Source organism: Leucopleurus acutus (assembly GCF_964270905.1).
Source record: "Leucopleurus acutus genome assembly, chromosome: 1".
Classification (NCBI taxonomy): Eukaryota; Metazoa; Chordata; class Mammalia; order Artiodactyla; family Delphinidae; genus Leucopleurus; species Leucopleurus acutus.
The window spans coordinates 130,953,988-131,242,345 of record NC_139142.1 but is presented as its reverse complement, the minus strand read 5'-3'; the positions used below and the strand labels follow the sequence as shown (position 1 = coordinate 131,242,345).

At 38.3% G+C, this 288,358-nt stretch overlaps 2 protein-coding genes and 1 pseudogene across 3 annotated transcripts; 1 reads left to right on the top strand and 2 right to left on the bottom strand.

Moving 5' to 3' along the window:
- Positions 1–46,888: 46,888 nt before the first annotated feature.
- C2CD4A (C2 calcium dependent domain containing 4A) lies at positions 46,889–48,633 on the bottom strand. The gene is made up of 2 exons (XM_082840051.1): positions 48,537–48,633; positions 46,889–48,066 (listed from the first exon to the last, which is right to left on the bottom strand). The coding sequence occupies exons 1-2, from the start codon at positions 48,551–48,553 to the stop codon at positions 46,899–46,901; spliced, it is 1,185 nt and encodes a 394-aa protein (XP_082696177.1). The 5' UTR covers positions 48,554–48,633; the 3' UTR covers positions 46,889–46,898.
- A 7,228-nt stretch (positions 48,634–55,861) lies between these two features.
- VPS13C (vacuolar protein sorting 13 homolog C) lies at positions 55,862–228,801 on the top strand. Its single transcript, XM_082842024.1, has 83 exons — positions 55,862–55,989; positions 72,297–72,340; positions 74,817–74,859; positions 78,142–78,237; positions 79,645–79,746; positions 92,858–92,967; positions 95,263–95,322; positions 97,766–97,825; positions 99,181–99,261; positions 100,161–100,218; positions 102,833–102,960; positions 104,366–104,472; positions 105,048–105,219; positions 106,372–106,434; positions 110,116–110,245; positions 110,811–110,905; positions 118,433–118,575; positions 119,426–119,618; positions 120,819–120,933; positions 121,514–121,650; positions 122,848–122,971; positions 124,324–124,441; positions 127,099–127,228; positions 128,037–128,124; positions 128,781–128,920; positions 132,740–132,893; positions 134,542–134,621; positions 136,207–136,266; positions 138,860–139,022; positions 139,791–139,907; positions 140,801–140,904; positions 141,102–141,269; positions 141,774–142,078; positions 143,836–143,983; positions 145,040–145,148; positions 151,887–152,023; positions 153,721–153,877; positions 154,829–154,908; positions 155,404–155,463; positions 156,168–156,324; positions 158,113–158,229; positions 159,691–159,794; positions 160,408–160,575; positions 161,789–162,093; positions 163,061–163,208; positions 165,590–165,740; positions 168,315–168,427; positions 172,796–172,965; positions 174,316–174,563; positions 175,909–176,138; positions 177,636–177,728; positions 180,331–180,696; positions 181,078–181,164; positions 182,468–182,623; positions 182,825–183,089; positions 183,947–184,107; positions 185,113–185,234; positions 185,960–186,254; positions 187,527–187,916; positions 189,452–189,556; positions 190,322–190,486; positions 192,009–192,137; positions 192,426–192,559; positions 194,269–194,395; positions 197,549–197,784; positions 203,799–203,940; positions 204,978–205,118; positions 205,912–205,993; positions 206,105–206,174; positions 206,787–206,898; positions 207,017–207,130; positions 209,089–209,228; positions 210,861–210,942; positions 211,924–212,037; positions 212,832–212,907; positions 213,313–213,476; positions 214,697–214,742; positions 216,352–216,475; positions 217,310–217,424; positions 221,530–221,618; positions 224,958–225,081; positions 226,436–226,519; positions 226,831–228,801. The coding sequence occupies exons 1-83, from the start codon at positions 55,890–55,892 to the stop codon at positions 226,930–226,932; spliced, it is 11,142 nt and encodes a 3,713-aa protein (XP_082698150.1). The 5' UTR covers positions 55,862–55,889; the 3' UTR covers positions 226,933–228,801.
- LOC309963582 (intraflagellar transport protein 88 homolog) lies at positions 146,424–149,958 on the bottom strand (annotated as a pseudogene). Its single transcript has 2 exons — positions 148,988–149,958; positions 146,424–148,764 (listed from the first exon to the last, which is right to left on the bottom strand). The product of its transcript is annotated as an intraflagellar transport protein 88 homolog (transcript).
- Positions 228,802–288,358: the final 59,557 nt, after the last annotated feature.

Here is a 288,358-nt window from a genome sequence, read left to right as displayed (position 1 = left end):
TGATTTACGATTTTGTGTTAGTTTCAGGTGTACAGCAAAGAGATTCAGTTATAAGTATAGTGTGACTGTTTCTTAATTAACAAAAACAACTTCACATTCAGTAGAAAGAGGGGAGGAGACTTGGTCTCCTGACTTCAGCTTTTATATTCTTCCCATCACGCCACAGCCACCTCTTAATTATATTATTACGTTACCTTATTTTCCATCAAAGGAAAACATCATAAATCCAAAACCATCTGACCAATTCTGCCCCAGGGTTTCCAGGGACTTTCGGTTCCACTTTTGCTATAAGCAAAGTCATTTGATCCCAGTTCAGGCAAAAATAAAAGCCGTGCACTAACAGGAAGTCACAGCCAACTCCTGTACAGGACAGCACAAGCATGAATTACCATAAGAACAGCACGTTTCTGAATCACTGGTGTGATGAGTAAGTGGAAAAAAGGCAAATGGGGTCACAGTATTGCTGGAGGTGAGGGCTGAATTACGTTTCCCAAACTGTTGAATTCTGGAGAGGCCTGGGGTGGGGCTACGATTAAAATCAGTAACCCCGTATTCTAAACACGAACTGACAGCACCGGCTTGACAGGAGAAAGGTAGCACACTGCGCAGAAGGTGAAAGCTTTTGGGGGAGAATGAAAGGGTCTTCCCACTGCTTCCTACAACCATAGTAACACCTAGAATCCAGTGGGGGTGGGGAGCCTCACAACTATCACCCCTCGACTTACTGGGAAATTCAGCAAAGGAATATCCCGCTTGTGCCACTTACACCTGTAAGACCTAAGGGATGTCACATGCCCTTCCTGAGCCTCAGTTTCCCTATCTGTAGAGTGGGGATATTAATTGTTCATCCCTGGCAAGGTTGATATGAGGGTTAAATGAGATACTGTCTGTGCCCCCTGCCTGCACACAGTAAGATGTCAAAAATAAGGTAGCTCTTCTCGGCCAGGAGGTAGCTGGGGAGGTATTGTGGCCTGATTTAACAGACAGAGAAACTGCAGCCAGAAAGAGTGATTCACAGCTTTTCAGAGACAGAACTGAATAAACTCCCGTTTTATGGCCTAGCCTAACAAGACTGCTGACGTTATCTTAAAGATAACATACAAAAAAGGTATAGCAGAAGCAAAGCAGAACATGGAGCCTTCCAGAGCCACTCCCCAGAGAACTCCTGTTGCAAACTGTCTCCTACCTTGTCTTTTGAAATCACAAGTCAGCTCAAGACGTACTACCCAGAAGGTTCACAAATCAAGTTAGTTCCCTTCTCCTTTCAGGAGAAATTCTAGGCTCCCTTCTGGGACATTTGAGGGGCTTCAGAGACGGACCCAGTTCCACTGCCTGGCCTTCCCTCGGGCTGCTCCTTCCCTGGGTCAGCTCTTGGCGTTTCCGTGCCATGTGGGTTACCCTACGTGCCTTAGCACCAGCCAGGGCCTCTGCCCAGATCAGCCCTTCATCTCCCGCTCACCCGTGAAGGTCCATTTTGAATGCTGCTGCCACGAGAAGCTTCTTCATTCACTGGGCTCTCATCGTTTCCTCCAACTCCCGTGCCCACATGGCTTCGATGCATCAGTGACTCCTTACACCCAAGGACTAGGGCCTGAAACCCTGGGATGGGATAGGATGGGACAGTTTTGCTGTTAAATAACTTAAGGCCTTAAGTGAAACGTAGAATTGGAGACACTGAGGTCACAGATCTATATGACACCCTTATCTTAATTTTTATGGTTAACTAACCAAAATAACAAGAACTAATATTATTACTAAACCATCGGTAATATTTTTGTACATATTAAGTAATAATTCCTTAGAAATGTTTCAGAATCTACCTCTATTGCAGTTTCAGTGAGAAGCTTGTGTATGCATTTACTTTACATGCATGTTTTTCTTGTCTGATTTTATGACTTGAAACTGGTGATTCTTGCCATCCACCAGAAGAAATCCACTTCAATGCCTGCTTTAACTCTCTTCCTTCTCACGAATGGGGGAATGTGGTTTAAATGCTAGGGTTTACTTTCCTTGTCATTCTTAATCTCTCCCCAGGAAGCATTGTAAATACCTTTGCTCCTGCCCTGCCATATGGACTATACTTCTTTTTTTCTCCAGCAACCTTTTTTCCCCCTAATTATCCATAGGAGTGACATGTGATATTCTGGGTGCTGAGAAAGTGTGTAGAAGCAAATAATGCAAATACCAAAATTTGGCAAAAGGAGAATGTGTCACTAGGATGTAATTACTTTAACTATCTTACTTGGGGGCAAGATATAGATTTCCTAATAAAAGTTCATCCAATGGATGAATGAATGAATAAATTTGTAAAGATAGAGACAGGACGAATAAAGTGCAGGGTGAACTTTGGCTTGAAGAACTAGAATAATGACTGTTTTTATTTGGTTCAGAGCAGGAAGAACTACGAAGGCATGAGCCTATTGTTTGGGGTAGATGATGTCACGTTTACAGATGACAAAGAGAAAACGCAACTGTTTTTTAACTTTGCCATTGTATCAAGGTTAATGATCAACACAGTGAAAAACATGGAGACCAGGAAATGGAAGCCCAAGATAGGGGAAGGAATGGGGAAAAAAAAAAAAAACCTAACTGTTTTGAATAAGTTCATATCCTCCTTCAGGCAAATTGCGGGTAAATGGACTAGAATGCGTGTCAGTCATCTCTGAGGAATTATGGAAAACAGGAAAGTACTAAAAGACTGAAGGTAAGAAAACAGTGCCCTAAGTGTCAAAAAAGGAGAGAAGGTGGAATCTAGAAAGTCTCTAGGTAATTGTTAAATGAATGTTCTGTGAATTCTTGGTAGAAATTCACCAAGAGACAGCAGTGGCTTGCCCAGTGATCATTTCCCCTTTCAAAAGAACTACTGGCCAGTCAAATTGGGGGTGTGCAACAGGTATGGTATATCTGGATTGTAAGGAGGCATTAAATGGACAAGATGAAGAAATGCTGATTGAGTTATGAGAGAGTTAATCTGTGACTTTTTTGAAAGATGGAACCTAAGGCATTATTGATTGAAGAATGAGTGACAGACTGGAAGAAGGTTTCTAAATACACTCTGTAGAGCTTTGATCTTGAACAGTCATGTTCAATGTTCATATCAATGACTCGGGTGCACACAGTATGTTTTATCAAATTTGAGGTTTATATAAAGATCAATGATAGTGAGTTTAACGGTAGAATTAGGACCCAAAATAATCTCAGCAAGGTGGAACAGCAGCCTGACGTCAAGAAGGTGGAATGTCATGGATGGAAATGTAAAGTTTTGCACTGACTGATGAGTGGCTCTGTGAGAGCCAGCAGTATGTTCCGGATACCAGAAAACTGAATACAAGCCTTGGAATCTTGTTGGAAGTATTTGTATCCAATAACCAGAAAATAATCGATAATATATTTTTTTAAAAATAGGAGTATGGTGTTTGGATGAAAAATATTCCATCGTTCGTTTGCAGGGCAAACAATGTCTGGACACAGGGTTCAGTTTTGGGTGCTGAAAGTTAAAAGGGACTTCGATACACTGCAGGATATCTCAGAACAGACACTGGGATGTCCTGGGGCCCTGAAAACACCCTACGAGGGGATACTGAAGGTCCCGGGAATGCTTAGCTTCTAAAGGAGAAGACCTACGGGAAAATGAAGAGTCATTTTCATAAATCTAGGTAAGAAGGTCAGGACTACAGATGAGTAAGAACGTTGGTGTGGTTGTTCTGATGGTGAGAATTGTCTGGCAGTGGAAAGAGGTAGTAAGCTCCCTGTCACTGGAGCTATCAGATCAACAAGGCTGAAGAACCCCTTACAGATGATATGGCAAAGTGATTTCCTGGACTGAATAGGAGTTGTGCTCTGTGGCCTCTAGGGGGCGCCAGGGCCAGGCTCTATAGACAGGGGGTCCTCTCCCACACAGGCTGAGCGGGCCCCAGCCATGTGGGAGGAAGTCAGCAGAGGAAGCTGGGAAGACAGACTTCTTGGGCTCCAGGCCCTCTCCTCACTGTAGGTGCTGTCCCGCCACGGGCGTGCCTCTTAGTTCCCACGGATTTCTGGGGTGCTGACAATTTTGTTCACTGTGTATTTCTTGTCCCTTTAGCTGTCTTCTTTGGCTATCGGGAGTCCAGTGGAGGTGGGACCAGAGCAAAATTGAATGGGAGCAGGAGGTCATGGGGATGGCCTGGGTCATCTTATGGGTGGAATGGATGGGCTGCGCAGGTGGTGTGGTGGCCTAAAGGACCAATAGTGGGGCAGCCATCGGCAGGGGGTGACTGCTGACCATGGGCTGGCAGAGCCTGATCTGTGTTGCCGTGTGAGGGTGATGGTAATGGAAAGAATGAGACGTGAGGGAATTGCAAGGTCTCCTGGACAGCCAGACAAGAAAAATGAGATAATCCCCAGGAGTGGGGACAGTGATGAGTGTTCACGAGCTTTAAAGTCAGAGAGCCTCAGGGTGGAATCCTGGCACTGCCACTAGTCAACTGTGTGTCCCTGGGCAAGTCATTTGACTCCTTGAGCCTCTCTTTCCTCTCTGGTGTGAAGGGCAGAGTAATACCAACTCCCATGTTGTCCGGACAGTAGTGGATTCTCAGGTGCCCGATGGGAAGCATATGCCTGTCACAAAGGGAGTCTTGAAAGGAAGTTCATCTACGCTCTTCTCCTTTCCCTGGCTTCTTTGTTCTCCTTTTCTTTTCTTTTTCATTTACTTTTCTTAACAACGATAGGCTGGCCAAAGCCAGACGCAGTGCCCCATTTCTAAGCAGGGTTGGGGCAAACACTCCTGTGAAAACCTGACAAAAAGGGTGGGTCCAAGGTTGACACCTCCATGGCTGGCGGGTCAAGGCCACCAGTTGTCCTTCCAGGGCCATTACTTCAATAGAATATTCCCTTGTGCAAGAGATGAAATACCATCTCCAGCAACATGGTGGTTGTAACTAACAAGCCCCCTACCCCTCAAGGAAACCACCTGGAGCTCCAAGGGGGTTAGTTCAAGTGAGATGTGTCCGTCTTTCCTATTCACATGGCAAGTCGTGCTTAGACACTAGCCATCTTCTTTGTGGTGGCAACCATTTAAGCCAAATTTCTTGCTCTTCCCAGGTCCCCTTTCTTTTCAAACTACCCCCGTATCCCTCGCCCATCAGACATCTAGGCAACTACTCCACTCTCCTCCACTCATGAACATTCTCCATTTATATTGTTAGTAGTATCTTGGAAAAATGCACCCATCTTTTGAAGAAACAAAACCTGAAATCCAAATGTACACATGGGGTATCCCTCCAAGCATGAGGGAACACACCACAACAGCACTGGTGTGTGCTGCATTAATGATGGAAAGCTTCCTTTTCATCCTATAGCAGCCTTAGGTCTTCCATTTTGGGGGCAGTCATAGAGCAAGACTACTTGTACATGAAGTCATAAAATTACCCCCCAAAATGAGCAGGACATGGCAAGCTATTAAGAAACAATTGAGAAAAGTAAAGAGAGAAGCTAACTGGATTCTAGGCAGTTTGGGGGTTTCTGGGGACCAGAGTGTAGCCACACTCTAACCCTGGGGAGCACTGAAACATCAATAAGCCTGGCCCTGAGTGTCTGATGGTGAGCTTGGGGCCTGACTGAGGGTAGGCCCTGAAGTGCTGGTGGGTGGATGTAGGTACATTGTATATCACTGTTTGACCACCTTCTCTACAAGCCACAGGTTTGACCATTGGCATGTCAGTTGTTAGACAGTATTTTGTTGTTGGTGTTGTTTTTTGGTCTTTTTTAACACAAACTTCTCCAACAGATTTTCTTTTCCTTTTAAGTAATGGGTTTTGAAGAGAAAAAAAAGTGTGTCAGAAAAGTATAGAATAGAAAATAAATACAAATGTAAGCTGTTTTGTTAATTGCTTTATAACCACAGCAAATTAGTACAGAGAATGCCCTGTACAAAGCAACACAGTAGGGACTTCCATGGTGGTCCAGTGGTAAAGAATCTGCCTTCCAATGCAGCGGACACAGGTTCGATCGTTGGTCAGGGAACTAAGGTCCCACATGCCATGGGGCAACTAAGCTCACACGCCATAACTCCTGAGCCCACGCACCTCAACTAGAGAGCCCACGTGCCGCAAACTACAGAGCCCACATGCCCTGGAGCCTGCGCGCCACAACTTGAGAGAGAAAACCCACACGCCACAACTAGAGAGAAGCCTGTGCACCACAATGAAACATCCCACATGCCTCAACGAAGATCCCGTGTGCCGCAACTAAGACCCGATGCAGCCAAATAAATTTAAAAAAAAAACAAAAACAAACCACAATAAAGGTTCGAGGATCGAGCTGTTCTCTTAGGCAAAGCTGAAGATTTCAGTCTCTGGTATTTGGAATTTAGGCTGCAGTCCTTGTGTTTGGATGGATCACTGGGTGTGTGGCACAGTCCATGCTTTTAACCAGATTTGAACAGAAGAATGGCCACATGGCACAGGTAGAAGTAGATGAAGTGTTGATTTCACGTGTCACATAACTACCTCCCCATGATGCAGTGCCAGGTGGGGTTGTACTTCTTGTCAGACTCTTTCTTGATATCACACTTTTTCCTCTAACCTTCCAACACAAGCTCAGTGGCCCTCCTACCAACATGTCTCCTTAAATTGTTGAAAATGTACCTCTTTAGAGAAGGAACTCTTGCTCCCCCAGGTATGCCCTATCTTCTCATGAGCTCAGCTTCCCGAGAGAACTCCAGTTTCCTTCCAACACAGTCCCTGGTTTTTGTTGAGCTAGTTGGTGAGGGTTTCTGTTCTTTTTGCCTGAAGGAAGGGGAGTCTGAACAAAGTGGAAGATGCCCAGTTGCTTCCTGAGCCTGGGGCAGTGAGAAGATGCCTGTGCGTAGGAGGGAAAATTGGCTTCGCTGAGGCAGCACTAGAAAGGCCTTTGAAATAGTTGAGGTGTGGACAGAGGTGGAATTTCTTTATTAATTCCAAGTTTGGTCATCGTTCCTTTGTTCCATGATTAGAAAATGTAGGTTGACCCTTTAACCACAGGGCTTCATAACCATTGTTGGAAACACTTTGCATTTTATTCTCATGTTTATCATGTCTCAGCTCAGCTGAGAGAAACCAGAGCCCATCGGTGACATTCATATTCACATGGTCAAAGAGACAGATGAATAATGTTTGGCTCCAGGAGAGAACGTACAATAATGATGAGAGAGATGTGAGTAAATTATTCTGACAGTGACTTAGTCATTCTGCTGCCCCACATGAATCACTTGTAGAGGCCAAACAAGTATTAATACAGAGATGTGTCCCAAACAGAGGGACAAATGTGACATTCTGTAATAGCTCTCTTTCATTTATGGTCCAAAACAGATGAGCTTTGGAACATGTTATTTTATTGCTGAAATCAGTCAAGGCTGGCCTCAGGCCAGTGCTTAGAATAGCTGTTGCAACTGTCTGGCAGATGGAGAGATTGCTGCCCCAGACCTCCTGGGCTTGCCCTTCTGTTGGCCCAAACTCAAAGCCCGCCCCCACCCCCCACCTTCCGCTCCAGTCCACAGTGGTTGCATCCCCTCCCCACATTTACTGAGGGGCCCAGCGCAGACCCAGCATGACCACACCTTGGCGTGATGTAGCTTGGCTCCCTCTCATTCTCAAAAACTAAACCAGGGCTTCTCTGGTGGCGCAGTGGTTGAGAGTCCACCTGCCGATGCAGGGGACACGGGTTCGTGCCCTGGTCCAGGAAGATCCCACATGCCGCGGAGCGGCTGTACCCGTGAGCCACGGCTACTGAGCCTGCGCGTCTGGAGCCTGTGCTCCGCAACGGGAGAGACCACAGCAGTGAGAGGCCCACATACCGCAAAAAAAAAACAAACCAAACAAACCATGCTTTTTCCAATACTCCACAGCACAGGCTGAGTCATAAAAGCCACTGGTCATTTCGAGAATTTTCTCTCCCCTGTGGGAAAGGTTTTCACGCTTGGCTATATGCTGTTGTCTACCGCTGGCCTTACTGTGGGACACAGGGAGCCTCCCAGGACTCTGGTGTCGTGCTAAGAGCACTGACCGCCAAGGAGGCTGAAATTTCAGGTTCTCGTCGTAGTTGTGTCACTAATGGGCTGTGTGAGCCGGGCAACACCCTGTGCTTCTCTGGGCCTGGTTCCTCCAACTGTATTGGGCTCAGCTTGGGCCGGGATTGGGGTTCTGCAGAGATGCTTCTGCAAACTCTTGAGTCAAATTTCATTAAAAAATGAAAGTGCCTTTAAACAGTAATAAAAGACAACAATCAAACAGATTTATTGTAATTTTAACCATAGGAGATATGAGCGCATTAATTTATAGTTCCATGTGAACTTCTTCTGTGGCCTTGGAAAAATCTTGTTGGAACATCTCCTCTGTGCATATATATATATATATATATATATATATATATATATATATACACACACACTTTTTTTTTTTTTTTTTTTTTTGGCTGTGTTGGGTCTTTGTTGCTGCGCACGGACTTTCTCTAGTTGCTGCTAGCAGGGGGGCTACTCTTCCCTGTGGTGCACGGGCTTCCCATTGCGGTGGCTTCTCTTGTTGCAGAGCATGGGCTCTAGGCGCGTGGGGTTCAGTAGCTGTGGTGTACAGGCTCAGTAGTTGTAGCTCGTGCACTCTAGAGCGCAGGCTCAGTAGTTGTGGTGCATGGGCTTAGTTGCTCTGCGGCATGTGGGATCTTCCCGGACCAGGGATTGAACCCGTGTCTCCTGCATTGGCAGGTGGATCCTTAACCACTGCTCCACCAGGGAAGTCCCTTCGGCTGTGCATATATTTAAATCTCTTGTCGATGTGTACTGACCTGGAATTGTGTATTGACCAGCCACTCCTCACTGGTCTTGTGTGAAAGTCAAGGCTATGTATGTGTCTTAGCACAGCCCCACGGACCATGCTGGATTCAAGGCTGGGCCGAGCTCAGATGCATCATTACAGAGTAATTCTCACTTGTGGGATAACTAGTGAATTGCAAACATGTGGCAATGGGAAAATATTATGTTATAGATAATTTAAGCAATGATTGTGCTTTCTGGGTGCTTTTTGCTATATAGGTATTTATGTCTTCAAGCTTTAGGGACAGTTTTCTCAAAGGGTCTCCCAAAATTGCCAGAAGAGCTGTTAAGAGCCTGGGACCATTAACAGTGTGCAGCAGGGTTTCCTTGATACTGAGCAACCCAAACAACAAGTTACTGAAGATGATAGAAAATGTAACTGTCATCTAATGTCCTAATTTCAACACAGTCTCCTGTTCATACATTTTTGGATTATAATGAGCAAAGGTTATACATTTTCACTGAAATTTTTTATATTAATGAAATAGGATACATTTCTGTTTCACAAATATCAGTATCTAGGGTACGATTTAGTTTGAAAGAAGAGAGATGTTTCCTACTGGAAATGTTTGCAGTCCCCTGGGGTGATGACCCTTCCTATTTCTACTGCCATTCCAGCTGCGGCCACCCTTGTATGAGGGGGACACCTATCTGGTGTGATCTGAGGCCACCAGAAAGGTCCTTGCTATTGATGTGGTTTTCTTTACCAAGAGGTAAAGCCTTTCTTTTCTCTGATGACGCTGAATAGTTATCATTGCCATGCTTCTGGAAGGAATGTCCAGAGAAGTAGAAATTCACGTGAGGTTGAAAAGATCAACGTTAGGACCTTCCCGGAGAGTAGGTTTTGGCTGCTGTGGAATCTCCCAGCTATATAAATGGGGTTAAAAGGGGAGAATTTCAAGGACAGTGGAAACTGGAGTTTTCTGATTTCCCCAGTGGTTTTGACAAGAGAATTTTTGTTCTAACTCTAGAGAAAATAATTTTCTGATGATTTGGGTGGGGGGCTCAGTATTATTCATAAAGTACCAACTATGAACTCACTGTGGTAGGAGACATTCTTACCTGTGTGATCTCTTTAATCCTCACAACAACAACTTTGCAAGGTAGTTACTATTACTTCCAAATTACAGGTGAGGAAATTGAGATGTTGAGAGAGCAAATAATTTGCTCCAAGGGGTCTGCCTGGTAAAAGGCAAAACGGGACTGAAAAGCCTGGTGTTTCCTTCACGTTCCACGTCAGGGCAGAGGCTAGAGCCTGTAGCCTTTCTTCCCTTTGCTGTAACTAGGAGGGGAATGTGCTTCCCTGACATTGGAGATTTGTGAACACGGCCAAGATGGTAGCCACCAGATGAAGCTGGAGGGCAGCTGGGGACGCACCGTAGGAATGAACATGTTGGTACTGGGGTTTCACCTTTGCAGGGAATCACACGGCAATCTGAGTTGAGTCATTTCTCCTGGTTTCAGCTGGAAGAAGTATAGATTAAGCTCCCGGCAAAGGAGAACTGAGGGAGAAAGCAGGATGAGCGTGAGTGGCTGAACTTATCCTCGTGGGACTTTATATTTGTTACTGATTGATAAGTCATAACAAGTCTTTCTTGCATCCAGCTGATTCTAGTTACTGATTTAACCAGGGCATGGTAATGTGGCTGCTATTCTGTGCACGAAGCTTTTAAAGATGTCACTTTCATCCACTGGCCCGGAGCTCCTAGTGGGCAAAGGCTATCCTATTCACCACCCTCCCCACCCAAGCCCCTGGCACACCAGCTCTCAAGCTCAGTGACCCCCTGCAGAGATGGGGCCCAGAAAAATGTACTGGAAAACAAAATCTCCACTGCTAATTTTGTTGTCATGTAATCAGGGTTGAGACTCACTCACCTAGTACCTAATAGGTGGTCAGTTTATTTTTCTTGAGCAATTTAGTAAATGAAGATTGAAGGTCGTGGTGACCATGGAAATGCGCCACAGATCTCCTGCCAGCAGGGGGATATTTAACTGATGGCCCCAGCTGCAGCCTCTTTGAATCCACCATGGTGTTTGCACAAGGCCAAGCTTCCTGTGGGCTGCTTCCAGCCAAGGACAGAACATGGCGGGGATATTCATGGAGTCCCGTGGCTGTGAGACGCATGGCTCCTCTAATGGGCAACTTTGGCTTGAGGACACCCTACCTGTCTGTTGCAGAGTGAATTGTGTCCCCCCAAATTCATGTGTTGAAGTCCTAACCCCAGTACCTCAGAATGTGACTTGTTAAGAGGTAATTAAATTAAAATGAGATCATGATGGTGGGCCCTAACCCAATATGACTGGTGTTCTTATCAGAAGAGGAGATTAGGGTACAGGACTATACAGACGGAAGATGAAGTGCAGACACAGGGAGAGGACAGCCATCTACAAGCCAAGAAGAAAGCCCTCGGAATAAAACCAATCCTGCCAACACCTCGATCTCAGACTTGTAGCCTCCAGAACTGTGGGAAAATTTCCATTCTTTAAGCCACCCAGTCCACGGTGTTTTTTTCTTGCAGCCCTAAGAAAATGATTTCAGTCTATCTGAAACATTCTTAGAATGGTGCTGTAGGTTTGAGACCCTTCCTCTCCAGCCTTTCTGTGTCCCCCTCTCCCTTCCCAGCTGACAGACCTGCATTGGGTCCTGGAGGTTCTCTCCACCTCCCCCATTTCCGCCTGCTCCTTTTCCCTCACAGGTGTTTCCCTCCCCTCTTGGCATCTGCTTCTCAGAGGACCCAAACTATCACAAGTGTGTAGAGAAAAAATTATTTGGGAATGTAATACATTCCTGAGATTATTTTATTTTATACTTTTTATTATTTATTTATTTGGTTGCACCGGGTCTTAGTTGCAGCTCACCAGCTCCTTAGTTGCAGCACATGGGTTCCTTAGTTGTGGCATGTGAATTCTTAGTTGTGGCATATGCATGTGGAATCTAGTTCCCTGACCAGGGATCGAACCTGGGCCCCCTGCATTGGGAACGTGGAGTATTATCCACTGCACCACCAGAGAAGTTCCCCCTGAGATTATTTTAAACTAAGTTCTAATAGTAGGTGACAGTGCAAATTTATTTTGCACATCAGTCCTACTTGCCAGTGTATACAGGTTTTATGCCCTGACCATGTTTCCTGCCCTGGTCCTCTGGCGCCACAGCTGTTATGGGGCTGCCTACCACTGCTTGGGAAGGGAGGGAAGGGAAATGACCCCCCATCTGGTAGGACTGTAGCATGCCAGAGCTGGAAAGGACCTCAGAGATGATCACTCAAGTCCTGTCCCTCACCTCACACCTGGAGAGACCGAGCACCCAAATGTTAAGTGTCCAGTTGACTCACCAGGGTCACAGAGCTGACAAATGGCTCTTATTGACGTTTCCAGGAATGTGTTTCTTAGAAGTAAATAGAGATTGTTATTTAAAGTGACATGTTTGGCTTCCCTGTGGTTACTAGTCACTTCTACTGGTTACCTGTGGTCCTGTAAATGAAATACTGGCTTTCTAGTCACACATGCGATTAGAAGGAAAGATGCCTTTCTCCCTTTCATCAACACTAGCTGTTTCTAGGCACAGGCTTCTGATAGCATTGAAGACTGTGTTGATTTTTTATGAGCTGTCACAGAGGATAAAGCCTGGCTCAGTAACTGAAGCCATAACATGCCCACACAGAATAGGAAGGCCTGCCTTGGTCTGGCAGCAAAGTGGATAGGGTCTGCCTCTTCCTCCATTTGTCCCCAGCAGATTTCACGTCGTATTGCTAGCAGGCTGGCTGAGCCTGCCCTCGTCAGCTTGGGGTGGAGGAGCCTGAGTGAGGGGCTAGAGATATTGGGCAGAGGCTTAGCTTGAATCCAAGGCCTCCCAGCATTCTTTCTTCAAAATCTAGTGAATGGCTTGTGCTGTTAATATGGAGTTTGATCTTAATTGTTAGGGAAATGGGGCATCCTCTGCTTTCCCACAACTCTCTGAATCAGGAGGCCAATTTAGAGTTGTCATAGGAAAAGAGCATCTCACAATTCCTGGGTTCCAAGAAGCCTCAGGGACCAGACAGTTTCTTCTTGAACATCAACGATTTTGCAGGCAGTCGTGAGGCAGAGCCTAACTCCCAAAGGAGGTAGCCCAGCCACTGTAATAAAAACAGGCAGCCAGGTGCTCACTTTGGCAGCACATATACTCAGATTGAAACAATACAGAGAAGGTTAGCCTGGCCCCTGTGCAAGGATGACACACAAATTTGTGAAGAGTTCCATATTTTTTTAGAAAAAGGCAACCAGCTTTCAGGCTGCAGTTTGCTAGTTCAGTTTTTAAAAACAGTGCATTAGGGCTTCCCTGGTGGCGCAGTGGTTGAGAGTCCGCCTGCCAATGTAAGGGACACGGGTGCCCCAGTCCAGGAAGATCCCTCATGTTGCGGAGCGGCTGGGCCCGTGAGCCATGGCCGCTGAGCCTGAGCCTGTGCTCCGCAACGGGAGAGGCCACAACAGTGAGAGGCCCGCCTACTGCAAAAAAAAAAAAAAAAAGTGCATTAAAATATTATTTAACTTGCTGAATTTTTGGTGCCCTCTTAAATTTCACTCCCACGGAAAGTCCCAGCTCTGGGATACTTATTGCTTTCTGTCCAGCATTTAGTCCCTTCCTCCCTGGTACCAGGACACCTAGTTCCTTTGGAAAATTACCCCTCTGTCTCTATTCTTATTTGTGTGGTTTGGGTGGGATTGACTTCACCCCACACCCCAGGAATGGGCTGTGATTGGCTTAAACCAGTCAACGTATCCCTTCCCCATGTGATGGTTGGTTCAAGGGGAGGGAGGGCAATTACACTTGTCCAAGAAGAGTGACCTTGGGAATTAAGCTGGGAATGCAGGGCCACAGACACTTTCTCCTCCTTGGGTTTGTGGTGTGAGGATGTCTAGCCAGAAATTGCTGAGACACCTGGAAGTGAGCTTGCAGCTCTGAGCCACCCTCTGGGCCCTGCCGAAGGAAGAATCCAGGAATAGATGCAGGTCCTGTGGGATCTGTAGCTTACACGATTTTGGTGCTCTCTTTAGGAAAATGAACAATAATTACAAATACATAAGTACTAATGTGAACATTTAATTAGAATGAGAAAAGAAGTCATCACAAATTACAAACTGGAAAGACCTGACAAATACCACAAACATCACAAACTCCGGGTAAACAGCACATTTTATTTAATCAACATCTGACACACCTTGAAAGTACTTTCCCCATGTTTTAGCCTACATACTATTTGATCACCTCTTTATATTACAATAATTTAATAGTGTAATTTTTTTATAGTGAGGAAAGAAAGATAGTCTTTCCTTTAGTATGGGTGATTTAAATATTTTATTACTGATGGCTTAGAAAAGTTTGTTTCAGCATCATGGTTCATTAATGGTAGTGTCATATAACATTTTTAGGATTGCTGTCAAATATGAAAGTTTAAGCTTCATTAGCTTCACGGTAGATCTACTCTTATCTCATTCTTTTCCCCGATGCAAACTACGTATTAGATGATACTCCCCTGCCTCTTAAGATCTCTGTAAGACTTAGCTCAAATTCCTATTCCAGGCTTTGTTAAAAAATATAATGCCCTCCCCAAGATTTCTATAATTCCTGGGTAGGTTCTTCTACACTCATGGCAGTTATTTTAGGGTAGCCCAACATCTATTCACCCTATGTCTAGTGACAGTATTTTTGGTCTTTCCTCTCTTCTCCTTTTATTAGTCTGTATAGTGGAATGGGACCTACCTCCAAAATTCAGGGTTGGAGCACCTGTCCCATATCCAAGACCTCCTGGCCACCACCTTTGGCTCTGGGATGGGCATGAGACTCAGTCAGAATTCATGATATTCAATTAGTCTTTTGTTGAAACTTTTGGGAAAGAGATGTAGGTGTGAGGTCTGATAAAGTATTAAAAGTGTCCAAGGGATTGCAACACTGTGTGAATAAAAAACTGAATCTGATTCTCTTAAAAAGGGGAAGACATCCAGCTTCTTAACCTTTAAGGGTAAAGAATGAGCCCAGGCAAGGGCAAGACAAGCCAGTCTCTTTATAGCAAAAAATGTTCATAAACCTTAACCCAGTGACCCATCTATTTCGAGTCACATTTAATACGTAGAATGTTTGAGTTGGGAGGGCCCTTCTTATGGGGCAAGGCTCGGAAATACTAGGATTTCATTACTAAAAAATAAAGTTCATATTCAATAGGAGTCTGGCTTGTAATTTTCACTTTTTTTTTTTTTTTTTTTTGCTGTACGCGGGCCTCTCCCGTTGCGGAGCACAGGTTCCAAACGCGCAGGCTCAGCGGCCATGGCTCACGGGCCCAGCCGCTCCGCGGCACGTGGGATCTTCCTGGACCGGGGCACGAACCCGTGTCCCCTGCATCGGCAGGCGGACTCTTAACCACTGCGCCACCAGGGAAGCCCTGGCTTGTAATTTTTATTAATCTTGCTTCTCAAACCTCCCACGACACCCAGAATCCCTATATATAAATAGAGAGAGACAGAGAGAAAGAGAGAAAGAGAAAGAGAGAGAGCACAAAAACTCACGCCAGAATTAGTCATTCAGCCTTTTGATCTCCCACACTACTTTGCTCATTCCATTCATGAGAGCTCTTTTTTTAGTCTATGTCAGTGTGTTTATGGACCTACCTCCTCCTCCACTAGACTTTCAAGGTCCTTCAAAAGTTCTTTTTATATTGCATGTTCCCCAACAATGCCTGGCCATATAATGGGGACTCAAAATAAGCAAGACAGACTTAGAATCTCAGTTCTTTCACTGGCTGACTAGATATCCTTGGAGAAATTATTTTAACCTTTATGTAAGCTCTTAGCACATGCTTGGTGCAGAATATATGCTCTTCCCTCTGAATGAATGAAGCTGAGGAAGAAACTGATGATTCCCAGAAAACTATTAAGGATATGTGTGACAAGAATCCATGACTTTTGTACTCTTGGCCCAAGAGTCTTACCTGCGAATCTTTCTTCAGATAAGAGGAAGCCATTGCTGGAACTCACCTCCCAAATCCAGCTTTTTCATGTTTGACAGGAGAGCTGTAACCCATAGCAACTCCTCGCCATAGTGGATAGAATGCTATACAGAAGGAACCATGTGGCTGGGCTTTATGCACAGCTGATTAAATATTTGAGCAACTCATTTTATAATGTGACTTCACTAAGTACGTACTTATCGCACCAAACCTATTGGCAATTAGAGGGCTCAGAAATCACCTTGAATGCAAAGGCAAATCCTTCACTGCTTAAAACAGAAAAATCACTAACACTCTCCTGGTGGATGCAAATAGAGATGTTGGGGCATATGCCATGTTTAATGACTCAGCCAGAGACAAGTCCCTGTCAATGGGACTCCTCCAAGCTTGCTCAAATGTTATATGACAAGCAGTTGTAAAGTATGATTTAGAACTTTTATTCTGGTAGTAAAACCCAATGAATGTAGCTAAGGTTGGGGTTTACATTCATGTTAAGCCTCTGGCGAGCAATAACTTCCTTTTGAGTTGTCCGTGGCTGCTTGACTTCCTCTGACGTCAATGAATTAGGCAGACTTCCTTCTAAACACATATTTTTAAAAAGAATGCATAGAATAGAAAACATCAGCATCCTTCACATGTAGTAAGAGTAGGAATGTTCCATGTAGTATTTATTTTAGTTTTCATGCATGAAATATATTATGATATAAGTGTATTATTTATTGTGGGTCATGATAAGAAAAAAAAAATTGAAAGCCACTGGGTTTGACAATGTGGGATCTTAGGTCCCCGACCAGGGATTGAACCCGTCTCCGCTGCAGTGGAAGTGTGGAGGCTTAACCACTGGACCGCCAGGGAAGTCCCAGGACTCTTCTGTTTTTAAGATGGTTTTACCAAATATTTGTTTTCATCTAGTGCCACAAATCTTTCAGTGAAAATTAAATACTGTCACAGATCATTTTGGTAATGACATCTACTATTTGTTGGATACCCACTACATCCCTGACATTGTAGAAGTTGCCCATAACTTATTTGCAAGGTAAGCTTTAATATTCCTATTTTAGCACTGAGGAATCTAAGGTTTAAAGCTATTCATTGGTGTGCTCACCATCACACCACTTGCAAATATCTCACTTTAGGACTCACCTCCTTTTGCTTATGCATAGCATTTTAATGAAAAAATAATAAAAGAATAGTTAAAGTGCTCTAAAAATCTGTTAATTTGGGTTTGGAAGAGATCTGAAACTCTTTGGATGCAGTTGTTTGGGAATTTGCCCTGCACACACAAAATCTGGATCTGTTGGGAGAATACTGGGAAAGAGAGAGGCAAAAGAATGGATGTCCAGGGGCTTCCCTGCTCGCGCAGTGGTTGAGAGTCCACCTGCTGATGCAGGGGACACGGGTTCGTGCCCCAGTCCGGGAAGATCCCACATGCCGCAGAGTGGCTGGGACCGTGAGCCATGGCCGCTAAGCCTGTGTGTCCGGAGCCTGTGCTCCGCAATGGGAGAGGCCACAACAGTGAGAGGCCTGCGTACTGCAAAAAAAAAAAAAAAAAAAAAAAAGAATGCGTGTCCAGCTGCCTATGCTTCCTAGAAACTGACTCAGATGATCTAAGGAAGGTAAAAATAGAAGACACTCTGCATCAACTCTAAAACCACAGAAAGTGTCCTCTGTTTTGTCAGCTTGGAGGAATTTCCGTCACATGTAATCATCCAGGGCCGAGTCACAGCTCTGTTTACTGAGAAAGTAGTACTAAGTCATGGAAAATCCTAGTAGTATCCCTGATCCCTGGCTCAGACATCCTTAAATTTAGAGGGTTGATAAACTGTCATCTCTAGTTCTAACCTCTCTTCCTCTCCCTACCAGATCTTCTTCTTCCAATGCTTATCAACACATGCAAAGAGATACCTTGACACAGGTTCGATCCCTGGTCTGGGAGGATCCCACATGCCGCGGAGCAACTAAGCCCGTGTGCCACAACTAATGAGCCTGCGCTCTAGAGCCCACGAGCCACAACTACTGAGCCCGCGTGCCTAGAGCCCATGCTCCACAACAAGAGAAGCCACCGCAATGAGAAGACCGCTCACCGCAACTAACAGTAGCCCCCGCTCACTGCAACTAGAGAAAGCCCACGCGCAGCAACGAAGACCCAACACCGCCAAAAATTAAAAAAAATTAAAAACTCTTTTAAATAGGTCCCGAAATAAAATTCATAAATAATAAGACCTACCTATAGTTATAACTTTAAAAAAGTAATATACTACCACAACTATAATGGAGAAATAAATGTAATAATGATAAAATTTATTTCAACATTGAAATGGTAAGGAACAATTTCACTAAAAGACATAGTGAATTGGTCAGATGGTTGCACCTATGCTTGATAAATGAGTCAGGCTTTAAGAGAAGGAAACAGATAAGATAACACCCAATATACAAGATATAAGGGAGAATGAAAGAGCAATAGTAGCTGGGCAGGTGGCTGAAGGAGGAACTAGTGTGAGGATACACAGTAGCAGACCAGAGTCATTTGTCTGTGATAAGAGAAAGCAGGAGGTAACCTTAACTGAAGTAGGGGTAACATGCCAAGATAAACTACATACTAATATAGTGGAGAAAATGAGGAAGTGTGACACCATCTCCCTAATAAGCTGGGACTTATTCATAAACGTAGCATCAGTTGTTGCTTTTGTTATGAGATGAACTGAGGAGGGACAGAGTTTTATGGAAACCTTCCTATTTTGAAATCCTGCCACATGGTGAGTTTTTTTTTTTTTTTATAAATTCCATCTCTAGTACGTGAGAACAACTTTGGGGACGATATACTTCAATAGTGTTGGAGGGTAAAAGATAGACTGGAAGAAGAACAGTCATTCAAGGGTAGACATTGAAGGTCCTTGTAGAGTAAGATGGAAAAGAACCCAGGCAACCCTAAATGTATAATTGCAATACTAGGTTTCTTATCATTGTTCTAAAAAAATTATAAATAATTGATAGTAAAATTGTAAATATTAAGAAAAACTTTTATTAAGGAAATTCCATGATATTTATGCATTTAATATATATCCATATTTTAATAATATTTGGATCTAAATCTGCTTAAGAATCTACTAAATTCTGCAAAAAGGAGTCTCAAATGTCTTCTGTTACATTTTTACATGAGACAGTTTTAAGTACAAACTAACACAGGTGTGTGCAGTACAAAGCCAGCAAGTGGAGTGATTCTCCACAGTGATGAACAACTTTTGATATATTTCCAAGCAAAACAAAGTACTGATTTGCATGGTAGTTGTACTCTTGGAAAAATCAGTGTTTCTATTAAAACAAAGCAAAACCTACTTCATGTTGGATGGACCCAGAGTTTGTCATACTGAGTGAAGTGAGTCAGACAGAGAAAGAGAAATATTGTCTGATATCACTTATATGCGGAATCTAAAAAGAAATGATACAAATGAACTTATTTACAAAACAGAAACAGACTCACAGGCTTAGAGGAGGAACTTATGGCTACCAGAGGGAAGGGTGGAGGGAGGGTTAGTTAGGGAATTGGGGATTGACATGTACACACTGCTGTATTTAAAATGGATAACCAACAAGGAACTACTGTGTGTAGCACAGGGAACTCTGCTCAGTATTATGTAAAAACCTAAATGGGAAAAGAAAAAGGATAAAAACCAAACAAACAAAAAACCTACTTCATGTTATATGTAAAAACAGAGGTAGGTTCTAGGCTTGGATAATGATAAAGAGGTTTTTCCAGTATGTGAATACCTAGTGGAACATTCAAACGTCATGCCAGACTTGGGAAAATTCTTCGTTGTCTGGGACTGTCAAATTGCAGGTCATTTAGTATCCCCAGTTTATCCACCACATGTGGACAGTGTTCCTATAATCATCGTGCTGACCAAAAGCCCTTCTTCAAATTACCAAAATGCCCCCTGAGATATATCACCCCATTAAGAACCACTGCTTTAAGCCATGAAATGATCTAATCTGCCTGTTCCCCAGCTGTTCTGTCAAGAGCCCTTCTTCCCTCCCCACTCTGATGCGGGTGCGACCTCAGGGCCTGAGCTGAAGGCTGTTAACCAGCGCCTGCCCGGCTGATGTGGCTTTCCTGGGCCGTGACCCAGCTGCTGTGGTTCTGAGCGTCATTAACATCCCACTCTCTCACCTACCCCCTCCTTCTAGAGGCAAGTGGCACAGAGTCCACTGACTGGGATGTGAGCCAGGGAGAGGGAGGAACACAGGTTTCTATCACGTACCCCATGAGAGGATGCATACTGATTGACTCCTAAACTTATCACCGCAAGTGTAACAACTGCTTATTCAGCAGGATTCCTCTTGCTGTTCCTCCCACTTGCAGTGATTTAAAGATTCAAGATCTCTTCAAGGTTGAATGCCCATCCATCAATTCCTCTGTCCAGGGCCTTGCTAACCCATACGATGGAGATGATGGTGCCTTCCTGTAAATTACTAATAGGCACCCCCTAGACACTTCTGTAGGAAAATGCCGTAACATGCTGATTTTGTCATAATAAATCCACAGATCTGTACTGTCTACAATGTGAATGTTCCCCTCCCCCACCCCCAGTACACAATAGGCTCAAACCTAGAGGCAGTCCTGGACTTTTTGGTCTGGATGATTCAGGCCATAGCTACCTCCTGGTCACTGCTGATTGTAATCATTCTGACTCTGAATTAAATCAGCAAATGCCAGGACTTCCCTGGTGGTCCAGTGGTTAAGGCTACACGCTCCCATTGCAGGGAGCCCAGGTTTGATCCCTGGTCGGGGAAGTAGATCCTGAGTGCTGCAATGAAGACCTGGTGCAGCCAGATAAATAAATAAATAAATCAGCAAACAACAATTAATCACCTACTATGTGTAAGGAGGGAAATATAAAAGGGATTAGGACATGTCCCCTTGAGACACTCATAGTTTAAGTTTGTGAAAAGAAAGTGTGCTGTATATTTCCCTGTCTGCTGCTTTTGGATTAGCAACTTATTGTAGATAATTTACTTAACTTTATTGCATATGGTTTTCCAATAGGGATTCAACTGGTCTCCTACCAATATCATAGTAATCATGTGAGATATGAGGCTTTGGAGAAAGATGCACGCACCTTAGACACTTGAAAAATTGGGGCTTACATGATTTTTCTCCTACGTAAACATGACTGCTTTGGAATTAGAATCTTGCTGGAAAGTGTAACCTCTTGCCTTGAAAGAGACTCGATTTTATCTTGCGGCCAGTTGAAAGATACATCACTTTTTAGAGTGATGACTGAGCATTTTTTTTCTAGTGATTTCCTGGTGAGCTGCTTTTATTTTTCAGCTGACAATGCACATAGGATGTGACCTTCTCAGAAACTAAGAAAAAAAAACTATGGCTTTAATTAGTTCTTTGACATAAATACAATAATCATATTTTCCTTTAGAAGCACTTCAATACTGTTCTCATGATTAAAGTGCACTAATAAAGTCAAAGGACCACTCAGAAAGTCATAAGAGTTCAAGGGTTAGAACAGTACTGACTTGTTCGCATTCCAGACTCCAAATGATGTCATTTAAATTGGTGAAAACAACATAGTATAACTTCAAGAAAAATGTATTGAATCAAGCAATACAAATTCGACAAAAGGCGTAAGAGATATATTTCTTTTTTTTTTTCATTTTAACATCTTTATTGGAGTATAATTGCTTTACAGTGGTATGTTAGTTTCAGCTTCACAACAAAATGAATCAGTTATATATATACATATGTTCCCATATCTCTTCCCGCTTGCGTCTCCCTCCCTCCCACCCTCCCTATCCCACCCCTTCAGGCGGTCACAAAGCACCGAGCTGATCTCCCTGTGCTATGCGGCTGCTTCCCACTAGCTATCTACCTTACGTTTGGTAGTGTATATATGTCCATGCCTCTCTCTCGCTTTGTCACCGTTTACCCTTCCCCCTCCCCATAGCCTCAAGTCCATTCTCTAGTAAGTCTGTGTCTTTATTCCTGTTTCACCCCTAGGTTTTTCATGACATTTCTTTTTCTTAAATTCCATATATATGTGTTAGCATACGGTATTTGTCTCTCTCTTTCTGACTTACTTCACTCTGTATGACAGACTCTAGGTCTATCCACCTCATTACAAATAGCTCAATTTCGTTTCTTTTTATGCCTGAGTAATATTCCATTGTATATATGTGCCACATCTTCTTTATCCATTCATCCGATGATGGACACTTAGGTTGTTTCCATCTCTGGGCTATTGTAAATAGAGCTGCAATGAACATTTTGGTACATGACTCTTTTTGAATTATGGTTTTCTCAGGGTATATGTCCAGTAGTGGGATTGCTGGGTCATATGGTAGTTCTATTTGTAGTTTTTTTTTTATATTTTTTTATTTATTTTTTTATTTTATTTTTTTTAACATCTTTATTGGGGTATAATTGCTTTACAATGGTGTGTTAGTTTCTGCTTTATAACAAAGTGAATCAGTCATACATAAACATATGTTCCCATATGTCTTCCCTGTTGCGTCTCCCTCCGTCCCACCCTCCCTATTCCACCCCTCCAGGCTGTCACAAAGCACCGAGCCAATATCCCTGTGCCATGCGGCTGCTTCCCACTAGCTATCTACCTTACTACGTTTGTTAGTGTGTATATGCCCATGACTCTCTCTCGCCCTGTCACAGCTCACCCTTCCCCCTCCCCATAACCTCAAGTCCGTTCTCTAGGAGGTCTGTGTCTTTATTCCTGCTTTACGCCTAGGTTCTTCATGACATTTTTTTTCTTAAATTCCATATATATGTGTTAGCATACGGTATTTGTCTTTTTCTTTCTGACTTACTTCACTCTGTATGACAGACTCTAGGTCTATCCACCTCATTACAAATAGCTCAATTTCGTTTCTTTTTATGGCTGAGTAATATTCCATTGTATATATGTGCCACATCTTCTTTATCCATTCATCCGATGACGGGCACTTAGGTTGTTTCCATCTCCGGGCTATTGTAAATAGAGCTGCATGAACATTTTGGTACATGACTCTTTTTGAATTTTGGTTTTCTCAGGGTATATGCCCAGTAGTGGGATTGCTGGGTCATATGGTAGTTCTATTTGTAGTTTTTTAAGGAACCTCCATACTGTTCTCCATAGTGGCTGAACCAATTCACATTCCCACCAGCAGTGCAAGAGTGTTCCCTTTTCTCCACACCCTCTCCAGCATTTATTGTTTCTAGATTTTTTGATGATGGCCATTCTGACTGGTGTGAGATGATATCTCATTGTAGATTTGATTTGCATTTCTCTAATGATTAATGATGTTGAGCATTCTTTCATGTGTTTGTTGGCAGTCTGTATATCTTCTTTGGAGAAATGTCTATTTAGGTCTTCTGCCCATTTTTGGATTGGGTTGTTTGTTTTCTTGTTATTGAGCTGCATGAGCTGCTTGTAAATTTTGGAGATTAATCCTTTGTCAGTTGCTTCATTTGCAAATATTTTCTCCCATTCTGAGGGTTGTCTTTTGGTCCTGTTTATGGTTTCCTTTGCTGTGCAAAAGCTTTGAAGTTTCATTAGGTCCCATTTGTTTATTTTTGTTTTTATTTCCATTACTCTAGGAGGTGGGTCAGAAAGGATCTTGCTGTGATTTATGACATAGAGTGTTCTGCCTATGTTTTCCTCTAAGAGTTTGATAGTTTCTGGCCTTACATTTAGGTCTTTAATCCATTTTGAGCTTATTTTTGTGTATGGTGTTAGGGAGTGATCTAATCTCATACTTTTACATGTACCTGTCCAGTTTTCCCTGCACCACTTATTGAAGAGGCTGTCCTTTCTCCATTGTACATTACTGCCACCTTTATCAAGGATAAGGTGTCCATATGTGCATGGGTTTATCTCTGGGCTTTCTATCCTGTTCCATTGATCTATCTTTCTGTTTTTGTGCCAGTACCATACCGTCTTGATAACTGTAGCTTTGTAGTATAGTCTGAAGTCAGGGAGCCTGATTCCTCCAGTTCCTTCTTTCGTTCTCAAGATTGCTTTGGCTATTCGGGGTCTTTTGTGTTTCCATACAAATTGTGAAATTTTTTGTTCTAGTTCTGTGAAAAATGCCAGTGGTAGTTTGATAGGGATTGCATTGAATCTATAGATTGCTTTGGGTAGTAGAGTCATTTTCACAATGTTGATTCTTCCAATCCAAGAACATGGTATATCTCTCCATCTCTTTGTATCATCTTTAATTTCTTTCATCAGTGTCTTATAATTTTCTGCATACAGGTCTTTTGTCTCCTTAGGTAGGTTTATTCCTAGATATTTTATTCTTTTTGTTGCAATGGTAAATGGGAGTGTTTTCTTGATTTCACTTTCAGATTTTTCATCATTAGTATATAGGAATGCCAGAGATTTCTGTGCATTAATTTTGTATCCTGCCACTTTACCAAATTCATTGATTAGCTCTAGTAGTTTTCTGGTAGCATCTTTAGGGTTCTCTATGTATAGGATCATGTCATCTGCAAACAGTGACAGCTTTACTTCTTCTTTTCCGATTTGGATTCCTTTTATTTCCTTTTCTTCTCTGATTGCTGTGGCTAAAACTTCCAAAACAATGTTGAATAATAGTGGTGAGAGTGGGCAACCTTGTCTTGTTCCTGATCTTAGTGGAAATGCTTTCAGTTTTTCACCATTGAGGATGATGTTTGCTGTGGGCTTGTCATATATGGCCTTTATTATGTTGAGGAAAGTCCCCTCTATGCCTACTTTCTGCAGGGTTTTCATCATAAATGGGTGTTGAATTTTGTCAAAAGCTTTCTCTGCATCTATTGAGATGATCATATGGTTTTTCTCCTTCAATTTGTTAATATGGTTTATCACATTGATAGATTTGCGTATATTGAAGAATCCTTGCATTCCTGGAATAAACCCCACTTGATCATGGTGTATGATCCTTTTAATGTGCTGTTGGATTCTGTTTGCTAGTATTTTGTTGAGGATTTTTGCATCTATGTTCATCAGTGATATTGGCCTGTAGTTTTCTTTCTTTGTGACATCCTTGTCTGGTTTTGGTATCAAGGTGATGGTGGCCTCGTAGAAGGAGTTTGGGAGTGGTCCTCCCTCTGCTATATTTTGGAAGAGTTTGAGAAGGATAGGTGTTAGCTCTTCTCTAAATGTTTGATAGAATTCGCCTGTAAAGCCATCTGGTCCTGGGCTTTTCTTTGTTGGAAGGTTTTTAATCACAGTTTCAATTTCAGTGCTTGTGATTGGTCTGTTCATATTTTCTATTTCTTCCTGATTCAGTCTTGGCAGGTTGTGCATTTCTAAGAATTTGTCCATTTCTTCCAGATTGTCCATTTTATTGGCATAGAGTTGCTTGTAGTAATCTCTCATGATCTCTTTTATCTCTGCAGTGTCAGTTGTTACCTCTCCTTTTTCATTTCTAATTCTATTGATTTGAGTCTTCTCCCTTTTTTTCTTGATGAGTCTGGCTAATGGTTTATCAATTTTGTTTATCCTTTCAAAGAACCAGCTTTGGTTTTATTGATCTTTGCTATTGTTTCCTTCATTTCTTTTTCATTTATTTCTGATCTGATTTTTATGATTTCTTTCCTTCTGCTAACTTTGGGGTTTTTTTGTTCTTCTTTCTCTAATTGCTTTAGGTGCAAGGTTAGGTTGTTTATTGAAGATGTTTCCTGTTCCTTAAGGTAGGATTGTATTGCTATAAACTTCCCTCTTAGAACTGCTTTTGCTGCATCCCATAGATTTTGAGTCGTCATGTCTCCATTGTCATTTTTTTCTAGGTATTTTTTTATTTCCTCTTTGATTTCTTCAGTTATCACTTCGTTATTAAGTAGTGTATTGTTTAGCCTCCATGTGTTTGTATTTTTTACAGATCTTTTCCTGTAATTGATATCTAGTCTCATAGTGTTGTGGTCGGAAAAGATACTTGATACAATTTCAATTTTCTTAAATTTACCAAGGCTTGATTTGTGACCCAAGATATGATCTATCCTGGAGAATGTTCCATAAGCACTTGAGAAAAATGTGTATTCTGTTGTTTTTGGATGGAATGTCCTATAAATATCAATTAAGTCCATCTCTTTTAATGTATCATTTAAAGCTTGTGTTTCCTTATTTATTTTCATTTTGGATGATCTGTCCATTGGTGAAAGTGGGGTGTTAAAGTCCCCTACTATGAATGTGTTACTGTCGATTTCCCCTTTTATGGCTGTCAGTATTTGCCTTATGTATTGAGGTGCTCCTATGTTGGGTGCATAAATATTTACAATTGTTATATCTTCTTATTGGATCGATCCCTTGATCATTATGTAGTGTCCTTCTTTGTCTCTTCTAATAGTCTTTATTTTAAAGTCTATTTTGTCTGATATGAGAATTGCTACTCCAGCTTTCTTTTGGTTTCCATTTGCATGAAATATCTTTTTCCATCCCCTTACTTTCAGTCTGTATGTGTCTCTAGGTCTGAAGTGGGTCTCTTGTAGACAGCAAATATATGGGTCTTGTTTTTGTATCCATTCAGCCAATCTGTGTCTTTTGGTGGGAGCATTTAGTCCATTTACATTTAAGGTAATTATCGATATGTATGTTCCCATTCCCATTTTCTTAATTGTTTTGGGTTCGTAATTGTAGGTCTTTTCCTTCTTTTGTGTTTCTTGCCTAGAGAAGTTCCTTTAGCAGTTGTTGTAGAGCTGGTTTGGTGGTGCTGAACCCTCTCAGCTTTTCCTTGTCTGTAAAGGTTTTAATTTCTCCATCAAATCTGAATGAGATCCTTGCTGGGTAGAGTAATCTTGGTTGCAGGTTTTTCTCCTTCAACACTTTCAATATGTCCTGCCACTCCCTTCTGGCTTGCAGAGTTTCTGCTGAAAGATCAGCTGTTAACCTTATGGGGGTTCCCTTGTGTGTTATTTGTTGTTTTTCCCTTGCTGCTTTTAATATTTTTTCTTTGTATTTAATTTTTGACAGTTTGATTAATATGTGTCTTGGCGTATTTCTCCTTGGATTTATCCTGTATGGGACTCTCTGTGCTTCCTGGACTTGATTAACTATTTCCTTTCCCATATTAGGGAAGTTTTCAACTATAATCTCTTCAAATATTTTCTCAGTCCCTTTCTTTTTCTCTTCTTCTGGAAACCCTATAATTCGAATGTTGGTGCATTTGATGTTGTCCCAGAGGTCTCTGAGACTGTCCTCAGTTCTTTTCATTCTTTTTTCTTTATTCTGCTCTGCAGTAGTTATTTCCACTATTTTATCTTCCAGGTCACTTATCCGTTCTTCTGCCTCAGTTATTCTGCTATTGATCCCATCTAGAGTATTTTTAATTTCATTTATTGTGTTGTTCATCATTGTTTGTTTCATCTTTAGTTCTTCTAGGTCCTTGTTAACTGATTCTTGCATTTTGTCTATTCTATTTCCAAGATTTTGGATCATCTTTACTATCATTATTCTGAATTCCTTTTCAGGTAGACTGCCTATTTCCTCTTCATTTGTTAGGTCTGGTGGGTTTTTATCTTGCTCCTTCATCTGCTGTGTGTTTTTCTGTCTTTTCATTCTGCTTATCTTACTGTGTTTGGGGTCTCCTTTTTGCAGGCTGAAGGTTCGCAGTTCTTGTTGTTTTTTGTGTCTGTCCCCAGTGGCTAAGGTTAGTTCAGTGGGTTGTGTAGGCTTCCTGGTGGAGGGTACTAGTGCCTGTGTTCTGGTGGATGAGGCTGGATCTTGTCTTTCTGGTGGGCAGGTCCACGTCTGGTGGTGTGTTTTGGGATGTCTGTAGACTTATTATGATTTTGGGCAGCCTCTCTGCTAATGGGTGGGGTTGTGTTCCTGTCTTGCTAGTTGTTTGGCATAGGATGTCCAGCACTTTAGCTTGCTGGTCATTGAGTGAAGCTGGGTGCTGGCGTTGAGATGGTGATCTCTGGGAGATTTTCACCGTTTGATATTATGTGCAGCTGGGAGGCCTCTTGTGGACCAGTGTCCTGAAGTTGGCTCTCCCACCTCAGAGGCACAGCACTGACTCCTGGCTGCAGTACCAAGAGCCTTTCATCCACATGGCTCCTTAATTTGGGATGATTCGTTGTCTATTCATGTATTCCACAGATTCAGGGTACATCAAGTTCATTGTGGAGCTTTAATCCGCTGCTTCTGAGGCTGCTGGGAGAGATTTCCCTTTCTCTTCTTTGTTCTCACAGCTCCCAGGGCCACAGCTTTGGATTTGGCCCCGCCTGTGCGTGTAGGTTGCCGGAGGGCGTCTGTTCTTTGCTCAGACAGGACGGGGTTAAAGGAGCCGCTGATTCGGAGGCTCTGGCTCACTCAGGCGGGGGTGGGGGGGTGGGGGGGTGGGGGGATGGTAGGGAGGGTCACGGAGTGTGGGGCGGGCCTGCGGCGGCAGAGGCCGGCATGACGTTGCACCAGCCTGAGGCGCGCCTGCATGCGTTCTCCCGGGGGAGTTGTCCCTGGATCCCGGGACCCTGGCAGTGGCGGGCTGCACAGGCTCCCCGGAAGGGGGTGTGGATAGTGACCTGTGCTCGCACACAGGCTTCTTGGTGGCGGCAGCAGCGGCCTTAGCGTCTCAAGTCTGTCTCTGGGCTCCGCACTTTTAGCCGCGGCTCGCACCGGTCTCTGGAGCTCCTTTAAGCAGCGCTCTTAATCCCCTCTCCTCATGCACAAGGAAACAAAGAGGGAAGAAAAAGTCTCTTGCCTCTTCGGCAGGTCCAGACTTTTCCCCGGACTCCCTCCCGGCTAGCCGTGGCACACTAACCCCCTGCAGGCTGTGTTCACGCAGCCAACCTCAGTCCTCTCCCGGCGCTCTGACAGAAGCCGGAGCCTCAGCTCCCAGCCCCGCCCGTCCTGTCGGGTGAGCAGACAAGCATTTCGGCTGGTGAGTGCCGGTCGGCCCCGATCCTCTGCGCTGGAATCTCCCCGTTTTGCCCTCCGCACCCCTGTTGCTGTCCTCTCCTCTGCGGCTTCGAAGCTCTCCCACTCCGCCACCCGCAGTCTCCGCCCGTGAAGGGGCTTCCTAGTGTGTGGACACTTTTCCTCCTTCACAGCTCCCTCCCGCTGGTGCAGGACCCGTCCCTATCCTTTTCTCTCTGTTTATTTTTTTCTTTTGCCCTAACCAGGTACGTGGGGGGTTCCTTGCCTTTTGGGAGGTCTGAGGTCTTCTGCCAGCGTTCAGTAGGTGCTCCGTAGGAGTTGTTCCACGCGTAGATGTATTTCTGGTGTATCTCAAAGATATATTTCAAATAACCTGCACATCATTATCATTTACCCAAGATCATCAAAAAGAGAAATTGAAATTATCTGTAAATGTGCTACGATAGCATTACCTACCATGAAACGAGGGCAAGGCTTTTTGAAGCATATTCTTTGCAAGTTTTATTTTTGACAACTTGCATTACTAGCAGAATAGTTTCTTTCTTCCCAAATAAAAACTCTTTAAGGAACTCTGGAGGACAAGAAAATTTAACAAGTTACCTCAACTTAGAATTAAAAGCTAGGCAGCTGAAAAAAGGAAGTTATAAAATTATCAATGATCTGATTCACATTTTAAAGTTTGTTTTGTATTGACAGAATATCTTCTTTACTTTTTGCTGCTGTTGGTTTCAAGCTTCCAAGTTGACAAATGTAGTAATTTTTCCTTCACCACAAATAATGATATTTGGTTATTAATAAAGTTATGTTCCCATGTGTGGCAAAGTAAGCCTATTTTTAGGTACTAGGGGTGGGTGTTGGAGGACTAACATCTGTTGTTTTTGCTTTGCATCCCTGTGCTCTCTCTCCTGATATAACACCCCCTTCCTTGGAGGAACTGCCCCTCCATTACTCCGTGAGGTTCTTGGTTCTACTGCCAACAGTGGTACCCTTCCTTGGCCATGGTGATTGGCCCAGGGAGGGTCCCATGACTATGCCGAGCCAATCAGAGGCTTCCTTGGGGACCATGTTGCTCTTCTTTCCTCTGGGGTCATTAGGCTAGTTGAATATATGCTGAAAATGTTGGCATCCATGGCCTCCACCCATCATTTTCTCCACTCCATGGAAGAAACCTGATCACAGTAGGAGAGTTGGAGATGGAGAGAGAGAGAGAACCACAGACTGTGGTTGCTGTGGCCAAATATCTTTTGAAGATCCAAGTTCCCATCCTGCTTGACAATACCCTGTGCACCCTTCTTGCCAGCATAAGGCAAAAGTTATCTGAACCCTGTACCTAACTGTAAACAATAATAGTAATAGCAGTAACAGTGAATACTCACTAAGCTTGTATGATGTTTAAAGCTATGCTAAGCCCTTTACTCCCAGTGTCACATTTTGTTCTTACAACCACTGCAGAATTTGTATAGCCTAATAGAAATACTACCCCCAGTTTATAGTTGAGGAAAAAGACACAGAGAAGTTAAGAAATGTGTCCAAGGTCACAAAGCTAGTAAGAGGTAGAGCTGACATTCGAAGTTAGGAAGTTGCACCCCAGAGTCTCAGTCAGGTTTCCAGGATTCCAATATGAGAGATGCAGACGTAGGAATTCATGCCTCCTCCTTGAAGCCCTCCTGCATTACACAGGCTACATTAAATTCCCCATTGTCTCAGCTTTATTTACCCTTCTGGCCACTTCACCAAGCAGGTAACATAAGAGGCAACACAAAGTGTGGTTAAGAGTCTGGGTTCAAATTCTAGCTTGACCTCTGCTAGCAATGTGACCTCAGCCTCAGTTTCCTTGTTTGTAAAATGGGGATAAAAAATAGTACCTAGCTCTTGATGTTGTTGCATGTATTAACATGTTAATATATGTAAGGCATTTAGAGCAGAATCTGTCGCTTACTGTATAGTGTTAGTTGTTATCAACCTGATGTTTTCCAAATGTTTTCAGTGTCCATGTTGCCTCTCCGGGTGGAGTTTAAGTTCTGTGAATCCTGGGCCCTTTGTCCCCCTTGCAACCTCTAAAGAGGCTGATGAGTATATCACACAGTGTGTGAGGAAGAGCACATAGTAGGCATTTATGGGTTAAATGCTTGTGGGTGAAGCCTGCTATGTTTTGACTCAGTGACCCCTCTCACAAGCTTTATTAAAGATGTATAAGGCAAAAGTACCCATTTGGAATTTTGCTTTTTATGCCCTAAATTCATATTATCTGTGACAGTGGAAATCTTCAATTAAATGTTTCTGCCCTATAAAATCAGAACTGTAGACATGAATATCAGGCACACTTTCTGGGAAATTTCCCAGTCCTGGGTCAGCATCTGGAAACCTGACCTTCTTCCCAGCAACCATCTAACAGGTGGTGGCTTGGGGAGGAGTGGGGAAGGGAGGGGACCGGAGAGGAAATATGAGCTCTGAGAAAACAGTCATCTCTTTCAAAATATCACTAGCAGAATGAGGTGCGTCACATCCAGCTGACATTTCCATTTTATTGAAGGATGCAAACAAATGATTGGGTAAGGGCTTCAGCATTTATTGGATCAGTGTTAATAGCCCTTGGGGCTTTACCTAGTGAAATCACAAAGATCATCAGGCTTATGCTACTAGAGTCATCTTTGAGATGAACAACTTCGTCATTTTGTCAGCTGGAGATATCCATTAGTAGATAATTTACCTCTGCAAATTATGTGCATGAGCTCATAGCGCCAATTTCAAATTTGAAAAGAAAGAGCAAAGCATTGGAGGTGGGTTCAGAGCCTTTATCTGCCACCTGTACCTGTGTGACAATCCAGAGTCTTCTCTGTAAAACAGACATAAGTCACATCTACTTTGCTGGATTGTGGTGAGAATTTGAGATAATATATGGAAAGTACCTAAATCGTGCCTTGAAAACACTGGGTGCTCAAAAAGTAACTTCCGTGAAAGATATGATGCCAAAAGGCAATAGACAAAACAGCTGGGTTGAATGTTATCAGATTTGCATTCAACAATTATTTCCTAATCAAGCAGATTTGGGCCAGGCTACATCCAATTTAAGGATTCAGATACACACTTAAGAAATGGAGTTTATGCCTCAAAACATACATAACATGTGAATGGATGTTCAACAGGTTTCATTACTAGTAATTATTTTCTGCCCATTTCTATTTTAAATGGTACCTTCTAAATATAGGGCTTTTGAACATAAGAGAAAGGCTTAAAATAGGAATAAAATATGTAACAGTACCTTCTTACCACGTCCATGGCAGACACTATTAAGCAATTACAGTTCTTTTTTATTTCTTGTTGTTGAACCTGGATGTGGCTCAACACATTGCTCCAGATAGCCTTTACTAATTGATCACATTTGATATTGGAGATAAATTCTATCTGTCATCCTGGCTTAAATTTGGATAATTGTAGAAATAATAGAAGCCTATGGGATAAATAATTTAGCCAGGTGGGCCCTATGTGCCCCTCAAATCAATTCACAAGCAGCTTATAAGGTTCGACTAAAGTGGACAGAAACCAAAACTCCATCCTCCTTTATGACTCTGCAATTTTGCTGCTTATAATGTTGTTTTTATATGGAGCTACTGGTACGGGTTTGAATCAACACAACCTATTTCCTTTGAGAACTTTCTGTATGTAATACATGGAGTTATTACCAATATGACAGTGCAGAAAGCCCAGAGGCCGTCTGCGGAGGGATCTGGGTCTTGAGTGCATGCTGGTCCCTTTCTGTCATTCATAGGAGGAGGAAGGATGGAACATGTACATGAGAGCCTACTGCACATTTGAGGCCCTCATTGGAATTCTTGTCTGCAGTGAGGCACACGAGGCTGTCCTCCAAGCCGGAACGGCTGGTGTGGAGGCTTGAGGCAGACTCCGGTGATGACTTATAAGCCAAAATATTTCTCACTACCCAAATTTAAATGCTTGGGCTTGAGAAAAAGTTAGGTCCAGCAGATCATACCATTCCCTGGGCAGCGCTTTGAACATTCGTGATTAGTGCTCTGGCTCTATTGGAGATAGGAACCAGGGCCAGTAGGGAAGCTGGCAGGTCAAGATGCCCATGGATTTGCAAACTGTGCTCTAGAAGTCCAAGGGATTCCAGGAGGACCCCAGAAGCAGCTATGGGAGTGAGTAGGAGGCTAAGGGGTAGGGCCTTGAAACTATGTCCAGACCCTGGACATATTTCTCACCATCTCCAATGCTACCGCCCTGATCTGGGCCACCTCATTTCTGCCCTGAATTAGTCTTTTGCTTTCATCCTCATTGCCATCTAGCTTATTTTCAATGCAACAGCTACAGTGAGCCTGTTAAAACAGAGGTCACATTAGGCAATTCCTCAGCTCAAAACCCTGCTGTGGTTCCCCATTTCACTCAGCGTAAAAGCCAGATTCCTGGCTAGACTCTTCAAGGCCTTGCACAGTCTAGTCCCCTTTATCTCTCCAATCTCTTCTCCTGCTCCTCTGCTCATCACTCACTGCCCTCCTGCCACCCTGGCATCTTTGTTGCTGCTCCACTGTGCAGGTGTGCTTCCATGCAGGGCCTTTGCTCAGGCCGCTCTCTCTCCTGGATGCTCTTCTCCCAGACACCTGCTTGGTGGTTTCCTCGCTCCCTTCTCAAATCGTTGTTCAAACCTCACTTTCTCTATGAGAACTTCCCTGACTACCTCCTCTATTGCAGTTTTCCCCATATCAGCTGGGCACTCTGGATTCCCCTTCCTCTGGTATACTTTTCTGTTTCCTGTTATATTTATCACCTTCTAACATACCATACATATTTACTATATGTTGATTTACTCTGTTTATTGTCTAAACAATTTACTCCCCTTGTTAAAAAGTAAGCTTCATAAGGGCAGGGATATTTATCTGTTTTGCTCACTGATGTTTTCCAGGCAGCTAGAACACTGCCTGACACATAATAGGATTTCAAAAAATATCTGTTGAATTAGTGTCTGCATGAATGAATGGGTTTCTGGGTCCATCACTTCTTCATCAACCAGAGCAACTTCATCTTTAAAATTAGCATTGATGTTAGGTTTCTGCATAAAATTGTATTTGAAGAAAAGATTCAGCAGCTAAAAAGTCCATTTAGAGACCACTGCTCTGGTCCATTGCTCCATTTACGTATATTAGGGGGCCTGGGCCCAGAGGACTCACACATCCAGCTGGAGCAGAACCAGAAGAGGAATCATCTCCCCTGATTTATGATCTCAGCCTTCTTCAGTCTCTTTCACCCTCATCATGCCCGCCTAAAGCCTTCCCTACTTCTTCCTTAAATTTTTACCCCTGCTTTGAAAGAAGAATCATTTCACAGTTATTACAATCAAGAGTTTCACTGCTAAGAAGTAGTAACAGGAGCTGCTCTCTGAAAAGCTTTCACCTTCCCCCACCTTCTTTTTTAAGCTCTGGTTACCACAAGTGACAGGTTTACAAGTATGTGATAGCTGGGTTTTCTGCTTCCAGCTCAAGCACCTCAGGTGTGGTTAGGTTTATTGATGCTGTTAGTACTAGCAATTAGCTTATATATATTTTTTTCTTCTGGCAATGCCCGGTTCCCAGAAATTTCGTAAGCACTTCTCACATATGCAAAGGTTAATGAAGTAATAAACATCACCATCTGTTCTGTATTTTCCTCCCCAGGATTTTTTTGGTTGCTTTTTTTTTTTTTCTTCCCCTTCTCTTCTCCTTTATGGTATCTTATGGGAAAAACAGTTGGCTAATCAGCCAGACAGACACTTTCCAGGCTTTGTCCTGTGTCCAACTTTAAAGAAAAAGAAAAAAAAATCCACAAAGGAATTGTTAATGCTTATCTCAGTGAGATTTTGACGTTTCGGAGTGAATAATTTGACCCAGAGGGACAACATTATGCTGCTGGTGGCACAGCATTATAATGGTAGTAGGGTTGGCCTAAGCTACCTCAGCCTCTGTATTATCACCTTCATCTGAGACAGGGCTTCCCTGACCCCAATCTATCACATCACTCTGTTGCGTCATTTCATGTTACTTCCCGTACCTTGTTTAGCTATTTTTTTTTTTTAGTTTTTTTTTATTTTTTATTTTTAACATCTTTATTGGAGTATAATTGCTTTACAATGGTATGTTAGTTTCAGCTTCACAACAAAATGAATCAGTTATATATATACATATATTCCCATATCTCTTCCCGCTTGCGTCTCCCTCCCTCCCACCCTCCCTTTCCCACCCCTCCAGGCGGTCACAAAGCACCGAGCTGATCTCCCTGTGCTATGCGGCTGCTTCCCACTAGCTATCTACCTTACGTTTGGTAGTGTTTAGCTAGTTTTAAAAACTCATTCACTGTTCGTTCTCAATCCCGTGGGAGCTGGGATCTCTCTTCTTTGCTCCTTTCCGTATTCCAGTGCCTGGAAGAAGGGTTGGCATGAGTTACATTCATGTAACCAATCTTTTAGAAGCTTGTACCTCTTATTCATCTCTGGGTCATCTCAACATCCCTTTTTGCAGACACAATCCTTCCCACCCCGTGGAAGCAATCCTCTGTATTTTCTTACCTTTGTTTGAAATATCCAAAGCGGCTTTGTTTTGACTGGACCTCGTCAACAAGTGATGAGACCACCACTCAGTATCTGAAATAAAGAACAAAGCTGAGGGCTTCCCTGGTGGCACAGTGGTTAAGAATCTGCCTGCCAATGCAGGAGACAGGTTCGAGCCCTGGTCCGGGAAGATCCCACATGCCGTGGAGCAACTAAGCCCGTGCGCCACAACTACTGAGCCTGCGCTCTGGAGCCTGTGAGCCACAAGAAGAGAAGCCGCCGCAATGAGAAGCCTGCGTGACGCAACGAAGAGTGGCCCCCCACTCGCCACAACTAGAGAAAGCCCACATGCAGCAACAAAGATCCAACACTGCTATAAATAAATAAACAAACCAAAGCTGAGATTATTGCTTACTATAGTAAGGGAGGGATACGCTGGTCAGGCACATTCATTTTGAGCTGAGAAGTCTGCTAATATCTTTTAGGGGTTTGGGGAAGCACGGAGCTCAGGAATTGGAGGAATTTTAGAGCCAAAACTGATGACGTTCTCCGCAGCAGCTTGGTTACTCAGCTGAGACTGTTGTTGATTGGCTGTCGCTCAGAGGTAGGCTTACTGAGGTGAGTCCATCTCTCATTGGCTGGCTTCCAGAAGTGAAGGTTGTCACTGATTGGTTGGCTGGCAGAAGCATGTTCAGTGAGGCATGTTGCTTCCAAAAAAGAAGTTTTTGCGACTTCTCATTACCGTAGTTACATACCAGTCTTTTCCTAAGTTAAGGGGGACTTTTTTTTTTAATGCTCAACCCTAATCTGTACACCTCCCTTAGTCTAGTTCTAAACTGTGGGTAAGGTAGGTTTGTTTCCCACTATACCCCTTATTAACTTTGTGACATTTCTTGAAAAGTCACTTAACTTTACTAAATGTCAGACTCCTCATTTGTAAGATATGGCTAATGATACCTACCTCTAGGATTATTGTGAAGATTAAATGTTACAATGGTTGTGAAAACTCTGTAAATTATCAAACATCCTGAAAATATGAAACACACTTGAAATCTTTTCAAAATTTGATTATATAGCCAAGGTGATGTGTAAATTCTAAAGTGCTATAATCATAAATATATGATCTTTTTTAGTATTTATGTTAGTATTATCTTTCCCTGTTCAAGACCCAATTCAAGTGTTCTTTCCTCCAAGAAAATATCCATAACTACCCAAGTCTGAATTGATAAACTGATCTTTGTAGTCTCTGAATTTTGACCTTTATCATCTATGCCACACAAATTAGCCCTCATAATTATTCCACCTCGATTTATTCAATTTATTTAATTTCTGGTTGCTGGTCTTACTTCTGCAAACAGATTTTAAGTTACTTAGGGCAAGAATATTATCTTCATTAACATCAAAGAATATCAGAGTTGGAGAGCTCATGAGCCCAGGGTCAATAAGTAGTAGCACATGTATCCGTACTTCATTATGAACCTATACAGACATAGCTAATCAGTGAACCTATACAGACATAGCTAATCAATCACAGAGCTCTCTCCCTCTAAGCCCAGATGTTGTCTTAGCATTCTTTTCACTATAGCACTCCAGGCCACCACTATAAGTTCAGTGGAGCTTACACCTGAGATAAAATCTACTTGCTATTCTGAATCTACTCCAAGCCTCTCATTTTCCAAATGAGGAAATTAGGGCCCAAAGAGGGAGTGACTTACTCATGGTGTGCAGAGCCAGAACTAGAACCAGTGTCTCCTATTTCTTGTCATCTTCTTTCTTCAGCATCACTAAGCATGCTGTGTTGTTAATATCCCCAAGGGTGCCCGACACAGTTGCTGGGTTCATACTGGGTGCTCAACAAACACTATGACCATCTTTCTTAGGGCTGAGTTTACTCAGGTATTTGGAAAGCAGAGTATTTCACAGTGCTATTGACATTGTAATTTAATATCATTGGGTCTGCCTGGGGTGGCAGCTTAATTCATGACTGTGAATTATCTGACATTTCAGTTCAAATTTGTAGTTTTCAAACTCTTTTCCTTCTGTAATGAGATCCACAGAGGATATCCCAAACCTATTAAAGTATATGCCCCTCTCACCACTTGCCATAGTCTATACCAGTCATACACATGGAAAGAGTCTGTAGTTGTACAAAACCTTCCTGGTTAAATATGGCAGGTTAGATATTAAAAAAAATACATCAATCACATTCATAATGAAAATTAGATTTAAAAAGCATAAGTCTAAAAACATATTTGCATGAAATCAGTTTACTCTCCTCCAAGTTATTTAAGATGGATGCATCTGAGCAAATTGTTCTTCTCGGTTCTTTCTCCAGGCACTTAGAAGGGCTCTTAACAAAACAGTAATTAAAGAGAGTAGGGTTTTTAAAATCCCAACAGAAATAACATTTTTGTGCTTTGGAGGCTCTTGCTGCAAACTAGACCCTGATACAGGAAAAAGGAGACTGGAGAGGAAGGGGACCCTTGCTCAGAAGCAGCCCAGGCCAGCAAATCCTTTGAGAAAGAGTCTTTAATATCAATAATTAATATGTAACAATGGTGTTACTTACCATAGCAACCAAGCCATACTCATTCCTTTTCACTTGCTATTTTATCTCTGGAAACACTGTGCCTTCTACAAACATGTTCAGTTCTGTAGTTACAAACCTATTAAATTTCGGGTTTTTTCTCTCCCTTCCTCACAGTACTTCTCTTCCCCATTTCACTTTGTAAAAGAAAATATTAACAAACTGGAAAAGGCAGTTTATTAAGGTGTATTAGGAGACATAACCTTGTTCATAGCCTTTGATCCTGAAATCACATCACTTAGAATTTATTCAAGAAAAAAAATCAAAAGAAGAAAAAAAATTGGGAAGTGTGAAAAGTGTTCAACAATAGGGACATAGTGATATTTATTATTATATATCTACTTCAAGGGCTATGATACCAAAGGCCAATGGCAACATGAACAACTCAAATTATAATCATAAATAAAAAATAGAAAAAAATGCTATGTGTGTATACATTATTCTTGAAGCTGTATAAGTACTGGTATACTTATGAACAAAGACTGGAAAGTAGTGAATAAAGACAAAAATAATTTACATCAGAGTGGCAGGGGAATGTTTGTGTTTTGATGGTGATCATTTTTTAAAATGTTCTTTAATAATACAAAAAATTGAGAGTTCACCAGTGTAGTTAGTATTATGGCAGATGAAGGAAGAAGGGGCTCTAATTTGGGAGTCAGGATATGTCACTAACTGGCAATATGACCCTGCAAAATCCTTTCACTGTTTGATCTCACTTTTGTCATCTATAAAATGAAGACACTGGGGCTTCCCTGGTGGCGCAGTGGTTGGGGGTCCGCCTGCCGATGCAGGGGACACGGGTTCATGCCCCGGTCCGGAAAGATCCCATATGCCGCGTGAGCGGCTGGGCCCGTGAGCCATGGCCGCTGAGCCTGCGCATCCGGAGCCTGTGCTCCGCAACGGGAGAGGCCACAGCAGCGAGAGCCCCGCGTACCGGAAAAAAAAAAAAAAAGAAAATGAAGACACTGAGCAACTTTTTTCTTAGTTGATCTAAATTCTATTATCTTCATGGACTTACCTTCTTCTTTATTTAAATTGAAATTTGAAAGGTTTTACTACTATGTATAAAATAGATAACTAATAAGGACCTACTGTATAGCACAGGGACTCTACTCAATACTCTGTAATGACCTATATGGGAAAAGAATCTTACAAAAAAGTGGATATATGTATAACTGATTCACTTCGCTGTACAGCTGAAAGTAACATAACATTGTAAATCAACTATACTCCAATAAAATTTTTTTTTAATTTAAAAATAAAGTGTTTTAAAATGTTTAAGGATGGTAGATACATATCAAATTTTAGGGCCTTGGTCCAAAAAAGAAACTTTCAAGCCTCACTCAAGCTTAGAGAACTGGGTTACCTAAAATAAAAAGTAATATATCTGTCTTGGCTCAAAACCAGTCATTTTTTCTTAAGCAAAAAGCTGTGACTTATCCATTTTTCAGAAAAGCTCATACTTAGAACCTACTGCTGAATACATAGTTAATCATGCAGTAAAATACCTTTAAAAGATGGAGAAATAGTGTTGTCCAAGGGCGATGTGATATTATGAGTGAATAAATCATGACTGCTAACATAGGATGAGCTGTTCTCTTCTAATTGTTGCAAGGCACAGTGATACCTATACTTTACTTTTATGTGCCAGGAAGTCGGCAAGTCAAAGTTCTCCACAGGTGGGACAGGATCACCAAAGATGATCCCAGGGGCTGCTGGGGATCTAAGAAGCAGTGTTTCCACAACACAGTTTATTAATTCTTATCTTGATCCAAAACTTAGTTCCTTTTCTAAGGCTGCTCTTCTCCCTTTTCTCTTTAAACCTAAATCCAGCCCACCTTGAGCAAAGGTTGTGTGGTATCCCAGCCGTTCCAAATCCATGTCTTCCCCTTTACCAGCCATATGACCATGCGTCTTCTCTGAGCATCAAAATCTACTTTTAAACTCTTTCCTCACTCGGCAGTGGCACAAAGATGTCTAATACTGAATGTGTGTCTAGTATAATGTCTGGAACATCAACATTAAATAAATGGCAGAGCCTTTCTCATTTCCCGATACCCTTTTTAAAGAATCCTTGTCTGCTTGCTTTGACACTTTGTATTGTTCCTGAAATGACTCATATGTGTATAACTTATCTCCTAAATCCCTTAGATGTAGGGTCCCACCTATAGGATAAGCACCTATTGAACATGCTAAAAGCTTGGCGGGTAAGTCCAGAAACATCATCCATTATGAAGAAGCCAAAAATATAACTAGGATTTATTGAGTGATTCTACATACCAGGCCCTGTGTGGAAGACACTGAATTCATTACCTCCTTTAATCCTTACACAAATCCCATGTGGTAGGTAATATTACTACCTCTTTACTTAGGAAGAAGTGACATTTAGAAAGGCTAATTGACATGACTGAGAGACACGGATAGAAAACAGCAGCTGAGATCTGGAACCTACATTCCTTTGATTTTGAATATAAACTCCTCTTTGAAAAAATGAATTTGCTATCAGCAACCAACACTTGGAGAGTTGCTGCAGAATATCCAGGCCCAGATTTGAATGTGGAGTGGCACCTTGGAATAATGAGTGTCAGAAACCGGCTCTGCAGCAGTATTCTAGCTCTGATGTCACCAGATAGCTCCTATTTCTGCTCCCCAAGCTTCAGGGTGATACAGATAGGAAAGAAGAGATTGTCAATTCTTCGACAAAGGTGATTTCTATTAACCTACCTAGAAGAAAAGCAAGAGTGTCTCTAATCCCCATCTCGATTCAGACTTTTCTCTAGTGGTATAATTGTTATTTCCTTCAACTGACTCTCACAAAATTTGATCCTGATCTATGATAGATCTCTTTTATCCAAATTGATTTTAAATGACTAAATTAATCGCTTTGGGAAAGAAACTCAATGACTCTTAGGAAACTTGAAAACTATTGAATTGGCACTGAATATTTTTAAAATTCTGATGTTCTAGGATTTTTTTAATGAACCCAGATATTTTATAGATATTTTATACCGAGATAATAATGGTTACATTACTTTGAAATTCTGCCCTAAATGGGGATTTTGCCTAATTGTTATTGCTACTTTTTAAAGTAAAACTGTCATCAATATTCTCGAGAGGACTGAGGTACATGGTTGTAATAACACATAGGTAACAGAATTGAAACTTTGTAAAAGGTAAAAAAAGAAAAAAAAATAGAAACTTTGAGTATATGTTTCCTTCAAAAGGTCCTCCTATGTGCAAGTTTTGGCAAGGTGTAGGGCAAACAGAACTCTCACATGGTGGTGGTGGGAAAGTTAAATGATACGACCATTTTGTCAGTTTCTTAAAAAGTTATCACATGATGATTCACCCATCTACTCTAGGTATTTACCCAAGAGAAATGGAAGCATATGCTCACACAAAGTCTTGTACATGAATAGTCACAGCAGCTTTATTCAGAATAGTAAAAGACCGGAAACAATCTAAATCTCCATCTATAGGAGAATGGATGCTGATTCTGGAAGTCTAGCTTCCTAAATGGGGTCAGATTTTCTTTTTTTTAAATGTATTTTATTGAAGCATAGTTGGTTTACAAAGTTGTTTTAATTTCTGCTGTACAGTAAAGTGATTTAGTTATATATATATATATATATAAATGAAGAAAGCAGATGGTTCCCTGGGGACCAGAGAGGGGATGTGAAGGGGACAGGAGAGAGGGATTACAAAGGAACATGAAGAAACTATTAGGAATCATGACTGTGTTCATTATCTTGATTGAGGTATTGGTTTCATGGGTGCATGTGTATGTCAAAACTCATGAAATTGTATACTCGAAATAAGTGCAATTTATTGTATGTCAGTTGTACATCAGTGAATTCGGTAAAGTAGCAGGATACAAAATTAATGCACAGAAATCTCTGGCATTGCTATACACTAATGATGAAAAATCTGAAAGTGAAATTAAGAAAACACTCCCATTTACCACTGCAACAAAAAGAATAAAATATCTAGGAATAAACCTACCTAAGGAGACAAAAGACCTGTATGCAGAAAATTATAAGACACTAATGAAAGAAATTAAAGATGATACAAACAGATGGAGAGATATACCATGTTCTTGGATTGGAAGAATCAACATTGTGAATATGACTCTACTACCCAAAGCAATCTACAGATTCAATGTACTTCAAAATTTTTTTTTTTTTTTTTGCGGTACGCGGTTCTCTCGCTGTTGTGGCCTCTCCCGTTGCGGAGCACAGGCTCTGAACGCGCAGGCTCAGCGGCCATGGCTCACGGGCCCTGGCTCACGGGCCCAGCCGCTTCGCGGCATGTGGGATCTTCCCGGACCGGGGCACAAACTTGTGTCCCCTGCATTGGCAGGCGGACTCTCAACCACTGCGCCACCACCACGGAAGCCCCAAAAAAGTTTTTTTAAAATAGCTTACATGAGGAAAGATGGTGAGGTGAAAAAAGCAGTGAGCATGGAGTTTTGAGAGGTCTGTAATTAAATTCATGATTTACTTGCATGATCTCAGGCAACTTATTTAATTCTTCTGAATAGAAGTGTCCTTCTCTGTAAAATCGACACTGTCTCTGTCAGTTAAGATTGTGTTCATATATATCTGAAAACTTAGCAATGGCTGAAACACATAAAGGATGTATTTGTCTCATGGACATGAACTTTGTGTGTAGGCTGTCCAGCGCTGTCATGGAGGATCAGTGATGTTACTGGTGAACCAAGATCATTTTACTGTCCTTAGTGCTGGCTGCCATTCCTCAGGCAACTTGTGTATCCCAGCAGGGAGAGGGAGGAAGGGGAAGAGGCACCATCAAGTGACTTCTCCCCATCTTTCATTGGCCATAGATGAGTCGCATGGCTATCCTTAGCTGGAAAAGGGCCTGGGAAGGCAAGTATTTGTTCTCTAGCCTCTATAGCACAGAAAAGAAAGCAATAAGGGGTTGGATTGTGTGTTGAAGGAGCCAACCTACAGCATCTACCCCAGGTACAATAAGAGTAACTAGCCCACACTGTCGTTGAGAAGATTTAAGCATATACAGAATTAAAAATTTGCTTGAAAACTACAACATTGCAAACAAAACAAAACAAAAAACATGTTGCTATTTGCTTCCTAATGTCCTGAAGGCCTAATCTGACCAGAGTTTGTAATCCTCTCAAATTAATGCCAGAGCCATCATGGCACCATAATAAAATTCTTAGCTATGGGATGCACGGTAGTGAAAACTGGCTTTGTAAACCCCATGGGCTGTCTCAGGTCAATTCCATCTGTTGAAGTAGTAAACTTGCAGGCAGAAAATCTTCTACATAGCAGGGCTGCACCCCACAGGAAGTATTTCTCACTAGTGATAACATACTAGCAGAATTCCTAGGAAAACCGTTGTCAGGTTCCCCTGGGAGGTCAGAAGTCCCCAGATCAGCACACTGGATTAAAATATGATAGCAGTATGTACACGACCATAGAAAAGAGGCTCAGTGTTGGGTCCTCATACAGGTCTTTCTTAACCATCCAATCTAAGGTGCCCCTTCACCCTAGTCACACTCTTTCCCATTAGCACATTTAATTTTCTGAAGCACTACTAAAATTATTTGTTTGTTGTCTATCTGCTCCCCTGCCTTTGAAAACTTAATTCCATATGAGCAAGGACCTTTTGTGTCTTATTTACAGCTATAAATCTAGAACCTTGAATATGATAGGTGTTCTAAATTAACCTTTTGGATACCTTTCTATCCACTTATATATTTTTATTGCTTTAATGTCATAGAGATCACATAGTACCCACGTTTTGCTCTGTCTTTCAAATATCTTTGACCAAAAGAGTATTTTTACCTAGGTCTTGGGGATGGATATGGGGAAAATGTTTAGAATTGTTGAGTGTGGGTAAAAGAAAATTAGATTCTAAAGAAACAATCTTCTAGGCAGATTTCAGTCATATTAACGCTAGTATTTTAGGTATAGAATGAATTATCTTTGTAAGACTAAGTGACAAAGATGATTTGATTTTAAATTTGTACTTAACACTATTTAAACTGACATATTTCCCATTGTTGTATAGGGTTTTTCTTTGAATATGTTCAGATATTTAAACCTCAAAGAGACAAGATTGTGCTGTGTCATTTGTGGAAAAGATATGGGTACCTAAAGCCCAATGGGAGACATGAGAACTCTTAAAGCAGTTTTCTGCAACCAACATGCTGTTTGCCACACACTCCCAGCTTCATTATTACTGGGAAAAGTTGTTTTTTTTTTTTAAATCTAAAGTATTTTGGCAACTTCTTTGCTCAGACAGCTATATTTAGTTATTTTTAGAAGCAGTTTAGTTAGAAGTATTTTTATATTTAGTTATATTTAGAAGTAGTTAATTACTACTTCTTCCTGTAATCTGATATTAGCAGACATCTTCAAGGTCCTTGGGTCCTGGCATTAGATTGGTTGAGATGGTCTAATAGGAAGAAGATAGACCCACTGACAAAACACATGAGGGATCCACTAGAGGGCAGCAAAATGCAAATCAAATTTAAATTTGCCCCCAGAAAGGCTGCTACTGTATTATCACAAAAATTTGTACTGCAAGTAAGATTTCTTAAATGCAAAAAATTCAAATTAGATCAGTGATGTAAAATAATTGATGCACAAGTATTTCTCCTTTCTTGGAAGTAGTGGTCCAAGAGCAAAATGAAAATAGAATTGGTTCCAGTCCCAGCTCTTTCACTAACTGCATGATACGGGGCAATCTACAGTTTGCCTCTCTGGTCCCCTTCTATGATATGTGGATTTGTACAAAATGATTCTTAGCATTCTTTTCAACTCTGAAGTTCCATGGTTTTATGATTAATGATTCTATTTAAGTCATTTAAAATCTTGTTGATTAGGCTATTGCATTAGTCAATCAACCATAACTTGACATTAGTGGAGATTCTGTTTGGAAATACCCACTGTTATTTCATGGAAAACTTAGGTCCCTGATATGCATTGATTTTCCTTCTTAGTAAAATGCCACTTCTGCCCCCAAACTTTAAGAGCTCTCATGTTTAAGAGCTTTAAGAGTTCTCATGTTTCCCATTACTTGTATATAATCTAGTGACAATAGTGGTTGCAGTGTTTTCTGCAATAAATTTTATGGTTTAAGCTATCAATACAATCTGTTTTTATTAAAACAAACAAACAAACAAAAAACCCCACAATGATCTTGTGCATACCCAGGTTGTTCTCACTCTCCATTTATTTTCCTTTTAAAGCACTACACATGTGAACTCAGTATTAGTTACTCTACCAAACTTCTAAAATCATTAAGAAGATTATATGTATGTATGTGTGTATATATATATATATGTATATTTTTAAAAATCGTTGGCTTGAAGACCAAGGAAACTGTGACTGAACATAGATAAAAGAGCATCTTAAAGATCTGAACTACTGTGATGTCATCATTCATTTGGTCAACCATTTTGAGCTTCTGGATGTGATTGATTTTGACAGTTAATTCAGTTACTCTTCACATTTGTTCAATGAATGTCATTATAAATATCGACCACAATAACCCACTTTCAGTTTATGCTTGAGCTGTTATTAAAACTGAAACTCTTTTCTAAGTAGCATTTTTCACGAGCACCAATGGATAAAACTGTCAGCAGTTTAGTGAAAGCAGAAACCATTTCTGAACCCAGACTGATGAAGTAGTCATATTTAACAGTGCACCACATATTTAAATATTTTCAACCCTCATTTAGGACACATTTCCCTCCTATATGCCTAAGAAAGGAAGAAATATGCCTGGCTGGCAATGAATTTGAGGGATGAAGGAAAATCATCCTTTAAAACATAGTAAACCTATTATTACTATCAGAAGCCAGAGGAGGTAGAACAATGTTACAGGTACTCTTGACTCTGCCCTGGTACATTAGCTCATCTGGTGCCGATAAGGCTGGTACCCGTTTTTCTAGGACTCTGAAGTCTTTAGCTTCTGCCTCAGTCAGTCGTAGACCCAGCTTATCTCAATGCCTGAAGTCAGTAGCTTGAGATGATAAATCACTCATTTTAATCTATTTGCTTTTCTATTAGAGGGTGAGAAATGTTTAGAGACCTCAACCCCAGAGTCAGCAATTTCAGATATAAGTTGCAGTTTCACGACTCTAGTAAGATGAGCCTTTCCAACATTGCAGTGTTACTAATACAGAGTAAAGAGTAAAATACTGATTACCTAGGTGCAAATCCTGCTTCTGCCTTTCTTCTGTGCCTCTATATCCTCATCTGTTAAATGGGGATAGCTGTACCAATTTTGTGGGTTGTTTTAGGAAATAAGTTGATAATGGGCTTCCCTGGTGGTGCAGTGGTTGAGAGTCCGCCTGCCGATGCAGGGGACAGAGGTTCGTGCCCCAGTCCGGGAAGATCCCACATGCTGCGGAGCAGCTGGGCCCGTGAGCCATGGCCACTGAGCCTGCGCATCCGGAGCCTGTGCTCCGCAATGGGAGAGGCCACAACAGTGAGAGGCCCGCGTACTGCAAAAAAAAAAAAAAAAAAGAAATAAGTTGACACTGGTAAAACTATTATAATAATTATTTAAGCTTATAAATATTAAAATGGTTTCACTTCTTCCTGTGCTCTTCCAACAAGATGTAGCGAAGAGTATCAGATTGGAGCTCCTACTCATAATTCACTGTTGACCTTGAACAAGTCACTTCCTCTCGGCCTCATTTTTCTTATTCAGGATCTAAAACAATGTTTCAAGAGTAATACATGTTCTAAGATTGTCTCAATGGATGTTGTGGAATGAACAAACTTCAAAATGAGGATATTGGAGCAAATAGATCACCAAGAGACCCTCTAATTTTAATACTTCATGTGATTCATTATCTCTCAAGAGTACCGTGGGGAACACCTGCAATGCCATTGGCTATCAACATTGGGAAACACCACTGCAAAACAGCATACCGTTTACTTAAAAAGAATATTGACAGTATGTACACAAAATATAACACCCTTTACAGTGGTAATTAATACAGTATTATCTCTGCCAACACTAGACTGAAACAAAGGCCAGAGTAGAATAATAAAAACACGTTTATTTTGTACAAATCGGCTGTGTCCGAGGGACAGAGCAGGGGAAGGGCGCGCCCTCACAGGAGCTGGACGGGGCCCAGCAGCAGCTCGCCCTGGCCCAGCAGGCGACCCCGCTCCAGCCCGCGGCCCCGGTTCTCGGCCTTGACGCGCACGGCCTGGCGGCGCACCTCGTCTTCCGAGAGCCCGTCCAAGCACAAGTCCTGCTCCAAGACCGCCTGGCGTCTCCGCCGGAACACGGCGCCCCGCAGCCGGCGCGTCTGGCCCGGCGGCTGCAGGACGAAGCTGACGTGGCAGCCGACGGGGGCGCGGGGCTCGGCGGCCCCACCGGCCGGGCCCTCGGCGTGGAGCAGCCGGACGCGGAGGCGCCCGCTGTCCCGACTGTACTCGGCGCCCAAGCGCAGGGCGCCGCCGGCGCGGTCCAGAGTCACGGTGCCCTCGGCCTCCAGGCGCTCGGGCCGCGGGTCGGGGGGCGGCGGAGGGGACGTGGCGGGGGCCTGAGCCGGGGACAGGGAGCCGGTGCCGCGCTCGTCGTCGTCGTCGTCCCCGTCCCCGCTGGCGACGGAGCGGGCACTGGCCAGGCCGCTGCTCCTCTGCGCGCAGCGCAGCAGCCCCTCGGGAGCGCGCAGGAGGCGGCTGCCGCGGGGTCGGAGAGTGAGCATGTCCAGGTGCGGGCGGGAGCCGCCGAGGGCCGCCGGGGGCACAGCAGGGACTCTTCCCGGGGGCACGAGGGGGCCGTCTCCGACGCCGCCTCCGACGGTGCGCGCCCGGGGTCGGAGCGCGGGCAGGAGCGGGGCGGCCCCCGGGCCCCGGAGGAAGAGCGACTCCCTGCGGCGGGTGTGCGGGCTCTCGAGCAGCGCGCAGAAGCCATAGGCTGTACGTGCCCGGGGCAGGGGAGGCAGCGAGAGCGCAGCCTGCGATCGTGGGTCCCAGTCCGTGCGCCCCGCGCCGTCGTCTGTCCCTGCTTTTTCGCCCCTGTTGTCTTGGATTGCAGCCAGGGTCGGGCAGGGCGCGAGTCGCGGGGGTATGCAGAACTCGGGGATGCGGTCCGGGGTGAGCACGTTTGCGCACCGGGAGGGCCTGAGAGCAGTGGCTCGGCTGGCCTGATCCTGGAAAAGCCGGTTTCTGCCCCGCAGGAGGTGCTCGGGTCCCAAGCGGAGCCGCTCCAGGCACCACATCAGGCAGCAGGTGCCGGTTGCAGAGGAACCTCTGCTGGAGCTGGTCAGCCTGCAATGCACAAGCACACACGGATCGTCATAGTGAGCCCTGCTGGGCGCAGCAATGCCAGTCTCTTCTACTCATGGGGTGCTTCCTCCTGCCTCCCCCAGACCAGGCAAATTGCCCCTCACGCTGCTGTTGCAAATCTTTCAGTGTTTCCCTGACGGTAAAACAATCGTTCTTCTCTCTTCTGTAGTAGTGTACACTTTGGGTTTGTTGCCTTAATCTAGACCTGTCCTCGCTGGCCTCGGGAGGAGATTCTCAAAATGTTTGCCTCGCGCTGTCCTCGGTGCCAAGTGGCACTATGCTTGTGCAATAGTTTCCTGAATCCTTGGATTATTGCACTCAGATCCTCAGAGAGAATTAAAATAATTATTATCCTTTCCAGGATATTCGGCTTGCTCCCCGCTTAAAGTGCAAAGAGCCTCAAACGAGTCCCTGAGGGAGTTAAGCAAGGTTATAGGTCTCTCATAATGTACCTGGGGTCCAGCGTCATATAGGTCTCCGCACCGATCCGCCTGGGGCACCAACCTCTACAGGCGTACAGCCTCTGGGAAGATCAAAGCTCGTGTGGCGGGGTTCTGTACAGCTTAAAGGCAGTCGGCTTGAGCCTTTATACCTGGGGCCTGGGACGCCCGCCAGTGGGCTGGCCGGATTGGCACTGATAGGTAACCTGACGACAGGCCTTCCAACTTTCCCTCTGCCACGTGGCTGGATCCGCTTTCTCTCCTGCTTCAGGTAGGGATGTTTCTGTTTACTCACGTGCAAAAAGTCTTTACTATACGGCAGAGTCATTGTGAGGATCGATGGACATAATGAGTGTGAATCACAGAAGCACTCTACACCCACCAATAAGAGGAGATAGAAGTCGAATCTGTCTTGTTCTTACTTAATATCCTCCCCCAAATCCAGCCCTTAGTTTGCCCAGCTTTCGAAGTTCCTTACCTACCTTCTGGTTTTCTGTTCTGATTTTAAATCGTTTTTGTTTGTTGATTACAAACCACTCTGGATACAGGGAACCTTATGGGCTGCTGTAAATATTCTGTATCTTGATCTGGGTGGGGTTACTGGGGTGTATCCATATGTAAAAAAAAATGATCTAGCATACACTTAAGATTAGATATAAGATTGTGTCTTATACCTCAATTTAAAAAATAACAACCCACTTCTTAAACCTTGTGCGCTGATGTTTTAATTGGGAAAATATACTCCTGCATACAACTGGGCTGTTGGAACCATCCTTTGACGGCACGTTTGTAGGCTGTGCCCACCTGAGACATCCTTTTCCTCTCTTTTGAAAACTGACCTGTGTTCACTTTGTAAGAGACCTGCTTCCAACTAGCTTAGGTTGAAAGAGATCTGAGGCATTTTGTTCAGCGTTTGGGTGTACACTATTTCTGCCTAAGATACCGCCTTGCAAATTAATTGCTTATCCAAATGATGTTCAGTAAATTAAACTGAACTCATGCAAAGGTGATTTTAGGATGGAGCATGTGCATTTTGTTTCCAGGATATATACGTACACAGCCACCGTACTTGATGATTTACATATAGTCTCTGGAATAGTCACATAAACCCTGCAAATTATGATTATTCCTAGTAAGGTATCCAAGTTCACATAATGATGGGAAATGGAAGAAAAATACATACTGATGGGCATAAATGAGTTGTTTTGGGGATTAAACAACTCTAATAAGGTAAAATACTTAGCACTGTGCTTGGAACATGGTAAGTGCTAAATACATATAAACTGTGATTATTATTATCATTAATAAAAATAGAAGGGAGGGACTTCTCTGGTGGTGCAGTGGTTAAAACTCTGCACTCCCAATCCAGGGGACACGGGTTCGTGCCCTGGTCCAAGAAGATCCCACATGCTGCGGAGCAACTAAGCCCGTGCACCACAACTACTGAGCCTGCACTCTAGACCCCGCAAGCCACAACTACTGAGCCCATGTGCTTCAACTACTGAAGCCCGCGCACCTAGAGCCCGTGCTCCTCAACAAGAGAAGCCACCGCAATGAGACGCGCACCGCAACGAAGAGAAGCCCCCGCTCCACACAACTAAAGAAAGCCCACGTGCAGCAACGAAGACCCAACACAGCCTAAATAAATAAATAAATAAAATAAATAGGAAAAAGAAAAGGAAAGAAAAGAAAATTAAGTCCGAAATCAGTGGTTTTGACTCTAGAATGGCCGCTCACTATGTGACCATGAGCAAGTTACTTAACCTTTCCAAGCCACAGTATCAAATGTAAAATTAGGAGGTGGGGACTTTGGGAGGTAATGAGATTAATGACCTTATAAAAGAGACCCAGGAGAGCTCCCTTGCCCCTTCTGATAATAATAGTATCTATCTATCTATAAAATAAGATAATGCAGGTGAAAACTTTAGCATAGAGCCTGATATACACAATGTCAGATATTTATTGTTACTACAGAAGAGAGCAAATGTTCGTTAGTCCATTTATTCATTCAAAGCAATATTTACTGAATGCCTCCTGGGTTTCAGGCACTGTGCTAGGCAGGTAGGTCCAGGCTGTACAAGATCATATCAACTATGTACATCTGTCAGAGGAGAAATGAAATGATGAGGATGACATATTTGAACTCCATCTGGCTGAGGCAGAAATGAGAAGAGACTATTGCACACTATTTATATATTTAGTCTGGGGGCAGGGTTGATGTGTCCCTGGGTTTGCCATGCCCTTGACTAGCTACTTGTTTGTCTTTATATGAGCTCCACTCCTGGCCAAAATTCTTGGTCCAGTGCCAAATCTGTTGCAGAATGATTACCAAATTATATACTTGAGGGTCACGTGAATATGTTTTGACTCATCTTTTCTCAGGAGACAAGATGCTGTTAGCTCAGCAAATGAGAGCCCAGAAACCCCTAGGTTAAAATGGTGAGGCTCACAATCTGAGAAGTTGTCTGAGAAGTTGTTAAGCAGAGCTGTGTCATGAAGGGAGAGATGATTTAGGGGTAAAGAAACATAAACTTTGGAGTTGATCTATCCTAGGTTCAAATGTTATGCAACTTTTTAACTATGGAACTGTGAGCAAGTTAATTAATTTCTTTGAGCTGAAGTTGTATAATGGGGGTTATAATACCTACCACACAAGATTGTTGTGAGGGTTAAAAATGCATGAAATGCCTGGCATACAGTAAGTGTGGCTATCACTTAGCTGTTATTATTATACAGGTCTGCGTGGCTAGGAATTAGGTGATTCACACATGGATTCCCTTAAAAACATTTCTCTTTCTGGCCAAGCCAAGCAGCATTGCTTTGTTTTTATTAATCATTCACCTTCTTTAATAACACTTTGGAAGCATTTTCTATATAAGGTTTCTTGAAACAGCAGAGACATGCCCTCGCATGGCTGGTCCCCTGTGACCACATTAAGCCTTATGTTTTACTTACCTTGGAAGCGTGGGCCATGCAGTACTTGGGAGGATGGTGTAACAGGATGAGGCCCTGAGCCTGGAACACCCAAATCTACTCAGAGGGAGACTGTTATCATAGCTTCATCACAGCTATGGGAACATTCACTGATGGAGCTGAAAAAATTCTGCAAAGTAAGCATAAATAGATCACACACCATCGAGGTCAGAGGTGCTCTTGGAGTAGAAGGATATGGAACCACTTAAAGCAGAACTGCAAAATAATATATAGGAGGTTGGGTGTCAAGGAAAGCAAGAAGAAGAGAGTTTATAACCCAATAAAATACCGGTGTTCTGACTCATCCATCTCATTCAACAGAATTGGAGGGTGGAGTAATGGAAAGTAAACAGATAACGGAGTTGGGACACCTGGAGTTTAGCACTGATAGTCACTAACTTCTTGTGGGACCCTGGCAAGTCACTTAATTCTCTCTCGCAGTCAGTGTCCCCTCCATCAAAGAAGAAGGTTGGATTAACCAAATGATATTTGATTGCCTCTGTCTCTGACATTTTGCAATCCACTCCTGTGCTTTCTCCCAGTTAAACTTCCTAACTTTTCTGAAAACCCATGCTGTCATGCTTATTCTCTAGCTTTCCCCTCCATTTCCTTTTCCCCCCAAATCCCTTTTGCTTTTCTCAGCAAACTCCAGGGCTGGGGAATGGGGTGTGGGTATGAGGTAGTAGTGTGACATTGGAATTTCTTATTTTTCAATTTTTAAGCAAGAGTGTTAATTTTTAAAAAGTGTCCCTAATTTTGACTTTTGTTTTTAACAGGAAGAATATTTTGCTCATTTGTTTTTATTGCTCAGTCCCTCCTTGCAGTTTAGCTTTGCAAACCTTCTCATTGTTCTGAAGCAAGAGCCATAATTACTAGAATGTTCATTTCCTTTAGTTAACCTTTGTATCCAAATTCCTTTTGGTATCTGTGCGTTAGAGTGCTAATGGTGTTTCTTTTTAATTTTATTTTATTTTAGGCTGCGTTGGGTCTTTGTTGCTGAGCACAGGCTTTCTCTAGTTGTGGCGAGCGGGGTCTACTCTTCATTGTGGTGCGCAGGCTTCTCAATGCGGTGGCGGCGTCTTGTTGCGGAGCACGGGCTCTAGGCGCGCAGGCTTCGGTAGTTGTGGCTCGTGGGCGCTAGAGTGCAGGCTCAGTAGTTGTGGCACACGGGCTTAGTTGCTCCGCAGCATATGGGATCTTCCTGGATGAGGGCTCGAACCTCTGTCCCCTGCATTGGCAGGCGAATTCTTAACCACTGAGCCACCAGGGAAGCCCTAATGGTGTTTCTTAACATTGGTTATGGTTTGTTTTGGATTAGGAGTTTTTCAAGAAGTATGGGATATTTGGGGCATTACTCTGTGTACATAATAACCAATCCCTCAAAACATACTTAAAAAGTAAAATATTAAAACTTAAAAGCTTTTTATCTTCTATGGTAATAGCATTATTTGTACTGACAATTTTGAGCTGAATTTTTCCACCATGAGAGTTTCCATTCTGTCATCAACCTTTCAGAGCAAGAAATCACCTAGTGGTGATTTAACTCTACTTATTAAAAGAGAAAAAGTGTCAGGGCTCAGGGAACTGAAGGAAAGAAACACTTGCTGTGTAGTTTTATGTAAATCATTTAATTTAATGTAAATCACTGACTTTAATTTTCCTATAAATGAAGACAATACGACGACCTGCATTACTTGTCTCACAGATCTTTCATGAGGCTTATTTGAAAATGCATGCCTTGGCATAATAATGGCATGATAGCTCATGAGGTATAACTGGAGAAGTATTAATAAGATGGAATAATGCTTATAAAGGCAGGCACATGCATTATTCTTTCAAAAGTGTAAAGTACCATAGAAGTACGAGAGATTAGGGCTTCCCTGGTGGCGCAGTGGTTGAGAGTCCGCCTGCCGATGCAGGGGACACGGGTTCGTGCCCCAGTCCGGGAAGATCCCACATGCCGTGGAGCAGCTGGGCCCGTGAGCCATGGCGGCTGAGCCTGCGCATCCGGAGCCTGTGCTCCGCAATGGGAGAGGCCACGACAGTGAGAGGCCCGCGTACTGCAAAAAAAAAAAAAAGAAGTACAAGAAATTATTACATAAGGATCAGTACTGCCCACTTTTCCCCAGCAGATTACTCCTCTGTGCCATTTGCTTGACTATACTCTTCTGCCCGTGGCATCTTTCATATCATCTTGCTGTGTTATTCATACATCTTTGCATTGTTTACTTTTTATCTTTTTCTGGTGCATGCCTATCCCAACAAGAATATATATATATATATATATATATATTTACAAATACACATATATACACATATACATATATATATATATTTCTGCATTCTCCTCAGTACATAGTTGGTGTGCATGTACAAGGAGAGAGGGGTTGTTGTGGGTAGATTAGAAACAAGTTTGGTACAGGTTGAAGAGGGCTTTCTGAACACTGGAAAGTTATTGGGTCTTTTTGAGCAGGGGACTAACCTGAGCTCACCTGTGCTTTGGGAAATTAGCTGTGGTGACAATGTGAAGATGGATGGAGAAGGGAAAAACTGGAGGCCAGGAGGCCAGTTAGAGGGTGATTGCATGGTTCGGATGAGATATAAAGAGAATTTAGGAAATATGGCCAAAGCAGAATAGCCAGGTTTGGCTGTTAATTGTTTGTGGATGGTGGAGGGAAGTATGACGTGCTTCAAAATACATCCTAGGTATTTTGTCAGGGTGACTAAGCTCGGAAAAACAAACGGTTAAGGTTTTATATTCTGTGTGCTGAAGCGAAGGATGCAGGTGGTTACTGATAGCACCAGTACTGGTTAGTATTGGTTTTTTCTTTTACATCCATTTTACATAATACCAATTGTAGACATTTTGACTTTTTTTCTTCTCCAATGGATTTTGTATTTAAGGAATGATTTTTCTTTCTGAGCCTCTTCGTCCATTCAGGCTGCTATTACAAAATACCATAGAGTGGGTGGTTTAAAAACAATAATTTATTTTTCACAGTTCTGGAGGCTAGGAAGTCCAAGATCAAGGTGCCAGTTGATTCAGTGTCTGGTGAGGGCCCACTTCCTGGTTCATAGATATCTGTCTCCTTGCTGTATCTTCACACGGCCGAAGGGGTGAGGGAGCTCTCTGGGGTCTCTTTTATAAGGGTACGAATCCCATCCATGAGGGCTCTGCTTAATTACCTAATGATCTCCCAAAGGCCTCACCTCCTATTACCATGACAACAGGGGTTAGAATTTCAACATATGAATTTTGGGGGTACACAATGTCCATAGAAGGTTGTTTAAGAGCAATTCACACATAGTTTTTCAGACATTATGTGTAGCAAAGCATTTAATAAACTTGTGACTACAAATGATCTTATTATTTCTCAGGTTCATGTCTGTTTACAGTATCTCAACAGTTTTTTGAAACAAATTTTAGAAAAAGAAGTCCTGTTCTCTAAAGAGGATTGGCTTGTCAATGAGCGGCTAAACTTTACTAACGTGAAAGTCCTTGCATTATAAAAGCCCCACTTTCAAAGCTTTGCCACACCAGAAACAGTTCAATGATTGCATGAAAGAGATAAATACACCTACACCTAAAGGAAAAAAAGGAAGTACTACGTCGTTTTATTTCCCTACCGAGGTATGTAACTAAGAAGTGGCTTATGAGTTAACTAAGAGCCACTTAGCAACAGAAGGGAGTAAAAGAACGAGTTAACGAAATGCACATTCAGTTCCCATTCTATCTGCCATCTTATGATGCGGCTCTGTTCCTCCTCCTCCCACTTGTGAATTATTAGTGTGTTTTCAGGAAGCAAAAATAAGCGGAGAGATGGTCCTAGGCGGAGCTGATATGTAGCAGGAGGAGGGTGCAGCGTCTCCTTTTTTGCCCTCCTGAAGGGGTGGTTACTTAGGAGGCGCTCAGGGTGCACTGGAGGCCTGGGAAGCGCCGGGCACCCATAGGGTCGGCTCCGAGGCCGCAGAGCTGCTTCCCGCGGGAACGATTGAGCCCTGCGGACCCGAGGTCAACAGAAGGCGACAGCAGGGAAGCACAGCGGCCACAGAGATGTCTCCGTGCACAGCAACTCCGGCTTCCCCTTTTCTTTCTCTAACATCCCTTTCCTCTGGGGCAGGCCCCAAACCGGCTCCGCCGCCCACCCTCGGTTGCCCGGGAAGCGGCTACCACGAGGCCGCGAGTCGGCAGCGAGTGCACGCACCTCCCGCTCCCGCTCCCGGCAGCAGCGGCGGCGGCGGTGCGCCTGCGCACAGGCCGAGTCACGCGCGGTGCGGCGCGCCGCGGGGGCGGGTCGGCGCCCGGGGGGGGCTGTCATTCGCTGCGCTGGTCGCCGCCCTCAGCTGCGCCGGGCGGTTCCGGGTTCTCCCTCTCCCGCGCCTCAGACCACCATGGTGCTGGAGTCGGTGGTCGCGGACTTGCTGAACCGCTTCCTGGGGGACTATGTGGAGAACCTGAACAAGTCCCAGCTGAAGCTGGGGATCTGGGGCGGTAAGCGAGAGGGCGTGGCCGCGGGCTGTCTGGGGTTGTCGGCGCTGGCCGAGGGGCCCACTCCGCGGGCTGCTCCTTTCCTGGCTGCAGCCCGGGCCGTACTCCCTTCGCCGCCCGCGACTCCGCCTCCGGGGAGGGCGCTGGGCTGGGCCCCCTCCCTGGGCCGCAGGTGCGGGGCGTGGGGAGGTCTGCGCTGGCCTCCGCCGCCACGGGGTGTCCGCCCGGGCTGCCAGGATTCCCAGGTTTCGCGACCCTGAGGTCGAAGCCCTTGCCCCGTCCCACCTGCTCACCCTGGGCGGCCTCTCCCTGCCCTCAGCCTGGCCCCTCTGGCCCCGAAGCATAAAGAACCCCTCCCTGCATCCCGCGTGGAGCGAGGATGGCTGCGTGGCCTCACACGTTCAAAGTGGCACCAAGGAAGAAGAAAAAAGAAATTGTGTTTTGCAGTGATCTTTTTGGCAGTTGATAGCGAGCGGGAGCTGGCTTCTCTTTAAGATTGCAGGGTTTGGGAAAGGATCGGCAGGCAGGGGAGGATCATTACGAAAGACTTGTCGGTAGGGATTCAAACTCATAATACTTCTGAGCTTCTGAGAAAGTGACAGCTTCCCTTAATATTGCTTATTCTCTCAATAGGAAGAGGAATTTCAATTTTGTTTTGGAGCGATAGAGAGAAATTCAGGCCACGAACAGCATCATCATTAGGTGCTGCTTGGTTGCACGCCGAAGAATTTACACCAGTGCTTCTACCCTAGGGGTTGTGTATAGAAGTAGATTGTAGTGTGCTTCTCCATTCTTCAAAAAGATTAATTATTTGCACCATTTACATGTTAAGCTTTGGGGACACTGGGGATACCTTTGCACTCTGCAGAAGACTTTTGGGCATTTTGTCAGCTTTGGAGGGAAATCTAAAGAACTACTCAAGTGGATGGAACTACTTTTAATTCAGTCAACAAGTAGTCCTAGCCCCATCTGTCCTATACAGTAGCCACTATAGGAGCACTTGCAGCCTAGTTAGTTAGTGCAAATTGAGGTGTGCTAGAAGTATAAAGTACACACCGAGTTTTGAAAATACTTAGTAGGAGAAAGAGTGTAATATCTCAACAATTTTTTATGTTGATTACATGGTGAAATAATAATATTTGAATACATTAGGTTAAATAAAATATATCATTAAAATTCATTCCCCCGTTTCTTTTTACTTTTTAAAAAAATCTGATTCCTAAAATTTATAATTACATATATGGACCATACATACATATAGAGAGAGAGAGAGAGAGAGAGAGAGCGCGCGCAATTGTGCTGCCCTGAATTACGGAGGAGCCTGCTTTTAGTAGTTTACTGATCTTTTTATTGGTTCTGTGTGGTTTGCCCAGCAATAACATACTTTATTTACATGCCCTCCCCTCACACTTAGTGCAAGAGAAAGAGAAGTAAAGGAGACATTTAAGGAATTAAATGGCCAGTGCCTTCTGCAGGGATCAAGTGTTTCTTCAGGCTACTGTCTAATAATAACAAATTATTTCTTGTAGTTTGTAAACACTACTTGAAATCTGAAAAGGCTCTGGGCTAGCATTTAGGAAAAACCTGGGTTTGAGGTTGGTGTGTTCGACAATCCATTTACCTCACTGGTCCTTAATTTCTTCATCTTAATTTCACCTTTAATAGAAAAAAAATACCAGAAAATATAATATTCCTATGTAATCACTAAGAATTGCTTACCCAAGTTAAAACGTTTTGCCCTATTTATCTCAGATTTTTAAAAATTAAATAAAGTTTATGGATACATTCGAAGATTCCTTCCCTCCCATATCTTATTTTCCTTTTTCTTTTTCTTTAAGACTTAGGGGTTGGACTAGGTAACACCTAAGGGTCCTTCCAGTGCCAATACTCTGTGATTCTAATTGTAAACATACTGTGAAATTGTGAAGTATACTGCCTGAGGATTTTGAATTTTTTCATGTTAGAAATTAAAATGCCATAATAATAATTTTACATCATTCTTCCCCTTTTTTGGTGAAGTGTAGGAAAGGAAACTTTCTTTTCTTACAATTTATTTTGTTTTTTTACAATAAGGTATTCTGCCCATGGCCAACATCAACTTTATAACAGGCCAGAGCAAATAAACCCATTTCTTTCAGGAAATGCCTCCAGTGGAAGTCCAATCAGGTTTATTAGCCCATAGCTGTGCGTCTGTAAAGTTTTGCTGCCTTTTATTTTTGTGATAGGCATAAAGGAAGGAATAAGTCATGAGCTTTTACAGTTATTGCTCAAATATTTTCTTTGTAACCCTAATTCCCTCATTAAAATAGAAAGGCAAAATGTGAGTTGACTATTTCTTTTTTTTTTTTTTTTTTTTTTTTTTGCGGTACGCGGGCCTCTCACCGTTGTGGCCTCTCCCGCCGCATAGCACAGGCTCCGGACACGCAGGCTCAGCGGCCATGGCTCACGGGCCCAGCCGTTCCGCGGCATGTGGGATCTTCCCGGACCAGGGCACGAACCCGTGTCCCCCGCATCGGCAGGCGGACTCTCAACCACTGTGCCACCAGAGAAGCCCCGAGTTGACTATTTCTGTGTTTTGAAGAAATTTATCTTAAACTTTTTATAGTAAACAAGTGGGATTATTAAGTTATTTAAGAAAACAGCAGATATTTGTGACATCTATGACGGTGACAAGTTTTATAAAGAATTTAAAATTTTCTATGACCTTACTTGAAAACTATTTGCTTTAGCAGATAAGGTTTATGAGTCATAGAGTTTGGCTTTTTCAGGTTTTTTTTCTTGTTAAATTTTCATATCTTGAGGAGGGGAATAATTCAACCTGCAAAAATTTCACACAGCTGATCTTACTATTCTTTCCAAACAAGGGATAAATGGATACTTTTTTGCCTAGCCTATGACAGTGGTTTTCAAGCAGGAATGAGTTTGCCCCTAAGAGGATATTTGGTTATGTCTGAGACACTTTTGATTGTCACGTAGTGGGGAGAGGTGTGCTTGTGGTATCTGGTGGGCGAACTCCTGAATGCTGTTACATTCTACAGTGCACAGGACAGCTCCCCACAGCAAGGAATTACCAGCCCAAAATGTTTGTTGAGAAACCCTAGTCGAAGGGGAATATTGAGATTGTATTCTGCATTTATAGGAGACCTTCTGGTGCTGAACAGGTTGTAGTAGGAAGTAAAAAAGGACTTAGAGGAATTATATGCTTCATGAAATTTATAACTTAAGAGAGAAACAGAAGTCTTAAGAAGTGACTTGGTATCATGTCAGTAAAAATGCATAGTCTTTGCTTGGATGATATCAGGAAGTAGTTTTAGAAGTCAAAATGTTGTGTTGACATAATTTGAAAAACGTGCTGTGCACATATTCATATATATATATATATATATAGGCATTCACAATGAAATCCACAATAAACAAAAAATTACAGAGTGAGAAGGATGGGGCAAATTATTGGAATGTCTAGAATCAGGAAGTATACTGTCGATATTGCCTTAAATTGGAGAAGAAAAATAAAGAAAACTTTATCATTTTTCTTGTTTTTATTCCTTTAAAGATTTTTTTTAATGCCAAGAAATTCCTATGTATTTTTATTTATTTATTTTTTTTATTTGCGGTACGCGGGCCTCTCACTGTTGTGGCCTCTCCCATTGCGGAGCACAGGCTGTCGACTCGCAGGCTCAGCGGCCATGGCTCATGGGCCCAGCCGCTCCGCGGCATGTGGGATATTCCCGGACCGGGGCACGAACCCGTGTCCCCTGCATCGGCAGGCGGACTCTCAACCTCTGTGCCACCAGGGAAGCCCTCCTATGTATTTTTAAAAGTGATTTAAGCATAATGATTTTTTAAAAATTCTTGCTGTTGTAGAAAAATGAAAAATTATTTACTAGCTGTGGGACATGGGAGAAAAATTTTAATTCTTTAAGCCTCAGTTTCCTTATCCCCCTTTTAAAATGGGGAAATAACATTCTGTGTTTGTAAAATAAGTCATGTGAAAATTCTTTGTAATTATAATTGTTAAATGGTTAATACTGACAGGAATAGTGACGATACACAAACCTAGCCAAGTGATGGAAACCAGCCTGCTTGTTTTATTTTACAGGCATACCTTGGAGATATTGTGGGTTTGGTTCCAGACCACTGCAATAAAGTGAATATCAAAATAAAGCAAGTCACATGAATTTTCTGGTTTCCTAGTGCATATTAAAGTTGTTTATACTGTACTATAGTCTCTTTAGTGTACTAGAGCATTATGTCTAAAAATATGTACATACCTAATTAAAAAATACTTTATTGCTAAAAAATGCTAACCATCATCTGAGGCTTTGATGAGTCGTGATCTTTTTGCAATAGGAACATCAAAGATCACTGATCACCATAACAAATATAATAATAATGAAAAAGTTTGAAATATTGCAAGAATTACCAAAATGTGACACAGAGACATGAAGTGAGCAAATGCTGTTGGAAAAATGGCACCAATAGACTTGCTTGACAGGGTTGCCACAAACCTTTAATTTGTAAAAAACAGTACGTGTGAAGCTCAGTGAAGTGCAGTAAAATGAGGTATGCCTGTATTTTCCTAAGTATATTTCTTCCAGGGTTTTCACATTCTGCCGTGTGATAATTTTGTGTAGAGTTAACACCACGTGTCTAAACACCACATATCTAAAAATATCTTATTTTCCAAAATCTGTTCTTTAAAGAAAAAAAAACTATTTGCATACGAGTTTACACTTACAGTACTTATACTATCTGCCAGTTATTTTGTCAGTCAGATTTTCAGAGGTTCAGAAAAATGCCTGGTGGGCATGTTGCTGCCTATGCAGGTCAGAAGGTTTATCTAGATTTTTTTTCCCCACAGACTGGTACCAGGAGATAAATTGCACAGCTCTTAGCTATTTTTGGAGTGTCCAGGATTTAATTGTTTTAAGAGTAACATATATTTGAAAAGGTATGTTGAAACACCAGATCTTTTGCAATTCAGTTTAAGTAGGATTGTTGCAATGTAGAACCTTTGTCAGTTTGATTTTTCAAAGTCATTTACTGTGAAAAGTCATCAGAAGATGTCTGTTCAGAATTCTGCTGCTCTCACTTCCATTTGACAGGTAGAATACACATAGAGGCTGTGATGTGTTGGGTGCAAGAGTTGCCTATGGTGACCTGCTGCCCACCAGTAGGATTAGGAGCCAGGTGGAGTGCCTTCAGAGTTTGTAGCTCTGCAAACCAGGCTGAGCCCATGCTTATCACCCTATTGTCCTATACTCCACCCCTGACACTTCTCCATCAGCTGCCAGATGTTGTTGGAGCAGCAGGATAAGGAAGGAGGAAACCTGGGATCTAATTACGTATCCAGTACTGCCTGGTTCATTGGCTTTTGGCAGTCACTGACCAGTGACCACTAGCTTCTTATCTGTAAATGAGAAGGTGAGGCAAGGTCATTTCTTCTGCTTTGAACTTCTGTGACTTGAATAAGGCCAGAGCAGCGTGAGCTCCTTCATTAAGTTGTAGTGCCACTTGCTCTGCATTCATGGTGAGAAATGGTAGTCAGATCATGTTTCTTTCCTTTCTGTTCTTCACTGGGTACCAGTGAGCAGAGAGCCACAGTCATGAAATACGACAAGAAAAATAAAGTTTCAGCCTCATGCTGATTATTTGCGAATCCAAATGTATATATATAGTCTTAACAGGTAGTCAAAGGGCAGCTTGAGAATGCAAGAAAAAACAGGCCTCTTTGCTTCTTTTTACTGCTTCTTTTTACCTTGATCCATAAAACATAGCAGTATCTAAGTGTTTCTAAAGCTGTTGAGGAATTTTTTTTTATTCCTTTCCTCCCAGCCAACACTTGGTGTAGTGAAAGCCACATTTCTTATTAGCTTGTCCTATAGTATGTAAAATGAACAACAAAAAGTTCAATATTATAATGTACTTAGGCTTAGTTATCATTATTTAAAACAACACTTTAAAATTTTATTGAAAACAACTTTCCACGTACTTGAATAGTATCATAAATGAAAACTTCACCTCTTTTCTACAAATAGAGCTGGAAGGTGGTACTTGGGTAACCATTCTGCTAGGAGGCTCTGCCATACTACTCATTCTTATGAAAGCCCTGAAATGTACTTGAAAAGGAGAAAGTTCAGTGGTGACATGGCAGCTTTCCACCTTTCTTTGCCAAAACTTCCTGTTTCAATAGGGAAATGGAAGAGTGAGAGTCAGTTGTTTCTTCTCCTTCCCTTAGCTTCCCCTCCCAAGATAAAGTTACTGTGAACTACTATTAAAATGAGTCTGGATGGGTTAATTTGGGTTAAATATTGAGTGAGCCAAAAGGTTTGTTCGTTTTTTTCTGTAAGATGGCTCTAGTAGCACTTAGTTCTTTAACTTCATTCGAAAACATTTTGTTAGATTGTATGTGACAGCTCTCACATCAGCATGCATTTAAAAGAAGAGTTTTCAAAATTGGTGAATTTTTGTGTAGCCGTTTTAATATTGAAGATGGAAGAAAAAAAGCAGCATTTTCGGCATATTACGCTTTATTATTTCAAGAAAGGTAAAAACGAAACTGAAATGCACAAGAAGTTGTGCAGTGTATGGAGAAGGTGCTGTGACTGATCGAACGTGTCAAAAGTGGTGTGCGAAGTTTTGTTCTGGAGATTTCTCCCTGGACGATGCTCCATAGTCCAGTAGACCAGTTGAAGTTGATAGCGATCAAATCGAAACGATAATTGAGAACGTCCAACGTTAAACTGCACAGGAGATAGCCAACATACTCAGAATATCCAAATCAAGCGTTGAAAATCATTTACACCAGCTTGGTTATGTGAATCGCTTTGATATTTGGGTTCCACCTAAGTTAAGTGAAAAAAACCTTCTTGACCATATTTCTGCGTGCGATTCTCTTCTGAAACGTAATGAAAACGTTCCGTTTTAAAAACAAATTGTGACGGGCGATGAAAAGTGGATACTGTATAGTAATATGGAACTGAAGAGATCGTGGGGCAAGCGAAATGAACCACCACCAACCACACCAGAGGCCGGTCTTTGTCCAAAGAAGGTGATGTTGTGTAATGGTGGGATTGGAAGAAGTCCTCTATTATGAGCTCCTTCTGGAAAACCAAACGGTTAATTTCAACAAGTACTGCTCCCAATTAGACCAACTGAGAGCAGCACTCCACAAAAAGCGTCCAGAATTAGTTAACAGAAAAAGCATAATCTTCCATCAGGATAACCATTTACTACATTGACACAGTAGTCTTAGGCCAGTCACTTAAGCTCTCCAAGCCCCAGTTTCTTTCCGTGTCCTGCCTCCTTCACCAGGAGGCTGTGAGGATCAAGTAATGTAATAGCTCTGAAAGTGTTTTCTAAAATAGAAAGGTTTATGTTCTTATTGTATTCATTCCTATTTCAGTACAATATGCATTCTAATTAATTGAGTCAAGACTTACTGAGTACTACTATGAGGAGAATCAATAAGGAGTTTATGATCAGGTTGGGGATTTAAATAGTTAAGTGTTAAGTGCCATAAGACAGGTGTAGTGAAACTTCTGTGAAAGTTCAGATAGGTTATTTCTGACTGGAGGTATTTAACATCAGCACTGTATTTCTTGCATTTATTTTGTAGGTCATTTTGTGTTTTAAAAGCCATTCTTCGACTGAGGTGGGCTTGTTCCAAATTATGCCAGTACCATTTGATTCTTATTCATAAATATACTAACCTTGTTATTTTCTGTAATTTAGCAACCATTTCTTTTTCTATTGAACTTTTCTGAGATGGCTCCAACTCTTCTTGCCTTGGTTTTATTTGCTAATTTAATGGATTTACTTTCATTCCCCTCTTCTGGTTCATTTGTAAAGATTATTAGATAAATTTTGATCCAGGATTTACTTTTGTAAGATACTTCTTAAAATATCCTGCAAGATTAGCTTTGAAACTGTATATGTGACTCTAGTCAGGTATGCTCATCCAAAATGTTTCTGTTTATTTATGAGTATCATACAGGGTTAAAAATTAGAAATTTTGTCTTCTGAAGCCAGACTACACTTATTGCTTGCTGTCATCCTTTAGGGTTGCCAATCCATCATAGAAGGAAATCATTTCACAGAATTTCTCTACTTGTCTCTCACCTTGGTTTCTTTAGAAATTCATCGGATTAGGGACACTTGATTGTGGGATTGGCGTTAGTGCCTTCCTTGCTGGCAGAGTTAAGTCTATCCATCTACAATTATTAGTCATTCTCCCCTCGCCTTTTTTGTTTTGGTTATTGTTAAAAGATTAGACACATATTTACCCTTCCTCTAGGTTTTCAGGAACTTCCTATGGCCTCTGTGTGTTCTTAGCCCAGGGTGATCTGATTATAGTTATTCAAGTTATTTGCATGTGTATAGAATTATGTTATCTTGAATAGAAATGGAAAGCTGAATCTTAACTTTTTCCTTAGTATTGAGTTAAATATAAGATGGTTGATATTTAGGAGGGAGTCTGCTTTCTGTATCTGCAGAAAAGCATGCATTTTAGTGGAAGAGTACTTCTTAGCACAGTGCCTTACTTAGATAAGGCATGCATCTACTGGTTGAATGAATGAATGCACTTTTACCCTGGTGCAGAAATACACTGCTGTTCCTCCCCTTTCTTTGTGTTAGGACTAGTGGCTCCCCCTTCAGTGCAAATAATTCATAGACTGTATCATTCTTATTTCATTGTTATATTTACTGTTTGTTAGGTAACATTCACATTTTTCAGAGAGGAAGTATGTATTTGTTTGCTGGACTCTAAGTAGTAGAAATAGATCTTTTTTATGTGTCTGTAGAGAAGGTAAATAGTAAATATAGAAAGAATTTATATAAAATATATTGAGGTCATATTGACATTAGAATTTACCTTGTTTTGTTCCCCATTTCATATTACAATTTGTATAATAGTTTTTAACATGAAAGTAATACATGTTTATTGTAAAAACTAGAAAATACTGAAGAACATTAATAAAAAATCCTTAATTCTACCTCCTAGCACTAATCGCCATTACCGTTTTTTATCTGCCTTTCTAAATATACTTGTTTAGCTCTGTTAGCCATATTGGTAGTTTTCAGTATTTCACATGTTAAATACCATCTATTACTTCATTAAAGAGTGAGAATGTCACTGCAGTAGAAAGTGTGCTTTTTATGAGGGCGCTTATTATATTAGTGCCTTAATAATTATTAGAAAATGCCTCATATCTACAGCAGGTTACTTGTGAGCAGTCCTGGTGACCCTTGACCCACTAGTTGAAAATTAATGGGTAAGAAAATCAAAATTCATGAGCAAGTTTACAGGTCTCCATATGGTCTTAGATCGTGTTAAATTGGTTTGGATTCCTTCAAATATGCACTAGCTTCTGTGCAGATCAATTCTTTTGGCCTGAGTAGAATTCCCACTTGTAATTTTTTGTAATTTGCCATCTGACAGAATTAAACCCAGGAATATTTTTCCACTTTATATAATTTTTATACATATAATGCGTTTTAAGGATTTTTTCCCAATTCTCAAACATGTCAGTTTTCCATGACTACTGTATTATCCCTATATTTGATCAGTGATGACATCTTGTCGGTTCTGCCTCCAGAGTAACTTGTTGTTGTTGTATTGGTTTTTATTTTTATTTCTTTTTTTAAAAAATTTATTTATTTTTTTTATACCACAGGTTCTTATTAGCTATCTATTTTATACATACTAGTGTATATATGTCAATCCCAATCTCCCAGTTCCTCCCACCACCACCACCACCTTGGGGTCTGTACGTTTGTTCTCTACATCTGTGTCTCTATTTCTGCCTTGTAAACCGGTTCATCTGTACCATTTTTCTAGATTCCACATATATGTGTTAGTATACGATATTTGTTTTTCTCTTTCTGACTTACTTCACTCTGTTTGACAGTCTCTAGATCCATCCACGTCTCAACAAATGACCCAGTTTCGTTCCTTTTAATGGCTCAGTAATATTCCATTGTATATATGTACCACATTTTCTTTATCCATTCGTCTGTCGATGGGCATTTAGGTTGCTTCCATGTCCTGGCTATTGTAAATAGTGCTGCAATGAACGTTGGGGTGCATGTATCCTTTCGAATTATGGTTTTCCCTGGTATATGCCCAGGAGGGGGATTGCTGGACCATATGGTAGCTCTGTTTTTAGTTTTTAAAGGAACCTCCATACTGTTCTCCATAGTGGCTGTATCAATTTACATTCCCACCAACGGGATAAAAGGGTTCTCTTTTTTCCACTGCCTCTGCAGCATTTGTTGTTTGTAGACTTTTTGATGATGGCCATTCTGACTGTGTGAGGTGATACCTCATTGTAGTTTTGATTTGCATTTCTCTAATAATTGGTGATGTTGAGCAGCTTTTCATATGCCTCTTGGCCATCTGTATGTCTTCTTTGGAGAATTGTCTGTTTAGGTCTTCTGCCCATTTTTTGATTGGGTTGTTTGTTTTTTTAATATTGAACTGCATGAGCTGTGTATATATTTTGGAGATTAATCCATTGTCGATTCATTTGCAAATATTTTTCCCCATTCTGAGGGTTGCTTTTTCTGTTGTTTATAGTTTCCTTTGCTGTGAAAAAGCTTTTAAGTTTCATTAGGTCCCATTTGTTTATTTTTATTTCCATTACTCTAGGAGATGGATCAAAAAAGATCTTGCTGTGATTTATGTCAAAGAGTGTTCTTCCTATGTTTTTCTCTAAGGGTTTTATAGTGTCCGGTCTTACATTTAGGTCTGTAATCCATTTTGAGTTTATTTTTGTATATGGTTTTAGGGAGTGTTCCAATTTCATTCAGTCACATGTAGCTGTCCAGTTTTCCCAGCACCACTTATTGAAGAGACTGTCTTTTCTCCATTGTATATCCTTGCCGCCTTTATCATAGATTAGTTGACCATAGGTGTGTGGGATTATCTCTGGGCTTTCTCTCCTGTTCCATGGATCTATATTTCTGTTTTTGTGCCAGTACCATATTGTCTTGATTACTGTAGCTTTGTAGTATAGTCTGAAGTCAGGGAGTCTGAGTCCTCCAGCTCTGTTTTTTACCCTCCAGATTGCTTTGGCTATTCGGGCTCTTTTGTGTCTCCATACAAATTTAAGATTTTTTGTTCTAGTTCTATAGAAAATGCCATTGGTAATTTGATAGGGATTGCATTAAATCTGTAGATTGCTTTGGGTCGTATAGTCATTTTCGCAATATTGATTCTTCCAATCCAAGAACATGATATATCTCTCCATCTGTTTGTGTCATCTTTGATTTCTTTCATCAGTGTCTTAGTTTTCTGAGTATAGGTCTTTTACCTCCTTAAGTAGGTTTATTCCTAGGTATTTTATTCTTTTTGTTGCAGTGGTGAATAGGATTGTTTCCTTAATTTCTCTTTCTGATATTTTGTTGTTAGTGTATAGGCATGCAAGAGATTTCTATGCATTAATTTTTTATCCAGCAACTTTACCAAATTCATTGATTAGCTCTAGTAGTTTTCTGGTGGCATCTTTAGGATTATCCATGTATAGTATCATGTCATCTGCAAACAGTGACAGTTTTACTTCTTCTTTTCTGATTTGGATTCCTTTTATTTCTTTTTCTTCTCTGATTGCCGTGGCTAGGACTGTCAAAACTATGCTGAATAATAGTGGCGAGAGTGGACATCCTTGTCTTGTTCCTGATCTTAGAGGAAATGCTTTCAGTTTTTCACAATTGAGAATGATGTTTGCTGTGGGCTTGTCATATATGGCCTTTATTACGTTGAGGTAGGTTCTCTCTGTGCCCACTTTCTGGAGAGTTTTTATCATAAATGGGTGTTGAATTTTGTCAGAAGCTTTTTCTGCATCTGTTGAGATGATCATATGGTTTTTCTCCTTCAGTTTGTTAATATGGTGTATCACATTGATTGATTTGCATATATTGAAGAATCCTTGCATCCCTGGGATAAATCCCACTTGATCATGTTCTATGATCCTTTTTTTTTGCGGTACGCGGGCCTCTCACTGTTGTGGCCTCTCCCGTTGCAGATCACAGGCTCCAGACGCTCAGGCTCAGGCGCCATGGCTCACGGGCCCAGCCGCTCTGCGGCATTTGGGATCTTCCTGGACCGGGGCATGAACCCGTGTCCCCTGCATCGGCAGGCGGACTCTCAACCACTGCGCCACCAGGGAAGCCCTATGATCCTTTTAATGTGTTGTTGGATTCTGTTTGCCAGTATTTTGTTGAAAATTTTTGTATCTATATTCATCAGTGATATTGGTCTGTAGTTTTCTTTTTTTGTGTATCTTTGTCTGGTTTTGGTATCAGGGTGATGGTGACCTCGTAGAATGAGTTTGGGAGTGTTCCTTCCTCTGCAATTTTTTGGAAGAGTTTGAGAAGGATGGGTGTTACTCTTCTCTAAATGTTTGATAGAATTCACCTGTGAAGCCATCTGGTCCTGGACTTTTGTTTGTTGGAAGATTTTTAATCACAGTTTCAATTTCATTACTTGTGATTGGTCTGTTCATATTTTCTGTTTCTTCCTGGTTCAGTCTTGGAAGGTTATACCTTCCTAAGAATTTGTCCATTTCTTCCAGGTTGTCCATTTTATTGGCATAGAGTTGCTTGTAGTAGTCTCTTATGACACTGTATTTCTGCAGTGTTCTTTGTAACTTCTTTTTCATTTCTAATTTTATTGATTTGAGTCCTCTCCCTCTTTTTCTTGATGAGTCTGATAAAAGGTTTATCAATTTTGTTTATCTACTCACAGAACCAGCTTTTCGTTTTATTGATCTTTGTTATTGTTTTCTTTGTTTCTATTTCATTTATTTCTGCTCTGATCTTTGTGATTTCTTTCCTTCTGCTAATTTTGGGTTTTTATTATTCTTCTTTCTCTAGTTCCTTTAGGTGTAAGATTAGATTGTTTGAGATTTTTGTTGTTTCTTGAGGTAGGATTTTATTACCATAAACTTCCCTCTTAGAACTTCTTTTGCTGCATTCCATATGTTTTGGATCGTCGTGTTTTCATTGTAATTTGTCTCTAGGTGTTTTTTGATTTCCTCTTTGATTTCTTCAGTGATCTCATGGTTACTTAGTAATGTATTGTTTAGCGTCCATGTGTTTGTGTCCTTTATGTTTTTTCCTGCTGTACTTGATTTTTAATCTCATAGTATTGTGGTTGGAAAAGATGTTTGATATGATTTCAATTTTCTTAAATTTACTGAGGCTTGATTTGTGACCCAAGATGTGATCTATCCAGGAGAATGTTCCGTGTGCACTTGAGAAGTAAGTGTAATCTGCTGTTTTTGGATGGAATGTCCTATAAATATCAGTTAAGTCTATCTGGTCTGTTGTGTCATTTAAGGATAGTGTGTCCTGATTACTTTTCTGTCTGGGTGATCTGTCCATTGATGTAAGTGAGGTGTTAAAGTCCCCCACTATTATTGTGTTACTGTCGACTTCCTCTTTTATAGCTGTTAGCAGTTGCCTTATGTGTTGAGGTGCTCCTATGTTGGGTGCATATATATTTATAACTGTTATATCTTCTTTTTGGATTGATCCCTTGATCATTATGTAGTGTCCTTCCTTGTCTCTTGTAACATTCTTTATTTTAAAGTCTATTTTATCTGATATGAGTATTGGTACTCCAGCTTTCTTTTGATTTACATTGGCATGGAAAATCTTTTTCCAACCCCTCACTTTCAGTCTGTATGTGTATGTAGGTCTGAAGTGGGTCTCTTGTAGACAGCATATATATGGGTCTTGTTTTTGTATCCATTCAGCCAGCCTGTGTCTTTTGGTAGGAGCATTTAACCTATTCACATTTAAGGTAATTATCGATAGGTATGTTCCTGTTGCCATTTTCTTAATTGTTTTGGGTTTGTTTTTGTAGGTCCTTTTCTTCTCTTGGATTTCCCACTTAGAGAAGTTCCATTAGCATTTGTTGTAGAGCTGCTTTGGTGGTGCTGAATTCTCTTAACTTTTGCTTGTTTGTAAAGCTTTTGATTTCTCTGTCGAATCTGAATGAGATCCTTGCCAGGTAGAGTAATCTTGGTCGTAGGTTCTTCTCTTTCAGCACTTTAAATATATAGTACCATTCCATTGTGGCTTGTAGAGTTTCTGCTGAGAAATCAGCTGTTAACCTTATGGGAGTTCCCTTGTAAGTTATTTGTCATTTTTCCCTTGTTGCTTTTAATAATTTTTCTTTGTCTTTAATTTTTGTTAGTTTGATTAATATGAGTGTCAGCATGTTTCTCCTTGGGTTTATCCTGCCTGGGAGTCTCTGTGCTTCCTGGACTTGGGTTGCTATTTCGTTTCCTATGTTAGGGAAGTTTTCGACATTATATAATCTTTTCAAATATTTTCTCAGGTCCTTTCTCTCTTCTCCATCTGGGACCCCTATAATGTGAATGTTGCTGCGCTTAATGTTGTCCCAGAGGTCTCTTAGGCTGTCATCATTTCTTTTCATTCTTTTTCTTTATTCTCATCTGTGGCAGTGAATTCCACCATTCTGTCTTCTAGGTCACTTATCTGTTCTTCTGCCTCAGTTATTCTGTTGTTGATTCCTTCTAGTGTATTTTTCATTTCAGTTATTGTATTGTTTATCTCTGTTTGTTCTTTAATTCTTCTAAATGTTTGTTCTTTAATTCTTCTAGGTCTTTGTTAAACATTTCTTTTTTTTTTTTTTTTTTTGTTAAACATTTCTTGCATCTTCTCAATCTTTGCCTCCATTCTTTTTCTGAGATTCTGGATCATCTTCACTATCATTATTCTGAATTCTTTTCCTGGAAGGTTGCCTATCTCCATTTCATTTGGTTGTTTTTCTGGGTGTTTTTTCTTGTTCCTTCATCTGGTACACAGTACTCTGTCTTTTCATTTTGTCTGTCTTTCTGTGAATGTGGTTTTCGTTCCACAGGCTGTAGGATTGTAGTTCTTTTTGGTTCTGCTGTCTGCCCTGTGGTGGATGTGGCTATCTCCAACATAACTTTTTTTTTTTTGCGGTATGTGGGCCTCTCACTTCTGTGGCCTCTCCCACCGCGGAGCACAGGCTCCGGACACGCAGGCCCAGCGGCCATGGCCCACGGGCCCAGCTGCTCCGTGGCACGTGGGATCCTCCCGGACCGGGGCACGAACCCGTGTCCCCCGCATCGGCAGGTGGACCCCCAACCACTGCGCCACCAGGGAAGCCCCAACATAACTTTTTAATCTATCTCTTTGACTCTGAAGTTACTGCCTACTTCAGGTTTTAATTTTTCTGCAGTATATTGTAGATGCTTTCTTCCTATTATCATGCTGTAGTATTTTCTTCACGTTTGTGAGGCTTCTTACCTCTTACTTTCCTTTTGAAGTTTTTAAGTTTATCTTAGGAATTTACAATATGCTTATACAAAGGAAATGAACTTTATTATATGGCAATAACAGCTGTGATTATTTTAGTATCTAGTCTTGTAGTTGTTATCTGTGCATAGGAAGCATAATATTTTTTAAAAAATAAATGTGTCATGAGTGATTGAGAAAATGCATAACTGCATAATTTATACTTGTATTTAGTGTTGAAACTTTAGTTTTAGTAATCTTTAGAGAATTTAAGTGAAATGAAAACCTTTTTCTTTTGCTTAAGTTTTTATGTAAGTAAGAATACTTACATATTGTGTATCAACATATAAGTGCAGTGTTTAAAATTTGAGTCATGTAATCGTGTCATTGTGGCTTTAGTTTTTTATAACTTAATATCTGAATAGACTTTTAAAAAATTGGACTAATAAAAGAATACTAGAACCATAAACAATAATTACTGGGAAAGTAGGATGTTTGAAGTTTTAAAAGATTTAACACTGTGGTCTTGTAGAAAATATTCACTGACACCATGATTAAGGAAAGAATCCTGGGTTACAGGATAATTGATCTGTTATAATAGTCACCTCTTTACTTCCTTCTTTTGAGATTTTGGCTTAATCATTCAAAATGATGGATACTTTCTTTGGTTCTAAAGTTCTTTAGTCTGAAAATCTTCAGCTTCTTTCTTTTTTTTTTAAACATCTTTATTAGAGTATAATTGCTTTACAATGGTGTGTTTCAACTTCTTTCTCATTAAATGTTAGCCTGATTAACTGGTTCGTAATTTGTTTTGCATTGGGCTAACCTAAAATATTTACAACTAATACTTCTTATCTATAAGTAGCAACTCTTTTGTGCCAGTAGCTTCTTAAGTTCTTGAAGTTTGCTTTGCTCACTTAGCATTTAGCATAGTGTCATAGTGTTTGGTTTTGCATTAAGACAGGGTATACTATTTGGTGTATTAACTTCATATTTTTGTCTTTTATTTTTTAAAGGTAATGTGGCTTTAGATAATCTACAAATAAAAGAAAATGCTCTGGTAAGTTGTTTTTTGTTGTTTTTTTTTTTAACTATGTTGAGTACTCAGTTAATTCAGTAAGCTCTTAGAAACCCTGGTTACTAGGTATCTGGTACCAGGTGCCAGATGAAGTGATTGAGTCGCTCAGAGAAGGATTACTTTTTTAACTGTTTGCTCTAGGAAAATGTGAGATTAAAGATTTAGGAAAAAAATTTTTTTACTGATGATAGAGATAGTATCTCTTGGAAAATAATAATGTTTTTCCCTTTTATATATTTGACTGTATAGCTTTGTAGTAGACATTTGTCTTAATGAAATAGTTTTCTTCAGAATTATCTTTAAATGTTTTACAGGTAAATAAGGGCTTTATTTTAACAATGTATCTAATAAATAATTGTATTTTTTTGAAATATATTGGCAGTCCAGCCTTATAATACTGTGGTAATGTTAAGAGGTAAAATAGATTTTTTTGGAATCTAGCTCTAGACAGTAATTTGGGTCATTTACTATTGACCTAAAAACAAAACTCTCCCCATCTTCCAAGACCCCTACCCCCCTTTGTCTTTAGCCTCTTGGACTTAATTTGAGTTTATGAAATGTCTTAAGAATGAGTTTATTCTTTAATCAATAGGTCAGATTTATAATTAACGTACATTATGTTTTATAATCCTAGCTTTGACCTCTGGTTGAATTTCTACGTGATGAACTGTGTAATTAAGGAGAGCCTTATACACAAAGTTCTCCCATGACTGGTCTCATGGAAGCCAATTTTGGATGTTGAAAATCTAGGAGTAGAACTCAAGAAGTAACAGTTTATTTTGTTACTGGCATAGTGGAAAGGTCATGGACCTTGTACTCTGGCCGACGTGGGTTTGAGTGGTAGCTCTGGCTTTGACCAGCTGTGTGACTTTTGGGAAGTTTCTCAATTTCTTTGAGCATCAGTTTAATCATGTTTAGAACGAAGTTAATAATACAAAACAGTATAATATTTGTGTACCTTTGTGGCTTGAATAAAATAAAAAGTAGAGCCTGGCAAGTAGTGGACTCTCAAAATATTTAAATTTTCTTTCCCTCCCTTTATATAGGATGCTATAATTTAAAAAATTTTATCCAAAATTTTAGAACTTAAGATTCCATTGCTAGAGATTGGAATAAGGCTATTTTTACTCTACTTACGAAAATATTTTAGAAGATAATAAGTCTAAATAGAATTGTGGTTGCAGGGTATAGGTATCTAATATACTTAGATGACAGATTGCACTCTGTTAGCCTAATTTGAATTTTGGTTATGATTAAATCAATAAATTATTTTGTAATTTATATTCTCCATTAATTCAAACTAGCCTCCTTTCCCTAGTTAATCCAGCTTGGTGAGGTTTTACTTTGATATGGGTTCTTTACATTTATTTTGTGTGAAAAATTATTTCAGGAGGATTAAAATGTGTGTGAGACCACACTCATAGAAGTGTATAGTTTTCCATTGGTATCCTGTATGATATGAAGACCCTTGAATTTATTTGTCCCCTTCCCCTGCCCAACCCCTGGAGGGTAGAGCTGCTCTCTCATTACCAGTGAGGATTTTTTGTTTGGGTCTAAAACAAGGTTTATTGTCAAAATCTGTTAGTGTTTTGTTCAGTTTCTGTTCACTTAGAATAGTTGAGTAATCAGATGAGTGGGTAAATTGATTCTTTAGTTAATTAATTATTTATTTATTTTTTAGTTAAATTTTAATTGATTGGTTAATTCTTACCTAAAGTATGTATTTAAGTTGCCAGATTTCCATAGTATTGGCATGTAAGGTACACCTAACAGAAAGGCTATTCTGACTGGCTGAATTTTAAATTATTTTAAAGACTCAAGCGAACATTGTGAATATCAGTTATTGTTTAGTACTCTGTGAATAAAAAAGTTATTTGAACTTTCTAGTGATTTGGAATCTAGATAAGTGAAAGTTCATCGTTATTGATTGGTACCTGTTAGTAACTTATCTAAAGTAAATGCTAATATGGTAGATAATATGCTGGGAATCTGCCTTTTAAGATTTGTTTATTCATTTACTGAATATTTTACTTGAAGAATATTGTTTTCAACTTATTTAAGTGAAAAGAATCTTCCTTTTCCTTCCTTTTAGTATTTCACATAAGCAGTGTCCACCTGTTACTTTAAAAATTCATGGAATTTCCATCTGGCTTGGTTTGGTTTACTAAAACAACTAACCAGTTTACACAATTACTTTCTTTAACTACAAACTCTTTTTCTGTTGTTCTTATTTATAATTTTGCTTCTCTTATGAATTCTTTCTTTAAAGTCAAGTGTAAGTTAATAAAAACGTTTTTTTTCAGCTGAGAAACATATCCTTTATGAGTTACTCAAATATAGAAAATTTATTTTGTTTTTCCTTAGAGATGATTGTGTATTTAAATTATGATAGAAAGGTGATTTGGGTGGGAACTTAATAATTTAAGATGTTCTTTAATCTTTTTTCTTTCTTCTGAAGAGTGAATTGGATGTTCCTTTTAAAGTCAGGGCTGGCCAAATTGGTAAGTACTTCACTCTTCATTTGAAGTTTTCGTCATCCTTTTAGTTTTTTATTGTTCCTGTTATTTAATCTCAAACATCATTTTTAGCTTGAAAAAAATGTGAGAGGTTTTTGGTTTATGTTGATTAGAGCTTTCTGAGTTCTGAGCCTAAGGTATACTATACCTAGTATATACATCAAAGTTTTTGACAAAAGTTTAGAAAATTACACTCTAAAGTGGAAGGACATTTGAACTGCAATGATGTTTTTCAGGCTTGGTTCCACCACACAAAAATACCTTCATTTTCAAAATCGAAATGCAAATTTTGTGTGAGTTTTCTTCATATGTCAAAGTAGTGTAATTTGCAAACTCTAGTAAAGAGAATTTAAGTGTAGCTTATTTCCCTCATATTTTGTTCAGCCATTTCACTTGATACATTGTGCAGCAGTGTGGCATAGAGGATATGTTTTGTTAAGCAGAAAGTCTTCCTTTGCAGCTAAACTTTTACACTAAGATCAGCCATAACTAAGCATACATCTTTGTTCGAGAAATTTTTTAATAGGAAGTTTAATATATCAAGTCCTTTCAACTAGTCCATACTACTTGGTTTTTACTTTTTTAAAAAATATAAATTACCACCCTACATGACTTACCCTTACTTTAGAATTTTCACTTATGCCCCCATCCGTCCTTCTATCCCCATCACCCTGCTACTTCACCACATCACTTTCCTTCTTCATTCATTATTTTGTATTCAAGGGAGGCTTTGTCTTTTACTGTTCTAGTATCTCTTAGTAATTACTTGAATACTTCTGTGAATCTACATTATATATATGTGTTCGTTTTATAAAAATTTTTAAATTTTCCTTGAAAAAATTTCCCTTAGATCGAAAGTATCCCTAGGGCTCGCATTAGAGTTTTTGTTCGTCTGTTACACAGAGCCTTGTGCTTTGTGAGGCGGTGATGTTTAGCAATGTTCTAGAAGTATTGTTGTAGCCCTACATGCTTAATCAAAATCCTTGAGTGAAGTTATAGCCATTCATTCATTCTTTTCCTTTTGAGATACATTGCTGTGGGAGAAGCAAGGCTAAATATATCTTTGTCCTTAAAGAAGTTATAGAGATCTAAAATTAGTACAAAATATTGCAGTGTCATTTCCAGGGTATTGGATGAGTTATATTTGACTAAAGAACTTATATGTTATTCATTATACTATTACAACTAGACATATTTTGGAAGAGGTTTTCTAATGGTTCAGAATTTTTTCTGTTTGCTGTTAAAGTATTATAAGAATTTAATGGCTTCCTTCAAGGTTGCTCACTGAATTATGAGAGACCCTTTACATGTAAGGATGCAAAGCATATTTTCTTTCTACTTATCCCTGTTTTTGGGTTTATGGGGCATTTATATTAGTTATTAAATTACTGTTAGGTTAAAATATTACACCTAAGCTGTAGAGTTAGTGTGGCTAAGTGGGCTCAAGGATGTTTTGGTTTTCTAAGAGCTAGACATATTTGTGGATACTCCTTTTACTTAAAAATTAAAAAAATTTTGTGATCTATAAAAGGAAGGCAGTAACATAATTTCAGTGGAATACAGAATAATTAAGGATGGGAGGATAACGAGTTAGGGTAAAAGGAGAGAAGAAAAGGTGTAGAGAACAGGTAATCTCTTTTTGGTATGTTAAAGGGGCATTTCCCACTTTTTCAGTCTCATGCTCACCAAGAAGGCAATCAAACCAGTTTTTAGGAGTTGGTGAGATAACTACAAATAAAACACTATCCATTATAAATATATGCGGTACTCACTATAAAATCAACAGACTTAGAAATGACTACCTCTAGGCATTACCTCTAGGTCCTCTGAAGTGGGAACCATTTAAGAAACTCATCAGTTTTATAAGCTGGAGAAAAATAAAAATTTAGATGGAGAAATAATTCGAGATTTTAACCTTGGTATGAGGTTCCCAGCTAAAACTGGCTTGCGTCCATAGCCATTCAGGTGAATCAAGATATCCTCCCTTTGCATTGCATTATTTTATTTCCTCTTCAGCTTCTTATCCTGTTTGACAATTTTTTGAGCTTTCAGCATCTTTATTTAAAAGTGCCAATGATTCTGGTGGTATAAGTAGCTTAGTCATTCACATATTAGCATGAGTTAGTTGAATCAGATTCTTTGTCTTAAGAGTCTGATAGGCAGCACTGAGAGAACTATAGCTCTCAGTATAATGACTGTAGGGTCATTGTTTTTTAAATTGTGATGAGAGAAGGTATTTAATTTTGGAACATGGAAAACTGTGGGGTAGAAAATGTTTGGATAGAATTGTTCTAATACAGTTGAGGGCAGATTGGGACATTGGCTACCTGGAGACCTGGAAAGAGGGCATACTGAAGATTGGGAAGAGAGTAAAGAAATAAATGTGGAAAGATACCAAAGACAGATTTTGCCGATTTCAAAATTTAGCTGAGAATATGCCCTTTTTGTCTTCTCTCCTGCTTTGCGTAGCTTTTTTCCGTAAAACTCCAAACTTGGTTTAGTGACAGTTAGGGCCATAGTTCATCTATTATTATGGGTGAGAAAGTTTCTGTAGGTAAATTTCTGCAGAACCTGATATTAATCCCATTGTTTCTAAGAGAGAAGATGCGTTCTGCCTTTCATGAGATTTATAAGTAGATATTTGGAATATAACTGGTCTGAACTCCTGTAACTCATAATACTAGTAACCATAAAACAGTATACCTTGTCTTCAGGGTTGGCCTCTTCCAGTTGTAGCAATTTGGCATACTGTCAAAGTTCTATTCCTTTGGTACTCTTCTCTGTGTTGCCACTTCAAATCCTGAGATCTTGAACAGATTTTTTTTTTTTTTATACTAATGCTGTAGAGATGAAGTTGTAGGTATGGCTAGAACAGCATGTACAATATTCAGACCATCAGTTCTGGTTCCACTGATGACTTGGGTGCACTTAAGCATATAATTTAACCTGTCTGGGACTGAGTTTCCTTTTTTTTCAAAACTTAAGTAATAGTTGCCTCATTTTTCTTACGGTTTGGGAATATTAAATGAATTAATAGTTATCAAAAAGTTTGAAAAATATAAAGCACAATGTGAATAGTCACCTTAACGGTAATATAATATGGAAAAGATGTTTTAAACTGTGTTGGGTTTTTTTTTCTTTTTTTTTCTGAGTGATGTACGTACTGTATGTGTGAAGGGTTTTGTGTACTTTTTCTCTTAATGAAAAGTGAGAAATGTATATCTTCTTGAGCATCCAAGTAAGAAGGTTGAAATTATGTTCCTTTAGATAAATTAACTTTGAAGATTCCTTGGAAGAACCTTTATGGAGAAGCTGTTGTTGCGACCCTAGAGGGATTATACCTGCTTGTTGTCCCTGGGGCAAGTATGTTATTTTAGGTTTATAAGCATTATAGTAAACATCATAGTAAAATTATATAGCATCATAGTAAAATTAAATTGTTACCTACGTTAAGTATTTTAATATGTTTAGTAAAAAAGAAGATAATAGAAATAAACTGATCATATTTATATATGTACACATATACAATACATACATTTTACAGATACACATATATTGCCACATTTTATATAAAATATTTTTATGCTATTGTTGGAAAGAATAATTTCAACCATTTTTGAAATTTATTCTATTGTCAACGAATAATTATTCTACAACTAAGGCTTCCTATTAAGTTGAGATACATTAGACTTTTACTTTTGGGAATAAAAGTAAATAAGTTTTTAAAAATGTGTTAATCTACAGACTGGACAATTTTTTTTCCCATTTTGTTGATTCTGATTTTGAGTGAATGTTCTTTCAAAAATGTGTGTAAAGTAGATAATTTTTTTCATTATAAACTATAGTATTTTAATTTTTAAAGTACTGATGTTTTTTAAAGTGATATCTTTCATTATTAATGTTTTTCCAGTTTGAGTACAATATAATGTTAAGAAAAGTTTGGGTATTTTAGGGGAAAATTACTTATATTTTCTCAACCATAAAAGAAACAATTTTTATTTTTACCTTTTGTTTTCCAGTCTTTACTGTATACATGCTTGATTTGATGTAGCATTTATCATATATACAACATGGATCTAGCTTTTTTGGTTAATATATATATTTTTGATATGTTTCACAGTTTTCATGGTGATAGTGACAATTTTGAAAGGGTATAGGATATTCCATTATGGTCTGCCAACTGTTTTTTGCTATTATAGTGAACATTATAAACTCCTCCTTCTTATAGATATCTTACTCATTTTGTGTTACTTCCTTAGGATACATGATCAGAAATGAGATTACTAGATTAAAAGGATATATATGTTTTATGATTGTTGATACATGTTCTTGAATTAATTTCTGAAAGTCTTTTTATCAATCTTACATTGATACCAGCGGGTATTGAATATTACATGTTTTTTGTAGTTACTCACAATTTTACCGCTCAGATATAATAACTGGAAATTTTTTGGTATACATTCAGCTTTCTCTTTGTTCCTCCCTTTCACCTTTCTACTCACCCTTTTTCCCAAATATCCTTTTTCCTATCTTCTTTCTCCCTTTAATTCCTTTCCTTCTGTCCTTTTCCTTTCGATGTAAGCTTTGTAAATAAATAGGAATCATTTATGTTTAAGCTTTTTGTAAAACCAATCTAAAGAATATAAATGTTTTTTGACTTACAAAAAATTACTTATTACACACACAATACAATATTATAATGAGCCTGAACTTTTCTTATTTATTTATTAATTGCCTTTCTTGATGTGTGAATTAACTATACATTTTTAGGTATTAAATATGATGCTGAAAAGGAAGAAAAATCCTTGCAAGATATTAAACAGAAAGAGTTATCCCGAATTGAAGAAGCCCTTCAAAAAGCAGCAGAGAAAGGTACAATAAGTTTATGTTTTAGATAAATGTACATATACCTATATTTTAGATATATTTAATGCTCTGTAAAGAGGATTCTTTCATAGGCCTTCATAAGTTGTAGTTCCAAAGAAAGAATCTTCTTTTAAAACCATATCTCACAATATTGATTGTAAAGATTTTAATGACACACACTTGGGAATCACTGCCTTTGTGATTATTTTATCTCACTGCCAGTTAAATTTTCTTACTTTTCTTACCAGTCATTTCTACTGTGCTACTTAATGGAGACTTCCCAAATTCTTTGAGTTCTTGCAAGCCTGTTTGTTTTTCCCAAAGGTTAATGATTTCTTTGTCTGCATTTTCACACATGTTGTTGAAAGATAATAAGGTTTGCTATATTAATATAGTGAAATAATGTTTAGAGGAAATGGTGCTGTAATTCTTTTCCTAGCTATCTGTTTATATTATACATGATAGTTTTAAAAACTTGATTTTTCAGATTTCAGCATTTTAACATCTTGTCTCAAGTTTCAATGTTTTGTTTTTATCTAAAAATAAATCTGGTGAGTATTTTAATTTGCTTTATGGAGCAACAATAAGGATAGGATGGAAAAGAGTAGTCTGTAGGATGGTGAGTTGAAGGAGTTTTCCAAGCCTTTCCAAGTTTGGTTTTCTCTTTCAAATCAAATCATACCCCAATTGCAGATTGGGGTGTGAGAATTATAGCATTTTACATCATTTTTGTGTCATTCGGTAGCATGTTTATATATTTCTGTGATGAAAGAAGATGGTACTAAAAATGTTAAGGCATTTCTCTTTGGTCTCTCTTAAAAAATATGGCAAATGTTGAGTTAGAAATGACAAAAATTATGTTTAGATATTATAATAAGGTATCTTTCCTAGCTTAAGCTGCTGATATTTATTTAAATCAATAAGAAATCTCTCTTAAAAGTAGCTTGCTGATTAAAATTCTTTATTAATGATTCTAATTCTTTTTGCCACAAGTGTTTTTCTCTTACTCAGAATTACTGATTCTTTTACAAAAAAGTACTAAATACTTAAAATACAGAGGCTGTCTTAATGGTAGAATTTTTTAAAAGCCTAAACATGTTTTTTCCTTTCGCTTTTCATATTTAACCATATCTTATGTTTCTGCTGAAACTTAAGGATCTATATTTCCATGAAAACAGTTTTCTTCATTTCTAGTACTTTTATGTACCAGATAAAGCAAGGTGGTAGTGGTTTTGTTTTATGACAGTTCAGTGTGAGTATTTCTTTTTATTCAATTTTGGTTAATTAGAAGTAGTTTTATAAAAATGAGGAAAAAGGCTTGGAGAGCACTAAAATTTTATTTCTTTCTTGAATCAATTCAGATTAAATCTGTTTTCTTAACACAAATGTATATAATTATATGTAGTCATCAATAGGTGTATTTATATATGCTTGGATATATTGCTATAACATGTAGTTATACACTTATAATAATTTATAATATGTATAATTAAGTTATATTTTCCCTCTTGAGAAACAAACCCCAAACTCATTATTTTTTTTATTTGGAATGGAAATAGCTGTGATTGCTTAAAAAATATTTTAGTGTTTCCAGTGAACTATAAGAAAAAGCATGGTATATGCTCTCTCCTGTTTTAGTAGTTGACAATCAGCAAAATGATAACCTGCTATACATTTTGTATTAAGTGCCTATGAAATTTTGACTCCTGGGTTTTCAATACTTAGGAAACTTATATGTTTGTGTCTGGCAGAGAGGCTATTGAGGATGATCTGATAAATATATAGGGGATGAACATCTGTAGTATTAAGCTTGTGTAAATGGGGCTGTTAGGCTTATATAATATATAATCATTACATTGTAGTTTCTTGGATGATAAAATTTAGGTTTTTTTGGATAGAACTAAAATTCAGAAAGTGAAACTCAGTTTTAACATTATTACATTAGATTTGTCAGAAAAATGTTTTGAGTATAAAAGATGAATTCAGGAATTGGGAAATATGTTGATACAGGTTTTTTCCTTTAATTGTCAAGAAATACATTTAATTATCTTGACTGCATATAAGTATTTTTTCTAGTTTGTGTGAATATGGATCCTACGTTCATGTAATGTTATTCGTACGAATGATAAGACAACCCTGGCCTTTAGGTGCTTTCTATTTCACCATTATTAATTAATAGTTTTGACTTGATTACCATACTTTATTTTTCATACTTATTATTTTTCCACTTATTTCTTGATTTTAAAAGCACTGTCGTGTATGTATAGAGACTAGGAGGTAAGGAGAGGAAGTGATTCAATTATAAGCACCAGATGATAAAAATGAAAATAGAGTCCTCAGGCTGATCTGCTTTAAAAAATTATTTTTACTTAATTTGTTTCATTTGTTAAAATAAAGTACTGCCCACTATTATGTGGGAAGAAAAGAAAATTGAAATATAAATTCATTTCTAGAGAGCTTGCTTAACTGTAAAAATAAACTTTCTTGATATTTTTCTTCTTTTATTTCACTGTAGTGAGCTTATTTTCCTGGAAAGGCTATTGTAAAGTAAAGGGAAATATTAAGTTCCTAGTGAGACCAAAAGATTTTTAAATGCTATATAGATTCTGTATTTTAAAATGTTAATTTTATCAAAAACTCTAAAATTTTAGAGTTAACATTAACTCTAAAATCAAATAGTTTTTCCAAAAAGACTTATGATGAAAAATGTCAGTTTCGTATTCCACCATTCTCTACCCTCTAGACCCACTCCTTAGAGGGAACCATCTATTTTAGAAATATTAACTTTCTTTGTTGTCTAATGTATTAATGTAAGGCACTATTTTGGATTTCCTGTTACAGTAGTTAAGGAGTTCACCTCTCCTACAATTTTTTCATCCTAAATTCCCCTTTCTGTCTTCTCACAAAATGGTTATATCATAATTTTTGTCCAATTACGAGTCAAAATTTACATTACTATGACAATATAATTATTATTCACTGCATAGGTCAAATAATGTATTGTGATTATATTTCCTTTGCTATGTAGCCTTTTGTTTTTCTTGAATTTGTAAATGCTTCTTGCCTGGTCTTCTTTGTAAATTTATCTTCAATTCTTTTTGTGTACTACATGAAATCTATTTATCATATGACTATCAGTGTTATTTTCCAATTGGCCAAACCCATTTGTTGGTCCTCTCCCTGTTCCCCTGTCCCTCTTGGAGATCTTTCTCTGAACTGGTTGTTTTTTTAGTTCTGCTGCATAATTGTCATCCTGGAACTGGTCTTCACTGCTCTTCTGTTTTAATTCATTGGGTCCCTTGCCTTTTGTTCTTTTTTAGTTTGTTCCTTTGTTTTGCTAGAACATTTCTAATAACTTTTAAGAAAGGATACACTGGATATAATTTTAAAAATCCTTTCAAGTCTGAAAGATTTGTAATTTACTTCCATACTTGTTTGATTTGGCTGGGGATAGAATGCTGGGTTTAAAATTAGAATTTTGAAGGCAAAATCTTCTAACTTCCAGGTACTTTTGAGAAGTCTGATGCTATTCTGTTCAACAGATTGTTGGAAACACAAAAATTAGAAAATTCCTGGAGCCTACTGTTGAAAGACTTCATGTATAGTGATAAATAGGAGAGAGTGTTGAGTCTTATCAAAGAGCTATAGCTAAGAGTGTTACGGGAGTTCATAATGGGCATATTACGTTCAGCCAGAGATCAGGGTGGACACTGAAGGTCTATATTTCAGCTGAGTCTAAAGGATGAGTATGCAGAAAGGAGAGAGGGCATTCTAGGTAAAGGGGACAGTGATGGTAAAGGGGACAGTGAAAAGAAAAAATGTAGAGCATGTATGGGGAGCAGCTAAGAATTTGGAAGTTTGATAGCACGGCCGGACGTGAGTTGGAAAGCTAAGTTTAGGTCAGTTTTAAGAGATTTGAATGCCATGATGGTGATGACAATAATTATTGAGAATTTACTATTTGCGGGTCACTCTTCAAAATGCTTTATGTCAGCTTACTCATTTAATAGTCAAAATTCTATGATACAAAGGCTTTTATTGTTCCCATTATATAGTTGAGAAAGCTGGAAGTTAAATAACTTGTTCTAGGTTATGCTGCTGGAAAATGACAGAGCTAGAATTTGAACTCAGTCTGGCTCTTGACTCTGGTTTATAATGGACTTCAATTGGTAGTCAGTGAGAAAGTAAGTTTTACTTTTTTAAAAGAAATCCGGAGAGTGATGTGATCACAGCTGTGTTTTAGGAAGGTAAGCTTGTAGTGGTGTTTAGGCTGGATTTGAGGAGGGAAATGGAAGATGGTGCTACCTAGCCATCACTGACAAGAATGGATAGAAGGGATTCAGACAATGTGTCTGAAAGGGAACATACACTAAAGTGAGATGAATTCATTTCAGCTGACTCTAAAATTAGCGTAAATATCACAGCAATATTTCATTCTGAAATGGGCAAAATGGTGGGGAAAAAGGGAACCAAAACAGCAGATTTTTGCTTTCTTTGACAATTTGGCAAATCAGTGAGACATTAGCCATAATTGATATTTGTCTATTTTGCTTAATTTAAAATTATTATTTTAATTATTAAGAATTTTTGTTTTAATGTTATGAAAACAAAGTTTATATGTTGAAAGAATGAAAATGGTGTCACTGAAAATATTTCCTTAGAAGTAAGTTGTTTTGGTGTCACTGGATTTTACTTGTTCTGTTACATGATTTCTAATTCTTTGAACTAAGTTTAGACATATTTTATGTGTAAAATTAAAGGTGTCTTTTAAACGCTTTGCATTTTGGTTATCGCTGCCATGCGGATGCAGGCGCACATTCAGGGGAGTTCATATATGGCTTGGAAAACTTTGTTTACAAGGACATCAAGCCTGGTGGGTATGCATGGTTAATTATATTCAGCTACATACAAAATTATATTCTTATCCATGCTTGTGCTTTTAATGGAGTTCATATGACGTGTCATCCTTTTAGAAAATATGGAAATGTAATTCATGTTTTTCCCCTTTACCATCATTTCCTTTTCTCTACCTTCAGCATTTTATTCATTCACCAAATACTTAATGTCTTCTAGTAGCAAGCACTATGCTGGATGCTGAATATTCATGAGGTGAAACAGACACAATCCACTGCCCTTATGAAGCTTACAGTTTGATCTATAGATAACTTTCAGATCTGGACTGCCTTTTTGACTTTAGTTCTGTAGAATAGTAGTTTCTCAATTAAGCAATTCCTCTCCTCTAGCAGTGGTTTTCAGACTTTGTAAAAAGCAGTAAATTAGAACCTTTTATTTTTTGAGTGAGTCTTTATTTAGAACCTTGATAAGAGATGTTTCTGTGACTTTCTTCTCATGTCCTCCCTGATTTGCTTCACCTCTGTAGTAGCTTTGGAGGCACCTGTAGACTACTGTCCTGGACAGCCTCACAAAAGGCAAATTTGAAGGCTCACGGCTTTAGGATTTACAGTAGGATTCTTTTGTATCCTAGGAAGTTTACCAAGCGCATTAAAATAATAATTTCTAATATTTTACACAGTAATTTGATTTATTTAACTGTATTCCCTATAACTTTTCAGGAATTTGTTATATTAGCTCAGTCACACTTAAAATTTCTTTTGATTAAATGGCAAGTGGGGTCTCTATCTCAAAATGTAAGCAATAATAAGCACTATGATATAATTACTTTTTTTTTTTTTTTTTTTTTTTTTGCGGTACGCGGGCCTCTCACTGTTGTGGCCTCTCCCGTTGCGGAGCACAGGCTCCGGACGCGCAGGCTCAGCAGCCGTGGCTCACGGGCTTAGCCGCTCCGCGGCATGTGGGATCTTCCCGAACTGGGGCATGAACCCATGTCCCCTGCATCGGCAGGCGGACTCTCAACCACTGCGCCACCAGGGAAGCCCTGATATAATTACTTTTACTGCGAGAAACTTCTTTAATGTTTAGGTTCATTATGACAAATGGAAGAATAAGTTGCATGCAGATTTCACAGCATTGAATGAAATTACCCTGAAAGGAGTTTCTCTTTGTACAAATTTGCCCCTTGAGTAAGTGTGGCTGACTATGTTAATTTGTCTTTGAGTCACTTTGTTTAATATAAAAGATAGCATGGGGATACTCATGGTCCACTGTCCAGTTTTGTAGGTTGTAATTGAACCAGCTTTCTGTAGTCTGCCAGGGGCAGTGTTTTCTGATCCTACTAGGAGCAGCCTGCCTCCAGGATACAAATGAATTCCACTGGCCCATTCAAACTTGTAACAAAATCATTGGGCAGCATTGCTAAAAACAAAACAAAACAGACAGAGGTCACTATAAAGTAAAACCTCATTGATTCAGAGTTTCCTTTTATTCCAAAAAGGTATATTAGCCTGGATAAAAAAACTAGGCCTAGAATTTGATGATTCTGAAATGAGAATAAGTTTGTTGATGATATCTTTAGTTGTCCAGGACTTTGTGTGTACTTTATAATCCTTTCGTTGTTTTCAGTTTGAGTGTATATTCCTTCCTCGTTAAAAAACAAACAAACAATCCAAAACTTCTAGAGCAGTGGTTTTCAAAGAATAAAAACTATTTTCATAATAATGCTAAGACATTATTTGATGTTTCACTATGTTGACATTGGTGCTGATGGTGCAAAAGTAATGTGTAAAATTGCTGGCTGCCTTAGCATGAATCGAGGCAGTGGCACTGAACTATACTATTAGGAGCCATTGTATTGTTCCTTACCAATCACTCTCAGTAAAAAACAAAATAAAATGGAAAAAGCACCAATTTTACTTAAGAATATCATTGATGAAATAGAAAAATTTTAATTTTAATAAATTACAGCTCTTGAGCATATGTATCTTTGAAGTTTCGTGACAAAAGAGGAAGCATACACAAGGTACTTCTGCAGACTGAAGCAGGATAATTGTCTCAAGGAAAAATACTTGTGCAGTTGTTTGGGTTGTCAGTGAAACCAGTTGCTTTTTTCATGGAAAGCCATTTTATTTGGAAGAACGGCTGACAGACTATTATTACTCAGATTTGGGTGTTTGGTAGACATTTCAACAATACAACTTCAAGAAAAAACAACTGACAGTGTTTGTTGCCAGCAAAAAGATTTGAGTTTCTGAACAAAAATTAGAATTTTGGGGAATTTGTATTTGCCACTTTGAGCTTGATGGCTTCCCATACTTAAAAGACTTTTCTGATGAGAGTTGGTGTGATTTTTGATATTAAATAATAAAGTGACTCAGTGTTTGTAAGATCTGCATAATTCAGTGAAGCAATATTTCCATATTATCAGTGGGTGGTAAAAAATTATGAATGTATAAAAGAGCAAGGTAGACTGATTTTAATTAAGACGAAAGATACACTGATAGAGTTTCAGTTTCCAAGGTGCAACTTTAAGAAGCTATCACTAGTTGAGTTTGGTGTAGTATCCATAATTGCATGAAAAGACCGTGAAGATGTTCCTTCCTTTTCGTATTACATATCTGTAGTTAGGTCAGATTTTCTTCACATACTTCAATCTAAACAACATATACCAAAAGAGCAAAGGCAGAAGCAGATAATTGAATCCAGCCGTCTTCTACTAAGCCAGACATTAAAGACATTTGTAAGATTGTAAAACCATGCCACCCTCCTCACTACAACTTTTTGTTTGGAAAATATAGTTATTTTTCATAAATACATGTTAACTGTACTATCACATAATGGGTTTTTTTTTAATGAGTTAATATTAAAAAGATTTTCAGTGTTGATTTCCAATATGGTAAATATCAATAGCTGTAACCCACACTAATGAAAAGCTATTTAAGGTTCTTAAATTGTAAGTGTGTTAAAGGAACCCTGAGACCAAAACATTTGAGAACGGCTTTAGACAGTGACTGGGGATCATGAATTTATTGTCCATCCGATTAAACAGAAACTCTCTCTTAAGAAATATGTAGTACTCAGATTAGATTTTGCAACAATTTGAAGATGTTTAAACGTGGTGCATCTAACACTGAGATCAAAGACAGAACTAGAACAAATGTGAAACCAGAAAGATAATAGGAGGTCAGGTGAGAAGAGTGAGTTATGGTAGATTCTAAACCCAGGCAGCTGAACTCCTGTCTCCGAAAGCTTCCTACTTAAGTGGGATGGTTTTCAGGGCTACTCTGGCTTTCTTAGCTGTTTCTTTTCAAATGGTATTTCGTTGAGAACTTAGTCTTTTTCTGAATGTTTAATTTATAAATGAAAAAGGCTTAGGGAACATCACTGTGACAAGAACTACTGGTAATAGCAAAGTCCAGATTTTGTTATACGTTTATTAAATATTTTCTTCTTGAAACTTAGGGTTTTATTCTTAAAAACCAGGATTTGATTCTTAGTTTTTTGTAGTGACAGGACCATTTGCTTTAAAATATCAAGGAAGAACGAGTTTAAAATTTTAAGCTAAATATCATGTATATTCTCTCAAATATATGTAACATTAACTGAGCTTATATTTTTATTATAATGTTCAGATGTGGATTTTTTTGATTCATTTGAACAGATACGTATCATGTGCTTTGTGCCTAGGTGTTAGGATAATTCCTGTCCTAATGAAGACTCCTGCCTGGTAACAAGACAGTTGTGCAAACATTTCAAATACAGTGTAATCACTGCTTAATGGAAGTCTATATAAGGTGCAGGGGTAGATGGCCTTGGAGATGCTTGGAAGAGTCAAAGAAGGCTTCACACAGGCTGTAGTGCTGGACCTGAGATTTGGAAGCCTCCTAGGAATTTGCCTGGTAAAGAACTTCAGGGAGAGGAAACCAAGTTCAGGGAATGAAACATGTAGAGGCATTAGGCATTAGAAAGTTACGGTTTGTTTTGGAAAGTGTAAGTAGTATTCCTGAAGTATCCAGTGCAAGGATGAGTGGCAGAAGATAGAACAGGACAGGGTGATAGGGGTCGGATCATGAAAGGACCTTTGTGTCATGCAGACACTTTCTCATTTTATCTGGCAGGCTGCAGAGAGCCTTTAAAAGAATTTTGAGCAGGGAATTAACAGGCCTGAATAGTATTTTAGAAGATGCAAGTCTGGTGGCGGTATAGAAGGATGTTAGGTTGGAGGTAACAGTGGAGACTGGAGGCAGGGGAGACCATACAGAGGCAGCCCCAAGAGCGTGGACTGGAGTTGATGTGTAATAGGCAGTTGAATGTAACGATTTGTAAGTTGGGTAAGATAGGTTTGGGTTAATGCCATGAAGTGAGGCAGTGCCAAATAAAAGTGAATGAGGTGTTAAAGGAATTATTAAGCTAATTTCAGTGTACAAGTCCATGTACTTTTTTTGCCCTTTTTGTATTCTTTATGTCCTCAAGTTATTAAAGTATTCTGCTTGTGAGGTGTATCATCCAGAGGAAGTCATCTGTCGGCAGCCTACCCATTCATTTCATTTGTGTTCCTGTGTTCCTACCACACACTTATCAAAACCTTTCTCTGAAAGTCTTTTTATCCTGTTATTATTACATTTCCAATATTTTGGTAATGCTGAAATGAAACATTAAACTTCATACTGTAAGCAGTCATAAATATTATAAAGGGCATTCTGTATGGCTATTTTACCCAATTTTTGTATAATTGCACCTGCCAAGTTATTTTCTAGATTAAAGAAGGTTATTCTAGACTAAAGAAGGTTTGTGAATTTCTGCTTGTATTGAAATAACAGATCAGTTTAGAATAAAGTAAGGTGAGTTGTACCAAAATTTGCTGTCAGGAAGAAGTCTCTTGTTTTCTTTTCTGTCCTCTCATCTGCTAACTTGAATTTTATCCTTTTCTCACTAAAATGCTTCCACTGAGAAGGACGTAAACGTAAAAAGCACAAAAAACATTTTAAGAAACCTTTTAAAGGTCTTGATCGCTCAAAAGGTAGGTAAAAGTAGTTTTTATGCCACGTGTTATTTATACACATTGCCACTTAATTTCTGTCTTCAAAGGTCAAATGAATGTTCGATTACAATGTAGCTTCAAAAATAAGTTTTAATTTGAAAATGCATATTAAAATCTAAAATCTAAAATAAAAGAAGGACACTGGAATAGGTTGTAATTTGCATTGAGTAATGCCTTAGCTATCGTTTGGTCATTGATTATGAACTATGTGAGAATTTCAACTCTTTTTTTTTTTGAATCTTATTTTTTATACAGCAGGTTCCTATTAGTTATCTGTTTTATACAGATTAGTGTATATATGTCAATCCCAATCTCCCAATTTATCACACCACCACCACCCCCTGCCACTTCCCCGCCTTGGTGTCCATACGTTTGTTCTCTACACGTGTGTCTCTACTTCTGCCCTGCAGACCGGTTTATCTGTACCATTTTTCTAGGTTCCACATATATGCATTCATATACGATATTTGTTTTTCTCTTTCTGACTTACTTCACTCTGTATGACAATCTCTAGATCCATCCATGTCTCTGTAAATGACCCACTTTTGTTCCTTTTTCTGGCTGAGTAATATTCCCTCAAATATATGTACCACATCTTCTTTATCCATTCGTCTGTCGCTGGGCATTTAGGTTGCTTCCATGACCTGGCTATTGTAAATAGTACTGCAGTGAACATTGGGGTGCATGTGTCTTTTTGAATTATGGTTTTCTCTGGGTATATGCCCAGTAGTGGGATTGCTGGGTCATATGGTAATTCTAGTTTTAGTTTTTTAAGGAACCTCCATACTGTTGTTCTCCATAGTGGCTGTATCAATTTACATTCCTACCAGCAGTGCAAGAGGGTTCCCTTTTCTCCACACCCTCTCCAGCATTTGTTGTTTGTAGATTTTCTGATGTTGCCTGTTGTAACTGGTGTGAGGTGATACCTCACTGTAGTTTTGATTTGCATTTCTGTAATAATTAGTGATGTTGAGCAGCTTTTCTTGTGCTTCTTGGCCATCTGTATGTCTTCTTTGGAGAAATGTCTATTTAGGTCTTCTGTCCATTTTTTGATTGGTCTTCTGACCATTTTTTGTTTTGTTTTGTTTTTGCGGTACGCACGCCTCTCACTGTTGTGGCCTCTCCCATTGCGGAGCACAGGCTCCTGACGCGCAGGCTCAGCGGCCATGGGTCACAGGCCTAGCTGCTCCACGGCATGTGGGATCTTCTCAAACCGGGGCATGAACCCGTGAACCCTGCATCAGCAGGCAGACTGTCAACCACTGCGCCACCAGGGAAGCCCTTCTGACCATTTTTTGATTTGGTTTGTTTTTTTAATATTGAGCTGCTTGAGCAGTTTATATATTTTGGAGATTAATCGTTTGTCCGTTGATTTGTTTGCAAACATTTTCTCCCATTCTGAGGTTTGTCTTTTCGTCTTGTTTGTAGTTTGCTTTGTTTTGCAAAAGCTTTTAAATTTCACTAGGTCCCATTTGTTTATTTTTGTTTTTATTTCCATTACTCTAGGAGGTGGATCAAAAAAGATCTTGCTGTGATTTATGTCAAAGAGTGTTCTTCCTATGTTTTCCTCTAAGGGTTTTATAGTGTCCTGTCTTACATTTAGGTCTTTAATCCATTTTGAGTTCATTTTTGTGTATGGTGTTACGGAGTGTTCTAATTTCATTCTATTACCTGTAGCTGTCCAGTTTTCCCAGCACCACTTATTGAAGAGACTATCTTTTCTCCATTGTATATCCTTTCCTCCTTTGTCATAGATTAGTTGATCATAGGTGTGTGGGATTATCTCTGGACTTTCTCTCCTGTTCCATGGATCTATATTTCTGTTTTTGTGCCAGTACCATATTGTCTTGATTACTGTAGCTTTGCAGTATAGTATGAAGTCAGGGAGTCTCAGTCCTCCAGCTCCATTTTTTTCCCTCAAGATTGCTATCTGGGAGAATGTTCCTTGTGCACTTGAGAAGAAAGTGTAATCTGCTGTTTTTGGATGGAATGTCCTATAAATATTAATTAATCCTCTCTGGTCAATTGTGTCATTTAAAGCTTGTGTTTCCTGGTTAATTTTCTGTGTGGATGATCTGTCCATTGGTGTAAGTGAGGTGTTAAAGTCCCCCACTATTACTATGTTACTGTTGATTTCCTCTTTTATAGCTGTTAGCAGTTGCCTTATGTATTGAAGTGCTCCTATGTTGGGTGCATATATATTTATATGTAGAGCTGGTGTGGTGGTGCTGATTTCTCTTAGCTTTTGCTTGTCTGTAAAGCTTTTGATTTCTCTGTCGAATCTGAATGAGATCCTTTCTGGGTAGAGTAATCTGGGTGGTAGTTTCTTCCCTTTCATCACTTTAAATGTATCATGCCACTCCCTTCTGGCTTGTAGAGTTTCTGCTGAGAAATCAGCTGTTAACCATATGAGAGTTCCCTTGTATGTTATTTGTCGTTTTTCCCTTGTGGCTTTCAATAATTTTTCTTTGATTTTTGTCAGTTTTATTACTATGTGTGTCAGCTTGTTTCTCCTTGGGTTTATCCTGCCTGGACTCTCTGTGCTTCCGGGACTTGGGTAGCTATTTCGTTTCCTATGTTAGGGAAGTTTTCGACTATAATATCTTAAAGTATTTTCTCAAGTCTTTTCTGTCTCTCTTCTTCTTCTGGGACCCCTATAATGTGAATGTTGTTGTGTTTAATGTTGTCCCAGAGATCTCTTAGGCTGTCTTGATTTCTTTTCATTCTTTTTTCTTTATTCTCTTCTGTGGCAGTGAATTCCACCATTGTCTTCCAGGTCACTTATCCATTCTTCTGCCTCAGTTATTGTGCTGTTGATTCCTTCTAGTGTATTTTTCATTTCAGTTATTATATTGTTCATCTCTGATTGTTTGTTCTTTAACTCTTCTAGGTGTCTGTTCTTTAATTCTTCTAGGTCTTTGTTAAACATTTCTTGCATCTTCTCAATCTTTGCCTCTATTCTTTTTCTGAGGTCCTGGATCATCTTCACTATCATTATTCTGAATTCTTTTCCTGGAAGGTTGCCTATCTCCGCTTCATTTCTTGGGTTTTATCTTGTTCCTTCATCTGGTACAAAGTCTTTTGCCTTTTCATTTTGTCTGTCTTTCTGTGAATGTGGTTTTCCTTCCACAGGCTGGAGAATTGTAGTTCTTCTTGCTTCTGCTCTCTGCCCTCTGTTGGAGAATTTCAAGTCTTGAACTTGTATTTTCCTGTTTTTTATAGATAAACCAAAAGAAGCCAAAAAGGATACATTGTTGGAAAAATTGGCAACTCAAGTAATTAAAAATGTACAAGTAAAAATCACAGACATTCACATTAAATATGAAGATGATGTAAGTAACTTACTTTACTTGGTTTAAGTTAGTAATTAAGTGTGTATTTTATGACACTAATTCTTGATTTGCCCATAAATAGCAATTTTGAATCCAAGATAGATTTTTTTTCCTGATTAGTACACTACCATATCTCCTTCCTTGTGTTAGGCTTTTTTCATCCGGCATTAATGTGTGTACATATATCATAAAACTTCCATATGTTCCTTTCTAAAGCTAATTTAAGAGATTTTTGGATTTTTCTCTATCATTTATTTTGAATTTTGTTTAAAGACTTAGACTAATATATCTTTAAGGAACTAATTTTTTTTATTAATAACAAAAAATTAGTTTCCAGAGGTGATGAAGTAATCGTTTATAATGGTAGTTGGTAGAGAGGGGACTAAAATCCAGGTCTGTTGGCTGCTAGTCTCATTCACTTTACTTTCCACCATGTTGGATTTTAACACCCACAGCTACTCACACACATGTGTAGCAATATTTAGAAACCACACTTCACTTATAAGCAACAGTTTAACATTAGTTGATTAAGAACTGTTTTACTGATTAATTTTAGTTAAAATGTAACAAATATTTTGAACTTAATAGGCACTGCTTTGTCTTAAAGTTCGAAACATACATGAGGAGCCTTGAATTTTTTTCATTTACCTAACAAATTGGAAATGCTTTTTCATCTTTTCCAAAAATGAGTTTGCTTTCTTTTTTGTTTGCTTTAAGTTTGGATTGAATTAAAGTCATACTGCCATGTATAGAATTTATTTTACTTTCCTGATAAGTTCCTTTTGTAACTAAATATTCAGTAAGACACACTTGTAGTTTTTCAAGATACACCATCTCTATCTTACATTGACTTTTATGTTTTGGTTTTTCTGTAGTCATTACACTGAATTTTGCTAACAAATAATGTCTAAAAACCAAAATAATAAATCTCCTTGTTTAAAACAAACTTAGGAAAATAAAATTGACTCACCCCATCTTGGAAGTAAAAGACTTATTCTTAAAGCTAATGGCATGTTGGTGAATGATAATCTCAGTTTAAACTTAAACTAAGCTTTTTTATTGAGCAAATACAATTCAAAAGGTACATTATTTCTTTCTCTTTAATGAAGAAATACAGAGATGCATAGGAGTGGGACAAGTAATATCAATTACATTTAAATTGCTGTCAGCGACAAAATATATTAAAATAACCTAAAGGAAAAAAATTAAAGCACAAAGGGATCTTCCTTCTATTGCCTCTTTCAATGTGATTACCTTAATTATTGTGTCTAGAAGGATAGTGAAAAATATAGAAATGGGGGGAGGAAAAGTATGATTATCATAAAGATGTTCTTTGTATGATAGCAATAATTTATGGGTAGTGCATTAGCAGCTGAGGAGTTGTGTTTTATTAAAGTTCCTTCTGAAATAACTGCAAGTTATTTTGAGCTTGATATCCATAGGTATAAAAAGATGAATATGGGAATGAGGGGAAATACATTTTGCCACAAATCATAATATATCTAATATTAAAAACAAAGCTCACAAAGCTCTTTGTGCTTTGCAGGTATACCAGAGCATGCATTTAGGTGACTAAACTCAAGTCTGTGGTGGATGATTTAGAACATGATTTTTCTCCTCTCTCTAGTTTCCCTATTTTCTTTCATGACCAAAAAACACTGACTTTTGGACATCTTTGAGATGTCGAAAACAATGACATCGTACACCCCATGGCACGGTTTAAGCACTGTGTATAAATATAATTTAGGTATTGAAGATGAGAAATAGAAGTTTAACATTGGCATATTTTGAGTTAAGGGATTCAGGAAATTAAATGTTAAGAATCTTGAAGCATCTTCTAACAAACCATTTTTAAAGTGTCCGGGAAATTAAAGGCTTAAATAGACAGTTCACATTTCTAAATGTGAAAATCTTAAATGTTTTAAAAATAATTTAGTGGCATGGTTTTACCTGCAACTCCTTGTTTTTTATCTATGGAGAACATCTTTAATGGTATATACATAAAGAGACTGTCTCTTTTAAACTATGTAGACAAGAGTCTGTTTAGTCCTAGTGAGTGAATCTTCTCACTTCTAGTAAGAAAATAGTTCCACTAGGAAAGTATCATGTTAGTGTCATGCCTACAAAATATGGAAAATCCCAGCCATGTTACTGTCTTCCTTCCGTTTCTTTTACACAAATCCGTTTGGTTGCGTTACTTTTAAACTCATTGTCCTATGTTGCCTATTGTAGAGTGGAGAATGGATTTACCCTCACTATCAGTATATTTTAATGTCACCTTTTTTTCTTTGATAGGTAACAGATTCAAAGCGGCCTCTTTCATTTGGTGTCACACTGGGAGAACTTAGTCTATTGGTAAAGTTACCTTATTTAAAATTTCTGTGGAACCTGTGAAATATCATTCTGAAGTCACGGGGTGAATTTCCTAAAATCAGCTATTACTACAAATAGCTGTTTTATTTTTACGTGTAATCTTTCTACAGCTTTTCTAGGAATTTACAACTTTTAGTGATACTTTTATTATAGTCTCTAATTATTTTGATTTACCTTTGAATTTAACAGATTTCAAAATATCAAGAACAAGTGTTTTGAAAGTATTAAAAGCTGTATCTTAACTCTTTAGTAAATTAGGGGAAGATAGATTTCTATAGAGTCATGTTATTGTTCATAGTATAATTTCCAAATAGTTTATACATTGTATCTGTTTATTATATTGAAATGTACATAAGCTAATTTATTTTGATTAAGTATTTTATAATGCAGTTTGGTTTTCCTCTTAAAGGTCTTTAAGGATATAGAGTGTGTATATCCAGGTTGGACATTTTTTTACTATTATGGACAACTAAGTGGTAGGAAACATGTTTTAAAGTTAAGGACAGTGAGCAGTAGATCATACAGGGTACATTTTTGCCTTTTGATTAGTTATATGAAGAGGGCCTTAGTAGGGAAAGAAGACGAAGAAAAAAAGAAAGAGAAGTAGACTATTAAACAGAAAAAGGACATTGTTACATGGAGGCCTTAAGAAGATACATGCATGCAGAGAAGTAGAGGTATACATCAGCTGAAGATCAAAGCAGAAAAATGAAAGAAAAGGTACTGGAGAAACAAAGGAAAGGGAGTCAAGGAAGCTAGTGTTTAATACACTGTTTATCCTCTGCTTGTTTCCAAAATGAATTTGAAGTAGCTTTCAATAAAAAAGAAATAATACTATAACACTTCTAAAGAAACCAGAATCTGTGTTCTGAAAGGCAGAGAGATAATTGTTCCAGAAAAATGAGACCAGTAATATTAGTCATAAGTGAACTCACTGTTTAATGTTGAGATTCTAGAAGACCAAATGAAAAATACAAAATAGTCACACAGTTCCCATTGACTGATAACAGGCATTCTAAGGATGGTGTGTAGTTTCCTTAGTGTGCGCTGTTGTTTGATCCTCTGTATCTTTGCTCAGGTTGTTCATATGGTTTTCTTTGCCTGCGTTATTCTTTTCCCTTAATCTGCCTGGTGATTCTATTCAGGTTTTAATAGTTCCTTCCGATGCTACCGTCTTTCTCATTCTTTTTTTTTACTTCACTTTTAGAAGTTACCATTCCTTCTTTTATGTTCCCCATTATATTTTATCAAAGCACCTGTGACACATTACTGAACTGGTTATCATGTTGGTTTCCTTCTATCCAGCCTTCATTCATTGATACAATAGTACCTATATTTTAGTGTTTTTGTGATGATTAAATTAGATAGTTTGTGTAAAGCATTTGGTACATTGTCTGGCTCAGTTTCTGCTTCACCTACTACATTGACTATTATAACAACAATAATAGCAAACTTAACTCTTTCTGTATCTATACCATTCCTTCTTTCCATCTTTCCACTTACAAACTAACTTTTATATCTAAGATAAGCTTCCCACCTCTGATCTGGATCCCGTCATCCCCCATGTCCTTAGGAGGCTTTTTCCCCCTTTTCTCTCACCCCCTCCTACCTTTTGCCTTTTCTTCCTTATTTCTGTCAATTTCCTTCTCTTTCCTAAATCTTCAACCCTTCTTCTTCCCTCTTCTCCCTTCCCTACCTCCTTCTTCTAAGCATTTAAATACATTCAAGCGTCTCTTTTATATTAAAATTAAAAAGCCTCTCCTTAACCTTCTCCCACTGCACCCAGGCCCCATCTAACTATTGCCTTCTCCTTCTCTTCTTTCTAAGTTTGTGAGAAAAGTCTCTACCTTTGCTATCTTTATTTCCCCACCTCCTAATGACTCCCTACCCACTATACTCTTATTCTACTGCTCCACTGAAACTGCTCTTAACAAGTTCATCGGTAATGCCCTGGCCGCTTAAGTAAGTTTATTTTAGTTTATCTCACAGCAGCTTTTGGCATTGCTGACCATACTGACTTTGTAGAAACATGGTCGTGCTGTGATTTCCATATTCTCCTGGTTTTCTTCCTACTTCGCAATAATTATTTATTTATTTAGTTTTTACAAGAATGTGGACTTCTTCAATAGTTTATAGGCTGGCTTTCTGTTTTTATTCATACCCAATTCCTTCCACACACAGACACAGAGTAGCTCAGTAATTATTTTCTGAATGAATGAACTCAGTTAAATTAGAACCTCCTCAATTCCATTTTCACTGTTCCTTTGATTTTGTAATATAAATATGTAAAGAAACAGGTAACTAACATTAGCAATCATTAGCTAAATGTCTTTTTATTCCCAAGTTATTTTGTTACGGTTATTAGAGCACTGTTTTGTTGATACATATATTTCATTTCAAAGTTACTCTTTTTTTTTTCTTTTAGACTGCAAATGAATACTGGACTCCATGCATATTAAATGAAGCAGAAAAAATTATATACAAGGTATTAGACTAGACTTTTTAATCCATTTATTTTCCTAAGTACAAACACTTAATGTATTTTCTTCAAGAAACCTTGATGGAGCAGAATATGCCATTGGAATATGAGTTAAAAGTTTTGGGTCCAGTTTTGGCTCTGCTACTTACTATGTGACCTTCTGTAATCACTTAACCTATTCTGAGGTTTAGATTCTTCACCTAGAATATAAAGAAACCGGATAAAATTAATGTTTCCCAAATTGTATTCGTGGAGCATAATATACCATTGGAATGTGGGTTAAAAGTTTTGGGTCCAGTTTTGGCTCTGCTACTTACTATGTGACAACCTTCTGTAATAACTAACCTATTCTGAGGTTTAGATTCTTCACCTAGAATATAAAGAAACTGAATAAAATTAATGTTTCCCACTTTGTACTTCATGGAGCATTAGGTAATTAAGATATTATCAGATTTGTTGAAAAAATATTCTCTGGTCAAGTAAGATTACTGACTAAAGTAGAAAGCTGTACATAGTTAAACAGGTACATTTTATTTTGTTTTAAACTCCAGGACTTCACAGTACTTTAAATATGTTAATAAACATTGTGAATCTTTAAGAAGGATATTTAGTATGTAGCTTTCCCCACCTTTGTTCATCATAGAATCCTTTCCTCTCACCCCTCCCTTGAAACAGCCATTTGTAACCACTGGAGGAATCATGTCTTTCTTCCTTTTTTCTTTTTTATAAATTTATTTATTTTTGGCTGCATTGGGTCTTTGTTGCTGCGCGTGGGCTTTCTCTAGTTGCAGCAAGCGGGGGCTACTCTTCCTTGGGGTGCACGGGCTTCTTATTGCAGTGGCGTCTCTCGTTGCAGAGCACAGGCTGTAGGCGCGCAGGCTTCAGTAGATGTGGCACACGGGCTCTAGAGCGCAGGCTCAGCAGTTGTGGCGCACAGGCTTAGTTGCTCCACGACATGTGGGATCTTCCTGGAGCAGAGCTTGAACCCATGTCCCCTGCATTGGCAGGCAGATTCTTAACCACTGCGCCACCAGGGAAGTCCTGAATCATGTATTTCTTATTCAGTGAAATATTTACAGTCTGTTAAATACTAAATTCTCAATAAATATTTGATCACTGAATGAATGAATCCCCTTGGGAATAGTGTTCCTGGAAGCACAATTTAGCAAATGCTAGATTAATAATAAAGTCTCTGTATAACATACATATATTTTCCTCCATTTTTGCAATATCTCCTTTCCTTTAAAAGTTCAAAATGGCAACTGGAGAATTTTGGGGTAGTGAACATGAGAATAATCTCTTAATATTGATTCATAATTTCAGTGTGTTAGTTACCTGACCTTTTCCATTTTCTTCTATAGCTTATACGGCTTGATAGTCTCAGTGCCTACTGGAATGTTAACTGCGTCATGTCTTACCCGGAGTCAAGGGAACACATCTTGGTAATTTCAGTTCGTACCTTGAAGAGCTAACCACACTCCCTAGATTTGTTTTACATAGCAGTCTTTAATGAGGACAGGATATCAGTCTTTTGTTTAAGTTGTATGTAACTAAGTCAGAAGTGTGCAACACAGTTTTTGGAATCACTCTATCTTTAAAAAAAAGCACTTTTGATTTTGAAGATCTTTGTGAAATCATTCGCTTGACAGTGAGATGAGAACCTATACTATCACATTAAAACTGTGTTTATGGTTTTTTACACTCTCATTTTGATGGTATTCTGGTTGCATTGTGGAGTTTCATATGAGAATGATTACTTGAAGGGTATTGTAAAGAAAGCTGATACCTTTCAGATCAAAAAATGTGTTCTTAGCAAATGTTTTAAGCATTTGTGATGATGCATTCTTGAATAGTGAACGATTGCTTCAAAACTAAGCGTGCTAAGCCAGTCTTAGTCATGTTTATTTACTTAGAGAAAGGAAGAACAGTTGAATTTTCTGAATTGAATTAATTCCAATCAGAAAGATATTGTAACATTAGGTTAATTTGCCTTTGTCTAGAAAGTGTTTGAGATCCTAATTCATGGATGTGTGTGTGTGTGTATGTATATATATATGTGTATATATGTATGTACACATATACACATTTTAAGTCAAAGGGGAACACAGTCTTAAAATCTTGTTTCCAGATATTTAGAATTTATAAAAATTATCTACTAAAGTATTATTCTAAAGAAATATATCTGTAAATAGTGCTCAGTGTGTTTTTCTTATGGACTAATAATTGTGAAGATGGGAATAAAGATATTGATTTAGGACCAAATTTGTGTGTGTGTGTGTTTGTGTCTGAATATGTATGCATTTTCTTTTTCATTCTCATATAATTCAAATTTTTTGTTTAGGGTCAGCTGAAAAGTGAAATTCTTACAAGTAACAATATACCCCCAAACCATCAATACAGTAAGTAATGGTAAAAGTTTATTTCACGTTATAAGAAGCATGGAATTAAATACTTTATTTTAAACTACTTTTTCTGATAAAGTTATTTTGACAAAGAGAAAGTATTAATTTTTTATGTTAGTTTTATTATACAGCATATTTGGTATATAATTTAGTATTTAGAAATAGATTATAACACACCACTGGAGAGTGCTAAGGGCACTGTGGCTGTAGTTCACTTCCAACAGTTAACCCCCTTGACCTCCACGTTTTCTTCCTACCTTGTTATTGTCTACTTTGTTTTAGGAATTAGGTTTTCTTTTCTTTGTTTAATAACGAAATCTCTGAGATCTTGATATTCAGGATCTGAGCATGTCACTATTGCAGTATTAAGACAGACTGACTACTCCAGAGATTTTTTTTTAATGAAGTATAGTTGATTTACAATATTATGTTAGTTTCAGGTGTACAGCGTAGTGATTCTGTATTTTTACAGATTATACTCCATTGTGGATTATTATAAGATAGTGGGTATAATTCCCTGTGCTATACAGTAAATCCTTATTGCTTATCTATTTTATGTATAGCAGTTTGTATCTGTTAATCCCATAACCCTAATTTGTCCCTTCTCCTTCCCTCTCCTCTTTGGTAATCACAAGTTTGTTTTCTACATCTGTGAGTTGTTTCTCTTTTGCATATACATTCATTTGTATTATTTTTTAGATTACACATATAAGTGATATCATATTTGTCTTTCTCTGTTTTATTTTACTAAGCATAATATTCTCTAGGTTCATCCACATTGCTGTAAATGGCAGTATTTGATTCTTTTTTTATGGCTGAGTAATATTCCATTGTATATATGTACCACATCTTAATCCATTCGTCTGTTGATGGGCACTTGGGTTGCTTCCATGTCTTGGCTATTGTAAATAGTGCTGCTGTTAACATTGGGGTGCATGTATCTTTTCAAATTAGTGTTTTTATGTTTTCAGGATATATACCCAGACGTGGAATTGCTGGGTCATATGGTAGTTTTATTTTTGTTTTTTTGAGGAACCTTCATATTGTTTTCCATGGTGGCTGCACCAATTTACATTCCCCACCGACAGTGCACAAGGGTTCCCCTTTCTTCACATCCTCTCCAGCATTTGCTATTTGCAGACTTTTTGATGGTATCCATTCTGACAGGTGTGAGGGGGTACCTCATTGTTGTTTTGATTCATATTTCTCCAGAGATCTTTTTTCAGTAAGCTTTTCTATCTCTTGGCAGCCTCACCTTTACTTATTTTTAAATAGATCTCTAACAAAGCTGCCTCTGTATTTATCCCATTCATTTTCTCCATTTCAGTTTTGTTCTAAAGATGCTATTCTTTTGTTTTTATTTAGTGTACCACTTGATGTTTGTTCTCAGCTTTCATGCCAGTGTTCTTCTATACTCCATACTACTCTCATTCACTGTTGTTTTCTTCTTATTCTTTTATAGCTAATTGCCTTTATATGAGAGCTGGCTGGCACTTCCTCTTTATGTCCACAAACCTCTCTATTAAACGATGACAGAGTTTTTGGATACTGTTAGTTTGTGAGAGCATTTAGTTTCACTCATGAAAGAACTTGTTCAGAAAAATCTACAACTTTTTTCTGAGACATGTTTCATTTATAAATAACCTCTAAATAAGTTAAAATTTTTATACAGTCTTATGCAAATTGTAACTACTATAAGATACCACAATTTATATAATTTTAATACTATTTGCAATTAAAATTTATTACATTACTTTGCTCTGTCATCTTCCCTAATATGCTTTTTCATACTACTTCTCAACTTCAAAAATATTGCCTTTAGTTGAGTCTAAGATTATGTATGTAATGATCATTTTGAAAATTATAAAGTAGTAGGCAATTTTTTTCTGGGTAATATGAATTTCATTCATGATTCTGTTCCTAAATTCTGACTATGATTAAATAATATGGAAAGTAATCAAATTTTGTTTCCTACATTGTATTAGTATTTTTTGGGGGGGGGGCATGTCAGGCAATACTTTATAATTATTTTTTAAATTTTTATTGGAATGTAGTTGATTTACAATGTTGTGTTAGTTTTAGGTGTACAGCAAAGTGAATCAGCTTTACATATACAGATATCCACTCTTTTTTAGATTCTTTTCCCATATAGGCCATTGCAGAGTATTGAGTAGAGTTCCCTGTGCTATACAGTGATCTGTTTTATATATAGTAGTGTGTATATGTCAATCCCAATCTCCCAATTTATCCCTCCCCCTGTATTATTATTTTTAATGAATACTAAAATCATTAAATGTTTTGTAGCAAGGAAGGGAAACATAATTTTACACAGACTGTGAATAACCAAGATTAGATTGTCTATATTTTGTACATTTCTTACTTAGAAGCATAAAGCGCCAGTTTCCTCTTTGGAGATTCCACTTTTACATTGAATTTGACAGTTTGTATTATGCAGATAAGTAGATGCTTACATAGTTTTTGGTAGTGATTTTTTTACATATTTTTGGTTATTTTTCTTTACTTTCAAAGTAACAGTGTTCTCATAATTATTTACAGTTGCTCATATGTAAGGGCATGTAAACATATCTTACGTCTTCCCATGTTATATAAGTTTTCCAGCCAATATCAGCCTCTGCAAAACTCTACATGAATCCTTATGCAGAAACAGAGCTCAAAACACCTAAACTTGATTGGAACATAGAAGTACAAAATATTGCCATTGAATTGACCAAACCTCAGGTAAGATTCATTTGGGTATTTATAGCTTTGATTAACCTTGAATTTCAGTGGCTTTTGTCCTCTGTGATTATTCCTTCTCCAGTGCTCTGGTGGTTCTTTTGGTTTGTTATGTTGAGATTTGATATATCTCCTAAAAATAGATTATATGTGTATTTTTAAAAGAAAATAAATACCATATATAAGAAATAGTTTTCCTTCATTTTATCTGATTTTTCCCTTCTTGGTGGAGAATCTTACCAAATTATAGTGAATGACATGATTCCCATTTAATTCCCAGTTCTTGATGGAGGGTTTTAATAGTTTTTTTCTTCCTCAGATTTTAATAGCAGACACTCTTACATTAAATATTGTTCACTTAATTTTTAGAATAGCTATGTTGGCAAGCTTCTTTTCCTTCACTTGTTTCTCACATTTGGTTATGTGCCTAAGGAGTTTGGATAAGACATCTGGAGAACTGGAAGTGAAAGGAGGATGGGAGATTTAGCTAACTGAGCTTTTAGCCCAGTGCAGTCCAGTACAAATATAATGCAAGTCATATGGGTAATTTTAAATTTTCTAGTAGCTGCATTAGCAAAATAAAGAAAAGAGGAAAACAATTACTAAAATGAATAACATTTTATTTAACATACCCAAAATATCATTTCAACATGTAATCAAAATTAAAAATTGTTACAATATTTTATATTTTTATTTTTTTCTTAAGTCTTCAAAATCTGGGGTTTATTTTATACTTACAAATACATTTAAATTCAGACTATCCGCATGTTAAGTACTGAATAGCCGTGTGGTAACTCTTAGGTAGAGTTGCGTTAAGAAAAAATGGAGAAGAAGCTGGACTTCCCTTCTTTATTTTGCCTATAGTTGTGTGTGTGTGTTTCCCTCCATTTGAGCTGTTTACCAGAAACACACAGAGTTGTTGTATTGGTGGTTAAGATGGGTGGTTAAATAGCTTTATCTTGCTTTAGTTATGCAATAATTTTCTGGAGCAATTTGAAATTCAGCTTATAGATAACCACTGCTTGAAATGATGGTCCAGAGAAAAATATGTAGTTTTAGGAATCGGCATGTTTCATGTTAGTAGTTACAGATACCATATTTCATTGGTTCTAAGATTTACATTTATTTCACACTTTAATATATTTGAAAATAGGATGTATATTATTATTGGTGGTATGACAGTTTAATTGGCAGTACTGTTTTCTTTTGTAGTAGAACTTAAAATTATCTTACAACTTATAATCATTGTTGTCTTAAATCTGATGAAATATATTATTGAATTACCAGACAACTATGATATTCATTGTTCAGAGAGTTTGAAGTCTCACTATACTGAAAATATAACAGAATTTGGTGTTTATTCACGTGTGTGATGTAACAAACGTTAACTTGGTTTTTGTTTTAATAGTACTTAAGTATGATTGACCTTTTGGAATCAGTGGATTATATGGTTAGAAATGCTCCTTACAGGAAATATAAGCCTTATTTACCACTTCATACCAATGGTCGACAATGGTAAGTTAGAATTTTTAAAAAAATATTTTATGAGAACCATATAATCATATAGTTAGGGACTCTCAGAGCTAAGAGACCTTTAAAGCCATGTAATGAAACCACTTAATTTTTTAGAGACATGAGAGGGATATCTTTTATATTATGTCCTTGTTACTCTTTTTTTTTTTAATAAACACGTTCTCTTATACTCCTGCTCCTAGATTATTCCCAAATTCTTAACTCAGTATTCAAGACTTTCAACTTCTTTTTGATCTTATTGCCCTTCAGTAATGGATATGAACTCCAGTGTGGCAACCATATTGGGATACTGTTAATTTCACACAACATGTCATTCTGTGTCTTTATGATTTTGCTTTGGCATATCCTCTTCCTGGAGTGGTTTGTTCCATTCATAATCTATTTAAATCAGAGAATTGAAGTACTGGGGAATAGAAATGTTATCGCTGAGCTTTTATAGGAATACAGTTAATAAGAACAAAAAGAGTAACAGTGTAGCTCTAAAACGTCAAAACTATTTTCCTGCTGTTTCTTAAACCTTCATATTCAAATGTGCATTAACAAAATTTGATTTGCAGGTGGAAATATGCAATTGATTCTGTTCTTGAAGTTCACATAAGAAGGTATACACGGATGTGGTCATGGAGTAACATAAAAAAACACAGGCAATTGCTCAAGAGTTATAAAAGTGCCTACAAAAATAAGCTAACCCAGACTAAAGTCCCAGAAGAAATACAGAAACAAATTCAGGTATATCTTGCATATATTGGTGAGAGCTATTATTTGTTAAATCATCCTTTAATGTTAATTTAATTTAACTTAAATTTAAATATAATTTTAGAAAGAACAGAACTGAGCTCTTTTTGAGAGAATTGTATGGAAAATGCAGAGTATTTTTTCCCCTGTTATTTCCTTCGAAAAAAAGCTTCCTAATATCAGGGTACTTGTAAACTATTTGGAGAAATGTGTTTGGTTTTTATAATAATGTTTAGAAAATCAGTATCAGAGCTGTTCACATATGTGTTTAATATTAGCTAGATGTGTATTGTTAGTTTTGTTAGTGGCTTTTTTTTTAAGAGTTCAAAGTATTATTTGTAAAAAATAGTTCTTATCCTCAAGATAGGAGTCTTATTTACCCCCTTCTGAAATATAGAAAAACACATAATTTGCTTAATATCATCTGATCTTGATTATATCACTGTTTTTGCTACAAATTCATAACATAAAGAGTTAATCAAATTGTTATTCTGAAATATATAACAATCACTAATATTAGAAAAAGCATCAAGTTTCTCAGTATCTTAGATCTGGTATACTCATGTATAAAATGGAAACAGTATCTGTCTTACAGAGTTGTGAGAATTGCATGAAATAACACATAGAGCATGTGACACATAGGTCACCCACTACATGTTAGATTCCTCTTACATAAATTCCCCAAGTTGGTTTCTGCTTTAGTGTACTTGATTTGAAGAATTTTACATTCTTAAATTTTGTGTTTTATTAAGGTGCCTTTGGTACGATGATTGTGAAATAACACAGAAAAGGGGGAGTCAGAAGTAACAACCATAAGGCTAATACCTAAAACAGGTCCCCCTCCTAAATATTTTTGTTTCCACTTGCATGTATGGCTATCTCTGTATTATAGTGGTCTCATTAAAATTCTTATTTTCATATTGTATTTAACAAGCATTTACTTTCTTGGAAAATTGTTTCTCACATTGCAAAAACGTAAAAATGTAAAAGCCAAGTGTACGTTCAAATTTATATATATTATACTTTCAATAGATCACAAATGCTGTTTGTTCACGGACTAGAATAATCCTAGAAATCATAGAAGAAAAAAATGTTTTTAATCTAATGACCATTTTCTTTGTTTACAAGTGTCTCTTTGTTCTTTAGGATTTGGAGAGGCCACTAGATGTTTTTAACATAATTTTAGCAAGGCAACAAGCACAAGTTGAGGTAATCTTTTTTCTTTTTTTTCTTCATGATAATTATTTTTTTTTTAACTGGAGTATATTTGCTTTACAGTATTGGGTTAGTTTCTCCTGTACGACAAAATGAATCAGCTATATGTATACATACGTTCCCTCCCTCTTGGACCTCCCTCCTATCCCCCCATCCCACCCATCTAGGTCACCACAGAGCACTGAGCTGAGCTCCCTGTGCTATACAACAGGTTCCCACTATCTATCTATTTCACCCATGGTAGTGTATATATGTCAATCATTTTTATTAGCTGATTTTATGTTTTAAACATGTTAATACTACTCCTTTAAACCTGGGATCAAGAAATTTAAGTTTCATAGGAAGTTGTTTAGATTTACTCACGTGAGAATAAAGGTTGAGTTTTCATGTCTTAATTTAGTCTCAAGAGAAAATTAATTGGAATATTGGAGGAGAAAACCCCACTAATATGAAGGGGCAAATTTTCTAATTTTATAACTAAAAATTTGCTAACCCCCCAAAAGAAAGTAAGTAAAAGTCATCCATAATCCTACTAACACAGAAAGCTGGTGTTAACATTTTGATATGTAGGCTTCTAGTTTTTCTCTCATGCATATGTACCTAGTTATTTATGCTTTTGTATCCCCCATTTCTTTCCCTTTATTTTCGCTTCCCTCTCTTCCTTCCTCCTTTCTTTAACCCATTTTCTTTTTTTCCCTCCTTCCCTCCTTCTCTCCCTCTTCTCTTCCTTTCTTTTTTTTTCTAAAATTGGACTCAGTCTGTTTGTAATGTTTTGTAATTGCTGACTTATCCCACTTGGTACCTTGTCCTCATTGTTCCATGTCATTTCTATTATTCTGTAACATGACTTTTTTGGTAAATGAAAAAATAAATTATAAGTGCAATAAACTCATTGTAGAAAAGTTAGAAAATAAAGATCCACAAAAAAAGAAAATAGAAATACCCTTTATCTCACACACTAAAGATAACTACTGTTAATAACTTTTTGTGTATTCTTCCAGTCTTTTTTATAGTCATAGATCTTTATATACATACTCATTTTTTTAAATGGGATTAAAGCATACGCACTTGTTCATTCATATACTTAGTAAATGCTCATTGAGTGCCTGTTGTACTAGCATAATAGTTAAGAGTGTAGACTTGGGAGTCAGATGGTCTGGATTCTAATCCCAGCTTTGCTATCCACTACTTGTTTGACCTTGGGTTGACTATTTAACCTGCCAGTGCCTCAGTTTCCTCATTTGTAAAACTATATTAATTCACAGTACCTACATCATAGGGTTATTGTGTGGAGTACCTGATAAACCATATAAACCACTTAGACTGTTATGTGCCTGGCACAATGCTGTGCACATAATTATGTACATCTCATCACCCTTGCCATATTTTATTGGTTAGAAACGAGTCACAGGTCATGCCCACACTCAAGGGAAGGGGACTGTCCAAGGGTAAGAACACCAGGAGGGAGACTTTTTAGGTGGGGGTTGAGTACAACATGTGAAAAAAAAAAGTGAGGAAACTCACTATTGAAAAGGTCACTTCTCCAAGTGTTGACTTCCCTCCACCATCTGCCTACTTTGCTAACTTTTCAGAGTCTGTGGTAGATGCTTTTAATGTTTTGTCCAGAATTTTTTGTTGTAATAAGCAATGAAGGATGTGTTGTAGAGGGCTTAGGTAGGCCATCATGGAACTGAAAGTTCATTATTGGATTTAGCCTTAAAGACATCATTTAAAGAGCAAGTTTTATAGAATAGTATGGGTAGAAATTTGATAGGAATGAGAGGGAGTGGAAGATGAGGAATTGGATAGACTAAGTACAGACAGTCATGATACTTCACTGTAAGTGGAAAGCAAGATAAAGGGAGTGGCAACTCGTGGCGATTGTGGAGTCAAGAAAAGGTTTTGTAAGTTGCTTTTCTTTCTTTAAAAAAAAAGTTAGTGTTCTGTTTTATATAGTATTCCATAGAATTGTTTATCCAACATAATTTTAAATAACTGACTGTATTCAATTCTGTTCGTATACCAGAATTTGCTTACTATTTCCCACTGGTTATATTTGATTATAAATGACGCTACAATGAGGAGCCTCGTCTTTACATTTTCTCAAACATCTCTTATTTTCTTAAGGACAAATTCCCCAAGGTGGGGCAGAGAGTGTGAATATTTTAAAAGGTATTTGCTGCTACTGTGGATTTGTTCCTATGAATTAGAGAAACATTTTGCCAGAAGAAACAGATAATTCGAATCCTCCCTAAATTAAGTTGCTTCAGTTTAATTGGGTGTTCTTAATACTACTTATCAGTTGCTTCAACATTGAAGGAAGAAGATAAATTATTGGATGCTGTGGCTAAAGAAGGATGGGATGTAGATGAAGAGAAGGCAATTAGATTCATCCAAGATTTATGTTTTTTCGTTATAGTGGAAAATCTGCAGGGCCAGAGAGTTTAAAATGTAAGTAGAGGATTGGATGAAGTTATTTACCTTGGCCTCTTAGCTGGACAGGGAAGGGAAGTGAAGGCAACAGAGGTGGTATTTAGGAAAAAGTGAAAGGGTTTTGCATACGTCTTCATATTAAATTTTATACACATTTAAAAATTTATGGTCTCATAGATATATTTTACTGTGAAAAATAAAAATGCATACTAATCTTCTATGCTAGGAGAATAAAGAAGTTAAATATTATTTCATATAAAATATAAACTAATCAGCTATATATTTTTTTACCCATTACATTTCTGACTGCTGAAAATAGATTAAGCTTGACAAAAGTTAGAGCTGAGATATAACTGGGACCATCAATGATGTTGTGGCCAGATATAGACCTATTCTCCTATTATTTGTTTAATGTCTACTTGTTAAAGATAACTTACTTAGTTTAAACTGAGTTGTTAATCAAACTTATTCTCTTTACTATAGAATTCAGCTCTTTAACTTGTCTTTTGGATTATTTCACTTTTTGGTACACACAGAAGCTTGCAGTATGTTACCAATTTACTACCAATTTAAAATATTTTAAAGTTAAAGTGGGAAAATTATTTACTTATTCAGGAAATGAGAAGATAGAGTCTAAATTATTTAAGCCCTATATTGTTTTCATCCTTTTGTTTTCCACTTTTGAGTTATTTGTCTGTGTTTTACTGAAAAGTGGGTAAAGACAAGAAGCAGCAGATAATCAAGCCAGGATTTGTTGAGAAACAGGATGAAATGAGATTTGAGGACTTTCTAATTTTATTTATATTCTGTCCCCCAAACATGCTCATAGTTAGCAAGTCAACAGTGTATGTGAATTATGAAATAGGATTGTTAAATTTTATTTTTGAGTGTGGAAGTGTCTTCCTTTCAGGGAACTTTTCATTTTAAAAATCTCCTGTCATAGTAGCTCCTTACCTTGTAAATTTGGAAGACACATTGCTCAGAAGAATTTTACTTGAAACCTTAACTTACTCACAAAATGCAACTTCGTCAGAAAGCTATCAGTAGGTGTGACAAGTATATAAATTAATAGACTGTATTAACCAAATAATGTTGAGAATCGTTTCAGAAGGAACTAGCTTTATTGACTGCTTTTAACTTAATTTAGTGTTAAAAAAATTAACCATTGTTCTTACCTGGCTACACCTGAAAGTGAAGAGGGCATTTATTCTTTAATTAAATTTTTTAATTTTTATTTTTTAGGTGATTCGATCTGGGCAAAAATTAAGGAAAAAGTCTACTGACAGAGGCGAGAAACGTGGAGGCTGGTTTAGTGGGTTTTGGGGTAAGAAGGAATCTAAGAAAAAAGATGAAGAATCTTTGATTCCTGAAAGTAAGTTCCAAGTCAGATAGTTTATTGTACACTGATAAGGAAAAAATATATAAATTATGTTTTAACTAGTTAGTGGAATTTTATTTCATAATATTTTTGAAATAAAAGTAGCTTAGTATAGTAAACATATAAACAAATACATCAGGATGGAACATTCCCATGTTTATTTAACTAAAATAAAACTTTGAATTTTTGAGAAAAGTTATTTGTGTGAAATTTTAAAACTTGAAATTCAGAAATCTCACAGGTAGCATTCCTTGTTACTTTTTTACATGGGTATTTAATTAGATGTTTCACTTAATTTTTAAAATACTTAGGGAATTATAAAATTGTTATGTGACATCTGAATTCCCTTAATGGTGTCTCTTTGCATTTTCTTCACCTAAATAAGCAAATACATGATGTTTAACAAGTCAAAATAGTATATTAGAGGAAATTACTTTGCTGCTTTTGCTTTAGCATTTGTGTCTATTGATTTTAGGCCCCTCGTTAGTTCGGTTTGATTTTTTTTATTGTATCTGTAAGACTGAAGCAATTGATTTCTTAAAATATTATCTTTTTGTAGCTATTGATGACCTTATGACACCAGAGGAAAAAGATAAGCTCTTCACGGCTATTGGTTATAGTGAGAGCACCCACAACCTAACTTTACCCAAGCAGGTAATTGTTTAGGTGGTTTCATTTTTCTGTGTTATCTTGAATTGGGTTAAACAAGTTATTGATTTTTAAAGTAACTAATAAAAATACGTTACAGTTTGTTTCTGCTTTACTTTTTGTTAAATGTTTCAGTCAGACCTTACCAATTAAAACTGTCTCCAACTTTAGATTTAGTTGCTTTAATGAATGTGAGAATAACCTGATAAAAAGTACTTATTATAGAGGTAAATTGTCTTTTAAAAATTTTATCTTAAAAAATCTGTGTGTGTGAAATGTAACTCATGTATAAAAGAGTCATCAAAACCAAAATGTATTGCTCATTTGATGTGTCATAAAGAACAGCTGTGTAATTACTATTGGTTAAATTATAGACTGTGCAATAGATAGGGCATTACTGTGAGATCTGTCTCTGTTCTTTCACTGTGTGTATTTTGCTCACTTTCATTGTTGTGTAGGTATTTTCATTTGAAAATACCACAACTTATTTATTCATACTTTTGTTTATGGGCATTTGGGTTGTTTTTGTTTTTTGGTTGTTATGCTGCTGTTAACTTCTTGTAAATGTCTTTTAGTGGGCATATGAGATTTTCTGCTCAGTATATCCTTAGGAGTAGAATTGGTGTATCATAGGATATGAGTATGTTTAACTTTAATAGATTCTGCTAAATACTTTTCCAATGTGAAAAACATTTCCATCATTGGTATATGAGGATTCTTATTGTTCCACATCTTTACCAACTCTTACCATCATCAGTCTTTTAAATTTATCCATTCTAAATGGTTAGTATGTAGTATTTCATTGTGGTTTTAATTTGTGTTTTCTGGATGACTGAAGAGGTTTTTCACTTTCTTGTACTGTTGTAGGCCTGATAGATATCCTCTTTTGTGAAGTAGCTTTTGAGTCTCTTGTTCATTATTGGGTTGTCTTTTTCTTATTGGTTTGTAGGAGTCTTTTATGTATTTGTTAAATTACATTACATCCCTAGAAATTAGTCATTTTATAACTGGAAGTTTGTACCTTTGACTACCTTCACCAATTTCCCCCATACCCTGCTCCCTGTTCCTGGACACCACCAGTCTATTCTCTGGTCTTTTTAGATTCCACATATAAGTGAGACCGTACAGTATTTGTCTTTCTCTGTTCGACTTACTTTACTTAGCATAATGTCCTCAAGCTACATCCATGTTGTTGCAGGATTTCCTTCCTTTTTATGGTTAAATAATATTCCATTGTGTATATCCACACCACATTTTCTTTATTTTTTTCATCAGTCAGTGGACACCTAGGTTGTTATAATGTCTTGGCTGTTGTGAATAATGCTTCAGTGAACATGGGAGTGCATATATCTCTTTGAGGTATTGATTTCATTTCCTTCAGATAAATATCCAGAAGTGGAATTGCTGGATCATAAGGTACTTCTCTATTTAGTTTTTTGAGGAGCCTCCTCACTGGTTCTTATAGTGACTATACCAATTTACATTCCCACCCACAGTGTACAAGCATGGGAATATAAATTGGTACAGAATAATAGCCATTCTAACAGGTGTGAGGTGATAGCTCATTGTGGTTTGTTATTTTTTTTTCTAAAGAACATTGGCAAATGTATTTCCCTCCATATGAAGTTATTAATGTTTTTTAGTTGAAGTATAGTTGATTTACAATATTATATTAGTTTCAGGTGTACATCATGGTGATTCAGTTTTTTATAGATTATGCTCCATTTAAAGTTCTTACAAAATAATGACTTTATTTCCCTGTGATGTACAATATATCCTTGTTGCTTATTATTTTATATATAATAGTTTGTACCTTTTAATTTCCAAACACCTTTTGTGCCCATCTCCCTTTCCCTTGCCCATCTGGTAACTACTAGTTTGTTCTCTATATCTGTTGATGGACATTTAGGTTGCTTCCATATCCTAGCTATTGTATGTATTGCTGCTGTGAATATTGGGGTGCATGTATCTTTTTGAATTAGTGTTTTCGTTTTCTTCAGATACACACCCAGGAGTGGAATTGCTGGATCACATGACAATTCTACTTTCAGTTTTCTGAGGAATGGCTATACTGTTTTCCATAGTGGCTGCACCAATTTACATTACCACCAATAGTGTAGGAGGGTTCCCTTTTCTCCACACCCTCTTCAACATTTGTTTGTTATTTGTGGACTTTTTGATAATAACCATTTTGACAGGCGTGAGGTGATATCTCATTTCAGTTTTGACTTGCATTTCTCTGATGATTAGCCATGTTGAACTTTTTTTCATGTGTCTTTTGGCCATCTCTATCTTCAGTGAAAAAAATGTTTAATCAGGTGTTCTTCCCATTTTTTTAATCAGGTTAGTTGTCTTTTGATATTGAGTTGTATAAGTTGTTTATAGATTTTGGATATTAACCCCTTATTGGTAATATCACCTGAAAATATTTTCCCTTATATGGTAGGTTGCCTTTCCATGTTGTCAGTGGTTTCCTTTGCTCTGCAAAAGCTTTTAAGTTTAATAGGGCCTGTTTATTTATTTTTGCTTCTGTTTCTTTTGCCTTAGGAGACAGATCAAAAATATATTGCTGCGATTTGTGTCAGAGAATATTCTGCCTGTGAATATTCTTCTGTGAGTTTTACGGTTTCAGGTCTTACATTTAGGTCTTCGGTCCATTTTGAGTTTATTTTTGTATGTGGGGTGAGGAAATGTTCTAATTTCATTCTTTTACATGTACTGCCCAGTTTTCCCAGCATCACTCATTGAAGAGATTGTCTTTTCTCTATTGTTTATTCTTCCCTCTTTTGTCATAGATTAATTGACCGTAAGTGTGTGGGTTTATTTCTGGGCTCTCTATTCTGTTCTGTTGATCTCTGTATCTCTTTTTATGCAGGTACCATACCGTTTTGATTACTGTAGCTTTGTGGTATAGTCTGAAATCAGGTAGCATGATACCTCTAGCTTTGTTCTTTTTTCTCAAAATTACTTTGGTAATTTGGAGTCATTTATGATTCCATATAAATTTTAGAATTATTTGTTCTAGATCTGTGAAAAATATCATGGGTACTTTGATAGGGATGACATTAAATCGGTAGATTGCTTTGGGTAGTGTGGCCATTTTAACAATATTAATTCTTCCAAGTTAAGAACATGGGTTATCTTTTCATTTCTTTGTATCATCTTCAATTTCCATTATCGGCATTTTATAATTTTCAGAGTATAGGTCTTTCACCTTCTTGGTTAAGTTTATTCCTAAGCTATTTTATTCTTTTTGATGTGATTTTAAATGCGATTGTTACCTTGCATTCTGTTCCTGATCATTCATTACTAGTGTATAAAAAAGCAATAGATTTCTGTTTATTAATTGTCTATCCTGCAACTTTACTGAATTCATTTATTAGTTCTAAGAGTTTTTAGGCAGAGGCTTTAGGCTTTTCTATACATAGTGTAATGTCATCTGAAAACAGTGATAGTTTTACTTCTTCCCTTCCAATTTAGATACCTTTTATTTCTTTTTCTCGTCCGATGGCTGTGGTTAGGACTTCCGATGGTATGTTAAATAGAAGTGGTGAGAGTAGGCATTCCTGTCTTGTTCCTGATTTTAGAGGAAAAGCTTTTAGCTTTTTGGCATTGAGTATGATGTTAGCTGTGGGTTTGTCATAAATGCTCTTTATTATGTTAAGATATGTTCCGACTGTACCAACTGTGATGAGAGTTTTGTCATGAATGGATGTTGAATTTTGTCAAATGCTTTTTCTGCATCTATTGAGATGATTATGTGATTCTTATCCTTCCTTTTGTTAATGTGTATCATATTGATTGATTTGCGAATATTGAACCATCCTTACATCCTTGGAATAAATCCTACTTGATCATGGTGTATGACCCTTTTTATATATTGTTGAATTCAGTTTGCTAATATATTGTTGAGGACTTTTGCAACAGTATTCATCAGAGATACTGGCCTGTAGTTTTCTTTTTTTGTAGTGTCTTTGTCTGGTTTTGGTATCAGGGTATTGGTGGCCTCAGAGAATGAATTTGGGAGTGTTCCTTCCTCTTCAGTTTTTTAGAATAGTTTGAGAAGGATAGGTGATAACTCTTCTTTATATGTTTAGTAGAATTTCGCTATGAAGCTGTTTTGTTCTGTACTTTTGTTTGCTGGGAGATTTCTGATTACTAACTCAATTTTACTACTAATGGTCAGTCTTTTCAGATTGTCTGTTTCTTCTTGATTCAGTCTTGGAAGGTTGTATGTTTCTAGAAATTTGTCCATTTCTTCTAGAAAAGTTGTCCAATTTGTTGGCATATAACTAACTGTTCATGGTATTCTCTTATGATTTTTTGCATTTCTGTGGTAATGGTTGTTATTTCTCCTCTTCCATTTCTTGTTTTGTTTGTGTGGGTTCTCTCTTTTCACCTTGGTGAGCCTAGTTATTGGTCTCTATTTTATTTATTTCCTCTCTGATCTTTATTATGTTCTTCCTTCTGCTGACTTTGGTCTTTGTGTCTTCTTTTTCTTATTACTTTAGATGGTAAGTTTTGTTATTTGAGATTTTTCTTATTTCTTAAGGTAGCCTGTATTGATATAAACCTCTCTCAGAACTGCTTTCACTGCATGCCATAGATTTTGGAGAGTTGTGTTTCCGTTTTCGTTTGTCTGGAGATATTTTATGATTTCCTCTTTGATTTCTTCATTGACTTTTTGGTTTTTTAATAGCATATTGTTTAGTCTCCATGTGTTCATGCTTGTCCCCCTTTGCTTCCTGTAGTTGATTTCTAGTTTCATACCACTGTGCTTGGAAGAATTGCTTGATATGATTTCTGTCCTCTTAAATTTGTTGAGACTTGTTTTGTGGGCTAGCATATGATATATCATGGAGAACATTCCATGTGCATTTGAAAACAATGTGTATTTTTCTGTTTTTGGATGGAATGTCCTATAGATATCTATTAAGTCCATCTGGTCTGTTGTGTCATTTAAGACCACTGTTTCCTCATTGATTTTCTGTCTAGATGATCTGTCCATTTATGTAAGTGGAGTGTTAAAGTCCCCTACTATTATTGTATTACTGTCAGTTTCTCCCTTTATGTCTGTTAATATTTGCTTTATATATCTCGGTGCTCCTGTATTTGGTGTATATATGTTAATGAGTGTTATATTCTATTTTTGTATTGATCTCTTTTTCATTATATAATGCCTTTCTTTGTCTTTTTTAAATAGACTTTGTTTCAAAGTCTGTTTTTTCTGAAATGAGTATCGCTCCCCTCGATATCTTGTCATTTCCATTTGCGTGAAATATCTTTTACCATCCCCTCACTTTCAGTCTGTGTGTGTCTTTAGCTCTGAAGTGAGTTTCTTGTAAGCAGCATAAAGATGGGTCTTGTTCTCTTATCCAACCAGCCATTCTTTGTCTTTGATTGGAGCATTTAGTCTGTTAACATTTAAAGTAATTATTGATAGGTGTGTACTTATTGCCTTTTTGTTACTTGTTTTCCAGTGTTTTTGTAGTTCTTCCCTGTTCTTCTTCTTTTAGTTTCTTCCCTTTTGGTTTGATGATTTTCTTTAGTGCTGTGCTTGTGTTCTTACTCTGTATTTTTTGTATATCTATTGTAGGTTTTTGATTTTTGGTTACCGCAAGGTTCATGTTTGTTGACCTATAACTATATTTACTTGTTCTAAATAGGAAGTCATTTAAGCTCAAGCACATTCTAAGTGATACACATTTTTTTCTCCCCTCCTTCACATTTTGTGTTTTGATGTCATATTTTACATCTTCATGTTTATCCCTTTACTGATTGTTGTAGTTATAGTTGATTTTATAATTTTTTTCTTTTCATCTCCATGATAGCTTAATTGATTGATCCTCAGCCTTTACTATGTATTTGCCTTTACTAGTGGACTTCCGTTACTACCTGATTCTATGTGGGTCTTTCTTAAAGCCTTGGTTTTGCAGGAGTCTTTTTCCAGTCTGCAGTTAGTTTTCAATGAGAATTGTTTACATGTAGACATTTTTTTTTTTTTTTTTGCGGTACGTGGGCCTCTCACTGTTGTGGCCTCTCCTGTTGTGGAGCACAGGCTCTGGACAGGCAGGCTCTGTGGCCATGGCTTACGGGCCCAGCTGCTCCACGGCATGTGGGATCTTCCCAGATCGGGGCACGAACCCATGTCCCCTGCGTCGGCAGGCGGACTCTCAACCACTGTGCCACCAGGGAAGCCCTGTTCCCATTTTTGTTTGTCTCATGATACTGTTTATTTTCCCTTTTGATTTCTTCCTTGATCCAGGAGTGTGTTCAGGAGTGTATTGTTTAATTTACGTGTATTTGTGAATTTTGTACTTTTATTATTATTACTGATTTCTAGTTTCATTTCATTGTGATTGGAAAGACACTTGATATAATGTGTATCTTCTTGAATATTTTGAGACTTTTTTGTGGTCTAATGTATGATCTATCCTAGAAAATATTCCATTTATTCCAGAAGAGTATTTATTCTGCTACTGTTCGGTGGAATTTCTCTCTATGTCTCTTAGGTCCATTTAGCATGTAGTGTTATTCAAATCCATTGTTTCCTTATTGATTCTGTCTGGATGATATCTCTTTTGTTGAGAATGGAGTCCCCAACTAATGTTTTATTGCTGTCTATTTCTTTTGGTTCTGTTAGTATTTGATTTATATGTTTAGGTGCTCCAGTGGGTACATAGCATATTTACAGTTGTTACCTCTTCTTGATGGATTGACCCCTTTATCATTATATAATGACCTTCTTTGTCTCTTCTATTTTTAACTTAAAGTCTATTTTTTTTTTCTGATGTAAATATAGCTACTCTGTCTTTCTTGGTTAATGTTTGCTTGAAATATCTTTTTCCATCCCTTCACTCTCAGTCTGTGTGTGGCCTTAAAGCTATAGTGAGTCTCTTGTAGGCAGCAGATCATTGTATCATTTTTTTTTTAAAAATCCATTCTTTCGGTCTCTGTCTTTTGATTGGAGAATTTAATTCATTTACATTTAAAGTAACTACTGAGATATAAGGGTTTACTATTTACATTTTGTTAATTGTTTTCTGACTCTTTCATAGATTCTTTGTTCCTTACTTCCTCTCTTCTGGTGTGGTTTGATGAGAATCATCTCTTTAGTTATCTGTCCTACCTGTATTCTTGACCTATCAATTTTGAGGGCAAAATTTTTTTTCTCAGTGTCTTACTAACTCTCCAAAGTCATCAAGCAGATATTCTTTTTATTTTGTTCAGTTTTTGAGCTAGAGGATTGGTTTGAATTAATTTGCTTTAGTGAAAGCTGCTGAATTGAATCTTTAGGCCACAAAATATTTTATCAGATTTCATTTTTATTACCTTTAAAACTAAGAGAAATTAATTTTGAATCTTTTGTAAATGTCCTATTTTAGCAAGCAATTTTGTATTGAGTTTTCTAATGTTCTTTTTTTACAATGAACGTATGTTTTTTTAGATCATTTTATAATTTAGCAGATTTAAATATGAAGAAATGAAAGAATTACTTAAAATTTAACCATTTTCATTCATTCTTTCATTTAGTATGTTGCTTATATTGTGGCACTGAAGTTAGTAAGCACCTCTGTTACAATAAGAGAAAACAGAAATATTCCAGAAATACTGAAAATTCAGATAATTGGCCTTGGCACCCAAGTATCTCAGCGACCAGGAGCACAAGCACTTAAGTAAGTTTCAAAAACTTATTATTTTAATTTTTATTTCTATGTTTGACTTCAGGCCAAAAAAAATATAGTGTTACTTAGCATAAAAAAACCTGATTAATAGTAGTTTGTCTCTAATTTCTTTTCCTTTTGTGTGTGAAGATAGTCATTTTATATTAGAGTTTGTTTTGTTACAGAACTATATGAGGAGCTCATCATTTGTTCTCCCCTTCCTTTTTTCCTTCACAAATATTTCTTGTATACTGTTTAATTCATAGATTTGTTACTATGAAGGCTATGCATAGAAACAGTAACTTTCTGTTTTCAAGGTGTTTATGCTGTAGTTGATAAGAGAGGAAATAAAAAGTTAATTTAGGATCTGTATAATATTTGAGAGCTCATAAGTAAGAAGGTACTGTAATGTGAAATACCTTAGGGTTAATGCTACACAAGCTCAGTTGTAGAAGGGAATAACTTGGAGATCTGGGGCTTAGGCTAACTGAATGGAAGGGACCAACAGATGCAGGGATGAGGGAGCAGAGTGTGCAGGGTGGCATGAAATAGGGAGATGAATTCCATGAGCATGTATTCCATATAGCATGTATTCGTGCGGCAGTTCTGCAGTGTTCTGAAGTTGGCCAAAGTGGATTTTTCATGAGGATAAGGAAAATAAAAAAATAAACCAAATCAGAGAAAAAAGCCCCAGACTGTGTGGGCAATTAAATTCTAGGCTACGGAGTTTGGACTTCAACTCTGGGTGATGGGCATGGTCCTGGCTCTCAAAGGAGTTTTTTAAAAGGGAAATTTGTATTTTAACCTATTATATTAGAAGGATCTTATTTGTAATACTTCTTTTTTCTGCACTGGATTGTAGGGTGGAAGCAAAATTAGAACACTGGTATATAACAGGTCTGAGACAGCAAGATATTGTACCATCACTTGTGGCTTCAATTGGTGATACTGCATCATCCTTGCTTAAAATTGAATTTGAAACCAATCCAGAGAATAGTACTGCTGACCAGACTTTGGTTGTTCAGTCTCAGCCTGTGGAGGTCATCTACGATGCTGTGAGTACAAGGAGAAAGTGAATCCTTATTAAACACGTCTTATACTTCTGACATATGGTTTTCTTCTTTTTTCCTTTTCATATTTAACCTTAATTTACTTAGCAGTTCAGTTTACTGACATTTTTTCTTGATTAAAGAGCAGTACATGTTTAGCAGTTAATTTTGATTTTTCATATGCTACAGATTTTTTTCTACTGTATGCTTATGTTAAATTTTTTAAAAAAGTAATATACCCTTAAAGAAGTCTGTGTTTATTATACTGGCTAACTACTCACAAATAACTACACACCAGTTTCCCACCCCAGTTTCTTTTTGCTTATTTTCCCTTTCTCTTCAATGTTTGGAACCAATTTAAAAAGCTTTAGCAGCAAATGAAAGAATTTTAGATACTGTTCACGTGAGAAAAAATTATTGCCATTTCTTTGCTGTTGAAAATGCTGGCTCCAGTTCTGTATCTGTAGCTCCATCTTTATTCAAACTCTCTTAACTCATCTTGAGCATCACTCGTTCCATCACTTGTAGGTTGGCCCCACTCTGTCATTGAGATCCCTGACTTATTTTTACTGTACAGTTTAGAAGTAAATTCACAGTGTGGGTGGGAGGCAGAACTTACTGTATACTGTGATTTTTTTTTTAATTAAAAAAAATTTAAATTGTGGTAAAATACATAGAACATAATTTCCCATCTTAGCCATTTTTTAACTGTATAGTTCAGTAGGGTTAAGTACATTCACACCATTTTACATCCATTGCCCAGAACTCATTCTTTCTTGCAAAATGTCTGAATTTAAGTTCAAGTTTTGGGTGTAGGTAAGGACTGAACAGCTTTCTTATTTTCTCTCTAAACTTCAAAGTGCAGGAGAATCCAGTTGCAGTATAGAGAGGTGGAGTTTCACCTTCTAATCTGGAGGCTAAGTCTAGAAGTAATGCCCCATTGCTACATCAATGTGATACCGTAGAACATACTTAAGGTCACCTTAACGATATGCACACATTTGTTTCCTTTCCAATAAGGTGAAGTGGGCTATACCTTTTTTCAGGTTCCCTTTCACTCCAGAGGGAGATGTAGTAGGGTAGATTGTCTTTGGAAGTACCACCTCAGTTCAGAGCCAGAGTTGATTAGAATTAAACTGAAACTTTAAATTTTGTAATATAGAAAGTACTCTGTATAACTTGTTTATATTTTAAATGATTTTACAGAAAACCATCAATGCAGTGGTTGAATTCTTTCAGTCAAATAGGGGAATAGATCTTGAGCAAATAACATCAGCTACATTGATGAAGCTGGAAGAAATTAAAGAGAGAACAGCTACAGGTAAAGAATTTGCATAAATGTCATCTAAACTCTCAAAGTTTTTTGCTGTTCTAATGTAAATACTATGTTTAAAATAGTGTAGGTAGTTTTTTTGTCAAATATAACTGCCAGACGGGGTGAGAAAGAGAATAATATGGGGCACAGGTGATTCTGTCTGCTGTTACCTTCAGGAACCTGTGCTGCAGAGTGAACTTGAGCTGGAAAACATCCCTGTCTCAGTTCTTAAGCGACTGTTCACCGTACTGTGTGTGAATCGAGTTTTAAAGATACATACTTTTGTGCATTATGGCCTCTAATCTTAAGCCACCTACTGTATATGGTTACTTAACTAAAGAAATAATGAATTTTTCTATCTCTGGCTAAAATACTAGCTGTGTTGGGTTTATTATATTATGCAATATGATTGGTTCTCATTGACCATATGCAATTTCACCTTACATGCTGAATGGAGAATCTAATCTGTGAAAAGAACTTCTCCAACATACTTTTCAAGTGATCTTCTTATTCTCGTTGTTAATAATATGATTACATATTTCAAATTGACTGCATAATCTTTCATCATTTCTTTTTCTTCTTTTAGGACTTACACATATTATTGAAACCCGAAAAGTTCTTGATTTAAGGATAAATCTGAAGCCCTCGTATCTAATAGTTCCACAGACAGGTTTCCACCATGAAAAGTCAGATCTTCTCATCTTAGATTTTGGTACATTTCAGGTAGGTGTATATGCATTTCTGTCTGCTCATTTTTGCTCAGTTTAGCAGCTAGCTGTCTGACAGTATGCTGTTTTTCCCTCAGAGTTCACTTAAACTAAACCTAGACTTATTTCTTGTTAGCATTTTGTCAAGCCTAGCTTAGATTGTGTAGTTTGTATGTATCTTACCGCTATTAAAAAAACAACAGCTAACATTTTCTGAAATGGTGGATGATTTGACATTGAGGACTGGCTTACTGCTGTCTTTTCCTAATTAGAGAGAAGCACTCCTAGTTTTCAAGCACTCCTAGGTTTCCAGAATCTAATTACATAGTTTTCTTTGTTAATTTATATGTCTTGAGAATAGAAAATTATACAGATATGAATATATGTTTGTTAAATCACTGACATCAACTAAGAGTTGATGAGTACGAGAGCATGAGAACTGTAAGGGTTTGGTGTTGAACCTCCTAGAAATCCAATCTTCTGAGAAAAACTGAAGATTTCAAAAAATGTAGTCCTGAATTGATCCTTGTTTCCTTTAGGAAGAGGGAAAAGCAAATCGAGATTGGAGCTGAATTCTAATGGCCTAATTATTCTAGTTATATAGTGGGGAGAGGAAGGAATAAAACCTTCTGTTTCATGGTGAAGAGTTTAGGATAGCTGGTAGGGAAGCTTGAGCCACAAGTGGTGACAACTCCTGAGAGCCAGGAAGAGTCGCATGTCTAGACGGGTTATTTGAGATAGACAGCTGTGTAACTCATCTTGTCATTAATTTGAATGTGCTGAGGGGCTTCCCTGGTGGCGCAGTGGTTGAGAGTCCGCCTGCCGATGCAGGGGGCGCGGGTTCGTGCCCCGGTCCGGGAGTATCCCGCGTGCCACAGAGCGGCTGGGCCCGTGAGCCATGGCCGCTGGGCCTGCGCGTCCGGAGCCTGTGCTCCACAGCGGGAGAGGCCACAACAGTGAGAGGCCCATGTACCGCAAAAAATAAAATAAAATAAATGTGCTGCGCACCTGTTACCCAAATGTAATAGAGATGTATGCTGAAATGGTATATTCCTAATAAAATATTTGCTAATAATTATTAGAAAATTAAGCAAAATATGAATTCATTAAGGGCAATGTTTTAATTTTATTTAGGCTTTAAGAAAACACAACTAAAGTATGTTGATATAAAGATTTTTCTGTTAAAAAAATTGTAGGTTTTTCTCCATTTCAGCTTAACAGTAAAGATCAGGGTTTGCAGAAGACTAGTAATTCATCTCTGGAAGAAATAATGGATAAGGCATATGACAAGTTTGATGTGGAAATAAAAAGTGTGCAACTACTCTTTGCAAGAGCAGGTAAACTGTTGCTCAGTTTTCAGGATCTTGAAATTATGTTGAGTAGCATTGGTAAATAGATACGCATGTTTACATGTATATCAACCCTGATAACATTTTGAACACATATACTGTTGGTCACTTAAGGGAACCAAATAGGAGCCCATCAGTGAAAATCTTTGTCACAATTACAGAGATGTGGCTGTTCATCTTAGGGTACTTAGTACCATTTGAATCTAAGTCCAGTCATTGCCTGTTTTTTTTTAAAGTGATATAAAACTGCCCAGAATATGGAATAGAAGTTGCAGTTGGCTTATGTTCCTCTGTCCCAGTGTGTTTGGGATGTCTCAATGTTGTTTTCCCTTGCTGCCTTTATTTTTAAATATTTTACTATTAGCCTAGTCTTTATTTGAGTGGTAGTATGTTTTTTACTTTTGTAGATACCTGAGAAGTATGGATATAGTCTTTAAACCCGAAAAGTAGTGAATTTAATTATTTTCCAAAAGCTTTGGTGGTTTCTACTGCTTAAATGAAGATTGTTGGTTCTCTGTATTTCTTTAGTTTCTAGAAGCAATAATAAGTATTTGCAAAGTATCCTTGAGTATATCACTCTGTGGTAGGTCACTGAAGGAAAGGACCTAGTTTCTGTGTGCAGAGTGTATACTATAGTGGGAGTAATGAGATTTATTAAAACGTAAATATATAATGCTCTACTTAGTTTTATAGATTGAGCCTATTAATTCCTTGAAGAGAAGTACCTATACAGACCATTAAAGCTGCCTTTTCTTTTGTATGTACTTAATAATAATTGTTTGAATTATAAGCAATAAAAGATGTTCATTCATTGCCATCAGTTAAGATCTGTGTAGAGTTCTTTCAGTTATTGGAAGTCTGTCTTTGGAACCTTCTTATTTGGAAGATTTTGTCATAAAATCTTGCTTGATAAAACTCATTTTTGCTTTAGAATTATTGCACTTAGGACCCCCAGAAACCTCTATTTTTCTTGTCTTTTCCTTGTCTTTTCCTGTTTTTTCCTTTTTTCATGGCAACTCCCCAACCTTGATCTCTAATTCTGGAATCAAGGCAGTAAATTCTTAGGTTTTTTTCCCTGTTTGCTTTAAAATGTAAGATGTTATTAGAAAACATTCTTCAAATAAATGTTTAAAATTATTTTTATATCATAGTCTTTGACTTTTGTCAATCTGTGTTAAAAAATATAGGTCATTTAGCTTGTATGTTGAAAGAAGTAAAAGTCATCATTGAATATATTTGTTAATTATTTTCTAATAGGTTACTTTTCCATAGAAAATCTGATAATCTAAAACTAATTAATAAATAAAAACTAGTCATTTAATTAAAAAAATTTTTTTAAGATGAAAACTGGAAAAAGTGTCGATTTCAGCATCCATCAACTATGCATATATTGCAACCCATGGATATTCACGTTGAGTTGGCCAAGGCAATGGTGGAAAAAGACATTAGAATGGCTAGGTAATGTATGAGTTTCCTTTATATTATAAAATCAACAAGGTGAAATATATCTGCATCAGTTACTGAATTTTAAGAAAGCAAAGCTAGATTTCTGAAGGACAGAAAAAAATAATGATTATCTTACAGCAGAAATACATTTTTAAGGAAATGTTTATTTGAATTATGTATCACCTCTCTTATTTCAGAAGTACTTGGGCTTTTACATTTTGTGAAAGTTGGTTATCCCTGTTTTTGAATGGATCGAATTCAAGGTTCAATATTGAAATATAAAATCTTCAGAAATTATAGGCTCTTTTGATTATGGAACCATATAAAATCTTGAGAATAATCTAAGGGAATGGAAAGTAGAAACTGAATTTTGAATTTAAGTAGATAATTATGAAATTATCTGCTGCCTTCTTAAAAACAGCTTTGTTGAAGTATTACTGACGTTTAATACACTATGTTTGTTTAAAGTGTACATTTTGATAAGTTTTGACGTAAGTATTTATCTATGAAACCATCACCATCGTCAAGATAATGAACACATCCATCATCCTCAAAAGTCCTTGTGTCCCATTGTATTTTCTCCCTCATATCCTTACCTGCTAACTCCTCTCCCCTCAGTCCCCAGGCAACACTGATCTTTCTGACACTAAAGGTTTGTTAGAGTTTTCTAGAATTTTATATAAATAAAATCATAGAGTTGTAATTCTTTTTTTTGACTTATTTCATTCAGTATAATTGATTAGAGATTTATTCGTATGTGTATCTTTAGTTCATTGATACTCTTTATCAGTTGGAGGTTAAACCAACTGTGCATTACTAGATAAAGCTCTTTTAGTAGTAATGTATTATTCTTTTAAAATGTTGGACTTGGCTTGCTAAAATTTTGTTATGAAGTTTTAAAACCTTACATTTCAGTTTATGAGGGATATTGATCTGTGCTTTTATTTTCTTGTTTTGGCATCAATGTATCAGGCTTCATAGAGGGAAGTTGTGTAGAATTGGTATTTTTTCCTTCTTATATGTTTGGTAGAATTCACCCGTGAAGCCACCTGGGCCTGGAGTTTTCTTTTTTGGGGGAGGGTTTTTAACTACTAATTAAGTTTCTTTAACTTAAATTCAATTTCTTTAATAGATATACGGCTGTTCAGATTATCTGTTTTTTTGAGTGATCTTTGATAGCTTGCATTGCAATGAAAAAGTTTGTCTTTCATGTCTTAGTTGTTGAGTTTATTGTTTTAAAATTGTTTATAATATTTCCATCTTACATTTTTAATACCTGGAGAATTTGTAGTGTTGCTGTTTCTCTCACTCTTGATATTAGTAACTTGTACCTTTTCTCTTTTTTTTCTGATCAGTCTGGTTAGAGGTTTATCAATTTTGTTGATCTTCTGAAAGAATCAGCTTTTGGTTTCAAATATTTTCTCTACTGTATTTGTTTTTTATTTCATTGATTTCCACTCTCACATACAGTATTGCTTTTTTGTTTTGCTTACTTTGGGTTTCATTTGTTTTACTCTCATAGTTTCTTAAGATGGAAGCTGAGACCATTCAATTGAGACCTTTCTTCTTTTCTAATACAGGCATTTAGTGCTTCAAATTTTCCTTGAAATGCTGCTTAACTGTACCCTACACATTTTGAAACTCTTCAGTCAGTAAACTGGGTATTTGTACAACTTTAGTCATTTGTTTCCCATCTTTCAACTTTCCTTTGTTGACTGATGTCCAGTGTCTTTGAAACAGTTGTTTCACATATTTTGTCCATTTTTTTAGTTATTTTAGTAGGGAGGGTTTATCTAGTCCCTCTACTTGGGATGATATTAGTTTTATGCAATGTTTCAGAAATAATAAAGAAGCATCTCACATTTTTACAGTGCTTTTCAATTTACAGAGTACTTTCACAGAAAGTTCAATCCTTTGAGGTAGGAACAGCTAACTGGCCTCTGTTGAACATTAGTGGTTGCATTATACAGAAAAATCATTCTTCGTTTAGTAGTTAGGCATCTGTCAGCTTGAGCTGTTCAAGCTTAGTTAGGAAGTCAAAGATAAACAACCTGAAAGAGCTTTATGAGCAGCAGATAGCTGCCACAAAGTTATTAGGACAAGCAAACCCAGGCAGTTAGGTGTAATAGGGAAGCAGAAGAGAAGCACGTGCTGAAAAGTAAGCACCTGATGAAAGCACAACAGTGATTCAGCAGTAAGTAAAACAGATAGCCTTCTCATGGAGCTTATATTTTAACCAGAGGAGACATAAACAAGTATACATATGCTATGTCAGGTGCTGATAAATGCTATGAAAGGAAATAATGGGAGGTGAAGGGATAGAGAATGATGGGGTAGATGCTCTTTGATGTTCAGAATGAGAAATTTTTGATACCAGGAAATGTTATGTATAGTGTTTTAGGTTTTAAAACATAGATAATTTGTATTTGAAAATGTCTTCCTAAAAATTAGTTAACTTAAGGTTTGGCTGCTTAAGAAGGATACAAAACTTGGCTTACATAGAGCTTCCCATTCCCTGGCAATGTTGAGGCATTAATATAATTAGATTAAAACATATCCAAAGTAACTTTGACCCCAGAATGTAGTCTCTTCTCCATTCCCTTCCCCACCTCCATAGTATAGAGAAGCTGGACCTTGATACCTTATAGTTGAATTAATTATGTTTTTAGATTTAAAGTATCTGGAGGGCTTCCTCTGATGCACGTGAGAATTTCTGATCAGAAGATGAAAGACATGCTACATTTGATTAACAGTATACCCTTGCCACAGAAATCATCTGCACAGTCTCCAGAGAGACAGGTAAATGGAGATAATAAAAATGCTAAATATCTTTATATTTGTATATATGGTGATTTTTTTCCATCTTTTTGTGAGCTGTTTTGTTTTTCAGTATTGTTTAGGGCCAGTGTCCTTTATTTGATACATTTTTGAGGTTTAATGTGGTTGATTCTGTACAGAACTGCATATGGCATTGAATAAATAAAGACTGTAGCCTATTTTCATTTTGGAGTGGTGGTAGAAAGTCTGTTATAGGGAATAACGGAAAGAAAGATACATAAATGAAAGGAAAAATGTTTTTCAAATTTAGGAAATGTGTTTTAAATAAAGCTAAATATAGAAATCTTCTTTAAAATGTTGCAAAATAAAATGATCATTATAAAATTTTCTTATATGTTAGACTGAAAAGTTCTAGATCACTTTACTTGGAATTGATCTTTACAGCATAAATGTTGGACTTCCATTTACTTTGAAATGAAATTTGAGAGCCAACTAATGTCGATACCATTTTCGAGGGACCTGTCAAAAAGACGTATAATTAATATTGTAATAGACAGCAACTGAATGCCACACAATGATAGGTAGACTTATCTACTAGAGTTATACATGGTTCTGCCCTTGTAAATGCAGGTGGTGGTCTTAATAATAAGTAAACTCCAGCCAGCCATTAGTTGATTGCATAACGTTCTTTGTTGGAAGATTTGTGTGCTGTGTATGTGTCTTTCCATCTCTCTCTATTCTCTATTACTTTTTCAGTATTTCTCTCATTTATGTACATTTAATCCTGCTAAATTAGTATGTTTAGAAAACTTTTTGTATTATTTTCTAGGTATCCTCAATTCCTATAACAACAGCTAGTACAAAAGGCCTACTTGGTACGCCACTGTTGCTAGATGGAGTGGAATCAGGGGAGGAAGGTAAAATGTTCTTTATTAAACCAAACCTAGAGATAAACTTTTCAGAAAATAAAGGAATTGTGAAAGTGTTATAGTAGTTTACTGGCTTTATTTCCAGTTGTGCTACTAACCAACAGTGAGACTTCGAGTCATTTATTTTTATTTAAGGCCAAGTTTCTTTGTTTGAATAAAAGTATTTTTGTGATTGACAGTGTTTAAGATTCTAAATAAGCTGCTTTTTTTTGCCCTGATCTCTACTTGATTCTTTTCTCTATCTCTGGTCTAACTGATCTTTTTTCATTTTGAACTAGAATGTAAACTTTATGAGGACAAGGATAATGTCTGTCTTGGTCACCCTGGTGTCCTTAGTGGCTGGTACAGATGGATATGTGATAGATGATACCCAGTAAATATTTTATTGAAAATTGAATAAATAAACTAAAGTGAAAAACAATCAGAAGTGTTGAAGAAGAAAATAGAAGGGCTGTTTGATTTTATATATGATTATCCCATGCCAGGTTGAGTCACTCTGTGGGACTTAGAAAGAAGCTATATTCTGATTCTGAATATGAAGGTTATGTCTAATAAATGAATTTTACTTTTGAGAGATTTCAGTTTGAGTGTTTTATGCAGTTTTCGATGGACATTCTCTCAAGTCAATTGTCTTCTTCCTTTAGAGTCTGATGATGAGTATTTTGATGCTGAGGATGGAGACACACAGACTGGTAAAAGTATGAAAGGGTCAGACATAAAAAAGGTTGCTGAGGCCCCAAATGAGGAGCTCATTAATCTTCTACTGAAGTTTGAAGTTAAAGAAGTATGTATATTTGTTTTGTCCATAAACAAATATATTCTTGTTACTGCTGTCCTTATAAACTGTCTCATGCTAGACCCAAACATTAAGTATATTTAAAATGTAGTACTCTATCTTCCCTACTGCCACCACCCCCCCACACACATATACTTCTAAGAAAATGAAATGTTATTTTGTAAAAACTGATACAAGTATGATCTGTGGTACATCTGATCTATTCTGGAAAAGCTCGAGACTCTTAGTTAGGATTTTCTTTTCTGTAGAAAATTTCTGTGACATGTTTACTTTAATATTTTTCAACTTTTAAGCCAAATAATATAGTTTATTGTCATGTTTATAATTTAGAAAAATGTAAGCAACCTAAATTTGCAACACGGCTTTTACAGCCATTGAAAGTCTGGTAGTAATAAAAGAAAACATCGACATCGAGAGATGGTCAACGCATATCTTTATTTGGGAAAAAAAAAAGCGATTACAATTCCAAGGATATTATGATTCCATTTAGAAAATAAACACACACATACACACACACTTTTTTTTAAAATAAATGACAGTGTTCATCTCTGTGTGGTGGGATTATAGTTTTTCATTCCCGCCTGTTTGCTTTTATATATATTAAAAAATTTTTAAATGAATATGCATTGCTTTGAAATAAAACACAAAAGGTATAAAAAGGAGGTATTTCTTACTGACTGCTTTATATCTAAGTATTACTGGTATTTGTTTAAAGAAAGATATGTTCTTCATGTTTAGACTTCTTTGACTTCTGTCTTTCTCTCATACTCCCATCTAACATATCAGAAAACCCCTTGACTTTACCTTCAAAATGTATTCAAATGATTGCTCTTCCCTTCCACAGCTATTGCACTGTCCATGTCACCATCATATCTTGATTGGACTATTGCAGTAGCCTCTTGTCTCTCTGCTTCCATCATGTACTCTGTTCTGTAGCTAGAGTGATACTATTTTTAATCTTTTCTTAAAAAAATATTTGTCTTTTTGACTGCATTGGGTCTTAGTTGTGTTATGCCGGATCTTTTGTTGTGGCACGCAGGCTTCTCTCTAGTTGTGGTGTGCAGGTTTTCTCTTTCTAATTGAGGCATGTGGTCTTAGTTGCCCCATGCCATGTGGGATTTCAGTTCCCCGACCAGGGATCGAGCTGTGTGCCTTGCACTGGAAGGCAGAGTCTTCACCACTGGACCACCAGGGAAGTCCCTAGAGTGATTGTTTTAAAGGCAAAGTCAGTTCATGCCATTGCTTTGCTCATAACCCTACACAGGCTTCCCATCTCACTCACAGTAAAGGGCTAAATTCTTCCCATGGCCTACAAGTCACACTATGTGACTTCTTTGGCTTCATCTGCTGTTCTCTTCTTCCTTGCTCATTTTGCTTCAGCCATATTTCATTTATTCCTTCCATAAATGTTTATCAAGTGTTGTCATGTACCAGGCATCGTTTTAGATACTAGAGCTACAGCAGTAAGCAGAGTTCTTCCACATGGAGCTTACACTTGCCTTTTGTACTTTCTTGTATACCAAAGCATATTCTTTGTGCTTGCTGTTTCCTTTGCCTGGAAAACTTTTCTTGCATGACTTGCTTTTTTACTTCCTTTAGAAATGCCATCTTATTGGAAAGGCCTGACCACACAACACAAAATAGCAACCTTTGCTTTTCCCCATCCTCCCTAGAATGTAAGCTTCTTGAAGACAAGGACTTTGTCTGTCCTGGTCATTTTGATGTTCTTAGTGGCTGGCACACCCTCATACATGGAAGATGATGCTCAATAAATATTTTATTGAGTATTGAATGAATGAACTAAAGTCATAAACAATCAAAATCATCTAAGAAAAAATAGTGCTGTTTGAAATATTTTTCCCAATTTGACCTTTTTTTGCCATTCCGAAGTTTTAAATATTTCTGTGGTGAAATCTAATTTTTTCTTTATATTCTAGTTTTAGTGTGTGTTTAGAAAATTATCCTCCATTACAAAAATATTTACCCATGATTTTATTTATTATTTTATGATTTTAATGCTTTCATTTAAATCATTGATTTATTTGAAATTTATTTTTGTATATCAATTCAGTACTGAATATCTTACTGTACTGTTTTATTGTTTCTGTTTTTCAGTTGACGCTTCTGATTTTTTTTAGGTATATGATTATATCACTGCTAATAATATTAGTTTTTGCTTTTTTTTTTAGCATTTATATTTTTCCAGTTATTGTGGCTGGCTTATAGGTTTCCCCAAAATCTGATCGTTCAAAACAACTATTTTTATCAAAACAGCTATTTTATCTTGCTAATAGTTTTGTGGGTTAGGAATTCTGGAAGGGCCCAGCTTAGTCATTTTTGCATGTAGTCTTTCACATGCCTTCAGTCACATTTGACTAGAGTAGCAGTGACCTGAGCTCTCAGTGGGCCTCGTGGCTCACTCAGAAGGCTGGCAGTTGATGCTGGATGTTGGCTGGGACCTCGGCTGGGACTTTTGACCACAGTACCAACTCACGGCCTCCTGACCATGGCAGCTTCAGGGTAGTTGAACTTTTTACATGGCAACTAGCTTCCCCCAGAATGAGAAATCCCAGGTGGAAGTTTCATGGCCTTTTTTTGCGGTATGCGGGCCTCTCACTGCTATGGCCTCTCCCGTTGCGGGGCACAGGCTCCGGGCGCGCAGGCCCAGCGGCCATGGCTCACAGGCCCAGCCGCTCCACGGCATGCGGGATCCTCCCAGACCAGGCCACGAACCCGTACCCCCTACATCGGCAGGCGGACTCTCAACCACTGCGCCACCAGGGAAGCCCTGTACTCTGTTGATTGAAGCAGTCACAACCCTGCCCAAATTCTGTGGGGGTGGGGCAAAGACCTCCATCTCTTGACGGAGATCAAAGAACTTGGATGTTTTAAAAATGGCAACATATATGTTTTATTTTTCATTGGCTAAATATACTGGCTATCATTTCTACAATAAATTTGAATAGTAGTGTAATAGTAAATGTCGTTGTCATACTTTTTGACATTAATGGAGATGATTCTTATATCACCAGACATGACTTTTAGTTTTGAGATAAAGATTTTAAAAAATCATATTCAGGGGCTTACCTGGTGGCGCAGTGGTTGAGAGTTCGCCTGACGATGCAGGGGACACGGGTTCGTGCCCTGGTCTGGGAGGATCCTGCATGCCGTGGAGCAGCTGGGCCCGTGAGCCATGGCCGCTGGGCCTGTGCGTCGGGAGTCTGTGCCCCGCAACGGGAGAGGCCACCACGGTGAGAGGCCCGCGTACCGCAAAAAAAAAAAAATCATATTCAGGAAGAATTCATACATGCCTATTTTTACTAAATTAAAAAGGTAAATCAATAAGGATATAAAATTTCATCATGAGTTTTAGATAGATGTAGTTATATTCTCAATAATAGAATTTAAGATGATAACTTCCGGGCTTCCCTGGTGGCGCAGTGGTTGAGAGTCCGCCTGCCGATGCAGGGTACGCGGGGTTCGTACCCCGGTCCGGGAAGATCCCACATGCCGCGGAGCGGCTGGGCCCGTGGGCCATGGCCGCTGAGCCTGTGCGTCCGGAGCCTGTGCTCCGCAGCGGGAGAGGCCACAACAGTGAGAGCCCTGCATATCACACACACAAAAAAAACCAAAAAAACCCCAAAAAGATGATAACTTTCAATCATGGTAAATAACTTGATGGTAATAGAAGAGTATGAGCAAAATTTCTACTATGGTCATGACTGTATATATGAAGAAGGATTTTGTATTTTTAAGTATGATTCAAAGTACTTATCTGCCTTTCATTGGCTGTCCTGATTGTTTTAGGTGATTTTGGAATTTACCAAACAACAGAAGGAAGAGGATACAATTCTAGTGTTTAATGTTACTCAGTTAGGAACAGAGTCTACAATGAGAACATTTGATTTAACTGCGGTAACTTACTTAAAGAAAATCAGCTTGGATTACTATGAAATTCAAGGTAATAGCTATAAAATTAGAAATAATAGTAACAGATTTAGTATTACTTTTGAGTATCTGAAACACATTCATTTATATAGTAATAATTATAATAAATAATAGCTAGCAGTGTTCTAAGCATTTTATAAATAATAACTCATTTAATCCTTGTAACAATGCTATAAGATAGGCAATGCTATTATCTCCAACTTACACAAGAGGAAACAAAGTCATAAATTGGTTACATAATTTACCCAAGGTCACACTGCTAGCTAGTTAGTGGCTGAACCATGATTAAAACCCTAGAAATCTGCCCCTAGGGTCTGTATTCTTAACTACTATGATCTACTCAGAGAGTCCATATAAATCCCCTTTATATAGGGAGTATTATTCCCATTTTACAAACAAAGGAAGGTTAAATAAAGAGAGATTAAGTGAGTTACTCAAGATCATGCATCTTACTAATAGCAAAACCTAGAATTTATCTCTGGTCTTATAATATTGAAGTTCTTATTCTTTTGATTCAGTAGTGTTCATATATCAGAAGCAGCATCAGGTTATGAAAATGAAAATGGTGGGACATAAAATTAATTCTTTCAGAAGCTTTTATGGTTTATGCATTTCAGTGTACATCTTGTATACTCATTGGATGAGGAATGAAGGAATGGATGAATCTACAGTAATTAAGGTTACCTAATATTTGCCAAGTATTTTAATCAAATATAAAGACCTATTTTTTTGTTATGTTTTAAATAGCTCTAACTAAAATTAACCTCAGCTTAGAAGAAAAATGTTTTATGTATTAGTAAGCTCCTATAAGCACTGTGGAGAGATGGAGTTTACATTATTGTCTTAAGGGGAAAAATACAAATAATAAATTTTCTAGGCTATTTTTTACTTTAGAGAAGGTTATTTCAGTGGAAAATTCTGAGATATCTCAGAAACAGGAGTTATAAAACTGCAAATAATAAAAGATGGATAAAAGAGTGGATAAATCACTTATCCCTCCATGGCTTCTGGAGGTAGTTCCTTGGGACATGTACATGAGGATATAGAGGACATCTGGTGGTACCTGTTGTTTTTAAATTTAAAGAAATTTAACAATTCCCCTCCCTTCAAAAAACTATTTCCTCTTCTGTGTAAGCCTTCTCTTAGTCTAAACAAAGGAAAATTATTTAAATTTCTTTAATATGAATGAAATTTTAGAGCTCAACAAAATACTACATGTTTTTCTAGTTCAACCTCATTGTTATGTAGTTGAGAAAACTGAAGTTAAATAGCTTTTGGTAAAGGTAGAGATGAATTAGAATTCATATTTCCTGATTCTTAACACCCATAGTCTTCTACTGCCTTACGAATGCACGTATGGTCTTAAAAATATCTAGAGACGTTTTGATTACTTTTGAATGCAGATGTATGATCAGAGAAAATAAATACAGTATGCATGTTTTTAAGTAAGTTGGATGTCAGAGGTAAGGTAAGGATTTGGATTGGCTTATTTCTTTACCAGTGATGACCTTAATATTTAATAACCATGAAAATATGTGCAGGTAGTTTTTTAAAGCTTAATTAATAAAATTTTTTAAGAAGAAAAGGACATGTTGGAAATTCCAAATGTAAAAAAGAGCAATTTATTTGAAACACTTTTTTTTTCTTTTTCTTTAATCTAGGGTCCAAAAAGAAGCCCCTTCACTTGATTAGCTCTTCTGACAAACCTGGATTAGATCTCTTAAAAGCAGAGTACATTAAGGTAAGGGTCATAGAATGTTTATATATTTATTGTATACTCTAAACTATCCTCTGGAAGGAAAAAGATGACAGTAGATTATTAAAGTCTCTTGTGTATCATAGGTTTGAATCATAGGGATATCTACTGTTTATCTTTCCATTCGCACACCTCTTTCTCTTTCACTCAAGTAAGGACTAAGATTTTACAAAGTCACACTTCTTGTCCACAAAGATGGAAGCCTGGGGTAAAGTAGGTCCTACTACTGTCTTCTGGGGCACATTCACCTACCTACATTCATTGTATGTGTAGGTGATATTTGGCTAAGTATCCTACATCAAAAGGGATAAAGTCAAATTGAATTTGGTTCAGAAGAGAATTGCCTGGATTCGGAAGGACTCAAAAATATGTTATATGAAGAATGTTATATGAACTGATGGTATTCAGCTTCATTCAAGATTAGTTGATTTATTTAATTATTCAATAACTGTTGAATGTCTTTTGTGTCAGGTTGTGTTAGGATACAGAGATGAAAAACATTCATTGTTCTCAAGGAATTTGTAGACCAGTAGGGAGATAGGTAAACAACAATTAAAATATAATGTGTTTTATGGATGCCAAGGGGGGAAAGTGGCAGGGGGTGGGTGGTGTGATGAATTGGGAGATTATGATTGGAATGTATACACTGATGTGTATAAAATGGATAACTAATAAGAACCTGCTGTGTAAAAAAATAAAATAAAATTCAAAAAAATATATAATGTGTTTGATTCTTTAATAAGGAAGAACACAAAGCATTATGGGAGCAGGGAGGCAGGGATATTGATCTAGCCAGAAGGCTTCTCACAGGAGGTAAAACTTTGAATTTACTGTGTATGTTCCCAAGGGACATAACTTGAACCAATTGGTTATTATGATAGGAGATAGATTTTAAAAAATATGTATTTATTTATCGATTGATTATTTTATTTTTTTTGGCTGCACCGGGTCTTAGTTGTGGCACGCAGGATCTTCATTTCGGCATGTGGGATCTTTAGTTGCGGCATGCATGTGGGATCTAGTTCCCCGACCAGGCATTGAACCCGGGCCCCCTGCATTGGGAGCACGGAGTCTTACCCACTGGACCACCAGGGAAGTCCCAGGCGACAGATTTTTGATTCAGTGTGAAGACCTCATTAAATCAAACTTCTCTAAAGTTTGATTTCTTAGAAAATGAGGTTTCTTTCACTGGAGATATCCTAAAATAGACTTGCTGAAGACTTTCTAAAGGTATTTAAACATTAGGTGATAGATGGGCTAGACTACCTTTAAACCTTCTAACCCTCAGAGTTTATCATTCTGATCCCTAGCTGCAGTTTCCCAAAAGTGAATGATGCCATGCTCTCCTCTGTTTGAAGAGGAGGACAGGTTTTTACTCTTATGATAAATAAATAGATTTGGATGTAACTTTATAATAATGATAATAAAATTAAATATATAATATATTTAAAAATAGTTATAACTAAATATAAATAAATTAAGTACAGATTATAAGTAAATGATTCATTTACTTTGGTCTTAATTCCTTCTTTAGAACTTTTTTTTTCTTTCTTGTTTTTGTTCTTTTTAGGCTGATAAGAATGGACCCAGTTTTCAAACTAGTTTTGAAAAAACTGAACAAACACTTAAGGTAAGAAATTCTGTTAAAAGAATAGATCCTGTTTGAAAATAACCTACTCTGTAAGTCTTCAGTATCCTTTGAGGAACCATTAAAAGTTATAAATTAGCCTCATAAATGTCTACCATGCTCTGTGTTTATGATTCAGGATAATAATACTGTTATTTAACTCATTGTATCACATCCTAATTATTTCTAAAGGAGGGAATGCTGTAGATGAGGGAACTTTGATTTACAAAGAACCAACAGGATTCTGAACAAACCAAACTAGATACTGTCTTTTAATGCAGGGCTCAGAAAGTATGTGAAATATAAGGAGAGATGTTGAGTACTTCTGGAGCTATACTAAGGTACTCAAGTAGAGGAAGAAGAGGCAAAATGTAATTTTAGGATACAGTAAAAAGAAAATGAGAGAAATGAGTTTCAGATTATACTTTTTTTTTTTTTTTTGCTGTACGCGGGCCTCTCACTGTTGTGGCCTCCCCCGTTGTGGAGCACAGGCTCCGGACGCGCAGGCTCAGCGGCCATGGCTCACGGGCCCAGCCACTCCGCGGCATGTGGGATCTTCCCAGACTGGGGCACGAACCCGTGTCCCCTGCATCGGCAGGCGGACTCTCAACCACTGCGCCACCAGGGAAGCCCCAGATTATACTTTTGAGAGATGGGAAAATCTGTTGAATATTGAATCTTCCTTTTAATAATTTTTGTATCCACTTAGTGTCTTGAAGCAATGAAAAGAAGTCCTTTTGTATAAAAAGTGATTATTAAAAAATTTCAGTTCACTATTAGAAAATCATATATTCTTTAAAGCAATTTGTGTTGCTATTTTAGGTTTCTGGAGTTACTGTTTTTAAAAATATATTTTCTCCTATAAGCTATATATTCTTTATTTTTAAATGATAGGACCATAATTGTGGTTTTAGAAGATTATTTAGTGACTGAGAACTCACTCTTAATTGCATATTTTATATTTAAATCTCATGAATGTCACATTTGAAATCTTTGTTTTTTTAACATCTTTATTAGAGTATAATTGCTCTACAGTGTTGTGTTAGTTTCTGCTGTATAACAGAGGGAATCAGCTGTATGCATACGTATATCCCCATATCCCCATACCTTATGGGGATTCCCTTGTATGTTATTTGTTGCTTTTCCCTTGCTGCTTTTAATATTTTTTCTTTGTATTTAATTTTTGATAGTTGGATTAGTATGTGTCTCAGCGTGTTTCTTTGGGTTTATCCTGTATGGTACTCAATGTGCTTCCTGGACTTGATTGACTAATTCCTCTCCCACGTTAAGGAAGTTTTCGACTATAATCTCTTCAAATATTTTCTTAGACCCTTTCTTTTTCTCCTCTTCTTCTGGGACCCCTATAATTCGAATGTTGGTGCATTTAATGTTGTCCCAGAGGTCTCTGAGACTGTCCTCAGTTCTTTTCATTCTTTTTTCTTTATTCTGCTCCCTGGCAGTTATTTCCACTATTTTATCTTCCAGCTCACTTATCTGTTCTTCTGCCTCAGTTATTCTGTTCTTGATTCCTTCTAGAGTATTTTTAATTTCAGTAATTATGTTGTTCATCATTGTTTGTTTGCTCTTTAGTTCTTCTAGATCCTTGTTAAATGTTTCTTGTATTTCTCCATTCTGTTTCCAAGATTTTGGATCATCTTTACTATCGTTATTACTCTGAATTTTTTCTCAGGTTAAGTTGCCTATTTGGTCTTGTAGGTTTTTACTTTGTTCCTTCGTCTGTAACACATTTTTTTGTCGTTTCTTTTTTTTTTTTTTTTTTGATGTGTGGTGCTCTGTTCCTGTCTTACTGGTTGTTTGGCCTGAGACGTCCAGCACTGGAGTTTGCAGGCAGTTGGGTAGAGCTGGGTCTCGGTGCTGAGACGAGGACCTCTGGGAGGCCTCACTCTGATTGATATTCCCTGGGGTCTGAGGTTCTCTGTTAGTCCAGCAGTTTGGACTCTGTGCTCCCACCACAGGAGCTCAGGCCTGACCTCCAGCCTGGGAACCAAGATCCCACAAGCTTTTTCTTTTTCCTTTGTGCTTAGTGTAGATGCACTTGCTCATAGGGTGCTGCATGCAGAGGCCTCACGCCCAGCCCTTCACACCAGAGTTCCTAGTGCGAACTGGCTTCTGCTGACACTGTAGCTTCAATGGCCATGTGCAGAGCCATTTGCAGAGCCTGAAATCATTTCTTAACATGGTGGTAATACATAGTGATTCTGGAGTTTCATGTTCTAACTTATATGTTTTATATAATCATAATGATAGTCATTGAAGATTCAAAAAAGTGATATATATATTCAATCTTAGAATGGCCATGACAGGCAGATTGTAGGCTCTATGGTAATTAGGATTGGGAAATGGAGTAATTAGGTTACCTTGATACTCAAATGAACCCCCAAAATGTGTAAGTATAATTTACTCTCCATATATTGCCTGTTTAAGGACTGTGAGTTGTGAGTCTTCCTCTCTTCTCTCTTCCTTTTAAGTGGTGTACAGCAGTGATGCAAGCCTAGTTAGGAGCCTTTTGTATACATCATGCAGACTACTGGTATAATTGGCCTGGGAACTAATTTTCTTTTTAAAATATTTCTAGGTGGCTTTTTCATCTTTAAACCTGTTGCTGCATACACAAGCTCTTCTCTCTTCTCTTAATTACCTGACAACCATAATTCCATCAGATGGCCAAAACATGGGTGATACCAAGGAAGTACAAGTTTCTACTGAAAAGCAACAAAAAAATTCAGCTCTGCAGAAAAGTATGAAAAACACTGTTTTGTTTCTTGTTAGTAAGAGTTTTAGAATTGTAGAGCTAAATGGGGAATCTTATGAGAGACCATCTGGTTAGTCATGTACATGCCATTTTGCCTACCTTTGTTCTTTCCTTCAAACTGAGTCATACATGGGTGCCTGATATGTAAGATAAATGTAGTTAATACTGTTGTTTTAAAAAAAATGTTTTTGTTCTTATTCTGGTGGTGATGGGGGATGCCTTTATATGAGTATTAGGGGAAGAAGACCTGTATTTATTCTGAGCTCTTCCTCCTCTCAGTGGCTCCTGAAAGGACTCCATAGAGGGTTAATCTTCCCTAACATTTTACAGATAAGGAAATCAAGACCCAGAGACATGAGGGCCAGGGTTCAGGGATAGCATCGAATTGGATAAGAGCCCAGCTTTTGGATCAGAAAGAACTCAGTTCAAATCCTGACTCTGCTACTTAAACTATGGGACCATAGGCATGTTATTTAATATTCAGTAACTTCCTTGAGTTTCAGTGTTGTTATCTTTATGTATTTTAAGTTTTTTCTTGCTTTTACATTATCAAAGTAGTACATCTCACTATTAAAAATGCAAACTATATATAAAGAATATATAAAGCAAAAAAAAGTATTTGAAATACTTAAGAATTTGAGAATTTTAAAATTATTTTAAGCAGAACCATGGTTCACTTAATATAGGGAAGAAACCTTAATAGAGTGTATATTACCAGAATCCACTGTGATAGAATTGCTTTGTTTATATGCAGTGATTGTATCCTCTAAGGAGAGTGACATTATTCACTTCAGGCTGTTTGCCAAGTTGAATGCTTTCTGTGTTATTGTTTGTGATGAGAAGAACAATATTGCTGAAATCAAGATTCAAGGTAAAAGTTCTCATGATATTAAAAATTGTTCAAAAGATAAGCTTTTTTGGTTTTTGCAATGCTAAAGTATATATAAAATGGAAGGCTCTGAGCTGTGAAAACTGGATTATTTTATTTTATGACATAATTGGATTGCATGTTTTCTTAACTCTTTGAGAGTTGAACCACACATACTGGTGTTTTGGACCCTTTTGAGAGTTGTCTCAGAGGTGAAAGGAATACTAATGTCAATGTAGGGATGCTGTTGATGAGCTAAGTGTCAACCCAGAATTAATTAATTAATTAATTAAACCCAGTTTAAGGTCTGTGAATACACTTTATCTTGGTACAAATGCAAAGCAACCTTATCATGAAGAACAAATCCTATGAGCCCATTATGTTCTTCTGGGCAAAATCTGCTAAAATGAATGTAGTTTTTTTCTCTGACTCTGTCTTTACCAGCTTATTGTGATCTGGTAAAGGTAAAGAATATGTTTAAGACAATTCTTGAAGAACTTAAAACCCAGAAAACTAGGGTTTTTCTTTGTTCTTTCTAAACTGGCAGTGCATCTACTAGTCTGAATTTGATTCATGAAACTCTTATAGTCTCCATGTAAATGACAGGATATAAGGTGTAAAGAATTTACTAAAATCCTAAGATACTCTGTTTGCACTAGATGTAGTTTTTTCACAGGGTTGAAAATTCAAATAATTATTTTTTAATGAGTTTATAGGTTTCATTGTTCATAAAACTAAAAATATCTAATATTGCACTTATTTATCAATTGTGAGTTCAAACATTGCTAAATTTATAAAGAATATCACCTACAGAATAAAGTTATGCAATGGAAGAAAAATCTTCAGATCTTATTATGGTATCTATAGAAATTATAATAATATAATTTCTTTTCCAGGACTTGATTCTTCCCTTTCTCTTCAGTCAAGAAAACAGTCACTATTTGCCAGATTGGAAAATATTATTGTCACAGATGTTGATCCTAAGACAGTTCATAAAAAAGTAGGTGATAGTAAATCATTAATATTTTTTGATGATTGAATGTGAGATTTTATTTTAAAATATTTTATTTTTTAAAATACTAATAAAATATATTTTGATAGAAAAATGTTTCTATAATGATTATAAACCCTTTTAAATTGGGATTTTATTTTGTCATTGTCGATTGGATGGAGTGCATTCAAATCTCTGCTTTTCAGGCTGTGTCAATAATGGGAAATGAAGTCTTTCATTTTAACTTGGATTTGTATCCAGATGCTACTGAGGGGGATTCCTATACTGACATGTCCAAAGTGGATAGTGTGGTGTCACTGAACGTTGGCTGTATTCAGATTGTCTATCTCCATAAATTCCTCATGTCACTTCTGGTAAAATCACTATTTATATATAGATTTTTTGGCTTAGAAATACTTAAAATAAGTCTGATAATTATGATTATTGCAAATCTTAAAACTTTGAATGTCAGGTTGTGCATTGATTTGATTATTGATGGTATTTATGGATTAATGTAGAGGTCAAAACCTTTCTTTAACAGTTGAAATCTGAATCATATAATGATTTTTGTCTAGCATTGTCTAGAACTGGAATTATTTTTGCTGGAATATAATGAATCCAAATTCTCAAGTGCAAAAACTATTAAAACTGTTTTTTTCTCTGTTCTTCAGCCATATAAGTCTAATTATAATTAGCCCTTGTCAGGTAGCTCATAAATATGGATGGATAATCAGTAATTCTTTCCTAACTAGAAAGATAGGACTAAACTGAAAGTTATTTATTTGAAAAAAATTAGCACATAAATAAAAAGAAGATGGTGTTAGAAATGATGTGCTTGTCCTCCTGTTTGAATTACTCCTTTTATTTTGTGTCCACAGAACTTCCTGAACAATTTCCAGACAGCCAAAGAGGCTCTGAGTGCTGCCACTGCTCAGGCTGCAGAAAAGGCTGCCACAAGTGTGAAAGATTTTGCCCAGAGGAGCTTTCGTGTTTCTATCAATATTGATTTGAAAGCACCAGTTATAGTCATCCCACAGTCTTCCATTTCCACCAATGCAGTAGTGGTAGATCTTGGGTTAATCAGAGTTCACAATCAGTTCAGTCTGATATCTGGTGAAGACTACTCAGACCCTCCAGTAATTGATAGAATGGATGTGCAGCTAACAAAGCTTAAGCTTTCTAGGTATGCTCTTTCAATAATTATGTATTGATATTTAAGTATTATTTAATATTGTCTATGAAATTTTATGACTATTGAAATTCATGCTCAACATACTTCTGTTGCACAGAACTGTCTTTTAATCAGCTTTTTATTTTGAAAAATCTCAAGCCTACAGACAAATTGCAAAAATAGTACCTATAATTTTTCAAATAGATTCACCAATTATTTACATTTGCTTTAACTCTGTATATACATATTATCATTTAAAATATTTAAAATTTTAAAATTTTATTTTTATTCAGGTATGAATGACATATTAGTTTCAGATATACAACATAATGATTTGATAGTCGTATGTATTGCTAAATGGTCACCATAGTAAGTCTAGTTAACATCCATCACCACACATATTTACAGAAAATTTTTTTCTTGTTATGAGAACTTTTAAGATATATGCTCTTAGCAACTTTCAAATATACAGTACAGTCTTATTAACTATAGTCACCATCCTATATGTTACATCCCCAAGATTTATTTTATAATTGGAAATTAAAACATTTTTTGCTAAACCGTTTGAGAATAGATATCTTAACGCTTTGCCCCAGAGTGCTTTAGCATGTGTCTCCTAAGAACAAGGACATTAATCCTCTTACATAATAACCACAATTATCAAATTCTGGAAATTTAACATTGATATAATCTATTATCTAATATGCATTCTATATTCAGATTTTACCAGTTATTCCAAGAATTTTCCCCTCAATCCAGGATAACATGTGGCATTTAATTGTATCCTATATTAGTGAGGGGGATTTCTGTACTGATAGACATTTATTCTGGGATAGTTCTTCAGCCTTTCTTTGTTTTTCATGATGATGACAGTTTTGAAGAGTTCAGTCTAGTTGTTTCATAGAATGACTCTCAATTTAGTTTTGTCTGAGTGATTTCTCATGATTTAATCGAGCTTATACATTTTTGGCAGGAATGCTGTGTAAGTAATGATGTATCTCTAGGGCTCACACCAGAGGACATTTGAAAGTGTGTATGTTCATTTTGAAATCATTTTCTACCCCGTCCAAGGAGATTTAATTATCTTAAATACAAAAGGAATGATTATAAGACAAGTCCAGAAAAGAATCCTGGTTGAGGAGCTTTATAAACTTAGAGATAGCTTACTTTTCATCTTGCCATTTTTTTCTCTAATCTCTGTACCAGCACACATATCAGTCCTTGAACAACTGTATTGATGATTTCCCCCATAGCTTCAAAAATATCAGTTTCTTTTAAAAATTTACTCAGGTTGTCATCTATCTTCTGTTTAAAGAAAAAAGTTTTCTTAAAGGCTAATTGTATGTCATATACAGTTGACCCTTGAACAGCACGGGTTTGAACTGCATGGTTCTGCTTATGCGCAGGTATTTTTTTCTAGTGGTAAATAACACAGTATTATACAACCTGTGGTTGTTTAGAACTGTGGTTATGGAGGAACCACATATACATAGGAACCGAAATATGAAGGGCAAACTATAAGTTACATGATTGCATGGAGGGGTTGTCATCCTAGTCCCCCGTGTTGTTCAAGGGACAGCTGTGTTTTAATCTGTCCATGCCAGTATATTGTAGATTAAATTAATTATAGACCAAGTTTAGAAAACACTAAAACAGCGTTGTTTCAAATCAATGTTTAGAGCAGCAACTTTGGGCTTTGTGTTTTTTTTAATGATATGTTGCATTTACCCCTATGTTTATGCATATATATCAATTATATTTTTCATTAGGACAGTGATCCAGCCAGGCATCTCCCATCCTGATATTCAGCTGTTGCATCCAATTAATTTGGAGTTTTATGTAAATCGGAATCTAGCTGCATCTTGGTACCACAAGGTGCCTGTTGTGGAAATTAAAGGTCATCTTGAGTCAATGAATGTGAGTATATGAGTGAAAAAAATTTTTTTTTTAATTATTTTTAAAATTTATTTATTTTTGGCTGCACTGGGTCTTCATTGCTGCGCGCGGGCTTTCTCTAGTTGCGGCGCGTGGCTTTGTGGTGGCTTCTCTTGTAGTGGAGCACAGGCTCTAGGCACGCGGGCTTCGGTAGTTGTGGCTCACAGGCTCTAGAGTGCAGGCTCAGTAGTTGTGGCTCACAGGCTTAGTTGCTCCGTGGCATGTGGGATCTTCCCAGACCAGGGCTCGAACCTGTGTCCCCTGCATTGGCACGCGGATTCTTAACCACTGCGCCACCAGGGAAGTCCCAGAAAAAAACTTTCTTATTGAAAGTTCAGACTCTGAAGACTTTCTCATTATAAATCTAAATGAAATGTGGAATTTTTACTGATTGTTGTAAGGAAAATTTCAGTGTGATACTGTCCAACAGGATCTTTATTAATTTTAGTAGAATTTAATCTTCAGTTAAATGTTACTTAGCTTTTAAATTTGTTATGTGTACACGTTAGCAGTGATCTGTTTGTAAATTATTTATTAGTGTATTATAATTATAGCTCATTCTGTATATTATATACATACTCTTTTATTTTAGGGATATCTTGAGTACCCCTCATAATTATAGCATTGAGTGAAATGCCAATTTTTCATATTGAAGGTGGCGTTTTTATTACGTTGAAATTGTTATTGTTTAAAAAGTAGAATTTATGTGTGTTCTGAAAGTCACTTATTAAAAAAAGTGATCTGATTTCTTTAATAATTATTAACTTTCACTAAGGGTCATATTGGTTAAGTAGATGAAACTAATATTGACTTGTAAATCGCATTGTTTTTCTCCAAACACTGTCTTATATTTGAAAATGAAATTTTTAACATAAGTAGTGGAATACTTGAGTGTACAGTGATTATATAATTTTTTAGTCAATGTTAAGAGTATCCTGTCCTTAGTGTTTTGTTACTAAGGATTTGTTTTCCATATTAAAATTGTTTCATTTTAAAATGAAATATCTTTATCTTTTCTTGGAACATCATATTTCACAGGTTAATCTAAATCAAGAAGATCTTAATCTTTTATTTCGAATACTAGCAGAAAATCTTGGTGAGGCTACTGAAGACTTGAATAAAGTGAAACCAAGAGTGCAAGAGACAGGTAAGAGGTTGACAGTAGGTGGTGTAATAAATGTCTTTTTACAATTTTGTAGGGGAGACAAACAATAAAAATGAAGTAAACAAACATATATTTACAAATTGCGATTTGTATTACCAAGAAAACAAATAAGATGCTATTGAATAAAACCATAGTTTGCTTTTAAGTTGAGTAAAGTCAGTTATTTCTAAGTTGCATGAGTTAGGCGGAGGCCATAAAGAAGGGGTTCAGATCAATGGTGAATTCTGGAAAAATTTTTGAACTTGCATGTATAGAGAAAAAAACATTTTAAGTTGGCACTAGGCTATTTAGCATACTTGATCTGACTTTTATTTATTTTATTTTTTGCGGTACGCGGGCCTGTCACTCCCGTGGCCTCTCCCGTTGCGGAGCACAGGCTCCGGACGCGCAGGCCCAGCGGCCACGGCCCACGGGCCCAGCCGCCCCGCGGCACGTGGGATCCTCCTGGACCGGGGCACGAACCTGCGCCCTCTGCATCAGCAGGTGGACTCCCAACCACTGCGCCACCAGGGAAGCCCTGACTTTTATTTTTTAATTTTTTTAAAAATTAAAAAAAAAAAATTGTTTTGGCCGTGCTGTGTGGCATGCAGGATCTTAGTTCCTTGACCAGGGATCGAACCCATGCCCCCTGCAGTGGAAGTGCAGATTCCTAACCACTGGACTACCAGGGAAGTCCCTTGATCTGATTTTTAGCTATATAAAGTGAAGTGGTTGATAAATAACCAGTGAACAAAGATACTGAAAAAATTGTACAGCAATAAAAATGCAAATAGTATTTAAATTATTAGATACAGTGGCCCTTAAAGGCAAAGTAACTACCAGACTTATTTACAGTGGCCCTTAAAGGCAAAGTAACTACCAGACTTATTTTTTAAGCTGTTTTATATGTACACATATACATACACAGTGTCTTGGTGTTCATTCCATATCTCTATATATGCTGTGTGTAGATACAACTCATTCTTTCTAATGGCTGCTTGGTATTAAATTCTGTTGAAGTATCATAATTTAGTTAGCAAATCCCTATCAATGGACATTTCAGGTGGTTTTCAGTCTTTCACTCTTACTATGTTGCATTAAATATCCTTGTACATACACTTTTTTACAAGTGCATGTTTATCTGTAGGGGAAATACCAGGACTGCTGGGTTAAAGGGTATTTAGTTTTTGTTAAATTAAAATAATAATCGAATTCAATCAATACCTTTAATAAAATTTATTTTATTAACATTTTGACAGATTTGCTAGTTGACCCCTGTAGAACTTATACTCATTTTGTACTCCCATCAGGTGGTTTTTCTGTGCTTTTTCTAACAGTGTATTACCTGATTTAAAAATTTTTGCCAGTTTGCTGCTGAGTGAAAAATGGTATCTCACTGTATTTTTTCAATTTAAAAAAACTTTTTTTACCTGAAACTAATGTAATATTACATGTCAATCGCGTCTCAGAAAAAGCCCAAAATACTAGGGGGTTAAAACCTTTTTTACAGTATGTTAATACATATAGTAAAGTGTGCAAATCTTCAGTGTACAATTCAGTGGATTTTTATATATGGCTACACCAGTGTAATCACCATGATTAAGATATAGCACATTTCCAGCCCTGCACCCTAGAGCTCTCCCTATGCCTTTACCTATCAATACCAAACACCCACCCTGACCCTGAATCCACCCAGAATTAAGTACCATTCTGATTTGTAATATCATGCATTAGTTTTGCCTCTTTTTGAATTTCATATAAATGGAATCATAGAGAATTTACTTTCATTTTTGGCTTCTTTCTTTTTTTTTTAATTTTCACATGTTTTTATTCCATTAAAAGCGAAACAAAATCTAAATCCATACTCATAGAACAGAATACATTTATTTAAAGTTTTGACAGTGTGCAAAATTAAAGTTTGGATAATTAATCCAAACTTTATAACATGAGTATTCTCTTGTAAGGTGATTTCTTTCCTTTAATAAATAATATATTAAAATATATATTATTCTGGAAGCAAATCATCTCCTAACTGTTCATCAGCAGAATCATCCTCGTTGACTCTCTTTTTGGCTGCGGTTTTGGGTCTTTCTATTTGCGGGCCAAGCGGATCCACACAGGAGGCATCTAGCTCCTTGTTACTACTGCTCTCATTATGAGGCTCGTCTGTCCCAGGCAGGGCTCAGAGCTGGGCGTTGAGCCGCTTGCCTTTGCTACCAGAGCCACAGTTCTGGCCACTGTCACTGCCAGCGCTCCTGTCTCTCCTGCCATGGGGACCCCCGCTGCCATCCCTGCCAGACTTGATGCGCTGTTCCCTGATTTCTTTCATTTTTTCCAATCTCTTGAGTATTGTTGCATATTCTTGAACTTCTTTTAATCGAGTGTCTGTGCAGAGATGTACCAAGAAACGTAGACATTCAACATTTTCTGGAAAAATTTCTGTGAATATCTTAGTAAGTATCTAACGCTTTTTGGTAGTTACCACTTCTTCTAAAACAACTAGCTACCATCAGCTGCCATTTCACCTGTGTAGGCTGTATAAGAGAAGCTCTTTCAAAGTGCTGAATGGCTTTTTCACAAAACTGGGTTTCAGTGTAATAGGCTGCAAACCACTTGTTGACTTCAGTGTTGGACGGGAAATACCTATATGACTCATAGTAATATTGGGATGCTTGGGATTTATCCCCCTCAGTGTCATATAATCCTCCCAGTTTAGACAAAGCTCTGGAGTCAGTTGGAACAACACTGATCAGCTGCATTAACCATTCCATAGCTTGATTGGGATCTTCCATTAATTCGTATACACTTGCTATCTGGTAAAGGACTTGGGTGCTGTCTCTAAGGATTGCGTGAAGTTTCAGGAAGCAGTCCAAAGCTTCATCAAGCTGGTTTAGCTTCTTATAGGTAAGGCCAATATTATAAAGTGCTTTAGTACAAGAAGAATCATTTCTTAGAGCCTCATTTTAGAATTCAGCTGCCTTCTCATAATCACCATTTGCAAAAACTGTATTCCCTTTATGAGTAAGAGCTGACGGATTATATCTGTCAGAGTTCACAGCTAAATCTGCATAGCTGCCGGCTTCTGCAAATTCATTTTCCAAATAATACAGGAATGAGAGGTTGGGTGCAGCTGCACTCTTCACTCTACTGTCCTTTTATTCAAACATTTTAAAGGTCTCTACAGGTTGATTAAAATCCTTTTGTCTCAGGTATGTAATTGCGTTATTTCCAGATCATTTGCCAGCTCTACATACTGAGAAGCTTTCACAACTTCAACACACCGATCATAACCTACAGCAAAAGATGTTTCAATTACAGGAGCAATGAGTTTTGCAACTGTCATGATGTATTTTTCTGCCATGTCTTTACTTTCACATTCCATTTGCCTTAGATGATCATTTTTTATAGATTCAATCACTAAATTAGTATGTGGGTCATCACTTGGTGAAATGTATTTATCATCTTCATCAGTTTCTAATGGAACAGCAATCAAGTTTTGGAATGCCTTCTTTTTTTCTCGATCTCCAACAGCAAAGTAACTAAGAATTAGGTTGAAGCCTGCCTTCAGATTTGGTGCCATACTCATTATGTGCTCAAATAAATTAATGGCATCTGAATACTGCCCAGGTTTTTGTGTGTGTGGTTTTTTTTGCGGTACGCGAGCCTCTCACTGCCGTGGCCTCTCCCGCTTCAGAGCACAGGCTCCGGATGCGCAGGCTCAGCGGCCATGGCCCACAGGCCCAGCCGCTCTGCGGCACGTGGGATCCTCCCGGACTGGGACACGAACCTGTGTCCCCTGCATCGGCAGGTGGACTCTCAACCACTGCACCACCAGGGAAGCCCTGCCCAGTTTTAATAAATGTTAACTCCAATGTTCTGCATAATTTTAATCCTCATTTCTTTATGGACACTTGGAATTTGATCTAAGGCTATTTGGTAGAATTTAATGGCTTTGGAATAATTTCTTTGCCTTAAATAAATATTTCCCATATTCACTTTCAACCGTCCTGCATTGCTAAACATCTTATTTTTCACTGTAACTTGATAGGTGTTTGGTGCTTCAGCATACATTTCATTAGCTGAATATTGACTGGCCAAGTTGAAAAGAACTGATTAAGTTAAATCCAAATTGATGTTTTCTGGACTTGTAACTTGTTCTCCTTGTTTCACCAGGACTCTCTCTTTTCTTCCTGCATCTTTTGCCTTTTCTAAGGCCAATTTTAAGTCTCCACGACAGTTAGCAATACAGCTTTCTTCTACTGACTCATTTACTTTCTTCTCCACTTGTCTTATCTTTTCTTCTCGGCTGTCTTCGTTCCTGGCCTCCAGGGGCGGTGCAGGGCCCCACGACTGACCGAGGGGGTCGAACGCAGAGCCTCTCAAAGCTGCTTTGGTAAAACTAGCTGCCCTCACTGCTGTCATGGGTCTAGTAACTCCATCCTGAAGAGCCCCTGCATTGCTTCCCACTGCTGATGCCAGGGATGTCTTGGACCCATACCCAGTAGCTACAGGTCTAGCAACCGCTGTGCTTGGTATTTTAGCAGTTACGGGAGGTCTTCTGCCATGACTAGTTCTCACAGCTTGCTGAAAAGCTGTGTCATTCTCCAGTTCCTCGGTATCATAGGTTGGATTGTAGTCATTATAGCCAGACTAAAGATCATCTTCATCTGTCTCTGGGGCGAGGTATCCATTTTGCATCATTTGTACCTCCGTGAGAGCGGGCCCGAGCTTGTGCCTCCGCAGAGCCTTGCCGGGGATTTCGGAGCTTCGCGTGACGAACTCAGGGTCCGGGGCTTGAGGGCCGAGCGCGGCTTCCGGCGGGGTTGGGGGGGTGGGCACGGGCCGGGGGCAGAGCCCCCGCGCCCCGTCCCCACGGCCCCTTCGGAGGGCGGTAGGCACCCACGCCGCCCCGAGCCCTCTCCCCCCTCGCGGCGAGGGGAGCAGCGTGACCACGAGCGCGGCGGGGCCGGCGCGGCCTTTCTGGGGCTCAGCAGAGAGCTGTGCGGCTGCAGCGCTGCCACGCGCGGATCCCTTGGCTTCTTTCAACATTTTGTGGGATTCATCCATGTTGATGTCTATAGCGCTAGTTTGTTCTTTTTATTCCTGTTTCCAGTATTTGACTGTCATGAGTAAAATTGCTATGAATGTCATTGTAGTCTTTCGGCACACTTACATACTGTTTTCTTTTGGATATATAGCTAGTAGTAGAATTACCGGGTCATATGTTAGCTTACATTTCGCTTCAGTAACTTACGCCAGGCTATATTGAACAGTTTTCCAAGTGGTTGAACCAGTTTACTTTCCTACTAGCAATGTATGAGAGTTCCAGTTGTTTCACATTCTCACCAGTACTTGCTATCCTCAGTCTTGTAAAATTTAGCCATCCTGGTGGTTATATAGTAGTATCTCTATGTTTTTTATTTGTTCCCTGGTAACTAATGAAATTAAAAACCTTTTCATATGCCATTTGGATGTCCTCTTTTATGACATGATCATTCAAGTCTGTTGACCATTATTTTTACTGAGGTATGGTCGTTTTTCTAATTGGTGTATAGGAGTTGTTTATTCATTCTGGTTAGGAGCCCTTTGCTGGTTATATGTATACATGTTAGTGTATGTGTAGAAATATCTTCTCCCTATCTGTGCTTTACCTTTTCACTCTCTTAATAGGGTTTCTTTTAATAGAATTAGTTAATTTTAATGAATTCTAATACACAATTTTAAAAAATGATCAGTGCTTTTTATTTCCTATTTAAGAAATCTTTGCCTGTTCCAGGAATTGTTTTCTAGAAGAAATATATTTGGTAGAATTATTTTCCCTCAATCACATTATGTTTGGAACAGTGCTGAAATAAGGTGATAGTTAAGAAACCTTGCCCTATGCATTGCTTTCTCAAAGGTAATAATTAACAGCAGTGGTTTTCCATATGGAAAACACTAGACAAGGTACTGAATCTGTCTGGACCACAATTTGCTCATATGTGAAATAAGGACGATGTAAAGGTTTTACCTTAAAGTGTTGTTATAAGAGTTAAATGAGATAGTCTGTGAACGTCTGTTAGCACAACATCCAACACAGAGATTAAGTACTTTGCAAATGATAGCTATTATTAGTGTTGTGTATTACAGTTTAGAAAGCAATTTTACTGCATTTCAGGATGCGTGAATTTCAGGACAACAGGGTCATATTCATATGGTTTTACTTTTGATTCTTGGTATGGCGTAAGAGGCTTTAACTCCCCCTCCCCCCGCTTCTTTCATATCAAGCCTTAGCTCTTATTATCCTCCTTATGATGTAACCATATCAAACTCCATTCTGTTTGCAAAACCTATCCTGATGTGGTATCTCTCTGTGGTTTTCTACTACCTCTTATTTTATTCTTCTCTGTGTGAGGAGCTCCTTCAGTTCTACTTGAATTATAACTCTCCTATTAAGACTTTCTTGACCTTCTCATGACAGTGTCATGCTTAGTTCTGTGCTTTCTACGTACTTTATCTAGAGACTATTAACATTTGTCCATTTAATGTGACTAGGTGGGGCCTTCTTATTTTGTTTGTATTTTAAGTATATATGTTTCTTCTACTAAGCCATGAGCTTTCTAAGGGCTAGAGCTGTGTGTGACTGATTTGTGGATTTTCAATGCCTGAACCAAGTCCAGAGTACTTGTATAAGTCCTTGTTGAGTATTCATGTAAGAAATGTGTGAATAGAAGTGAATGAATTTCTTTTAAACATCTTTAGGTGAAACTAAAGAGCCACTTGAAATCTCTACATTAAAACAAGATATGCATGTTTCACAAGATAGTTTAACAGCTGGAGTGGAAGAAATTAGATCTGTAGACATCATTAATATGCTGCTGAAATTTGAAATCAAAGAGGTATGTAATTTTCATCTGTTTTTATGAAATGAGGTGGATAAATAATGGATATTTGGAATTACCTCTAATAAAGTAAACTTGTAGATTATTGATATGGATAGAAAAAGCTTACAAAGGCTGTTTGTAATTTGTATGTAGAAATGTTTAAAAATTTGAGAGTTTGCTAAAGATGAGTTATATTTGGGGGATATAATATTTACAGAGAAAATGGTAATATGCCCTGTAACAGGCTTTTCAAATGATTTTAGGACAGTTGGAATGTGGCCTGCTTTGGATTTTATATAGGGAAGGCAGGAAAGGGAAAAATGACAGAGAAATTCTTTGCAAATTTTAGAAACCATTAATAGAATAAAACACAATATGCCTACATTTAAAAAATGTTATATTACCATTACCTGCTTTCCATCTGCAGATTCTTAAGGTAAGGTTAAATGAATTTTCCTCTTCTGTGTTCACACACATAACAGATATTCATTGCATGTACTAAGTGCTAAGGATACAGAAGTAAAAGACATAAACTCTGAACTCAAACAAGAAAACAATTAAAATTTTTGTTAAGTACTTCCATTAAGAATGTGCCCAGGGAGCTTGTGGCAGTGATGGTAGGAAGAGGGCATCTAAGCAGTCTGAAAGAGTCAGGGAAGATCACCTGGAAGAAGTGAGATTTAGTTGAATTTTTAAAGAAGAAGAAGATACAGTCTGAGGAAAGGAGTTTAGGAAAGGGGCTGGGACAGGGTAGAAAGTGGGACAGGCACACACGTGTGTATGTGGGAAAGCATTGCGGATACAGGGACTTAGAAGAACTTTCTCCAAAATCCCTTCATTGTTAAATAGCTACGCAGAGGTTATGTTCTATCTTTGAGTCAAAAATAATAAACTTTTAAACAAATGAGTGCTACTTTTTTGATCTGAAATACATGTTTTGAAACTAACTTCCTTCATGCTAAACCTCTGCTGTTTTTCTGGTTAATGTTACAGTTATTGAAGATTTTTAGGCTTTGATAACTGAAACATTGATAAATGAATAATTCTATTTGCAAATGGGTTTCATTAACATATGTACATATAAAGCCTGTAAGTCCTTTTTAATATTATTTGTAATACATATAATTACAGTTCCCTTCCCTTAGGACAGTGATTAGGGTGGGGGGAAGCAATTTGCATCCTCCCCTCAAGCTGATAATTAGCATTGTCTGAAGACATTTTTGGTTGTCACTATCCAGAGAGAGAGTGGGCTACTGGCAACCAGTGGGTAGAGGCCAGTGATGCCACTAAACAGCCTACAGCGCATGGGACTACTCCCAACTGGAAAGAATTATCCAGCCCCAGATGTCAGTGGTGCCAAGGTTGAGAAACCTTGCCTTAGGAGTAGTTTAAAAATTGACTGTTTATCTCAGACTTTCAGATCTAGTCTGACACCATCTATCAGACTAGGACTTCCGGGAATTAGGCAGAACAACTTTTTTTTTTCATAACTATATTGAAATCCATTAAAATACAGTGACAGTGCTTTAAAAGTCTGAACAAGTAAGTGGGCCTTCCAAAGTAAATAACCTTAGGTAATTTCCAGGCACAAATAGAAGTGAACATCTTTACGCTGTGTGAATATTTTGATAATATCATTCCTGATGATTATTAAATTAACTTCAGTGTATATTAGTGAAATAGTTTGTGGTAATAATGGTACCTTTTTCTAGGTCGTGATTACTTTGATGGAAAAAGCAGAAAAGAAAGGAAGGCCTTTATGTGAACTAAATGTCCTGCAGCTTGGACTGGAAGCTAGAGTTAAAGCCTACGACCTGACTGCTGAAGCTTATCTAAAAAAAATTAGTATGCAATGCTTTGAGTTCACTGGTAAGTGTGAAGTATAGTCTCTGTAAATTGTGCATGTAATAGGCAGATGGTCACTGCCTTTTTATCAACATGAAGCATATTTATTAGTGTCACCATAATTATTTAGTTTAAATTTATTACATTAATATGAAGTAATTTGATAGTTAAAATTCATTATGTAGTTATTTATCATAAAGTAAGTCTATATCTAAATATTTAGCAGAAAGTAGAATATATCTAAAAGAAAAATGAGGCATACGTCTTCAGTACATAACACTTCAGTACTTATGAAAAGCAACATAACATTATAACTGTGTTCTGAGAACAATACCCAGGTATAGAGCCCAGGGACCCTTTTTGAAAGGTGAGTTAATTTACTAGGAAGTAACTTTTTTTCTTTGGTTTTTTATTTATTTTAAAATTACATAAGTTTTTTATTTGTGTTTAATGACGTTAATATATACTTGTGAAAAATAAAAATTAAACAACCCAGAAATATATAGAGGAAAAATTTAACGTCACCTTGTAGTCTCTTCAGCCTTTCAGATTCACTTTCTAAATTGCACCAAGCCAACTTTTAAAGTTGGTATGGGTGTTTAAAGTTATAGGAACTCTATGGGGTAACTTTAAGTAAAGCAAACTTGTATTGAGAATAATCACTAGTTTAAGTATTTTATAGCTTTGTCCTTTATTATGATTTGTTCAAATAAGTAATACTAGTAGTACCAAATGTTATAGCGTTTATAATTGGCCAGTGCTGGTTTTTTTGTGTTTTTTGGAGTTTCTTTAATTTTTTTTTCAAAGCCAGCTTTATTGAGATACGATTTATATACAGTAAATTCACCCTTTTTAGCGTACAACTCTGAGTTTTGACAAACGTATATTAGTGTAACTGGCTGGTCTATTTTTAAATACATTTGAAATGTCTAAACGACTTAATAATGAATCTACCCTCTCTTTTTTCTCTTTTAGACTCTAAAGGAGAACCTCTTCACATTATTAACTCTTCTAATGTAACAGATGAACCCCTTCTGAAAATGTTATTGAAAAAGGTAGTTTCATTTCTAGGATTCTTTAATATTTGCATGTATGAAATTATGTCATCCCCCTGTATATAATATCTTGGTTTTCTCCCCTAAAATTTTTCATCCTAAAACTGGTTAATTATAGTGATTTATGCAAGCATCTGACAATCCTGGATAATTTCAGTAAACTTCTGAGTTAATCCTATGTTTTTGAATAAGTAGATGTATACAAATTTCCATTGTAATTTGAAGCAAAGTCTATTATAATCTAGATACACTGACAGTTTCCCCTACCTTTAGCATTTCCTCCCAGGTAGGATAAGGAGTTCAGGTTTTTGCTTCTGTAGAATATAAGAAATGCTTATGTGGTCATGTTTTTGGCATGTTCTTCTTTGCCTTTAAGAAATATGTTTATAGTGTTTTCATAGCATACTTTGAAAAGTAAAGAATATATATATATTTTTTCAGTGTGTGAATTTTTAGTGTTTGCAACCCAGTGGCTTTATCCTCCATTATTTGTAGGCGGACAGTGATGGACCAGAATTTAAAACCATCCATGACAGTACCAAACAAAGACTTCAGGTAAATCTTTTCTAATTCACTATAAGGTTAGATTATAGTAATGATTAAATCTAGCTTCAAAGCCATCTTCAGTTGTGAGATTGTGAGCCCTAAAATTAGAATAAGGGTGGTAATAATAATAGGTTTAATTTTGTAGATAAAAGAAATGGATGGAGAGTTGAAATAAAGTTATTAAAAAAGTTGATTTGATTTCCTAAAAGACTCCTTGTTTCCCAGATATAAATTAATGATTCCTTGTTGTACACAAATGAAATATTTTTTAAGGAAATTTTGTTCACTATGGTTATTTGGCGTAGTGTTGATGGAAGCATTAAACATTTGAATGAATTGGCTTTAGGATTAGGAAAAAATTAAGGGTAAGGCTAAAAGTATGGCTCAGTACAGACATTGGTCACCATCCATTTGAGCATGCATAGTCTGTCTTGGGACCATCTGTAAGGGGACCGACCAACCTAAGGCTGATAATACTTCTTGTATCTTTACTTAAAGCCTATCAAGTTCCATTGAGGTTAGAATTATTGTTGGGTGTGGGAGTGGGCAGTGTTGGTTTATTGTCTGGTAAAGGTTAACAAAGTAATAGTGAGTTCTTTCTCAAAAAAGAAGTCCTTAGTTGAACTACTCTTGTGCTACTTGTATATGTTGAGGTTTGACATAAAAATGTTTCCATATCTGAAATCTGCCTCTCTAATTGTTCATTATCTTAGGTTTCATTTTCATCCTTAAACTTAGTTCTTCATTTGGAAGCTTTACTGTCCTTCATGGATTTTTTATCATCCGCTTTTCCATCCTCTGAACCTTCTAAGAAGGAATCGGAGCTGAAGCCACTGATGGGGGAGTCCAGAAGTATCATTGCCAAAACTGGTATTAACTTTTGAGTCATGGTTTAATACTTTCTGTCTGAACTTTAATAATCATATAATAACATGTATTTTCAAGCTAAGATAACTGTTTATCACCTTAATGTTTTAGCTGCTTTGACAGATGAGGTTGGTTTCAAAAGAAAGCAGATTTTATCCCTATGGTATAATAGAGTAATTTAGTGAGAGATTTTAAATAAGTGTTTAATATTTATCACGTATTTATATTTGATTTCACTGCCTAGCTTTTATGTAAAATAAAGTTGTATATACTTTGCATTGATGTCTCTGTAACCTTCACTCCAGTGAAAGTGAGGAAGGAAGTAATTAAAATATGAACACAATCATGCATAGTAACAAAGGCCCATTTCAGTCAGTCAGTTAAAACTACCTGGTGCTCAACAGTTTTCAGCTTTGCAAAACACAAAAGGAACAATCTCATGGAAGAGACAGACTCACTTTGGTTTCTAACCAAAACTGTATTTAAGTCACATAGAGATATGGGCACATGCCACAATTTGTGCGGTGAAATATTAGATGTGGTATAGCGTGAGTGAACATGTGCCTGTTTTTAAGCCAAATATCATTTTAATTATTTTTCTTTCATGTCATATGATGTGAGTATCTAACATCTGGTAATTTAGTTTTCAGACCATTACCTAGTTGTATTATATCTATATTACTGACATCTTTAAAGTGAAAACTGTTAGTAATATTAGATCTGATACAAGGATGAGATTTTTTTTTTTTAACCAGGGAGCAGAGCAGTATTTTTGCATTAAACTAGAGTAAAAGAGTTTTACCTTCTTCATCTTTAATGTACTTGTTACATTAATATCCACGGAAATACTTACATAACATATACATACATACACACGCACATGCACACAGTTGAATAAATGAAAAAGCAATGTTTAAGCTCACAATAAACTACAAAAAATAGTAATCCAAAGAAATAATTCTTCTAGTTATGCCAAATAGCTATTTTTTGTGGTTTGATTTTGCTACTTTAAATCTTAAAGGAAAAAAAAAACCCTTTTATCATCTCGGTGATTAAGGACTGATGTCCCCATACTTTTACAGTTTTATAGGAAAAAGTGTTTCCTCCAGTCAAGACAAATCTCTAGGAAATTATGTCTTAAATTTATCAATCAGGACCTAGACTAAGATAGATTAAGAGAATCCTTTTGATTGTGATTTTTATACACGTGCACAGACACAAATACACATTATAAAATAATTTTTTGTTTTTCCTTAACTTTAGCCCTTTATGTTCATCTCTTATAGAACTTTTTTTAGGATTCTTCATGGAGAAACATAATATAATCTAGGGAAGTTGTCTCTATAGTTAATAACATGTATGTGTCATAGTTAATAATACATATTTTACTGTCATCACTATTTCAATTTTTCATGAAATATTTTTCTTTGATCTAATATATGATATGAAAAGGAGTTCCAAATCAAAATTTAGCTCTAATGGAATCTTAGAATTCTAATATAGGGGGTTTCCTTTTTGCTCACAAGAAAAATTATAGTAAAGTTTCCATCTAGCAAAATTATACTTATAAGGTGCTAGTAAACGTTGCCTTTATTTTTAATTTGGATGGAAATATGCTACTTGCTGTCTGATTGACATTTAAAAATAATATTAATTATATGTAATCTTAATGGAGACCTTTTTGGTTCTTCATAGTTCATAAAATGTACTTTTATTTTAGTGATTTTGGGATTATTTTATGTTATATCATCTTTGCACTTTGCTAATCACTAGGATTCTATTACTTTTCAGTATCCAGCAACACTTCTCAAGATGATGTGTTTGATTTAAAGGTCATAGCTGAATTAAATGCATTTAATGTCTTTGTCTGTGATCAGAAGTATAATATTGCAGATATTAGAATACATGGTAAGTAACTTTTTCTTGGTGTAGGTATTTCTGTTTCTTTACATAGACCTTCAGGAAGAATGAGCTTGTTGCATGGTAGATTTCTCATGAGTTGTCTTTTGGTTTACTTATGTTGAAGATTCTTGCAAACTTCTCAAAGATGTGCTTTGAAGTGTTAGAAGTAAATTTGGTATGATTCATGACTGATGTGAGACATTCCTTATGTTTAAAAAATTTTTCAGAATAAGTCTAAGGCTTAATCTCATGTTCTGTTTGCATTTTCAGAATAATATAACTTTAAACTGAGAAATGAATATTATAACATCTCACTGAGTAAAGAAAATGTCATTATCCTGTTTCCCTTGTCTTTTGTGCTTATATAGCATCAGGAAGAGAAGTTTCTAAAACAAATTTTGTAAGCTTTACTCATCAGCAGCCTCATATAAAGATGAGTTCATATTATACCATGGGTTCTGGAGCCAGCCTGCCAAGGTTCAAATTTTGGCTCTAACACTTACTGGCTGACCTTGAGCAAATTAATTAATGTTTCCGTGCCTGAGTTCCCTCTTCTGTAAAATGGAGATAGTTATAGTAATTATTCATGGGATCGTTATGAGGATTAAGTTTACAAATTTACATGTATTAAGAAAAGTGCCTGGTATGTACATAATAAGCAGTTAACAAGGGGTTAGAAAATCAGTTCCATTCAACAGATGTTACTGAGTATCTGTTTATGCATAGCATGGTAATGATTTAGGTTCATTCTTGGGGCTTAGCTGTAGGCATTCTCTCATTCACTCTGAGGAGTGGTTTTAGAAATCATTCCTTTAGAAATTATGAGAATGACAAATATTTTTTTGGAGAGAAATGTTAAAAGATTGTGTTTTAGATACAGTTTACTGTAGAAAGAATAGTATTTATTCATCAAATTATATTTAATTATAATTCCAATTCTTTAGTTTTCAGAGTAATAGTTTCATTATATAATGTTTGTAAAATAACTGTTTAACAAATGTTAGGTGTCACCATAAATGACCGATTCTGATCTTACTAATAATGCACAGGATACTTGTGTTTGGAGATCTGTGATTAATTTTCTTTGACATTTGATTTCTTTTGTTTTAAAATTTCCACAAAGTTTATGTATGAGATGCTTCTAGAACTTAAAGATATTATAATCTTTCTTAGGTATCTCATACATAGAAGTAGTTACCTTTGGGACTTCCCTGGTGGTCCAGTGGTTAAGACTTTGCACTTCCAGTGCAAGGGGCATGGGGTTGTATCCCTAGTCGGGGAACTAAGATCCCACATTCCCACATGCCACTTGGTGTGGCCCCCCCCAAAAAAAAAGAAGTTGTTACCTTTAATATGTCTAATAGTGAGTAATTTTTATCTATTCTCTATCTTGGTAGTATATTATTGAATTAAAAACCACTAAATTCGTTCACTTGGATTAGGTGAAAAGTGTTGTGTTTCCCATAGGAATGGATGCCTCTATTTCTCTGAGGCCAAAGCAGACCGACATGTTTGCCAGACTTAAGGATATCATAGTTATGAATGTTGATTCGACTTCCATTCACAAAAAGGTAATTAAAAGATACGTTTCTATATTGAAATTTATTTTTGTTTTTTGGGCTTGAGTTGCCTTTAATCATTTGTTCAGGCATTTTGTTAGGGAGTAAGCATGAATATGGTCATCATCTGCTTTCACAGTATATATAGACTAGGTGATTTGTAAGTTATTTCTAACCAATTAAGTGATTGATATCTCCATTGATAAAACTTTTTTTATAGATATAGGAAAAAGTTATTGTCAAGTTAAATGTTTTTAACTAATTTGTTGAAGGTTGAATTTAAGTGACGCTTCTTTATACATCAAGGATTCTGTAATAAGGAAACTTATTTATAATACAGTGATACAGGGCTTCCCTGGTGGCTCAGTGGTTGAGAGTCCGCCTGCCGATGCAGGGGACACGGGTTCGTGCCCCGGTCCGGGAGGATCCCATATGCCGCGGAGCTGCTGTGCCCGTGAGCCATGGCTGCTGAGCCTGCGCGTCCGGAGCCTGTGCTCCGCGACGGGAGAGGCCACAACAGTGAGAGACCCGTGTAACGCAAAAAAAAAAAAAACAAAAAAAACAAAAATATAATACAGTGATACAGCTCTTTTGATATAATAACCAGTTAATTTAATACTTTTAGGCTGTCTCTATTTTGGGAGATGAAGTCTTTAGGTTCCAAATGACTCTTTATCCAGACGCCACAGAAGGAAAGGCCTATGTTGATATGTCTAAAGTAGATGGCAAACTTACTCTCAAAGTGGGTTGTATTCAAATTGTTTATGTTCATAAATTCTTCATGTCTCTTTTGGTAAGTTTATTTTTTAAATATATTTATTTCTCATTGACACCTAAGTATCTTTGCCTATACATCTGAACCTAGGTAGTCAAAATCTTTACTAATGGGGCTGTGTGATAAAGTCCCAATTGCTGAATAGAATATTACAATTAAGGAAATCCTTTACATCATGGATAACTAAATGAATTTTTGTTATCGTTGTTTTGAACCTGTGAATGATCATTCTTTAACATTTCCATAGTTATATATTTTGAAAGTACTTTCTGATGTTTTAATTAGGCTTTTCACTGTTATTTGTTTTATGAGAGACCCTTAAAAGGTACTTAGTGAAAAGAATCTTTTAAGGAGGTCATCAGGCATTTGAAGGACTAATACTGGAGCTTACAGCTTTTGATTATAATTATGATTAAGGCCATAAAATTCTTTTAATTATTTATTTCCATGTAAGTGTCATGGGCTGAAGAGTTTAATTTGCCTATGCCTCTTAGCAGGGCTGTTAATCAAAGCTTTTAAGTTATGGATTTCTACCTAAACCATCATGTTTTATTTTTCTGCAAAGTAATTTATTTGGAGGGGTGTTAGTTTAATAAACTAAATAAACCATTTACATTATTAATGGAAGAATATTGCTTCCAGTTCTTTTCTCCATTGGGAAAAATCTTTCTGCTTTTGTTGAAATTGAGGTGAAAGATCTCACTCTAAATAAAGAATTTTTGACTCTTATTAATGATTGCAAGATTGTAAACACTTCAGCACCTTTGCTCATGTTAGAGTACAGTTAAGAAAATAACCTTTAGAAATAAGCGGGCAAAACCTTAGTTTCTAAAACTAAGGACTAAAACTAATAGACTTTATTCCTATGACCTAGAGGTACAGAATTAAAGCAACTTTGGGAGATGTAAAGAGTTCTCCTTCGTCTTTTTATTTAAATTTGAATTAAGATGACAACATTCATGAGTAAAAGGGATATTTTAAAAAGTATTGTTACCAAAATTTGTCAAAAAACAAATAATTCTGAAATACATAAAGTGAAAGTTAAAGGATTCTTTCTTCCACTTGTTAATTATCACAGAGTGTATCTTTCTAGACTTTACTCCATGTACACAGTCATAAATAACGTTTCTTTTATATCACCTCTTTTATTCAGTTTTTCTTTTTTAAAGTTTTTCCTTTTAAAAATAAATCCTGTTTTGGGGGAACTCTAAATACCAGTATTTTCCAACAGAACTTCCTCAACAATTTTCAAACTGCCAAAGAAGCTTTGAGCACAGCTACAGTCCAGGCTGCAGAAAGAGCTGCTTCCAGCATGAAAGACTTGGCTGAAAAGAGCTTCCGCCTTTTGATGGATATCAATTTGAAAGCACCAGTTATTATCATTCCTCAGTCTTCAGTATCGCCTAATGCTGTTATAGCAGATCTGGGTTTAATCAAAGTTGAAAACCAATTTAGTGTAGTTTCTGTGGAACAGTATTCTCTTCCCCCAGTCATTGATAAAATGAACATCCAACTCACTCAGCTGAAGCTGTCCAGGTACAAATATATAATCCAATGGCAAATTACTTACTAGAAATAGAATTTTCATAAAATCTTTGCCAGGGGTATAACACTCTAGTGATTTATGGTTCTTATTCCTTATTTCTTCTAATTATGAAACCTTGACTGTTGTTTTTTGGTTAGTGGTTTATAATGGTGGATCTCATAGAATCTACATTTTGTCTTACTAAATTTATAACGTGTTTTTTTTCACTTTATAAAAATTTCCTATTATAAAATTATAGTTTACTCAATAATACTTAATTTAGATTTATTTTTATTTATTTTCTCTGCACATAGCTATTTTCATTTCTGTACAGAGACAAAGACTTCTTAAAATGTAATAAAATTTAAGATTTATTTCTCATTTCCAAACCTTGTCACATTTAGGAATTCTCAGTAAGATATCTAATGGATTATCAAATCCAAATGGGAAAGTGTTCGCTCTGTTGAATGACAAGAGTAACTTATTTGGTGGTTCAAATGTTTGTTGGCAGGCAGGCTAGATATGACTGTTATGATATGCTTGTTTAACTTCTAGGTTTGGTGAGTTTTTCCCTTTGAGTTTGGAGAAGTACTAATAACATAAACCTAAGGGCTAAGTAGAGTATCACTTTCTTTGTCCTCCAATTTTAGGAGGATGTAACATTTGTTTGTATGACGTTGGACTAGTTGCTATTAAATATCCTTGTGAAAGATAGTAAATAGTGCAATAGTCATACTTCATGAAATTTGTCTCTTTGAAATCAGCATTACATAGGGTTTGTTTTACATAGCTCTGCATATAAACTTGAATTATTCTGATGCAGATTGATTTGTGAAAAGAAACATGTTCTAAAAGAACTCTGATAGCAGCCTTTAGTGTTTAGAAAAATGCTCTGTGGAAACTGTTACACAGTATGATAGTCTTCATTTTAAAATGTGGATTTTAGAAATGTAAAATAAATTCTTATTTATCTTTCAGAACAATTTTGCAGGCTGGCTTACCACAGCATGACATTGAAATTTTAAAACCAGTCAACATGCTTTTATCCATACAGCGAAATTTAGCAGCATCATGGTATGTGAAAATTCCAGGGATGGAGATAAAAGGAAAACTAAAACCTATGCAGGTAAGTATATGTATAAAATACATGAAAATTTCTAGATAGGCTTTTATCATTGATCACAGTGTAGTTCAAGTGGACATCAGAAGTGATAATACATTTAAAGGGAATGCTTTGTTAACTGGAAATGAAGTTATCCTAGTTTCCCACACTTTTCTTTATTTCACATTAATTGGATATTCGGTAAAACCAAGCAAGAACTCTGAGGTTAAAAGCTATGGAGTCTACAGAAAATATTACTAATATTATTAGTAATTTTAGAAAATTCTATTAAAGTTTTAAGGCAGTTAAATTATAAGACACGGTAAAGTGATATTTAGATACCACATTCAAAGCACCTTAGTAGTATTTTTAATGTATAGAAGCACTCTTTTATAGAAAAGTGGACATTTTCAATAGGTGAATATGTTTATTTGGTAAGCATATAAACAGCAATACTTTTTTTTAACATCTTTATTGGAGTATAATTGCTTTACAATGCTGTGTTAGTTTCTGCTTTATAACAAAGTAAATCAGCTATACATATATATACATCCCTCTATCTCCTCCCTCTTGTGTCTCCCTCCCACCTTCCCTATCTTCCCCCCCAGGTGGTCACAAAGCACCAGGTAAACAGCAATATTTTTAATACTGTAGTTAGAAGGTCATATGTAGGCTCACAGGAAGAGATGATACTGGTCGAAGATGGTCATGGAAGTGTAGGAATCTTACAGTTCTAGTGCGCCTGTGGGTGAAACTGTTGAAGCCAAACAGTAGGGGATAGGGAAAGGGAGGGAGTGGCTAAACAGAATGTGTGAAAGACAAATAAAAATTTAGTAGTTTAGTGGTTTTTGATGTCTGTGATTATTTCAGAGTTAGTTCTAAGATTAAACAAGAAGGGTCAAAGGAGCAGAGTCCTACTAGGGAAGATGTTAAAATTGAAGTTTGTTGTAGGAATGAAAGATCCCTATCTGTAGTATGAGTATATATGATATATGAGGAAGAACATCTGTTCAGGGTATTGATAGAGACTTTTCTATTCTGGAATATGAGACTGTTCTCTTAAATTCTCCCTTGCTAAGATTAGCTCTCAGAGCTAATATTTGATCCTTTTCAAATATTAGGAGGTGGTGAAGTTAGCTGTTCTTCAGGCAGCTGTGATATCTTGGTTGGTGTCACAGGTGGGAATGAATATACAAAGAAGTCCTAGGGAGTTAAAGTGACATCTGTTATCTAAGGACTAGGGCTTGGAGCAAATAAGAACTCCCTGGTCATTGTCTCTTGCTAAAATATCTCCCCAGTTTCATTTAGGCTGGGAATCAGGCAATTTCCTTGGTGATAGGGACCTAATTTGGGGGACATAGGGTACTCTGATGTTCAGAAGAAAAGGTGCTATGAATGTGTCTGTGTGAATTTGTGTTTAGGTACTTGAAAAAGGCCTTTTGGACCACTCTATGTGTAGGGGAAGTGTACAAGAGATGGAAGGATTAAAAGGTTTAATGGATCTTAGCAGCCAGTAGCATCTTTGTTTGTTCTCGCAGCTTCATGTTGTTATGCAGCCACCCATGAGGTAGATGATATTATTCCTATTTTAAAGATTAAGAAACTTGAGTTAGGGACTTCCCTGGTGGCACAGTGGTTAAGAGTCTGCCTGCCAATACAGGGGACACGGGTTCAAGCCCTGGTCCGGGAAGATCCCACATGCCGCGGAGCAACTAAGCCCGTGTGCCACAACTACTGAGCCTGCACTCTAGAGCCTGTGAGCCGCAACCACTGAAGCCTGTGCGCCTGGAGCTGGTGCTCTGCAACAAGAGAAGCCACCGCAATGAGAAGCCCACGCACCGCGATGAAGAGTAGCCTCCGCTCACCCCAACTAGGGAAGCCCCGTGCGCAGCAATGAAGACCCAGTGCAGCCAAAAATAAATAAATCTAAAAAAAAAAGCTGCATTGCAGGAGAGCATCTTTTTTCTTCTTGGTAGAGACTGGAAACTGAACAGCATTCTTCCTGTATTGAGTTTGGAGGAGAGTAAATAATGTGGAGGAAAAATCCAGTAGTGGATGTAAAGATAGAGAAGCAGAATGGAGATGAGGAACTAGGGAGAGGGGAGAGGGACACAGGTCCAGGAACAGGACAAGACAGATAGTAGCAGTTAAGGCAGGAAGAAGGGAGTACCGGAAGTACGGGCTTGGATATGAGTGGAGGCAGATGCGTGTTTACACACAGGAGTAATGTCTAATACTGTACAAGACGAAATACTTTTATCCTGGTATTCATGGTCACAACTTGCTTTTTTTTTTTAGTTAGATGTACAATTAGTTAATTTGAGGGACTATAAATTAAGACATAGATATTATATTTTGCATTTTTTATTACTTTGTATTAACAACAGCCTATTGTTGCTTTCTAGGTTGCTCTCAGTAAAGATGACTTAACAGTTTTAATGAAAATTTTGGTGGAGAATCTTGGAGAAGCTTCTTCACAGCCAAGCCCTACACAGTCTACCCAGGAGACTATAAGAGTAAGAAAAGACGTTTCCAGTAGACCTGACCACCTCAAAGGTATAAATTGATGGAGATTTTTGCTTTGATTATAGAGAAAAATCAGTATTAATGCCATATTTAGTGTTGTTTTTAGTTGTCCAGCATAATGTGGTGTGAATGATCCAGCATTGTATTATTTACTGTGGAAAATCACCTGGGGCTGCCTTGAAGCTCCCAGGGGAAGGAGATAGGCTCATTGCTCTAAATGGAGGGCCCACCTCTTATCGCCTGCATGGTGCATATTTGCCCTGTATTTGTGAAAGGTGAATTTGTCCAATTCAAGGGACACTGAGGGGGTGTACTTTGAGAAAAAGCAAAGTAGGCATGTAGCATAGTAAGGTCCCAAACTAATTGAGAGAAAAGGACCTTGGTGTCATACTCAGATGACTGGTCCATAAAAAAGGAAGGTATTCTTGTTTAGTAACAGCATTACTTATCTGGCTTCACTGGGGAGTGTGATAGTCAGATACATAAGGGAGTTCCCCAGATTATTAAAATTGAATCTTTCAAAAGCTCTGAACCTTTCAAATTCAGCCATTTTTAAAAGATAATTTTTCTAAAATATAAGGTTTCCTTTTGCTTTCTTGAACAATTATATAGAATAATTTTATAATTGCACTCTTTTCATCATTTAAAATCGTTATGTGAATATCATATGTTTTATTTTAGACTGTGAATAGGTTAATATTTCCATGGCGAAAAAGAGATGAAGTGTTCCTTTTCCATATAATAAATGGCCCCAGACTGCTGTGCTTTTATAATGCTCAGGTCATCAGCTGTTACTTATGACAACAGTCGGTAAAACCGCCAGTTAATAACACTGTACCAGCACTGCTTCACCTATAGTTAGGTCTGGTGTGTTTTTTTTTTTTTTTTTAAATTTATTTATTTATTTATGGCTGTTTTGGGTCTTCGTTTCTGTGCGAGGGCTTTCTCTAGTTGTGGCAAGCGGGGGCCACTCTTCATCGCGGTGCGCGGGCCTCTCACTGTTGTGGCCTCTCTTGCTGCGGAGCACAGGCTTCAGATGCGCAGGCTCAGTAGTTGTGGCTCACGGGCCTAGTTGCTCCGCGGCATGTGGGAATCTTCCCAGACCAGGGCTTGAACCCGTGTCCCCTGCATTGGCAGGCTGATTCTCAACCACTGCGCCACCAGGGAAGCCCCAGGTCTGGTGTGTTTTGAAATCACAAAACAAATGACTAGAGCAGTGTGAAAAATAAGGTTTTTCGTTCAGGATAGTTATGAGTACTACATGAGTTTAGTGAGGTCAGCATCTTCTCCCAGGTTAAGTTCATGCCACTGTATAGACAAATGCTAGATAAGTAGGCTGTAGCTCTCGTTAGACAGGAACTATGTACACGTGAATAAACTGTAGCAGGCAAGCTTTATGTGATTAAGGATCTCATTATGTTCAGCTGTGGTCAATTCGTGTCTCTGGTTCAGGCTATACAGTTAATGTGGTACTTGGGAAAACTTGTGAGTTCAGATGGAAAAGCTACAAAGATGATGAAGATTGGAATGTAAATTATTTTCAGGAAAGGTAAAGGAAAAAACCCTAGAGCTTTCCAACTTGGAGAAGCCTTTATCTGGTTAAAGTTATGCAGTGTTTGCTCTTCCAGTAACTTGTACAGTAAGAATAGACTTTCCTATAAATGACCAAAAGAATAGAATCAATCTCCAAAAGAGATTTTAGAATCACTTTGTAAGAGTGATTGAAAGCAATATGTATTGTTCTTTGTCTAAAAAGTTTCTGCCTAAAGATGAGGGGAGAGACTGAATTATTTGTCGAAGTCTCTTTCACCTCAGAATTCCGAAGGCTCTCTGTCCCAAATTATATTTGAGCTCTCCTCGACTCTGCTTTTGAATTACATTCTGTTCTTCTTGTAAAGGTAATGGATTGGGTGATATAGGTAATTAAAGATAGTGAGACGTGAACTACACTAGCAGAGGATCTTTTACTGACTGGCTGTCTGTTGTAGGACAAAGTATTTTACTTTTCTCTACCGCCAATTTCATAATCTCTTGAGAATGGCTTGTAACCAGTTATGTGAAATGCTTTGATAATTATAAACTATAATGAAGTAGTCTTGCTCTGGATGGGCTTTTTAAAAAAAGTTGTCTCGATACTCTTTGCAAGGCCCTCTCTCTTTATTTTAATTTTTTTATTTATATATATACATTTTTTGCGGTACGCGGGCCTCTCACTGTTGTGGCCTCTGCCGTTGCGAAGCACAGGCTCCGGACGCGCAGGCTCAGCGGCCATGGCTCACGGGCCCAGCCGCTCCGCGGCATGTGGGATCTTCCCGGACAGGGGCACGAACCCGTGTCCCCTGCATCGGCAGGCGGACTCTCAACCACTGCACCACCAGGGAAGCCCCTCTCTTTTTATTTTTAATGTAGATAGTCTGGCTCTATCACTTTGCCTTGTATTAAATATATATGGAATACATGCTATTTTTGTTAATTGTCTCATAATGATTTAAAGAATCCTTGAAAATATGATATAAATTTAGAATCTTAGCTTTTAAAATATGTATAAAATCATATACATACTTAAAAGCTTTTTAATTTTCATATTTATGTTTGAAGCCTCAGAACAAGAAGATGGGACAGACTCAAAGCTTTCTTTGGACCAGAATGTCACTCTCCAGTTTGACTTTCACTTTGAATCTCTTTCTATTATACTTTATAACAGTGATCCCCACCAGGTATGTAGTTAATGTCTGCATCTAGGAATATGTCTTTAGCTCTTGATATTCAATTTTAGAATGTTGTCATTTTTTTCTTTCTTTTTTTTTTTGTGATATGCGGGCCTCTCACTGTTGTGGCCTCTCCCGTTGCGAAGCACAGGCTCCGGACGCGCAGGCTCAGTGGCCGTGGCTCACGGTCCCAGCCGCTTCGCGGCATGTGGGATCTTCCCGGACCTGGGCACGAGCCCGCGTCCCCTGCATCGGCAGGCGGACTCTCAACCACTGCGCCACCAGGGAAGCCCGCATTTTTTTTATGTGACTTTTCTTCTCAAAATTTATGTCTATTAAATTCTATTTGGCTTAGAGAATATGTATTGATCTTGCTCTCTGCTTTCATTTTGTAGTGTTTTTATTTTTTTAAATATTTATTTTATTTGTTTATTTTTATTTTTGGCTGTGTCGGGTCTTCGTTGTGGCATGCAGGATCTTTTTGTTGCAGCACACGGGCTCTTGCAGCGCGTGGGCTTCTCTCTAGTTCTGGTATGGGGGTTTTCTCTTCTCTAGTTGTGGCGCACAGGCTCCAGGGAACGTGGGCTCTGTAGTTGTGGCACACGGGGTCCAGAGCACATGGGCTGTGTAGTTTGCGGCATGCGGGCTCGCTCTTTTTTTTTTTTTTTTTTGCGGTACACGGACCTCTCACTGTTGTGGCCTCTCCCATTGTGGAGCACAGGCTCCGGACGTGCAGGCTCAGTGGCCATGGCTCACGGGCCCAGCCACTCCGCAGCATGTGGCATCTTCCCAGACCGGGGCACGAACCCATATCCCCTGCATCGGCAGGCGGACTCTCAACCACTGCGCCACCAGGGAAGCCCTGCATGCGGGCTCTTTCGTTGAGACGTGTGGGCTCAGTAGTTGAGGCGCGTGGGCTTAGGTGCCCCGTGGCATGTGGGATCTTAGTTCCCTGACCAGGGATCGAACCTGCCTCCCCTGCATTGGAAGGCAGATTCTTTACCACTGGACCACCAGGGAAGTCCCAGTGTTTTTAATCTTACTAGGCCAAGGAAAAGTTCTTACTTTTTTCCAAGTAATACCAGCACTAAAACACAACCTATCTTTTAGGAGAAGAATTTTATATATGAGTAATTAATTATATGTACAGTTTTATTACATAGCTAGATATATATGCATATTTAACTAAGGAAAATAATTTAGTAGTGACTTTGGAACCTTAGAGGATTATTTTTAAATTCGTGATTATCCATGATATATAAGCATTAATTATGTTTCTCTTGAATAAATTTTATATGTAGTAGATACATATTAAGGATACTGATGAGTGAATTGAGGAACCAGGGTCTAGTGCCATTATGATTTGAACCACATAATGTGTAATTGATATTTTAGAAAGCTATTTTTTTATTATATAGGTAGTATCTTCTAATAAATGTTTTTGATTATATCCGTTAATATCTCATAATACTCATACATATGGTACCCATAATATACACTGATTGTAAGTATTATATCTGTTGTTTATGTCCATTTAATATGTTTTCTTATGTTTCATATTTTCTAAACGTTATGCAATATTCATACATTGTTATTGTTGGGCCTTGGGTTAGTGTCTGTCATTTGTGCAATGGACTGCCTTAATTTCATTTTTTTTTCCAAATTTTATTGAAGTATAGATGATTTACAATATTGTGTTAATTTCTGCTGTGTATCAAAGTGATTCAGTTATACATATATATATTCTTCTTTTATATTCTTTTCCATTATAGTATATCACAGGATATTGAATATAGTTCCTTGTGCTATACAGTAGGACCTTGTTGTTTATCCATCCTGTATATAATAGTTTGCATCTGCTAATCCCAAACTCCCAATCCTTCCCTCCCCCTTGACAACCAGAAGTGTGTTCTCTTTATCTATGAATCTGTTTGTGTTTCATAGATATGTTCATTTGTGTCATACTTTAGATTCCACATACAAGTGATATCTATGGTATTTGTCTTTCTCTTCCTGACTTACTTTGCTTAATATGATAATCTGCAGGTCTATCCATGTTGCTGCAAATAGCATTATTTCCTTCTTTTTATGGCTGAGGAGTATTCCATTGTATACATGTACTACATCTTCTTTATCCATTCATCTGTTGATGGACATTGAGGTTGTTTCCTTGTCTTGGCTATTGTGAATAGTGCTGCTGTGAACATAGAGGTGCATGTATCTTTTCGAATTATATTTTTGTCTGAATATATGCCCAGGAGTGGGATTGCTGGATCATATGGCAACTCTATTTTTAGATTTTTGAGGAACATCTATACTGTTTTCCATAGTGGCTGCGCCAATTTCTATTCCCACTAACAGTGTAGGAGGGTTCCCTTTTCTCCACACCCCCTGCAGCATTTGTTATTTGTAGACATTTTAATGTCGGCCATTCTGACTGGTGTGAGTTGACTGCCTTAATTTCTAATGTTTAATGTTAAGAAAAAGATCAGAAAATGACGTAATGGAAAATGAACAGTTAAATGGATTCTTCATTTCAGTTAAGGTACTATCGTTCTACTGGTTTCTCAGCCTTAGAATCTTGGTGTCTTCTTTTACTTCCTCCTTTGTAGACCTTCTTTATTCATTTAGATAGAGTACTGTCAGTTTTTTCTTTGAGTGAACATTTGTTCTTTCCTGGCAGTTTTCACTGCTGCTTTATTTGAAACTTCTTAGCTCCCACAGTACTGCAGTGGCTTCCTTGTTTGTTGCTCCTTTTCCTTTCCTGCATCCTAGACATTGGCACAAGTCAGTTTCCTCAATTAATCTTATGTAGCCGTTTACAACTTCCCATTCTACTTAGAAAGCATTCAGTGTTATGTTATGTGAATTTCAACTTATTAGAAAAATTCATTGGCTCCAAATTGTCTACATCACTAACCATATCACAAACACTATTATATTGTGATCAGTAGACGTGTCACTGGTCATTTCTATTAATAGTTACAGATCACAAGTTTGTGAACTATTTACATTTTTATAAACTAAAGGCATTCCAAGTTTTCCAATAATAAGTTCATTCTAACCCACTTACATGCATTGTACTCTTTTGAGTGAGAGAAGATAGGGAGTTATAACCAGTGTGCCAAGAATTGCGCATCACCAGTACCCTTTTATCAACGCCATGGTCTGTAGTGAGCAATTGTGACTGAACTGATCATCTTCCCCGAATTTTTGGTTTTTTTTTTTTTTTGGTTGGTTATAAAGATTGAGGTCCTTTTTCCTTAAAGTTTAAATATTTGGCTTAGGATCTGGGACTACGATTAGACCTCCACATTTCTTTCCGGACATCATTCCCTACCTTTCTTTTATTGGAATATTTAAGCCTAAGATGCCAGTGTGTACCTTGTGCCCTCAGAGCATCTTGAATTGTTTGCTCATGATTTTTCCCCATGTAGAATGTCTTCTACCCCTCATAGCCTATCTCATTCCACTCAGTCTCTCAAGCTCAGTTAGTTCTCAACCTTCTTCATGAATTTTTCCGAGCCCACAATGATCTCTTTGACCCTATGAGCTTTTGCTGTTTATATTCTTTACCTAATCACTTAGTATCCTTTGTGGAATATGGGAAGATATAAGTATGAATAAATAAGTGACGATATATCATTTTTTAATTATTTACAACTTACAGCATCTCCTTGGGATGTTCCTTGTAATGTATTTCTATTGTATTTTTTCAATTAGAGTATAAGCTCACTGAGATCACCTACCATGCCTTATCCTTTCTCATAAAGCCTTTAGTTCCTCTCACAGAGTGTTTTACAGAAGAGCTCATTAAATACTGGGTTGGCCAAAAAGTTCATTTGGTTTTAAGTAAAAATAAAAGACCTTTTTCATTTTCACCAAGAAGTTTATTGAACAATGTATTCATTAACCAAACGAACATTTTGGCCAACCCAATATTTGTAAGTTAGCATAATTGATTGACAGTTTCCTGGGGTTTTTTTTTAATTTGCATTGAATTGTAAATTATAAATTTTTATGTATTAACCCTTGTTGAAGATCAGCACACACACTTATATATTTATTTGTATATGCACATACAGTCACAAACATGCATATTATTCTTTGTTCCAGTTTTAACACCCATACTTTAAAAATTTGTGGTATGGATTTGCTTTTTTTTTTCTTACATCTTTATTGGAGTATAATTGCTTTACAATGGTGTGTTAGTTTTGCTTTATAACAAAGTGAATCAGTTATACATATACATATGTTCCCATATCTCTTCCCTCTTGCGTTGGATTTGCTTTTAACCTCTGAGTTAAGAAATATGTTTAAAAGTAATTACATAACACCTGAAGATAATGGATTCTTTTGCTTGAAAAATATACACAGGAATCCAAACTTTCATTTCATAATGACAGTTTCCGGCTTGGTGAACTCAGACTACATCTTATGGCCTCTTCAGGGAAGATGTTTAAGGATGGCTCAATGAATGTCAATATTAAACTTAAGACATGCACCCTTGATGATCTCAGAGAAGGAATTGAGAGAGCAACATCAAGGTTTGTCATCTCTGAATTTGCTGCACATTATATAAGGTTGACATTGCACTTGGCATTGCTACCAGGCATTGATTGCTCAGCTTAGGATTGTCAGAAGGGGTCTTTTGATCATCTTTTTTAGGATTCTGTTCCTTGGGATTATCAAAAGACGTCTTTGGTCATATTTCAGTTTGAAGTGCATCAAGAAGTAGTGCTGATTTCAGGCTCAGTTGCTTTAAAGTTTGAATGAAAGGAAGTTTAATAATAGAGTATTGTCTTAAATGTGGGAACCAAGAAACTGTAAGAATTTTAATAGTTAAATCCACATGGGGTGGTTGATTGGTGATATATTTTTCTAAATTGTTCACAGTAGGCAGAATCTTTTTTCCAAAAAAGCCTTAAAGTTATGGATCTTTCTTTTGTTTTATTTTGTCTATATTTAAAACAGTTTTGTGAAATTTCTTTAAAAGTTTTAGTAGATCAACTATACTTAAAAAAAGACCCTACAGGATTAAAAAAAAAAATGGAATCCCTAATTTTCACATTATCAACTCATTTTTGAAAGATTAATTTATATCACCCTACTATAAAGTGAGAAACATGCAACTTCAATAGCCTAATTATATTTTTATTCCTTTCCCAAATAATGAGATGCATAATATTTTTGTCCTTGTTTTTTGGAGAAAAACTATTCTGCTACTTGAAGTTGGACCCGTTGAATATGTATTGAATACTTCTGAGCCCTTTGTTTTTCTAAGAGATGAATAAATGAGGAAAGAGTGCTATCATGCAACCAGCTTTTCTGATTTGCAAATTTCATGTCTTGGGGTAGCAATCTAGGCAAGGGTGATAAAGGCCATCCTTCTGTTTCATAGCCTGCTCTTTGCAGTGCACATGAGGATGTGTGGGAATTATTATATCATTGCAGACGCTTGATGAACACTGCCTGATTTGAATTACATTGAATAATTTGGGAGTCAGTTGTATAGGATGATCTTTGGAGAAATTCTTTCAGGGAGGTTTTATTTTGTAAAATAATATAAAGAGGTTGTCTTTTAAATTTTGTGGGACCACATTAATGTGTTTTGTTAATTGCCAAACTTCCTTTCAGCAGTCATTGTTTTTCTAGTATTGCATTATAATTATAAAATATTCTATAATTACTTATTATCATGAACCTTGCTGTGGAGATTAGGAGACCGTGTCTTGGTTGCTGATTAGCTAATTAGACTCGAGTTAACACTGATCTGTTTTCTATTCACAGATTGGAAACTGAAAGGTGAAAGAAAAATTATTAAAATGTATAGGAAATTTTTAATCTTTTTAATTCTTTTAGCAGAAATAAAATAATGAATGTATATATTTTTTCAGAATGATTGATAAGAAGAATGGCCAAGAAAACAACAGTTCTATGATTGACATAAGTTACACACAAGACAAGAATGGAAGTCATATTGATGCTGTTCTTGACAAGCTGTATGTTTGTGCCAGTGTGGAATTTCTGATGACTGTGGCAGATTTCTTTATCAAAGCTGTACCTCAGAGTCCAGAAAATATGGCTAAAGAATCACAGATTCCACTGCGACAGACTGCCTTAGCAAAAATCAAGATGGAGAAAGGTTAGCAGAATTTATCTGTCACCTTGTATATTTTACCAAAATTACAAACTGGAAAAAAGAGAAATGGAGAACTTAAGAATGTAAAATTACTCTTTCAAATTTAAATGTATTCAGCAGAAAAACTTAGTAAGCATAGATTTTTTTTTGCGGTATGCGGGCCTCTCACTGTTGTGGCCTCTCCCGTTGGCGGACACGCAGGCTCAGCGGCCATGGCTCACGGGCCCAGCCGCTCCGCGGCATGTGGGATCTTCCCAGACCGGGGCATGAACCCATGTCCCCTGCATCGGCAGGCGGACTCTCAACCACTGCGCCACCAGGGAAGCCCAAGCATAGATTTTTTTAAGAGAGAGGTGGAGTAAAAATATGTATCGGATCAGGCACCAGGAAACCTCTGCTCTGGTTCCAACTCTGCCATTTACATTTCTTTACCCATCCAGAAATACAGCCTGTTTTATAAAAAGGGAATCTTTTATTCAAAGAAAATATTTGGAAGAATTAAATCATATTGAAGAGCAATTAAACAGCTGAAAGCAGAGGGTGGGAGTATTGGAGGACCCAACATGACACCCCTGGACATCACCTTAGATTCCTTAAAGTTAGCAGAGGGTTTGCGAAGGTCTGGTCTCCGTGTATGCTGGTGCCACTCCCTGACCCATAAACCATTTATTCCAGCATTGCCAAGTAGATCAGTGATTTTCTCTGTTAAATTCTGATTGTCTAAGGTCAGGCATTTTTCTCTCTAATGTGCAACTCAGGAAGATTGGAAAACTGCTGTTTACTGGCAAGGTCAGAATTTTATTTTTCCATTTACCTTTTTTAAACAGTAATCATGTGATATCTCTGTATTCATATATGCATGTAATGTATTTATATTATAGATTGTATGACACTAACTGTAGACTTAAGGGTGAAATCAAGGCAGACAAGTAATAATGGCCTGTGTACTTATCAGGGTCTCCTGTCCTCTTCCTGATACTCCCCTCGCCTGTTTTCCCTTCCTTGCTCCTGCAGCATAACATAGGACACTCAGACGTATACACACATGCATCGCATATATGCGTTAATTCTGACAAAAAGAACTTCAAAACAAGATGATTTTTGCTAGGTCAAAGTGAGAATGATCTCCTTAACAACAGGGATCAAGATTGCATTATCCCACGTAATCAGCATTTGTTAATAATCATTTATCGTTTGTCTTTACCGATCAGTTATTAATATTGTTACTTTCACCATATCTATAATAGCAGGATATTACAAGCAGCTTAGCAACTTACAGATAACATGTACCCAAGTGACAAGATTTACTTTACTAGAACTTTTATGGTTCCTATTTTTGTTTCTTCAGATGACTCTGTAAGACCAAATATGACTTTAAACGCCAAGATCACAGATCCAGAAGTGGTGTTTGTTGCCAACCTGACAAAGGCCGATGCTCCCGCTCTGACAGCCTCATTCAGGTGTAACCTCTGTCTGTCGACATCCAAACTCGAACAGATAATGAAAGCTTCTGTGAGAGATCTTAAAGTGCTTGCTTGCCCTTTTCTCAGACAAAAGAGAGGAGAAAACATTACCACAGTAAGAATTACCTTATATTCTAAACTTGGATTGAAGGATGGCAGATATGGTTGATTCATAGAATCCCAGAATGTGAGAGCTCTGTAGGACTTCAGAGAGTATTTACTCCAGCTTGAGATTTTACAAATAAGGATGTTGAATTCCAAAGACGTTAAATGATTTAGCCATGTCTGTAGTGACAGAACTGTAGACTGTCTCCAGACTCATTTTCATTATACTGTCTTTTGCTGAACAGTGTTTGAATTTTAGTACAAATCAACATTCCTTTTCAGCTGTTGCTTTTGTTCACCACAGTATATCCAATGAGTGAGTGGATGAATGAACCAAAATATTCATTAGTCATGTGCCCAAAAGAGATTATGTTTTGCTTTATTATAAATTAACTTCAGTTGTGCTTTCACATTATAGTTGAAAAATATGGTTTTAGTTAATTAAATTTATTACTGTACCAAATGTTTTTTAATGTTAAATTGATAATTTTATGTTAAAGAGCATCATTATATAATGTGACTCATTTGCAGTGTTATTTTAAATTTAAAAAAATTCATGGACAAAGTGACTTGAATAAAGAAGTGCAGTGCTAAGCTTAATCTATACTGTATCATGAAACATTCTTTTTAGCAGGATCATCTTCTATTTTTTTTTTTTTTGGTTGCACCGGGTCTTAGTTGTGGCATGCATGTGGGATCTAGTTCCCTGACCGGGGGCCCCCTGCGTTGGGAGTGCAGAGTCCTATCCACTGCTCCACAGGGGAAGTCCCAGGATCATCTTCTTTTGACATGTCACAGAAAGCTTATATTAATCATTCTATTTAAAGCTCATCCTACTTTTTTAAAAATGAAAGTTATGCATACTAGTTCCCCCATTCAGTTCAGGTGCATTTTGTTTCTTTAATGATATTTAATAACATAGCCTTCATGGTTTTAATAAATCGTCAAGTTTGAAGATTTGAAATCTATTCTAATAAGGACCTTACAGGAAATTCAAGACTGACCTGTTGTTAATCATCTGGAAGCTGTTCATTTACCTACCTTACTATAGTGTTTTTTTAAAAGGAGTTAACAGAACTATTTGTTTAGAATAACATTTTCAAGTGATTTAGTGACCATAAAAATCATAATGAAATACCATTTCCATTTCCTCATTTACCTCTTTGCAAATGTAAGACCTTACCATAGTCCTTAGCTCATTTTTGTAGATATCTTAAAAGTGTATTTTACATAGGGCATCATCTAAAAGACATTTTAGCAAAAGGAAACATTTTAAACTTCTAATAGTAAATGTACATTACTACTTAAGAATTTGGCATAAAGGAATTCATCAGAACCGCTTAAAGTCCTTCCCAATGGCCATAGACTTGTTATAGTTTGGAGGAACCCTCACAAGAGATTCTCAGCTAATTTAATTTGCCTTTTTGCTTTTAGTTGTAGACTATAGTTAAAGATCTCAAATTAAGTAAGACATGTTCATAAGTAAATTTCATTTATTTGTTTCTAGATCTTACAGCCCTGTTCTCTATTTATGAAAAAATGTACATGGGCTTCAGGAAAAGAAGATATAAATATTGAAGTTGAAGAATTTATAATTAAGGTTAGTGCCTATCATATTATTTGGGTGAAGATCAATCCTTTTTTTTAATTAATTAATTAATTTATTTTTGGCTGCGTTGGGTCTTCGTTGCTGCACACGGGCTTTCTCTAGTTGCAGCGAGTGGGGGCTACTCTTCGTTGCGGTGCGCGGGCTTCTCATTGCAGTGGCTTCTCTTGTTGCAGAGCATGGGCTCTAGGCATGCGGGCTTCAGTAGTTGTGGCACATGGGCTCAGTAGTGGCTCAGGGGCTCTAGAGCACCGGCTCAGCAGTTGTGGCACATGGGCTTAGTTGCTCTGCAGCATGTGGGATCTTCCTGGACCAGGGCTCGAACCCGTGTCCCTTGCATTGGCAGGCGGGTTCTTAATCACTGTGCCACTAGGGAAGTCCCACAATCAATTCTTATTTTTCTTATCTTTTGATGACTCTCACATCTAGAGCATTATGCTAGTCACATATTTAGTAATCAATAAAAACCTCTAATACTAAAATACACTTTTCTTTAATGCAAATGTTTGTTTCTGTTTTCTTTGAAAGAGTGCAGGTGAGTCTTGAGCAACGCGGGGATTAGCAGTGCTTTAACTTTATAGTCAGACCTCGGTGTAGGCGGTTCCTCAGAATCTGCATTCCTCCATGTCTGAGGTTCTACATCTGCGGATTCAAACAGCTGTGGCTTGTGTAGTACCATAGTGTTTACTACTGAAAAAAAATCGACATATAAGTGAACCCCCGCAGTTCAAATCCATGTTGCTCAGGGTGAACTGCACTTTTAATTGATCAGCATAGTTTTTATCTAGTATATTTGTGTGTGTGTTGGAGATTGGGTTTGGGTGGGGAGAGCAGAGATGAAGTGGGAAGAGAAGGAAAGGAAGGATGGAAAAATGAGGTTGCTTTTATTTTATTTGCAATGTTATTTTTAAGCTTTTATTTGAGGTGTAGTTTGGTTGAATTTAATAATTATGTGACTAAATGTTTTATTTCTCTTATAAAATATTTATAATGACAGATGTATGCCAGAAATAAATTATTAGAATTTTTTTATCTCTTACATTGGTAGTATTGAAAAAGCAATCTGGTCTCCAAAGTACTTTTCTCTCAATATTTTAAATTACTGGTTTGTCTTAGATGGTGTTCTACAGACTTAAAATGCAAAATGGGGAGAAAACTTGGATTTGCATGCATTTTGTCTGCGACACTGGGTTAAGGTGCTGAGGGATTGTTTTTCCATGTCTTTCTTTGTATATCACTCTACTTATTTATTGAGCACACGTTTTTTGAGGCTTTACTGTTTATGAAGAATGTCCTGTACAAGGCACTGAGGGTACCTGGTCCCTACATTCAAAAAACTTAGTGATATATGTGAGAGAAAGAAGTAAATGAGTGATTACTTTCAGCTTTCAGTGCTAGAGGCATGCATGAGGTGCTCTTGGGGGTGCAGGCAGGAGCCTCCAGCTCAGACTAGGACATCGGGGGAAGCTGTCTGGAAGTGGGGCTACTTGAACTGAGCTTTGAACATCTGAGGGCGGTTAGATGGAGAGAGAGGGAAAGGGTTACCTAGACAGAACCAACAATATGCATAAAGGCAAAGGCTTGAAAAATTCTTTAAGGACTTGGAGGTGATCCCATGTGGATGGGGAGAATGGTGTGGCGGAGCCATAGGACTGAGAACAGTAATTATAGGTGACATTAATAAGGCAACGAAGAAAAGGATTCATTTGACAGATAAGTTTGGGAAGTACTGCATACTCGCTCCTTCTTTTGGTGATGTAATCATATCTCCTTAGCATATTAAACAAGTAAGGGTCGTGAGAAGAGAACAGTAGAGGAATCCACTTAATTTCTTTAACCCAGTATTGCTGAAACTTTGGGAAACCATGGGTAGCTTAACTGATTAGGCATCAGGTCACAAAGAAGTTCGTGTCCTACGCTAAAGAGAGTTTTAATCTTACCCTGAAAGTTATGGGGAATTGTTGAAGATTTTAAACATAGGAATGACATGCTCAGATTTGGGTTTTAGAAAAATCATGTGGTGGGTGGCCCGAGATGGTGCTGACAGGACATGGAAGACATCATCGTTGCTAAGAACTAAGGCACAGTGATCGGAATGAAGAGATGAGCAAAGATACTCTCCAAAGATAATAGGAGGTGGAATTTTCAGATCTTAGGGTGAAAGGGGGTCCATGGTGATTCTCAAGTTTCCTATGTCGGTAAGACAAATGAAAACCATGTGTGTATATCTTGATGAGGATCACATACTTTGGTTTAGTTAATGCAGCTGGTTGAAAAATGAAAAATTCAGTTACACTTCTACATTTTTCTGTTCGCATAACACTGTTTCACTCTGAATTAACTGATTTAACTGTAGGTTTCGACAATTGACATGCACATTAGTCACTTAATTCCAGAATAACCTGGGCAGAAATCACTGTTTTGAGGTTAGTTGACTTGGCACATGATTTTGTGTGTTCTCTTTTGTTTTCCGCAGTTATTAATTTAATATATATAAAATTTTAATTAGTTACTTTAAATTTTGTGTGTTATATATTAATTCTTCTCATCTGGGAAATAATTTATTCTAAATCTTCTTCTCCTTTCTTTTTTAAAGATTTCACCCATAATTCTTAATACTGTGATGACAATAATGGCTGCTCTGTCTCCAAAGACAAAAGAAGATGGATCCAAAGATATATCTAAGGAAACGGAACATCTTTGGGGTGTCAAATCTATTAGTGATTTTAACTCTTGGTTTCTTGGTGTTGACATGGCCACAGAAATAACAGAAAATTTCAGAGACGTTGAAACTCCACTGATAGAGGAAAATTGTGCTGTTGTTGTCCAGTCAGTTCAAGTTACCTTAGAATGTGGTCTTGGGCATCGAACTGTACCTCTATTACTGGCGGAGTCTAAGTTTTCAGGAAGCATTAAAAATTGGACTTCCCTAATGGCTGCTTCTGCTGACATGACACTAGAGGTATGACCACATGAATTATTACCCACCTTCGGAGGCAACTTCCTTAAAAGTACAATGGAGGAATTAAACAGTGAGCTTTTTTGTGTGCATGACCATAGCAAGTATATATATGAATAGATAATACATTCTAACATTTAATTTATTCATGTATAGTATTATTTATTTGGTCATTACTTTTTAAGGGTTCTTTTGCTAAATAATTGGTTTATGGAGCAAAGTAAGAGTAAAATAAAATGCACCCTCTTTATAAATATCCTTTGTGTCCTTAGGTATGTTGTTAAAATGGTTATTGGCATATAACATTACTTAATATTTTTTCCTACTGGTTATAGAAATATGTAGTTAATGTTTAAAGACTCTCATAATTCTGTGCCTTTCCAGGTTCATTATTACAATGAGACCCATGCTGTATGGGAGCCACTGATTGAGAGAGTGGAGGGGAAGAGACCATGGAATTTAAGGCTTGCTGTAAGGAAATCATAATAAAATAATATCATTGTGTATATTCATTTATATATATATATTTTAGTTCAGAGATTCTCAAGATGTAGTCCAGGATCCTTGAGGCCCTTTTAGAGGATCATGGGATCAAAATTCTTTTCATAATAATATTCAGACATTATATATCATTTTCATTCTCATTCTCTCATGGTCATACAGTGGAATTTTCCAGAGACTATGCAATTTTGCAGCAGATTGAATACAAAATTAGAAATGAGTCCACCTGTCTTCTCTTAAGGCTTGCACTAAAGAGATTTGTAAATACTTGTCTTCTCACTATGTATTTTTAATGGTTATTTTTCATTAAAATATTATTTATGTTAACGTGTAACTGTTGGTTTTAAGTGAATATTTTAAATTTTCTCAGTTTTAGTTTCTCATAGAGTACATACTGATAGATAATAACCCACATAAGTGAAGCTCTTTGGGATCCACAATCATTTTAAGAGACCAAAAAATCGAAGAACTGCTATTCTGGTTCATGAATTCTTTGTGTCATCTCTTCATGGTACTTCCTGAGAACACTGCAGAGTCCTACATACTGAAACACATCTTCCTAGATTAACAGGAACACAAGTTTTATACCCTTCACAAATTATCACAGCACACTTCTCTGGGGCAACTTGACTCAAGTGCGAGGCATTGAAATTGACTTAGCAGATTCTTATTTTAAAGATGAGCTGTCACTTAACCTGTGTTCTAATTTCCTCTCAGTAAAGTAGAAGTAATATTTCTGACCTACCTCTCTTTGGAGTAGGCAGGCTAACAAAGAATGTTTTACAAGACTTTTGAAATGCCTTTAGAATGAAAACTATGATGGAATCTGATGGCTGGTTGAAAGCTTATCATATTACTTATTTATAGGTGTTACTGGTAAAAAGTAGAAGGAATTCCAGATGTTACTTCCAATAAGGATCAGTTTAGACTTCAGGGTCCTCTTAGAGTGCTCATCAAAGTAAAATGACCAATTAGGTGACACTGGGTAAATAGCTTTCTCTGGTGAATGCACAAAAGACAAATATTGTAACTCACTTGGAGTCCTTCCATGGCACAATTCTAAACATTTCCCTATGCGTGGACTACACACTGAAAGAAAGAATGCTGATTTGTGCTAAGTCAGGGTGAAGCACTGAATATTTTTGAAAATGAGACTTTTGAGGAACCTTAATACAAAGTGACAAGGTTAGGAAAATTTAACCTTGACTCTATCGAGAGTATTTTAATTTTATTATTCATTGGCTAATAAATTTGCTATGTATTTATCTTGTAGGTAAAGAAGAATCCAGTCCAGGATAAAAGTTTGATGCCAGGAGATTATTTTATTCTACTTCCTGAGCCAGAAACAGAAGTTGATATTTCTTCAGGAGATACAATGAATATAACAATATCCAAAAGCTGTCTTAATGTTTTCAACAATTTAGCAAAAGTATGTTTGGTTCTTGCTTGGACTATTTCATAGTTTGGTTCTTGCTTGGACTATTTCAAATGGAATTTTAAATTGAAACGTATGCATTATTTTTGTTTGTCATCAACATTCGTTTCTAAAAAATGTGTAGTTGAAATTTAGTTTTTGAAAAAAAGTTTGAATTTTGCAAAAATTTTATTGTGCTGTTGTGTTCCTTTTCAGGGTTTTTCAGAGGGCACTGCTTCTACTTTTGACTACTCTTTAAAAGACAGGGCACCTTTTACAGTAACAAATTCTGTAGGTGTTCCCATTAAGGTGCAGCCCAATGATAATCTCAGAGTGATGGGCTCCCTTGAGAAAAGTGATGTGTGTGATGTTGATGCCGGTCAGAAATTGGAATTGGAATATGCCAGCATGGAACTTTCATGTCAAGGGAAGCTATCTACACTGAGCCGTCAGGAGAGCTCCCTCTTCTCTCTGACCTTTGGTATGCTATATTTATGCTATTTTTAAGGGTATCTTTGGAATTACTGGTGTCAGCTTATTTTTGATAAAATATGGAAAAATACTTGCTGTAGATAACCTTGAGAGACAACATTTTTAAAGGCTTGAAACAAATAGTTGATAAACTTTTGTTTTCTTCCTCTAAACTTGAGAAAATTAAACTTGATTAATTTAAGAATTACCTTAGAAAACTAGATTATTTCTTTTTTTTTTTTTTTTTCTGTACGTGGGCCTCTCACTGTTGTGGCCTCTTCGGTTGCGGAGCACAGGCTCCGGATGCACAGGCTCAGCGGCCATGGCTCATGGGCCCAGCTGCTCCACGGCATGTGGGATCTTCCTGGACCGGGGCACGAACCCGTGTCCCCTGCATCGGCAGGTGGACTCTCAACCACTGCGCCACCAGGGAAGCCCTAGATTATTTCTATGTGCTTAAATAGTACAGTATGTAGTATGCTTCAAAAGGACTGGAGTTCGGTGAGGAGAGAAAATAACTTATATTCAGAAGTCTTAAAATGTTGACAGTAGTTATCACCATTTCAAAAAAAAAAAGCGATTTTTATTGCTATATAGTTGAGAAAATAAGGAACAAGTTGGATTTTTTTTGTTTTAATACATTTAAAGCCCCAAGAGAAGTTGTTTGGGGTCAAAAAAAATTTTATAATAACTAGTTTCCTTTCTTTGTTAGCTCCTGTGTCTTAGAAAAGAATTTTGTGTAGTCTGCATTTCTAGTCATGAGGAAGAATACTCTTGTCATTATTTTGAGGTGCCGCTCCTGATCTGTCTTATAAAAATTTAGGTAAATTAGTATTTGGAATGTTTCTCACTTATGCTCTGACTTAGCACCTCATGGATATACAGAAGTTACAAAAGTCCCTGTTGCCAGACCTGGACGGCGATTGTATAATGTATGGAATCCCAATGCCAGTCATTTTGACTCACTTGTGGTACAAATTGATGCAACTGAAGGGAACAAAGTAATTACCCTTCGTTCTCCTCTGCAGGTAATGCATTAAAGTGAATTGTGTTCCTTTAAGTATATTAAGAAATATTAAATCATTTGGCTGAATATAGAAATACAATAAAACTTCATTAGGTCAGTACTGATTGTTCAGAAATAAATAATAGTTTGAACTGGGTATTTCCTGTCCAACTTACTTCTGTAATATTCTTCATTTTAAATGTCTCATGAAATGCTGTTGTTAATTTAAAGCCCATTTTTGTTGTCTCCTGGGTTACTTATGATTTTAATGAAACTTTTTGTCTATTCCTTTAAAGATTCAGAACTGAGGAATATTGCAGTAATAGCTGGTTGTCAAATAGGATAACATTCCATTCTCTTTGTATTGTATTTTTCAAGTATGTATGAAGGAATATTGAAATGGTCTCCCCAGAAAAAAATTTTAGCCTATTAATCTGTATAAATATTTTTTTCCACCTTTAAGGCTTTATCGATTTTTCTTTTTCTCTGCATTATTACAGATTTCAGCATATGGTCAGCAGAAGAATATTTCTTCCTACCTATAACATCAGATAAAAATGAAAGGATTTCCAATTTTGGTCATTGTCTCTCAGTTTACTATTAGCTCCAACCTATATTACACTGTAGTTAAGGAAGGATTGTACTGTATTTATTTACCTCATGTTTCCTTTACTATCCTTTTCTGTTTAGTTGTGTGGTGCATTGAGAAAAGGTTGTAATGAGGAAAATATTATGACTGAAATCCTCAAAGATTAATACGTATTTGAAAGATAATAATACACACTAAAAAATTCAGTCTGTAATATATGAACATGTGAATATCCTAATAATTTTTGACTTCTGTTTAACCATCAAGTTTCATATATATAGCTCCTTAAATATCTTAAAACTTTTCAATTACCATAAAAATATCTTCCAATATTGGGCTTGAAATTTTTCAGTTCCAAAAGTGATTGTGTGTGGCTCACATTTTTCTTTTGAACGTCTACATCTTTTTAAACAACTTGTATGTTTTTTTGTCCAACAGATTAAAAACCATTTCTCTATTGCTTTCATCATCTATAAATATGTTAAGAATGTGAAGTTATTGGAGCGCATTGGAGTAGCCAGACCTGAAGAGGAGTTCCATGTTCCTTTAGATTCATATAGGTAGATACTTCCTTGAATATGTTGATATAAAAGGTTCATAGTATATATTTTTAATTCTGTGAATTAGAATCTTTATTCTAGAAAAGAGTAAAATATCTATATTCTACATAATAATAATTCTTATTATCTAAAGATCTGTAAAAGCCAGTTTTGAGACATATAGAGAAATACATTTATATTGTTGAATTTACCAGATGCAATTTCCTGTTGTATACTTGATGTTTTAGAATTTTCTGAGGCTTTTTTTTTTTTTTTTTTTTTTTTGCTGTACGCGGGCCTCTCACTGCTGCGGCCTCTCCTGCTGCAGTGCACAGGCTCCGGACGCGCAGGCCCAGCGGCCATGGCTCACGGGCCCAGCTGCTCCGAGGCATGTGGGATCCTCCCAGACCAGGGCATGAACCCGTGGCAGGCGGACTCTCAACCACTGCGCCACCAGAGAAGCCCTCTGAGACTTATTTTTATTAGATTGCCTTTGTATTTGAAATGACTTTTTTTTTTTTTAAGTTGTCATTTTTTACAGAGTATTTTTTCCCAGGAGGTGCCTCCATGAGTCAGCTGTGTGACTTTGGGCAAGTTTCTTAAACTTTCTTAGCCTTGTTTTTCTCATCTGTAAAAATAGGAATAATAGTACTTATCTTGTAGAGTTATCAAGAAGAATTAATGAGATTCTTTTTCTTACGTTCTCAATAAAAACGTTTTTCCCACTCTGTTTTCTTCTTCTGTAGATGTCAGTTGTTCATTCAGCCAGCTGGTATTTTAGAGAATCAGTACAAAGAATCCACCACATATATTTCCTGGAAGGAAGAACTTCATCGGAGCAGGGAAGTCAGATGCATGCTGCAGTGTCCGTCAACAGAAGTCAACTTCTTACCTCTTATAGTCAATACAATTGCTGTGCCTGATGAATTAACCTATATATGTACACACAGAAACGACTGGGATCCAGCTTACATCATTCATCTTTACCCTACTGTCACTTTGCGGAATTTTCTCCCATATTCTCTAAGATATTTACTTGAGGTATGCCTCTTGCATTTTGTTTGACTTTTATTTTTACATGGAGTGAATTCTAGTTTGTTTTTTTTTAATGGTATTTTTAGTTGAGGTCAGTGTTTTACATTCATCTACTTGTAATGCTTTAATAATAGCAAAAACTGGTATAACATCTACTTTGTGCCAGCCACTATGTCATGTATTTTACATGTATTAACATATTTAGTCCTTACAGTAACTTCCTGAAGAAGGTACTGTTATTAGACCCATTTTACAGATGAGGAAACTGAGTCACAGAGGGGTTAAGTGACAGGTCCAGGATCCCACAGCTAATGAATAGTAGAGCTGGAATTTGAACCTAAGCAATTTGGTTCCTTGTTCTCCACCACTGAACTCTGCTGCATCTGCTCTAAATTAATAATTATAATAGTCTCTTTATTATCTGAGTATAATTCTCTTAGCTAAAGTATGGGAAAATGCCAGTGAGAAAATACTTTATCTTAATTTATTATGAAGTTAATTTTAAAGTTTTTTGTTTTAAAGTGATGATTATTTGGTTCAAGTTTCTGTTGAACTGAAAAATAATTACTGTCTTAAAAAATATTGGGGAACATTTTCTAGTAATGAAGTATGATAAATATTTTTAAATTTGTACATGCCACAACATATCAAAATACAAAAATCTGGAAAGTATTTGGAACCTAAATTTATTTTCTTTGTCTGACAATGAGCCATCCCTGAGTTGCGGAGAATAAAATTAATTAGATGAACTAAGTGGTGTTTAGACAAGAGATGTTTTCAGTAAGGAAGCCAAATTTATTATGTTGTTATTACTCATTTTTAAAGTAGTTCCACCTTAGATAGCTTGTCAGCATAGCTTGATATCACTTTTCTTATTCTATTTGTATGAGAACCATTAGGTGTAGTATGTGAATAAAGGATGAAGCTGAAGTCCAGGCAATTAAGTGGCTCATTTAATGACATAGTTGTTAATGGAAAACAGCCAGTGTTCTGGAATCCAGCCTTTGATTCTTGGCACAGGTCTTTTTCTCAAAATTTATAACCATTGGCCTGCTAATGAGCAAAAGACAGTTTCTGACTTTGGCTATGATATAGTGTTTTATTTTTAATCATTAGTAATTGTTGGATATTCATAGTATGTAAAGATGGTACCTTGAAGACTTGTCAGTTAATGTGAATCTGGTAGGTTACTTAGTGTTTGTATAAAATATGGACGTTATTGCAGAGGTTTTTAAAAAATTGGTAAGCAAATTTAGTTTTTGTTTGTTTGTTTTTTAGGGAACAGCAGAAACTCATGAGCTAGCAGAAGGCAGTGCTGCCAATGTTCTACATTCGAGAATCAGTGGAGAAATAATGGAATTAGTTCTGGTGAAATATCAGGGCAAAAACTGGAACGGACATTTCCGTATATGTGATACACTTCCCGAATTCTTTCTTGTGTATTTTTCTTCTGACTCCATAGAAGCAATGACAGTTGACCTGTCAATACATGTCAAGCGAATTGGCAGCCAGATGGAGCTATCCATCTTTAGTCCCTATTGGCTAATCAACAAGACTTCTCGAGTTCTCCAGTATCGTTCAGAAGAAATTCATGTGAAACACCCAGCTGATTTTAGGGATATTATTTTATTCTCTTTCAAGAAGAAGAACATTTTTAGTAAAAATAAGGTGTGTTTTTGTTGATAAAACAAATTACCTGTTTATTGTTTATCTAATGCCATGCTTACCTCTTTGCTCAGTGTCACAGGTTATGAATTAGGTCCAAGAGGACTTTTAAGGAATACACGGTTAAGTGGCATATTAGGGACTAACAACAATAGTGTCCCAAGGCTGAGTTACCTTTTTCTCTGGTGCCCCTAGAATTACTTCTGTTTTTGACATAGTGTCAAGTAGAAACCTTGATTTTATGTAGGTTACCAGTGATGCAATGGCATTTCAAAAGATAGAACAGTTGAATTTGGTTTATTTTAACTGAACCCTCCTATGTGTGAAGCACTAAAGCAGGCCTTCGTGAGAGAAACCTAATGCGTAAGGCCTGATCCTTTATGTTCTGGTCCCTTCTTTCCTTTTCAGAGTCACATCTTGGTATAGTTTACCTCTATGCCTTTGTATGGCTGCAGTCTCTGCCTAGAATGCCTCTTGCCCTGTGCTTTGCCTGTCTGCCTCATGTTTTCTGGCTATCCGCTGTTCATCCTTTGTCAGTCTGCTCCAGGCTGACATGTGTGAAGGATTTTCTGACCATCTAAAGTGGGGCTAGATATTCCATCCATGTTCTCTTAGAGAAGTGCTTCTCAAATCGCAGTGTGCGTTAGAATCACCTAGAGGGCTTTGAAAACAATTTGCTGGGTCAGACCCCCATAGTTTGATTCAGTAGGTCTGAGTAGGGTCTGAGAATTTGCACTTTCCACAGATTGCCAGGTGTTGCTGATGGTGCTGGTCCAGGGACCACACTTTGAGAACCCCTGTCTTAGAGTTTTGATTGATATTGTACCTGTTTTTGTACCTTGATATTGTACCTGTTTATGTGTCTGACCTCTGGTTGTACTCAGGTATTTTATAATCTATTGGGTAGGTGGAGGTTAATACAGGAGCAGAATTAGATCTCTTCTGTACAACTTTATCTGAATCCCATAGCCAGGAGTAAACTTTTTACCCTCTCACCTTGATCACATATTATCCCTTTTATATAGTTGTTACCACATTGAGTCTCGCATCATAATTATTAGTATGTATTTCCTATCTCTTTGTTTAGTTGGAAGCTCATTGAAGACAGGAATTGTGTCTTCCATTCTGCTTATCACAACACTTTTCCTTTATTGTTTGCTGAATAATGTTAAAAGCATAAATTCTCTGTGTGCTAAAACTTTAAGAATTCGTTAGCTCTGTGTCAAAAGTCTAACACTGGAAAATATCATTTTACATTATAATTCCTTTTCAAATAACAGAAGGTCGCATTGGTATACATCTTTAAATTCACTGTACTCATTGCATAGGTGAATGGGAAGGTCAGAGCTCTGCTTTTAAATATTACATTGTCCCCTAGAGTTTCTGTGGTTCTGTTACCCATTTGCAGCATGCCTTTGGTTATATTTTTCTGTCTCATGTTACTAAATAAATTTCTAGTGGTCTAGCAGCATTCCATCAGATAAAATTAATATAGTGTTTTAGATTTCTTATATGATTGTTTGTGTTCTCTGGTGTAGGTACAGTTAAAAATTTCAACTAGTTCATGGTCCAGTGGTTTTTCATTGGATACAGTGGGAAATTATGGATGTGTGAAGTGTCCTGCCAACAATATGGAATACCTGGTAAGATTTTGCTTGCTTATTTACTTTTGATTTCATTCACATTTTCATTAGTAAATGAGCTGGATCCTAAGGGGTACAGAAATGTGAATTCAGAGTATTACGTGGAGGACTGTTATATCTCTCTACTAATTTCTAGGGCCACTAGTATCAAAGCAAAACCTAAATTTGTCAAAGTTTAAGGCAGTGAGTTGAATCCATACAAGTAAGCAACTTGGTAAATATTCAGAATATACTAGAATCTGCATTCCATACCACTCCCTGCCAAATGTTTCTTAAATCTTAAGTTTGACTGCGAAAATTTGAGTAATCTGATACAAGTTGACTTGTTTTATTACCACTTTGAAATTTTTATTTTATTTTATTGATAGCAGAGTTAATAAAGCAGCAAAAATTGAGCCTGTACGCTAATTTTAAAACAATTTATTTTGGAATGTTAAAAAGTAAAGGATTTTTTAAAATTAAGTTTGTTATTATAAGTCATCGTTAGTTAAATTACTGAGTGATATTTCTTCAATTTGTTTCTGATGGAGCCAAACTAAGGAACCAAAATTTTTCTTCTTAGTGAGAAGATAATCAGTCATGGAATATGGCTCTTAGCAGTTACTTTATTTAAGAAATCTTATTTTAAAATATTTTAAGAAGCCTGTATGTGAATAGGGTGTGTGTGTGTGTGTGTGTGTGTGTGTGTGTGTGTGTGTGTGTGTGTGTGTGTATTTCAAGCTATGTAAAGTACTGGGAAATGATAAGCTTGTTTGCTTTTTACAGGTTGGTGTTAGCATCAAAATGAGCAGTTTTAATCTTACACGAATAGTTACTTTGACTCCCTTTTATACTATTGTGAACAAGTCATCACTAGAACTAGAAGTTGGTGAAATTGCACCTGATGGCTCAATGCCAACTAATAAATGGAACTATATTGCTTCTTCAGAGGTAATATTTTCCTTTAATACAACTGGCTCCTAAAATGTACAAATAAATATAGACATATAAATAAGAATTATGTATATCTCTTTGTCATACTCACTTTGCTACCATATTTGTGGGTTAAAATATGACAGCCAGCTTTGAAAGACTTTTATTTCATACTATAAGCATATGTTAAAAAAGAAGAAAAAAATTGTGGATAATATTTACCACTAGCTCAGTCTAGACTGTTAACACTCATTCTCTAGTTCTTCCTATATGTATAAACATGGGTATGTACTGTAAAATGTACATAAAGTACTATGTATTGTGTCAATAGCAAGGTAACGTCTTTGTATTCAAGAGCATCTAATCTTGTTGGAGGGCTTAAGACTCATATAAATTAATACATGGAGAAGAAGATAGTGTATGGTAAGTTATAGGTGGTTATAGGATCTCTGAATAGATGAGCTGGAAGTTTCCTTGAAAAATTCCAACAATTCAACCACCTTGCTTTACAGAGAAAGAAATTGAATCTTACTTTTTTAGGTCAGTAAAGTTATTGGAGGTTGAGATCATTGTGGTCTAGATCAAAAGGAAAAGTTTCATAGAAGAGCTGGCATTTGAACTAAACTTTTGCAGACTCAACAAGATGAAACGTGAAGAGAATAAGGAAAGAGTGGGGAGAGGACAGATGCAAAGACAAGTGTTAGTTGCTTGAATTTGCCCGAGTTTTCAACCAAGCCACCTGACTTAAGGATAGGACTGTTCTTCTGTACATCTCAAAAGAATTCTAAAATTATTAAAAAAATATTTAGCAAAAGGTTAAGAGAAGGATTCCAATTACACTATAAACACAGACCTCTAAGAGGCATGGCCTTTCCAAGGCACTTGGAATGATCTCCATAGACTTGGTAGCAAATAAATGCTCCTTATCTTTTTATCTTTGATGTGAGTTTGATAGCAGTAGTATTTTTTTTTAGAAATAGAATTTACCCAGTATTCTAATAACAGAGGGAACTTTCTTTTTAGGAACTAAGATCTCAGTTTTACAGATACGGAAACAGGCTCAAAAAGGTGCATGATTTGATTAAGATCAGACAGCCTGGAAGATAGTGTCAGGACTTCCAGCAAGGTCCTCTGCCTTCAGTTGTCTTCTGGTTTATCTAGGATAAGATACTCTGTGAAAGAATTCATGGTGATTAAGGAATTAAAATGGGTTATACATAAAAGCAAATGTTATTAAGATTATAATTTTTAAATATTCAAGATACTTGAGATGTTCTTAATAGCACTTCAGTTTCTCACATTGTAATTATTCTGTAAGTATGAAAAGACTAATATAACTGTTCTTCTGATGGAGTTTCTTTGGCTTCATAAATAATCATTATATTGTCAGTAATCTTAATATTAGATGGAGAGGGGCTATTTTAAGAAACTTAGTAATAATTGGATCATGATCTGAATTAGAATTGGAAACTTTATTAGCCACTGTTTTATTTATACTATAGTATTGTTTTAAGACTGATATTAACTTTTATATTTTCAGTACCTTCCATTTTGGCCTGAAAAATTTTCAGGCAAACTTTGTGTGAGAGTGGTGGGCTATGAAGGATCCTCCAAGCCATTCTTTTATAACCAACAGGATAATGGCACTTTATTGAGCTTAGAAGATCTGGTAAGTTTTCCTGTTTTAAAATAAAATGTCTTTGATTTTTAAAGTTTGCTTTAAAACATTTTATTAAGACATGCTATAAAATATACTGATAATTAATTGAAGGTATACTAAAATATCAATATATAATGCTGTACATATATTTGTAAGAGATCAGAGCCAGTGTGCTTTTCAGTAAGAACTTAGGAAAACCAACTTTGTAATAGCTATATAAGTGATTGAAATTCTAAATGTACCATGTACAGTTTAAACCAATACCTCAAACATACTCTTTTTTTTTTTCTACAATAGAATGGGGGTATCTTGGTGGATGTAGATACCGCTCCACATTCAACTGTCATAAGCTTTTCTGATTACCATGAGGGATCCGCACCTGCCCTAATAGTAAACCACACACCATGGAACATCCTCACATATAAACAGAGGTATGAAAAAAAAGGGTTCTTGGAAAATCTGATTTGCTTTTACTGGTCCATAGTCCCTTCTAGGAAATACTTGGAGCTAGGTGTGTTTCACATTCTACATGTTTTCAGATTTTAGAAAGGTAATAGGGATGCATGATGTTTATTGCTAATACCCATAGCAGGTTTTGAGACAGTACACTATAACCAAACACATTAGTATTCCTGTAGCAAAAGTTGTGAACCTTCACAGTAAGTGGGATAAATAAAACTGTTAACAGTTTCACATCAGTTCAGATCAAGTTTTGCTGCCACATGACGTTTGACACCAAACTTAGAGAAAAATATTTGGAGTTTTGGAGCTTTTTAAACTTCAGAATTACACGTAAGGAATTGTGAACCTGTTTAAGTATTATCATTCTTTTGTAGTCTGGTGATGCTCAGTGAACCTCTCCCTGTAAATCTGTATCTAGTTTTTTGGTAGGAATAGTAGAAGATTAAATAAGAGGGCAGAAGATTAAAGAAAGATTAAAGTAGAAGATTAAGTAGTGGTGTTGAATGTATTATAGTACAGGCTGATAGGAATTTTGTTGTTCTTGTCTGTGCTATCATTTGGCTTGGGTAATGCCATTAAATAATGATATAACAGATAGCTTTAAATCCTTAAAATATGTAATATATATTTGCAAAGAATTATTATTATAAATCTTCAAGGCATTATTTTATATGTATATATAAAATATAAAATAGTAATATACATGATATATGTATATATATAAAATAATGCCTTGCAGATTTAACGTATTCATAACTCTCATGGCTTGAATCTGCTGAGAGATTTAAAAGCATACATTGGGATTAAACCCTAATTGGGTTACTTTTTATTTTAGTTCTCTGGGAAGTCTTTTGTATTATCCAGACCAATACTTCTAAACTTAAGTATCAGTATTAAGATCCCTTAGAAATCTTGTTAAAATGTAGGTTCTGATTTAGTAGGTTTTAAGTGGGGCCCAGAATTTTGCACTTTCCAGCAAGCCTCCAGGTAATACTAATGCTGCTGGTCCACAGACCACGCTTTGAGTAGCAGTGGTACATGGACCCAATTTTTTTTCCTCTGAGCTTATTTCTTATGCGGTGCATTTGATTAAAATCTTAAATTTGAGCACCAAGTAAAGTTCTTCTGCTACTAAAAAATTTACTATTGGGGCTTCCCTTGTGGTCCAGTGGTTAAGACTCTGTGCTCCCAATGCAGGGGTCCCGGGTTTGATCCCTGGTCAGGGAACTAGATCCCACATGCCACAACTAAAGATTCCAGATGCCGCAACTAAAGATTCCACATGGCCTAATGAAGATCCTACACACGGCAATGAAGATCCTGCATGCTACAACTAAGACCAGCACAGCCAAATAAATTTTCTTTTTAATTAAAAAAAATTTTTTACTATTTATAGCCTTTTCTATAGATGAACTCTGATGAATTTCATTAGTGTGATCTTGCCTAGATCAGTTCAGAGTATACTGCAACTTCAGAAAGGGCAGTATTCTGTTCCCTCAAGCTTCAAAATCGTTAGTTAATTGGACATTTTAGGGTACTTATTTTTAGGCAGAGTTGTGTTTTATTAACAAAGGCAATTTTATAAGATGTTTGTGCCAGTCCTTTCCTCAATAAACCACGGGTCTAGGTTTCTCAAGGCCAGGATGTTTTAATCTTCCCTCTGTTGCTTGCATTTCAGTGGGTCACAGGAAGAAATGGTATTGCTGCCAAGACAAGTTCGACTCTTTGCCTGGGCAGATCCCACTGGTACCAGAAAACTTATATGGAGTTATGCAGCAAATGCTGGGGAACATGATCTGTTAAAGGTACCATTTGATGTGAATGAGTGCTGTATGAAGTACCTGATAACAAAGGAAGTAGACCAGGTCTTGCCTAAGACCAGGAAAGTACTTTTTTATTTACTTTTTTTAAAGAAAGGAATTTTGAGCCTAAGTGAAAAACAACTTTATCTTGAACATGTGCGTACCACTGTTAGCTGTGAGAATTTTTAGGCATGTTTTCCCTATCAAAGCCATATGTTTTGTTAATTAATGGAGTCTGACAGTATGCAAATTATCCCATATAAGAAATTTAATAAAATATTTATTGAAACAATATTTAGGTAGCTAAATTAATTAAATATGTTATTTCCTAGACTCTTAGACTTTGGGAAAGGTTAAGAATTCATCTGCCAGCCTCCCTCTAATATAGCCATTGCTCTTCCATGAGCACCTAGTTTCTGTAGGAATGTGTTCTATCCTGAAAAGTTCATACAGTGTCATATTCCATTGTCTGATAATGCCAGTTGTTAGAAAAGCTTTCTTGGTTATTTAAAATAGTAATTGGCCAACAGTGACTGAATTATCCTCTCCTATATTCCCTCTGAAATACCCATAAAAGAGATAGACTTACCCACCTTTGAAAAATCAGACTGATAGTTATGAGATTCTTGGAGTGATTTTTTGCCATGACAATTTGATGGAGCTCTATTGCCTGCTTATTATGCTTTACTTTTTACAATAGAAAAACCTTCAAGGTTTATAAGTGGTAGAGAGGAGCTTAAATTCCCTGTTACTCTTAGGTCTCTGGCTCAGAGACATGGTAGCTCAACCAGGGGTCCCTGTACTATGCTGGTGTTATTTTCCTTCTCCTCACGTTTCATGCTCCTCAGCAACCACAACTCCCAGAAAGTGGTATACAGGCCCTGGAGAGCAAGTGGTAATGCCATCCTGAAGGAGGATATCCAGGTCTGTAAATTAAGGCAAAATCACGAAGAATCCTGGTAATAGTGTATTCATGGGATTGTGGTTTTACATGTCTCTATTCTGTTTGGTGTTAGAGAGCCAGGCAGTAAGAAAAGTAGATAAGTGTGCCTCAGTCAACAGGTAATCTGCCAGATTATGAAACTTGAACTAGAAGCAAGGCAGTTACCCATTTCCTTGTCCCCTGGGTTGATCTGAGAGGGGAATTCTGCTCAGGCCCAGGTGGGAATTCAGAGAAAATCCTTACAGTATTGGAAAGCACTTTCCTCATTAAGTGTGAATAAACAGATAAAAAGAAACATGGAGTTTATGAAAAAAATAGTTCAGGAGAAAAACATAACATTATCCTAAAGAGTCAGAGGCTGATTATACTTCTGAAAATTTTTTTACTACAGGAGAACCAGAGAAAAATTTCAGAATGTATGCCTGAGATCCCCAAAGTTATAAAGATATGACAACTATGAAAAAGGAGAAAGATGGTGAAATAAAAGACAAAGACAACAAAATAAAGTGAAAGGGGAGCAGGGAAACAGTATATTCTGAACATACTGTATTAACACCATTTTAATCCTAAATTTTAGGAGATATAGATCAAAGATGATGGGTTTTTTTTTAAAGATACCAATTAGTAGAACCAAAATCAGTGATAAAAGAATTCTAAAACAATTAATGAGAAAATGAAAATAAAGAAAAATTTGCCCTTATAGTAAAAGAAGGAAACCTAAGGAAGTATATAGAAAGTGGCAAATACCTTTTATTGAATGTATATCGTGTGTTATAATGCTTGTCATATAGTATCATTAATTCTTATGATTGGAACTTAGAACTGCTGGTTAGAATTCAAAACCAGGTCTGTCTGACTTCACAGTTCATGGACTTTCCCCACTAAACCATGCTTCCCATCAGTTATGCCAGTAAATGAAAATGGTTTAAATTCTCCTATTAAAAGACCACATTCAGATTAAGTTAAAAATTAGTTTCTAACCAAATGCTACTTACATGAGATCTGTTTTAACTGAACTAATCAAAAAGTTGAAAGCAGAAGACATGGTAAAGATTTAACAAACAAAAATAAAAATTGTTGATTTTAATTTCTGAGCAACTATAATTCAAAGCATTCAAAGTCATTAAATAGAATATGATAATGTGACAAAGAAGGCATGATAGCCATAAACCTTCATGCAGTGAATATTGAATCAAAATGTGAAACTTAAAAGAGTTGGAAGTGAACTGAAACACAGTTGCCTGAGGATATTTTAACACACCTCATTTAATTTTTAACAGATCAAATAGATGAAAAACAAATGAGATTAGAGAGTATTTGAATGATAACTAAGACTGAACCAAGCTATGTATCAAATTTTGTAGTTTACAAGGAGAGAATTCACCTTCTTAGTAGGTACCTCTGGAACATTTACAAAATTTGATCATGTTAGAGTAAAAAAATTACACAGCCTACTTTGACATATGTTAAAAGCAATAGGTAAATTGTAGACAACAACAAATACCACCCATTCCTATGCTTTTGGTAATATCCTTTATTTATTTGGTTTTGGTTTTTGTTTTCCAAGAAAGCATGAAATGAAAAGCACATATTAGGAACTTATACTGCCTGCTGAAACGAACTGTTGTTACATTTATGTTAAGTCCAGAATGCGAGAAAAATTGTTATCTAAATCTCTGAAGACACTCACCAAATCAAGCCTCATATTTTTAAATGCTATGTGAGACTGTCAGCCAAGAAGGCTCTTCTTATTGAAACTTAGTACAAACTGATCACCATAGTTTGACTATTTAACAATGTGATTTATATACGTATTTGCAGTGTTATACATTATTAAAACCTAAAAATAAACCAGGTTAGTTTTACCTGAGGTTACTTTTCCAATACATTTCTAAACCATTCTGTTTTCCATCTGGGAGACAAGTAAGCATCTTATGGCATTGGTGCCATTGAAGGATACTCTTGTCCCTGCTAAGTGACCTTTGAGCACTAACGAGGTAACTCAAACTAAGGTTTAAAAAAATTAAGCACTATTAATCTTCGTTACTGTTTGAAAAAATTGGTGAGTATGTTTTAAAACAGATTATAACTTTAATTTGTTTTTTTGATAATTTTCTGATTTATAGTCATGCTTTCTCAGCTACTACAGTTCAACTTTATGTAATAAAAGCTTACTGTTTGTGGTTTTAATATGAAGTCTCTCTTTCCCACAGGATGAATGTGGACAGTTTCCATATGATGCAAACATCCAGATACACTGGGTATCATTTCTAGATGGGCGCCAGAGAGTTTTGCTTTTCACTGATGATGTTGCCTTGGTTTCCAAAGCACTGCAGGCAGAAGAAATGGAGCAGGCCAATCATGAAATAACTTTTTCTCTCCATAGTCTTGGGCTTTCACTGGTTAACAATGAAAACAAGCAGGAAGTTTCGTATATTGGGATAACCAGGTATGAAAGAAGGATAAGGTATCAGAAATCTTGAAAAGGCATTGAGTTCGTAATATCAGGTTTGATGAGTATAGACAGATACCTGTTCTGAATTTGCTTACTATGCAATTCTTTCAGCAAAACTTACTGAACAGCTGTTTTCACTGCTAGTTGAAAAGCCCCTAGGATAGAAAGATGACTAAGATCATGTCTTTGCCCTTATAATACTCATCAGTTGGCGGGGGGAGAAGGAGGTTTGCTTCTTTCTTTGTTGTTTGTTTGTACATTTTTGGAACGAATTATAAAAACACCAGGAAAAGCTACAAAGAAGTATGTGCACGTGCAGTGGTGCTGTAGAGGCTGGAGAAACTGGTGTGGGTGGGGGGTGCCAACGACAAGTTGTGTACACCGGTAAAAAGGGTTATTTATAGAGCAGGCAGGCAGTAGTGGACGTGGGTACATAATCTTTATTGGCTACTCATTTAGAACTTTTTAATAATGATGGAGCCAGGTATTTCCTCTGATTGTGCTTATACCTATCTAAGAAAAATATTTGAATTTAACTGTTTTGGTGTTTCAATCACACTAACTTTAGTAAAAGACTCATTCTTCTTTGGAGACTCTTGGGGGGAATGGTTACCAAGTATAACAAGCATAGGGTCTATCGATAATCATGTGTTTGTTCAGTGAAGTATAAAATTAAGGAAATAAAGAGATCATGTATGTAATGCTCTTTGTGCAACACCTGACAGATTAAGGGTTCAATAAATGGTATTATACATACCATTAATGTAATATTAGTACATTTATGTATGTATGACTGATATATTCTCTTGGCTATATGTTTCATTATTGTATAGTATTTTTAACTAAATATGAAAATCTTTTTTATTTTTAGAATTTTATTTTTTTATACAGCAGGTTCTTATTATGCATTTTATACATATTAGTGTATACATGTCAATCCCAATCTCCCAGTTCATCACACCACTACTGCAGCCCCCCGCCGCTTTCCCCCCTTGGTGTCCATATGTTTGTTCTCTACATCTGTGTCTCTATTTCTGCCCTGCAAACCGGTTCATCTGTACCATTTTTCTAGGTTCCACATATATGTGTTAATATACGATATTTGTTTTTCTCTTTCTGACTTACTTCACTCTTTATGACACTCTCTAGATCCATCCACATTTCAACAAATGACCCAATTTCGTTCCTTTTTATGATGAGTAATATTCCATTGTGTATATGTACCACATCTTCTTTATCCATTCGTCTGTCGATGGGAATTTAGGTTGCTTCCATGACCTGGTTATTGTAAATAGTGCTGCAATGAACGTTGGGGTATGTGTGTCTTTTTGAATTATGGTTTTCTCTGGGTATATGCCCAGTAGTGGGATTGCTGGGTCATATGGTAATTCTATTTTTGTTTTTTTAAGGAACCTCCATACAGTTCTCCATAGTGGCTGTATCAATTTACATTCCCACCAACAGTGCAAGAGGGTTCCCTTTTCTCCACACCCTCTCTAGCATTTGTTGTTCGTAGATTTTCTGATGTTGCCCATTCTAACTGGTGTGAGGTGATACCTCATTGTAGTTTTGATTTGCATTTCTGTAATAATTAGTGATGTTGAGCAGCTTTTCATGTGCCTCTTGGCCATCTGTTTGTCTTAGTTGGAAAAATGTCTGTTTAGGTCTTCTGCCCATTTTTTGATTGGGTTGTTTGTTTTTTTAATATTGAGCTGCATGAGCTGTTTATATATTTTGGAGATTAATCCTTTGTCGATTCGTTTGCAAATATTTTCTCCCATTCTGAGGGTTGTCTTGTTTGTAGTTTCCTTTGCTTTGCAAAAGCTTTTAAGTTTCACTAGGTCCCATTTGTTTATTTTTGTTTTTATTTCCATTACTCTAGGAGGTGGATCAAAAAAGATCTTGCTGTGATTTATGTCAAAGAGTGTTCTTCTTCTGTTTTCCTCTAAGAGTTTTATAGTGTCCGGTCTTACATTTAGGTCTGTAATCCATTTTGAGTTTATTTTTTTGTATGGTGTTAGGGAGTGTTCTAATTTCATTCTTTTACATGTAGCTGTCCAGTTTCCCCAGCACCACTTATTGAAGAGGCTATCTTTTCTCCATTGTATATTCTTGCCTCCTTTGTCATAGATTAGTTGACCATAGGTGCATGGGTTTATCTCTGGGCTTTCCTGTTCCATAGGTCTGTGTTTCTGTTTTTGTGCCAGTACCATATTGTCTTGATTACTGTAGCTTTGTACTGTAGCTTTGTAGTATAGTCTGAAGTCAGGGAGTCTGATTCCTCCAGCTCTGTTTTTTTCCCTCAAGACTTCTTTGGCTATTTGGGGTCTTTTGTGTCTCCATACAGAGTTTAAGATTTTTTGTTCTAGTTCTGTAAAAAATGCCATTGGTAATTTGATAGGGACTACATTGAATCTGTAGATTGCTTTGGGTAATATAGTCATTTTCACAATATTGATTCTTCCAATCCAAGAACACGGTATATCTCTCCATCTGTTTGTATCATCTTTAATTTCTTTCATCAGTGTCTTATAGATTCTGAATACAGATCAGATCTTTTGTCTCCCTAGGTAGGTTTATTCCTAGGTATTTTATTCTTTTTGTTGCAGTAGTAAATGGGAGTGTTTCCTTAATTTCTCTTTCAGATTTGTCATTGTTAGTGTATAGGAATGCAAGAGATTTCTGTGCATTAATTTTGTATCCTGCAACTTTACCAAATTCATTGATTAGTTCTAGTAGTTTTCTGGTGGCATCTTTAGGATTCTCTATATAGTATCATGTCATCTGCAAACAGTGACAGCCTTACTTCTTCTTTCCCAATTTGTATTCCTTTTATTTCTTTTTCTTCTCTGATTGCCATGACTAGGACTTCCAAAACTATGTTGAATAATAGTGGCGAGAGTGGACATCCTTTTCTTGTTCCTGGTCTTAGAGGAAGTGCTTTCAGTTTTTCACCATTGAGAATGATGTTTGCTGTGGGTTTGTTGTATATGGCCTTTGTTATGTTGACGTAGGTTCCCTCTATGCCCACTTTCTGGAGAGTTTTTATCATAAATGGGTGTTGAATATTGTCAAAAGCTTTTTCTGCATCTATTGAGATGATCATATGGTTTTTATTCCTCAATTTGTTAATATGGTGTATCACATTGATTGATTTGCGTATATTGAAGAATCCTTGCATCCCTGGGACAAATCCAACTTGATCATGGTGTATGATCCTTTAAATGTGTTGTTGGATTCTGTTTGCCAGTATTTTGTTGAGAATTTTTGCATCTATATTCGTCAGTGATATTGGTCTGTAATTTTCTTTTTTTGTAGTATCTTTTTCTGGTTTTGGTATCAGGATGGTGGTGGCCTCATAGAATGAATTTGGGAGTGTTCCTTCCACTGCAGTTTTTTGGAGGAAGGTCTGCAATTTTTTGGTTCAGTCTTGGAAGGTTATACCTTTCTAAAACTTTGTCCATTTCTTCCAGGTTGTCCATTTTATTGGCATAGATTTGCTTGTAGTAGTCTCTTAGGATGCTTTGTATTTCTGTGGTATCTGTTGTAACTTCTCGTTTTTCATTTCTAGTTTTATTGATTTGAGTCCTCTTCCTCTTTTTTTGATGAGTCTGGCTAATGGTTTATCAATTTTGTTTATCTTCTCACAGAACCAGCTTTTAGTTTTATTGATCTTTGCTGTTGTTTTCTTTGTTTCTATTTCATTTATTTCTGCTCTGATCTTTATGATTTCTTTCCTTCTACTAACTTTGGGTTTTGTTTGTTCTTCTTTCTCTAGTTCCTTTAGGTGTAAGATTAGATTGTTTATTTGAGATTTTTCTTGTTTCTTGAGGTAGGCTTGTATTGCTATAAACTTCCCTCTTAGAACTTCTTTTGCTGCATCCTGTAGGTTTTGGGTTGTTGTGTTTTCATTGTCATTTGTCTCTAGGTATTTTTTGATTTCTTCAGTGATCTCTTGGTTATTAGTAACATATTGTTTAGCCTCCGTGTGTTTGTGCTTTTTACGTTTTTTTCCCTCTAATTGATTTCTCATCTCATAGCATTGTGGTCAGAAAAGATGCTTGATATGATTTCAGTTTTCTTAAATTTACCAAGGCTTGATTTGTGACCCAAGATGTGATCTATCTGGGAGAATGTTCCGTGTGCACTTGAGAAGTAAGTGTAGTCTGCTGTTTTTGGATGGAATGTCCTATAAATATCAGTTAAGTCTGTCTGGTCTATTGTGTCATTTAAGGCTCGTGTGTCCTGATTACTTTTCTGTCTGGGTGATCTGTCCATTGGTGTAAGTGAGGTGTTAAAGTCCCCCACTATTATTGTGTTACTGTCGATTTCCTTTTTTATAGCTGTTAGCAGTTGCCTTATGTATTGAAGTGCTCCTTTGTTGGGTGCATATATATTTATAATTGTTATATCTTCTTTTTGGATTGCTCCCTTGATCATTATGTAGTGTCCTTCCTTGTCTCTTGTAACATTCTTTATTTTAAAGTCTGTTTTATCTAATATGAGTATTGCTACTCCAGCTTTCTTTTTTTTTTTGCGGTACGCGGGCCTCTCACTGTTGTGGCCTCTCCCGTTGCGGAGCACAGGCTCTGGACGCACAGGCTCAGCGGCCATGGCTCACGGGCCCAGCCGCTCTGTGGCATGTGGGATCTTCCCAGACTGGCGCACAAACCCGTGTCCCCTGCATCGGCAGGCGGACTCTCAACCACTGCACCACCAGGGAAGCCCTCAGCCACTATTACTGAACACTGAATGGCTTTGGAAGTTAGCTTTTGCTGCGGAATTGATAGTAAATTCACCCTAAAAGCAGAAAGTAAAACAGCAAAGTCATTTTGATGACAACTAACATTTGAATCGCAAATAATGTTAGTCTATTTTATATATTTCCTCTGCTGTCCAAAGTTAAAACAAGAAGTGATATCTCCAACCCCACACAAGTTTGGAGCTGGTGGATATATTCTATGACCTACAACTACAGTTCCAACAACATGTTTTCCAACCTCAGGGCAAGTATAAAGAAAATTTCCACATTTCAAAATTCATTTAACTATTAATGAAAGAGCTTCTACCTAACCTTCAATCGTAAGTGATTGATTTGTAATGTATTGACATGCTAAAAGGCAACAATCAAGAGAAGACTCTAATAGAGTAGGGAACAGAATTTAAAATTATATCTAGAATTTTTCTAATATAGAATAGAATTTTACACATGTATTATAAGCGATACATATGCTTAGTTAAACTAATATTGTCTTAGATTGAGATCAGTATTTGACAGTATCTCTGCATGAAAGGACATTTTTAAAGATGCTCATTACAGATCAGCATTAACAGATGAACATTTGCAATACATTTTGAGAATAGGGAACACTAACTTTGAGCCCTAATTAAGTGAAAAGTTGTCACCTCCACAAAAGAAGTGTAAAAAAATTTATTTGTAACTATGTATGGTAATGGAAGTTAACTGTTACTGTGGTGATAGTTTTACAGTATATACAAATATCAAATCATTATGTTGTACATCTGAAACTAAGTAATGTTATATGTCAACTATACCTCAATAAAAAGGAAGGGAGGAAGCGAGGGAGGGAGAAAGGTTTTTCTCATTAATAGACTTGTTTTTAAAAATTGTACCCAATTGTTATTTTTACATTTTGAATTTCATCAATTAAAAAATGTATGGAAGTGTTTTATCTCTCTTGTTATTTAAGTACCTACATAATAACTTTGATTTTGTCTCAGCTCACAAAGCCTAAAATATCCCCATATGAAAAAAGTTTGCTGGTCCCTTAGCTCATTGATGCCAACGTGTGACAAAAAGATTTTCCCCTGCCTCTTTTCCTTATGCACTTTTATAACACAGATATATTTTGGTATTTTAAAAAAATCTCATGTATAAATGTGATTTTCATAGGTGGTTGACAGTTGCAACAATTTGGAGTTGAATGACAGTTCCACAACGTAAATATGTATTTAATTTAATTAATTTTCTTTGTGAATTGTTTTAGTTCTGGTGTTGTTTGGGAGATGAAACCAAAACAGAAATGGAAGCCATTTAGTCAAAAGCAGATAATTTTATTGGAAAAGTCCTATAAGAAATATCTAGAATCAAGAGACCTTGGCTGGATTAAACTAGATGATAATTTTGAGGTATACCGCAATTGTTTTGTTTTGTTTCTTATATATGTATTTTGTCGCTTCTGGTGGTGGTAAATAAAATTTCACTATCCAAGTAAAAATGTGTATGCAGAAACTAATTAATTTGTAGGATTGGCATAACTAGTAAAATTTATTAGTACATTTTAAATTAAAGTACATTGTTGAATCATATAGTATGAAACATTATCTAAATACGTTTCTTATCTGCATTTTTATAATTTCTTCTATTTGTAAAGCAGATAGTTTCATGTAACTTGTTTTTAGGAAGATTATGGAGAAATTAAGATTGCTTATTGAAACTTTTCCTATTCTGAATGATACCAATATATATTGCTAAATAAAGGCTGTGCAAAATTGTATATATCAGTGATGAAAACTCTATAGAAAACTTGCTCAATTAAATTCATTAAATGTGAATGATTGTAGGACATGAGTAGATGTACACATGTAAATGTGTACTCTACATAGGCCCCTACACTGTTGAAACTGAAAGTCACTTTTGCTCCGAGAAGACCCCAGAAGCTTGACTGCAGGTTCAGTCATGCAATTTGGGCTGCTCTTTGTCTTTAATGGTTGAGTCTGCATTGTCACCAGATATGCTCCCCAACCCCACGCCCATCCCTGTAAGTGTTGGTCATGCTCAAATGAGAAAACACTCTACAATTAGTGTCAGAGGTAAATAAGCTATTAACTATTCCTTGTTTAACTTTGTTAAAACAAAGTTTAAGTGTTATCTAGAATTATCCATTACAATTGAGGTTTTTAAAATGTAAAAAGCATGGCTTTTTTTTTTAAGTATAATTTATATAGTTGAAAAGTTCTCCAATTGTTTTCTTGTTTTCCTTATAACCTTGGTAGAAAAGTGATGATTCTGCTTCCAGTATCTCAACTGTAGATCATCTTAAGGTAGATCTTTTGATGAGACCAAGAGATTAAGATACTTTTCCTTTCCAGTTTGTAAGTGGATATATAAAATGGGCTTCACTGCTCATACCAGTTTATCACAAACACGTGTACTTTTTTTCCAGGTAAATTTTGGCAAAGACCCAATGGAAATGCGCCTCCCTGTTCGGTGCCCTATAAAGCGAGATTTTTTATCAGGAATTCAGGTTGAATTTAAGCAGTCTCCTCACCAAAGAAGTTTAAGGGCCAGATTGTATTGGCTTCAGGTAACATTATCATCCTATTCAGTAGATATATCTAATCAGTTTGGGAATCTTGGGTCTAAATTTTTTTTTTTTTTTAACAAGATTCTATCATGCATCATAGTTGGTATCTTTCTTTTTGTTTATACATTTATTCTCCTTCCACATATTCCTGTAGATTCACCATCCAAGGCTAAATGACCGTTGAGACTTTAATTTGACCAGTTAGCCTGCCAGAGTGTTTTCTTACACTGAAATTGTTGTTTTTAATATTCCTTTGTATTTGTCATGGGATCCCAAAAGAGGATTTTCTTTTGTCCTTCTCTGTGGGAATGAGTGGGGCTTTATTGGAGGCTGTTTTTGTCTGCTTGTTTGCTTGCTCCTTTCCTCTGTCTCTCCATCTCTTGCTTTTAACTACCGATTACTGCTATTTAGGACATTTTAATTTTTTTCTTAATACCTAACCTCTAATTTCATATCTGGTCTCTACTTAAATTTTTATTTAAATAATGGATAGATGAAATCTCACATGGTCCATAGGTACAAATATTTCCATTAATGGTGTTCATGCTGTACAATTTTAGTGCAATTATGAGGATGTTTATATATTCCTTTATGTAAAAGCTTGCCCTTGGTGAGATTTATAAGAATTTTAGATTTAAAGTGAAACTTTTAATAGTAGCACATATACATACAGATACTTATTTATGATGCAATTAGTGGCATCATCTATAATATTGTCTCTGAAACAAAAGTTTAACTTTAAATTATTTCAAGTCCTGCTGAATCAGTTTTCTTTTTTTTTTTTTTTTGTCAGGTTGATAGTCAGTTACCAGGTACAGTGTTCCCTGTTGTATTTCATCCTGTGGCCCCTCCAAAATCTATTGCTTTGGATTCAGGTAAAAAGAAATTAAATTGAGATATACCCTGTATATAAAAGTTGAGTAGACATTATTTTGACCTATTATAAAGCTTGATTGTCTTTCTCCTGTTTTCTTTCTTCCTTTTAGAGCCCAAACCTTTCATTGATGTGAGTGTCATCACAAGATTTAATGAGTACAGTAAAGTCTTACAGTTCAAGTAAGTAAAGATTCCCTTATTTATCTAAAGGAATTTAAAATGAGAATCTACTTTGAAAATAAATTTTACTCTTTTGAAAGTGACTTCTGTATAAAAATTATTATCCACCTGAACATATCAGTCTACTTTTGGTCAAGTGATTTTCTATATTGAAACTTATCTTAATAATATATATTTTAAAGTAAAATTCCTTCAACCACTTTCTCTCCTTTGTAACTTCCATTAGGATATAAAATAGTTAGTGAAATACAAATGATAAGTGTGTTTGTGAGGTGTGTTCTTTAAAGTAATTCCTGTGGACTTTAAAAATTAAGTAATACATGCTACATCATCTTGGCTTTTGTCCCTTAAATATGGAATTTGGGACTTTAAATGCTAAGTGTTAATACAGCAGTATTACCTCTAGTGAAACCTTCACTATAATGAAAAAAAAAAATCTCAGTCTAAGTAGACTTTGATCTTGTTAACATAACACTTTTTTTTACAGATCAAGGAACAAGATGTGGTTTTTGGCCAAAATCAAAGTTTTAACATGGAAAATTACAAGGTTTGATAGAAAGCCTTTTTCATCTTAAAAAAAACCTTTTCCACTTAAAATTTTTTTTTCCTTAGGTATTTTATGGTTCTCATTCAGGAAATGGCCTTAAAAGTTGATCAGGGGTTTCTAGGAGCTATTACTGCACTGTTTACCCCAACAGCTGACCCTGAAGCCGAAAGAAAATGGGTAATAATTTTTATTTCTTGGGAAAATTATAAAGTAAAAAAATTAAATCAACCATTCTTTGCACTAATTGTAGTAGGAAAAAAAATTAAAATAGAAATTCTTGATTAATTTTTTTCAGATAGAGTTAATCCAGGAAGACTCTGATGCTATAAACACAGAATTAGTGGAGACCTCAGTGACTGATACGTCCATTCTTAGTTTCTTTGAACATTTCCATATTTCTCCTATTAAGGTTTGTTATAATTACTATTTTGAAAATTTGACAGTATTGTAGAATTTTTAAAGGATCTGTGTACAAATATGGGTTTTAATTTGTTGCATCAAGTATTTGGTGGGAATTCTGTTTGATTAATTGAAATAATTAAGACAGTTCTCTGACATATGTACAACCATAATTCCCACAGAGAAACCACCAGAGCGTGCTTTCTAGTCTTGAATTAATAACCCCTTTCTTCAAGGAAAAAGCTGACAAAAGCATTTCTTAATTAAGCAAAGAAGTGCTCACCAGTGTTTAATGTTTTGGTTGCACTTTGTAACTGCTGTCACTGTCTGAATAGAAAGCTATAATGGGTTTCCTAACCAGAATGTGAAAATGCTGAAGTAGGTATTATACTGTTGATGCGGTGTTTTTCACCCTTCCAAAATTTGATTGTAACTAAGAGAGTGGAAAATTGGATACATTTCACTTGCCTGATTTTGTACTTTATGAACTCATTTCCTTATCTCCTTTTGTTATTCTTTTTAGCTTTTATAGGGGAAGGTGACTGCTTAGAGAATTCACAAATGCTGTCAACCATGAAGCTCTAAACTTGTGTAATGGGCCAGATTTACAATTAAGTAACTCTTTTAAAATATTGATGATCCTTTACAGTCTCCAAAACTGTTTATAGCACATTATTTTTAGTTGCATTCACCAATCCATTCAGCTAAATGAATAGATTTATAAAATGCAATTATTATTTTAAATTGATACATTAGTTTGGTGTTATCAGACATATCCATAGTGTTAGGTTTAAAATTGATATTGTTTTATGTGGTATTATGCACAACTTCTTTTTCATTATTAAATGAAAATCAGTTCTTTATGAGATTGAGCAGTACCTTCAACAGATTATTTACTGAAGGCCTGCTATCAGAGTTGCTGTGGAAGGTGTAAAATGACTTTACGGAGTTTATAATCTCGGGGGTATTAAAGATTGATGATTTACATATACGTATTTTTAGGCGCACTGGGAATTGTGCCATGAAGTTGAATAATTAAGATCATGAACCATGGTCATTTTCTTATTCCATGGTGACTTTGCCCTAGGAAAAAGCTGGATCTCTTTTCACCTAAGATTACCTTTCCTGGATCACAGCAGTCTGTGACTCTGAAGATGGGCAAAAGTCCACATCAGAGAAAAAATCTCAACAACCAGGCTTTCTTGGCTTTACCTCAAGTCCCCTCTATTGAGCTCTCTGTTAATGAGGGAAAATGCCTAGAGAATGGCAGAATGAGAAGGGAGAGTTATCTGCTTTACTTAACACGTGTTGAATTACCTTACGCCTGTGTCTTCTGGTACTGTTGCCTTCTGGCACTGTTGCACTAATGATGATGCAGCACAAAGTAGAAGAAGCTAAATGGGAATGTGAAAATCTCATGGCTAAGTACTGAGTTGAAGAGTCCGTGGAAGCTGAAAAACTTATTACTCTTTTAAAAATTTGTTTAGAACTTGCCAATTGTTGCCATAATTGTCATGTTCTTGTTACTTGTTATTATGGTATGATGATACCACAGTTGTTATTGTTAGTTGTTACCATAAGTTGTTTATCTTATTGGATTAAAATAAATGATTGTCCATTATTTCAAGTGTTAGATTACTTGTGGGCCAGTTGACACATTTTTCTCCTTAAAATGATGATGCTGTTTTTGCAAAAGGTTTTGGTCTCCTCCATATAAACACAATGGTATTTATAGGCTTTGAATAAAATTATAGTTCAATTTTTGGGACAGACTGATTTGTATTTTATCAGAAGGTAAATATGAGAATCAGAGCTGTTCAGTGTAATTTACTGAGTAATAAATAGTAGTTTTCTTTAGGACTCTAATTGAAAGATACACCATTTGTTTGTATCTGGACGATCTGGCTTCTATGTATGTAAATATTTTTGTTTTTAGTTTTCATTTATTGAACATTATTTTTCTTTTAGTTGCACTTGAGTTTGTCTTTGGGTTCTGGCGATGAAGAGTCAGACCAAGAAAACAAGGAAATGATTCCAATTCATTCTGTCAATCTGCTATTGAAAAGCATAGGTGCTACTCTGACTGATGTGGATGACCTTATATTCAAGTAAGAGTTATGTTAAAGTGTATTGGGGAGGTTTTTATATCAGGATGATGTTTCTGGATATTAATTCTCTCCATTTGTGCTAAAATGTTAGCTTCGAAAAATGATAATTCTTACTACTTATTCTTGAATAATTTGGTCCCTTTCTAATTATGCCCTTTAGGTATACTTATTTTACTCATAAAGATAAGGTAAAGAGTCTGATATCTTCTGCAGTTATCAGTATCTAGATAATACATGAATATAGTATAAACATTGAATTAGTTTAGTAGTATATTATAAATTGACCATGTTTTAAAAGGAATTATATTTAGAAATATATAACAACAGGATTAGATTTCAGTATAATTATATGGCAAAGTATAGATAATAGCTCCTTGCTGCATTTAAAATTAGAATATTTGTGTGTGCCAGAGACATATAAATTCAATGAATGTTTATTGAATTGAATATTCAACAGTGATACTGGAGAAAAAAATTCATTAATATTATTTTCACCTCACTTGCACACTATCAAATTTCATAGGAATTGAAGGCTTAAACATAAAGTTCAAATAGAAAAACAAAGACTAAGGAAAAATAGAAGTTAATCGCTATCAAATCTCTGAATAAAAGGAAACCTTTCTGTGTTTAAAAGCCATGAAAAAATCCCAATGGAAAAATACAAAATTGATTTGACTACATAAAAATTAAACTCTTACAATAAAATCAATGAAAACACTTAAAAAACAAAGGACTGGAAAAATATGATGACAAGTATAACAAAAGATAATAATCTTAATTTTTAACCTAAAAGTTCCAATGCCATAGGTGCCAGAGGACAATGTGAGATAATTCACAAAAGGGAAGATACAGTGGCTAATAGATATTAGAAATGGTTAGCTTTATTATTTATCAAAGAATATATGCAAATTAAAACAAGTTATCAAAGCTTTCAAAATATGAGAAATCCTAATACTAGAGAGGGGTGGATCTAAGAAATGGGCACTTTTTATTTATTTATTTATTTTTACTATTTGTATCAGTGGAAAGGGATCTATTCAAGAGCCTTAAATGTTTTTGTAGTCTTTCACTCATTAATTATTTTGGGTGGGAATTCGGTCCAAAAAATAATCTTGAAACACAACCAAAGTTATATTCAAGATGCGCATAGCAGCATTATTATGTCAAAATTTAAAAATGTCTGACTGTGGAAGAATCGTTTGTTATGACATGTTCACATGATGGAATACTATGCATTATTTAGAATGGTTACATAGAATTTTGAAAACACAGAAGAATATTTATCCACAATGCTGAGTGTAAAAATGCATACAGAATGTTTTAATATTTTGCAGTTGCACAGAAAAGAAAGAATTCAAAGTGGAAAATGAGAAGAAGAAAAAACTTTTTAAAAAATCCACTGTGTGGTGGGATTATGGTCAACTTTTTTAAACCTTTTTACTCTTTATGTGTTTATGAAAGATTTGCATGAGAATGCACTATTTTTATAGTAGTTTTGTTATCCTAATATTTAAGATCTGAAATTATGTGTACAAACCTAATTGTGAATTAGCAATGATTATTATTGAATTTTTAAGTCTCTTTTTTTTTTCAAAAAATAATCTTAGTACTTTTGGCACTTTCTCCTCCCAGACTTGCTTATTATGAAATTCGATATCAGTTTTACAACAGAGATCAGCTCATGTGGAGTGTTGTTAGACATTACAGTGAACAGGTAATTTCCTATCATAGTAACTCATAAGGAATATATTTCATAAAATAGCAAAACAAAACATTTGTATGTGATTGTACAGTGTGTGACGTTCACCTAATTTACTGCAGTTCTCAATCTCATTACTTAGTTTTCTTGAATGATTAATTTCTGTTTCTTTAGTTTTTCCCCAGCCCCGTATAAACTTTTTAAAAAAGTTTCCCTTAGTGTTTTTTCCCTTTGCAATTGTACATTTACCACTTTGGGAAAGAATAGTAACTTAGGAGTCAATACATTTTATTCCTTCAATGACTATAGTTTCTAAGCATAGTCTAGTAGAATTGTGAGGAAGCCAGGTTCCTCCCTTTGCCTGTTACTCCATGTTTCGAGTTCTATGCACAGAGACATAGTAGTTGTTTTGGGGCACTAGGGTTCCATTGCTATACTGTGGAACTCCAGGGTGACATTCCTCTTTCCTTCCTCTGCTGGCAGGTCCTTTCTCTTATGGTGTATAGACATTATGTTTTTTACATGTTCAAATAAGGATATTTTTTCTTTTTTTTTGTTTTTGTTTTTGTTTTTGTTTTTAACCCATCTAGTTCATAGAAATAGTGATAATAACAAAAGTAAGTACCAGTTATTGAAATATATATTCATTTAATATGCATACTCAGCCATGCAAGGTCAGTATAATAGACCTCCCATTTTATAGATGAAAAGAGGAAGGCCTACAGAGACTAAGTGACTTGTCCAAGGTTACATAACTGCCAAATGGCAGACTTTGCCTCAAACCTTAGTTCTGTCCAATTTGAAAGACCCATGTAAAAGTACTAACATAATGCCTAGCACATAGTGAAAGATCAATTAATGGTCGTAGTGGTGGTTATTCTGCAGCGCTTTCCTTTAACAAACCTAATTTAGTCAGTATCCCACTTTCTTACTGCATCATGATGTTGTTCCTTACAGTAGTTGTAAAGGACTTCATTTATTTTTTTTCCCTTGTAGTTCTTGAAACAGATGTATGTCCTTGTATTGGGCTTAGATGTGCTTGGAAACCCATTTGGATTGATTAGAGGTCTGTCAGAAGGATTTGAAGCTTTATTCTACGAACCCTTCCAGGTATTGATCTTTCATTTATTTTAAGTGTAGTACAGAAAAATGGATGTTCTATTTTTTATGACAAGTAATTTGTATTTTAGTTGTATCTGGGGACTGAATAATGTTCATATAACATATATCAATTTTATATATTTTTTTAAATTACTAGAAATGACATTAAAAGATTGTTTTAGAATTAATTGAGCACTTCTAGTGTCTGGGTAATAAAACATCCCCACGTTTTCTAGGATTTAATGTAGTTGTAAGGAAGAGTGCTAGGTAGTTTGAGACCCATTTCAAGGCTGTTTCACCACTATGGAAAGGACTAATGGGGCACTAAAAGCTGACTTTGTTTCATAGTCAAGCTTTCCTCTAACCTGTTCTCCTCCATTTAAAGGATCCAGGAGCCTAGTGTGGTGAGGGTTTTAGAAGGACAAAGCAAAGAGAATAAATGGGGAGAACAAGAGAGCTGAAACTGTGGGCTCTTAGTCTCGTTGTCACTGTGGCTTGCTTTAGCAGTCAGATGGCACTTGGTCCTGGGAGGCCAACTTCAGATTGTGACCGAAGCCAGTGATTTACTCCTCTCCAATTTTTGTCATCTTAAAGGGCTTGCTGAGATCATGTGGGTTGAAGGTATCTTCAAACACAATAGGTATTCCATCAGTATTTGGGTTAGAAGGTGAAAACTGTCACCACAATGTTTATGTATCTTTACAGATTCTGTATCTTCATGGAAACCCTGAAATATTAGATTCAGAGTCTTAAACTTATTTAAATTTTAAGTAGCAAACTTTTTTTTTTTTTTTTCCGGCCAGGGTGCTGTTCAAGGCCCTGAAGAATTTGCTGAGGGGTTAGTAATTGGAGTAAGAAGTCTCTTTGGACACACAGTAGGTATGTATCACATATTTGTGTGTGTGTGTGTGTGTCTGTGTGTGTGTATTTTTAATTATAGTTATTATAAAATGCATTGTTTATGAAAAACATGATTATGTTTAATAAAAGAGGGATTATTTTTATAATAATCCTTTTAAAAGATGTGTTCCCTTGTTCTTAATTGGAAAATAATTTAACACTGACCTGCTGAGTTTTTTAAATATGTCTTTGTTGTGTTGAATCAATGTACTTTAAATAGTTTTATTCCTCTTCTTGCTAAGTGGGAAATGGAAGAAATAAATGCATTTTTGTATATGAGACAGAATTTTAAGCACCTGTTAGTTTAAAGCAGCCGCATGCTGTATGTTGTGGTAATGCTCTTTAAAGAAACAGTGTGACTGACTTCTCTTGACCTTCTGATAGGTGGTGCAGCAGGAGTGGTATCTCGAATCACCGGTTCCGTTGGAAAAGGTTTGGCAGCAATTACAATGGACAAAGAATATCAGCAAAAAAGAAGAGAAGAGATGGGTCGGCAGCCTAAAGATTTTGGTGACAGCCTGGCCAAAGGGGGAAAGGGCTTCTTGCGTGTAAGTCTCCTGCCGAATCTTCAAGAAATGCTTACTTTTATATATACTTTAGAATATGTACTGGTTGTTTGGCACTTGGAATACTGCTTGTGAGTAAACGTCTGTCAGAGTATCAGTAGTGATAAATTGTGGCCTTTGTTTCCTTTTTTATTCTCCTTCCCTTTATCACCATCAGATCTACCCCCCAATTCCTGGACTTAGTTTGGCGCTCAGCTGGAGTGAAAACTGTAGTGATGGCAGGTTAGCACTAGTGGGGAAGGGGCAGGTAGAGCGGAGAAATGTGGAGGTAACGAGTGGGAGGAATTCTTCAGGTCATCGTCAGTCGACCGTTTCTATGGAAGGGAGGCATACAAGCTACAGGTTATAAACCAGGAACTACCTTTCACTGCTTTTTAGGTACAGGTATTATAAATTATGTACGAATATTGTTTAATTATACAGGTAATATATAACTGTCCTCCTTATAGGTAATAATAGGAACTTATAAGTTCTTTTTTTAAACGAGTAATGGAAACATAGGTAAGGCTGTAAAGTACTCTTTGATTACCCTTCACCTCTTCTGAGAGGTGTCTAATCTTTTCAATATAGTATATATCCTTCAGTTCCTTTTCTGTGTGTTTATGTAATATGCAGGTATTTTTAGTTACTACCGTTACTTGACAGTTACTTAAAGAATGTACAAATATTATTTTTTAAATTTTGGAGATAATTCAGGAGACTGTAACTGCTGTGTTTGTGCCAGTGATTTGTAATGTTTTGTGTATTCTCTAAAGTGCTTTACTTGTCGGGATATTTGCTATCCTTCAGAGGTCCCTTCATTTTCAGTTTTCCACACTTTCACTAGATTATAGAGTAACCTCATTAGAACTTATAATTAGATGTATAATTTTCTCAGCTTACTCATATACTGATATGGATGGAAACTGAGACCTAAAGAGATTGTATCAGCTGCTAATTGGTGTCAGAGTCAGATGTAGAAAATTTTCACCTTTACTGCTTTACTCCTTTGTCTATTATTAAGTTCTACAAAGTGCTCCGTTTAAAATTTGCTATGATGTAATATTTTAAAAATCATAGTGCTCACTTACATGTGCATGTTGTTCTCTGTCAAGTCCTCATTTAAAAAAAGTTATTTCTAGTATGTCTGTAGAGACCTCTAGTGGTTGGTTTAAAATTAAGCACCTTCCTTTCGGGCTTGACTTGATTGGTTTCTCTCTCAGGGAGTCGTTGGTGGAGTGACTGGAATAATAACAAAGCCAGTGGAAGGTAGGTTGAGAACGTTTCCTTCCTGTACAGAGTCTGAGGAGTTGATACATGGTTAATTGTTTAATGAGCATAACTTTCCTCAGGATGTGAAGAGGTTAAGTAGTAGACTATGTCTCAGACTTTGGATGCTATTTTTAACAGGGCCATAGTTAGACTAGAGTCCCTTGGACCATCAATAGCAATTGACTCTTTTTTTTTATCCTATTAAAAAAAAGGACATTACTTTATTCAGTACAGTCCCTATCAAAATCGCAGTTAGGTTTTTTGCAGAAATTGACAAGCAGATTCTAAAATTTGTATAGGAATTCTGGGGAACCCCGAATAGCCAAAACAATCTGGAAGAAAAGAAGGAAGTTGGAGGACTTACACTGTCCAATTTTAAAACTTACTATAAAGTTAAAGTAGCCAAGACAGGTGGTGCTGGCATACAGGTACACATATAGATCAATGGAATAGAATTTAGATTCCAGAAATACATCCTTACTTTTATGGTAGATTGATTTTTGACAGAGGTGCCAAGATAATTCCGTAGAGAAAAATAGCCTTTTCAACAAATGGTGCTGGGACAACTGAATATAAACATAGAGTTTATAATTGTGACCCAGCAATCCCACTGTTAGGTATATACCCAAGGGAATTAAAAAGCTATGTTTGCTTTAAAAACTTGTACATAAATGTTTATAGAAGCATTATTCATAACAGCCAGAATGTAATAGCAACCCAAATGTCCATCATCTAATGCATGGATAAACAAAATGTGGTATATCCTTACAAATAAGTTATTATGCAGTTATAAAAAGAAATCAAGTATTGATATAAGTACAAGATGGGTGAACCTTGAAAGCATGATTCTAAGTGAAAAAAGCCAGTCACAAAAGACCACATATTGTATGATTCCATTTGTAGGAAATGACCAGAATAGGCCAGTCCATACAGATAGAAAGTACGTTAGTGGTTGCCTAGGTCTGCAGGGTGGGGAGGAAGGAGGTAAATTGCATAGGATTGAGAAGAGGGTTTAGGGGGAAATGATGGGGAATGACTGCTGATAGGTGTGAGGTTTCTTTTTGAGATAATAACAGATTTTCTAAAATTGATTATGGTGATAGTTGCACAACTCTGAATATACTATAAAAAACATTTAACTTGTATACTTTAATGGGTGAATTATATAGTATTTGAATTATATTTTAATAAAGTTCTTATATTTTTTTAAAAAGTGCACTGCTTGAAAAATCTCCTGATTGTTGGCCAAAAAAAAAAAAACCCACAATATTTTCTGGTCAGTTCTTAGATCTTCCAGTTATAGGTACTGACTAGACTCCTGGATCAGTAGTTGTAAAATTTGAGTGTGCCTTGGGGTTACCTTGGGGACTTGTTAAAGCACAGATTACTGGCTGGGAGTGGGGGCTAATAATTTGCATTTTTAACACACTTTGAAAACTGCTGTTGTATCACATGTTAGGATTAAATTCAACTTCTTTAGAAAGTCAAATTCTAGGAACTTCCTGGGTAAAACAGTTCAGTATTTGACTTAGGTTTTTGTTGAGTTCAAAGTTGATTTTAAAGATTTTAAAATCTCTATTCTTTCATTGTCTTTGGTTTTATGAAGGTGCCAAAAAGGAAGGAGCTGCTGGATTCTTTAAAGGAATTGGAAAAGGGCTTGTGGGTGCGGTGGCTCGTCCAACTGGTGGAATAATAGATATGGCCAGCAGCACCTTCCAAGGAATCCAGAGGTAATTAAGTGCACACTGTATGCAAGCTATTGTCTGTGTGCTAATTGTTGCCAGGAATACATAAGTAGGTTAAATACTCTGCCTGTGCGTGAGGACCTTAAAGTCTAATTGAAAGCTCTGACAGGTTCACAAGGTAGAATGCCCCCAGAAAGGAGTAAGAAGAGATTTTTTTATTAGCCAGTTTCTCTTTTATTCAACAAGTGTTTATTGGTCCCTACTATATGCCAGGCAGTGTGCTAGACACCACAGATACAAAGAGTGGATGGCCTACTCCCTGCCTTTATTATTTTGACATTTTCTTTTCTTTAAGAAAAGGTGGGGAACTTGGAGTCAAACCTACTTGTTTGTTTTGTTTGTTTGTTTGTTTTAATTAATTTATTTATTTTTGGCTGTGTTGGGTCTTCGTTTCTGTGCGCGGGCTTTCTCTAGTTGCGGCAAGCGGGGGCCACTCTTTATCGCGGTGCGTGGGCCTCTCACTATCGCGGCCTCTCTTGTTGCGGAGCATAATCTCCAGACGTGCAGGCTCAGTAGTTGTGGCTCATGGGCCTAGGTGCTCCGTGGCATGTGGGATCCTCCCAGACCAGGGCTCGAACCCGTGTCCCCTGCATTGGCAGGCAGATTCTCAACCACTGCGCCACCAGGGAAGCCCTAAACCTACTTAGTTTTAATACTTGTCACACTATTTGGGGCAAGTTATTTTAAATTACTCTGTTTATCAAATATTGATATACTGTGTTACGTAGTACAGTGTTGAATCAACACATATATATTTGTATTATTTTGAAAGTTTCTCACATGTTTTCTTATATGTACTTACTCTGCTGCCTTACACAGGGTGGCAGAATCAACTGAGGAAGTGACCAGGCTCCGTTCCCCTCGCCTGATCCATGAGGACGGCATCATTCGCCCTTATGACAGACAGGAATCTGAGGGCTATGATTTATTTGAGGTATAAATTCTATTCTTCATGGTCATGAGTGAAATTTAATTTTAAAGATTTCTAGGATCAGGATTTCATGGGTGGTTTCTAAAGTTCGTGATTCATGAACTTCTTTAAAGATGACACAGGGAATGATGGTAGGGTAGAATTTGATTATTTATTTGTTTTATTGTATTAGCATAATCTATTAAATGGGAGTAACTCATCATTTTTTTTCTGCACAGGATCAAAGCTTTTTAGTGCAGAAAGGATAACCTTAAAAGAAGTCATAGGCTTTATTACTATTTGTATGTTAGCTCCTTTAGTTTGAGTTGTTAACTTTGGTCTCCTACTTTGTAGCTAATTATTGGAATTTCACTGCTTCCTTTTCTCCCAACCAAATTAATTTATTTGGACTATATTGTAAATCTAGATTTATTCAGGTAAACAGAAGCTGGAGGAGAGAAAAAAAGATTATGTACAATTTAATCTTTTTAAACCTTAAAAACTTTTTTAAGGATTTTTTTGACTTTTATTTTAGTTTTAATTTTACTGTATTTAAATAATACACACATATGTAAATTGCTATTCTCCCATGACTAGCTTTCCTCCAAAATAAAATTAGTAATATTTTCCTACTTTGACTTTAAAATAAAATGACTCTTCATTTTTCTTAGACTTTGATTTTTATAGTATGTGATTATATTTTATCTTTCTGCATGCTTCTAACTTTATTTTCTTTCTTTTTCTGCCTACACAGCAAGAACTGGAAATACAGGAGTAAATGTTTTCTATACTACTACTTGATTTCATCCTTAAAAATCAAAACAAACTGTGGTATTAATTGACTGTCCTGATTTATTTAGAGTGATAGTCCATTAAAATGAAGTTTTCTTTACATTTCTCACCTCTATCTGAACTTTTTATTGTAGTGGCTTGACTACAGATAAAAATTATGATATTCCTGGTAATACTGTACAGGAATAAGAGGTCAATATAAAAGATGAAAGGACATAGGAAATCAACTCTCTTTTACATTTAGTTGGAGGAACACTTTATTGAACTCACAAGTGGATACTTTTACTATCATTTTGAGAATTTCATCTTTTCTTACGGTATTCATGTGCATTTCTGGTAAAGTTGGGGAAAAAAATCAATTCTTATGTTCAGTCTATTATGTGTTCTTTATGTATGTGAACTGAACACAACTGTTCAGTTGGATTATATATTTTTTAAACTATAGTTATCAAAAGAATAAATTGAATCCTTCATATTTAAAACAAGGACTCTTTCAAGAAGAAAGAATGACCTTCAAAGACTAGCCTAAAACTGTAGCTGACAGACTTTTCTTGTGCCTGAATAATTGAGGGTTGGCAAAAATGTTGCCTCATGTACAGTTTCTGTGAGAATCAAGCACAGTAACTAATTCAAGATTCTGTCTTAAATCATCACTAATAATTATTCTTCCTTCTTAGGTAAAAGTAATGACTTTTAATTTTCCTGGATGTATTACAGTCTTAATGAGACTTATGGAAAATCTTATAACTTGTTAAAATTCTTTTCTTTATTGTTTACTTTTTGATTGTTTAGCTCTTTATGTTATTCTTTTCCTCATGATGTCCCTTTTTACAACTGCATGTCAGTAAGCACAAAGCTTCAAGAAACTATTATTTTAGCTAAATATAGTCATCTGATTTAGTAGTTTTTGTTAAGATATGAGAACTGGAAGAAATAGAATGATTGTACATTAAGAACAGGACTTGGTAATTTTCTTCCATGGGTAGCAAGGGTAGGCATGGATAATTAAGAAATTTAGGCTGTTTCATCCCTTGCCCACTTTGCTGTAATCAGTTAGTTGGGTACAAAGTATTTGATAATCTAGACTGTGTTTGATATAGAGAAGAAAGGAGACTTCTGTCCTTAAGGGACCTAGTATAACAAAATGTGTAAATATTAAAGAGCACTTGAGGGTAAATTATGTCCTCCTAGTGCTTAGTGTAATGTGGGTACATTCTAAATAATTTATTTGGGAATCTTTTGATTTATCCCATTTTCTTTTTCTCCTGAGTATTGCTCTGTATTCTTTAATTTAATACTGAGCTTTGAAAGTTACTGAATTATATACTATGTTTTCATAGGATATACTCTTTTACTTATCCTCTGTTCTCCTAGGATAATTATCATGACACACACACACACATATATATTTACACACAGACATATATATTTATATATATAGCCAATTTTTATTTAATATTCATCTTGATTCACATAGTTATGATTATATAATATTTTAAATGGTGTTCCTTGATTTTTTGTTTTAATTATATTTTTCCATGTTCTTAGAAATGCTTCATTCTTAATTCTTGCATTACCGTCTGTTGAGGTAAATTTACCTCGTATATTTGACCATTCCCAGTTCTTGACATTAAAGTTGTTTCTGTTATTTTACTAACAGTAAGAATGCTGTGATAAACATCATTAAACATAATGCTTTTTCATATCTTATATTATTTCCTTAGAATTTACTTGAAAAAATTGAATGGTTTTGCTAAATATTGTAAATTCTTCAAGTTGCATTTTGGGAAGGGAGAGTAAATATTTTATAAACTAATCTGCCACAAAGACTGAATCTCAGAGTGCAGTGGGTTTTAGAAGTGCTGGAAACCAAGTTTCTATAATGTATTATGGTGATAAATATACTTTAAAAGCTTCAGTTTTTTTAAAGTGCAAAGCCTGATAACTAATGAAAATGCATACAAGATGGAAAGTGGGTAGTATTTCTTGTACATTTCATCTGAAATCTAAATATTTTAACATTTAAATTTCAAAGCTGAAAGTAAAAGCACTAAATTGTTATATTCGTTTCCCATATTCTCTTTAAAGGAATTAAGGTATAAATGTTAAAAGATTTTAGCTAATTCACACAGGGAAGATGTGAAACAAGTGACTATTAAACTCCACTTCTCTCTGAGACTCATTCCAAGGTTGAGACCCCATTCTCTGGGGATTCATCTTCCTTGTTCATGGCTTTTTGTAATTGTCAAGGAATGACTGGGAACCAAGGATCTTTAAAACAATATGTATTTGAAATAATAACAAGTGTGCTTTCTCTGCTTGTGATTATTATTGATCATATTCTCCTTTTGATAATATTGATATTGTATTCTTGGTTATAAAATGTTAATATCTTATAGGTATGTTTATGTTTTATATTTTCATATATATTATCTCATCTGATTTTTAATTATTATATATAATGTCAATAACATTTCATTAGCATTAATTATAAAAATAACTTCATTAATTTTAATGTGTGTTGACTAAAGTCACAATAGTTTTGAGATAGTTAAAAAATAAATGTATTTTAATGCGCTACTATTTATACTTGAATTATTTTATGCTTGTAATTGTCTTTAGTAATAAATTGTGCCAGCTATTTGAAATCTTAGAAATTCTTCATGTTTGTATTAAGATTGTAATTAAATTTTCTTTTCTACCAGGAATATAATTCAATACACACTTGTACTTTTCATGCATGTTTAATGTATAAGACCAAATATTCAAAAATATTAAATATCAGTTATCTTGGAATTTTATTATGTGTATATCTACCCCTCTGTAAATCAGTGGTTCTTAACCTTTGAGAAGGATCACAGACCCCTTTTAAAAATCTGATGAAAAGTATGAACTGTCCTTTGAAAAAAGTTCAGAAATACATTTTCAAAATTTTATATTCTGTTATGGTAGTTCATAGACCTCCCAAAGTCCTTCCGTGGACCCCAGGGTAAAGACCCCTGTAATGTTAATGTCCAGTTTTAGTGTAGGTTCATATTAATGAAAATGTCTGATTATTTCTGGTAAATATTTAAAAGCTTCTGAGTTATGCAACAAGATGTATTTTATTAGAAGATCACTTAGTGTTTAATACTTATTTGTCTTTTAAGGCACAGTGAAAGTTAATTTATACTATGAATATTTTTCTAGCTTCACGTGCCAATCTATAGAATTGTGCTTTTGGTTTTAATAATTTTTTCCTAACTGGTACTGTTATTATGATTAGCTAATATAGAGTATTGGAAATACTATTTGGATGCATGTACAACCCAAATCTTGAATCTTCTTTTCTTTTCAGAATCATATCAAAAAGTTAGAAGGAGAGACTTACCGATACCACTGTGTTATTCTGGGAAGGAAGAGGACAAACCTTATGGTTACAAATAGGTATTGACTTCAAGTGACATTTTTTAAAATGCTGACTATATAGATGATAAGAATTTTGGAGATTAAAATGGCAGAGGATTTAGATAACTATGCTTCAACTGCAAAATGTTCATTGTCATAGAATCACAGAAATACAGATCTGGATAGGTCCTTTGAGATCATCGACTCTGACCCTCTCATTTTGGAGATGCTGAAACTGAGACTTAGCATGGTTTAGGGGCTTAACCAAGTTACACAACTTCTGAGAGACGGAGTCTAGAATAGACTTTATAAGTGCAGCAGTGATACCTTTATATGTGAATTATAAATCCAGTTATGGAGGGTGAATTCATGAATCACTTTTTCTCACTAGGTTTTATTTTGGATGATTAGCATACCTTTTAAAAGGCTGGTATTATTTCTTTGTGTTCCAGTTTTTTTCTAAGTATTTTGGGAGTGGTAGATAAAAGAACTTGGACTAAACTACTAAGTTTATTTTCCTGAGATTTACCTTACATCACTTATTCTAATTATAGATTAATAATTTTCAAAACATTCTAAGTTATGTATTTTGTAGGACTAAGGCAAAGCACTTACAGTAGGTAACATCTGCATTAGATTCCTTACTATTGCATTTAAATATATTTAGGTGGCAAGGAGAGAAAGGAAAGCATTAGGGTTCAGGCTTAAACCTACAAGCTGTTACTAAGAGAGAGTTAACTAGTCTTCTGATTTGCCCATTAATTAAGAAGTAAAATATTCACAAAACAATCTAAAAAGTAGTTTTTATGCTTTTTATGTAATTCAGCACTAAGCAGTGGAAATCAGTGGGGGGGGGGTTTGTTTTCTTTTTTTTTTGGTAATATGTAATACTTTAGTGCTTGTTTGACTTAGGCATTTGGTAGGAATATTAATGTGTACATTATACATCTGTTTTTTCTTCAGATAAATTGAAAAATCATAGTAATTTGAAATCTAATCCCTTATAGAGCTTTTCAGGAGGCAATTAGAAAAATAATATTCCTGACCAATGCAATGACAGTCTCCCTTAGATATGCGTGGGTAGCCTTAAGAGACCAGGGTTGGGTGACTGAATATGGAAGAGAAGGGAATACAAGATGACTTTGCTGTTTTGGCCTGAGTACCATTTACAGTAATTTGAGGGAAACGATGATGATTTTGTTTCTGTTTTGAGCTTAATGAGTTTGACATAGCTTTGAGATATCAAAGTAGAGGTGCCTCAGTAGTCAGGGAGACATATAGATGCAGGTTATACCTGGAATAGGTATACAGATAATAGGTATACAGTTTGGGTAAAGATCTGGAGTTGAGATCTAAGAAACCATCCTGAGAGAATATGTTAAACAGAAGAAGACCAAGATTTGCACTCTGGCAAACATGGTGCAGGAGGAAGAAAGTGAAGGAGATTGAAGGTGGCAGGAGAACAATAATATTGTTCAAGAGTACGATGGTCAAGATTAGAGTTTTAAGACAGAATGGTGAATTGTGTTTGATGCAGTGATTTGTAATAGCTATCTTTAACTCTTAGCTCCATCATCTGATTCTCTACTAGGCAGGAGGTGGGGGGTGGAGTCCACTTCCTAGAGACTGTTTGGAATGTGTAGGGGTGTTGGAAGTTGTTGCAATGATTAGAGGCCCTGCAGGCGCTTAGTAGCCTGGGGCCAGGGATGCTGTACTTCCTACAGTGCACAACACAGTCCTGCAATTTCAGTAGCACCTGCGCTGAAAAACACAGTGCCAGGGGTCTGTATCAGTCCTCACCCCATTGGTCACCAAGTTCATTCAACTCTACCTTATAAACATCTAGAATCTAGCTCTTCTTCTCACAGCCAAAGTCAAAATTTCTTGAAAGCCTCCCCCACCCCCCGACCCCTGCAGAAAAAACCAAAACACAAAAATCCTTCAAGATCTGGCTCTAAGCTAATTTTCTCACCTCTGTATATATCCAATAGTCCAGCTACAGACCTCCACATTCCTCAGATAAATCTTCCCTTTTTTTGTTTAGAAATATATTTTAAACTAATTAATTTTATTTATTTGTTTTTGGCTGCATTGGGTCTTCGTTGCTGCACGCAGGCTTTCTCTACTTGTGGCGAGCAGGGGCTACTTTTCATTGTGGTGCGTGGGCTTCTCATTGCGGTGGCTTCTCTTGTTGTGGAGCGCGGACTCTAAGCACGCAGGTTCAGTAGTTGTGGCTCACGCACTCTGGAGCGCAGGCTCAGTAGTTGTGGTGCATGGGCTTAGATGCTCCACGGCATGTGGGATCTTCCCAGACCAGGACTCAAACCCATGTCCCCTGCATTGGCAGGCGGATTCTTAACCACTGTGCCACCAAGGAAGTCCCAGATCTTCCCTGTTTTGTACTCCTATATATGTTACTGCACTGTTTCCTTTGTCTAGAGTATAATTTCCCTTTCCTACCTAGAGAACTTCTTCCTTTCAAGAATCAGCTCTTAACACTACCTACTTTATCACCACGGTCAGTCCCTCTCTCCCGTGTGCCGAAAGAATTTTCTACACACTCTGCTATTGTTCTTATCTAACTGTGCTGTAGCATTTATTTGCAGGTTTATTTCCCCTTATAGCCTATGGGTACCTCTCAAGCGGAAACCTTGTCTTCTTTGTTTCTCCCGCACCATACACATTTGTAGAATGAACAGTTCTACTTTCCTAGTTTTGCTTTCTGTAATAGAAACTTTAGAATCAAGTATAGTTATATCAGTAACAAATCTGAATCACACACTGGGAAATCAATGTGGATGCCCTTTAAGGATTCTGTGAATTTTTTTTAATTGCTTTTGAGTAAAATGGGATACTCACTCTGTGATACAGTACATCAGTATTAAAGTGTTCAAACCTGATATTTATTAGTAGGCCTAACGTGAATCTGTGCTGACATTTGAGGTTTGTGACATTTCTTTCTTGATTAAAAGGCATATGTGATTGACAGTAAAAAGCAATTAATAATTTTCCAAGTAAAACATTTTCAGGGGCTTCTGCCTTTATTGCTTCCCAGATGAGAGTATAGTCTGTTCCTTATGTGTTTTAAAGAGCATGATTTCAGTTTTCTGTTCAGTTAAAAAAAATTTTAAAAAGACACTTTTCTGAATTTTGCAAGATTGGCAGAAGGGGAATTCTTAAAGGTCTGCTTTGTTACTTGTGCCATGTTTGCTCTTTATTTGACAGTTACCTTTTTTTTTTAATGTGAAGCATACGTTTTTTAGTGTGCCAGGTTATAATGCTTACTGAGCAAGTAATACTGTCCAGCAGAGTGAAATATTAGAGTAATTAACTGTCTTTATCACTACCTATGTGTTTTTGTTTCCTTTTGCAAAATAGACGAGTGTTGTGTATAAAGGAAGTTGAAATCCTAGGCCATGTGTCTGTAGACTGGCAGTATCCATTTGAAGATTTTGTACAGTCTCCTATTGTTGATGGAAATCTGCTCAAAATTTCAGTTGAGGTAAGAAAACATGAATCACACCTTTAGAACCAGGAGTTTGTTAAATGAATGGAAACCAGTGCTTTCTGACTCTGTTTTATAGTTAACTGAATAAAATGTTTGAAGTATTATTATTATTATATGCTGAAAAGTAAGGAAAGCTGTATTTGTGTTCTGTACTTTAGTTTCTGACAGTCCTTGATTGCATTGAGTGAAATATTAAATTTGTTCACTGAAAGAATTAGGTTTCTTTTTGGTAGAATAAAGCATTATTGAGTAGAAGTGTTTTTTTTTAACTTCATATGGATACTATTTTGCTATAATCTTAAATACTTCTGGAAAGATTCCCCATTTTAGGCTTTTAGGAGATTATTATAAATATTATGTCTAAAACATTCACATTTAATAATATCTGACATTTATAGAAGGCTAATGCATTTTAATTATGTAATAATGCTTTCATGTCTTTCCTCTACATTTTCTATGGAAAAACTTTTTAATTATATAGCAAGTAATTACCAAAAATGATACCCCATCTTTTGCTTAGTTCATAAACTCACTTTACTTTGAAATGTATAATTTTTATTATATATGATATAAACTTATTTTCACCTCTTTAAAAAAAACTAGAAATTACTATTCCAAAGATGGTAATTTCTATATTTTTTCCTAAACAATAATTTTTTATTGTTTAGGTTTAGGATATTTCCTAAACAATATCTCTATTCCTGAAACTATCTGAAAAATGTTTATCATAAAATTCAGTAGTTAGAGATATAAGTACTATTATCCTTTAATTAACTTTCTTTTCATACAAGTTTACAAGTAAAAGAAACTACCATGAAACCATTCCATTTTGTATTTCAGCCTTACCTCATTGTAGAGTTTCAAAATTGAAATGCCTTGGTATATGAAACATAGTTTTTAGACTAGGAGAGATTGTGTCACTATGCATGTATATTACAGTTTCCTCAGTTATCACTTTTCTTTCACATCAGTGGTGAGAATTGACTCAGTGTGTTTTACATTATATAAGAATTTTATCTATCGGCCAAGGAAATGAAGGGTTTTTTGATTTGTCAGATGTGATGAGTTACCAAGTGGTATTTCTGTAGGCTATTTATCATTGCCTGCAGAAAGCCATCATTTTATGCAGATAGATATATACTCATCCAATTTCATAAATTCTAACAACTCACATATGGAACCACTATCCTTGTACCAAAATGATTTATTTCTTATCATACCGAATATGTGTATTTGGTTAGTCTAGTGATTATAAAATAGAGTTGACATTTAAGCACTCAGTTAAAGGTTATGATTTTTTTTCTTCCCCATAATAATTTCTTTCCTGTCATTGTTTGTTTTGAAACAGAAACAAGGTCTGTTCCAAAAAAGAGACAGTGCCAATCAAGGCTGTGTCCAGAAAATTTACCTGCAGGATGTCACCACAGCAGAGGTAAATGATTTATTTTAAAGAATGCCCTCTCAGTGTTTTCACTGCAAGTTGAAATAAAATGTTATAATTAACAATACTTACTACTTTTCCCAAAAGATCTACTAGTTATAGCTTTGGATGGATATATATGCTTAAAATAATATGTTGTGGGCTTAACAGGGCAGAAGGGTCTTAGCATGACGTGTATTAACTGTGTATTCTTGTCTTTGTACCTGTGTGGAGAGCTCATACCCTTGGTTTTGTCCCTTTCTCCTCCACCATGTGAGCCTGTACTTGTCTTTACCATTCATGGTAAATATTTTGTTTTCCAGAGAGCATGTCGTGCCATTGAGGATGCATGGTCAATGAGACAACAGCAAAAATTGATGAAGCAATCATCACTGAAACTTCTCAGGCCCCAAATGCCATCTTAATCACAGATCCCAGGGGGCTGCAGCTGGGAGAAAAACCAATCACAGTCTTGTCTGTAAACCACTCTTCTTCAAGGAAGCCTTTAGTTTTGGAATTTTTTTCTAGAGTAGTTAGTTTTGGATTTTCCATTTTTCCCCCTTAGTTTTGGCTCTAATTTTGCAGCTGTGTGTATGATAGCAGTCCGCTTCTACACTGCCACCTGGATGGGTCAGACCCTTAAAGAAATATCACTTTAAACTCAGAGTGAAATTTCCATTAAAATTGTGAAACAAAGGGTAATAGCTTGTTTTTAATTAAAGTCCATACTGAAAAATAAGAAAGGAGCTTAGAATGACTAGTGTTCTGTGAGAGCTTTTATGGACAAGTCTTTGAACAAATGTTGTATATTTTGTTCAATAATTGAACTGATACAACATTTTTGGTAAACCAGGTGATTGACTTAAGAAAAACCACTAAAGGGAGGCATGACATGTTTCCTATTTTCTTTTCATGAAAGCATTATTTTCTCCTAATAAAAACACGTTTTGATTTGGCGCTTATTTTTCCTCCTTGCACTGTAATATAAAGACAAATGGAAAATCAAACCTTAAAATATCTATACTCTGTTCTCTGGAAGTTTTGGAAATTATTTACATGGTGTTTCGAGATGAACTTATATGGCATGATCAATGTGCTGATGCATGAAAATATTGCACTTTAAGTTTTTCAAGAGTCAGAAACATGAAAAAAATGAATATTTTTATATTTCTAGAACTTGTATTTTATAAGTTGAAAGATTTTTAAGGGCATCATAATTAACACTTAATTTTAATGCATATGTAGAAATGTATTTTAAATACTTAGTAGGAATAATGAAAGAGCTCTAGCTGCTTTATATATAAATAAAGTAAGGCATCTAACAACACTGAGGAAAATCATTGGTAGTATCCTTTGAGCGAGCAGGCCTGTAAGAATCAGCTCCATACACTCTCATTTTTGTTCTTTCTGCATCCCATTTGTGCTGGTCAGAGATGCACTGCCTATTAAAGCTTTTTTAAAAATGCTCAAAAGTACTTAATTTCCTTGGATGAATCTTTAAATTTGCTCATGGTTTTTAACATGGCATTTACTTCAAATCACTGAATTAATGATGAAATGAAGTTGTGCACAAACTTGGTTTGCTCTGTTTTTGTTGATATGTGTGGTAATGTTTCTACTATCCTTATTCTTGTTTTTTAAGACTGGCCTTACAACTTTAAAAAATTTTCCTGGTTATAAATTTACAGTAGACTCCGAAACAAGGGGTATAATAACTAATGCCCTAAATATTTGATATGTTATGGTGGTCTTTGCCTTTTTCACCATCACTTTTTTTTTCTGTCAAGGAAAGTATTACATTCAAAACTTCTAGCTTTAAGCAGAATTTCTGTTAATTGCACTTTATTCAAGTGTACTAATATTTTGTGCCTTTTAAAACTGACTTAATCAGGAATTTGAGGTATCTGATTATATTTTTCATATGAATCACAGCTATTGACAATATCCTAAATATTTAAGTAATTATATTGTACTGATGGCATGTACAAAACATTGAACTAAGAAAAAGTAATTTATAGAAACCCATAAATTCATCATCTCAGTTGACTCAGAAATAAAATTCCAAATATTTGTACCATTTTTATTTGATTTAATCCCCTGGGACAGAAGTAATTCATTAATAAAGTGTAATAATGTCTATTGTGTTTTTTTAAATGCTTTGAGAGTCAACTGCTTGCATCTGAGAGAAATAAAACATTCAGTGCATTGTTTACAGGTGTGAAAACTTTGTGGGTTTATGTTACATACTCAATAATACTTGCTTTTACTTTTTGTGAGAACTTAGTTTAATAGTTACAGAGAGCTTTTTAAAAATTTTTTTATTGAAGTATAGTTGATTTACAATGTTGTGTTAATTTCTGCTGTACATCAGAGTGACTCTGTTATACATATATATGTATGTATGTATATATATTCTTTTTCGTATTCTTTTCCACTATGGTTTGTCACAGGATATTGAATTTAGTTCCCAAGAGCTTTAAAAGATACTAGGCAGGGGCTTCCCTGGTGGCGCAGTGGTTAAGAATCCTCCTGCCAATGCAGGGGACACTGGTTCAATCCCTTGTCCAGGAAGATTCCACATGCCACAGAGCAACTAAGCCCGTGTGCCACAGCTACTGAGCCTGCGCTCTAGAGCCCGCGAGCCACAACTACTGAGCCCGCGTGCCACAACTAATGAAGCCTGTGTGCCTAGAGCCCGTGCTCTGCAACAAGAGAAGCCACCACAATGAGAAGCCTGTGCACCATAGTGAAGAGTAGTCCCTGCTCATGCACAACTAGAGAAAGCCTGCGCACAGCAATGAAGACCCAACGCAGCCAAAAATAAATTAAAAAAAAAAAAAAGATGCTAGGCAGGAAAAGGTTTTTCCTGGGGGTGTGGAGCCCCTTTACCACACTGGAGACCAGTGGCACAGATCTTCAATACTGAGAGAATACAGAGAACAGATGTGACCAGCTGCCACACTTTGAATTTGTGGCCCCACTTGCCATGTCTTCCATGCTTTCTGTCAGTCGCTGACTGTGGGTGGCAAGGATGCTGGGCAGGCCCACCCCTGGGAGACAGGGAGCTCCTCTGACAGCCGACTTCGGCTTGAAGACTCCTCAGTGGCCTTGCAGAACCTTTCTTAGACTGCACGGCAGTTTGGGGGGCTTCCACCCCATCTGTCTCTGTCTCTCCGTTTTTTTGTCTCCCATCCTCCACCTCCTGCCACTGGGAACTCAAACTACAAGTCTGAAGGCTTTCCCGGTACTGGGTTATCCACTAGGAAGAATAGCCTGAGGAATATAGCAAAACAGGGGCATCAAAATGTAAAAAAGCACAAAAGATTCAAAGACTCATAAGAAAAATCTGATCTAGGATGGATTTCTTTACATGTGTTTCATGATTTAGTATTGTTTTTATTTTGAATTATGTATAAGGGAGATGACTATCACCCTTTTGGTGCTGTGGGCCTCTAAATGTATTGATGTGGTGTTGTCTGGACATCTGTATTTTTCACAGTGGTTTCTGTATATTTCTAAGGTACACCTGGGACCAAAAAGTTAATGCTCTGGATTTAAAGTAATCAAACTCTTGAAGAGCTCTGCAGTTAAATTACAGAATTGCAATTACTGCCAGAGCTAGAAGAACCATCTTTTTACTGGGGAGAAAACCAAAGATTTTTAAGGGATAGGAGATTACTCATATCAAAATCATCTATCCTTGAGGCACAAGCCCTTTTGTTTGAGAATCCCTGTGAGAATGACGATTAATACTGATGAAAGAGGATTCTATGCTATGTGTGTATTGACTCTGAAAAGAAATTGAGACTCCCTGGAACAGAGGGAGCCCATTTTTCTCAGTAATTGTGCCTATAGTAGAATTTAGGCTTATCGTTCTTGAATTTATGCTTCCATTACAGGGCTGTATCATTCAAATACTCAACATTGAGCATCTCTTTGCACTGAAAAAGCCTTCGGAAAAACTTTTTGTTTGTTTTGTTTTTATATACTGCAGACCCTCTGTCCCTAACAAAATTCAAAAATTGAAAAAGCCCTGAAAGCCAAAAGGTTTTTTGTAAGTTTGCGACAGCAACATTTGACAGCAAAATCTGAACTGAACTGACATGAGGCTATTTGTGGTCTTTATTCTATTTGTGTAAATGAGTTTGGCTGTAGCAAAATTAATGTATTTGATTATGAGGTGCTGCTCCAGACTTCACTGGAGGGGTACAAGCTATGTGGTATATGAACCGTATTGCCTTTCTAAAATTTGAAAAATTCTGTATTGTGAAACACATCTGGTCCCAGGAGTTAGATAAATTGTAAATCTGTATAACCTTAAAATTATCAGTTTATTAAAGCTGCTTCCCGAATTTTGGAAATGTCATAAACTGTAGGAGAAGCCATGAGGAACAACAGGATTTTCTTCCCTCTTCAGATCGTACCAATGTTTCATTTTAGTTATGCTGGCAAATTGTTTTGATAAAGCATTCAAAGTAATTGGCATCGACATGTAGGAGACTGAAATGTTGCCATATGATGGTGCTTCATAAAGATTCATGACAACTCTGGAGAAAAAAAGACAGAAGAACATAGTCATGATTTCTGTCTCCTAGTGTATTAATTAAGTAAATATCTGGTGGATGAAAAGTTTTTAGAATTGACCTCTAGTGTGAAAATAATTAGAATGGTAATGAAATAGGCCATAATATGATCCTCTAGGTTGATAGTATCCACTAAGATAATAGTGAACACTTTACAAAGAAGATTTAATTCGTTAGTAGTATTTTTATCTGGAAGAATGACCAAGTGACTTCTCCAGAGATTGACCATAATGCTTAAATTTCCCCAGTTGTGGTTTAAGTTCCACGATAAATAATATTCATCAAAAAAAGACTTCAGATCTTGGTCTTTGGGTTTTATTATTTGTTTTTGTAGAAAACATTTACCTTATAATACTAGTTTTTCTGTCACACAAACTGCTTTCCTCTTTTGTCATCTTCTAAGCCTTCTTTCTTTATACATTATTTTATCTTTTTAATGGCACCTCTCTGGATATTATTGAATTCTCTTTATTAAGTATCAATAGATGTTATACCAGTGACTGGCACACTGCAGCCCATGGACCAAATAATCTGGTGTTTTTTTTGTTTTTTTGTTTTGGCCGTGCCCTGCGCGTCGTGTGGGATCTTAGTTCTTCGACCAGGAATTGAACCTGTGCCCCCTAGAGTGGAAGCATGGAGTCTTAACCACTGGACTGCCAGGGAAGTCCCCAAATAATCTGTTCTTGTAAGTAAAGTTTTATTGGAACACATTAGTAATGCTGTTGCATTGGTAATTCATTTGCATTGGTAATGCTGTTCCCACACTACAATGGCAGAAATGGGTAGTTGTGACAGAGACAATATGACCAGCAAAACTTAAAATATTTACTCTCTGAACCTTTACAGAAGAATATCAACCTCTACATTATACTATCAATATAAAATTAATCTTAGAGATGGGACAGAAACAAGACACTAAATAATTTACCCAAAATCCTGTGGTGAGATAGAAGCAGAAATTAGGATTCATCACCTACCAGCTTCTCTTTCTTACCTCCACCTCTTCCCCTTCTTTCTTAGACATGAGGATACTTGTGTCAATATTGAATGAACATGACTGATGTTGGCCTCTTGGATTTCTTTCAGAACCTTATACCCTTATCTCAAAATTATCTATGTATTTTCGCCTACTCTATGTTTTAGGTCTAACAGTGACACAAGCACTTCCCATAGTAGCACTTGAAATCTAAACTGGCCCTTTGTCTGAATTTTTTTTTCTTTAGAGAATTCTTACATATGATCTAATTTTTTTTTTTTTTTTTTTTTTTTTTGGCTGCGTTGTGTCTTCGTTGCTGCGCACAGTCTCTCTAGTTGCGGCAAGCGGGGGCTACTCTTTGTTGCGGTGCGCAGGCTTCTCATTGCAGTGGCTTCTCTTGTTGTGGAGCACGGACTTTAGGTGCGCAGGCTTCAGTAGTTGCGGCACATGGGCTCGGTAGTTGTGGCTCACAGGCTCTAGAGCGCAGGCTCAGTAGTTGTGGCGCACGGGCTTAGTTGCTCCGCGGCATGTGGGATCTTCCCGGACCAGGGCTCAAATCTGTGTCCCCTGCATTGGCAGGTGGATTCTAACCACTTTGCCACCAGGGAACCCCTGATCTGATATTACTGTGACAGTTTACTAGAAAATAGAGCTTTTGAGGTGTAAACATCAAGAAATAATTTTGGCTAGGACCTAAAACTTGTCTCTATTTCTAATGCATGGTCAGAACGAAGAATCAAATACGTGATTATGGTGTTACACCATAATCAAGCCATTAGAAAATTCTGTTGTTAGAGGCATGAAAAAAATGCCCAAGATGCATACTGTATCCCAACTAGCTAGGGGCTCACTGGAGGAAGTTACATGTTTTTAAGCATAGTAGGTCATATGAAAGAGTAATAATGTAACATGAGCAGGTGTTCAAAGATTGCAATTTGAGTGGAAACTGTAACATTTTAGATTCACCAGAGGATGGTGCTGCAAATGAGATAAGCAAGCACTTACTGATGGTTTAGATTAAGAAGCACACCTGAACAGGACATATCTCCCTTCCCTGCAGAGCTCTTTTGGAGATTCTTAACCTACTTTGATACTTCTGATCAAATCTTCCTTACTTCATTCAATTCACAGTGATTCACACTTACAGAAGTAGTGGGGGGGGGGGGGAGGAGGGCATGAATTAGAGTATTAACAGAGTTAACTTTTTCATTAAAGATTTCCTGGACTCTGCAGTGATTGGAATATCAGTAGCTGTGTAATGGAAGTAGTAGATTTTTTTTTTTTTCTTTAAGCCAAGATAAGGGAGTCATACTCCTGAGAGATTCTGGAATAGTTAAAGGTCTGTGTGACATTTTAATATATCTGGAATTATTGACCGGAAATACATTGCAGGAAATAACTGCTTGCCCATGTAAAAGATTCCTTTGGTTAAAGTTTAGAGACCTAGAAAATGCTCCTTCGGAGCTGACCCCAAATGAACAGAGTGGAAATTTTGCATGACTATTATGACAATCTAGGTGGTGAATGGATACTATTGAAAACATTGTTTTGTAAGGGCCATAAAGACTGATTACCCATGACTTAGACTGGTGAATAAGAATATATTGCCTGTTCTATTTAAAACTAATGACTCAATCAATTAATGTTAAATTATAATGTAGCTCTTTTAGAAACACCAATAATGCTTTTATGTCAAGTGGATTCATTTTTAATTAGTACTATCACTCTTTTTGGAGAAAATAATTCCCTTGGGGGCCTTTGTTTTAGTTGTACTTCATTTCATAGACTGATAATAGTCCATGGTTGGAAGGTCCTTATATTAAGCATAGATCTGTTTTCCTGTGGCTGCCATCCTTTGAACTCAGTCCCAATCCTTGGGGCCATTAGAGTAAGAATGACTTTTTATACAGATGAAGTCCAGTTATAACTGCTCTTTCCTCTGCTGGCTGATGTCCTTCTCATGGGATGAATTTCCCCCAGCATTACACATGTATTCCTAGTTCAGAGAGAAGAAATACAGGTTTTGTTTTACATGACGGAATGTTTTATTAAACTCTGAGAACTTTTATTTTTACAGCTGAAGACGTGAAAACCATTTACTCCCTTTAGTCCCACATAATAGGTGAAAACCTTCAACTATGTAAATTACAAATTAAAGACCTAATTCCAACTGTAAATCCAATGGCTTTAAATTCTGGATACTGAGCCTACCTAGTAACTCTGTTTATATTGTAAGAGTAGTTGGAAGTCCCTTTAGTCACAGATATTTTAAGCCTTTCATGATGGAATCATAGAATCTTTACGAAATTATATATTACCATCTTCTTGACCTTGGATAAAACCACCCATCCTTTAGTGAATGATTCTTTAAAACAACGACCTTATATAAATGGAAGCCTGTATATGGAAGGACTGAGTAATAGAATTGAAGGCTGACCTCATGTCCTGCCAGTCATTCAGTAAAGCATGTAGGTCTTCAAGTTCTCATCTCTTTCTACCTAAACCATCCCTGATTAGACATAAGTTCAGGTCATCCCATAATCTTGATGGCACTTCCCTAAATACAACATTCATCCATGTCCCTCTCAGATGTGGTACCTGATCTGAGTGAGTGTTGCCAGAGACAACTTAGGCAGACTGGTACCTGGGCAATCCCATATTTTCTACTACCTTTCTAATAGTAATAGTATAAGTATCCCAACTGATTAATTACTTACATGAAGTAAAATGTCCTCACTATTGTACTGCTTTTCCTCTTGATTATAACTTATTAGTCTTGTAACTTCTATTTATATAAGAATGTTATTATCCCTTTTATCTCTTACTAAAAGTAAGAGTGAATTTGTGTGCTACTACAAATTTAAAAATCGAAAGACCCTGAAAAAAATCCCTTTACCTCTCTCAGTCTCAGTTTCTTCCTTTGAAAAATAAGACCTCTGGACCAGATCTGCCTTTTTGTGCTCTGCATGGATTATACAGTTATGGACAAAGTGATGGGTTTTAACATTGTTAGTTCCAAGTGTGAGATGTGTTACTTCAAGGAGGGCTTATTCCCTCTTTCCCACAATATCCCCATAGACATATGTATGTTTTAATGACCAATGAGGTGTATGTGTGTGTGGTTTTTTTTTTTAAACCACAAAGCCTTTATTTTTTTATTTTTTTTGCATTTTGAAAGTTCTCATTTTTTATGGTAAATGTGTTCCAGAAAAGTTGGATGACAGTAATACAGTATTTTAATAAACAAGAACATTTTGGTATGCTATGGGAAATCTTTTTTTTTTTTTTTTAAAACATCTTTATTGGAGTATAGCTGCTTTACAATGTTGTGTTAGTTTCTGCTGTATAACAAAGTGAATCAGCTATATGTATACATATAGCCCCATATCCCCTCCCTCTTTGCGTCTCCTTCCCACCCTCCCTATCCCACCCTTCTAGGTGGTCACAAAGCACCGAGCTGATCTCCCTGTGCGATGCAGCTTCTTCCCACTAGCTATCTGTTTTACATTTGGTAGTGTATATATGTCAGTGCTACTCTCTCACTTCGCTCCAGCTTCCCCTCCACAAAGCCTTTAATAGAAAAAGAAGAGGAAGTGTGAGGTAGTGTGGCTAGTCATCGTGTGTGAGAATGGTCTGGTGTGGAGGGGGCAGAGTGCTAATAGAGAGCCCCCTGGATGGCCTCTGAAGAGGAATGGCCTAGTCTAGGGCCAGCTTATTGCTCTGAAAATGGAATCCTGATCTTATTTCTCAGAGCTTTACCCTTAGCAGTGCCCTATAATTGTCTTGGGATCCAGGCTGTGTAATGCAGTCATCACGTAGCACCAGGCCAACCTAGGTTCTCCATGAGATAACACTACAATGGACTGAATTCAGTCCCCAAAATTCAGTTGTTGAAATTGCAAGCCACAAGGTGATGGCATTAAGGAGTTGGGGCCTTTGGAAGGTAATTAGATTATGAGATTGCGGCTCTCATGAATGAGATTAGTGCCCTTATGAAAGAGACCTCAAGAGATCCCTTGCCTCCTTCCTGCATGTGAGGACACAGCAAAAAGGCACCACCATCTTGTCTGTGAAGAAGTGGGCTCTCACCAGACAGCATATCTGCTAGCACCATTATCTTGGACTTCCAGACTACAGAACTATGAGAAATAGTTTATTGCTTATAAGGCACCCAGTTTATGGTATTTTTGTTATAGCAATCCAAATGGACTGAGACAATCACCCCCTCAGAAGGCTCCCCTGCTGCCCAGCCCTGTCACCTGTAACTTTGTTGGAGTCCTTGCTTTGGAGAAAAGATTACAGATATTACCCATGTGGATTAATTTGCACAGGTTAATTTACCAAATCAGCAAAAGGGTTGGATTAAATTATCAAGAAATTAGAAAAAGAAATATCCAATAAAAAATATTAAGTGGATGTGCTTTAAAAGAAGGATTAAAAACAAGATACTATTAAAGAAAAAAGAAAGAGGCAAATTAGAATGAGAACCAAATAGATCTTCTAGAAATGAAAAATATTGAAATAAAAAAAATCAATGGACAGCTGAAGCAGGAGGGAAGGGGGCAGGGCACAACCTTTAAAAGAATGACGTAGCCCAAGGACATGACATAAACTGATTAGGACCAAATAGGTCCAAGATAGCAGACCGCTAGACCTTGAGCCTCAGCAGGCACTCACTGTAACACATCCGTAAGCTAAATGACACACCCACAGGTGCCATGACAGTTCCAAGGCCAAACCATCAGAGACCAAAAAGTGGGTGGTGGCCCAATTCTTAGAAATCCCCTCCCCTTCCCCAAAGTAACTGGAATACTCCTCCCACTCATTAGCCTATGAAATTACCCTGCCCATAAAAACTGACAACCGCATTCCCTGGGGCTGCTCTTGCCTTCTGAGATGGCCCACACTCTGTGGAGTGTGTTTCTCTCTAAATAAACCCACTTCTTACCTATCACCTTGTCTCTCACTGAAGTCTTTCTGCCACGAGACATCAAGAACCTGAGCTTAAGTCCTGAGACCAGGTGTGTGATCTCAGTTAAAAGACTGTGGGTTCAAGTCCCAATCTGAGGGCCACAGTTTCAGAGCGACCATAGTAAATTAAACATAGCTAAAGTAAGAATTAGTGGATTGGAAGATAGAACTGACTCATTATATTTCCTGGAATGCAGTAGAGAAAAAGAGATGGAAAATATAAAACAGAAGTTAAGCAACATAGAGGACAGACTGAGAATATCCAACGTATTTCTAATCTAAGTCCTAGAAGGAGAGAATAGAGAAATGGTTGATGTATTCCAGAAGAGTTTAAGAAAGATTTGATTTGACAAATGCAGGAAAAAAGGTGAGCCCAGAGCAGGATAAATAAAAATAAATCCAAACCTAACACACATTGGATTGAGACTATACCAGTGCAAATACAAAGAGAAAAATTGAAAACCAGATAAAAACATATGACTGACAAAGGATCAATGATTAGCAGAATTCTCAACAATAGGGCCCTGGAGGCAGTGGCATATCTACAAATTGTTGAGAGAAAACCAACTGTGTACCTACTTGTCTTTAATCAGCTAAATTATCATTCAAGAATGAGGGTTAAATAACTCCATTTTCAGGGAAAAAAAAGTTTTCCACTTTCAGATCCTTTTTTTAAAAATTACTAAAAGATGACCTTCAAGAAACAGGAAGTTGAACCCCAAAAGTGATATCTGCCATGATTTGTTCTTCACAAGTAAAAGAGAGATCGTTAGCAAAACGGCAAAATGTCAGTATCTGTTCAATCCAGGTGATAAGGACATGAGTATTTATAAGATTATTTTTCACACTTTATGTACACAAAACATGTCACATTTAAAACAAAGGAAGGGAGGGAGGGAGGGAGGGAGGGAGGGAGGAAGAAAAGAGAGAGGGAGAGAAGAAAAGCATGGCCTGATGGCCAGGATAATATTTGGACTGAAGAACTGTTAGCAGAGCCAGGGAAGTTGGACGCCCTCATCCTTGGATGAAGGGAGCCCAGAATGTGGAAGGGCTTTCTCTCCGCAGAGCTCCACGCACTCTCTAAAGAAAGGACTGACCTGCAAGGGGGTGGCTCCTGGTGAGAGGGGAGGCTGGGAGGGAGACAGCAAATGTTGAAGTGACTCTGGGTCTTGGCAAATGTCAAGGAGGGAAAGCAGGGGAGAGGGGGAGGACCAAATACATAATGGATCTCCGCTGGGGATGTCTGCTGAAACAAAGCAAGATGGAACCATGCATGGAGCTGCTCTCCCTCCCCCCATGCAGACAACGCAAAGCAAAGAAAAAAGAACAGACCTACAAGGGGAGGACGGGGTTGGAGATGTGACAGATTTGACCGTAATGGGTTTAGCAGACTGGATAGAGCTGACACTTAGATGGTTCTGTGGGGATTGGGAGGATACCAAAGAGTCGTGAGCGGCTGAGTACACTGAGAAGCATTTGGGAAGCCTTATAGCGTAAAGAGGGCTGTATTTTGGGCGGAGGTGAACAGAGGGGGATGCGCTGAAAGTCTTGAAAAGAATTAATTAGGTTCCCGTCTCTCTAGCCTCTCACAGCCAGCTAATCTCCCTTCTCTGGACTTCGAAGGAGACAGGTGTGCAGAGGTGTGATGGGTGTGGCAGTTAGTGCCCCAGAGAGATCGACCTCAGTTTGAGGTGCTACACTGAAGATGGAGAGCACCTCAGGGAGAATGAACATGTTATGAAGCAGACCCCCCGCCTGCTTCCCCTTCTTTCCTCACGCTCCCCAGACACTGGCTGTCAGGACGGATATTCTTCTCCTCTGGAGAAACTGATTTTCCCAAGAGATTTCTGACATTTGGGGATGTTGACATTAGAGATTTCTGACATTTGAGGGTCTCCCAGCCAAAGGGGCTGGGTCTGATTCTGACCCGGGGATGGCAGCTGCAACAAAGGGGACCCATGAACTTGGGAGACGAGGCCCCCTCGTTTTACAGAGCGAGGAACTCGGTCCCAGGGAAGGCGGGCCTGCCCACGAGAACAAGGAAAAGAAGTCAGACATCTGCTACTACACATAGTGCAGGTACTTGTTTCCTGGAAGAGAGAAGTGCTGTAAAATGGAACGAAAAAACAGACTGTGCAGAAGGCAATATTTAAAGAAAGTCAATTCTTTTGCTTTCAGGTACAAATGGTTCAGTCACTTAAACTAGGCTATCAAAGTATGGTCTGGCCAGGGCTCTGGGGGACCTGCTTTAATGAATCAGATAAAGTTGATTCATATCTCATATAGCGAGTGATTGTCAATTGCTGCTTCTAAGGTAATTGAGAATGCTTGAAAGGTAAGTTAAGTGATAGTTTACACTCTTAATTAGCTCTACCTAACTTTTTAATTTCACTGATAGAGCAGAGGCTGGCTTGAATCACTTTGGCAATCCACACTAAGGAGGTTTTCTGCGTAAGAAAATATTTCTGGATCTACTATGCCTGACAGGAACCTAGTTCGAATTCAGAAAGCTTCTGACCTTCTGCGGGCCCTCGTTAGCATTTACATTGGCAGCCCAGCCCCAAGTGTATCTCAATTTAGCCACCGATTAATCATTTCCATTGGAAAACTCCCCCTTCTAAAGCAGGACGCACATATTTGAAACAGACATGTCTTTGGGCTGAGCTGATGAATTAATTAAGAAACCAGGCCTTTGGCCAGTTAGCTTGTTGCTTCTAGAAACGTTTGTTTTTGATTCAACCTCTTTGTCAAAACAGCGATAAACACGGATAATGTGGCCCCCTGTAGAAAGATAATCTTCCCCTCCTTTGCTCTTTGAGGAAGCTTGCCATGTCTTTTATTCTTCCTGGGACAGAATATGTGGAGTGCCTTTGCGTAAAGAAATGCTGCACGTCTCCTTCCAGGATGGTTCTTGTCTTTGTGGGGCTGATCATCCAAACGGGAGACCCAATCCAACACAGACCATAGTGGAGGGTATGATTAGGGGCAGCTCCGACGACTCTGTTACCTGCATTTGATTGCACCTTTTGATTTTCACTTCTGTTCCCTCAAATCCCCTTTTGTAATCTGCCCCCTTTTCCAGTTACCAGGCGCCGAGCGGAAGAGACTCTGCACTCACCTACCTCGGCATGAAGCGAGGCCCATCACACTGCTTGTTGTGTTGGCCTGGACTACCCCACTCAGAGAATGGGGCAGCTGGTTAGCCATTGTGGGAGAGAAGAGCTCTTGGGATTTATCTTGAAGATGCTGCTTTGCTGAGATGTGGGCATGCCCTGAGGCCCCAGCTGCACAGGCATAAGAAAGGAGCACCGGGGCTTCCCTGGTGGCGCAGTGGTTGAGAGTCCGCCTGCCGATGCAGGGGACCTGGGTTCGTGCCCCGGTCCGGGAAGATCCCACATGCCGCGGAGCGGCTTGGGCCCGTGAGCCATGGCCTCTGAGCCTGCGCGTCTGGAGCCTGTGCTCCGCAACAGGAGAGGCTACAACAGTGAGAGGCCCGCGTACCGCAAAAAAAAAAAAAAAAAAAGAAAGGAGCACCAGTTTGCAATGGGAAGGCCTGGGTAGGGGTCTCAGGGCTGCCCTCACCTCTCTGAGCCTGTCTACCTGATGGGCACCTAACAGATTGGTTCTGAAAGCCCCGCCAACCCTTTAGTGCAGTGAGTGGTTTGACCCAAGAGTAAAAAGCCCTGGTTGCAGTGAGCTTGGAGTTCTTCTAAAGAATGGCAGGTACGTTTGTCCTTGGTGACATTTAGAGACTTTGCTAGGGATCAAAACTGCAACCCAGAAGTTGTTAGTACAGGTCAATTAAAGAAACAGTCAGTGAGCACCAACCATGTGTCAAACCCTGCACTGGCTGGGGACCCAGGAGTAACCAGTCTCTGCTTATCTGGGCCATTTGGCCTAGGGAGGCACCAAGGTAAGGAAGAAACAATCAGGTCTAAGGAAACTTCCTCATTTTCACTGCTCTTGAAATTTTGAGATTAAAATTTCCCTATTTTAATTCTATTGCCATAAAGTAAACATATATTAATATGTGCATAATTATCATTAATCTAAACACACTTGAATTGTACACTTCAGAATTAAATTAGGAAGCACAGTCTTACAAATGCAAAAAGAAAATGGATGGGTATGCTGACGGATTTAGTTACCTTTTATAAACGCTGAATTGGCTTCTGGAATTAAAATAATCATATGTGTCTCTTGAAGGGATATTTACACTAACAGTTTATAAATGCTAATGAAATTCCTCCTAGATCAAGCAGCCAAACCTTTAGACTGGAGGCATTTAATTTTAGGAAAGGTGAAGTTTAAGATTAATTAATCATTTTAAGTTATTTTTTACATTATTTATAACGTTTTAGAAAATGTTCCAAAGAAAAGCCGAAGTCTTCTTTTTGCAAAGAGCATCTCTAAATGTGTTTTCAAATCTGTTACTCAAAAGCTGTGCTTTTGATAAATTTGGATGTTGTGTCCTCCTGGGAATATTCACCACTGTTTTGTGTACAGTTTGATTTTGGTCTTCAGAGTTCCAAGTCTATTTGTGTAATTTGGATTGGAGACACTATTTAGGACATTTCTAAAGACATCTTTGTATGAAAACTTTCTGCTGAATGTTACTACTACAGTCTTTTCCTTTTAAGCATTTACTTTATATTACTGCAACGTTGGTTGTTATTTCTCCTTTTTCATTTCTTATTTTGTTTATTTGGGTCCTCTCTCTTTTCTTCTTGGTAAGCTTGGCCCAAGGCTTCTCAAGTTTGTTTATCCTTTCAAAGAACCATCTCTTGGTTTTATTGATTGTTTCTATTGTTTTTTTAATCTCTATTTTATTTATTTTCTCTCTGATCTTTATTATTTCCTTCCTTCTGCTGACTTTAGGTTTTGTTTGTTCTTCTTTTTCTAATTCTTTTAGGTGGTAGGTCAGGTTGTTTATTTGAGATTTTTCTTGTTCTTTGAGGAAAGCCTGCGTTGCTATGAACTTCCCTCTAAGAACTGTTTTGCTGCGTCCCATAGATTTTGTATGATTGTGTTTTCATTGTCATTTGTCTCAAGGTATTTTTTTTTTTTTTTTTTTTTTGTGGTATGCAGGCCTCTCACTGTTGTGGCCTCTCCCATTGCGGAGCACAGGCTCCAGACGCGCAGGCTCAGCGGCCATGGCTTACGGGCCCAGCCGCTCCACAGCATGTGGGATCTTCCCGGAACGGGGCACGAACTGGCGTCCCCTGCATTGGCAGGCGGACTCTCAACCACTGCACCACCAGGGAAGCCCTGTCTCAAGGTATTTTTTAATTTCCTCTTTGATTTCATTGTTGACCCATTAGCTTTTTAGTAGCATGTTGTTTAGTGTCATGTAATCATATTTTTCTCATTTCTTTTTCTGTGGTTGATTTCTAGTTTCATGCCATTGTGGTCAGATTAAGCATTTACTTTAATTTGACTTTTCTGATTTGAAATTCTGTTTGTCTTAAAAAATATTTTTTCTTCAGTCAGCATCCTCTGGTTTAGGGTAATTTGGAAGTAGGCTGTCCTTGCCAGCATTGATAGCATTTATACAGGAGGCAGTAAAGCAGAGTGGGGAGATCCTAGGCTTTTCCACAAGATGGGTGTGGTGTGAATCCCTGAATGATCATTTACTGGCTCTGTTTAGTGTCCTTAACAATAAAATGGAGATAATAATACCTGCTTCATGGGGGTGTTGGGAAGATGAAACGAGATTGTGTATGCAGTGTGTTTGGCAAGGTGCTCAATGCTCAGAGGAACCAAGTACAAGATGTCTAATAATTAAATCCTAGTGGTCTTTGGTCTTATAATTTGACCCAATATTCCTATTAAATATCCATATTCAAATACTGTTATTACATTTAGGTTGTATCAGTATCAAAAACCATGCAAAAATATATCATAAACAAAGATTAATAACCCTTATATACTGCTTAAATAATTCCATTTTGATGACAATTTTTAAACTTACATGAAAATGTAGGCCCACCTCCGTGCATGCCCACAAAATAGGAAGAGTGTGTCTGCTTGAAGCATTACTGGAATCTAGTTCACAGGAATGGGTGTGCGCTGCAGAGTGGATTTTATGCTTTAAAAGGACTAATAAAAAGACCAAAACACTTTGCAAATGAAATGATCCGTTTTAAAAAGAACAGCCACTATTTGTCTCGGTTTTCAGACCTCCTATTTGAAACAGCTGTGTCTGGATTTGATGCCCAGACTTGAAAGTTCCCTGAACCAGGAGAACCATGTGAGAAACACATCACGGGAGCCAGGCTTCCCAAAACCCAACTTCATTGTTTTTCTTGGAGGTGGAGAGAGCTGCTGTTCAGAAAAATTTCCAAGGTTTCTGTGATTTGTTATGAATCGAAGGTCGTTCCCTGGACTGGATCGTAAGAGGCACCAGGGTCTACTCTCCGGTCAACGTGGAAGCGGATTTGTGCTGGCAATTATGTAGCAGAGGAAAGAGAATCTGGGAGAAAAACTCACTTGGCTTGCCGGGGTTAGGTTTCATTTTGCATCTGTCTTTCCCTCATCTTCCACTAGAGGGCGCCCAGCTACCAGCTGTGCAAGTGCTCCAAGTAGGGGTCTTTTCCCATCCTGGTCCAAGGAGACAGCTGGGGCCAGCTACAGACTTGGGAGGATTCTGGGTCCAGCCTGGGGTTCAGGGCTCCCTCAAGAGGTCACCCTCCAACTCCCTGGGGAGGGCGGAGACTGTGAGAGCCCTGCACTTCAGGACTGGGATCCCAGAAACCTCAGTGAGGGTTTCTCATTTTCGATCGTCTTTCTTTGTTTCAAAGGGGCACTGCAGGGATGACTTACGACAGATCCCATGGCTTTGGGGACTGTATTTCCTGAACCCCAATTGCCAGACCCCTGCAAACACAGATGTCCTTATGGGAGCAATGGACTGGAATATTTGAAACCAGAACTCAGGAAAATCCAGAATAGATGTTTTCCCTGATCAGGGCAAGCTCTCTGTCACAGAGCCCCTGGGTCTCCCTGCCCCCTGCCAGTGTTGCTTCCGCATTGGCATTTTATGGGTGAGCGTGATCACTCTTGACTTAGAATTCTAATTAACAGGTCACTGGTTCATAGTGGGCTCCCTCTCAGCATGCTCTGTAAGCAGGAGGACGTGATGAAGGTCTCCCCCATTCTTTGTTTCTCCTGGCTCTGTGTTGGAGGACCTAATTTTGAGCCACCTACCCCTGTATGAATTACTTCTGCCACCTTGAAACATTTGATGAGAATGACCAGGAGCCTAGTTTCCACTGCACTTTATGCCTTACTGCATACTTTTGCACACATGTCATTTGATACAACTATCAGGCATGACTTTTACCCCTCCCACTTCACAGATGAGAAAAACAAGGCTCAGAGCAAGTAAGTGCTGACATTCCGACTTGAACTCACATAATGTGATTCGAAAGGGATTGCTCATGTTTGGGTTTGACTTAAGAGAAAACCTCTGACTCCCTGACCTTCACATGTGTGTGTGTGTTAGCAGGAGATTGTGACATTTCCTCCAGATACTCTTCAGAAAATGTCAGTGATGTCTTTTTCCTGGAAAGGTTGAAGGGCCTCCTTCCTTGAGGCAGGAGGATTAACTGGACAAAACCCTGGAGGTGGCTTCTAACCATACTGTTCTGTAGAACAAAGCACTCAGAAATAGACGAATCTGTCCCTTTTAACGCAGGAACATTTATGGGTAATTGTACGAAAACAGGCAATTTCCAGTCCAATTAATAACTACCGTGGAGCCTTTTAGGAGGTGCTCATCTCTATGATAGATTAAAAAATTGTTTTCGGCTTTGCGACTTCATTGTTCTGGAGCCGGCTTCTGACCCGTGTGGAAGGTGCAGTTCTCCCAGTGGCCACAGGATGGCGGATTGACTTAAGCTTCTTACTCGCCTTTCAGTGTCAGGACAGGAAGCTGGGCTCGAGTCAAAGGGAGCAAAGTGGAGCAACTAGGAGTTTGTTCAGAGTGACATGGACTTCACGTTTATAAACCTCTTAAAAAGGGAGCAGAAAGATCTCTGTTTCCAGAACATCAGTGTTGGAAGGGAGCGAGGAGACGGGGTGCTCGATTCCGAAGCAGTGGAAGAGGCCCTTGGAAGGAGCTCTGAACGGCCAAGTCAGACCCACCCGATGGCCCTCGACCATCAGAGGATGCTGAGCAACCTCTGTCCTGGAGAATTCCAGAGGTGCCACCTCCCCCTCTGTCTGAACTTTCTTTCCTGGGACTCTGCTTTTATAGATTGCTTTTCCCCATTTTAAAACTCATTATTTATGAAAGGTTTAAGTGTGTATAAAGTGAGGGGGGAGGATAATGCAGAGTCCAATGGAACAACAATCCATTTCCGAACCCCACATTTGGACATATGTTTCTGATGTGCATGGCTGTATTTAAGGGAATAGTGAGAGAATATTTAAATGTGGGACTAATTTGGACTCCCTGGGACATGCAGGCACTGCACACACACACACACACACACACACACACACACACAGCCCACGATGGGAGCATAGAGGACCCTCTACCTGAAGGGGCCTGCTGTGAGCATCACAGTGCAGGTGTGAGCCACAGTCCCCGGATGCTATGGGCCTTACTGGGCTCCCACAGGTAGATAGAGAGGGCTGGAGCCCGGCAGGTCCCACGGAGGCCGGCGAAGAAGCCCTGGGCTTTTACCTCCTGCAGTTCTGCCAAGCCCTGGATGCCACTGTATAAAGACAGCAGAGCTTTAGTGCCATGAGCTCTGGTCCTCTTAGCAAGATTATCAGAGGCAATGTTGAATTTCACCGTGAGAACATTTTTCAAGCCCAACTTGAAGGATGGAGGAGTCTCTAACATTTTTTGTAGAAGTGATTAATATTCATCTTCTCATATTTGAGATCATAGACTTGTGTGTGTGACTGTGTTTTGTGTATGAGACACACACACGTATATAACACACACACAGAGCACAAAATGGGGGAGGTGTTGCTGCTAAAGCTTCAGAACAGAGGCTGCATATATTTAGCTTCTTTCCTCCTCCAGTGTTTGCTTTTGTGTCCATGTTTATGTCATTCATTTACTAATCTTTTGTAGATATTCAAAGAACACCTACTGTGTGCCAGGCAAATTAAAACGAATCAGAGTCATGCTTATTTTTAGAAAAAGACAGACCCCTGGGAATCTGTCCTTTGTTTGGCAGAAAAGCAGGGCCATGCCGTGTGGCTGAGCATGTGAGCTGGGGCTAGGCTGCCTGGCTGTGAATCCCGGCCCAGGCTCTTCCCATCTGTGTGTCTTTCCCTTGGTTCTCTCATCCCAGTACGTGGATAAGAGCAGTCCCCACATCAACAAATTGTTGTCAGGACAAATGAACGAGGATAAAGGGCTTTTCGTCGTGTACATAGAAAGAACTCAATGAACACATAGCTTTACTAGTCTTCCCTTCTCTTTGTCATCTCAAGTCTCCCAGGATCCTCTTTAACAGGCATCCTCATGTTCTTATGGACCAGCTAAGGTGGGGACCAGAGATGAACTGGACAGTGTCTCCTGGGAGCTGGGAGTGCTGAGGTGACATGTCATCGTGGCCACCAGGGAGGGGTAGGTGGTGAAAGAGTGAGCTCAGAGATGATGCCGTCCCTCTGGCCAACCGGGCAAGGAGTGAGGGTGAGGGACACGGGCTGTGGCCCCGGCCCGTGACTGGGTGGCCTGGCTGGGAGCCTGGCCACCCAATGAGGCATTGCGTCTGTGTCAGAAACTGCAGTCCCTTAAGGAGAGTGTGACCTTCAGAAACACAGAAGGACCCTTCTCCTGCCAACAGGATTATAGGGCGTCAGGGGATGCCCTTGAGAGCTGGTCTGAGCTCCCATTTCTGGGAGAGCCCCAGGTCGGGCAGCCCCATGTGGCCTTTCAGGGCCTGGTAATGAGGACACAGGTCCATGCCCGTGGGGGCAAAGGCGCCCCTGATAGGGCACTGTGTACACATCTGAGCTAGGGTTTCCTGGGGCCACACCTGCCCCAGGTGTTGAAGGTGTGTGGGGAGGAGCCATGTCCCGAGTTCCCTGGGTTGAGAATGAGGGACCCCAAGCTCTGGGCAAAGGGTGGGACAGCTCCCATCAGGGCGGCTCCAACGGGCTGTGAACTGAGGTCCACTGAGACTTCCTGCTGCTCTAAGCCCAGGCCCGCGGTGGCTGATGGGCAGTAGTTGACCCATCCACTGGGTAGGGGGTGCCAGGCACCAGGGGGGCACCCTGGAAGTGTCTGCTGGAGAGAGGTGGGGAGGGGGTATGGGGAGTGAGGCCCAGAGGACAGGGAGACCCTGCAGGAGGACCAGTACCAGGGACCCCAAGCCTGAGTTCCTGGTTACTCTTTGTTGGCCAGGCGGCCTTCAGCAGATTGTCTCACCCTTCGGGGCCTCAGTTTTCAAATCTGTAAAACGGGGAGAAAAACTGTCCTGCAGCCTCCCTCACTGGGCCTGGTCAGTGTCAGTGAGTCCAGCTGGTATGTCCAGGCTGCCGTGATCCTTGAAGAGAGGTTTCTCCCGTGGGGCTGGCTCGTTGGCAGGGTCCAGCCAGGCCTTCCTGCTATGTCCTCTGTCTGCCTCCGACTCTTGGTCTCCCCGAGCGAGAACACCTGGCCGTGTCCCCAGGTTGTCCTCATCACACAGCCAAGGTGTGACTTTCAGCAGTCAAGTCCGGGTGAGTTTTGAACTTGCCTGACTCTGATCTCAGCAAACTTCTCAGGCTATCTCCCCTCCCTCCCCCGCCGCCCCTCGCCGTGTCCTGCTGCCTCACATGGGGGTCCTTCTGGGGCCTCGCCTTCCCTGACACCCTTCCCTTCAGCCAAACTCGCAGACTCCTCGGGTTTCCCGTGCTGGCCGTCTCGCTGACTGGGAGGCGTTGGCATCCTGGGTAGAAGCCCCTGAGCCTGGGGCCTCTCTCACCCACAACCAGCCCAAAGCTCGTTTTCTACAGAGCCCGAAGCTTAAGGTCTGCAGAAAGGGAGATATGCGGGGCTTGTGGCAAGGGCCACGGGGGCCAGAAATTCCTCTGACCCCTTGGACTCTTCTGAGGGCTCTTCCCTGGCCTTGGCCATGCTGCCCAAGGTTCCATCAGTCACCTCCATCCGCATCCCTCTCCCCAGATTCCTTCCCCGATCCCCACGTCCTACAGGTCCTGCTGACACAGGCAGATGCCAGGTCCTGGGTGGGTTTAGGGGATGCAACTGTGACTGAGATGTGTCACCATCTACAAGGTGCTCATTGGCTGGTTGGTGGGGCAGAGACTGCTGTACATCTGGCCTTCTTCTCGCATCTATGAAATGGACTTCTCTGGGTTCCTCAGCTGAGCAACACCACCCATTCTTGTGTTCCTCAGATCTGCCGATGCCAAACCACTGTTCATCTCCACTGATGAGTATTTACTTAGCTCTTCCTATGTTCCCTGTGCTGGGCTGGGTGCTGTGGGAATTCGCAGGGAGCAAGGCCATTTCCTCATGGAGCTTCTAGTCTAAAGGAGGCCAGAGGAAACCTAAAATGGTTTTATAATGATTATATTCATTAGCGTGGTGACAGTTCCATAACTGTTATCTTGGCTTCTGTCCTGTGGCCCCATGGCTTCTTGGGAAGGTCTGGGTTTGTCCTGTGTGGATGGACCCCATTTGCTTATTTGGATGTTCTCATGCAGCCCCTCTCCCCTGGGGTTCCTCACGGGAAGCACAGAACACAGAAAGTGATCTGAGTGACAGTTTTCTCAACTCTGCCCAGGATGGTTCATAACTAGGACCATTCCGGGTGCAGAGGCAAGGAGTGAGTTCACTACATGCGGCCAATGCCTTAAGGCACTGGGCTTTTTTTGTTTTTGTTTTGCTCCTTTGCGACATATTCTAAACTCTGAACATTGGTTTCCCTTGCTTCCTGCCTCTTCTGAACCTTTTATTTTTTAATCTCCCTGCTTGGATTATTTCTGCTATCATTTATTCTCCTGAGCAAGGAGGGAGAAACAGAAACACAGGGCACAGGTGGGTGCTTTCATTACTCATCCACGGTGATAGGTGACAGTTCTGCTTGGTTTGAAAGTCTGCTCATGGAGGGGGTGGGATCGAAGATAAAACACATGTTGTCATCTGTAACTCAACCAGGATTTTTTTTCAGGTTAACCATTACCAAGAACATAAAATTCAGTGAATCTCTGCACTCATGCCCCTCCCCCGACAATGGCTGACTTCATAACAGAACACAGTTCTCTGTCCCATCTCTCTTAAAGGTAACTTTTCCATCCTTCCTTTAAAGTGTTTTAATTTTAGCTTCTTTGATAGATAATACAGGCATATAACCCAAACCTCAACAAGATGCAAAAGGGCATGGTGGGAAGAGGGTCTTCTGCCATCCTTGAAGCCGAATCTGGCCTCTGTACCCCAACACTGAATTAAATCTCAGAGTTTTGGGTGAAGTAGAAAAAATAGCTTTATTGCTTTGCCAGGCAAAGGGGGCCACAGTGGGCTAATGCCCTCAAAACTGCCCCCACCTGGAGGGAGTAGTGAGAAGTGTTATAGTTTTGGTTCAAAGAGGGCGTGATCAGCTTGTGGACATTCTTCTGATGGGTTGGTGGTGAGGTACGTAGGAGTCAGCATCATCAACCTTCAGGTCTAACTAGTCTGGGGTCTACGTGCTTGTGGGCAGCACACCATCGTTAATCGTTAACTTCTCCCACCTGGAGGGGGTTTCAGTGTCTTCAAAACAGCTCAAAGGTATTGTTGTGTGTATCCTTTGTTGGGGAACCAGGACCCTGCCCCAAGGCTGCACTGTTGTTTCTCTTGACTGTTGCTTTCTCCCAGGTGGCTGCATCCCCTCCCTTCCCTAATTAACAACTGCTTGAACTGCCCATTGGAACTCAGGGAAGGTCATGGAGGCTGAATGAAGGCTGTTTCCTGTAATCAAAGAAATGGGGGACACAGAAAGGCTTTGTGCCCAGGAACCCCACAGGGTCCTGCTCGGTATCATCCTGGCTTCCCAAGCCATCTTGCTCCCCTCTCCCCAAAAATCACCACCAACAGCTTCTTCCAAAGTCTTTCTTGATCGGGTTCTCCAGGCAACCATGAGTGATGGATTGGAATTGACAGGTGAGATGAAATGAACTGGCTGCCCTGGGTGGTGGGGAAGCCAGGGCCAAAAGGCAGCTGGGCAGATGAAGGCGTTCTGGCTGATGGTGGTGGGGTTCGCAGAATGACAGCAGGAATAAGAGGCTCCGGTTGTGGGTAGCAGCCCTTGGGGCCATTGCTGCACTTCTTTCTCCTTCCTCCCTGGGTGCCTGCCCACTTCTGCAGGGGCTGGACCCTGTCTAGTGTGGGCCAAGGCTGTGGTCCGTAATCACTGTAGCCTGGGAGCTCTCTGCCCCTGGGTGGCGTGCTGGGAGGACACGGAGATAAGCAGGATTTCCTTCCAAAAACGCTGGACCGAGCTCTGGTGCTGAGAGGGGGCTCTGCAGGTGGAAGGCAATGATTTGTTATTGTTATTGTTTAACATTCATCAAGTGCCTGTAATGTGTTGGACAACATTGAAAAAGATTCGTGGCTGGTCGAATTAAACTGAGCTCAGAACTGGCCTGGTGCCTCTAGGTTTCTGGCAGAGGCCAAGTTCTGGTTTCTTGTTTCTGTCCATAAGAATGACCTCACAAACCAGAAACAAGAAGCCCCCACCAATGCAGCCCTGCTGATAATTCTCCTTAGAAAAGACATTGGTTCTCATCATTTTCTCTACCTCAGGGATAACTGTTACCCTCCAGAATGAGAGGACAAGAGAGGCAAGGTCACCCAAAAAGGTGACAAAGCAAATCAGTGCAAATGACATCCGTGAGCCAAACCTATGACATCAGCAAAGCTGGACTTCAGTCCTTCCTTCGCCCTTTCCCTGGTTGGGATGCTCCCTCCCTGAGACACACAGACTTCTCATTCTCCCTCTCTTTTCAAGACTACCTGCCAGGAAAGGGTTCCACACTCATTCATAGTAGAGTGGAGGACTGAGAGCTAACATCGTAGTGCTGATCGTGTGCCAGGCACTGTGCTAGGCATTTTTACCTCCATTATTTTCTTTAATACTCCCGACCACCCTTCTATTTGAAAAATAGAGAAAAACACCAAAAATTAAAATGTCCTACAATCCCCTGCTATTCTGGTGTAGTGGGCATGATTCTGTGAAGTTAGATAGGAGAGCCCCCTGCCTTCACCTGGACCATCCTGTCTCATGGTCCAAAGGGATCTCAGGCAGCAGTCTGGACTCGTCCTTCCTGACTTTCAGGTGACGCAGATGTATTTATGTCGGTAACAGACATGTCTTTGCAAATGCATTTGGTCTGCAACTGTTTTTGTCTTGTTTTGTTTTCTTTTTAGCATATATAGACATCCTTCTTTCCAGATCATTGAATATTGATCTTGATTCTTTTAACTTCTGCTTAGCATTCCAGTGTGTGAATGCAACATAATTTTTCTACCTCTCCGTTATTAATTTGCTTGTTTCAGGTATTATTATTATCATTTTGCTATTACAATGCCTCATTAAACATTTTTTACATATTTTTACATATGTAAAAAATCTTTACATATCTTTCTGTTGAGTATATTCTTATAAGTGGATGTGTCTGGACCAGAATTCATCTCCATTTTGATTTTCATAAATACTGCAGAATTAGCACCCAAAAGGATGGCACAAATTTCTATTTGCAATTCTATTTCTCCATGACCGTGACATTATTGGATGTTATCATTTTCAAAAAGAAGATCTGCTGGACTTATGAGTGAAAAGTGGTATTTTGTTAAATATACGTTTCACTGATCATCTTTTTAGAAATTGAAATATAGTTGATTTACAATATTGTGTTAGTTTCAGGTGTACAGCAAAGTGATTCATATATATATTCTTTCAGACTGTTTTCCATTATAGGTTATTACAAGATATTGAATATAGTTCCCTGTGCTATATAGTCTTTGTTGCTTGTCTGTTTATGTGTAGTAGTTTGTATCTGTTAATCCCAAACTCCTAATTTATCCCTCCTCCCCCTCCCTCCTTGGTAACCATAAGTTTGTTTTCTATGTCTGTGAGTCTGTTTCTGTTTTGTATATAGATTCATTCGTATTATTTTTTAGATTAACATATAAGTGACATCATAAAATATTTGTCTTTCTCTGACTTCACTTAGTATGATAATCTCTAGGTCCATCCATGTTGCTACAAATGGCAATATTTTTTTTTTATGGTTGAGTAATATGATATATGATATAATATGACAGTAATATAATATATATATCTCACACATTCTTAAGACAAACATCCATTGATGGCCACTTGGGTTGCTTCCATGTCTTGGCTATTGTAAATAGTGCTGCTATGAACATTGGGGTGCATATATCTTTTTTTTTTTCTTCTTGTGGTACACGGGCCTCTCACTGTTGTGGCTTCTCCCGTTGCGGAGCACAGGCTCCAGACGTGCAGGTCCAGCAGCCATGGCTCACGGGCCCAGCCGCTCCGTGGCATGTGGGATCTTCCCGGACCGGGGCACGAACCCGTGTCCCATGCATCGGCAGGCGGACTCTCAACCACTGCGCCAGCAGGGAAGCCCTGCATATATCTTTTTGAATTAGAGTTTTCGTCTTTTCCAGATATATACCCAATAATGGGATTGCTGGATCATATGGCAGCTCTATTTTTAGTTTTTTAAGGAACCTCCATATTATTTTTGGTTACCTTTTTGATATGAATTAGAGAATCTTCTCATTTGTCTATTGGCCATTTAAATTTCCTCTTCTGTTCATATCCTCTACCTAGTTTTTCCATAAATTACTTTTATTATATATTTATTACAGATCTTTTTGTATAAGACATAGAAGCACTTGGAGCATTATAATCTGTTTTACTATATTTTTTACTTTTCAAATAAGGTTTTCATTTTGATTCAGTAAACTCTGTTAATTCATTCCAGTTTTCTCTGTTCCTGAGTTTTTATACAATGTACCACCCTTGCTGAATTCTTTGCCCATATTCTTACATTTAAATTAATGCTACAGAAAGCTAGGAAGAATCTGTAGGACCTCAGAGATACCAGTAAATAGAGGTTGAGTGACAAAGTGAAAAAAGAATGTAACAAAGGAGAAACAAATTTCACAGGTGTTGCCACATGGAAGTCTGGCCAGATTTTGTTAGGGGGGAACTTAATGCAAAAAGCCCTCCAGTATTTTCTTACCTTCTCTATTCATCTTTGGGTTTGAAAAGACTGATTTTGGAAAGTGTGGCTCGACTGTTCTAACTGTGAACACCCTGTCTGCCCTCCTCTAGGCTGTGCCACTGTTGTCAAGTCCCGGTGAGAAAAACCCATAAAAAATGGGTGGCAGAAGGTGAGTTTCTAGTCACTGAAGGTGCTCAAACCTCTTGATGGGGTTTTGATAGAGGAGATGGGGTCCCAGGGTCTGATGACTGTAAGCCCCCTTCTAACCCTGGCGTTCTCTGATTCTGGAACTCAGCAGTCGAATATATTAATGGGAAAGACATCATAAAATATGTTTAACAGTAATAGAACTGGAATCATAGAAGGGGAGTGGGAATCTAGCAAATTTTCACTGGACTGCAAATCCCAACCTGAAGGGAGGGCACTGGTAGAGAGAGCAACAGGAGTCCTATTTTCGGAGCCTATGGATAATACTTTTTAAAGGCCTAACACAAAGCTGGCATGGAGGCAAGATCCAGGAGTGAAGGAAGACTTCAACCATCTGGGCATCAGCCGGAGTCTCAGGCAGCTAAAAACAGATAACGTCTTGTCTCGTCTTGCTGACAATTTCATCTCCCAAGGGAGAGAAAGCAAAGAGGAAAACTGGTAATTGGGACCAGAAGGAGTCTATTTGGGGTGGGAGAAAACAAGAACCCAAAGGACTGTGGCCCCAGCCTTGGCATCCACCTAGGAGGGAAGAGAAGCTGAGAATGGAGTTGGGTATGTCATGCACATGTGAGCAGGACCCAGTGAGAAGGGGTCGGAGAGAAGAGGGGTGATTCCCCCCAAAGTGTTAAAAGATGATCCTGGTTAACAAGGGCAGGAGCCTCTACGTGGCCATTCTGCTTATGCAGTCGTAAGCGACCCAGAAAAACAGAGGTGGAGAAGGCTCGTAATGAAACCAGTACAGCTACACGGAAGAGGGGGGGAGGAGTTCTCCAAATAGGACAGACGTGTGTGCACGCAAACTCTCTCACACACCTCCATACGTACACACACGTAATTCTCTTAAGGAATTGCCTCACGTGATTGCGCAGCGGGAAAGTCCAAAATCCATAGGTCAAGCCGGCAGATTGGAAGTTCAGGTGAGAGTTGATTCTGCAGTCTTGAGTCCAGATTCCGCAGGGCAGCAGGTTAGAAACTCAGGCAAGGTTCCTATGTTGCAGTCTGGAGGAGAATTCCCTTCTGCTTTGGGGAACCTCAGTCTTTGCCCTTAAAGCCTTCAGCCGACTGGATGAGGCCCACATACATTATGGAGGGGGATCTCCTTTTCTCAAAGTGTACTGATTTAAATGTTAATCTCATCTACAACTACTTTCCCAGGGACATCGAGACTGGTGTTTGACCAAACAATGGGGCACCATAGCTTAGCCCCGTTGACACATAAGTAACCGTAGCAAGGAGCATGTAGCCAAGGGCCAATTGAACAGCACCGCCCGGCCACAGGATGAATCCCAGGAAGGCTAGGTTGGAAATGGCTGAAGGGCCATCTAGACGCCATGGTGGGGACACTGAGAATTAGTGGGCGGCCAGTGGAGGGGCCCCGTGTATAGCAGGGTGCAGATTGCTTGTCTTCTGTCTTTGCTGAGAAGTATCTCTAACCTGGATAGGGAAAACTTAAGTGTATAAGAGAGATCTGACACCACATAAGATGATGAAAGTTACTGATCTATTTCCGATGCACTGTTGAGTTGAGAACCCTCAGCTTCAGCTTGTGTGTAAGGATAACTGAAGATCTGGAAAACAGGACCTTGTTTGTTTGTTTGTTTAAGTTATGTTTCACTAATATTACACAGTCATGAATTTATCCTAAGGGAGTAATCATGGATATGTCCGAAGATTTCGCTGCAAAGCATTGTGTATAATAGTAAGACAGGCAGAGAACCTAAATATCTCAATAAAAGGATATTAAGTGAATAATTATGGGATATTGTCACAAGGGAATACTATACTATGCGACCATTAAAAATGATATGAAGATTTCTTAATGAATGGATGTTGTTTACAACATTTGGTCAAATAAAAAAGCAGGTTATTAAAAAAAAAAGAGAGAGAGATATCTGAGGCTGAAGATAAGAAGAGAGACCTGAGCACCTTGAAATCTACCAGCTTCTAGGCTGAGACCTGCTACAACTCAGGGTGCTGGAATGTTCTGGAGATGTGTTTGATGAACTCCAGTTGAGAATTTAGAGAGATCACAGAAAGCCAGAGGGCATGAGAGGGATGCAGGCTAGCATTCGGCTTTTCATGCAGGGAACATACTGGATATAAACTGTTAGCCAAATTCTAAAATAAATTACAACCCAAATTGCTCAGAACCGAAATTCTGAGTGTTTAGAAATAAAGGTCGCGGAGGGTGGAGCCAGCCTGGGGTAATAGGTTTGAGATGTATCACCTCCTGTGCATAGGGACTCCTCACCACAGCCCTGGGCACGGGGCTGCCTTCCATTTATTCCCCTTGGTATCCCTTCTGGGAGCTGAGCACAGTCAGAGGGCAAGGGCACAGTCAGAGCCCAGGATCCCACAGCTGGAAATACAGGATCCAGGACATCAGTGGAGCTTGTGTTCTTTCTCTTACTCTATAGCAGGGCTGGCAAACTATGGCCATGGGCTGAATCCAGCCCCCTGGCTATTTCTGTATGTTCTGTGAGCTAAGAATGGATTTTTTAAATGGTTGGGAAAAAGAAATATTTTGCGACATGTGAAAATGATATGAAATTCAAATTTTGGTGCCCATAAATAAAGTTTTGTTGGAACACAGCCATGCCCTTTGTGTATACACTGTCTATGGCTGCTTTGGGGTGAGAAGAGTGGAGTTGAGTAGTCATGACAGAGACCGCCTGACCTGCAAAGCCTAAAATATTTACTCTCTGGTCCTTTACAGAAAAAGTGTGCTGACACCCATTCTCCATCTCTCGGTCAGTCCTTCTAGAGCTCCTATGTTAACAGTTACTGTCCCACCGGAGAATATCTATGAAAACATGTCGGGGGACTTCCCTGGTGGTCCAGTGGTTAAGACTCCAAACTTCCACTGGAGGAGGCACGGGTTCGATCCCTGATCGGGAAACTAAGATCCTGCATGCTGAGAGGCATGGCCAAAATAAAATAAAATAAAATAAAGCATATGCATTGAAAAAAATGTCAGAACCTGGGAACAAAAATATAAAAAGCATTTTTGATACTAGAGTAGCTTGAGGGAGGTGACACCATGGAGCACAGGAAGACAAGACAGGTGGCATGAGGGAATATTCTGGGATTTATTCTAGTCTTTTAGATTATGGACCTGGCTTTCAGTAAGGCCTTTGCAAAGTCTCTCATGATATCCTATGAATCTAATAGCGAAAATGTGGATTTGATGATAAAAATTAGTTATATGTGTCCTGGCTGATCAACTGCTTTGGAAAGATTTGGTTAATGAGTTGCCATCATCCTAAGGTCTCTAGTACCGTGCCGGGGGGTCGTGTCTTTGAGCCTAGCTAGCATTTACATCAAATTGGATAAAGACACAGAGAGCATGGCTATCTAGTCCAAAGTAAAGTAAGACTGGGCCTGTGAGCAGTTCAGGTCAGACGTCTGGGAGTTTTCACACCAACAAGGAGGAGATTATAAACCACGAGTGTGATATCATGCAAGACTAAGAAGAGAAGTGTGTGCTCAGAGCATGAGACATCCCAGAACTTGCACTGCATTAGATAGATGTGCTGGGAGCTTCATGTCCCGTCCCAGCTCCACATTGTAGGAGAGAAATTTGCAAGTGAAATGACCGGGGAGAAGCTTGGCCAGGGTTATAGATTATAGGTCTCGGAACAATATCACATGAGGAATAGGAGAAGGCATGAGGGCTATTTGGCTTGAGGAAAAGAACTTAAATAGAGCATCATCTTAGTTGGGTTCTCCAGGAATAGACTGTGAGACAAGGATTGGGTGTACGTGCTTTATTTGGGAAGTACAGAAAACCCTGGAAGGGGAGTGGAGAAGGGAGACAGTGAAGGGAAGGCAACCAGTAATGGGTGTTATCCAGCCAGCTCCCGCTGTGGGTATCTGGGGGCTTAATTCTGCAGAGAAACTGGGAAATGGCATAGAACATACATCTCAGTGATCCCATCTAAGCGCTGGGGGCTCTGGAGCATCTGTCTTTGACTGAGGGCTGTGTCCACAGCTTTAGAGAGAGCCCCAGACTCAGAGGTGGGACACTGATAGTAGGAAGGCTCTATGGGTATGGTACCAACACATGTGCTACAGGCATCAGAACTGTCCTCAGTTGTTTGAAGGGCTGTGATGTGGGTGAGAATTACAGGAAGCAAATGTGTGGTGAAGGGAAAGAGGTCTTTTCTAACAGTTGGAGCTCCATGAATTGGTGACATCACAAGGCAGTGCAGCCCCCAGCAGCAGGGCCTGAGGGGCCAGATCTGGGAAACAATGTGGAGACATTCTGGCTTTGAGTTGAGTGTTGAGAAGAATGACACACTGTCCCTTTCTGGGTCCAAGATGCTCTCATTTTATGAATGAAATTCTAATGGACATTGGAGCAATGGGTAGTGGGTGATGAGCCTGGTGGTGATGGAGAAGGGTTGGAGGTCTGTGAGATCATGCTGTGCACACTGTCCCCTGGGCTGGGGACAGCCCTGGATAAGAGGCGGGGGAACTGCAGGCTGATTCCCATCCAGGGCTTTGATCCTCTGATTCCCAGCATCAGCCCTGGTGAGCAAAATTGAAGCACAATGAAAGAGTTCAAAATCAGCCCCTCAGGCAAAAAAATTAACGCAGGAGACAGTGTGGGATCCTGCATGCCCGCCAGCCCAGTGGCCCCTCAGCTTTGTTTCTGAGGCCTTGGGGCCCTGGGGCTCGGTACCCCTTCATGCCTTCCCTCCCAGGTCCTCTGAGCTGGAGCTCAGCCGCTCACGACAGAGGCAGCTCATTATTTTGCTGCAGTTGACTTGAAACCTGAAATCAATTGGGTATCAAATATGCAGGCCTCAGTTTGATACCGTTTTTTCAAAGGTGCAATAACGTTCAGAAATGACATTGCATTTCCTAATTATGAAATTCTGTCGTTGCCGCTCAGTCTAGGATGACTTGGCTGCAGGGTTTTCTCTTTTTTTTTTTTTTTTTTTTTTTTTTTTTAGGGTTTAGCACACACTACGATTATTTTAAAATTGCTTTGGAAGAATATGTTTCATCAGTGAACTACGTGCGTGCTTATTACCGAAGTTTGGAGGCAATTTGAGAGGAAGGATAAATTAGCACAGACTCTGGAGGCCTTGGAAAGCATGCCCTCCCTGGTCCCCACCGCTGGCTTCTTATCACATCTAATAAGACCTTTCACTGTCAGCGCCTGCCCTCCTAACTCACGGGGCACAGGTCAAGATCATGAACTATTTGGGGATTGGAAGGGGATACTGGGGAAACCCCTGCTCCACATCAGAACTGGGGAACAGCTGTGGGGAAGGATGGAGAAGAGGCAGGAAGTTAAGGGCTCCCTGAAAGCTGGGATCCCTCTCACCCCATGAGCTCCACAACCAGAAGAGCTGCTGCTACAGATCCTGGAGCTCCTGGGAAGCTGAGGCTTTGTTTGCTCGGGGACGTGGATGCCTCTGTGGGCAGTGGGACTGTGGAGTGAGCTCCCAATATTTAAAAAGTAGTTCAGAGCCAATCACTGACACATGCCATGGCACAGCGAATCTGCAGAATGTCATGTTGAATGAGAGAAGCAGACGCAAAGGGCACAGGCTACATCATTCCACTGACATCACTGTTCCAGAACAGGCATAATGCATCCACGGGAATAGATGTCAGAACAGTGGTGCCTCTGGAGAGGAGGAGATTGACCAAAAAGTGGCATGAGAGAACATTCCGGGCTGATGGGAATGTTCTCTATCCTGATTGGGGTGTTGGTAAATGAACGTATAGATCTGCTCAAATTCACCGAACTGTATGCTTCAAAAAAAAATCTTGCGGTGACTTAATACTGCTTAGGTGATGTACAATCGATAGAGACTTCCAGGCAGTTGTAGCCCACCCCAGATGCCCACTGATGACTCCACTCTCAGGACGGCATGGCCTCACGGGTTTACACTTTCTGTTAAGAAATAGAGTCACAGTGGCTATCCATCCCAGCTTGGGGCTCTGCCCTGTTATCCTAGCCACGAGCTAAATACTCAAATACTGCCCCACTCTCTGGGGAAGCAGCCTTGCTTTCTGAGAAATATATGCCGCCTGCAGCCCACACCATCCCTGTCCTGGCAAGGACGGGACTGGCAGGGGGCAGGGGTAGCACAGAGTCAAATGCTAGAGGACAGATGCTGATAACACGTGGTAGCCTCTGGGCCTGGGGTGAAGGGGACCACCTCATTCGTAGGAGATGCTGCTTTCCAAGGAATGTTTTTCCTTTCCTTTCCTTTCCTTTCTTTCTTTTCATTTATTTATTTATTTATTGTAACAAAGACCTCTTCACATTGGTGAATTATGAACATGCAGAAAAGGTGGCATGAGACCACTCCATGTCTCTGAACTGAGGCCAGTTTAATTCCTAGGGCTCTAGTCCCTGGTACTTTTCCTGCATTTTCAGCAGCACCTGAAATAGATTTCACTTCATATGAAATGCAAAACACTGCAGAGTAGAAAGCTCACCCTGGTCTGTGATCCAGGCGAGTGTTCTCAAGCCTGGTGTTGATAGTTTTTTCACCCTGTCTTCAAAATACCACCTTGCTAAGCCCACAGATGGGGATCATAGGATAAGTAGATGCATAATATATTACCCAAAATATTCCACCAGGCATCTTCTTTTACAGGTCAGGAGGACTTGCAAATGGAGTCTTCTAGGTCACCACATTTCCAGCCGGGAGACATTCTCTCTCATAATTAAGATTATGTCAGCATTTCCATTACAGAACCTGGTGGTGAAATCCACTCTGAAGTGGGGCTTGGTTTGAAAGCTCTTGGTCTTGGAGAAAACACTCTTTCTCTCTCTCTCTCACTCTCTCCGACAGTGGCCGTATAACACTTTTCCCTTTAGAAACTAGAGAAAGAAAAATGAGTCAGGAGCAGCAGGGCCGGCTGTTGGTCAAGGGGTTGGGTGGAGGCGGTTGGCCTCAGTCCCACTGTCTCCTGGACGGTGGCCTGTGCGGTGGAAGAGGTCTCTGAGTCCCAGCCGGTGTTCCCCAGACTGTCCTCTGCTGAGCCTCTCTATCAGAATCACCTGGGCACTACCTGTCTTAAGGAAGTGCAGATTCTTGCCCTCCTATGGCATAGCATACCTGCTCCACCAGCCCATCTGCCCCGCCCACACAGATGGTCCAGCATGTGGCCTGGGAATATGCATTCACAACTAGGTTCCCAGATGATTCTTCTTCCAGGAAAGGGGAAGCCTCCTAATCTAGGTTTTGCTGCTTTGTTGCTGGTGGCCTTGGCCAACTATCTCCACCTGGTGATGCCGTGTATCCTCATTTATAAGTAACAGCTAACGTTTATTGAGTGCTTACCATGTGTCAAGCATGTTCTAAGAGTGTCTCATGACTTAGCTCATCTAATTTTCACAGCAGCCCTGTAAGATTGGCAGTATAATTATCTCCATTTTTAGGGTAAGGAGTAGGAGACACAGAGAGGCTAAGTAAGTTTCCCAAATAACACAGCTAGTTGAGTGGCAGAGCTGGGCCTTGAGATCCAGTCTGGGTCTGCCATGTTGTGCTGCTCCTTGGAGGATAATTATAATTCTCACCATCCTGGAGTGTGAGGGGCAAATGAAGTAGAGAATGTCAAACTGCTCTGTGGCCTGTGTGATTATTTTTAGGGTACTTTGACCTCAGGTTCTCTGAACCCTGGGTCCATGCCTCCTCCTGCTTTCCTGTTTGGGATTGTCCTGGCTCTTCACAGTCTCCAATCATCCTCCCTCTCCCTTCCTGGTGCTACTTGAATCTTTGATTTGTGAACAGCTAATCTCACCAGCTAATTTACACTCAAATGTTAATAAATGATGATAGCCTAATGTGTTTGCTTTTCTCAGATAACACACTTTCATTTTAGCTGAAGTTTTAACTCAATTTCCTAATCTGCTGACACTAGGGATCCCTTTCACTATCTTTCTCCTTACCAGCCCCACGTTCTATGAGATGTTTCTGAAAGAAGCAAACTTTGTGGCAATTGGATCCACACATGCGTGCATCTTTATACTTTATGAAACAAAAGAGAATTTGTGGGCGTTATTTCTGTGCCTTATTTGAAATCTTGAAAATTTCATAATAAATCCTCCTCATTGCCATCTGAATGGGTCACCAGATGTCTGGAGACCCCTTGTAAGAACGATTGCCTCTCCCCAAGGACCACGCAGCCAAGCAAAGTGGGATCTGTCAGGGTGGGGCGGGGAGGGTACAAGTGTGTGACAGGCGACGTCCTGCTCTGTCTCTGGGTCAGGCTGGCCCTGCTGCTCAGGACCCTTCCCCCAAGGAGCTGATGAGAAGGTGAACAGTAGTCTCACTAAGACGGCAGAACTGTGCGTGGAGCCCATGGGGATGGGATGGGGTTGCTGCCCGGGGTGGGGGTGGGGGGATGTGGGCGACACACTTGGAAGTTGCTGGGAAAGGTGAGTGTATTTGCCTGAGGGTCATCACAGCCCCTCACCCTTGTGTGTGAAGCTTGTATTTCCTCTGTTTTATTAATAGATGTATTCTCTGGGCTCAGTATACATACCGGACACGCACAGGGGCTTAATTGCTCTGGCACGTGAATGACTCCAGGGGGTCTGGAGCATCTGTGCTGCCTCTCCCTCTGCCCTCCCCCCTCCTCCCCCATTCACTCTCCTCCAGTCACACTGGCCTTGGACTCATCAGCCATACTCCTGCCTTGGCCCTGTAGCTGGTCTCTCTCTTAGGCTTTTGGTATTGAAAGTCTTACATCTTAGGTTTTTTGTACTGAAACCTCTTGGTCCTGGGCAAATTGAGGCCGTTGATCATCCTACATCTCTCTGGAACATGCCTCTCCAACATTGCTACCAGCCAAACCCTTTCATTCCCATCAGGCTTTTGCTTAACTCTTGCTTTCTCAGTGAGGCCCACTGCTTCCGACCCTCACCACCCCATTTCCCTAGAATTAAGCACCCTGAGGGCAGTCTATCTTGTTTCTGACTTAGCCCAAGTGCCTAGAACTATATGCCTGGCATATACTTGATGCTCAATAAATATTGAATGAATGAATGAGCGCTCACATTTTCTCTGCAGATGCTACTAGGTACCATGGGGGGATTTAAAAAAAGCATTAACTACAATCCTTGCTTTTAAAGAGTAGATAATCTAGCGAGAGAAATACAGCAAGAAGTTAAGTCTTTCTCATCTGAAGAAGGTTCATCCTTTATCCTGAAGCCCACTCTTGATATAATCTAATTCCCTCCACCTTTGGTCTATATATAAACTTTGTGAAAGGATGGGCTCCTTGAATTGTAGCCATTTCTTCACCACCCATCTAATCCCACACCATTTGACTTTCATTTCTGCTCCATTGAAATCCTTCTCCTTAAAGCCCCTGATGACCTCTTTATTGGCAGATCAGTGTCTAGCTCTTATCCTTAGGCTGCTGAACCCTCAGCCACATCTGCCTGAATTGGATGCTTCCTCCTTCATCAAGTGCTTCCGTCTCTTGATTTCATTGTATCTCCCGTGGAAACTGTTTCTTTTGTAGGTCTCTGATCCTCTCCACACTTCCCAAATGCTGGTTCTTTCTGAGGGTTCTGTCCTTGGGCTGTTCCCTATTCCTTTTACACTCTCCCTAGGTGACCTCACTCACCCTCAGGGTTTCAACGGTTTTATATTCCTGATCCCCACACCTCTGTCTCCAGCTCAAATCTCACCTCCAAAACTTCAGCCTCAAGGACACTGTCTACTTTGTATCTCCCCTTGGATGTCATCCAGGCGCCCCCCACTGGCCACATCCCAGCAGAACCAAACACTAACCACTCCTAACATGCTCCGTTTCCTATTTCTCTGATTTGATGACACCACCATTTAGCTAGTCTGTCAAGCTGGAAAAGTGGGAGTCATCCTTGACTTCTCTGTTTCCCTCACCCCACCCCCCCGCCATATCAGTAAATCAGCAAGTCCCATAAATTTTACTTCCAAAACAGTTTTCAAATATGTCATTTTTACTCTATACCGACAACCATCCTCTCCCCCTTTCCCCATTGAGGTTTACTTCGGCAGTGTCCTAATAGGTCCCTTGCCTCTGCTCCTGTACCCTCAAGTCCATTCTCCGCAGTGCTGTCATTCTTTCCCTATCGAACACCTATCATGTGCCAAGCATGGTGATATGTGCTAGGGATACAACAGTGAAAAAGGCAAAGACCCTATTTTCATACGTCAGCAGGATCCACATAACTAATAAATCTCACACTGGCCCTCTCTGGCTTACAACCTTCTGACATGTTTCAATCCTTATCCCAATTATTCTTTGCATGCTTTCAGTCATGAATCCCTTTCAAAATCTGATAAAAGCTGAATTCATACAGAAAACTTTGCTGACAGCTTCAGGGGAGAGGACGCTGGACCCTGAAGGCCAGCCTTCAAGAATCCTTGACCTTTGGGATTAGCAGATGCAACCTATTATATATAGGATGGATAAACAACAGGGACCTATTGTATAACATGGGGAACTATATTCAATATCCTGTGATAATCCATAATGGAAAAGAGTATGAAAAAGAATATACATATATATAACTGACTCACTTTGCTGTGCAGCAGAAATTAACACAATGTTGTAAATCAACTCTACTTCAATAAAAAAAAAAAATCCTAGACCTGCACGGTCAAGTGTAAGCCTTTTTGAATAATACACATAGCCCTCCATGGCCTGGCCTTGCCTGTCATCATGTCCACCTGGCTCACTCTTTGGTGTCACAATGACATGGACCTTCCTGAAGCTCCTCACATGAGTCATCTATTCACCTGGTGACCATTTATGAAGAACCAGACTCCTTAGATTGAGTCACCAAAAGCACAGAGGTGAAAAAGAATGTGATGTGGGCTTTACGTTCTCTGTGCCTTTCTCTTACTTCAGCTATGCCCTCTCGCGGTGCCCCTCTGGTCCTTCCCTGCAAACTCACCATTGCTCACTTTAAAATTCAACTCAGGCATCTTTCTTCCTGTAAGACTCTCCTAAATGTAACCTCTGTCTTCAGATTGGATTCCTTCTCTGGGTTCATGTATCTGCAAATGTCTGTTTCCCTGTCCTAACACATTATATGGTAATTTTCTGTTTCTGTGGCTGTTTCTGGAACTAAATTAGCTTTTAAAGGACAGGAACAGTTTTGTTCTTGAATACTTTATCCTTCGGTGCCTGCTTCAATTTGGTACTCAATAAATACTTGTGGAATGAGTGAATGAATGAATGAGTAAGGCTAGAAACGCAGTATCAAGCCCACCAAGGTAGACCCCTGAATGCTGGCCTAGGCGTTTTGTTCTTTACTGAGTAGCTCATGGGAGAGCCACTGGAAGTGTTGGGCAGAGGATGATAAGGTAAGAGTGAGTCTTTGTGATAGCAAATCTGGCAATGGCTTCTGCCAAGGGCAGGATCTAAGTACCAAAGAGGCAACGTGGAGAAGGGGAGGAGGCCTGCTGGAAGGGCTGGGCTGGGGGCTCTGGTACCAGGTGTGCCACTTTTTAAGCTGTGCTTTACTTACTACGTACCTCCCTCTCCCGGTCCTAGTTTCTTCACCTGTTAATTTAGGAGGTTTAATTGGATGTGCTCTGGGCGCCTGTTTTATGTTTCTGGGTCTTTCCTGCTTGATGGCGCCTCTCTGTTGCAGACCCAAACCTGCGGCTTCTTTCGGAGCCCGCGATTCGCAACGCTCGCACTAGAACTGGCTCCTGGAGGCCACCGTAGCCACCTCGTGCCGCGTTCATTTGGATGCCTGAAGAGAGAACTCAAACGAGGAAGGCAGCGGAGGGTGTTTCAGGGTTGATAGGGCTCTCAGATGTCACCAGGGCTTTGACTGCTGGATAAGTAGGCCCCAAGCGACGGCTGGCTACATCCCCAGCCCCGAGGTGTCCCGCGTCAACGTGGCTCTGGCTCCCTCGTTTTCTCTCCTTGGTTAGAGAGACGGCTGCTGGCTGGGATCTTCCTGCGAGCATCGGCCCCTTATCAGACCGGGACAAGGTCCCTCAGAAGGAACCCCGTTCAGGTGAGAGAGGCCAGTGTGTGCCCACTTGCTGCCTCTGACGGGTTGAGGCTCCGCGGCTGCTGCACACACCCCACGTCCCGGCAGGAGGTGGGGACCTGAGGGGGATGGCGTGAGCACCCCTCCCCCTGCGCCCGTGCATGGCCTTGCTGGGGTGTCACGGGTGTCATCCGAGGGCTTCACAACAACCCTGGCGGATGGTGTGACCGCCTCCCTTGAGAAATGAGGGACTCGGGCCCAGAGAGGATGAGGAACTTGCTCAGGCCTCAGAGCAGTATTCGTTCGCCTCAGGGCTTGTAACTCCACAGCCTGTAGTCAGTCGGTCTAACCACACAGGTGTAGAGAATTGGCCCTTCCAGCCCGTAAGTCGCCCACACTGGGACTTTCTATATTACTATTGCGGAAAAATGGGGGTTTGAGTCCTGGCTCTGCCTGCCATTTGCTGTGTGACATTGGGAAGTGACTCCACACCTGTGAGCTTCGTTTGCGTTATTTACAAAATAGGGGTGATACCACTTACTGTACAGCCTTGTCGTGAGGAAGAACTGGGGTGACACGCATGGGTCCCAGGCTTCCCTGGAAGTGGCAGGACCACTGCCGAAGGAAGAGGCTAGGGGCTCTCCAGAGTGCCCTGGCTCTGTGGGGCACCTCTAGTGTTCCCTCAAGTGGGGCTGAAAGGCGTCAGGGGCTGGGGTGCAGGTGGAAGTGAGGATGGTGGGAGTCATGTGCTTGGAGACAGCGGCTGGGGATTGAAGCCCAGGGCCAGCACTTGCTGGCCGTGAGTCTTTGTGCAATTAACTCAACACCTCTGCACCCCCGTACCTGCATTTGTGATTCTCCGTGTACCCCACAGGTTGTCATACAGATTTTAAAAGGAGGGGAGAATAAAAGGGTGAATAAAAAGACTGAGGCCATATAGTTTTTTAAAAACTGGCTTAGGATTTTTTTTTTTCTGATTTGTGAATATATTGCTGTGAAAAGTCTTAGAGACAAACTACGCTGTTTGATCACTGTTGATAAGGAATCCTCTTAATTCTTTTCTGCTAGTGTCAGTTGCAAGAGGCTGTAGGTAGAGATCATGACAAAAGCAACCAGGAAAAACAGAACCTTCTCTGTCCCTTATAAGTATTTTGAACACGTCCATAGAAAATATCTTTACCTGTTGACTCTCATTCCCCAACAAGGACAAACACTCTTCCTCCCATGAATGCCTTTTTCTTTCCTTTTCAATATTAATTCTCTCCATGATGCCCTTTTCTAGAGACCAAAGTAAGGGTTTGCTTGATATAAATAATGACACAGTACATGGTCCTGGATGAACACAGAACACCAATTCAGGCCTGATGTTTTCCTATTATTTATTGTGCTGTCAGCACAACTTCTCAATTGGATCCTGGTCTTAAGTCAGGGATCCCATCAGAGAACCTAATGTGAGAGAAAACCAGATGCACTAGGAGCCTGCTTTATTTATCCTCTCTGGCTTGTCAAGCAATCAGAAAACGGAGACTTGACATTAAAAGGTATGCACTGAATAACTCTGGTGGTCAATGATACTGTGACGTGGTGAAATACCAGCTTTTGCTGATGCTCCTCTGAGCAGGTCTGTACTCTAAAGGAGTCAGACCCACACTCCTGTGTCTAATAAGACATTTAGCATTTAGAACATACAGCTAGAGCGTTCTCAAGGCATTTAAAGTTTCATTTGAGTCTTACGGGAAATGCAAAAGGGTCAAGGAATTAAGAGAGTTGTTTGAGCTTCGAAGTGGACTCAGTGGGTTAAATTTCACTGGGGCATTGCTTGGAATACCTGGGTTTGATATGGAACAGTCCCCTGATGAGCTGCGTCTGGGTCAGGTGGGTGTTATTCAACACACGCATGTACTGAGTGCTAACTATATGCCAGGGACTGGGCTACATTCTAGAGATGGATGCAGAGGTCAAAAACCCTTGGTCCCTGCCCTAAAGGACCTGTGCTCTCAAGAGAGATGGGCAGAATAAATGATTGTAGGTTGTAGGTGAGGCTTCTGCAGGGCTCCCTGTGAGGGTAACTGGAAGACCTGTTGGACTTCGGCTTTGGGGCATCAATTATGGAGCAGGGTTCTGAAACTCTCTCCTCTGACCTCTGCCTCCTAGAAAGCGGTGGTGACCCCAAGTTTTCAAAAGGGCAGTTTTCAAGGGTCTTCTTTGATTATTTCCTCACAATAATTAACTAAAGGGCAAGGAAAGGCATTTCAATGAAAGACAAGTGGTATCAGGTGAGATCCTGGATGAAGTCTTATGATGCAAAGATGGACATCTCCCTTTGACCACTCCCCCTCAACTGGGAGGCAGGCAGCATGGTACAATGGAAAAACTCTGGACTTTCTCCTGGCAGCCGCTTGCCAGACATGGAAGCAGTGATAGGCTGGTAAACTGGCTCTCAGAGGGGAAAGAGAAAGCCTTGATTTGTACTGTTTGCCAATTTCCATGGTATAAATACTCTCATCATGGCTGATTTCAAGCTGTCAATGATTTAAAACCTGGCCTGAAAAGTTTTTGAAAATTTAGTAGGCTCTGGTGAGCCACAGGGACTGGTTTCAGTACACTTCTGCCTGGAACGCTGTTTAATCTTTATTTCCCCAGAGGTAATAATTTCTGCCCTGGAATCTCCAGGGCTGTGGTAAATATGGGCATGTGGTAGGATGGGCCATGGATTATCATGGTGCCTAGCACACCCAAGGGTCTTAGTATATGTTGGTTCCCTTAACTCTGCCTTTCTCTACCTTGAGAATAACAAAGTGAGATATGTATTGTCAGTCACCCGTTTATTCATCTATTCAACATTTATTGAGCAGCTACTATGCAGGGTACCTTCCTAGGCCCTAAAGGTTTAAAATAGACTAAGGCAAGAGTCTTGTCTGAGTGCATCCTCCAGCCTAGTATGGGAGACGAAGCCATGGGTCAGAGTCATGGTTGGGTGCGCAGAGATTAGTGCTGTGAACTAGCTGTGTAGAGGTCATCAGTGGAGCAAAGAGGAGGGCCAAAGAGGAATGGGGGATTGATCATGGAAAGTTTCTTGGAGGTGGAGACATTTATTGAGTTCTGATGCATGAGGTAGATGAGGGGGAGAGAGAGCCACTCTAAGCCAGTGTAGACACGTGACTTTCTTTTCATTATTGCTCCTCTAAGGAACCTTTTCGGACATCTTTATCCTAATCATTCTGACCTTTCTTCATGAAATGTAAAAATAGGTTGCATATCTGTTTATGTACTGCATGCATATTTGGACTTCATACATAAAAAGAGTATGATTTTTTTCTGCTCCCCAGAGCCAAAGGGGCAATATTGCCCCTTGTTGAAACTTTTCTTGCTAACCATTGAGCCCGTAATAAAGCTGTTGATCATTATTTGCAAAATGAATGAATACATAAATAAATGTCACCACCAGTAAAAGAACTACTGCAAGAAGTGGGGCAAAAGAATAGAATAGCATAGGTGAATGAGGCAATGCAGGGCTTTGCTCTCATTTACAAATAAGGAAACCCAGGCTTAGAGATAGGGTTGGAGGGGTAAGTTGGGTCCAGTAATTAGGTCCTCAAATGCCAGCCTGAGATGTCCAATTCCAGGTGACATATGAGATTCTAAACCTCCCAGCTCACAGGAGGAGATATTCCCTGTGGCTCTCAGGGCTCCTCATTGTTGCCTCTTAGCAATGAGCCAAGATGGGGTCCACGGAGGCCAACACGGAGATGCACAGCCACTGACTAACTTATTACGCTCCAGAGTTTTAATGAAAGAGCTACAATTACCAAGCTCCCTGCCTTTGGCACTTGAGAATCCATCTCAATTTCCCCTTTCTTTCTGAAGCGACAGTGATTAAGGATTCATTCTGCACATAAAACAAGTGATCAATGGCTCCTGGCAGTTGCCATTGTCTGTCCCCCTCTCCCCCCCCATCAGTAGACAATGTATCTTGGGGAGCTGCCGGGGCCTGAGAAAAATGAGTTTGCCAGACACAGTTCTATTTTGATTTAGATCACAAATAGCTCAGCTCAGTTTTTACATTGATAACAAGGAGATGGGCTCCATTTCCTGAGTTCTGCGATGTAAGTGTAAGTCCATCTCTGTTGAGAGAGAAGGGGAGACTGATCTTCTTGTGTTAGTTGTAATACACTGGATCCAGATTTTTGTGGTCAAGCAGACGCACGAGGGACTCAGTCTGACTGACCTGGCCCCTTTCCTGGAACCTGAGGGGTTGGTGGGGTCAGCAGGCATGCGGCCTGGCTTCTTCCTAGGCCCCCCAAACCAGTCCTCACTGGGGGTCAGTGGTGGACATCCATCTGCTTTAGAGAGAGGGTGGAGGCAAGGGGGAGGCCAGCCTGGGAGGAGGGCCTGCCAGCCACTGGCTGCAACGCCCAGGTGGGGCGGGGCAGGAAATCCAGGAAGAGCTAGAGGGTGAGGAGGGGGCGCTTAGGCTAAGGCTGCAGGGCCCTCGCCTGCCTTTGTGTGCATGGAGGGACATCAGTCACAAGGAAGGAGGAGCTCTTGAGGAGAGGAGGGTCAGACTCCCCACGCCATATCCTCCCACAAATGCTCTCTTTCCCTTCGGCCCCTCTCTCCTAAAGGGGAATAAATCCTGAATTTGCACCCAAGGAGCCCAGTTTAGGAGCAGAAGCCAGTCATAGGAACAAAGGGTGGATAGGTGACAGACGTATCAATAGCAGCAAATGCTGAGCGCTCTGGGAAGGCTTCACTGAGGAGGCGTCGGGGCAGACAATGAGGGGAAAAGTAGGGAGTTTCCAGCCAGGCGATCAGGGGAAGGGCCTTCCAGGCAGAGGACACCATCTGGGTGAGAGCACGTTCCCTGGGAACTGGCTGGGTGGAGGTGGGGACAAAGGTTGGACCCTGTGTCTAGAGACTGTATCACCAGGGGTTATTCTGAGACAAGAAGTGAATTCAGGTAAAATAGTGTCCACGGGTAACTTCAACCATAAAAATAACCATTGAAGATAAATTTGGGAAGGAAGGAAACCAAAATGTGGGCAACACTTAACTCTGGTGGTCTTGAGTGACTTCTCCGTCCTTTGTTATATTTTTCCATATACTCCAACTGTTAGTGAGCATGTGCTCCTTTTTAATTTTTTGGTCTATGTATTTTATTTTTCTGATTATCACCTCTATTTTTTATTATTATTTTTTAAACATCTTTATTGACGTATAATTGCTTTACAATGGCCTATTTATTTTTAAACAGCTTTTTTGAGCTATAACTCACATGCCATATAATTCATCCATTTAAAGTGTACAAATCAGTTTTTTTTAGTATATTCATAGAGTCGTGCAGTTATCACCACAGTCAATTTTAGAACACTTGCATTACCCCAAAAAAGAGGTCCTGTACCCATTAGCAGTCATTCCCCACTTTCCCCATCCACCTCCATCTTACTTTGTATCTCTAAATTTGTCTATTCTGGACATTTCATAAAAGTGGAATCATGATATGTGGTCTTTTGTGACTGGCTTTTCTTTCTTGAAATCATGTTTTCAAGGTTCATCATTTTGTACATGTATTGGTACGTCATTCCTTTTTATGGCTAAATAATATTCCTTTGTGTGGATATACCACATTTTGTCTATCCATCATTAGTTGATAGACATTTGGGTTGTTTCTAAATTCTGGCTGTTATGAATAATGCTTCTGTGAACATTGATGTATAAGTTTCTGTGTGAACGTATGTTTTCAATTGTCTTGGGTATATATACCTATGTATGGAATTGCTGGATTGTATGGTAACTCTAAATTTAACTTTATGAGGAACTGCCAGACTGCTTTCCACAGCAACTCCACCACTTTACATTCCCACCAGAAATGCATGAGGGTTCCAGTTTCTCCCTATCTTCTCAACACTTGTTGTAATGTTTCTTTTTTATTCTAGCCATCCTACTGGGTATGAAGTGGTATCTCCTTGTGGTTCCAGGTTGCATTTCCCTAATGACTAATGATATTGAGTACTTTTTCATGTAATTATTAGCTATTTGTATATCTTCTTTGAAGAAATGTCTATTCAAATCCTTTGTCCATTTTAAAATTGGGTTATTTGTCTTTCTATTGTCGCATTATAAGAGTTCTTTACATATTCTGGAGACTATACCGTTATCAGATATATGATTTGCAAATATTTTCTCAGATTCTATAGGTTGTCTTTTTCACTTTCTTGACAATTTCTTTTGAAGCACAAAAGTTTTTGATTTTTTATCAAAAGTTCAATTTATCTATTTTTGTTTTTCTTTGGTTGCTTGTTCTTTAGGTAGTAAGAAACCATGGCCTAATCCAGGGTCACAGAGATTTACCCCTATGTTTTCTTTTAAGAGTTTTATAGTTTCTGCTCTTACATTTATATCTTTGATTTGTTTTGAGTCAACTTTTTATATGATGTAGGGTAAGGTTCCAACTTCATTCTTTTGCATGTGGGTATTGGTTGGCCCATCACCATTTGTTCAAAAGTCTATTTTTTTCTCCCATTGAATTGTCTTGGCATCTTTGTCACAAATCAGTTGCCCTTTAAAGGTATGGATTTATTTCTGGATTCTTAATTCTGTTCCACTGATCTTTATTTCTATCCTTATGCCAGCACTTTATGCCACATGGTTTTGATTACTGTAGCTTTGTAGTAAGTTTTGAAGTTGTGAAGTGTGAGTTCTTCAACTTTGTTCTTTTAAAGGATTATTTTGGCTCTTCTGGGTCCCTTGAATTATTATATGAATTTTAGGATCAACTTTTCACTTTGACCAAAAAAGCCTACTGGGATTTGATCAAGATTGCATCAAATTTATAGATTAGTTTGGGGGCTTTACCTTTAAAAAAGAAAGTGATCTTGAAGTGAGGTTGTATGGTATAGAATAAAGAATGGATGGAGGTTTCAAAGTCAGGTGGACATCAGTTCATGTCTGACCTCCCAGCACTGACTAGCTCTGTGATCTTGGGCAATCAAATCTTCTTTATGCCTCAGATTCCTCATTTGTAAAACAGGCCTAAGGATACTTACTCTAAAGGTTTTTTGAGAATTAAACAAGCGTATCTGTATAGTGTATAAGGCCTGGCATATAACTGCAGCGTCCATCCATTTTCTGGGGTCATTGGAACTCACCCAACTAACAGGAGAGGAAGTGTCAGATTATAAAAATGTAAAGGCTGGAAAGGACCGCCGTGATTAAATTAATGCATATTGAAATGTCTTTGACTGTGACCTTAATCTTTCCTTTGCCCCTAGAATACTTTTCACCCTATACCTTTGACAAAATTCATTTCCACCCTAATGGCCTAGTTAGAAATAATCTCCTCTTTTCTGAACGCACCCAGCACTTCTTCTTCTCTGACAGCATCTAATTCTGTTTGCCTGTTTTCTATAGATTTGGGTATGAGTCTTCACTGCACTTTTAAATTGTAAGCCTATAAAGGCAGAATTGGTCATGCCCTCCTTAACAGACCAGTGTGGCAGGGTGGGGTGCAGTATGGCCCCGTTCATGGTCCGACAGTGTGGATGTGTCGGTGTGTGCGTGTGTGTGTGTGTGTGTGTGTGGGGGGGGGGGTCATTCCCTGCCCTCCTCTCTCCACGCTCCCCATTCGCGCACATAAGCCACCTCATGTTCAGCAAGGCTCTGATAACGGTGAAATGTTTAAGGACACTGATGAGTTAACTCTTGAAGACTGTTGAGGGACTGCCGAGGTTTCTTTTGCCCTGGGGTGTGAGTGCTCCTTGAGGCCACCAGCATCCTCTCTAGCAGGGAGGAATTTTATCATTGCTTTTAATTTTGCCAATTTTATAGATAAAAATAATATCATGTCTTAGTTTGTATTTCTTTCTTTACTCCTACGGTTGAATTTTTTTATATGTTTATTCGCCATTTGTATTTCTTTTTTGGTTGCCTTTTCCACCTGAAGTATTTCAACATTTGGATTTGAACTGATAAGGAATAGACTGGGGATTAGCAGGAGATGCAGTTTAACAACCTGTTGGGGGGCAATCAGTCAAAAGTTTGGAACTGACTCAGTGTGGGGTGTGTGGGGGGTTGTGTGTTTGTAGGTGGGGACACAGCCTTAGGGAACTGGGGACTCACCACTGACATCACTCTGTGGCACTCTAAGTCATGATGTAACATTTCTGCCATGTGGTCCCTATTAAATGCAAATTTTAGCATCATAGCCTTCTGCATAGAGCTCCAGCTGAGATCTGTTTCTCTCAATTCTTTCATTTAAGCCTCCTTGCTGACTTCAGATGTCGGCGACTCTATCAAAGCCTCTCTTCTGTGTGCACAGGCTTCTGATCACTGCCCTTAGAAAAATAGAATTGAACATTACACTCCCCTGTTGGGGTGAGAAATTGCTTTTTTGTATCTGTTGCCAGTTGTTGGTTAATTACCTGAATGTTGGATGAAGGCTAGAAGTGGGGCGGGGCTGGAGGCAGAAAGGAAGAGGGGGATCCCTGTGCTCCCTCCCCTCGTGGAGAGGTCCTGATGCCTGGCATGGGCTGTTGGAGCAGCATGGTCAGAAGAAAGTCCAACTAGGCCACACTGGTGAGTCCCCGGAGAGCTGAGGGCAGAGACAGCAGTGCCCTGTCCTTGCTCAGAACCCAAGAGAAAGGCTTTTGGGCAGAAAAGTGGAAAGTGGCAGGTGATGGAGGCAGCTAGGGCTCCAGGGCTCTAGGCGTGGATGCTGGGAGTAAATGATGAGGATGGAGAAGTGGGCCCTGGGCGCCTGGTGGGGGCTTGGGGCTCTCCTCTGTAGGCTCTGGGAATGTCAGGTGGAATGACTCAGGGTGCTCAGGAGGGAGAGTCTGCTGCTGCATCTATTGATGGGCTGTGAGATTAAGTGACAGGGCTGTATAGGGCTGACTCTGGCTTCTGGTTTGGGGGCCTGGGTGGATGGTGTTGCCAGGAACTGAGATGGGGATGTAAGTAATGAATTCAGAATTGAACATGTTGAATGTGGAAATTGAGGAGTCTGTGTCTAAGAAGGTGGGAGTTTGGGGAACACCAGGATTCATGGGCAAAACAAGGAGCACCTATGAAAGATCGGGGTGAGAGGAAACTCTGTCCAGGTCAGTAACCTGGAAGCCTGTAAAGGAGGAGGCACTTCCTAGGAGGAAGACATTGGTGATAGTGTCAAATGCCACAAAGAGTTCTGGCAAGATCAATGCCAGGATGGATTTGGCAGTGAAGCATTTGGCTAAGGGCATGGGCTTTGGGGTGAGGTGAACCTGGGTTCAAATTCTGGTTCCAGCACCTAGTATCTCTAGGGTCTTACAGATACTAAGCCTGAGCCTCAGCTTCTGCATCCATAAAATGGAAAGTTGATAAAAGTAGCCACTTCATAGGACTGTTGCAAGGATTGAGTGAATTATTGCCAGTGAGGTACTAGGCACAGATCCTGGAACATTGTGAGCAGAGAATAAATATTACTATTGAAGTTATGATAGATAAAAATGGTAACAATATCTACTTAAGAATTACGTGAGAGCGTGCAAGAACACTGTCTCTTGTCCAGCCCCAGATGGGTGAGTGTGATATTGTGAGTTGTAATAAGAAATATATATATTTGGTCTCTGTGGCCTTTTCTGGCACATATCTCCCAAAACCCTTGGAATTTCTTGTGATGAGACCCATAAAGGTATCTTTTGTTATGTTAATGAGGCAACTTTTGGAAAGCACCTAAGGATGGGAGCTGGTTGCCAGGGAACCAACCAGGTGATTAGAGGGCTGGAATTTTCACTTCCATCCCCCAAACCTCTGGGGAGGGAAGAAGGGCTGGAAATTGAGTTCAATTGCCAAGGCCAATGATTTAATCAATTGTGCCTATGTAATGAAGCCTCCATAAAAACCCCAAAAGATGGAGTTCAGAGTGGTGCGCCTAGAGAGGGCATGGAAGCTCTGTGAAGCTTCCTGATACCGTGCCCTACGCATCTCTTCTATCTGGTTGTTCCTGAGTTATATCCTTTTATAACAAACTGGTAATCTAGTAGGTAAAATATTTCTCTGGGTTCTGTGAGCTGCTTTCGTAAGTTAATCAAACCCAAGGAGGGGGTCGTTGGAACCCTTGATTAGTCTGTCAGAAAGTTGGCCAGAAGCACAGGTGACAAGCTGCTCTTGAGATTGGCTTCTGGAGTAGGAGTGGGGGCAGTCTGGTTGGGACTGAGCCCTTAACCTGTGGGATCTGATCCCATCTCCAGGGAGACAGCGTCAGAATTGACTTGAATTGTAGGGCACCCAGCTGGTGGGGAGCATTGTTTGTGGGAACTTCCACCCCTCCACACACACACACATTGTAATTGGGCGTAGAATGCTTAGTGGGGATGAGAGCTGCCAGGGGGAAGGCATCAGCTGGGACCAGGTCAGGAGGAGTGTGGTGTGGGCCTGAGAGAGGTCTGAAGTCTGGACCAAGTCTGGGAATATTCGATTCAAGTTCAGTGCTCTGGGGGTCTGGTCTGAGAGGTCGGAGAAGTGATAGCCTTAGGTGGGACTTCAGGTTTTTTTCAGTGAGAGTTTGACAAAATCCAGACAAGGCTAGGTAAGAGGACAAAGGGAGTGAGCCTTCGAGGCAGACTTGGGCAGTGTGGGCTCGCTCAGATGCTGGGTGCTGGCTTTATGGGAGCTGCAGCTTAGTTCTGCACGGGGACTCGAGCTGGCTCCACCCTGAGGTGCACAGGCAGGAGAGCTAGAGACTATTTGCAGACTATGCTAGCTCATGTGCAGGGCTCTGCATGTTCCCAGGTCTGGCTTTCATTGGCCCAGGACCAAGGCCTGGAGAGCTGGGCCTGCAGGTGACAGCGTACATTCTGGGCATCTGGGGATCATTGCTCATGAAGTCACTGATGGTGTGAAAATGTCTAGACTGGGACTTGAAGCCAAGACGGTGTTGGGAGTTCATGCCTTGAAGTTCCCTTGATGTCAAATGCATTACAATGTGAGATGAAATATTTCAAAAAGAACTCAAACATAGCCACACTCAACAAGGTGAACACCTCTGTGGGCCAGAAACAACAGAGTAGACTTGCTGGGCTCTTGGACTTGGGATGGGCAGAGGGGACTTGAAATACAGCTGCTGTGAGATGACAGGGACCAGAAGTTTTGGACTCATGACTGGGGACTGGACCCAAGCTCATGGGTGAAACTGAAGGGCTCACTGCCAGGTCTTCAGAAAGGGCTAGAAGAAACTTCAGTCACTGCTTGGAGATGCAGCATGTTGCAGAGCTGAATGCCTAGGTGGAGGAAAGAAGCAGAGGAAGCCACACTGCCAGGACCTCAAGTAGCCACTGCTGGCCCAGTGACTAGATCTGTGCTACCCCCAAGATCACCTTGGAAAAGGAAACCTGAGCTGTTATCAGAGCTGACTCTGGACTAGGAGTCCTAACAGGGGGAGACTGATCAACTTCCAGACAGGGAAGGATTAGAGGAGAGAGGTGGTGGGAGGGAAACATTCCAAATGAACTTGCTAACGAAAGTCCCAAAGCACATGAAGAAAACTAATACCGAGAAAGACAGTCAACAAGCTCAAAAATCAGTAGCATTCACTCCCATTGAAAGTGAATAATAGAGCAATCTGAAGATTACTTTAAAATGAGTACGTTTGAGATTCTTAAAGATATAAAGGAAGGAATAACACCTAAACAGCGTGAAATCATGAAACAAAAACAGGCAGGTAGAAATCAAGAACAGGTGTATGTGAAAACGAACTAATTAGGCACTGGAAATGAAAAATTAAGCAATTGGAATAAAAATAGGTTCAGGAGACAAGATCGACTCTGGACTTGATGTGCCCAAGAGAGCATCAGTGATTTGGGAATTAACACTGGGGAGGTCACCTGAATGTGGCACAGAGATAAAGAGATGGAAACAGGAAAGAGACGTGGAGGACAGACCGAGAGTCTCCACAGATGGACTTCCAGAAATAGGGACTTGAAGGAATAGGAGAAAAGCAGTTTTCAAAAAGATAATAGCTGAGAAAATTCTGAAATTGAAAAAAGATACAAGTTCTCAGATGAGAAGCACACACTAAATGCTGAACAAATATATGTCTAGCACAGGGCCTGGCAAACAAATAGCTGTGCAGTAGATACTAGTTCCTTTTCCTTCCCTCCTGTCCTTCCTTCCTTCTTTCTTTCCTGAAACAATTACTGAACATCTGGTATGAGCTTCGTTGGACATACAAAGATAACTGTAATACATTCCCCTGACAAAGAGCTGAGAATTTGGTAGGGAATACAGATGTGTAAACAAGTATATGCAGTAGAGTTACAGGGCCCTTGACAGAGATCTGTATAGAATCTGGAAGGTACAGAAAGGAAGGAAAGATGTGTGTGTGTGTGTGTGTGTGTGTGTGTGTGTATGTGGTTTGATAGTGTAGGTGATGCTTCCATAGTATCATGGAGGGGGACAAGCAAAGGAGAGGAAACAGCATAAACAAAGGCACAGAAGCCCATGCTTTTGCATGTGGGGAAACTGAAGGGAGCTTCCTGTGGCTTTAGTGTGGGTTTTGAAGGGATTGTGTGTATCTTCCCTTAATTGATTCCATGTATTATGAACTCCCCAATGGTAGGCTCTGTGGGACCAGTGCCTTCCCAGAGCATATCCAGCAAGGTCTGTGAACAGCTGACCTTTAAAAAGAGTCTTGCTGATCCAGCTGCAGAGATGCAGAGCTATCTTGGTGGATGCATTTTATTGACAAATTTCTGGAGAACGCAGGTTCGATGCCTTCCACAGATGCTCTGTGTAGCTCATGTTCCAGCACTCCTTAAACCCAAATTCCTCAGAGCAAGTGCTCCATCAGCCCAGGGAGGTGTTGTTGATACCTCAGAGAGAGGCTGATCTGCCCCCGCAGGTCCCTGGCTGATTCACTGGGGGAGAGTTTCTTAGCTTCTCTGTTCTTTCATCTGTCACTGGGGAATGACAGTGCCTGCCACTTCCGTGTTTCACAGACATGTTGTTATCAGGAACACTGGCAACACCCTTTGATATATGGAGATGAAAGATGCTGGATTAATTCAAGGCTTTATTTGTTGTTTTTCACTATTATTACTAGTTAAATTGCTGAACACACTTTTGACAGTCTTGTCAGAAGCTCTCCCATATGTCCTCTCCCTGGAAGAGTAAACATTGCCATCAGAAGCATGACTACTGTGTTTTTTTTTTCTTTCTTTCTTTCTTGGCAGTGAAAAATGACTTCAAATCACAGCGTTTAGGATGATGATATTTTTGATGTATTTTATCCTCTTTCAAGCTCTTACTCTACCCCACACTCCTGTGTAAAAAAGAAAGGGCAAAGGAAAACTCAGGAGTCAGCCTTGCCTTGGCCTCCAGAACCACCTAGGGGTCAGTGTGAGAAGGCCATCACTTGGGGAGCGATGAGGATGGGTGGACACGCAGAAACAAAGATCTCACAGGTGTTTAGTTTCACGGGGTGTGTGAGAAGGGCTGTACGAGGTTCTGGTCTAAATGTCTGGCTGTTCCTGTCTCCTGAGGCACCTCTGAACACAGATCTGCCTTCTTTCCTAAACCACAAGGTCCTTGAAAGCCTGGATTTTTGGTAACCATCTCCATCTTCTGGGTGGAAAGGAATTATTTGAAACTAATAGAGTGTAAGCTTTGAAGGTCCTTCATCTCCGATCTCATCCAAGGCCCTAGGAGAATCCCTAGCAACATGTTCACATATTTTTGTAAAATTCACAAAAGTAAGACATTTTGACAACATTTGGTTAAAACCACAGTCTCTTTCCATCCAGCTTCTCCTCCATCACACTTCCCTTTGTGTCCAGGTAGCCTGAGGTGGCCATGAACACTTTTGGGATTCTGCTAAAGGAAAGTTGTCTGGAAATATGCTAGTTTGACTGCAGTTTGCAAAGATCATTTGGAACATATCAATACATAAGTAAGAATTTACAGATTCCTGATTTGGGCCTATAAGAAGATCATATTCTTTCATTGTCTTCATTTATTAAAGAACTATGAGAAAATTCAGATGAAGATTAAGACTGTGAAATGAAAGCAATGATACATGATTAAATCAACAAAAATTCTTCACTTTCTTATGTTGGAATACTGAACAAAAAAAATTCACATTCTATTAGAAGGAGAATATCTTTAAGAAAAAAAAGATATATTTTTGAATTTAACGACACTTAAGGCCAGATAATTCTTACCTGTAGCTCCCCTGGGCATTGTAGAGTGTTTAACAGCATCCTTGGCCTCTACTCAGTAGATATTAGTGTTACCTCCCCAGTTGTGATAACCTAAAATATCTCCAGACATTGTCACATGTGCCCTGGGGGCAAAATAGCTCTTTTTGAGAACCACTGACATAACTACGCTGAAAGGGGGTTGAGAAGAAAGGAGCTGACTTAAGTGCTTTTGGAAATCTGTGTTTTTGACTTGATACCATAAAACTAAAGACAGAAAGTACTGTGCACACACACACTTTTCCTATGGGGATTTGGGTTAGCAATCCTGAAACTGCTCTCTGTGTATATTAGGGTTGAACAAATAAGTAAATGTATTGTCAGTAATGAGAGCCAGCTTTCTTACTGTAAGATGAAGAAGTTATAAGTACGGAAACAGGAAAGTGTAGAATGAATATTGTGGTGCTGGATTGGATTCAGAAAATTATTAGGAACTCTTAGTGTGTATATAATATACACATACACACGTAAATATGCAAATACACAGATACAGAAATTAGATGTGCACGCATATGAGGGTTAATGTACATGCATATACTTTCTTCCTCAGTCCACGGAGAGGGCCTGGAAGCAGTGATGTCTTAGGAGCAACGAGCAAATCTACTATCCACATCTTGGTTTCTAAATACTGTTCTCCATGGAAAGGAACCAGAGTTCCGTGGATAAGTGGCAGATTTCCAGGGCAGGGATGGGGAACAGACAAGTTGAGCGTCTAACAAAAATTACGGAAGTCCTAAAAAAACAAACAAAAAAAGTGGGAGCATGTTGAAGAGCACAGGAGTCAATCTCAAAGAACTCCCTGTAGTCAAAGCTAGAAGAATTTGAGCAAAAAGTAATTAGGATAGCATTGGATTATAACCCAAAGAATAAAATAAATAGCCATGAGTCCATACGCATATGAAAAGTAACTGATAAATGAATGTGGGAGAAGGGACAACTCTTTCATAGGGAAGAGTGCCACTTAATAAATAAAGATGGAATGAGAGAAATAGAAAATCACCATTAAAACCACAGTACTACCACAATAATAATTGCTGTAAGCAAGTTCCACCAGTGGATAATAAAATTTGAGATGAAAGCTTAAGGAGAACCAGGAATTCTGCATAGTCTCAAAGTATCTTCTCCCCAATGTTTATTAAATACAAATGGAGAAATAGTAACTTTCCAGTGGAGAAATTGGGCACGTGCCACCTTAACCAAGGATCAAGGTTAACATCACCTTGATAAGGCAGAGCAACTCATGTCCTCCTGAAATGATGCACTGGGGATGTCACCTCTATGGAAATCTTTCCAGTAATGCATACGCTCAATTTAATCATGAGAAAACCCCAGAAATTCAAATTGAGGGACCTTCTCCAAGGTACCTGACCATTGCCCTTCGAAAAGGTCAAGGTCATGAAAGACAAGGAAAAGCTGAGCAACTGCCACAGATAGAAGACTGAAGAACTGCAATTAAATGCAATGTGGATTGAATCCTGGGACAGAGAAAGGATGTAAGTGGAAAAACTAGTGAAATCCAAGTGAAGTCCATAGTTTTGTTCATAGCATTGTACCAATGTTAATTTCTTAAGTTTTATAATTGTCCTAGAGCTACATAAAATGTTTACATTAGGGGAAGCCGGGTGAGCTCTTTGTGCTATCTTTGCCACTCTTCTGTAAGTCTAAAATTATCTCAAAATAGAAATTATTTTAAGGTTTCAATTAACCACACCAGAGGAAAGACTGAATTACCTTTAAAATTTTTAGTTAGGAAATATTATAAAATAATTGCCACGTGAAGTGGTAATAATGAAGTATACAGTCAAAATTGTAGGAGAAGCAATACTATAGAGATGTTTAGGGCAGGTAAGTAAGCAAAACGTTATTTTTATGGATTTTGTGGTGCTTTGTATTTGTCAACTTTGTTTTTTTAAAGGCTTATCCACCTGCATTTTTTTTTTAACGAATTTATTTATTTATTTATTTATTTTTGGCTGCGTTGGATCTTTGTTGTTGCGCTCGGGCTTTCTCTAGTTGCAGCGAACAGGGGCTACTATTCACTGTGGTGCACGGGCTTCTCATTGCGGTGGCTTCTTTTGTTGCAGAGTATGGGCTCTACTCTAGGCGCACGGGCTTCAGTAGTTGTGGCTCTTGGGCTCTAGAGCGCAGGCTCAGTAGTTGTGGCGCATGGGCTTCGTTGCTCCGCGGCATGGGGGATCTTTCTGGACCAGGGCTCGAACCCATGTCCCCTGCATTGGCAGGCAGATTCTTAACCAGTGCGCCACTGTCAACTTCTTTTACGTGTAATTTGTGGTGATTTCTCTGACTTTAAATAAATACTCATTTGTGTAATACTTAAATTTGTATTCTTAATCTAGTAGTCAGAGTGGTGGTGTCTGTTATCTATGTTAGTTTCCGTCGCATTCTTTCCATCTCCCCTGGCCTGGTGGCTATGAAAGGGACTGTTTTCTCCATAGCTTCACCCCCATTCTCCTCTACATAATGGTGAGGTCAGCAACCTCCCAGCTCCCTCCACTGATAGTTTTAACACCGTCGTGGTGTGTCTGCAAAAGAGACAGACCTAGTGGTTAAATAAAGTTCTTGGAATCCTCCTGATTCGAAGACACTGCTCTTAAATTTTCTGGCTATCTGTCCAGTGGTCCCAGTTTACATCTCTTTCTGTGTTTTATCCTCTACATCCATTGACCTTAATTATTTGGGAATCTCCAATGATGAGAAAATATATTTGCTTATTCTCTTTTATTTTTTAGGTTATTATTTTCTGTCCTAAAAATAAATATTCTCTTTGAAATGAAAGAAAAAAAAAGAATTCTTTCCAAGAAATTCTATTCCCAACCCAACCATTGTAAATATTTTGGTATATCTCCTTCCTGTCTTTTTCTTAGCCATGGGGATGTAAATATGTATGTATATTTTAAAACATAATGGTGATAATGTTGTATGTCACATTTTGTTTCCTGCTAACAGCACAACGTGAATATTTTTTCACAGTATTTTATATAATCTTTATATACATCATATTAGTAACTGCACACTCTTCTACTGAATGAGTATCATAGTATACTTAACCATTCCTGGGTCACTGGATGCAGCAGTGGACTTTATTCACAGATTACGTGTGTTTGCATGCATATGCCTGCATGTGTGTGTCTGTGTAACTGTAACTTTACGAGGTTCACTAATGAAGGGCAACCAGAAAACCTCAGGTAAGTGTAAGCACATAAGGCAAGGACAGAGTCTCTGCTAGGTCCCTGGAGTTGTCCCTCGGAGGATGTGAGAGATAGGGGGACAGTACCAATAGAGAGACAAGTTTTGGTTTTGGAAGTCTGGAGCTTTTTGGTTGAACTAGACAGTTTCCTACTTTCAGGATGAGTGCCTAAGAGGATGTTTATTAAGCACCAGGAGAAATGAAAATTAATGCAAATGTCTGTTAGCCACTAAAGCCCAAGGAAGGACAAGAATGAGACATTGTGGCAGAGAGGAAATGCAATCCATAATAACGGAGCAAACAGCATGTGTGGAGACTTCCAATGAAGACAGAGACTTGCAGTATAATTAAGTCAAGTCCTTGGACAGCTAAGAAACAGGGCCGTTAATGGGCCGAAGCCCACTCTGCAGCAGAGGAGGCCAAGGACGCATTAGAGATGAGAGCCTTGGCTTCCAGTGTCTGGATGCCACACTGATCCTGTCGTCCAGCATCTCAAAGAGAGTAACTGTGCTAATTAGTAATATGAGTGATAAGCAGGGCCCTGAATCTGCAGATTGGCCTAAGGTAATGGAATGCAGATGGTCATTTAGGTATTTGGAAAAACAAACACTTTTTTACCAAGAGAGGGGATTAGTCAGTTAATAAAATCTTGGTACACTTTGCCTCCTCAACAGTCCACATACTTTGAAGGATATTCAAAAAGTCCAGAAATGCTTGGCGTGGAAAGCACAGTGGGAACTTAAGAACATCAGACCAGGAACTCTGTAAAAGCCAGCTAAGTGCTTTGAAACAAGCTGGTGTTGGAGATAGTCAGCAATCTACCAGAGGAATCCCGAGGATTATAGGGGCTGCCACTCAGGCCAAAGAAATGGCTTTGTATCAGAAGCCCGAACTCTTGCCATATATGCCATATTGATGCCCATGATTTCCCACAGATGTTTCTAAACAAAGCAAAAATGCTATTCTGCACACATGCACAGACCCTGCCAAGTCAAGAGAGTCAGGATTCTCTCAGGGGCCTGCTCAGCTGCTCAGTGGAGAAGGGAAGATGAAAGAGGGGAAATTGTTCCTTTGGTGTAGACCGGAGAGGGCTGCGATGATTCCATGTAACATGTTGGCATCTGACGGGGTAAGAGTTATTTCTGAGCCAAATGTACAGGGGATGTCATTGCACTTTTTAAAGTGATTATCTTTTTTACTCACTGGAGGCAAAATCATTACGTGGATTTAATTCCAGTAAGGCAGTGGCTTTCAGAAAGGAAAGATAATACATTTTAATGACAAACATAAATAAACAATTTTGGATTCTGTTTCCTGCCCCTCCTGGGATGATATCCCATGCTTTGGTGCTGAGGCTCTTTGTGATCTATGCATTTTCCAGTTTCATCTTCCATCATGTTTCTGCCAAGATCATGCCCCAGCAAACCTTGTGGTTTCTAGAACATATTCGGCTCTCTCAGTCCTGTAGGTACTGAAATCCTGGTGAAATAGATGCTTTTCTCTGTCATACATGCCTTGCCCTGGTGATCTTCCACGTGTCCTGAAAGATCCAGCTTGACATTCACCTCCTCAGGGAATCTCTATATCAGACAAGACTCAAGAGGAAACAAAGGATGTACTCACATTAGGGTAATTCCAGGAGGGTTTATTAAAGTTACCAATAGAAAAAAATAGAGGTACTATTCAAAGAAGAATGGACACTGTGTAGACACATCAGCATCCCTAAATCCAAAAGGATGACAAAAGGAAGGAGTTCGAAGAACTCAAACCCATATGCATAGAGTTATGCATAAAAGGCTATCTGGAGAGAAATCAGGCCTAGCTAATCAAATACTCTGGATGTTCTCTCTTCCCTTTTGATCTCCTGCTAAAGCTCCACATTAGCCAACACCCAAGCAGATGCCAGAGGGCTTGGGAGTCTTTTTGTTGAGATCCAAGTGGATCAGTCTAGGGGCAGAGAGCAGGGCAGGTAGAGGAGGAATGAGAGTAGATCTGGAGGAGAAATGGAAAATCCTAAGTGCAGTCCACCCCTTTTGTCATGCAGAATCCATTCATTCTTTGTGTGTATGAAAAGTTCATATTCTCCAAGCAGCAAATGCAAAAGTTCCATCAGTTGTTTTACTTATATGGGAATCTTAACTCACTAACCACTACTGATATTCTTTGCATAAGGTAGTTGTGGGTGGGGGCAGAGGGAGAAACTAAATATTAAGTAACCTGGGGCTTCCCTGGTGGCGCAGTGGTTAAGAATCTGCCTGCCAATGCAGGGGACACAGCTTCGAGCCCTGCTCCGGGAAGATGCCACATGCCGCAGAGCAACTAACCCTGTGCGCCACAACTACTGAGCCTGCCCCCTCAAACCTGCGTGCTGCAACGACTGAGCCCGGGTGCCACAACTACTGAAGCCCGTGCACCTAGAGCCTGTGCTCTGCAACAAGAGAAGCCACTGCAATAAGAAGCGTGCGCATCGTAAGGAAGAGTAGCCCCTGCTCCCCTCAACTAGATAAAGCCTGTGCACAGCAGTGAAGATCCAAGGCAGCCAAAAATTCATTAATTAAAAAAAGAACTTCTGAAACAAAGAAAAATATATAAAAAAATAAAATAAATATTAAGTAACCTAAAACACAGATGTTCCAGTCCTTACTTCTGAACTAGTCTTGAGGTCCACATTGATAATCATAGCTATTTTCTCTCACCACAATTCCATGTTGCCTTTACCCTTTTCCAGACCTATAGGTTAGATGGGATTCTTTAACTTACTTTATTGCTGAGGTTACCAAAAACCTTTTTCCTGTAAGATTAGAAGCCTTGGCAGTCTTGGTTTTACTGTGTTCCATTGATCAAGGCCACTGGGCAAGGGATTACTAAAAGGCACTCCAGTGAATATTTTGGATTTCAAACCTAATCCTTTTTGTTTCTATTGGGTATCAGCAGTCTGTTTTCTACCCAGCAGTTAGGATCATGCACATGAATACCAGCTATTAGAATAACCCCTTTAAACTGCTTTTTGTTCAATGGTATGAGGAGCTCAAAATGGTCAGGGGAATCGCAGCTTTCAATTCATTGGGGCCATGACTTCCAAACTCACTTAGCCCAAAGCTGTAGGAATGGGAAGCAGAAATTCTTTAAGTGAGTTATTAGAAATAGGATAACCGGGCTTCCCTGGTGGCGCAGTAGTTAAGAATCTGCTTGCCAATGCAGGGAACACGGGTTCGAGCCCTGGTCCAGGAAGATCCCACATGCCGCAGTGCAGCTAAGCCCGTGTGCCACAACTACTGAGCCTGCGCTCTAGAGCCCACGTGCCACAACTACTGAAGCCCACACGCCTAGAGCCCGTGCTCCACAACAAGAGAAGCCACTGCAATGAGAAGCCTGCACACTGCAATGAAGAGTAGCGCCCACTTACCACAACTAGAGAAAGCCCACATGCAGCAATGAAGACCCAATGCAGCCAAAAATAAAAAAATTAAAAAAAAAAAAGAAATAGGAGAACTACTCCCAACTCTGCTCCTAGTTTCTTGAACCCAAGTTTCCTGACTATAGTAAAGATGAAACCATATAGAGGCTGCTGGTCCAAGGTATGCTCTGCACCATGCAGGAGGGTAGCCTAACCTCACAGGGTGTTTCTCCAGCTGGTATTTAACTAGACCCTTAGCAGGCTATTCAACGTCTATCCAGCTAGCTGCATCTGAGTTTAAGTCCGATTAACTCCTCAGTGTGAGTCCATGTTTGGCCCTCCTTTGTTATAAAATATGTCCCCTGGTTGGAGGCAATATCGTATGGCATACTACAGTCTTGGATAAGATATTCTGTAAGTCCATCAATAGTGGCTTTAGCAGGACCAGTTTGGGTAAGAATGGCAAATATATACGTAAAATGTGTGTCTAATCCTATGGTGACAAATCATTGGTCACTCCATGATCAGGAGGATCTAATGTAATCAACTTGCCACCTGGTAGCTGGCTGGTCACCTGGGGATGAGTGTCACTCATCATTGGTCTTTGCTGATGGCATGTTGGACACTCAATACTGGCAGTAACGAGATCAGCCTTGATGAGGATATGACTGTGGTGTTCAGAATATCCATAGTCTTCATCCCTGCAAATAAAGCCACTTTGTACATGAGCAGGCATATTGAGAAGGTATCAAATACCTGGGGAAAGGGGCTGCCTGACATCCACAGGATTGGTCATCTTGTCTACCTTATTATTGAAGGCTGCCTTCACTGTGGATGCCTCTGGTGGGCATTTAAAGTTACATGTATCTTTCTATTATTTACCCATTCTGCGGGGTTTGTCCCCATACTTCTCTTTCAGGCTTCCTGTTCTCACTTTCCTAAGTTGGTTCTGACCAGCCATCCTGTCTACTTCCCATGAGACAGAGTAGAACCTCAGGCCGTTTCTCCTTCTACAGGTTACTTAATCTTGGCATATGGATATATTTCAGGGAGTTCATGAACATGGTTGGGGAAAAAATTAAACCTCCATTTTCACTAACATCTAACTGAATTTTAGAATTTCTTTTGATCATGAATGTAGTTAATAACCCATGTTAGTGTTAGTAGTACCTGTGATTTTGTAATGAATGAAAATCACACAATCTTTGATAACACAGTACAGTTTGTGGATATCTTAAAATATCATCTATGCATCACTACTTTGAAAATATAACAGTACTTAGACGTGTTGCTGGAAGAAACATGATCGTAATCTTCCTATATCCATGTGTTTATGTGATGGTGCCGGTCAAGGTAGACTTGTTCTCATTTTGGTGATCCGGATACCTATGATGCTTTTCAGTATTTCCTGTCTACAGTTGTTTGATAAATTTGTGAAAATAGTCATTTTCAGAGTTGCTAAGAGTTCGAAAAACTGGATGGTTCAAGTGAGAATTCTTAATTCTGTGTAGGATACTTCCACATTTGGATTTGCCAAATAAAGAAGCCCCATGCCATTGGAGAGATGGTGGTAAAGCAGTGTACACTAGACAAACATGGGCTGGTTTGTGGACCGGAGCAGAAGAGAGAAGCTGATAGTAACACCCTTGTTAAATGGCGAGATCTGGTCTGGAATAGTTGATTTTGTTAAAAAAAACATTCTGAAGCCTGTCACTGAGAATTGGCAACTTTGCTGTTTGCACTCAGTACATGGCCAGATGCAAACAGGCATTTAGTACAGTATCCAGCTCCCCAGTTTTGCTCCCTATGTGCACGCTGAAATATTTAAAGAATTCTTATTTTGTGAGTCCCTTTCGGAAACTACAAAGCCCTTTAGTATTTTGGAAACGGTAAAAACAAAACTTTGCCTAGAAATAAAAGCTTCAGATTCTGCCCAGATGGTGCTTCTATAATACCTGATGGTGCATCTGCTTTTGGTGTATAGTGAAGCTGCAAGCTCCTTACATTTGTGTCACTAACTCCATTTCCCACAGGCGTGTGTTTATGTCATGTCTAGATTCTGACAGCAATCCTGAAAGAAGTTTGGTAAACAGCCATAAAGGCA

Bases quoted from the DNA above. Each gene is read 5' to 3' on its own strand.
- VPS13C (XM_082842024.1), top strand. From the start codon at position 55,890: ATGGTGCTGGAGTCGGTGGTCGCGGACTTGCTGAACCGCTTCCTGGGG. The intron at 189,557-190,321 runs GTAAGATTTTGC...TGCTTTTTACAG, and splicing joins CCAACAATATGGAATACCTG to GTTGGTGTTAGCATCAAAAT. The intron at 213,477-214,696 runs GTAAGTCTCCTG...TTTCTCTCTCAG, and splicing joins GGGGAAAGGGCTTCTTGCGT to GGAGTCGTTGGTGGAGTGAC.